The following is a 280,633-nucleotide window of genomic DNA, read 5'->3' on the forward strand; positions in this document are numbered from 1 at the left end:
ACCAATTCCCATTTGATGGATAGTAGAAACTGGAACTTTGCTATTAACCATCCCACCGAAGAACTAAGAAATCTTGAACGTATTCCGTTTTATTTCTTTGCACCGCATCCGATTCCACCAAAGCCTTCTTCTTCTTTATACAGCTCGCCAAACTAGTCTCCTCAGGAAAACAGGCAAAGTCAGTTCGCGTCTCTGTTCCATTTGCTTCCAACTGCAAAAATATATATGGGTGCGAGTCGAGAGAATTTAGTTTATTCGTTGCTGTGAGGCTGCACCTCACACACTCATCTCTCTCTCTCTTTCCGAGTCTCATCGTCTCATCCCCATTGACAAATCCAGTCTCAACTTCCCCATTTTGAAATTTACAACCATCCATCTTAACCTATTCGCCACAATAATAATTCCTTGCGGCATTGTTTTATTTAAGCCATTGTTCCTCTCGTTTAGATGAGAAATGGTGGAAACACGACACGTTGCTCTGTGAAAAGAACAAGAAGTTGTGAATTAAACATTCGTTAAAGTTTAACAAGACTGTCGATCTTTTCTTGGTCGTCGGGGGAAATCTCGTCGACTTTCGCTGGAGAAAGAAGCATAAGAGACAAAAGTCTCACCCGTGTCAAGTCACCCCATGAAGACGAACTACTTAGAGAGTCAACGTCTGCATAGTATATGATTATACGGGGGTTGGTTATTCATGATTTAATATTATCTCCGTCTGACTCGGCCACCATATTAAAAGTCAAGAAGAAGAAGAAGGAAGAGAAGACTGCTGGAGAGTTGAGACAGCGAAAACTGAAACTTTGAAGACTTTGAGACAGACGCTCTGTCTCCTCTGCCCGACGTACCGGACCAGTTCCAATTAGTTTCACAATTAATAACTTAAAGATCGTCTGTTCTAGAAGGAGAGGCAAAGTTTTTGGCTGGATCCATCCGGTTCATATTATTCCGTAAGCGAGAAGAAAAACCCTAAATCTGTGTCATACTTGGCGTCGTGGTATCCATTGAGAAACCATTCAACCGAACCAAGCAGTGAACAAGAACTTTCATGTTGGGACAGGAAAATATTACAAGACTTTAAACACCAGAACTGGTCTTTCCGCATGAATTCACTTCAACATAATAACAATTAACGATTCCACAACAACAACAGCGAACCAATCAAGAAGAATTGACTCGAAGGAGGAAGGAAGCTGCATACAAGAAGGCATAAGCTATACGACGACGATTCAAAATCCCGAAACAAAGACTAATTTGGGTCACTTGCAGCTGTGTACGGACATCTCTACTCACAATTATTGTTTGCAGAAACGGATGTTGTTGGTGAGTTGGTTGGTTTGGTTGGTGTTGTCGTAAATATTAACATTGCTTTTGGGAATGTTTTGTTAGAGGTGGTGCGGTTGCGTAGTTTAATTTTCATTCCATTGTTCGGCACTTGCTTTTGGAAAGAAATGAAATTAAGAGCTTGATCTGAAGTGACGAGAGCAGAGTCAGTAATTATTGAATGAGAATTTCATGCCGATCTGTTTATCTATTGGGCTTTTGCGAGGAGTTCACTTCAAATCAAACTACGGGAACGGTTTACATACGTCTCAAAGTTTACAGCAGGACACGCTCCATAAATGGAGTTTCAAACAAATGTCGATAAGGACGACTGTGGAAAATGATGATGGTTGATGATGTATTTCTACTTCTTTCTCATCTCTTTCATGCAGTGGTTGTTGTCGTCAATTGTCTTTTACATACATTCTTCCCTTGAACGAACAAAACAGGCCACGTTACCGGTGAGGATTTGCCTTTTCAGCAAAACTTGGTTTGGTCCATGATGGTGGTAATTAAATCCAAATCCAACTTCACCACCTGACCAGACATACATATGTACATACGTACAAGGCGATTTAGATTGACTGCGGTGTCGACATGTTCATACGGCAGAGAGTGGGCGGGTGTTTGGCTGAGTTGATTAAATAATTTAGGTTTATATTATACAAGAAAAATTGTCTCGTCTCTGAGAACATAAACTTTTTATTCTTCCAAATTCTGAATAATACATACATTCAATCTCCATTTTGAGACGGCAACACATTCGCAGCACATAAATACTTTTATTCATATAATAATGGTGATTGGCTACATGTATACGTAAATCTGAGGGCAAAATCTGACGGCAATATGAGTAGTATGGCTTAATTATTATTATTCAGCACTACATAACGTACGTGCTTTTCTCTACTCTATTGAAATGCCATTAAGTAGCACCACCAGTTTTGGGCATAAAATATCGCCTGCGAGAGAAGAGATACTCTGATTAGTAATCATGAATCTGCACAACAACTAATTATGCATTGTTATTAAGGACTACCCAGAAGAAGAGATGCGCTGCCACAAGATGCATTGCATTGTTTATAATTGAATCTGTATTAATTCGTAAAAATATGGGCTTAACTGCCACCTTGAATACAATTAGTGTTATTGTGATATGGCAACTAAAGTTATTATTGAGTCGTAAATGAATTGAGTTAACACGTAGTTTCGTTGACGCAATTTTCAATAAGCAAAGTAATATTTTGTGTTGTTATTTATTATTCTATGTGTTTGTAGAGGAGGTTAGGTTCACATGCAGGTTAAATATTTTGCATTTAATGGTGAATCACCATTCGTGATCTCTGCATCATATTTGTTTAAAGGTCGAAGCTTAAATTAATGACTTGAACATTATGCAGTAGCTGATGGGCTGGTCGTAGAGCGAGGTATTCAATAACCTGGACTTTTTTGGTGCAGAGACAAATTGCAAATGGTGGCTGTTTGACAGGTGTCAACAATTTTATAATTTGCATTTCTCGTCATTTCGTAATGATTCATATCATTGGACGTTTAGCAACTCCTGCAGTTTCCAAGTTGATACTGCAGGGTTGCACGGGCTATGAAGAAATATCATCAGGAGACACATACCAAGAATTCTAAGCACAAGGTGTCAATTGTCAAGGCAAAATGATCGACAAACAGATAAAGTCACTTACATTCGTGCCGAGTAAGAGCCGGTCCGCCATATTAAGCGACTTGAAGAACTCAGGTTTGAAATAAATAGGTCTGGCAATTTCTTAAGACTCTTGTTGAGGAAGAGGAAATGCTTGAAATTGTTAAGTTTTAAGCAATAATTTACACATGATTTTAATATTTTTCAAACCTTCCTGCGACTTGCGGATTGATTATTATGTAAGAAATATAGCAGTGACATTTTGGGCGGTGATGAGGTGATAGTGAGTTGCACACCCAAAACTAAAGGCGTTAAGAATGTGGTGCGACAATGTGGAATGGACTTTCAGTTTAAAACTGGTTGTTGTTGAATTCCATCATTACGTATCTGTCCGTATGCCATTTATCCATGTCTCCTCTTCTTCTGGGCGATATTAACCTTCTCGATCTGCAAAATTTGTGATGGGTCGGAGTGACGTTTTCCTCTCATGCGTAGAAATTCGTCACCTAACAGTTCTTGTCCCAGATATTTGATTAATATCCATCCCCACAGCACTATGTCAATCAAATAAAATCAATAATGTTTTGCTAGCCATGAACTTTCAGTTGGCTTAATAAATAGCTTAACCTGGTAAAAAACAAAATTTTATCATAAAATTAATGAGCTACTTAATATCCCCATTTTTATTTCGTAACATGTCTGGCATCGTAGAATACAGTTATACGAACGTATGTACATGGTTTTTTCCATGATTAATTATGATGAGAACGATGTAATTGTCCCATAATTCCTGTTTATCATATATTTAATATTTTTTACCATAATTCGACCAGACTTCAAGTGCGTCATGACCAAGTCGTGGAGTTAATTAGCGCAAATTAATCCATTCCTTATAATACCTAAGATCTAGTTCTTACCAGATGCTGGGGAGATTTATCTCCCATACTCAGAACCCCGTGAAGGGTGGCATTAGGCTTTCCAATCAGAGGAGAATGCATACGTACCTCTGAGCCATTTACAGCTTATCTAAATTCAATAACACATTTTTACGATGGCCTTCAAAAAACAACCCACGCAGGTTCACCGCGTGCAAATACCTTGAGTAAAAAAACTCTCATAAATTTCCCTAAGCATATTCAGTCAGTTACCTTACCCGCAGTAAATCTCAGATCACGTAATATGTACAACTGTGTCCCATAGCAGACAAATATATTGGGAGCTGAGCAGTAAACAGGTAAAACACACAAAGAGTCATATAAACTTTTGCGCAATAGTCTAACTACTAACTTCCCACTTTCTGCAGGTGACAGTTTTATGCGTACAAATCTCGGTAGGTCATAGATACTGATGAACGTGAGAATAACATCATCTGACAATTTGCTTGCATATACATAATAAGATTTTCTCCATCTCCATGACTTTCACCCAGCTTATGGTGAAAGCGAGTAAGATGAGACCAGGTCGAACCCCTCGCACGAATTTATGTATCAAGAAACGAATCAGTATGTTTTCTTAGTGGAGGAGAGAATAACGTGGTGATTGGGTTCATTAGATGACACCCTTCCTTACGTAAAGGAATATTAACGAGTCATGTGAATGTACACCTTGGGAGAAAGAGGGGGACGGACTAATAGGAGAATAGCGCAGCATGGGAAGAATAAATAATACTAATAAGTAGTATCTAAATATGACAAAAGCAGAAGAAGCGTTTTTCTTCCAACGTCACTCCGTAGGGGTCCACTCTATACAACTACCTATCAAATCCTAATAACAGGCACGGATTTTGTATCAATGGTGCCCCAACAAGATTTGTTTCTATCGTCTTCATCTCATTTCTGTGAACGTCTTCCTGCCCGCTGCTCATCCACCTATTGGTCTGCTCCTCATTTTTTTATCTGAAATAATAATGGTCGTGATGAAGGAACATTGCATTGTCTAAACAGTTAGTCTTCTACATTTGTATATGTACCTCTGGAAATGTTTAAGCGAGGCGATATTGATCCATCCATGTTAGCATTAGGGACAAAATTTCCATTTCGACAGTCTCGCAGCCTTTCTCACACACTTTACGACTAGACTACAAGCAACTACTATTTATGCGTATCATAAAGCACGACTGACGGATTCTGACTTGAAGGTGGATATCAGAGCAGAAAAAGTATGGACCAATATCAATCCGCATACTTTTGTAAACACATAAAAGACGAGGTTTGAATGGGTTTTGGAGTCAGAAAGGAACTCAGCATTGCTCCCTGCCTTCCTCCCGACTGGGATATAATAGTCTAATGTACGACCTACTACTACCCGGCTTTTGGTACGTGAAGTGCGGGTGGGTTTTAGTTTATGCCGTTCTTTTGACTATCTCCTCGTACGCAACTTGGCTCTTTGTTGGATCGACCTTTCTCGCCGAGAGTATATTGCTTTCGTTGACTTACTTTCTCTCTCTCCTGCATTCCACGCATCATGCGTGTGTGCACAGTGCAAAATCCAGGTCTTTCTAGGTTTCATTCAGTCTGCTCCAGTTATTTGGATGGTTCTCCAGCTCCCGTAGTTTTCCCTCAGCCCAGATGGCACAACCTTGTTGTTGAATACATGCGAGCATTCACCGTGAAAATTGCATTAAACTCTAGCCTTAACAACAAAGAGATTTCTAAAGCAAATCTGCCAAATTTTAAGGTACATAAACATGGATGAAAGTTGGAAAATTCGCATAGCTCAATGGTTTTCGCAGTGTATAGACGGTGCGTAATAGACTGTAAAGTGCTGCACTAAAGCCCATATAGAGTCATATTGGATGGTAATAAAAGGGAAAAAAAGACGCATCATGAAGGCTCTCTGGTTGGCGAAAATGTTCGTGGGTGGGTTATTCTGCTGCCGTTGATGAAAGTTGGGAGAGAAAAGTCAACGCAGGTGGTGGGAGAGGAGGACACGCATAATGTAAATCCGCTTCTTCCGCTCGGTGCGAATCCTCCACCCGCACCTTTATTACCGCCACGTGCCCTCCTAATTATTCATTAATGAACCCGCTCCGTTCTAGGACAAACTTGCCTCGGTGGTTTGACTTGTTAGCAGTTACACATAGTTTGGCAGGCAGGAGAGACTGTGTGTCGTCTACGGCTCATTCAGTCCGCCAACCTGGATTTACCTCCACTCAGCTATCAAGAAGAATGTCTGTATGGATGGAGATGGACTGACTGCGGTGATTGCGAATGAGAGGAGAAGCGTTTTCTTATAGGCGATGGCAGCTTGAATCCGAGAAGTAACTAACTCGAGGTGACAACTCTATTGCGAATAAGACGATATGAATGGAGAGTAGGTCATATCCAATTTCGGGCTCAATACTCTTGGCGTAATGGGCAAATATGTCGAGTGGAGGAAACGATAAGTTTATTTGACTTTCGTGCACATTTAGATACGGGATGCTTCATATTATTCAAATTTTGTGGGACATCTGAGTAATTTAATTTATTAAGAGATAGACAAACTTTAGTTAATGTAAAGTACAGTGAACTTGATTTTCTCTTAGATTACATAAGTTGTTTGAATATTTTTTTAAAAGAACATGGATAAATATTATGCCACATTTTTAATTTTTTGCCAGAGTACATTTTTTAAAGTTATTTTTGCAACACGTTTTGTAATACACTCGTCACATTAGCTTTTAGTGTTTCTGCAGCCTATTACGTGTATTATGGCCTCCTTCGCTTTTGTAAAAAAGCTCAATAGATGAGTGAACTTGAGTAGATCGTCTCACATTTGCCGTACAAGGCTTAATGTCATCATCACACGTTAATCGTTCCAGTAGCAATTTCACTCGGCACTTACCTACTTCACTTCCACCTTCTTGGTCCCAAGTTGTTGCACTCGTATTAACGTCGAAGCTCTGGGAAATAAGTAACTCGACAACCGCTTGATTGTCATCTGGTTGTGGAATACCTGAGTAATCTCAAGTTTGATTTAAAGGCATTCCTTCAGCGCACTTAATACATAATATTAGCATTTAACTCTGCCAACACTACAATGAATGTTGCCATTCATCATTCCTTGAGTACCTATTTTTATCCCCCACTCTACAGATTATTTAACGCGTAACGCTATGCCGTAAGTCAGTTTAGTTTCAGTTGGGTGTGGCAAGTCTACGCCTCTAAACTCAACGCAACCATTATTGGCGACTTTTTTTTTGCTGGGCATGAGTGTTATTAATGCATTATTTCTCTGCATGTGTTGCACAACCACGGAGAATTCCGGAAAAGTTAGGCTCTCATTTATTTGTCGTACAATAAGAGTAATTTCTTCATTGACGGGTCGGGTCGTGACTCGTACTGTGCGGCTACTGAATCTAGAAAATTTGTCTAGCTTTTTCCCTAGCTGACTTAATTGGAGCTATTTTTATACGCATTTGACCACGTCTTCTTCTTCTTCTGCTGCTGCTGCAATTCTTTTTCTCCGCTATCATCATGCAGTAACTGAGCTAGCGGTTAGAAAAAAGGCAGCAAATGTAAGTATCCTACCCCTTCTGGTTACATACCAGCAGCAGAGTAATGGTGTTACATGGTTTAATATAAAAATGTTGCGGCACACAAATTGAGAAACTCTGCTAAACTTTTTTTGTTCACCTACACCAACCAAACCACACAGCCCGATAGGTCATGATCCTGGGAGAGTTGCGTATCATAAGAAGAAATCTTGCAATTAATTAAACACCATCATGCAAGCTGCACACAAACCATGACATTAGGAGATTTCTTTTCGTGTTTTTTTCCTCTCTCTCTTTAAAGCATTTCCATTTGCCAGGAGAGCGACTCAGGCCTAAACCGAACCTTTTTGGATTATTTCATCAACTCAGCAGAACAGGGAACATGACCATCTTAATGTTTACTTTATCGCCGGACTCCTGCTCGTTACAGAAGTCATGATGATGTTCCCTCCATGGTCTAAACTACCTCAAGAAGTAGCTAATCTAATCACTTTAGGTCTCCTAATTTGGCAATATTTGGACAACTTTTCACACCAGTTGATCTCTTATGGGCATTATTATTAAGAAAATGTCATATCCTAGTTTTTATCCGTATGGCGAGAGAATATTTATTACACGGCCGGCTAGACCAGGTCACACATGCATTTTTTTATGTGAAGGCTAATTTGTTATATTAAGTTCTTGACATTTGATTGGTACAATTTGGAAATAAAGCCATAAAATTTAAAAAATGGTCTTATCGTTCGTAACAAGATGATTAAATTGATTATTTCATTAGCGCAACTACTTAAATAACCAGTATCAGATTGTACCATTTTTATTAAGATTTTAAACATTTGTACTAGAATGTGGACCCATTTAAATAAGTACTCTAATTTAATTGGATGTTTATCCAACGGCAACGGGAGTGATTATTACTTCTTGACATTATATACCAAGTATAGCTTAAGAGCACCGAAAAGGGTGGCTTTTTGCTGGGTTCGATGACTGCCAATCAAAATTCACCTACTTATTCCTTATAAGACTGAGGCTGGTATCAATGATAAAAAGAATTGAATTTTGCAATTAAGCTCCAATTTACCCAACTTTGCATTCTGTTCTCCTACATGTAATTTTGAGTGCTAGCAAACAAACAAGCTTCCACATGAGCAATTCTCTCATCTAGAATGTGATCATGCGACTTGACTGGTTCATTCATTTCTTCAGAAGAACAAGATTTGCACTTAATTCCAGCTCCATTATTGTCTTTGTGTAATTGAGTCACGTCTCACACACTCTGAGAGAGAGACCCAAAAATTGGTGGAACTGCTGAACTTGCTACCATCTAAAGTAACCAAATACTGGCAATCCTAATAAGTAAGTCTTGGGAGAAAGGCTCGAACCCAGCGCAATGAAATTCGCCGAGAGAGCGAGAAGGGAGAGAGAGACAAGGGACGAGAGAAAACCATTTCCACCAGTTTAAGCTGTGATTCCTTACTTGATTCAGTCAGACGGCATGACTAAATAAGACAATAGAATTTATAGGATTCGAGCATAAACGAGCTGAGAAATTCCATTAAAATTATTATTTGAAACCCAAGTTGGAAGAAGAAATTAGATTTTATTTCTCTCTGCGGTTCGTTTGTGCGGTTTTTTCTCCCCCACACGAACCTACTTACGTACACGATCAAGAAGTGATGATAACTCACCTACACAACCCACCAACAATTGTGTAATTGTTTGATTTATGTACTCCCATAGTTGTATTATTTTAAAATGTGTACTACCTAAAATGATGCCAATCTCGACTGTTGCAAATATGCAAGGTGCATATATTTTGCAAATTCTATTACGTGTTTCAACTACAGATTTGAGAAATTTGCAATTTTTTCTGAAAATGGCGTAAACCACCACCTACACGGACAAAAGAATCTTCAGGATTGAAATTTAACCCGACATCTGAGCCCAACTTTTTATTAATTTTAATACCTTGTGTTGCTCGTATAAGGAAAAGCTTTAAGATTTACCATGAAATAAATTTCTCATGGACAAGAAGAAATCTCGCTTTTGACACCAGCCTAAACCAACACCAAGGCTGACCAAAGCATATTACGGCTCACCACACGGGGTCTTATTGTTGCCTCAATGGGATAATAAATGGAATTATAAGCTTGACTTTACTTTTTCTCTAAATGGGCAAATGTTGGCATACGTTAATACAATTCACAATTGTTCAGTGTCAAAGTGTCGTCTCAGGGATGTGAGTACATTAGTGGTGTGTGTTGTTCTTTAATGTAACCATTTGTTAATTGTTCTTCACAAAGGGCAGCAAATTTGAGAAGCTTATTGTCCAAAATGTGACCTATTGGTAACAATTATTTATTTGTTGACTACGTTCGCTTTTGCTTGATGACTCATTTAGTAAATTTCGAGTTCTACAACTGCTTAATCGTTTATACGGGGAGGAGAAAAACTTACGACTAGATATTCATCCAATAGTTATGATTTTTTTGATCAAACTTTTTTTAAGTGCATTGATAAATTTGATTAAGTATGTAGAGTTCGCATCAGAATAAAAATTCCCATTATTTTCATCAATCCTTAAGCTACTGATTACTGATTGAGAATCAAAACTTTGAGTAAGCATTTACAATATTTGATGGATTACATAACCACAAAGTTCACCATTTAAATATTTACATAATGTATGTGCCTTTCTGCTCATGTATTATCTCATCTGCTCGTCGTGCAGGTTACAGTTTTTTGGCTAGGTCGCGTCAATCTGGCAATTGTTGCTGAACTAAACCCACAAACTAAGAGCAGAATCACGTATTGTAATGACAAACAAAAGTGATGGATGTGCTCCGCTGCGGACGAAGATGTTACCGAGTCAAGTGTTTTCCTAGGATGTAAATGCGCAAATACGTAAACACTTCCATTCGTCATTGCATTGTTACCCAGCCTCCAAATTGTGGTAGACGGAAGGAAAACAAATCCATAGTCTGTCTATGGAGAGAACTATTTAATGTGTCATTCACGTCAGTGTGAATGTTGCGAAATGTTGCGTAAATTATTATTCGGGGTTATTATGCATGTGTGTGTGTATGTATGAAATTGACAATTTACGAGATGATAGATACAATCCAATTTAGTTGCACAGCGGAAATGTAACGAGTTGTTTCAACAAAGCTAAGACAGGGATCAAAAATCCATTCAACAAGGCTGCAGGGAAATGTCAAATAAATGTTTGACAATGTGGGCAGATCCAATTTTTCGTATTTCCTCTCTGCTCACATTCCGTGAAGTTGATTCTTCAAAAGAAACGTCGAATCTCATCATCAAGTTGGTTCCATAATCCTCGATTTCTTGATGAAAATCGTTACAAAAGTACAGCAAGTGTATTATTCTGCATTCCTGCAACGTGGGAATCAAATTAAAATGCACGGGAATCTTGGAAATTTCCATTTCTTCGTATTCATGAGATATAATTGGATCTTGATGATTCCCATATAATGAGTACAAGCAGCTTCCCTTGTTCGCTGTCCCTGAGAAATGAATAAAATAAAGTTGGTACAAGTTCTAATCTTCTGGTGGAAGTAATAATTCAATTTGGCCGAGGCCATTATGACGAATTTTATGACAAACTTCGACACGACTTGGAATGTGGGCTATGAAGAAACTACATACAAGCATAAGGAGGAGGAGGATTGATTGATAGTTGGCCGTTTCCGTCAAGAACTAGGTGAAGCTGTAATAATTTTATTTACAAACAAACTTTTGAATTGACTCCAACAATTTCTAATTGCCAATTTTCAAGAACCATTTGCCAGCTCAAAAAGACATGTTTGTAACTGGAGCTTAAAAAAATTGTCTACGTTTTTGCACTCATGCAAACTTGAGAGTGAAATAAAATGAACAAAACCGAGGGCGGAAGCGAGTTGGAGATGTTTTTCGAGTAATTGTACACTTTACAGCATACCTGGCATCTTTTGAGAACGATAATCTCATCTCATCACTCTCAGACCCATTGAAGTTCAAAAGTTGAAGAATATGTGCAAAAAGTTGGGTGGTTCCGCAGGTTGCGAATGGTCAAACTTCCCATGCAATATTAGATTTATTTGTACAGTAAGTTTGGAGTACTTAAATGCTTACGCAGGCAGGCCGATGGGAGAAAACATGGTGTGTTCGAGAAGTAAAACAAGGGATTCCGATCGGGATATGGAAACTGATCACGTAGGAAGAAAGCACTCTTTTCGGCTACCTTATGTCTGGTCGTCTGCTATACGTACGTAGTGTTCCAATCTCCCCGTCTCGTCTGGGATCACGGTGATGTAAAAGTTGCAAAATATCTGTTGCCAACTCTCGAGAGGAGAGTGCTCTCAAGCTGTTGCTGTTTAACCACTAATGTGGTACTTTAATTTTGAGACTTTACTACTTTTCTTATGCTCCTCTCGTCTCGCAATATACTCAAGAATACACTCTTCGAATTTAATTTTACTGCTTTTTACTGCCATTTTGGAGATAATGAGACAAACTTTGATTAGAGTTTATCTCTCTCAAGCTGTAAGCTTATATAAACCTCGAAAAATGCAAAGTTCCCAAGAACGTGCTTAACTGTGACTGATATTTTCCTTCTGATTTACAATTAGTGTCACAAGATAAGCCACAATGGATCAAGAAGAATCAGCTAAAAACCACTACCACTCAGCCGGCTTTCCCTCCTCCTCCTCGTCGGCGTCTCATGCCACACCCGGATTCCATTCACGGATTCTTCGGGAGGCTCTGCATTGGGGAAACGAGAGTCTTAAGATGAGTCTCCAGTCGTCGGATTTCCTCATTCCTGGCGGCGAGGGAGTGGGCAAAGGGAGTGGAAACCCGCTTTTGGATTATGGGGAGCAGACCGAAGAGGAATTTGCGAGCCCTTCCACCTGGAACAATGTCTCCTCAGCTATGGGGCTTCTCAACCAAACCGACTTCATGATGGGTGGAGACAACGACAGCTTTGCAGAACCATACTTTCCCCACTACATTCGAACCACCTCCACCCTGCTTTGCGGAATCATCCTCTTCATCGGGATCGTGGGCAACCTCCTCGTTCCCGTCGTCGTCTGGAAGAACAAAGAACTTCGAAGTTCCACAAACATCTTTCTAGTCAATCTCAGCGTGGCGGATCTTCTCATCCTCCTCGTTTGCATGCCACCCGTTCTGGTGGAACTCCACTCAAAACCTGAAGTTTGGGTTCTGGGGGCTGCCATGTGTAAGTTTATGTTTCTTGCTCTCTTACATATTTCATAAACATGAGGGTGCTTGGTGCAAATGCACTCAATGCAATAAATTCATAATGTGTGGTGTGCTATTTTGGTAGAATTTCATATTTTTAGCTGGCCTGCACTACAACACATTATTATCCTCTCATAATTGGTGCATTGATAAACTGTCCTGCCACGTGTGCATGCATTATCCAGAACATCAAAATCCTAATTCACTTACTCCCACGACCACCTAAATTGACATGGGCAAACAATGTTTCTGGGACCAAATCGAGCACCAACAACAACTACGAGAATAAAATAGAGAGACACACGTCGACTGCATTAAAATAAATTTAAAGTGCTCTAAAATCCTGAACTTGTGGAAAGTATGTTGACGTTTGGAGAGTATCATGTAAGCTTAGCTCTTCTGGCGTGGATTTAGTTTTGAACTATGAACTAGTTCACTACAAGACGACTGGTTTGTGAATCGAGCCTCCTAGATCGAGGGCATAATATACACGAGTTTTCGAGAAAAATAAGAATTTCAACAAAAGCACCCAGCAAAATATACGTTGAATAGTGGATCATCATGATGTGCTTTCTTATGCAATCAAGTCATATCACTCGAATGACTCGAATCCATCCACCTGCAGCCATCTTTTTCAAAATATTTATCAAGATTTACTTTTTCATGGTCTTCCTGTATACGAACTGGTCGTGGTACGTAGTAGATGCCGTAGTAGATTGGCGATAGTAGTAGCTGATGTGTACGTACGATTACACTCGTATCATGATCACGAGGTAATGTAACAACAACAACGACGCACAAGTGCGTGCGTGGCATAACTTAATCCGAGGAAATGTGTGTGCACAAGGTGTTAGTAACTCGAAGTGAAGTTGTCCTGATCTATTTTCGGATTTGCTAAATCAGTCGGATTGCATTGGATCTTCTTTAATCCGTGATTTTATCTCGCTTGCCTTCCACGCCATTCACGCATTTGCGTACTCATTGTGTCGTAGTGGTTGAAGCTTCAATCCAGCCTTCTTGCCAACTATCACTGAAAATATACTTTATTGGCTAATAGAACGAGACAGATGAGTCAGCCCATTAGTGGTACGTTCCAGTGTTTTAACTCGTAAAATCTGCATTTAGCAACGCGATGCAATCGTACACACACAAGGTTGCATCACGGATACTACTACTTGATTGATTTTACTCTATTTTCAACAAGATCTTTAATTATCGGGAGCAAATGGAATGGCTGCTTATTTGAAATCAGGGTTGATTCATATCATATATTTAGTGCGTAATGATAGGCTACAAATGTTATTATTACTGCTGCAACGTCGCACAAAATGTCAATCGCCCAATGAATTTGTACCTCGTGCACCACAATCCTCTTGCCTTGATCACTCAACCGACACTCAAACCGGAGTGCTGACGGTGCCATAATAATTCCACGGATGGAGAAGAAGAAGAGCAAGATTGCGAAATTTGTGTCATTCCATCATCAAAATGCGCATAATAATGTTATGTTTTCACTAACTGCGTGTTCCCAGTAGTAATAACGCGTGCAGATTGTCGCCTCCTTTCAGCCCCCCTTTCTTCCTCGGTCGTCATTACTTTTCTAGTTCACCAACTCGTGGAGGTGACGTGAAGTAATGTAATGCAATTTATCAAGCGGTCGGTGTGTGTAGGAGATTTTATGTGGAACGCCAGATTTAAACCCTATCCAATTCTACTAAATGATCATCAGGTTAATTTGGATGAACTTGCTTATTGGGCCCTTAAATTATGAGGAATCGGTATATGTAATTTCCAGATTTTACTACCACTTGTATTTATAAATTTAGCGACTCATAAAAACCATAACTGATGAGATAATTAGCTTATTATTATTTGATTTGGTACTTTATTGCCGTGTTCTCCTCTTGTCGCTCTCGCATTACGTACGACGAGGACCATAGAAGAGCTTGTGTCACATTTTATTTTTACTGCATTTTGGCTGTTTAAACTTTACTAGATGACAACAGCGTCGTTAGTGGCGAGATTTTACTCGTTGTTTTATTAGGTTGGACATAATTTATGGGGCAATAATATTCCATTCTGGCAAAGAATGATGCTGCTACTTTTCTTATTTGGAGAGCGTCCACCACGCGTTTGTAATGATTTTATTTTCTTCTTATGCAAAGTAAACATTTTATTACGAACTGGGTTGCTTGGCTAGAGAAATTGAGGGTTTGGATTTGCTGCCAATTTTTATTTACGACTGTATTTAACTCATTTCTTTGCTTTAAATAAATCTCCTCCGAGAATACAAAATATGATAAAATTGCTCTCTTTCCCTTTTTAAGTGTGGACTGAATTGAATACAAATATCACAATAACTTGTTATTCGCATTCTGCACTTTTGCAATTTGGGAGCCGCGTTCCATTCTGAATCTAAAATGCAGAATTAATTTATATTTCACCCGAGTCCCGAGACTGCATTGCTTAAAGTGCTGAGTGGCGAAAAACATTATTTATAGGCTCATTTAATCCATCGACAAGATCTAAATTCCTTGCAGTCTTTATCCCCACTCCACTCCACGCAACACCACCGGTTCATAACTTAACGCTCACTTTGGTGGCGTTGAGACGGATACAATAATGGCTTTGGTAATCTAAATCGGAATCTAAGTTGTCAATATATCAATTCAGGTAAGTAAGAATGTGCCCAAGAAACATGTGGTGTAGCGTGAAAGGAGAATTATGTTCTCGATGACACATGATGCCATGGCGAAAACATGGATGTAATCCATTCGTATAGATCTTGAGTAAACGTGACTGACCGTCTGTCATGACTTTGTCGTTGTATAATCGAAATCGGTATTCAATAAGTCAATCAATTTGTTTTCAATCCCACGTTGAGACGTTCTCCAACATGTTCTCGTTCCTTTTGAAATTGTATTATTTACGAGAGAGGAAAAGAGATGAATGAAAGGGAAGACCAACGCGGTGGGTGGAATGTTGATGTTTGTTTGTGGAAAACATTTCTTCAAGTGATTGAGGGAGATTGTTTGTTCGTTTTCTTCAATTGAAATTTAATTCAATCAGTCAACAAGTCATTTTCCATTTCTCATTCGTATGTATGCCCACCTGCTTTGTCGCATAGATTAAACCGTTTTTATCATAATGTTACAGAATTGAGGGTGAATCATCTCTTGTTAATATAAAAAAATTGGTTCTTTTTAATAATGTATTTATTTGTTAAACTTCTCAGAGTAATTGATACGCTACGTTTGTTCTGCTCTCGAAGAAAATATTAGAATTTCAAAGACCTCAAAGGTCCACGTCTCATGAAGGGTTCTTCAATTCAGGATGAGACATATTACATACTTATATTCCTAATTTTTCATTTTTTTTCTAAAATATCACTTTGCCCCAACTGCATACATGCATCAGTCATGGTGAAAGTATTGCATACAAATTCCAACTAATTTTATGCAAGACAATGAAATGCAACAAGAAGAATACCAACTATTAAACACCAACTTGTCCAAGTATTTATGCAATAGATCAATATTTCGGCAAAGTTTCAACAGCAACAGCACTCTAGAAATTTCGGGATACGGGTTACTTGTCGAATCCTATGTCGTCGAAATCAACTTGTCGAATGAAAAACTCGTCAGAAAGGCAAGTCGTCGAATTTAGGTGGCATGAAACTCGTCGAATTTCATGTAACATGTTTACTGATTTTACCTATATAATGAGTTCACACGTATGCACAATACATGTGCATCGTGGGACGAATATACGCTGCGGACATTCCAAAATACTTAAAACACTATGCAGCAGTAATTGAGAGGATTGTTTTGTTCTTTTTACCCTTACATTTTACATTAAAAATGTCAAATTACTGTTACGAACTAATGTAACGCAGCAAAGAGAAACTTAAGATAAGCTGTTCTGATGGATTATACACAAGCTGAGATAAAAGCTGTACACGACACGTTTCCAGATGCCGTACTTCAGGGGTGTCATTTTCACTATACTCAAGCGTTGTTTAGACGTTTGACACCCAATTTAAAGAACCAGTACGACCGATACGTTACAATGGCATTATTAATAAAAAAATATTCGGTCTCGCATTTGTTCAGCCCGATGATTTAAGAGTGACATTCCGAAAATTGAAAGTATCGTTCAATTTAAGGGTCAAACTAAACTCGAACTGGGTGAACTTTTTTAGTCATGTTCAAAAAACATACTTTATTTTTAAAAAATACTCTCGACAAGTATTATTTTCGGCCACTTGCCCAAACGACGAGTTACCCTTCAGACGACTCGTCCTCGACGAGTTACTCTTTCGACAACCATGTTTTCGACGAGCTACCCTAGACCCAGAAATTTCATTGTGAAACACTTTAACATTGCGCATTCAAGTGCTTAAGAAAGTTAACTGATTTCATGCATTCGACTTTCTTTCTCGACATTTTCAAATCTCTTCGTCGTTGAAAGTTGCTAAGAATAGGACACGCACAGGAAGCGTGTGCTGTGATATCTGGAAGGACGTGTAGAACTGGTTGACAAGAACAAATTTAATTGGAATTTTTTGGTCCCTACATACGAAGCAATTCTCCAATTGTAGTATTAAATTGTTGTTGGAGTTCAATGATCAATGAGCGAAGGGGAAGAAAGAAGTTGGGAGATTTACTGGGAAGAAGTGTTTTCTTATTCAAGTAGGGCAAGAGTTACACATACAAACGGAGCATTTGAATAAACAATTTTGGGAAGCCATAAAAAACCCGGACCCAGCTAAAGGAAAACTTTTCCTCCCACCCACCCATGCCCAAGACGAGGCCTGGCGGTACATGCAGTGCCGACGTCCATTTATTAGCTGTTGCGACAAGTTAGCTAGGAATCCAAGAACCATTTCTCAAACAGACTTTTCATTCATTGCGGCCAAATACTTCTGGAGAATTGGGGAAGTAGTAACGCACTAAACGTGGAGATCGTGCAGAAAGGGCGACGTCGTTACGGAAATGGAACAAATGGAAGCAGATCTAATTTGAGAATAAAAATTTACAATGGGCAAAATTTTTGTTGCACTTTCACCACTGTTCATGTGACCTTTTATAAAGATTTGAGAGCTTGATATATCGTGGGCATCGTCGTAATTTTGCTTCCTACCGAAATATGTATTTATAATGACTTCTATGTATATGCTTATGACTTAACTTGTTGCTTTCGTTAAAAATTAGCTTATGCATAATGGGTTAGATATAAATTGAGTTTTACTCTATAAGAGTTTGGAATTGATTAAAAATAGTTTTGCTTCCCACCATGTTATAAATACCAAATTAGGCACAATGAACTTGTCTTTATTTTTTAACGACTTTACTGATCTAGAGTGTCGTATTAAATTAAAAATTTTTGTGCATAAATAGCTTCTGGCAACTAAAAAAATATGTTAATTAACATATTTATTAACATATTCAGTTGGTTTTGCACAATAAAATTCTGGCTAAACTGCATTGTAATACATTGTACAAATCTGAACTGAGGAGTATCTTATCGCATAAATGCTCGGGAAGGCTTAAAGTAGAAAATGCTGATGGGGAAAAAATCTTCACAAAGTTTTTGGATAGTTGTTGGATTTGGGTAAAGTCAAAATCCTGTTTGACAACAATGTGTCCACCAGGCTCAGAGATTTTCAGAGACTTTTTGCATTTTCAAATTATGAATATCAAACAAATCATGATTTTAAAAGAATTCTGATAGTTATCAATGAGACGTGCAGACAATGAGAGGATATTTTTTTGCCTTTAAAAAGTTGACTTTTTGGGGATGGATTGTTCAAAAAGGTAGTGGCCTCAAGTCATTAATCTTCGCCACAGCAGCCCTATGCACTCGCTTGAAACCTGCGGATTATGGAGTTGACTCATTATGGAAGTTGATTGATTTGTGCACAAACAACACTGTGATTTACGACGTTGTGCGTATTTATTTTGAAGCATATTCACAATTTCTCGGATGAAAAATTGTCGCCCATTTTGTTTGCCATATTGCTTCAACCTTAACAACAACCAGCTCCTCATCATGACACAAAACCAAGTCGAATGTGTGAAGTCGACAGCAGAAGCAGACTTCGTATGACATGAACTCAAATGCGCAGCAAAAGAAGTAAATGGAAATCCTTTCAAAGGCGGGTTAGAAGTCGAGTAATCCTCCGTTTTGACTGTGATTGATGACGTGACAACAGCGCTCATCCCTCGACTCTTGTTTACTTGTACGGTGAAATTGGCAGTTTTGAGCTGGCGAATTAAGCGTCGGTCGGCACCATGAGCGTGACTCTGCCTTTGGGAAAGCTCAAAATCACCAGTATTTAATTGTGCCATTAGTTGGTAGGTAACTTTTAAGATTGTGACTACCTCAACATTCCTGAAGCAACCAACAAGTTGCAATGTGCATAAAGCGACTTTATGGATATACATAATCTCTCATTAAGCTAGGCAAAACTACAGAAATTTGCAATATTTTTGCAACTATTACCAATGGGCTTTACGTGTAAGTGGCAATAAATGACAATAGTATGACTGCAATACAAAGCGGTGCAGATTATATTCTCGTGACATCGTACATTTTACAAATGGTTGAGCAACCAGTTTGTCCTCTTGCTGTGTTCAAATCCTCAAACAAATGGAGGCGGTGGGAGAAACTGACACTTTTATTCCTTATTCTAATCTGGGTTGCAAATTCTGCTCTCTCCAGGAAGAAGTTTTTCAGCCAGCTTTACAGGTTTATGCAAGTGCTACTGGAGAAATCTGTCGAGTTATTAGGAAGGAGTGAAAGAGTTCTCCATAAAGTGTCGGTCGGTCCTACCTCAAGACTCTAAAGTTTCTAATATTAAAAGGTTTTAATTTTAGAAGCATCTGTCGGCTTTCCTGACTTGATAAATTTCTATATCAAGCACGGCACAGCGTACTTAAGACATTTCCAGGAGGCAGTGGTCCGCATCCAAATGGGGATTGAAATTTCCATAATCCGGGAATTGCAGACATTTGGTTCACCCACGAAAATTCTTTCTACTAAGAATAAATATGTATTATGCTCAAGACTCAGAGTCTGAGAGCTTCGGACGAAAGTAATCCAAGTAACGATGCGAAGGATTGTAAACTAAGCAGGCGGATGCATTCAAAACTTTCAAAGGCATAAAGTGAGTGAGACCACCTTTATACAGGAATTAAATGATTGAAATGAACGCATGGATGATGACCAAGTTTCTTCTAAGCACACTTTTTATTGCTGCTGACAATCAGCAGGATTCATCACGCTGAGTGAATTTCCTCATTTTCTCTCGAGGAATTGGGAATACCCGTAATAATTATAGACAACGGCCTACAGATTCGTATATAAACCAGTAAGAATATCCTTGAAGTTTCGAACTCGTGGCCTCGTTGGAATTATATTTTTATGAGATACACAGATTCTATCCAGTTACTGACACTAATGCTGATTTGGCTAATTTAACTCGTGACACTTGTCATTTCCGGACTGTCTCATCACTAACGTAATTACGTTTTCATCTCCCACTGTTTTCACCTCTCACTCACACCAGAGATACACATGTGTGTGTGTATCTCTGTTGAGCTGTTGAAAATTTTGCGCTTATCCAGCTTTTTTCTTGACAAGTGACAAAAATTTCACGTAAGGTTGACAACAATAAAGTTATAAGGAGAATGTGTCTCACGACCAATAATAAGGACGTCAACAACAAACACGCTCAATAACAATGGTGCCTCCGTTGTTAATGGGTTCATAACATGCACGTTTTAAAACGAGATGCTCATATCGCCTCCAGTGTTCCTGGGGCTGCAATGGAATAAATATGTACGCATTCGAATTCACTGTCAATGGCAGGGCCAACGACACTCTGAAGGTCATTCTCAAGACGAAGCTTGGGTTTTAATAAAGTGGGACAGGAAAAGTGCCTCCATTAGGGAGCTCATAAGAACTGCTTTGTAGTCACACTATATTTTAATCACTTCAACTCCCTCTCAATTATACCTTAATTGAATTATCCAAATGCATTAGGTGTCCTCTCTCTGGGCAAAAGTGTTGTAGTGGTTAGGGTTGCTGACAGGTTATCATCATTGATAGTACATGTTGTCCCCTCGTGAGTGTACACATCTTGCCTGGAGGTATTGCCGTACCTACATCCAGACTTCGTAGCAACGTGTCCACTTGGTTGTTATTATCGATCTCAGCTACCGCAAATTTATGCATTTTCATCGTTATTTACCTGTAGAGGTGGTGAAGGGAAGCAGTGGTGGAGAGGGTCATGGTCCGATGAACATTTAACTAGATTTTCACCTATTCGCCAAATGCAAGTTGACATCTTCTTAGCGTAGACTCTCCTCCACTCTCTCGAGTGCTAATAATTTCATCTGGCTTTTAGGTGGAGTTTAGTTCTGTGAAAATTGAATTGAGGTGTGTGGTGAAAAAACAAGCCTCGTGTCAACCATGTGTGTGGGGCTTGGATCGCAACACATTTGCATTTTAAGAGTACGAGTAGCACGCCGTGTGCACCGTGATTCCGCGTGTTATCCTGTGACCACGACGGTTGATCTATAGCCACACCTTCTTACACAATACCACTTACTTTTCGTACCAAAATTTGGCTTTGCAAGATTGGTATAGAAAATAGGTAGGTACGAACGAGAGGAGTTGTATGTGTGTAGCAGGAGCTGGTGCTTTTCAGGCCGTGAATTCTTGGTTTGGCACGTCTTCATAAATGTTCATTTAAGTTCCTCTATGAAAGGAGGCTGTTGACTGCAGATAACCGTGAAAGCAGGTTAAATCCTCAAACTTTGGGTGGAACAGCTTAGTTTGGGAGAAAGTCAAAAGTGGGTGAGTTTTGACTTGACGTCGTCGTCGTATGTATGGGTCAGGCTATTTAGTTTCGTTGTTGGTAAGCATTTTGTCGAGAGTCATTTAGTAGATTACTTTCCACTCTTACGACAATCCCGGCTGCACTCTGCGCTTTACATCTTCCACGTTATACTTTCTCGTCTTGAACCATTGAACACTGATTGAGTACGCTGGTCGGACATCGGCTCCGTTGTTGTTTGTTTGTTGAGAAGTCTCTTTTCTGCCCTTGCTCCCCGTTCGCGTCTCTCTGTCACTCACTCACTCTCCATATATATTTATGGGGAGCATCACTTTGTCGGGTCTTACACCCACATAGGAGCTATCCGGATTTTCGCTAATCCGGGACCGGAACCGGGCCGGAAAATTCTAAAATTAGGACCGGATGGAAAAATAATTGGTAATCCGAAACAGGACGGAACCGGGACCGATCCGCCGGGTTAAGATCGGACCGAAATATAATATTATGCCAAGTATTTAATTCTGCATACATTATAAAATATGCCAATTTTATTTCCACGCATATAAGCAATTTGTAATTTTCGGTCAGACCGAAATCTGAAGAAATCGGTTCGGGTTCACGGACCGGACCCGATCGAAATTTTGGTATCAGTTCGAATTACATATCAAATCAATCCAGACCAAACTGGCGGTCCGATCCGGATCGTAAAGATCACTACCAACACAAGGACCATGCTAAAATTCCTGGCAGGACTTTCCTTTTACGTATATATGTACAATAGGTACTGGTTATTTGGTCCTCCATTTCTTTGTTGGAATAACTTGCGACATAAAAACGGAAGAAGAAAACAAAGATGCAAGTTTCGACTTTGCTGAATAGATGGATTGGATTTGAAGCATGAGATGATTGCAATATCATGTCTCTCCTTTTTTCCCTTTGGAGTCCTTTCTTCCATTCCACTGTGCAATAATATGCAATACTACACACATCTGCATTCCTTCCTTGACCAATTTTCTGAGTAGATAGACTTCACGACAGACAGGCCCATTTCGCATGTATGTACTTTCATTGGGTTACTTTGATCAACTCAATACGACGACTTCAACTGGCTTCCTCTTGAATAATGTACCACCCAAGGCAAAATCTTCGCTTTAGCAAAACATGACTACTGCATAGAGTGGGATGCTTTTTCATTTTTCTGTTTGCACAATAAGGAAGCAGAGTTCATCCGTCTTTTGTCAGCTTAACTATGTTTCGCAAGCTCAATAATGATGCCATTTTGCGATTTCATGGCGTTTTCTGCGAATCTCCTCGATCTAGTCGAGCATACAGTTGTTATCGCAAAAGTGGACATAGCAATAATAATGATAATATTGCGTCCTTGGATGAACATATATTATTAAAATTCTGAAATCAGTGCCATTCCTTTGAAAGACAAAACATTATTAAAAAGCAGAATAACATAATGTGGACGATTCGAATTGCAAAATTCTGTACAAAAGTTGCTCGCTTCGGTGATTTGGAAAGAAATGTCCTTGACCATGAATTCATATTATACGTATGTATGCACATAGAGTTAACTCGTACTTTCATCCTAGATAAGGCCGTTGACGCTCTCTCGCTTGACCTTGATGGTAATTATACTGAGCAAACGGATAATGAGACCAACACCAGTACTTTCTATTGTGCATGTAACTACATTACTACATACATAACGAGATGACGAAGAATCAGTCGAGAATCAATGCGCCTTCAAGACATATAAATTACAATGCTTAACAAGATAACTCCATGCCAATTGTATAAAGTCTTTATCAAAGCCAGACGTTAACCAGATTATGTTTCCCCTCCGAATTAAAAGTTTTCCTTTCCCATTCCCCACAATTTTCGGGCTCGTCAAGCCAACCAACTAGCCAGCCTGGCTGGCTGGCAAGCATGCATAACGTTTTGGTTCGGGGGGGATTGAGGTTGCTAACTTTGCAAACATAATTAATTTGGAGTTGTGGTGGGTCCAGATTCATTGCAGTGGCGTGAAATAGGATTCCAAAAGTTAGAGAGCGTCGGAGTCAGATTTAAATCTCAAAAGTAACAGCATGCCGGCCGGGCTAATTGGGTAATCCGAAATAATGTAACACGACTCAATTTCAATTGAACTAACGGAGTCCTTTTCCATTCCCTCCATATTTGTATGTGCTTCGTAAGAAAATTTGAATAAACGTCCAATTACAAGAGTGCATCACATACTCTTTTATGGCGATTGTTGTTGTTGAGAAAGTAATCATTACGGCACTTTACGATATAAGATTTCTGAGTTACTACAAGAAATTGGGAAGAAACAAAAAAGTTTTGCCAAAGTGAAAGTAAAATACTTTCACTCTGAGGGGCGATGGTTTAGCGGTCTACCAAGTACCAACCATCTGTTGTGTGTGTCAGTCTTTGCAACAATAAGATGTTATGAAACGTATTTTCAACTTGGCGTGCGGTTAGATTCATCCCAATTTCTTAACAGTCTGCGTCTTGGTCTCATTTCGTGACAACAATTTTCGATCAGCATCCATGTGCGTTCCTCGTAAAACCACTCTTTTCGTGTAAAAAATGAACTCTTGACCCTACTCAACCAGTTACTACATGATTGAAAGTCAAAGTTTTGCAGTAAATCTGCAACTATTGCATTGTTATATGGAGTAGAGAACGTGTATGTATGGTTCCAGCAAGATTGGTTGCATCAGGTATCGATTTTCTCGAATATTTCTGACATTTCAAATAAATATGCCGTTACAAGACGGATGTCTGTTAAACAATGCGTTGCATAATTTACTCCCAAAGCACGAGGAATGACAGAACACCATATTTTGAACTCAACCCCCCAAGGACCTGTCTAATCTTGCGTCACTTTAAAAAAAATGAAGTCTCAACCACCAACCCGAATTGTTGGCAGCTTCACCATGGCTGCGTCTTCTCGATAATGTTGAGTTGTTCGGGGCGCAAACAACTTGACACCAAACAAACAGCTTTCTCAAGCTTTTACGCGTTGTGCTACTTAGCAATGTAATTGCTTACACGATTATGCATTACGTGATGATTTGCCCCAGTTCCAGATGCTAATAATTATTTGCACTTGATGCATATCTCCGCCATGTGAAAAAGTTCTTTTTAATCTACCCAGGAATTTACCCGTTTTAATCCAACAACATAAATACCTACCAAATACTACATATTTAAGCACATACTCGTTGGCCTACTGGTTCTTCATTTCAAATAAGCAAACGTAAAAATATAAAAGGTGAATGTCCAAACAAATCTGGACCAGTTACAGGAGGGTACTGTGTCGGCAAGGCAAACTACTTTTCGCAGTAATACGTCCATCCAAGCCCTGCGTTTGTTTAGGGAAATAAAAGTAAACAAATAGCAAGTTCCAAATTTAACTCTAGGCAGAAAAAACTAGAAGTAGAAGAAAGAAATGACTGGTGGACTGACTCAATTCACTCCACATTAACTTCAAGATGCACAACCATTGAAAAAGGAAATGCACCAATGTAGGTTTCGAATTCTCAAAGAACTTGATGCATGAGTGGATGGATACTAACCATTCGGCTGATTGCTATGATGGCAAATGGCAATATGTACATACAACCCACCAGAATTTTGTACTCGTACCGATTTGTACCATTTTTCGCACTCTGTTTTCCATCACTTTGCACATGAGTGCAATGGACCAAGTTTAGAGAGACATATTTAAAAATAAGTATAAATAAAATTATAACGGTTTAATAGTATCGGCTCCATGCGATGCAAGACGTTTATTATGGCAGATGCACTTTTTTTCGGAAAGGGTGCACAAAATGTTTTGAAATTGAGCGTGATGAAAACATATTATGTACAGTTTGTCAGTAAAATAAATATGTAACCCGAATCCCACGCTGCATGAAGAAAAGTTGTCAGAAATTAAATTAATATGCGCTATGTCCGAGGTCAGGTGGCATATTTTCAGACTCTAAAGTCGCCATACATATTTATTATTCAGACTTTATGAACACAGTGAGAATTCCAATTCCACATCATTGGTCTTGGTTAAGAGGGGTCAATTAATGTGGAGAGGTTGAAATGAATGGCGATTCTACAAATAATACAACATCTCGCTGCATATCGACCATCCTCGCTCTTCAATCTAAATTTTCAATAGAAACTTTAGGTTAAATTTATCCAAAAGAACTGACTCATTCATGGCATTTCGTTTCGTTCCACACCTCCCACATTTGCGGAGGAGGCAACTTTTTGAACCATGCAGCTTCTTCCAGTTAAAGTTTGAACGATTTGCAACCGAACTTACTCAAGTAATGGTTAAATTAAGGGTGAAAGTTATAAAATAGTTTAGGCACGTTGGATGCGGAGAACGTGCTGCGGAAAGATGGACGAAGGAGGAAGTTTTTGAGGATTTATCATGCAGTGCATGCAATTCGTATGAAATGAGTTGTTTCATTATTTTCATTTCACACATTTTACAAATAAGTTGAATACGAATCAACTGCAGTTAAACAAACCTTCGCTTCCGAGGAGAACAAGTTATTTAAAATTTGTTTTGTTGAAAACAGTTTTGCACCGCTCACTCACTCGACCGAGAAAAGTTCAATGTTCAATTAGAACAATTTTCAGAGTGAGTGATGCGAAGGAGGAGGAAAGCTTAATAAAGTGTCCACGAAGATTGAGCACAACTACTGGGCGCAACAAACATATTCTGTTTTGGACGCTCTTGTGAAGCAGTTGCCGATCATGTTGACGACGACGAAAGGTTTCTTGAATACGAAGAACCACAAAAGCAATGGTATTTTTGGAGCTTGGCTTTTTGTGGTTGTGAAATGTAGCCTGCATGACGACAAGTAGCGAAATACTTTGTCATCGTGACACCGACGACGACTTGAGCAGTGTTCGTTATTTGGATTCTAATCTGCAGCGCTGTTTTGAATGTTGATTAATAACGGAATGCACTGCAATGAGATGTTTTAAGAGTTTAATGTTAAAAGCTCCCTTTATTCCCAATCATGCAAATGTTCTCTCTTATCTGCGTTGACGAATGGTCGCTCGAGTTGGGAGTACAACCAACTGAAAATAAACATAGCAATAGTAGTTGTGGAGCATATCTGTACTTATGTTAAATAAGTACAACAAGGGTTAAAAGTGGGGCTGGTGCGAGAATAATCACAGATAAGAAAGACTTCCTGAAAATATTTGTTGTTTTTTTATGTTCAAGTATTTTTTAACTCATCTTATTTCAATGTAGGACAATAAATTTTTGTAAGGTTTTGTGTAATATGAAATGCTGTGTGTCGTACTGCTAAATAGTTACATACGTTATGTAACTACTTAAAGAGACAACAGATTTTAACGAGTCGAGTCGGCTAGACAATGCAAATGAACGTTTATTTAGTTGAGAGTGAAAAATTCCTTGTTGTTGTATGTACCTTATGTCTCTCTTCACTCTTTCCGGTTGAGTAGTACAAACTGACATTGTAAAATTAACCCTCACAACTCACGGCACCATCATCAGCATGCTAGTTATTTCAGGAAATTCGAATTTTAATTTAAAACCGAACTCTGCATGGTCTCGTCATCGTGGACGTTTAATGTTATTTTTCATTTTATTAGATCCCTGTCACATTCTCTCGCTCGCTTCCTCTAGGCAATTATGCTGAAGGTTTGAATGAAGAAGGATCGACTGGCTGGGAACTACACACGCGAAGAAAGCAGTTTCGTTCGAATGGATCAATGGCGAATAAGTCATGGATGCCGACCAGATGGTTATGCACGCTTATTGCGGAAATTCCCCTTTCTTTCCCAAGAAATATTTGGATTTAGCACTTCCAACATTTTAAGACCTTCTATCTCAGACACAGGGCTTCTCTCTCTCGTTATTGTTATCCCATGTCGGAGGCATTGTGCTCACGCAATTACGCATTGTACAACACGCATTGATGGCCGTTTTATTCTGATGATCGTGAACCTTTGAGGAGAGAGATCCGGCTGCGGCTCAACGGGATTGGTTTTCCTATTATTTGTGAAATCCAGATTTATTGCGTACGCTATAATACTCGGTCTGAAAGTGGTCCAAATCAACAGGGGCTAGATATCCGGAAAGGAGAATGTCATACAAATTTCGTAAACGAACGCATATCTCTCGGAGAAATTGGAATGATGAGTTCGTGATGAGGCTTTTCTCCTTCAAATTCAGGTATTTGGTTCAGATTAGGAGGTCATAAGCTCATTCTTCCTTTGTTGGAAGGGACAATTCCACGTGGCTTACGCAGTTTTGGTGCAGTAGGCTCCTTGTCTACTTCGTCGCATTATTACAATTCAATATAATTCGCGTATTATAATCTTTGTCTACGGTTTGTACATATGTTTTAATTAGGTCATGCTTTCCTAGTGGATTTTGTACGATTCAACGCCATTGTTAGCAGTTCATCATCAGACCAAATCACAATTGAAATTTGTACTACGATATTCAGTCAGACGTTTGTGATTATGATGATTCAGACTTTGACGGGCGTATCTGGACGGCGAAAGGAAAGACAAAGTAAAGCGTTCCATCAAAGCATATCAATATCAGTGGTAGACAGGCCAACATAGATTCCTGCCGGTCAAAAGAGTGCTTTATTTTTACAGCTGGCTACTATTAACATAAAAGGACGAGCCGATGAAGTCGGCACACTATTCAAAATTCTCGACATCAGGAGGGGTTTGAATAGGTCTATTATTACGCAAAAATGTTTCGTTTGCACTTCTTGCTAAGGAGGAGAGCTTGTCACGGAAAGAATGCCAGATGTTGATGCCATTTGGAAATGTAGTTCTAGGTGAGTCTAGCACAATGAGGAAGGGTTTTATTCCATGAACCCGTTTGAGCCCGCCACACCCCTTTTAATGTGCGCCCCACGCTAAGCTGTTTGCATTCAGGCCTTTGCAAAAATGCAATTTTCTTGATACAAGTACTATAACATATCCAATTTGTCATTCTGTCAGTGTCAAACTCTCCTCATATGTGTACCGCATGCATAGGAATGCATTTGTACACTTTGTACTCCAGCTATAAAAATTGATTAAAAATAACAATTGAATTTGACACAAGTCGATATCATCATATATCAGAGAGATCATTATACTTTATGATATCACACCTTTTTGTATTACCACGATTTGTGACCACCCAGATGTTGGTCACTCACACTGTAAACTGTACATGTCATTTAGAAATTAACTCCTCAGCCACAAGAGAGTTGAGCCAGTCATAATTCAATGGATTCATTCATTCAAGAGGATTCATTCTACATACAAATAATGAAATTAGTTTCCTACAAATTATCGACCTCACAAGTCATTTTTTTGATAATATTGTTACGTTTATCATTATTCCAAAGGCTACTTAGGTACTTCAAACTTTACAACAATAGCATAGTCCAATAGCACAATAGCATAGCTTTCACACAGGTTTAGAAAAACTTTTCCCGTATCTGGAAAGAAATTGATTTCAATAATGATATTCTGACTAAACGCTCCTTATCCATTCATTCCAATGCACACCGGCATTTGATTCCACTCGGATAATTTATTTACTCAAGCTGGCTGGAAGGATTCTTTATCTTGTCAGAATTATTTACACTTGGATTGCATGTGTGTAATGAGAGGAAGAATAGAAAATGCGGATCTCTTCTCTTCGCGTAACGCTTGACACGGCAACAATAGCACACGGACATATGTACGTACGTACGTAGGAACAATGTGCATCTCATCTGACAAAGTCGGCAAAGTGGGATTCCATTCTTATTTATGTATGTTTGGATAAGACAGACATTTTCTTTCTTGTCCTCCTCTAATGCGACTGACTGTAGTAAATAGTGGTGGATGCCACATTACCGGTAAGACACAAGACTAACTTTCACGTCGCATCACAAATAAGGAGCCTCTTACGATGGATACTTCGAGTTAGTTGGCTCAACAAAAGAAGTGATTATCCTTTAGTAAAATTCTGCAAAAGAGCACACGTCTGCTTGTTACATGCATGCATCCTTGTGTGCAAATGTACATAGATATCTGTGGGGAGCTGTGAATGAACTTTACTCTCTAACATTCCAAAGTCCAGGGAATCCTGATTTTGGAAACAAGTTCAGTAAAGTTCGCCAGTTAGTGAAGCTTGAAACTATTCTTTCGGGATGTGTATAAATTAATTTGTAGTTTAATAATCCTTTCGCGAGGAGTCGATCTCATCTCAGATTTCTCCCTTGATGTTCCTTCAGTGGCGAGTTGAACGAGATCAGTGAATAAATATATGGACTTTTCCCATAATATCCAATGGAATGAGTGCACCTTGATGTCCTCAAGCTTTTAACTCGAAAACAAAGCAAAGGTAGTGTCATGAAAGGTGCTTTTGGTAGTTTTTGTCTGAGAATCATGAAGGAAAATGTAGTACAACATAGTATTCGGGCAGGCAGAGGAGTATGCAGTTTGTACAAGTGTGAAACCTGGCTGTGGTATCGAATAACCCATTCCCTTTGTTGCATATTAGTGCAAACGAGTCTCGTTGTCTGTGTGAATGTTTCATCACCATGCACTATTATGTAGTACAAAAGAACCTACACTTTGTTCGTCTCGGGCCCTCCACATTTATTTTATGTACTTAATCTCATCAGTACCTTCAAGGGAAATGATTAATCGATTCAACTCCCTCAAGTTCAAAGTCATTGTAGAAGTGTGACTTGAAGAGGATGGAGGAAATGTGCATATGCATGTTTCGTGTATGTTTGCCTATCTATCTCTGAGCGAATAAATCTCAAGTTTCACTCAGTCAACTCGTGCTCAAGATCTTTGTTCCTGTAATGGAGTTAAATTACCGTGAAAAGGAAAAGCTCGTCAGCCGGGTAGGAAGGAATGCATGTTGAGGAAACATGAGTACTATGCATGGGAACATACATTTCTATGAGACATATTGCCTCGTCTATGCCGATGGTATTTCATATTTCCGCAAGTATCACTTTAGTTAACCCTCTAACGCTTGGTCTTCCGCATCAACCGCACAATAATGTAACCTCCAAATTATTAGGATAAAACAATGTAATGTGCAATGTAACCAGACCACCGAAGCTGGTTTCACGGTCTTGGAGAAAACCGCCGGAAGGATGATGATGAAGTTTGTAAGTGCTGAAGACATGAAATCATGAAGTTGGCTCGTGATACGGCTCTCTTGTAAAATTACTGTACACCATGTCGATTTATGCCGTATACTAAACTTACTATACATATTAGTCATAAACCAGTTCAAGTGATCAAATTTCCCTTCAAGTGCTTGTTTCCGGAACAAGGGCATGATTACATTGTTGAGTCAATGTTTGTTCTTTTTTACTACTTAATTACCACTCGTACAATATGCTATTCAGCCTGCTTTCTCCATAACACCTCCCTTCGAATCACGTTGCTGTGGGGTGATTTCGAGTCAAAGTTCCTTGAGTTTAATTGATGCAAGATGATGATCATCAAATAAACAAACCACTTGTACTTGAAAGGTTAATAGGGTGACTCAATGTCAGTTTAGAAACCAAAGTCAAGTAGGAGAGAATTTTGCAGAAAAATAATAACATATTAAAAGATCAACTACCGTGTACCGTATGATTTAACATTAGGTATGATAAGCTCAATTATTGGAAATGAACAAGTGTTTACTAAATGACTTATTTTCAAGGTACACAAGTGGCTACAAAAATGTATGGAAAACATGCCAAATGCACTCGCAAAAAATTTACCAAATTACGTAGTACAAATCACCTTACAAGAACACGTCTTAATGGCGAAGACCGAAAATGTGAAAGCACTCTCCGACTGGTTTACCACTTATTAAATCTGTGTTCCAATGTAGTTACAACGAATTCCCCGTCTTGTTGTTCAATTAACAAAATAAAGAGTTGACACTGTGTGCGTGACAGTTGCAACGAATCCCGGACAGGACAAATTGAAAATCCAATTTGTGTAATTAATAAGTTTCCGACAATATCAAGTTTCCAAAGAAAGGGGAAACAAATTCATGGCAGATTATTGATACGCATAGCGACCTGCATGTAGACACACTGCTTTGATGCAATTTGTACCTTGGGACAAAAAAGGGTGAGGCGCGTCGAGTTATATAATGCTCGGTCACTTACCACACCGCCGTAATAGCGGCGGCATTCAATTGTTCCAATTATTTATGGTTGAGTAACTGGAGAGAGGTGGCTGCAGTGAAAGGACTTTTGGTGACAACTTTCACTTTCACCGTGACTGAACTTTCTTTGCTCAGAGGACATTGGCAGCCATGCACTGCTCGCTCGAGTCATCTTGTTACTTCTACTATGCTGCGTTACGAGCCCTACCTTTATATTTAATCAGCACTTTGAGTGGAAAATTTCATGAAAATTAAATTAAATTTCCATCTTTCACTTCGCATAACGGTTTATTTACTGACTGCATTAACTTATCAGGCTCACCTGGTTGCTGGCTGGCATGCCTCAGAGGTGAATTACTACAAAATTTCATTACTACTCTAGAAGTCTCATATCTTTGTATATTATCTTTTTCGTCCAAAAGTACGAATCAAAACAACAAGTTGGGCTGGAATGCTATCAAATATGGCGTATGTACCAATTACTTACTTGATAATCATGCATAGTCCTTTGTCCTTGTAAGTAGTGTAAACAAGGACATGTCTGAATTAAGTGAAAACTTTCACCCAAATTTTATATCTGTTATGACAAGTCGGGACAATATTACTTCTATCGGGAAACGAGGAGGTGTTTAACTGCGGGATTTAGAATGGACAGTTGAAGAAATTCCTAACTACGTAATATTTTCACCAACTAAGATGACAACTAAATCTGACTGAACATACGAAATTATATTGTTATTTCGCAGAAATACCTTGTGTATTAGTGTTTGACAGTGGTACGAATTAACGTCAATTGTTTCACAAACATGACAAAGCAACACCTTTATCAATCATGAAGGATTTAACAGAGTCAACTCCCACCCGCACTTTAAAGCAGGAAAGTTCTCTTTGACGTATGATGAGGTCACAATGATAATGACCTAAATACTATCCTATGATTTATGGAAAACGAATAGGGATTATTACTTTCGTAAACTAATTGCATATATGTTTTGCATCTCTCAATTTCATATATAAACAATAAAAGAAAATTTAATACAAGGCACGAGCAGCACTTGAATATATGTCTTTTAAAGTGCTTAACATCGACAGACGGGTTTTAACCAGACAATTTTTCTAAACACATGTCGAAAACAAGAACAAAACAATAAATTACACTGATTTCTACGTCATATGTTTTAGTAAACATTTTAAGCTTTTAGAGGATCGGGCAGAATCCCAGTACTCAAAATATAAAAAATAATACTCTTGTTGACAAACCTGTATATTTAATCTGTAAAACGGAACAACTACCTACAACAGCTCGTTAACCAGTATCAAGAGGGTTTGTTGCCTCGCAATCGTCAAAATAGTATAAACGTTAGTTTTAGTCACTTTTAAAGAAATTCATATGACGTCTTGTTTATCTTGAGGATGGCGATGTTTGTCCACATCATTCATCATGAATAGACTACTTTGTCACCCAGTTTGACATTCCTAAAAAGATAAGCCCTCAAATTTTGCCAGTTAGAAGCACCTCACATTGTTGATTGTAGCAGAGGCAAATCTATTCATGTGTTTCATATCTATGCATGTATATATGTATTCTAGCTGAAAATTATGCAAATATTGTGCACACGTATGTATCTGCATTTTTATGAAATACGTATTTCTTACGCAAGGTGTATTTGATTCTATTTGCAGGCAAACTGGTTCCATTTGCAGAATTGTCAGTTGCCCACGCGTCAGTCCTGACAATTCTGGCGATAAGTTTGGAACGCTATATCGCGATCTGTCGACCCCTGCGTGCCAACTACACTTGCACGAAACACAGGGCGGTCGCCCTCTGCATCGCTATTTGGATCATTGGCTTCGTGGCGACAAGGTAACCCGATCGCTTGATATTTCTTTCCGCACTAATATCCTCACATTAATAATATCTTCATATTTTTGCACCATCACCGTCAACGAGCTCAGAATAACATTATTTTATTTCCTTCCTTGTTTTTTCCAGCCCAATGTTGGCAATAGCGCAACACAAAACTCTGCGCTACATTGACAGGTCGATCCACAACGCCTGTCTCACCCAAGCCCACAACTTCTGGGCGCAGCTTTACTTTCTCTCCTCCATCGTCATCTTCTTCTTCCTCCCACTCCTCACTCTCATCGGGCTGTACTGGGTCATCTCCAAGAATCTCATGTCCGACCCTTCCGGTGCCGGACGCTGCTGTCCCGACCATCCAACAATGAGGGCACGGCGACAGGTAGGCCACCACGAATAAATTTTACACAGTATTCACTCCATTCCTCTATGAAAAGATTTTCCTTTTGCTCATATATTCCCCATCCACATGAAGAGACTCACTCATGCAAATCACTTGTTTATTGCATCGTTGATTCAGTCAAATTGTAATTTAGGTGGATAAATTCGATCCATTGAAATCATGATTGGTGTACATTTTTTATTTATTTTGTGCTCATTGTAGAAGTTGCCAATTAGATTTGAAACTTTTTCATTCGAGTCTTTCCAATTTCCAAGTAGAAGGACACGTTCCAATTTTTGTTATTATTTATGATTCATGGGAGAAATGTATTTTCCGCATCGACCTCAGAAGAAAAAAAAATATAAAAACTCAGTTTTGCGATACATGTACGTACGACTGGTCACAATTCGTATGGTTCGATACATTGGTAATAAATTCAGCTCAGCTCAGTCTTCTTTAAAAATGTTGGATCTCCCGTCAAAATCTCGCTGCCTTCATATACCTCCCCCTCCGACAGACCATTCATCACAAGCCATCCAATAACTCACTTTCATACATATGCGATATACGCATTTCATCCTCACTCACCCACCCGAACATCATCTTGTGGTAGGTTCGTGTTCAAAATTTCTTTGAACTGATACAATCTACTACGTTGTGATTGACGAATCCAATTTCAAAGCGTCTGATATTTCATGACCCTGACCGTGACTGACAGCCGGTCATCGAACTTGTAGCAAACAGCGATTCCACCAAGAGTATTGTTTCCACAAAAGGTTTCGATACGACTGCTACGCTCATTAGAACTTCATGTCCCTAAAAATTAATTGGACTTACAATCGCGATTTGTATCACGTCTCGCCTAAAAAATACTAGAAATCCTAACCAATACCAACTTTCTAGTAAAATATGCATCTTTTATTGAGTCGATAATTATTTATTTTGCAGGTGGTGATCATGTTGGCAACAGTTGTATTCTTTTTCTTCATCTGTCTGCTCCCATTCCGAGTTTTTACAATGTACATCATCTTGGCTCCGGACTCGTGGGTGGAAAGCATGGGGCAAGAGCTTTACTACAACGTTCTCTACTTTTGTCGAGTTATGCTCTACTTGAATTCCAGCATCAATCCAGTTCTCTACGTAAGTCGCATGATATGCAGATATTTCGATTTGACACATTTTACTATAGTTCGAATGAAATGAAGTCCCATAATTTATAACGAGTTATTTTACGAGTCGTAAAGAAAAAGCGACTTTTCAGCTATTTCCCGTATTATTAAGGCGCAGGATGTAAATGCAAATGGAATGCACTTAAAAAGGGAATAGACAATGATGATGATATCGCAGCGATCACTCTTTCCGTCGGTTTCTAGTTAGTCGTGGGACCTAGTCAACCTTTACCGACATTGATTCTCTCGTCTGTGTTTGCAGAACGTGATGAGCTCCAAATTTCGGGAAGCGTTCTTCAAAGTATTGGGATGTCCCGTGGGCAGTCAGAGACGAAATCAGTGGTTGTGTCGTCATCTGAGTCGGCAGTCGACTTTCACCACGTCGTCAACCCTACCCACGTCCAGTATTAAGACGCAACATTATCATCATCACCACGGGAAAAGCTGTTGTGGAAATGGAGATTCTGTCCGGATTCGTGAGCTGACCGGGGTCGGAGTCGTCATTCCAGACCAACCAAAAAATGGGCACTTTCATGGAAAGCACGTGAGGGCACTGCGAGCTACATCTGGGCCCTATTATCCATCCAATCAACCACCACCAAAGCGACAATTGAGTACAGATGCAGCCGTTGTTCACACTCAGGTTGTAAATGTCAAGGAGAAAAAAAGTATGATCAGGGCCAACAGCGTTGTTTAAAATCTGGACCATATCCCACAAACGTCCAGATATGAAACTATTTTACAGCATGTGTTTCATGTGGAGGAAAGGTTTTGCATTTGGGGGATTGCTTCGAGATTAATTTGATACGAATACAAGTTGTGTCAGTTTAATCGATTAAAAAAATTAAAAAATCCGGACTTTGAGAAATCGACAAATTGCTACTCTTTTAACGTGGTCAAGAGTGAAAATATGTTGTTTGGTAAATGTGCGCGTGGAAGTATGCACAACTTTTGTTCTACAACCCGAAATCCCTATTATTTTTAGGCATACCTGAAATCTGCATATATTTATCGCAATTTGAGACCTGCTCCACATTTCATACGCTATTGAGTACGCTATGTGAGTTTGTTATTTACATGTAGTTTGTTATTGACCCCTTAATGTGATATGCATAAAATTCTAAGTAATCACTGGAATAAGGATCAGAGTGGTCACTTTTCAGGTTGTAGAGCAAAATTTCATAAAATGTCATTGCATATTTTCACGAATATATTTACCAAACAACATACTTTTATTTTTGACAACGTTAAAAAATAAGTAACAATTTATCGATTCCTCGAAGTCCGGACTTTTTATCATTTTTTAAATTAATTAAACTGACCTACTCCCTATTAGCATCAAATTAATCCCCAAGTAACCCCCCAAGTACAAAAACCTTGATGTGGACGTAATACCAAAAATTATCATAATTTAAACAATTGGCTGTACCATACAAGTCCAGATCGCATTATCTCAAATATTTTTGATCTTCGGAAATGGAGCAAATCCGTTTCCTGGCTTAGGCATGAATATTATTTTTCCTCCTCTGAAATATAAATATATGTTCAAACTTTACATATGCCGACTACATTCACGCATTTCCACGATTCCAAATGTGTTACTCGTTTTCATAAACCTTGCACTGTTGGTACATTGTGTAAATTAAGAAACAATGATCTCGTCGTTTTTAATATTTATTTAGCTATTTCATTTTATAATGCTGTAGAATTTACTGGATGGATCCCAGACAAAGAGACACGACATGTTAGTTAATACGTGAAGTTAAGCTTAAGCTGCTTCCAGAGTCAAATGTCACAAATCTGACCTAGTTCTCGTTTGTTTTGTGGTCTGTTTTTGTGCAGTTGTTCAGAGAGAGCGAGTAAAAATGACAGACACAAAAGTATAGAAGAGAAGGTTGAAGGCTGATAAAAGGAAAAGTTGGATCCACAGAAATTACCTGCATTATTCTCATTATAAGGAGCTTTTATTTGCCGAAAGGAAATCTGCAATCCCGTGGATTGCTAGGAAATATATATGGATGTGTATCATACTAGATTTGATGTGTTATTATCGTCGTAGTAGATTAGCGTGTCTTGGTGTATCTATCAAATAAATATCTAAATGTTAGATGAAGAATTATAACTGAATCGTATAGTTCTAGAAAGTGAAAGTTCTTACTTGTTAGCTTTTGTCGTAACCACATGTTGAGTATTACAAAAGTATGTATTAAGCTGTTGTTGTTGGTGAAAGTCATAAGTCCCAAAAAATAATATCAAACCATGATCGTGTACCTGCTTCACCCATTTGATAGAAACGTAGATTATTATTATAACAAAGGGTTAATCACCTTCCTCCTCCTCGTATTATGAATTGTGGTGGCTATCTGCTGTGAATGCATAAAAGTGAGAGATACTATTGTTCTCTAAATGGAATTATATCACTTGATACATACAAACAAACAGTATATTTAGTGCATATGTACATCTGAATTATCGATTTGGGAGTTCAAAAATGTAGTCCTTTGGATTAAATGATATGACAACGCTCTTAATGAGTTCTCCTATCTGTCAATGTGTATGGAACGGATTTAAGTAATAATGGGAAATTTAGAAGTATAAATTTGAAAAGGTATGCCGGATTATGAATTTGGGAATAAGCTGTATGCATTACACTAGTGGTGCTATTTTGGAATTAAGAAAGACAAAAGGAACCTGAACTGTATGCTTTACCTCAGCGGGGTTTAACTAAAAGGCAGGAATTTAGAAAGAATAATGCATGCAAATGGGAAGATAATATCGCGATTGAATTAAACGATGAGGTTGTCACAAGTTATGGAAAAAATGGGTTTCGTAGCTGGCTATAACTTAATCCGTATTCATATCATATCTCGTCACGTGCAAATTAATGTCCTATATTTAAAAAAGTGTATGGTTTTATCTCCTATATACAATGATGGTAAACATATGTGTGCTCTGTGTCTCTTGTCATAATAAGTACTTAATTAAGCCATTTAAAAGATTGATCTTTACAGACCCAATTCGTAAAAACGTACATATATTCTACATACAAATACTCGTAATATTGATTATCTGCATGGAGAGTGCATACATAATTGGCTTCAAACATCCAGTGCAAATTCTATCCATCAAGGAACAACATATAATTGTCCAAATATTTGATGATGTTACTGTAATAAATCTATGATTGGTGTAAAAATATATACGCGTAACTTTGTGACAATATGAGTAATTGTATTACATAATACCACATATGTAAATACATATGTGTCGTAATAACAGAATTAAGATATTTATGTAATAAAACATGTCATGTTTGTTGTAGATCAAATCAGATAGAAACTTGTTAATTGATTTGATATTTATGATATTGATGTAACGTTTTAAAAAGTTTTTCTATACGCCGCAACTGGATTTTTTCAGACGGACGATGGTCAAGTGGAGAGAATTAGTATATTTCATATCTTAATTATTTCATTGTTCGCACACACAAAGTCAACAAATGCTTTTTGGACCAATAACGAAAGCTGCATACATTTATACAAAAAAGATTGTTCAGTTATTTTCACACCTTAAATTATTACATTGTTTTTTTCGTTAATATACAGTTCATAATTTAAATGAAGTTGACTGTCTGTGCAGTCGATAGTGAATTTATTGTTGTTCTCGTAAAAGTATTTTGGTGTTGTAATGAAGTTCTTAAATAGTACAATTATTCCTAGACTGTAGATCTTATTGTTGTTAAATGTGTTGCTGTTGTTACAAATCAAAATTGTCGTCTCAATAAATGTATACGTACTTAAAGGGGGTGGTGGTGGGTGGGCGTCCGGTGCATTTATTTTTACACATTGCATACCAATTTTATCTTAATAATTGGATTCATTAAAAATATTTCACGTTTTCCTGGACAATAGATCCTTTGTCATTTGTATTATTTTTGGCAATCTAAGTGCGTTATGAAACCCAATAAATCAATTCCACGGTCGTCCCAATCATGAGCAAATAAACCATGAAACTCTATATGTCACTCTCGAATAATCGTGAAGATCTATGAATATAATGCATGTCATTACTACGCATAAAAATAGATGCTTCGAGTCTGTCAAATAGTTGGCTTGCATGAAATATATTTAGCATTATATAAAAATGGCGTCATGAAACAATTTGCAACGGACCACTGTCTCCGTGCCTTGTCACCCTGAATATATGTACATACTTACATTCTGACATCCTTATAGGTGATGGATTAATGGATGGAATAACTAAAGCACTTTGGTGGCCAAAACCTATGCACACAAACGGAATAACCGAGACATTAAATAAACATCGTTCTCATCAAGGACTATTATAAAAATGCTAACTTTAGTAAATTAATTTCTATTCCATCAATCATCAATTTTGATAATATTGTGTTTGCTCATTTAGTTAATGAGTTGTAGCTCATTCATGTTCATGCTTTATTTTCGCTGCATTCATGTAATTGAAGAAGCAGCGCTGTCGGACTCTGAAACACTTATTTTTACCATTCAGTCGACAGGTGCGGGTGCAGGTATGGACAGATCTCACGAACCTTATCAAATGTTTACAACACGAGGAGCTTGCTTATCTTATGACATGGTCTGAAATTATCTGTAATTGGTTACAATTCATGGTGACATCAAATTGTTGGCTTGTGTGATTTGTGTGAGTGTGCGTGATTTCTTCCGTTCTGAGTTTTATCTGAATCATCTGCAAATTGCAATTAGTCGAGTCGGCAGTATAGTGCGGATTCTGTTCCTGTGTCAACTTATCATTATTGGCGCAATAAATGATGATGCATTTTAACCGGAACTCGGAACTTGGTGTATCTCGTGTAATTTATTTCACAAACCTGGTGTAAATTTTATAGTGCAACATCGTGATCTGATTTTCAACTGTGAACCACTCAAGTTGAACAAGTATTTATTCAATAGTCAGAATGATCGCCATGAAAACATTAAAAAGTTGCAAAGTTTTAAGACATTGAAAGGACTGTTTGAAATTGGGATTTCAGAATTTCTGTGAGTGAGATTACGTAGCCCGAAAGTGACAGCGGCCCCACGACGAGCACGCAAAATGAAGTTTTGGAGGAGACTGTCAATTGTTATTATTGGGTTCGTCGAATCTCTCCTATTCAGCGGATGTCTTTTTGGATGGCCAAGTTTAATGTATGTCTTGCAGCAGGAAGGTGTCTACAGGTTGAGTTTACTTTACACCCCACAAATTCCTTCACTTTACATGGGAAATTCACTAAAAATAAATATTTTTGAAGCCATTTATGCATTGACGTCAACGACGGCATCGGTTCAGTAACACATTCTCCTCCTGATTTGATAACATCTTGGATAATACCAACTACTAGTCTACCGGAAAATCTCTTCCAATCCGCATATGACGATGATGACCAGAACATAAATGATACAAATGGTAGTGAGCCCATTACGTCTGACGCCAAGTCATTCGAGCAGAATGAAAATCAGACAATTTTTGAAGGAAAGGGACGACACGATGAAATTCAATCAAAAGATGTACTGATTCTTCTCTTACAAAAAAACTTACCACACGGCACAATAGATTTTTAAAATCTATAAAATCATATAATTCCATTTAGGAGAGGACTGTAAAGAACTGTAAAGAACAAGATGTTCAAATGACATTTATTTATACGGTGGCTGCCGTTTCTTACGGATTGACTTCCATACTCATCGGATTTTCACTTGACATTCTTGGTCTTTGGTTCACTCGAATTGGAGGATGGTAATTAAGACTAGAGTACAAAATATTCATGCAACTTACTTTTCGGTTATGAAAAGGGATGGATTTTTGCAAAGTTGTGATTGATGTTTTAGTATCATGACGAGTGGAGGATTCTTCTTCTTGGCATTTACTACAGAAGGTATGATGCCACTAATTCTTTCTCCGCATTTTAAAGTCTGTAATGAATACAAAAGTATTTAAGCAAAAGCACAAGTAGCCATTTCACAGGACAAGAACATTAAATGTTTAATGTAGGATATGAAGAGATTTATTCAAGCATTAATAAAGCTGGGTATTTCTTAATTGGTATAATCTTACTGTCATTTCAGCCAGCTCCTGGTTATTATGGCCGGCTTTAATCCTCATCGCGTTAGGCACTAGTCAATTACGTTTAAGCTCTTTCCAATTCGCAAACTTGTGGCCGGAATACAGGACAACGATACTAATTCTGTACAGCTCGGCTTACTCCGTCTCAACCACACTCTTTCTACTCATTCAAGTATGGTAAACTCTTTGTGTAACTCGCATTTTACAAAAATACGGCCTTCTTTAGTCAATTTAAACTAAAAGCCATTATTTACATACATATGCAGATAGCGTACGTAGGGAGTATTCCTTACAAAACTATTGGGCTGGCCCTTGCTGCAATTTCTCTCCTCACATTTCCACCAACCTTAATCATGCCAAGGATGAAGATTGAACCTCAAAAGCAGAAGGAGAAAGTGGCGAAGGGAAAAGTATCGAAGGAAAATGATGATGATGAAATTAAATTAAATCGAGCAAGCACCGAAGATAACGTTCCCCGCATTCTGCGAAACAAGGATGACGACAGCAAATTGATGAATCCTTTCGGTAAATAAAAAAATCTGGATAAATGCATAATGAAATGATTAGTATGCACATTTTGCACACTTGAGATTAGAGATTGCATTTGAGTGCATTGCACTGAATGAACACTAAGCGTCCATGTGAACAACAATTGATGCTACTTTTCTGATAATTGTGCTACAACATATTTCTGCATATTTAGATGAACCAGATTCTGGTGGAGAGAAGATGCGAAATAAAAAAAAACCCATCTCCGAAGACGTTCCTTTAAGTACGTCGATCTTCACGTTGTCTGCCGGATTACACGTTTTTTGGCAATGGATTACATTTTTCCTCGTGCTTTTCTACTCATCAACGTTCATGCTTTGGATTCAGATGACTACGAAAAATGCCAAAATGAGTAAAATCCTCTAAGCTATGTTTACGTGTATCGATTCTTAACTAAACTGCATATTACATTGTGCAGTTGAACATTATAACAAAATAAGTGGCGTTTGTGCATTGATCGCTCCAATTTTCATCCCCCTTGCCGGACTTGTTACTGACTGGCAAATCAGAAGAGCTGCCAAGAGTAAGTACTACAAAATTGATGGGAGACTCCATGCTTTTAAATTTCCAACTAGTCGAACTTATCGGAATTAATTAATCAGATGAAGACCGAGAGGAACGATTAGCTTTGACTATGCAAGCTCCAGCTTTGACCAAAGGAATTGCATCACTGTTCGTGATGGCGACCATGATTTGCAAAGTGTACTTTTCTCCGGCAGCCATCTACACGTCCATGATACTCATTGCTGTGTCGCGACCCTTCATTGTGGGCAGTTGTACTAGCTATCTTCAAATCAGGTACATATTTTTTGGACCTGCAGGGAGAACGTTTTTGTATTATGAATCATGGTATATTTTCTGAAAATTCGTCAAATTTCTTTAGGTTTCACCCAAGTCACTTTAATCGACTGAATGGAATCTTTACCACAATTGTGTCCATCATGTCACTAGTCCAATTCCCAATCATTCTTTGGATGAAGCAATCTTCCGATTCTTTTGTGCACGTATGTAAATATTCAATCGTCATAAGCGATGTCTGAAGTGTGTATAGTACAAACTATTATGGAATATTTATTACTTGGCAGGCTCAACTCTTTCTGATGGGATTGCTAATACTGGCTTTCTCCAGTCCTGGTCATATGATGATAAAATCTGTGGCAAGAAGGTATGCGAGGGCACAACTCAAATTTCGGACGGACGTTTAAGAAATCTGTTTCTTTGTATTGTAAAGAAGGATTACATTAGTAATGAGATAATACATATATAGTAACTCATATGTATTGTATACATAGATATATATATAAGAATAACATATAATTTAATTTACATCTATTTTGAATGACTGGGTGGGTTACATTAGAAAATATAAAAAGGAGCATTTAACGCAGCAACGCTTGCAATGGTCAAAACTAGTAATGATTATGGACAATTTTGAGTTAAAAACATTTTAAGCTATATAGAAGGCTACACATTTAAATTATGATTTGAACGAGACTATTAACGAAACGTATAAATTCTTTTAGAGAGTTATAAAAAGTTGTACGTGGGGGTTGTATAATTAGTCAATTACCTTAAGCAAAGAGTGACTGCTTCAAGACATATATATGTATGTATGTATATAAATAACTAATATATAATGTAATAAAAACTCTATATTATGTATAAATTAGACTTTGCACAAAAATGAGTCAATTATCTTTAGTTACATAGTAGTAAGTCAAGTTGTACAAATAGTTGTGTTTGTTGCGGCAAACATGTTAAAAAGTAAATTCTGTGTTTAATGACCAGGAGGTCTCTCACGTCGTTATATAGCATAATATTAACAATAATTATCGTAGTCATATTACTAGGCAATTGTTCCATACAAAATCACTTATCCACTCCACATTCTGGCAATTTCTTATAATAGGCTAATTTTTCTTTAAAAAGAGGTGGTGGTTCTAGAAACTTGCACCCCTCTTTTACAGGTGATAATGTAGTTGTGCAAGTTTCATCTTCGGAAGTTGTGGACTTTGATTTTTCTGTATATTCTGCATTACGACGGGCTTCTTCTTCGAGCTCGCGTAATATATCTTCAGAATCTTCAAGATACACAGGTCGAGGGGGCGAAACTTCACCAATTTTCTAGAAAAATATGTATATGCCACGTTAACAAATATTACCCACTTGGTGTGAAATTTAGAGGAACCACTGCATAATTTAAATAAAAGCATAATACGGTCCTCATACCTCAAACATCGGCGATTCATCTTCTGATTCGTCATCCTCTTCCACAAAAGCTTCATCCTCGTATGAACACGTTTCCATTTCTTCATCGTCTTTTGCTTCTTGGTTCCAACCATTGACTTGAACAAGGTCTTTGTTTTCACTTGAAATATTGTTGGACTGACTATCACTGTCAATGCTGCTAGCCTTCTGGGCATTAAAAACATTGCTGGGATCGGACAATTCTGTCGAGGAGGACACAGGAGACTCTGGAGGTGGTGGGGGAGGGAAAGGAGGGCTCTCATTTCTAACGGGTGGTGGTGGTTGTGGTGGGAGGGCCGGCGGCAGCGGCCTCCATGATGGTTGTGGTGGTGGTGGTGGGGGAGGATCATATGGAGGGGGTGGTGGTGGGACGGGGAAACATAAGTCAGATCCAGCTTCTTGGAAAGGTATACTTTGAGTAGTTTCTTGGCTAGTTTCTGCGGATTCTTGACCATTTTCCACCTTAATTTTTGTGTCACTATCTGCTACTTCTTCCTCCTTTTGATGCTTCCTATCACAGCCCATATAGTCGAAGGTTTCGTCTTCGATTACGGGAATAAATTCAGCTCCCATTTTGCCTCGTAAACATTGGGCAACAATATTTTCAATCCCGGGTTTAAAAAATGGTGCCCTAAAGATGAAACATTTTACTCAAGGTTTAATCACTCTATATTAATTCTATAAATTATAAATGCACACTGACTCTTCTATCCTTTTCCGCATTTGGATCCTAGCATTCATTTTAGGAAACGTTGGCGTCCACGTCAACCCGCGCAGGAATGCGTCCACCGTCGTTGTCACTCTTGAATGCAGATTCATAAATGAAGACTATAAATATAGCAAGAGTAAATTATTATTAATATTCTATTTCTCATATCACAAATAACAATAACTCAATATTATTAATTGACTTTTCGAATACATACATACCTTTGAATCAGACTCGGACAAGCATTCTCTTCTAAACTTGTCAAAAATTCCTTTAGTCTTTAGCTGGCTTATCACTCCATCGGCAACTACGTTAATGTCAGGTTTTTCTTTTTTCGGCTTCTTAGGTTTCTTAGGTGGTCTACCCGGTCCAGCGACCCCATTTAAATACTCTTCTTGCCCATAAACACCCTGCGGATGATAGGGGTAGTTATGTGGTGGTGGTGGCGCTCCCCCAGGTATATAGACGCCGGGAGGTCCGACAGGGGGTGGTGGAGGGTGTTGACGTTGTTCAAGAGATCCAGCGATGGGGTGATGTGGGTGATGGGGAGGAAGTGAATGATTGTTGTGATTTCCCCGGTTTTCATGATGAAGTTGTTCAGGCGTATGGTTGTAGAAGGGAGGCTCTCGTGGGGGTGGCGTATAGTAGGACTCTGAACTTTGGTATCCTTCCAGTTTAACAGTAGGAGGGGTGCGCCGACCGGAGTAGGATGATTTAGGAGCATTATTAGAAGACGAGTAGGAACTCCGATACTTGTCATTAGACCTTGGAGGAGAATGACTGTCTGCTGGGACAATCCTTCTCGGCGGGGAATGGTTTCGTGAACCTCGATTATAGTATCTGCTTCGCTGCAAAATGTACAAAACAAATTGTGATTACAAATTGCAGCTGATTGTCCCTTTATTTACATAATTGTAAACAAAGAGCAACTTTTATAAATCTTGCAAAATGAGAAAGGAAAATATAAATGAATATGAATTATTTTTATGAAAAAAACCTACATTATTATCATTACTGCTACTACTATTATTATTGTAATAACTCCTCGATCTATAACTTCTGTCCCTGTCTCTGTCCCTGTCCCGATGATCTCTCGTTCTGCCATAATCCCCCCGACTATAGCTACGACTGCTCCCACTACTCCCATAATTCGAGGACATATTAACAGCAGCAATTATTCCTAGGTCTCCTCCCCCTACTCCCCGTTCCCCCCCTTTTAGGAAAATCTCTCGACGACTAATTTAATTAAATTGAAATTCTGAGTTTTCGTCTTCAGCTCAGCTCAGATTTCCCTCAACTGGTGTGAGTGGTGGTGGCTACTCTGTAATAACCCCATTGCATGTGAGGGGCCGTGCAAAACTTCGTCCCCACTTCATCTCCATGGCCTCAACTCGCAAATTGGAGGAGGAATCAGACATTGCGGCCGAGTGATGAAAATAGTTAGGTACTGGGCACCGCGTGGGGCAGTGTGACTTGCCAAAGTGTGCTTGCTAGCCCGCTGCCATGAATCAGCCGTGGTGGTGAGAATCAGTTTTAGTGCACTTTTGCTGCTGGACTTGGTTGGTTGGGTGGTAGGGTTGGGTGCTGCTCGATAAACGATACACGATAAATATTTACATCTTCTATTTGATCAGTTACTAAAAAGAGGAGAAGTGTGGTGGGTGCGACGGCGACCACAACGACGACAACAACCCCTCCTCCCCTCGTACTTCCAGCCAGCATCGCCACGATGACGCTCGCCCTCGACGACACCGACGAGTACGAGTCGTTGCCGTCGGGCAGTGTTATCACTCACATGATTGCCGGGGCCATCGCTGGAACGGCGGAGCACTGTGTCATGTACCCTTTAGATTCGGTTAAGGTAATTGATGAAATTATGGATCATCTTCATCTCGTACATTTCATTCTTTCTTGGCTGTATCGGGGGCATATTGGTGATGGTGGTGGTGATAATTGTCCAGTCCCGTCTCTGCAGGGTACGCCGGCCACGCAGCATATTTCACATATCGTCACAACCAGGAACCGGAAGCCAGTTTGAACCCTATTGTTGCATTTCTTGAGTGACACGAAGAACTGGGTCATGTTTGAGTATACGGTTCGATCAGGGCATGGCTTTTCGTGCTAAAATCAGTTATTGGTAAACAAATCCAGGAGGAATTCATAGGAAAATTGAACGAGGTTACATAATGTCAATCACACTGCCTTGCAAATTGAACAGGGTCATGTAATCGGTCAATTTGTGATGGGTGAGGTGAGTTGGCAATGTTTAGGGATGTATAAATTTCAACGAAATAGTGTGATATTTTTTTCTCCTAGCTAACCAACATTCAGTATTATCATATTATTATTATGTCACTGTCAGGTTCAGACTATTAGACAGTGGACACACAACTGTTGGAATATGTTAAAAGCAGATTGTCATTATTCTGATGATTTCCATTAATAGTATTGTCTTCTTGAGTGAGGTATACTTTTATTATTTCGAAATATTCACCGGATGGCAGCGAGTTTGTGATGAATGATCTGAGCACCTTCATATAGACATAGGCCCGGTTAGAAGAGGTATCGTACTTTAGTTTAAATCAAGTCGACGAGTATACATTTGAATGGTGAGCTGGTGCACATGGGTTTGTGAAGAACGTCATAATCATCTGCAATTCAATAGATTAATTCAGAGTCCACACATCATTCAGTGTTACTATTACTACAACAGCAGGCATGGGATTGATATCAGAATAAGAAGAGTCAGTCAGTGGGGCATACATTTTATTAAGCCATCACCAGCATCACCATCATCATCATACAATTTTTAGTTAAAGATTGGAGGATGGGTTAACTGGCTAGTTCTTCTCCTTTATCTGTCTGGATAAACTAAATTTTGGGCTTATTATTATATTGCCTTTTTCCATGATCAGCAGGATAAGTAGGTGTACTTTGGCAATAGTTTAATGGTCTCAGAGACCCACATTTACACATCAATTGATAAAAAGAATTCAGTCTTGAGAAGGACTAATTAATTCATAATGTAATATATTGTAAATAATAAGTAGGTAGCTAGGAAAAATGGGTAGTATGATGGCATATATCTTTTCTTCTCAAGCCATGATGGGGATGAATGAGTGCAAAACTGATGTGCAAGAATTGATGGCGTCGAAGGCCGCTTTTTTGTCACCCAAGTTCATGCTGACGGTGACGAGTGGTTGCAATACGTACATACATTTAATTTTCGCTCATGACATTGGATATTGTAACTTGCTTTATAAACTATGTATATGCGTTAGCCACGTAATACTAGTACTACTAGCTTAATAGTAGTTTTTATATGGGAAATGCACAGGTAGATTTGCAAAATCATGATGGACACTTCAAAATTAGTGTCGCGTGAGATTATATATAGAATATGCTAAAAGTGATTTTACTTATGAGAAAGGTGAACATGGGCAACTGATTTCCAGGCATTGTTGAAAGTTTTTAATCATAATATTTATTATTCTTGGAAGCTTTGGAATTCTGAGCCATTAAATCGGTTGCGTGGGATAGCATGATCATAAGGGTAGGCGTCCCCGCAAGTACCACGTGTTAAGTCATAAGTTAGGATGTGACTATTATGTTCCTATGTTTGAAATGGCAAATTCCTCTGCATATTTTCCTTCCTAACGTCTTTATGGAATTTCGGACTCAATCATTAATGTTGTTTCGTCACAATATGAAACGTTTTAAGGAATAATAGTTTTTGCTTAATAATGGTTTACTATTTAGGCTTCGTTTTTTAACAAATTGGTTGATTGGTTGATGATGATGCGAGATAGAGAGATAGTCGATGAGTCATCATTGTCCTGTGATAAACTTATCAGTTGTATTTAACTCATTTATTTGAAGACGTACATTTTTAGGTACCACACAATTTTTGAATGCTATAAATTTTACGAGCGTTTGTTGGTCGATTCTCACGTAAATACCATTGGCGTCTCAAAACTTGAAATTCGACACTTTTTATGTCCTCATTGTCCTGCTTATCATGAAAAAATAAAATACGGCCATAAAAATTAAACTATAATTAACCAAAACAACCTGAACCATTCATCTAAGATAGATATTATCGATTGTTTGAAAATATCACATCTAATGTTGACCAGGCTGCATAAAAATCACAACCGTGAGAACGCGAAACCGTGAGAATGATTACTGAAATATAAATAGTGCTTAACGGGAAATATTTATTTTAATTGCAAATTGATATGTATAACATTCAACAAGACATAAGATAATTACCACGATGAAGAATGCCATTGATGATTCATGGTCTGCGTGCTCTTAATTATAGATTTAAGGTTGGTGTCAAAGGTGTCACATTATAATGGTCAAATATATAAAACACGTAATACACATTGACACCTCTGTCCGACGTAATAATAAAAGTCGTTAAATCAGTCAATAAAATCCGGTAGCCAAAATAGTCTGGAAGAAATGTAAAATGAATGCATGAGCCAAGTCCATTAAGAAATTATGTATTGCAATCTGACCTGTCGTTCTCATTACTGGAACCAATTATGTAAAAGGTTAACGGCTTTGGAAATCGGACCTTAAGTCGGATGATGACGCTGATGGAAGTAAAATGTCTAACTTTATATTTCTGGAAATTTCAGACTAGGATGCAGAGTCTGGTGCCGACGCCGGGGGGCGAGTATCGAGGAGTAATGAACACGTTGACCCAGATGGTTCGCACAGAAGGCGTCTTCCGACCGGTGCGCGGCATGAGCGCCGTGATGATTGGAGCGGGACCTGCTCATGCTTTATACTTTTCTTGTTATGAACGAATTAAGGAAATTCTGGCAACCCACACGGCTGCTGCCGGTTTTAATAACTTAATCTACGGTGAGCTGCCTAATATAAATTGTACAATAAATGTAACCCTGTTACTAATTCCGTGTATTAATATCACAACAGTTTTCCCTATTTCAGGGGCCGCTGGCTGCCTCGCAACGCTGTTTCACGACGGAATCATGACACCAGCAGATGGTAAAATCAAATTTATAATAAATATTATAACGTTTTAAAGGAATAATTCGTCATTTTTAACAATTTATTGTTGCATCTTTTTTTATAGTCGTGAAACAGCGTATGCAAATGTATAATAGTCCATACAAATCGTGCTGGGACTGCGTTAAAAAGACTTATCACACGGAAGGCGCACATGCATTCTACAGATCATACACAACACAACTAGGAATGAATATCCCCTTTCAAAGTATCCACTTTATGGTCTATGAATTTATGCAGAGGATAACAAATAAGGTAAGTTTTGACACACTACGAATTTAAAGTTTGTTTTGTACATACCTAACGATTTTTAACATTGCTCAAAATTGTGATTAAATGTAATTAGGAGAGAAGGTACAATCCCAAGGCTCATATGGTGTCTGGAGCTATGGCCGGTATGTAATTATAACGTGCATGTATATGTAATTACTTGATAGATGATTGACTAACATGAGCACATGGACAAAGGTTGTTTGATATAAAAACTATGACTATTTTCAGGTGCTATTGCTTCTGCTATTACCACTCCATTAGATGTTTGTAAGACGCTTTTGAACACTCAAGAGAGATCTGCTCTGAATACACTGGGAAGGTCGCAAATCAGCGGACTTGCTGTGGCCTTCAAAACCGTTTATAGGTTGGGTGGTCCCAAAGGATATTTTCAGGTATGTCATGCCAGAATATTACTCATTATTGTAACGATGGTTGTTTATTAGAGAAAAATAATATGCCTACAAGTGCAGAGTTACTTTGTTGAATTTACACAAACAACTCCTACGAAGACAGTAATGATATAATATGATATGTTTCTAAATTGTGCAGGGGCTCTCTGCTCGTGTTTTATACCAGATGCCATCAACTGCTATTTGCTGGTCAGTTTACGAATTTTTCAAATTCGCAATGGGTGCTCATGAGGTGGAAACTCCCCCTGCTGCTCCTTCATCCAGTGGACATGTTATCGATTGACAATAAAATACGACCCACGCAATTGTTTTCCTAACTAATTAATTAAATCAATAGAATCTATAAATATATATAAAAAATATAGCTAAATATATCTACGTCATGACTTCGAAAATAAACGTGCAGTGTGGATACCCCCTTCATTACCGATTTTTATGTATCTTACCTGTACGATATCCTGAAAAGTTCTCATCAGGCAACCGTACTGGCTTATTTCAATCCTATTATCGAGATAATATATTTGATGAATTTCCAATCTATGTTTTAGATCAATGTCTTTTTGTACAATTCATCATATTTTAAGCAGTATGTCCTTGTATAGCTCGTCTAGTTTTCAAATGCGGAATTCAATTATTTCTCTCTATCTATCTACACGTATTCATAGGGTACTTATGATTAATTCTGTTTTTAAGGGATCCGCCTTCTATGTCACTCGTAAAAGTACCCAGTGAATAAACTATTATCATATAGAGTCATTCCTTACTCGACATTGACAATCTAGAAAAAAGGAAAGCAAATTCTGCATTATTATTTAGCCATGATTAATTAAATTTAGGCAAGCTTCGAAGGTAGAAATTAAAATCGTAAATTTTGGGTTGAATATATTTAGTAAATATTTGTGTTGTCAAAATTGTGCAGCAAGCCCTCTGCCATTTGACATGTTGAGTTCAATTCAATGTCAGAGTCCCCACTGCGATTAAGGAATTGGTCGTGAATTGTATCAGCCCCCAACCAACCAAGGTCTTGATTCATGCCACCACCTTTCCACACAAATGTACTCGTATTAGTCCTCTCGTCGTCGTCCTTCCCATCTTGTTACGTAATGATATATATATCACGAACTACACTACTTGAGCAACCCATCAGAATATATTTTTAAATCCAAGCCAGCAAGCCAAGAAAGAAGGATTCGTTACATGTATGTACACCATAAAGAGTTGTTTAAAAATGTGTGTACCTGAAATGTATGCATGATTTAATAATAATCTTTAATAAAATTCATGTGTGAACTTATTATAAAAGAAAACTTGTAGAGAAATTTTCTGTAAAAAAAACAGTAACATTTTAATAAGCATGTTTTTTTATTGGTACGGTCGATTACTTGTAATAACGTGCATATTGATTTCTTCTGTCGTACGTATGTATGTATGATGTACCTACCTGAAAAGGGTGCTCAGATTTTCTTTGACTTTCTCCGGCATAATATTTTACCGTAATATAAATGTCGTACACTTTCACATACAATGCATATTTCTGCCTCGGCTCATTGCTTTTCAAGAAACTTTCTTCCTTTTTTCAGATCGGAACTACGGCGCACCAAAGTGAAAGCTGGGTATACACATATGCACATACATACATGTGTGAATCTATAGTTCAGTTTGTGAGACTGAATTGATCAAGTGTGTAAATAACAACAATGAGAGTAAAAAGGAGTATGTAAAAAGCGGCGAGTAATACGTATTTGGGTCGTTCCTCGTTCGAAATATGGGTTAAATTCATGCAAAATATTGCAACACAATTGTAAATATTTAGTAGCAGGCGGAAAGACAGGCACAGCGGTGAATTTCTCGCGTTCTTTTGTGGTATCCTTGTAAAAAGAGAAAGCTCTTTTCTCTCGTCTTTTGCAGATTGTGCATACTCTTTTTCCTCAATTCTTTTACTTGTATATGTTGATGATGATGGTGGTACAGCTTCCCTCCCACTGTACTCGTACATCCTTCTCTCTTACTTTGCAGGATTGCTTTCTCTCGACAAATGATATTTGCCTTTGACTGTCACAAAAGTTTAACTGTTTTTTCTGAAAATGTTCCTCTGGAATCAAAAGAATACTAAGGAAATGAAAGGATGAAACGTTGTACGAGTCTGAAACTCGTGTTGTGAGTCGGGGGAGGATTGTTATTTTTGTTTTTTTTTCAAACTAATATATTTGAATACAAAATTTGTAAAATAGGTCACAAACAGCCTGTTTACGTATAGTTGGATGATCAAGAGGAAGGAAGATCATTGTTTTTTTGTGACACAATTTGATAGGAAATAAAGACTTTGAAGGTAGGCAAGTTTATGCCTTTTAACAAATTTGGAGGAGGAAAAATCAATGTTATCTATTAGCAGCAGCTAACACCGGCAGATTATACTCAGGCGACCTTTTTGTTTAGGTAAAAAACGAGAATCTATTAACTTGACATTATTCAGATACCTGGTTTATAATTGAAAATAGTTGCGAGATTGTTATTTTTATCGAACTTTACGTAATTTTGCCCACCTTATGAAACTCTAGCCGTCTTCCAATTATGAGGAAACATTTCAGGAGCAGGAAACAATAGTGACGGCTCAGTTTACTGGAAGGCCACCTTGATGTGTACCGTTTCAAGCCTATGCCTCTGAGAATATACCCATCGCCAGGGCGTTCAAAATTTTGACATTTATTTGCACAAGAGATTACCACTACTGCCCTTAAAACTAAAACTTGTTATACCTTTGTAGTTTAAATTTAGGCATTATTATACAATCGCAATATAGCATTCTGTTACTCGTAACTTTTACATGTATAAATACGTATGTATTAGTTATCAAAAGTTAGTATATGTAACCACCAAAAGTTCTTCCCCTTTTATGTAGGTGGATGGATAACGATACTGACAAATTAAATAATCATGAGTTATATGTAGGGTAAGTATTAGATATGTTGTTACTGGAGTTCAGGGTTTGAACTGTGATAATCGTACTTTGTGATTTACATAGATGTGATTTGTAATTTTCACACCCTGTGATTTTTTAAATTACTGGGGAGAAAGTGAAACAACTTCTTTAAAATGCATTCTAGGACAAACCCAACTTTATATTGGGATTCAGCATGAAATTCTGAACATTTTTCTATGCGACTTGAGCCGATTAGGACAAAGTTCCATTTTACATTTGATTTACATGTTAAAGATGAGAGTTGGTCAATGCACATTGAGTAGCGATAGCACAAAGAAAAATAACAGCACAATGTGATTGTACAGATAACCACTGTGATTTGACTATTTAAACCTTACTAGATTTAATTATTTATACCCGTAAATGTAGAATTATATAAAAAAAACTTTCCTAATCTGCGCTAACTGAGGTCAGGGCCAGGTCAGATAATATGTTACTTGTTGTGCATTACAGAAAAGCATTGCCACCTTGTTAGCCCCATTTTCTGATCTAATCTATACTTCCAATCATTGAATGGTTGACAGTGCAGATAACGAAATATGTAACTGGACAATTGTGAGACTGGAATCCCTGTAATGAAATCAATTTAGGTATAATGACAACGAGTATGTAACCAGTACGCTGTATTTTTGTGCTATGCTGCCAAGGTTTGCTTATCTTGATGAAACCTTGTTGATTTCTTGACAGCACTCTCCAACAAATGCATACATCAGCATTATGTACGTAGGCGACTCACTTTCTCAAACTGTTTCGCCAGAGATACGTAATACCCGATAAGGTAAACGTGCTCATAATAGATGCGTCAGATACATAATACATTCATAATATTATACTTCTTCTTGCACTCTTACGTTCTTGGCTGACACGGAATTGGGTTCAATATCAGCACATTACATCAAAATTATGAAGTTGACTAGACGTCTTGTTTCATAATCTTAGTTCCAGCCTAAGAACGAAGGAACGGAAGTTACAAGAGTCTGCAAGAGAGATGAACTATTATGAATTTCGTCCTCCGGCATAATTTACTCGCTCGCTCCTTGGATGATGATGACTGATTCGCAGCAGCGAGTTTTTACTTTCTTAAGAAATTAAAGTAGCCTGTTGATTTTTAGAAGCGTATAAAACTTAACACTGCATCAGGATCAAATGCATACATACGTTTGTGCATTTAGAACTCACCGTATTTGGATGCCAGTCAGACGGGCAGACATGACCTGGAGAAAGCGGGTCAGAAAAATTAAGTGTATCACCATGGCCAAATTATAGCCCGGGGAGACAGAGATGGCTAGTTATTGAGAAATGAATGAATATATATGAAGAATGAGCACACACGTAGCTTTTAAACGTACGTTTCAAACCATGATCAACTTTCTTTGATCCCATTCGCTCATCCCTCAGGCTCAGGAAAATCACTTAATCCTTTGAGAAGAAAGTCAGCAGGTTTGGTGATGTGGCTGAATCTCGTTTGCTTTCTCCTCGCTCCTTCTTCGCTCTACACCTGATAAGAGATGAATCTTCCTCTAATGTGCCATGAGAAAAATGTCGTTCACAAGATTATCTAATTTGCTCATCGTACCCCCATATTTTTTGTCTCATGTCAACCCATGAAAAAATAAAAACTAATCCACCTTTCTTTTGCATTACGGTGTGTATTTTTGGATTGCCCACTCTACTTCTTTTCAGGTCACTGTTGCAATAATAATGATTTATTTCGTCTCAGACAATGACAATTCTCGAGTGGTTGTTGCATATGCAGTACTAAAATATACAGAATTTTTTAATAGTGTATTTAATTAAGGACTAATTCAGGTTCAGAACAAATATTAAAATATTTTCACAACTTTATGGCAAAAGAAAAAAGTTGTGTATAGTTTGTCTATTGTTGAGTCATTTTTAAGCGAAACGAGCAAAGTAGCGTATTATGCATATTGTACATGCATGTAAATTCCTCCAAATAGATTTAGGCAATATTTTAATTTATAGTTCAGATTTTAAAGCGTTATTCGTATTATTTATTCACATAAATCTTAATTTAGAAAAAAATATTTTTAAATTGTTATCGTGTGTTACATCTTTTTTGACCAAAACCTCAGAAAATTTAGTCCATTGAGCTTTCTACAATTCACGAAAGCTAACTGTCGTTCCATTGCACTACTAAATCACAGTCTGACAATCACAGTCGTTATACACTCAACATAGTCCAAGTAAGACAATAAGTCTATTAATCGTTGAACAGCAACCTCAGCTATTTTTGACCAGCTTTTGTGACCTGATTCTCAAGGGTTTAAAGCTTTATGTAATTATAAAATGGGGTCTAAAATAAATCCAAGTATATTAATTTCAATCATATATCGTGACTATAATTTTACATGCACATAATCATCATGACTATTAATTCCCGTTCCATACATATTCAATTTCCTCAGACTACGTAAAGATACACAAATCGATTTTACTAACCCTGGAGAAGTACGGCAAGAAGAAGTCAAGCTTTATCATTTCACAAAGCAGTTCAAAGCGTGGTTAGTTCTATTGTACTTGCACGATCAAATCCAAGCGAATGTGAATGGGACAGTCACTCCATGCGGCTCGGAAATCGTATGTTATGTCACGACGGTTTTGCTGGGTGATTTCCCTGTGACAAAGTAATCTCTTACATATCCAAGCCAGAACCAAATCGTTTCCTCAGAAATATTACTTCAACTTCAAATGACTTTTATATAACCAGGCGGCCAGACTACCTACGTACATGCATATGTATGCATTTCGTAAGATCTGCTAATTTCAGAATGGAACAAATCATTGCAACCGTAGAATATGACGTTTTGTGACGATTTGTTGATCCGTTTTTATGTCAGAACTCTTTCCGATCAGGTGTAGGAGTGAGTAATAGAATTAATCCTGACGACTGTGGTCAATTTAGTAAAATCTGCTGCCACATTATTATTAGTATTGTTATCAAACCTTGCTAGTTTTCCAAGTGAACTTGAAAATATATGTAACTTTTGTTTGATTTCTGTTATGTCTAGATTTAATCTTCTCCGGTGATTCATAATCTCCGGTGTGTTGTCCAGACGGAATGACATGACTTCATCTGCGATCAAAATGTGTGAAATTGATTATGTTCCTCGTATGATGAATACTCGGAAAGACGGAAATACGTAGGTGTTTTATTATTGATTTTCAAACGATATGTTCCGCACTGTTTGTGACCAAACTTTTGATGAAATAACAAACGTCAAATACATTTAAGAGGCTGTGATTTTTTTCAGCTCTGTGGGTTAACATAAACACTAGCAATAAATCAGCAAACTTTACCTCGACGGAAAAAATGTCATATTTGCAAATTAAATACCCTAGTGTGATTTAATTTTTAATGCTGGAGGGGCAATCCGTGTCGCAGATTTATGATTGTATGCTTAATGTTTACGATGAAAACTGCCAAGCACAAAGCACAATATAAATTGGGTCAATAACTTCAAATGATGGCGAAAAGAGGTCATTGACAAAAAAATCGCCAGGACGCTCAAAATCCGTTTCCTCCACAGGAAACCTTCAGAAACTAGAGAACCAATAATGAGAGATCCACGATTGAAACTGTCCAATTTAGCTGATGAGATGGGTGTTCAAAAACCAGCAATTTGTTCCATGTTAACTGAAGACTTGGGTATGAAAATGGTTTCCGCCCATAGGGTACCAAAATTGTACTCTCCATCCCAAAAACTGGATCGAGTCGACTTTTGTAATGAAGATTTTGACCTTTTAGATGAAAACTGGAACCTGATTTATACTTCAGTAGTTGGATATGATACTTGGGTTTACTACTGTGATAATGAGACCAAACTATAATCTATGCAATGGAAACACAGGGGGTCACCGCCGCCCGTGAACGCAAAAGTGCAAAAATCTACCAAAAAATGGAAGATGACCATTTTCTGTGAAACCTAAGGTACCCTCCCTATAAAATTTATTGCCTGAAATACTACGATAAATGTGGCATCATATGCAGAAAGCCCGAAGGAGCTGCATGCTACGGTTGAAAAGAAACGTGGGGTCAAAGAAAAGAGTTGGGTGCATCTTTGACACGACAACGCGTCACCAAATACCTCGCTGGTTTCGAGGGATGCTGCAGACGAAAATCGCTTCACCGTCATAAACCACCTCCCGTACAGTCCAGATTGGACCCTTACTGATTATTATTCGTTTCGAAAGTTGGACACAAACATCAAGGGGAAAGGTGATAATGAAATCAAATCGTAAATTTTTGAGTATTTTCGAGGTAAATTTTACTGATTTACTGCTAGTGTTAATGTTAACCTACGGAACCGAAAAAAATCACAGCCTCCTAAATGTATTTGAAGTATGTTATTTCGTGAAAAGTGTGGTCAGAAACAGTGCGGAACATACCTTTTGAAAATCAATAATAAAACACCCACGTATATTTGTTTATGTTCGTCTGAGTTTAAAGGTGAGATGTCAAATTGCTACAAAAATGGAGTGAATGATGCAGACTTGGGTCCTGATGCATCACCGTCTGAAAATTGGATCAGGCGTAAATGGTTTTCCTCTGCACACATATGTGCAGTGCCATTTTCTATTTTAATTTAGCTATGTGGGTGATGAAGCCATAATGAAACCTAAAATATCAATCGTATAATACGATTCGTATTGATGGCTTAAATATTAACCCACGATTGTAGCGCTGTCATTTACTCGATTAAAGACAAGAATTCGTCACCAGCGATTCGAAATTATTAACTTATGATTTATAGATAAATTCGTCTACAGGAAATCTATCAAAACCCTGGTGGCTGTGTACCATATTCTTATTTTACGACGACTTCAGTTCATATTGGAAAGTAAAGTCTTCCTCGTGCAGAGTACCTTCAGGAAATTGAACATCACATGCAACTTGTGTAGTCAGCCATAAAATCATTGATCGCTATTTGCCCTATTGCAAAAGTCAATGTCGCTGGATGGTGGGTGTAACAAAACTTGCATATAAAAGTGCCCAGTAAGGTGTGGGAAAACCTGGCTTCACTTATTTTTAATGACAGGTACAGTTTCCCTTTCTGTTTTCTGCCATAATTAATACACGTTTTATTAGTGTACACACACTCGCGAAATGGCCAAAGTTAATTCGAAGTATTCACACCACTCGTATATATAAAACTTTTCCCAGCGTAACCAATTTATGGAGGCGAACGAACACAATATCCGCGACGGTAATGGAGGTTTCCTTTATGCGCACTTTATTACGAGACAATTGTTTACGTTATAATTGAGTGGGCGCTTATATTAACTTCTTGGAACTCATTGAAAGTTTGGGTCGAACGAAAGGAATACTCCATCAAATTTTCAGTGAACATGATCCAACTGTTATTTCAACTAATTTGTACATACGATATCATTGATTTTCTACCCTCCCACAGATTTCGTGGGTGCTTGTGGGAAACTTGACTAAAATTTCGTAAGTTTAATGCCACCTCGCCACGTGGGTTTTAGAACAAATTAAAGTTTTAATGACGTCTATCTTCTTGACTGACTGACCTACTACACATGTATGCATGCTTAGTTGCATAATCCTCATTATGAGGCTAAAATTATGAATGAAAGTTTCATTACATAGCTCCCGTGACACATACTGTGGTGTAAAAATAGACCAAAACAAGCATAGTTTTAGCAACTGAAATTAGTACGAGAAATATTGCATAAAAATACGAGACTAAAATATGACTAGTAATAATTTGAGTGTGATTGGTGCTTATCTGTGTAATGATTTCTTATATTACGGCAATAACGATTTTAGCTCAAAAATACAGAATTCAGCACAATTTTCTTTCTTCTTGGCTCCAACATAGAATATATAGCTAAAGGTCATAAAGACAAGACTACGTTAGTCAACGACAAGGAAAAATACATACCTAGAAAAATCGCAAAATATTATGTTTTGGTACAAGGAAGATGAGGCCGATTTATTTATTTGACCTTTGACCAATGTTATCAAATTAGGAGTTACATAAACTTTCATTTTACAGAAATTACATATTATACTTTTCTTCCTCTTGTAGAAACCAGGCACACATCAAGTAACGTTGTGGGAAATTTCTTACAAACTGAATGAGCCTTGTGGTTTTGTAAAGGAATTGAAGTTCAGAAAATGATTTTCGATAGAAATTGAATGAAAGAACGATGATTGACCATGATTCAGATAAATGCTGAATTGCAATTATGTACATAAGAAATCTTTTGAGGATTGATTTCAGGAAATTCGTTTCGAAAAATTGGTTAATTTGCTTATTTCCAAGTTTTATTCTGACCTTTATGTAACACTCGTACGTAATGAAAGACACGTGCAGTACAGCATTGTATATGTTTTTCTTACTAAAAAAGCCAAAGTATTTTTGTGCGTTCCGACGCTTGATAAAACCGCTGGCCTGTCATCTCATCAAGTCGTAGGAAAAGACGACATGACCGGTTGTTGCCTGTCGTGGGCTGTGGGTGTAGTTACTTAAGTCTCTCCACTCGTAACGTATCGAGACAATGAGAGACAAACCTTTTTTGTCCCACGACTGACCGTGTAGGTTCTCAGATTCAGATCTAATTCTCAGATAAATAAATCAATTAATTCAGACAATTAGTCTTTGTCAGGTTGTGACAGGTTTCCCCAGAATCAGCGACAATCTTTAAGCTCGCTACAAACAAAGATCAATTTCTCCAGTTAACCTCGACTACTTACAGTTTGAAAAAAAAACACAGCGCTGCTGCTGCTGCATCAATCCAATCCCATTCCATCCCATCCCCCATTCTTCGCCCGAAATAAATTACTTCAGATAACTACTTTCCAGAATTAGTGGCAAATTGCGCGAGAAACATAGTGCTCCAAGGAATTTGCAATTAAAAAAGTAAGTAAAAGAAAGCGATAAGACGCTCGCTTTTTCGTTTTGCAATGGAAAACCGAAGCGTTGGTGGGCACTCGATCTAATCCTCTCTCACCACCGTTGCACTTTCTTCTACGTCTCACCCAACCCACAACTGAGTCCACCCTGAACCCACTGAACATTGCAGAACTACTTTCATTTCCCGGATCTGGACTCAGTTCGATCTCGGTGGTTGATCAGTAAGCAGTGGTTGGTTGAGCAGTTCTTGTCCAAATTTTGCAACATTTTCGCATTTTTATTCTGAGAAATAGCAGCATTTTTTGATTTATTCAGTCCTCGATTGCATTTTCTAGTCTGTGTAAAGGTCGAGCATATTTATTTTTACTTTACAAACCAATGATATTCACGCAAGTTACAGGTCCGATTTTTTGGTCTGTTACTTTGCTCTTCTAACTTTTTTTGTTATTTAATTCATTACCATTTTCAAGGTTCATATCTTATAATAGATTCACATTTGAGTTTCTATAAATACTTGGTAAAGCTTACTTGAAAAACTGACTGCAGAGATTGAAACGAGTCTCAAATATCCCAAAGTCTCGTTCCACCCCGGACGCCATTTACTCACCTTCTCCCCGATTTATCGTATCGTCCCATAATCCCCGTCGTTGTGATTTTTAACACGGTCGTGACAAACAGTTTCAGTGTGGCCAAGAGAGAACTTTGCACTGTTTTGAACCCGCATTACAAAGACATTGCCATTACGATTATTACCAGTCGGAGGGACAATACGCTTTATTTTACCCCCTCCTCGACCTTGTGCATTTAACGTTGCCTGGTCATAATTAAACTGCATTTCCCAGTTCCCCACACCACTGCAAGAGTCGTTTCAAAGTTGAGATAAAACGAAACAGATAAAACAAGGAATAAAAAGAGTTGGTAAAAGAAAAAAAATTTCAAACTTGCTCACGATTAAAAGAGTCGCTATAAACTTGATTGCAAAAGCTGTACAAGGCGAGATTGCATTTTGCGCCGGACATTGTACTTGCTCTAATTGCCGATAAGTGTGGCCATTTTCGCAAACTAGTGAATGAAGGACAAGGAGAAAATATTCCAAGCACAACAATTGCTTCATTCATCGCAATAGCTCTTTATCTTAGAAAATACAACAGAAGCAATTAGTCAACGACACCACCAACAACGACGACGACGAAGAGCGATCCAAGAATTGAAACCAGGCGTCTCATCTTCTCCTTCCCGTAAAGGTAAGATTCGCGATGGTGCGATTTATTTAGTTGTTGTGAGTACATAAAGCTTACATTCATTATTTATTGCTGGGCTCATAAAGCATAAAGGACGGGTTGGGATAGCATTATTATTATTATGTGGTACCCAACCATCACCTGTGTTATGGGACTCGTAAGGGGAATTAAGGCGACCTATGCAAGAAATCATGACCATTTGTGTTGGATGAGGAATGATTGATGTGAGTATAGAGATTTCTCTGGGAGAGAGAGAACTTGAGGCAGATTGAGACAGCAGTGTAACAATCTACGACTTTATCGTGTTCCTTTTATGCATGCCGTTCTGAAACTCGGGTGATTTCACGCCTTCACTGTATCCTAATTTATGCAATCAGGCGTCAGTATATGGCTCCTTCTTAATTTTACGTAAACAGAGGTAGGCATTCAATGTACATATGCAGTGAAATACAATATATAGCAAGAAATACTACACACTGTACACTTTCCGTTTCTAGTCACAACAAACACAAATATCAACACCCGTTTCGGAATACAAATTCCCATACCTCCGCTGGTGTGATTGCAGATTTCAGTGTAAAACAACTGCCAACACATCAACCGGAATCAAAACGTAGTCGACTGCCATATAAAGAATTCATGCACATCAATCACCCCTTGTCACTGGTGGAAACAGGGAGAAGCAGCCAAGGAAATCTCCAAACTATGAAAACACGAATTTTCCCGTAACAAAAACATCTACAAAGCGTATACAATGACTTAGGAGGGGAGCTTGCGAGGTTGATAATAACAGATATTGGTGCCCTTTGGATATGTGGTAGGGACCCATGAGTGTACTAAAACCCTGAAGTAGTTTGACTCCATGGCCACATTTGCGCCCGCCACACCCACTCAAAAATGTCCAAAAAACGCTTTCACCCCAGTTTTCACTCACTCAAATCCACGCCAAAAATCCAATTTTACTCGGATTTTGAAATTTCTTTCACCATTATACTCCCAGATAGTTGCTTTCTTCAATCCAATATCAAACTCAATTTTTTCGAAATTTTTAGTATTTTTAAAATTTAAAATTCTGAATGAGCATTGTTGTAGTCATCAACAAAACAAATTATGTTTGCGAAATAATCATCAATAAAATTGAGTTTGATATTGGATTGAAGAAAGCAACTATCTGGGAGTATAATGGTGAAAGAAATTTCAAAATCCGAGTAAAATTGGATTTTTGACGTGGATTTGAGTGAGTGAAAACTGGAGTGAAAGCGTTTTTTGGGCATTTTTGAGTGGGTGTGGCGGGCGCAAATGTGGCCATGGAGTCAAACCACTTCAGGGTTTTAGTACACTCATGGGTCCCTACCACATATCCAAAGGGCACCAAGATCTGTTATTATCAACCTCGCAAGCTCCCCTCCTTAGACAAACAATAAACGTACTCCATTATCATTTTCGTTTTTAAAAGAACGTCAAAGTTCAGGAGGCCTTTTTCATCCTACTTTTTTTCTAAATATCGAGAAATTTGAAGGAAAAAGTTTCTTGACTTGGTACATATGCACGTGGATCGTGTGATATAATTGGCAGAACAAAGTGAAGTGAGGAAGAACACGATTGACTATGTATTCCATCAATTGGACTCCTGTTTTTCACTTCAACGGTTGCATAAATCGGACAGAGTGACTCGATACGTTTGATGGATTCATAAATGTCAATTCACAACTTGATGCATATCAGTTCGCCAGATTGAATTTTTCTTATGATGAGTGACTGACTCGCTCGCTCGTTTTGATTTGTGCCGTGATAACGAGCACAGGAGGGAACTCAGTTGTAAGGAGAACAAACGTTATTCACTGGAAAGTTGAGCATTTCCAAATTTGCTAAAATAGGAAAAAAAACATTAACCGTTGCCCATTTGCATGACAGTAAATTGTGTCACACACAATGCAAAGGGTTGTTGAGTTAAGGAGTGGGTTGTTCAAGAAGTGAACGGCATATCTACATAGATATGTACGTTGATGAAAATGTTAAGCATATATGTACGTACACACTAAAGGGGTATCTTATTATTAGTCTGTGAAAAATGTATGGTTGAAGATTATTAATGAGATTCCAGTGACTTCTGGACACTAAATAAATTGTGTGGCTTCAATTTCTTGTTTTGACACTGACCAAATTTGGATAGTAAAATCGGAAAGTGGTCATTGTGTGATGAGAGGTTTTCTGCCGTTTCCTACCACGAACGAAGCTGTCTATTGTCTGGAAATAAATCGTGATTGTGAGAATTTTTGCTCTGAAGTCTCCCAGTCTTCTACAGAAGCACATACCTAATAGGGAAATCGACTACTTTGCAAAACAGTGCAAAACTACCTATGGGCAATTTCAAGTCATATAAAATGCAGACAGTGCAACGCCATTATTTTGAGAACGCCAGCAATGACATGATATTCCTGCTTTTACGGTTCTACATTATTATGTACATTACTACACTGCAATGATGTGCATCATCATCTCGTGTCACATCTTTGGAAATTAATCACACATTTTTACATAACGCCGACCAACCAGCTATATCTGGAAATGGGAGGATGTGCCTGAAATGTTGAAACAATGCATGGTTGGTTAAAAAAATTAGGTAAAGGAGGTGAATGGAGGTAAAAAATGTTGGGTTAGTTTCGTATTTCATACATTCGCATAATAATATTGGACGAATGCACGCTGTATCGTGTGCAGGTGGCAAATGATAAATTTAAATGTCATGTTTCTCTGCACATTTCATAAAAGTCTGTCTCAGACTTCTGTTAGTGGGTGCGTGTTCTGGTTCCAAAATTCGGTTTATAGCTAGCATTGCCTGGCTTCAGTATTAATAACCTTTGAAAAAATCCACCCGACTTGTTCGTCCCTGCCTTGTATTACGCACCTATTGAATATTGACGGATACCTATGGATGGATATGCCAGTGTTTAAAGCTTAATAAATTACGGGAGGAATCCTCAAGAAACTTTCAGCATCGAAATACTTAATTTATGCTATTTTCTTATCAGATTACATAAACTATGGACAAAAACTTGTAAAGAAATTGCACAAACTATGAGAAAGGTTATTAAATAGAAAGAGAGCGTATGGACATATCATTAAAATCATACTTTACTGGGCAATTGTGTTTAAAATTTTTACAATAATGGTAACGTTTATCGATGGTCGATGAAACTTTAACCCAAGTATTTCCGACTCGCATTTGCAACATTTCGTTCAGTAGTGTTGCAACAATTTAAATAAATTTTCCCAAATTACTGGATAAATAGTAATTTGAAAATAAATTGTTGGAAACTTAGCATTTTATAATAATGCCTACTGCAACATACATATATTACAAATTGGACATATTACCCTCACAGAAGGTTTTTATATTTCCAGACTTTTAAACTATTTAGGTTGTTAAATTACTCAATAAAAAATTATCTCAAACATGTACAATAAATTGTTGCTAAAATTTCGACCCTCATTCTTCCTCATCATTTACTTTATCGCTAACCGGATTCAGGTACTTTTTTACAAGGTCATCACCACACAACTCTGACGAGAGAGAGCAAATTTATCCAATTTTGAATATCCAGAATATGTCGAGTTTTCAGTGGTGGGTGTCAAAATATTATAAGTTTTATTTTATTGAATCCGTTTCTGTCCCATTCTGCAATCTTTCACTTCCATTCCATCCAAGTAGCCGTCTAAGGTCACGTTATTCTGTAAGATCTGCCATTTCTAGCCCACACTTCTCCCTTTGACCGAATACTTTACCCATTTCAATTGTACCATATTTTCATGCTAAACAGGATAAAATATTGGTTTACAAATTTAAACTTGCACTCTCAACACCTCATTCGAATTCCGAACACGAGTGATGACATTTCAAAATTCAAACAATTTGAAACAAGAGCACGCCAGGGTAACTTACAAGTGGGGAAACATATGTCATACTTATGTGGGAGCAGGGAATGAATTATAAAGACAGCTTGAATTATTTGCTCATATATGCGACGCTACATATGGATGGATGGAATGGATGGCTGAATGAGAACAAGATATTCTACAAAGCATTGCAGAGAAAACTGGAGAAAGTCGGCCCATAAGAGTGAATGGTATCCTCCCAAAAAAAATATTGGTGCTGGTGACGACAATTGGTGGTGAAGGTCGACAAGGCTAAAACTTTCTCCTTTCTTGTATTGGTTTTGTGCGTTCAAACTTTGAATATGAATCAGAGTCGGGAATCACAAGGATTTTTCTTTACATTAACAATTGATAACCCGTCGTGCGCCTCCTCCCACACTTTCTTTTGTTTCCCATCCGTCTAACCCGTTTTTAAGTCTGTGTGAGACTCATCTCGTCAAATAAACTTGAAGAGTTCGTCACGTTTGCGGTGCAGTCTCGTCGTCATCGCCGCTCTTGCACCAGAACATTTCTAATTTATGTACTTCCCAAAAACCCTTGTTGCAGTAGATACAAGTCTTAATTTATCCAAATAAAAAAACTTTTTATCGTCGTCCTCCATGCAAGTTGTTCGTGGGTAGGTGACTACTTGGTCGAGAAGTTGAACACAATATTGAAATCTTACAGAATGATAATCCCTTCTCCCTGACTCTGCTGACACATCGGATGGCTTGATGTAAAATGTAGTCGCATTTGCTCCTCATGGTGAAAGTGGAACATTTAAGGAGAAGAATTTCTTGGGTTTTTTATAGTTCATGTGGCGTGGTTGCTGTTATCTACATGCCAATGTGGTTGGCGGTCTCGTGGTGCGGCGCCTCAGGTTTTTAGTGTTTTTTTCACGTCCTTTCTCCTCCGCTTCTTCTCATCTGATCCACATTTCATTATAATGCAAAAACTTGGCACCATTTGTACAGGATCCATTCTCCTGGTCTTAATTGAACGAATCCAATTTAAAACGAAACGTCGTGGTTCTATCAAATCAAGGCGGCGGTGCAATATACACTTCTTCTCCTCCGCCTCCTCCTCCCTTCATCGTCTCCCACGAAGAAAGGAAACTGGGAAAATGCAGCAGAACTACTCGGTCTTCCATCCGGTGGAAAGTTGTCCGTGAAGTGTGTAGTTTTCTCATCGTCGTCGTCCCAGCTTGCAACACGACAAGAGACAAAGAGACAATTTGAAGATATTGATATTGCGGATGGAAATGATACGATAGATGCAGCTCTATTATTTACAGATGGATGCTTTATAAAATGAGCATGTGTGTTTCAAATGTCTGCTCATGGTATTCTGCTTAGTCTACGGCGGTAGGAGTGCTTACGTGCCGTTTCTGTCCGGAGGAAGGGCAACAATTTGCTAGGATTGCGTTTATTGTATGCTCACAAATGATGATGGTAATCTTGGTTTACTATTGATTACCTTGCTGATTACCAGAGAATACATTTACAATCAAAGGAAAAGATGATTTTTTTCAAATTTCTCTCATTTCTCAAGTAACAGATCAAGTAATGTATATTTTCTCTCTGTGTATACACTATATCCATTCGAAACCTTTGGTTATTTGAGTAGTACTGAAAGGGATATCTGGCTGCTGTCCTCCTCCTCCTGGAACCATGTGGCACCACTACTTACGAATTTGTTTCGCCAAGTTCAACTTCATTTTATTCTCCCTTCAATCCTCATTTCTTCATTATGCTCAGCATTTACATTTAAATCCTTCAGATCCGTCTAGGGAGCGAAGTGAATTTATCTATCGGCGTCGTACTTCCAAAGATTTCCTCCTCTTCCTTCCGTCTTTCATGCCATCTTCCTCTGTCATCCTCCCTGCGCTTATTGTGCACGGGAGGCAATACGTACACCAGCAGTACGAGGAGGCCTCCTAAACAATAGGAGACGACACAAGAAGGACGAACCAGACTTATCTTAATTTGTTTCCCTCAAGGGAGATCATCATTCCTTCCGTTCAGTTTAGTACTTCTAATACAACTCCCATTTAATATCACTCCTTTACTGCCAAGCATACAAGCCTGATATTACATAAAGGGCGTGCATCTGCTCCGTTGCATTTATTTATACTTTTTGGCAACTCGACGAGATGCTCATTTGCCCACGTATGTAAGTATACACACAGTTTCGTAATTATGTCACATAGTTGTGGAGAAAGTTGCCTCATACAAGTGATCACATTTCAAGTACAACACAAAAGTTTGACAACTATTAACTTTTGCTGCTGGGATTTTGCTATTTTTAATATCGTCTGGGCATCCTTCCTTTTTTAGGTTTCTTTCTCTACGAAACCGCAAAATATAATGACATCTAATGCATCACGTCCGCACATGTTTAACCTTTAAGCTCTCAGGTTTAATGTCTCGGTAAATTTCCTAACATACTTTTGTAGCATCATTCACTCTCACCCTCCTCAACGTCTAAATTAAAACCGAGAGTGGAGGATCGTACATGTGAACGATATGTGTCCATGCCAGTCTTTTGTGCTTGTGCTCATGTTGAGATTTATTTTTGCTTTCTCCTAATTTCCCCTCATCATTTGCAGACAGAATTAGTACGGACTGACCTTATTGACCACGAGCTGAAAATTTATTCATTGTGTAAGTGCAGGATGGGGAGAAAGCGGCACTGGTCGCATTTCCAGCGTGTGTGTGCAAGCAGGGCGGCGGAGAGAGGAGAGAAAACTAATGGGTTCTAATGGTATCACATTCATGGGGCTCGTTGCTTCCACTTTAATTTCCATACAGTCGACCACTTTCTCCTCGCCGTCGCACTGCCCAAGCAGCGAGCAAAGGATGTCTTACATACATGCCACAAATGAGCAAATCTTTGTATTCGCCACCACCCAGCAACGCCTGATAGTGATCATCATTACCAGAAATCTTAAAATAATACGGAACAGAACAAGTTCAACTAAGTAAGTAAGTAAGTTGGGGAAGCGAAAATTTAGTTTGAATATCTGGCCTGCATTCTAGCAAGGTTTTTAACAAGAAACCTCTTGTTACATATTCATTGAAAGAACAATTTCCTGCTTTTGAGACGAAATTTGTAGTCTAATTTCGTTGATGAAATTTTATTTAAGGATGAAAATTGTAATAAATTAGAGTGAGGCTTCTACACATACGTTTCATAAGCCGGAACTTTGTTTAAAGTGGATAAAATGTACAAAGTACAAGGTTTCACTAGAAGAAAGTTTTCTTTGTCGTTGTATTTCGACTTGTGGCACATCTTACAAAACCATCCCGACCGTTCCCACGCGTATAGTTGGAAAAAAGAGATGAAATCTATATATAAAATTTATCTCATGACTAATAAATTATTTTAGCATGAGCAAAACTTGCTCTTTAATAAACTTTTATTTCCACTTGCAGAGAGAGAAAGTGAGAGTAAAAAGAATGCTGGGTGCATTTGGAGAGAAGTAAAATAGTAAATTCTATCGACAATGAGGATCCTATATTGAATCAGAGATACAAAGTTTCGTCTTCAATTTTGTCATAAATCTTTAAAATAAAAGTCAATAGATACTTCTCTTATATGGCGCGAAGTACAAGTATTGGTTTTGATTTATTAATGACTTTACCATAAAAAACAAGTATTGATCTTATCTTAGTTTTCACATGTTCCGCTCCAAAAGCGTATTCACCATAAATATAGATTTCCACTATGTCCGTCCTCCTCATTCATATATTTCTGCAGGATAGTCTCATTTCGGGCTAGTTTGTTCACAGGTTGTTTCCTTGTGCAGTAATAACAGTACGCCCCATTTCCGACCGAGATGAGATGCGATTATAGGGAACGCCTGAATTATGCCGTTGAAACTTATGTTTTGCCACCCACCATGAATGAACCCAACCGCAGACCGAAGTACGTATGGTCCATTCAATGATGTGGTGTGGCTGGTGTAAATAATAACCAAAATATAAGGTGGGTGTAGAATCTCTATTATTATTCCATTGATCTGGTCCAATTGTTCCGCTCTGCACTGTCTGTAATCGTTAATCATACTTAAAAATTTACTACTCGACTGGGGCCGAATGTCACCCATGCGGCTTCCCAGAGATTTTTAATTACTACGACAAACAAGGTTGGCGGAGAGGAAGAGGGGGTTTAATTTAATATTGAAATTATAGCTGTCTCACAGAATTATGAAATTACGTAAGCACCAGTTTGCCTTTTATTTGGTAATTAGTCGAAGCATTGCCCATGTTTTCCTCGATAAATATAGTAATTACGACGTTGTTTGGGTATATGATTCGTAAATAAATAGTGTTTTTGTTGATCGAGTTCAACGTTTTCTTGAATAACAGATGTCCCAAAATCTGGAAAACAGTTTTACAGAGCGAAAAAGCGTTTTTTGTTTAATGCGCAGAAAGTGCAAAGGGAAGTGCAAAGGGACATGTCGAATTCCCTCTCGCTATGAGAACATAACAAACCAATCATACCAAATTGGGCTGAAATGCTCTACTATTATTCCGAAAATGGCAACTTTTTCCCCTCTGGTAATCTCGTGTGGAAGGCTGTATAGCATAATTCGCACGTGGGCGATCAACCACTTTTACTCGCCTTCAAAAATAAATATCTCGTTGAACTGGACAAGGAATTGAACTTGACATTAATAAGACAAGCCAAAAATATCTGCCAACCAGTTCAGTATATCCACGCAGCTTACCCCATCACTAGTTCATGCCTACTCTCTCCTCCGTATTATCGGATCATGATAATCTTTGAGGTGCTGTTGCTGCGTGAAACTTTTTACGTATGTATTTATTTATGTGTTTCTTCCACCATCTGGGACAGAGAGAGAAAGTTGTCTGAAACGTAACGGAAAATCGTACAGCAAGATTTGATTTCGGAGTCTTCTTCTTTTCGACCATCCATCTTCTCCGTGTAAGTTGATTTCCTTGTTCCAATATAATGTGTCACATTGGACAAGTCATTGACACCAATGTAGCGTCTGAAATGTTTAATTCAATATTCAAGTTAATTACACTTTTTAATTTGTTGCGAATTAAGTTTCCGGGTGAGACATCCTTACTTGAAGTGGTATCGTTAGTGTAATTATTCTACCTACAAGTTGGGCTGTCTGGCAAAATTGTGTCGTTGAACTAACGAAAGAGAGAAGAGTCTGGAAAATACTGCATTAAAAAAGAAAACTTCAATCACGTTAAAAAAAATCGGCTTTCGCTTAACAACTGCGGCTGGTAAAATTTTCTTTCTCCATCCTCTCGAGACGTATTCACTGTATGGTGACTGACATGCCGTGGAAGGATGGAGAAAGTAAAAAGGAACTGTCCACAAGGTTGACAAGTCACACGCACACATATCAAATTTTTACCACGGCAATATCTGCTCAGAATTCTGGTCTTCTTTTCTCCTCGTTGGATAGAATAAGATAGAATAATCACTCTTTTTGCCTTTTGTTACTCATCCACCACCACCACAAACACGTAATAATCAGTTGATTAACTTTCTCTGCCCTGGCACTTTCATTTTCATTGTGCTGAAAGAGAAATCATCCTCCCGTCGCATGAAAATTTCTGCTGCAAGACACTAACAAACAGCTCTGAGGAGTATGCTGGTCAAGGCCAAGGCCTGCTGTCATGGAGCAATAGAACAATCTGCAATCAGGAATAGATGACTTTCTCGTTGAGTAAACGGAATTTTAGTGCTAAGCTGGCTAAAGCATGGCGGGCAAGTGTATATGTACGTATCCTCGACGTAATGATAAGTGCTTATCATCCAGAAACAATTACACAAAATATTAATAAATGCAATGCACATCTTTTCGAAAATACTTACGTGCGCCAAAAAATGTTCCGTCATTTTGATGAATACCACGAAAGATTAAAGGACGTGCCTGCCTAAAGGAAGGGAAAGTTTTCCTCTATTTGTTAAGCGACAAAGCATTGCGTAACATGCATGTATGCACCAGCGTTGAAAAGCTCACACATTAATCAAGCACATCTCATCTTCTTCCAGTTGGTTGACAAATGACAATTACCATCCAAGTTGCAAACGAGTATGTCGTTGGCTGCAAGTTGCAAAATAAGTCCTGGCGGCTATGCAGTTGCACGAAAGAGGTGCTATCCTCATCATTATGTGTGAGAATTAATCTTTGTTATTTTTCCAATGGGATCGGCACCCTCCGCTCAAACTCTGAATCACACTGTAAGTCTAATCTGTTTATTTTGTGGTTTGAAATCTTTTACATAATTCGGAAGTGCTTTGTATATTTTTATTTCTGTTGGAATGACGATGCAATTGCATAAGTTGAATTTTTGACCTTGAACATGTGATATGATTTGGCTGGAATTTGACATCGACCTGCGTCACTCATGCACAAACTTTGGAGAATTGGCGTTCGCCCCATTCATGATATTTTGTCAGACTATACTTGTCTGACAGGCGTTACAGCATTGATGCATTATTTCTGTACTTTTTATCATGAATTTAAAATGATGTCGTCCAAAACATGACTGACAAACCAGTCACTTTATTTTGTTTTCTTGTTGTTTCTTGCGATACGAAACAATTCCACCCAAGGGCTCCTACGTCCACTTATTTTCAAACATGAGGAGTATCAGAGAGAGAGAAAAAGAACCTGTGTTTCCTGTCTCACTTATTCAAATTACATAACACAATCCACCCAACCTCCCTCCTTCTCAGTAGGAGTTTTGAGACTACTGCCTGAGTGAGAACATGAGCGACAGGAAACAAATCCCTTTACGAAAAGGGATTGCCAAAAAGACACGCACAGAAACAAAGAGAGGAAAGTAAGCCGTTGAGGAAATTTAAAGAATACACAATACTGGACTTTTTAGCAACTGGAACAAAGGGACGACGTAGTAGGCATCTTACTTTTTGTAATTTTTGGTGGAGGGCAATCCCACAGAAAAACAGGTTCTTTGAAGCCCCAATGGTTGACGGGGGTTATAACCTACATAACTCTAGTTTTCTCCTTATATTCCGAGAAAAGTTTAACTTTGGTCTGAGAAATTTAGAAAGTTTTTTTCATCTTGTGGAATTTGTCGACTCAAGTGACAACGCTGAGGCAGTTCTCGAAAGTTATTTGCAAAGACAGTAAGTAAATATGTTGTCACTTAGAAATAAAGGTATGCGTATGAAATTGTACGACGCACGGACTTAATAAATTTGGGAAATTTAAAAGCTTTTGCATGTGGAGATGTCTATAATTTGGGTCCATCCTCCCGTTGCACACATGATACTTGACTGCTTTAAATTTTAATCAGTTAAACGGCCAGTTTCTTATGAAATGGTGCATCACAAAGAATTGCATAGGACCTGCTTATTTGCTCTGTTAGGGAATTTCGTAGTCCAAGGCAAAGTGATACACATCCATAATATAAATACACGCCAACGTAAGCATGAGTTATGTATGTATGTCTGGTTGACTTTGTACATACGCCTTCCCTCAGTGAACTGTGACCTCAGGTTATGTACGGACAACTAGATAGCTGACTATACATATGGTAAATTATGACGGGTGTTTGCTATATATTATGAAACTGGAAGATAACTTATTGTTAGGAGAAACTATGCTTATTAGCTTAGCGAGACTTTATTTATATAATAATTTCGGAGAATGTTTACTGTTTGCAACGATGTGGGGATTTTTATGTAAGCGATGGAACTGCTGGTATTGCACAAATTCATTTTTTAATAAAAAATGAAGACATTTCATTTGAAATAAGTATGTTATCTAAGGATGTGGGATTCTAAAAATTGCATACGGCATTGCTGTTTTGATGGTCCGGTCATTAAATTTGTCAATATCAACATACGTCTTCCCTCTCTCTCTCGCCCACGACATGCATAGTCCATCAAGATCAAAGCGAAGAAGACACATTTTGGGCAGAAGCTAAAACTAATCGAAAAGCTGTTTTTAGCCGGAGAGAAATAAACTGGAGCGAATAGGCACGTCTAATCTGAAATTATTACTTGCAACGATGTGTATAACCATTGCTTAATAAGTCCTAAACCTCAAAGTGTTCGTTCAGAGTCGCAAACTCATCGATATTACTTATACAGTGAGTCAAATGATGCAAGTGCCACCATCCGCCCAGCGACACATTCACTTTTTGGTCTTAGCTTATCCATGAGATTAATGGCATTTTTATACTGCTGCTCAAGTGGAGAAAACTACTCGCAACCAAGCGAAGGGTGGTTCTGGACTTGATTTGGAATTTGTTGTTGGAGGAGGACGAAAGTTGGATGAAATTCCAAGTCAACCCATTAAAATAATGGACGTGGAAGCAGCAGTCTCTAGACCAGTGTCAAGAAGACGACTCGCGGACGCGGATGCACTACATATGCATCGAACCAGCAGTGAGCAAGACCAAGTGGATCATCAAAACCTCGTAATTTGTTCTGTTGCCAATATATCCCTTTTTCATCCATTAATACTCACGACAGTCTCATCACATTCAATAATTGTTCTCCTCAGGCCATCCACAGATCCCATTTTGAGAGAAAGCTTTCCCTAATTTTTACTCGGGATCTTATAAAAACTTGAATTCTCATTTCTTATTGAGAAACGTGTCTTTCATTCTCGCAAAGCACGAATTTTATACCTCATCAATTATCTCGAAATGTTAATTTATAAGTTTCCAACTCTTATTTTAATATGCTTTCATGATTGAGCTTGTTCAAAGTTTCTTGATTATTGAGTTCTTCTTGAGCACGAGTTGTAACAAGTTTCAATCACGCATCCCCGTGTGACGCCCGAAAACTTTCACATTTCACGGGGAAAGCGAGTGCTCTCGGAGATATGTATTTGGTACGTCCCAAAGACAAACGGGTGCCAATTTTAGTGGCAGCTTACCTACAAGAAGTGAAATAATAGATTTGCGCCATTTAGGGGATATATGTATGCTCAAGTATAAAGCAAACCGACCATTATTCCCTTCCTATTTCCTCGCATATGTGTTTACTTACAATGTTGCTAATGGTTCATCGTCTCTTATCGTCACTCATTTCCGACTCGCATCGCATCTCTGGTTCTGGAATGGACAATGGGTCGTGACTTGCTTAAACGAAGCACATTTTCCACTACTGCTCATTCTATATCCGTAGCGTCACCATTTGACAGTGTACGAACGAGCATGCAAATTAACACAGCGAAGGAGGACGACGTTCATTTGTTCAATTGGGTGAATAAGTCAAATTGAAAGACTTTGAAAAAGGTGCCGCTTCATTTTATGCATGGGCAAATATGTCATTTTATACCTTTCATGAACAGTTGAACATATTACGTTGACTGGCTAGCGTGTATAACTCCTGGAACAACACAATCAATTCAATCCGTCCGTGCATGCATAGTTTTTATGACGAGACAGCTAATGTTTTCGACGCATAATTACGTATGTATGATGTTGAATATAACATTTATGTCAATCTAATCCTAAGTGAAAGTTTGGTGCATGTATGAAAACAGGAACTCAAGTGCAGCAAATACCCCGAAGTGGTCTATATGCAGCGGATTTAAAGGCCATTATTAAGTCCGTCATAAGTCCGCCTTTTGTGTAACAGCACTGCACTTTGCTGACACGAAACTTCACATGCAACTCGAATTTTATGAATGATAATCATTAACATATGGATCCCAGGGAGACAATGGTGCATTGTTTTCACATACTTGGAAAAGTTTTGAAACGTACCCGGCATCAATTTCAGTGTGCATATGGAGACGTATACGTCACGGTTGATGGTAACATTTGGTTGCTCTATCAAACGCAATCTAATTCCGTGTCGTTATTTGGCCTCAATTTGTCTTTTACTGCTGACATTTCGATTTGGAAGCTGTGCAAAGTCTTGAATTGATCATACCGAGAAATTCTCATTATTCACGACATCATCACACGTGTATCTGCCAGCATGTATATTGAACGAGATTGGCACATTTACATTTTCAATGAAATTCATGGAATAACTGGAACCATGGTGAAAGTGCTTAATCTTGTATAGGATGCCCTTCGATTTTAATAATCAAGTTGTTTCATGAAACCAGTATCTAAATCAGGAAGTGAAAGTAAATTAGTTCACAAAACAATGAAGTGAATTGCTTTTGTGGTACTAAATTCGCATATAAAATGAAAATGGACACCCAAATCACACTTGTATCCACAGCACTTTTGCATATTCATCAGGAACAACAAATGTTACACCGACTGGATCAAAGTGCTTCATGTTTCTAGTTAATGGACCTGAATGTTAGCAAACATGTTTTATCTACTGTGCGTTAAAAGAACACGTCAAACTGCACGCAATTACAGAGTATCCTTACTTTCACTTCGCAATATTTAGACGTACGAAGGAAAACAAAACAACAGGTCGTACAATCTACTTTTACTTCTCCTAATTTTGAAATTGTAACAAGATTGGATTCACTAGTGTCGCCCAATTGTGTTGCATTAGCTTTTGTCATGATACATATTACGACCAGAAATAGACTCAAATCGGATTTTGCGAGCTCGTCCGTCATTGTTGGATTGATTTGATGTATTTATTTCCTTTTCATGTTTCAACTTTCTCTGTGTATGAGATTGCTGTCTGTCCCTTGTCACAACTCGTCACATCGCAGGGATCATTATCTCCGATCGTAATGCACTGATGTATACACTCCTCGTGTCAGAGCTTCTCCAAGGAAGAGGCTTATTAATGAACAATACGGTACAAAACTTGATACTGTAGTTCCAAGTTTTATCTATTTCACAACGAGGATGGTGGAATCACCGGATTCCCTGAATTGTAATATACATAGTTCGTTATTCCTAATCGTAAGACTCACCTGGGATAGATTTTCTCCAGTTCCAAAATAATTGCAATCCGTCCCAACGTATGGATACATTAATCAAAACGGTTGAACGAGATCTGAACTTGCCAAGCTTTCCTAGTCAATACACATTCGCGTCTTGCTGATATTTTGAAACATGAAATTTTCCATGTTGTTTTTAAGTTATACTTGAGCAGTTCCAAGTGTATCTAATTTCCAAATCAGATTGACAGTTCACTGGAAAATTAACTTTGCCGGCAGAAATTGTCCTCAGCATGGGAAAATATGAGTATAATTGGCTATTAATAAGCGCAATATGTATATACAAACTACTGCACGGTATATGTAAGCTAAACCTAATTTTCGAAAAATTCTAGCCCATGCGACATTTCATATTGACTGGGCCAGGTTGCATAACTGTGCTTAAAGGTTATGCAAGCATGTTTTAAATCCAATAAGAGCCTGAAATTAAAATTTCAATTTGTCTCAAAATTTGATAGGATTAAAATATGAGGACTTACCAATATCGATGTACTTACTTAAGTATTGAGCTTGTGCTGGAAATGACGACGAGTTTTTCGCAGCCATATGTACCACCATATATGCATTCAAAGTCAAGTGCAAATGACAGCAAACTTTTGATGTTGTTATCACCAGAACGCATTTCCCAGCTACATACGTACATACTTATGTACGTATTATGCATATAAACATAACCTAAAATGCTACCAATTCCCAGAAGTATAAACTTATCGAAACTTCATTTTTTTAATCATAGAGAAAGTCGAGCAACTACACTACATGCGTACCCAGATAGAAGTCAACGTTATCACAACGTTATTTTCTTGTCTTTAACGTTAGATTTGTGTTAGTGTTGGCTGAATGTTACGAACTCGAAATTTCAAACATTAGACCAACATTTTTTTCAAATGTTATTACAACAGTGTTGAAATTATGTTAAAATAACGCTCTGTAAGTTTTTATTTAGTTCAGAACGTTATGAATATGTTATTGCACCGTTTACGTTTTACATTCTATAAACCAACCGACAACGTTAATCCACTGTTAGAATAACGTTATTTTAGTGTCATCCTTCTCAAAACCTCGCCCTGCATGCAGCCATTCTTGTGCTCACATCCACTCCAAAATTGCATCATTCACTCAGTATCATCAGTTCTGCCCACCACGTTACTTTCCATTCCACTTTCTTTTAATTTTATCGATAAGAATGAATAATTATAATGTCGTCGAGTTCCCTGAAGAAGAAACTGTCGAAGTTGTTCCCAGTTCTTGGATAGATTTTGCCAGCAATACCTGTAAATTTCCGATAGTTTCTGGGCTCGGTGAGCTGGCAAAATTGATTAAAAATTTCGCTCATCCATCAGATATTTGGCCAAGTTTTCCATGTCGCATAATTGGATCGAGTTATGGTAAGTATATCACCTGTCTAGTTTGTGAAATATTATTAAAATGAACGTAAACGAGTTATTAATTTCTACAGAAAATCTTTTAATTGCCCGTGAGAAAGCCAACAGAGCCACCGTGACCTCATCAATTGACTCGGACGTGTCACCAGGTCGTTCATCTGACGGGCGATCACGCAGAAAAAGAAAACAAGACGACACTGTTTTACAAAAAGTTGTTATCACGGAAAAGGATTCTTGGGGCGTGCAAACTCCCGTCAAAAAGGCATCAAAAGTGTATAAAAGTTTCTCTGCACTTATTCCATCTTCGTCGTTGAGTCCAATTGCAGAACATTCATTTCATGATGTATACCCTTTGAATGAAGGTAATAGTTTGTGTTTAGCTTAATTTTAAATTTGCAATAACACTACAATGTTTCTAATCCCATTTTCTTTTTGAATTTAAAAGGTCAGTCTATCAACTCGGAGCAAGAATCTGAAGAAGAGACTCCCATGATTGTTGCTCCTCCAAGTTTTCAGTTGGCCGAAGGAAGTGGGACTCGTATAAGAAATCAAGAAAACAAATTAGTCCCAACTTCTGACAATAACAAATTGGATACTAATGTGTCTACTTTTGAACCAAATGAAGACCAATTCGTAGTTTTAGTTCACAATGCAGACCCGCGTGATTCACCATCAGCTGTCGTAGATGTAAACCTGGCTGAGTTTGCAACAAAAGCAGATTTGAATGGTAAACAAGTTTGATAAATGTTAATTTTATGATTATAATTTTAATGCAATTTAATGAATAACAAGTGAGTTCTTTTCGTTGTTTCAGTTTTCAAAGGGATTATGCTGCGACAATTATTAAAAATACAGAGAAACCAGACAGATATTCTAGACCAGTTGACCAGATTGGGGGCAAATTCGCAACCTACAAATGCAATTGATTACTCGACCCTTCCTACATTCCCATTGAATTCAATTGTCGAAATAAGAGGATTTGAATTGTTTCTTCAACTTGATACCGACTATCTTTAGCGGTGAACATCTTTTTTACAAATATTTTCATAAACTTACAACCACATCAATCTCACTAATTAAAAATTAATTAAAGGTCTCCTATCTCGCGTTAATTGGTGGATTTACGAAAGAAGAGGTGGTTCGGGGAATACTACGTCGCATTTTCAGCCAACCATTTGCTTGTCAAATCAGTTATTCTGGAAAGGGAAACAATAAGCTTGCTTTTAAAGACTTCCCTCAAATTCACAAATTAGTATTCGGTAAATTGGTTGTTTTACAAATACATAAATTAAATATTTAAATTTGTGCAGTTTAAATGTTTAGTTTAAACGTTTAAACATTTTATTGTAATATTTCAGATTCTGTACGGAGACACAACAAGTTCAGTAGAATTACAGATGCGGAAATAAAGAAAATAGCGCAAGACTTTTTCCGCTTTGCACCAAGTCAGAATAAGCCGAAGGAGCAAAGGGCATCAAGCAATTAGTGTTTAAGATCTCAACAATGTCCTCCGACAGAACGAAAAGGCGGAAGCTGAAGAAAGAGTTGGAAAATCTTTTAAACGAATCAAATGTTGTTAATGGTAATGATAGTTTAAGTAATACTTTAGAAATAAGTAATGATAATTCATATTGTTTCGATGATATTGATGGGTTGGTAGATACCGACGGTTATTTAAGCAATGATCCGTTATCTTCTAGTGATGACGATGAGTTTGTCCCTGAGTTTAACTTAAAATTCTCGTTAGCTGAATGGGCTATTAAAAATAATATTACGTCTGTAGCTGTAGATCAACTGTTAGAAATATTAAGGAAGTCAAATCCAAGTTCAGGGCTCCCTAGTACCTCAAAAACTCTCCTTAAAACCCCTGTAGCTTATCAAATTCAAAGTTTTGTAAATGGCCAATATTATCATTTTGGTATTAAGAGGAAACTTAACGATTTGACCCATAAGTCGTTAGATTCTCAATGCACAAATAATAATACGATAAGTATTAGCTTAGGTATTGATGGTCTTCCAATTTCTCGTAGTTCAAAAAAATCATTTTAGCCAATTTTGGGTAGAATTGAACAAGCCTGTGATAAAACCCCATTTTTAGTTGGTCTGTGGTTCGGAGAAGGGAAACCAGCAAATTGCGATGAGTATTTAACACCGACTGTTAATGAACTTTTAGATTTATTTAAAAAAACGTTAGCATTAATGGAAAGAATTTTTCTGTTGTCGTTAGAAGTATAATCGCCGACGCACCGGCACGAAGTTATGTCAAACGAATAATAGGTCACAATGGTTTTTTTGGTTGTGAGAGATGTACAACTAAGGGAATTTATGACCGAACGGTAACTTTTCCCGAGATTAATGCACCCTTAAGGACAAATGAAAGTTTTAGAAGTAGAGAACAACCAGAGCACCACCAAGGTTTCTCTAAATTGTTAGATTTAGGAATTGGAATGATAACACAATTTCCATTAGATTATCTTCATCTGATTTGTCTTGGTATTACAAAAAAAATCATTCACATTTGGTGTAAAGGTCAAATTCCATATAAAGAAAGTAAGCAGCATGTTGATTACTTGTCTGGAAAATTGTCAAGCTATAATAGTTGTTTCCCTGTGGAGTTTAATAGAAAACCCAGAGGAATTGGTGAGTTAGAGTATTGGAAAGGGACCGAATATCGCACCTTTTTACTGTATAGTGGTCCTGTAGCTTTAAAAAATATTTTAAGTGTAGAAAAGTATAACCACTTTATGTTGTTGTCTGTTGGCGTGCGAATGTTGTTAAACAAAAATAACAGTCAGTGGATTCCATTAGCTAGAAAGTGTCTCGAGGAGTTCGTAGCAGGTGTGACAGAGTTTTATTCTAGCCGTTTTATTACATATAATATGCACTCATTGATTCATCTTGCCGACGATGCAGAAAAATTTGGATCAATTGAATCGGTCAGTGCATTCCCTTTCGAAAACTATATGCAAGATTTAAAACATATGTTAAGGGGACAATCTAATTGTTTAGCTCAGGTAATTAGAAGGGTGTTTGAACGTGAATCTGTAACCATTTTGTTTAATCAGGAGAAAGAGAACGACATTACAAAATGTAAATTTTCCAACAAGAAGGGGGATAATTGTTTTCTATTAAAAAATGGTCAAGTATGTTTAGTAAAAAATCACACGGCTGATATTGCAGAGGTCAGAACTTTTTCATTCAAGCAGCCGTTCTTTCATTATTCAATTGAGAGTCAGACTTTGAACATATTCTTGCTCCGTAATTTAGGCTCTACTATTAGATTTGTCAATATCACTGATATTGTCACAAAATGTGTCTTAATTCCGTCTCATGTAGAAAACCAATTTGTTTCATTACCTTTAATAAACTGGTTATAATTTATAAAATAGGTTAATGTGTTTACGATGTTATTTAGTTAATAATTCTAAATTTTTGTAAGTAATAAATAAAAATATAAATGGTTATATTTATGTTGTTTGTTTAAATTTGTTACCAATATATAACCCAAAAGCAACCACTACCCAGCATTTCAATTATATTCATTTACATTCATATAACATTAGAGCAAGATTAGTTATTGGTAACGTCACTATCGCAAATTACACTTATCCAACACAAAAATAACGTTCAAGCAACGTTAGCGATTTACGTTATTCCAATGCAAAAAAAGCGGCCAAAGTTTACAGTTATCCAACAGGGTTGGATTTGCGTTAAAACTACTGAAAATTTCTAGTTGGGTATCGTAACGACCTGGTTTCATCTTATTTCCTTCAGTGGTGATTGCATTCTTCTGTACGAGTTGTACTATCATCATGATGTGACGTTCAACAGGAACTTTACAAAAAAAAACGGTTTATAAATCAGAAAATGTTTTGTTTACTAGTTGCAAAAAGGAAGCGGCACAATGTTGAAGACGCAATTTTTGACAGATTTGGCGAATGAGCCTGACGTTGACAGTCAGACAGAGTGAAAGCAGCCCCCACTTGGCAAATATTTGTAAACAATCAATCTACGCAGACGGGAAGCTAGTCTCACAGGTCGTTCAAATATTGTACTTGTGGTTCTTCAAGTTCCTAGCAAATAAAGCCTACAAGATGACACATAAGGACAACAGCTTTGACGAAGTGTGTCCCCAGTAGATATTCGTTGACATTGCGCAACAAATAATCAGCATCAGTCAGCAGAGAATCCTTACATGTACATATGCATTCTGATCAAAGACCTTCCATCAGCATTCACTTATTATTTCTTGCACTAATTGCTTGTTGGCCTTGTGCTGGCTGCTCGTCGTAACAATATTCCTTCATCACCTTTTGTTCAAAGGGAGGAAAAACGGGCAAGTTTATGAAATCATGGGCAACAATAAATTTACAAAGCTAAATGGCAATATTGAAAACTCTGTAGCTAAATTAAATATGTAAATAAGCAGCTCAAAGAAAATTATGCAGTTCGATCGAGGAGTACGGCTCAAATATTGGGGAAAGGTTTTTAATTAGGTTTCCCTCTGCTACGCATCATTGCTCCGTCGAGGTGTGTTGGTTACTGGTGGCGATAAGCCTACTACTCAGTTGCAAGAGTAAGAAGTTTGAGAGCTACATAGTAGAAATTAATACAATAAGTTATCAATAGTAGTTTTCCATCTCATAAGCTGCTGGTTTTCTGTGTGTCCCACTGTTGTTATTGGATAAAATAGGGACAGACGATGATAATAAGCGTTTAATGAAGCAAATAATCACTGGGTTTTGCTGCAGCGCTAACCTTATTTTGGAAATGACCTCCTATGAAAATATTTGGGATGAAATCTGTGCCATGGGTGGAAGTGCGCAAAAAGTTGTTGGATGGGCGATAATGGATTGGAAGGCTGAGACTTTGAGACGGGATAAATTGGATTATGAGATTGCCCGTAACAAGCCAACTATAAGTCGTCATTGGATTCTATTGCGTCAAAGGTGCCCTGTGCTTACCTTTCGTACTGCTGTCTAAGTAAGTACGTATTAGGAGGATGCAGACAGATGTGGTATACACCTCACGATACATATCTCACGACACGACCAAACCTCATCATTCCGTCATAATTTGAGGAGAAAAGTTTGAAACGAACAACAAGAGCAAAAGTTAGTCGGCGTTTCCTGTACTATATCCCAAAAATTGAAAGCTAGTCCGAAAGGTGAAAAGATTTTACTTAATCCTAACATCGTACCAAAATAAATTACTTTGAGAAATAGGACAGTCCTGGATTCCAGGATAAATGTGACTGAAATCTGCCACCCATCATTACGGTGTGGCCTTGGGACACAAGATATGTAGGGGCAATAATTATTAAGAAGGTATACCCCACAAAAAACTGTAAGAATATTTACACAGCTAAACTTAAATGCAGGATCGATACCATGAAACATTCGTAATCGTTAGGGAGAAAAATGTACATTGCAGAAATCCTATTTAGTCGATAGGATAGAACTAGTTATTGAACTTTTGGACGCCGGTAAGCAATATTAATTTTGTTTCGAAGAATGTGAAAGTACTTTTGAAACTCTGTCGGCGTCAATCCAAAGTTATTAGGAATTGTTAATACAAGTCTCCATCGAAGGTGTCCTGGGATTGGCTACACGTTAAAAATCGGTCAACCCAATGACATACTTTCTATAGAATCGCCAACTCGTCAGTCTAGTTGCCGTGTGCGAAAGTCCTCTCCAGATTCAAGTTCTCATACTTTTCCTTTCGCAATCTATTCTGCAAATATCAATGTCCGAGCTTGAAAGACTTTCACAACTCGGCAAGCCATGGATTACTACAATCTCTTGTGACTGAGTTTCTGCACTGATTGATCCCGTCATTCGTCTCTTGAAAAAAAAACGCAGCCGTAATTTCCTTTTATTACCAGGCTTAACAGTGCTATAACATTAAGAGAACCGTTGATAGCTACATAATTCGCAAGAAGGAGCGGGTGCAAACTGTGCCCAAAGTACTTACTATTCTGTTCTTGTTGTACGTACGTGCCGTGAGAGTGTAAATAGAATTTTAACTCTCTCTCTGTGTCAATGCTAATTGTTTAAGTTGCTCACCTATGGATTTGCCTGGCCAGCGTGAGACTTAAAATTTGCAGAGAAATCAAAAACGAGTTACTTCAAAAATGTGTCTCCACTCAAATCGGGTCGGGTGGTTGTTCATAAATGAAAAAAACTAATAAGGTCAAAAATCCAAGATAATTGCATGAATCCATTGTCAGAGAGCTTGATAGATCGGCTACAAAATAAAAGAAGAATTGAATTGAATTTCGTATCAATTGATGCACTGCATGATTATTCATTAGGTAAATATGCATAATGTTATTCAATTCGGAACAAAACAAGTCTTTCTCCAGGACGTCGAAGACTTATTGAGTTTTCGGAATGAGTTGTTTCTTCTAAACTTGTTATTCTTTCGTGAAGGGAGATTCCTCTTGGTGCACATCTTGTGTAAAACACGTATCAAAATGATGAATCGAGCTTTCAGCTAGGAAGCGTTATTTCTAAGTCTAATGCGTTTTTTGTCCAAATGTCTTCCTCTCGGTGGATACACAAAGGCTGCCTCGGAGTCGATCCATAATATTCCCTGCTTCCCGTTCCAGAGTGTGAGAGTATTTTTGGTCTCTCTATCTGCAACTCTCTGGCTGAACTGCTAGTGCATCTCGGTTATTTATTTTATTGAGTTGAGATTTATGTCAAAGTTGACAGCTCGAGATGCGCTTACCTCTTTTTATGTGTGTGGATGGTGCCACCACGCAATGATGCCACCACGTTACAAGGTAAATAAAGAAAAGTTTATTCTCAGCAGTGCTCAAGACATTTATTTCTGAGTCGCAAACTGTGACGAAGAGAAATTAGGGGAATTTGATACTTGACGCCAAGGCCAATCTAGATTTTGCTTCGAGAAAATATGCAAACCCACAAATTTATTTATATGCAAATCTCCAAGTTATCAATTCATAGTATATCTTGGACCATTGTTTCTTATCGAGTTTCATGTTATCATCGTCACGCAATGTGAGAACTGTAATTTTATGAACTTCACGACACAAAAAAAATGATACGCTTCAATCATCACCATCAATCTTTCGTTTTTGACAGTCTCAAGTATCCTAGTTAACGTGTTGATTGATTGTCGGACCACTTTTGGGGGGCGCATTGCGTTGACAAATTGTTGTCGGTTGTGCATTAGTGTTACCTCAAGTTGATTTAGAGATTTTTCTAGTTTGCTTCTTCACGAATTGAATCAAATTTCTGGGTTTTGAACGATTTTGAAGGATGATCAGAGAGGAAATGTGTCAAATTTCAATTTAACATCTCATATATGTAGATATGTATGTAGAGCACATATAACGTCTTGAATAAAGGGCAACAAAATTAGCTGGGCTTCGCTCTACTGATGTACCAATAAGCAAGCAAAAGATTGCGTGATATGTAAAATTAAACCTGCCCAAGGTGAACAACCGATACAGGAAAAGCGGTAATTTGTATCACCTTCCCTTCACTCGTGTCATTTGAGCCTAGTTTTGCAAGAAAGAGCTAATTTTGTGCATGTCTCAATTTTCGTGGAATTATTGATACACAACTTGAAGTCTGTCAGCAGTAAAATGCCAGCTTTCACTCGGGTACACAGAGGAGCTTAGAGTTTTCGTTGGAGACATCGTCGCAGGGACCATGCCTTATTAAGTCCAGAAGGTTTATAACAGACGACGGAGGAAAAAGTTTCTTTCTTCTGTTGCCTCCAAACCCAGACAGGCCGAGACTTGCAGGTTCCGAGCAGTCCTGAAATCTGAGATTACTTACGGGTTGTTAATAGCAGGAGCTGGAGGGAAATGAGGGCTTTAATTAAAATTTGCTGCCAAGTTGTGTGTATCCCTTTTTCTTGCGATTGTCCATATTCTTGGTTGGAGCATGGAACACATAAAGAGCTGGCTCAAACGGACTTTCCTCGATTTATGAAACCTATGAAAATTGTAATGCGGATTGTGTTGCACTTAAACCTTCTTCTTCGTCCTTAAATTCTTACAAATAAAGATTATGGACCGAAGCCAATAGAGAAATGTTCAGTTCGGTATATTTGATAGCTGCATACCTAACACCACTTCTGACCTCCCTGCATATCTCGTTAAGTGTATTTTACATGTGAGTGCTTGCCTTGGTTTTGTGAATAAAGAATAATTTAATTACTAATTTGCTACTTTATTTTTAGCATTTTGTTCGGAGAAAGTTATTTTTGTAGTTGTATTACAAATTAGGAACGCAACAGTTTACCAATCAGCCAATTTCCAATCCTCCCACACACCTAGAAATGGAAACTGTTATGGCTTGCTAATTTCCGTACCTTTGCACCGGCTGCATACAATTGAGCTGCAGATTCTCAGATTCTGCAGATCGAGCAAATTATTTTATTTGTGATCCTAATAATGAAAATTGCAAACATTCCAAACTCCGCTGGAGCATGCATGTGGGCTTCGTGAGCTAATTGCAAGTTTGTTCTTTGTTGGGTTTAGGATTAGTTTGGATGCAACATATATCCCACCGACGGATTGACAGCCTAGTTCTATAAATACCTAAAGAATAGACCTTGAACTTGTGTGAGAGATTACTTTATGCAACCCAGCTTGCAACATACTTTCTAAGAGACCATTTCATAATTTCTGCATGTGTGCATTACCACGGAACGTTGTTATGTAAGAGGGTAGTTCAGTGCATCTTCAGAAGAGGTATTTTTGGCAGAGGACATCTATTGTGGACAAATTTTCATAAAATTTAAATATGCTTAGAAAGCTGTAATTTTTTAAATATGTCGATCCATGAAGAATTCACAAATCCTCAAAATTTCGACGAAACATCGGCGAAAAAAATGAAAATTTTATGCTTGAAACTTGCGAATGCCTTTAAAATGATCTACCTACCTACATTCTGGAGACATTCATTTTTTAAAGTAGCAGATACAGGATTTTGCATTATAAGTTGCCTCGTCGTTTGAAAAACTTCAATCAATGCAACCAGATTTATGAGCGTTCACGAAATAAATCGTAAAATTTTTAGTATTTTTTAGATTAAGTTTGACAGTTTAGTACTTTTTCAATTCACAGCTTAATGATTTGAATAAAAAAATCGGTCTTCTAAATGTATTTGAATTTTATTGAGAAAGTTTCTAAATCTACATTGCAACACTCTCGTACGAAATAGGGGTGTAAATTTGCGAGTCTCCATCCACTTTAGTGGTGTCGATTTTGAGATCCAACAATTATGTACACAGTAGAACGACTCCTTACAAAATAATATTTGTAGCCAAAAATATCAGATGAAATTACGCAATTACGTTGAGTAATTACTGTTACTCAGAATTGTACGAGCGTTGAAATTCCCAATGAACTAGTTGATTGGCCACAATTAATTTTTCAGGTAGGAAGTGAAATTGTACGAGTTATGTCATTAATTGTGAAATCCCTCGATTTGGAAATGTAAAAATATCCCCAGGTGAAACGTGCCAAATCTGGCATAACTTCCCTACATAAACCCACATTCACGTTTTTATTGCACAAGAAGAAAAGGTCAGTTGAAATCAATACCACGTAAGCCGGTTGTTGTTGTCGTGTTCATTGGTGGCTGAACATTAGACAGAAATGATCGACTTGGGAACAATAGGTGAAAGTGAATTGCTTGACATCAAATATACGTATGTACACAAGCCCACGAAAATAAGTATCACACAAGGATTGACAAATCCAGCAACAACAATAAATCTCACACACTCCTTGTATTAAACACTTCAATAGCTTAATTGAGCCGAGTTGTGCTCATTTCCTGCTTTCAAATGTTGCCATTGATTGTATTTCCAGTTATTATTAATTGTTTTCCCTTTCTCTCCATATAATAACTGAGCATAATAATCCAATTACAATATTGTGTTCATACACTTTGTCCCACATACAACAAGAAAATGATATTTGCATAATAATAATAGTAACAATAATCATAGCTAATGCCCTATTGAACAAATCCCCGAAAGTTTGTCAACAAATTTCTTCAGAGAGATTCCAGACACAAACTTTGTTATATGTACGACAAACATTTATGTACGTAGGCAGGTGAGCAGGAATTTAGTTGTGTGAAGGTACCCTATAAAGCAAACTCTTAGCTCGCGTGGTTATTTGAGACCGTACTAAATAGTACGTATCTCATTAAATAATATTCGCTGGAACTCTTTCTTCCTTCTTGAATCTAAAATAGACTTTCCAACTCGCCATCAAATGCTTCCAACGATACGATCTTAGCGACCTAATAAACATGGTATTTATGAAAAGGTGTAACAATCCCATTCATTTCGATGCCTAAAGCTTCACAACCTTTTGTTTGAAGTGCCGAGTTAAGACTTTTGATGTTTTGCTTCCTTCTGTGGATGGAAACCAAGATTTAACATTTTGATATGAATCTGATGACCTGGTCCTTTTCCTCTTGTCGAATGTTTTGCTTTGATTGCCCCACGACGACGAATGTACATATTTACTCAATGGAGAAGAAAACCTCACAACCCTGTCAGCACTATCGGAATCAATAAAATGCTCGAGTTTGCCAAGGACGATTCTTAAGTCTAATATTGACATTTTCACTGGAAAGAAAGTTTAATTATCGGTATGTTCTCGTTGCATAGCGAGTATTGCTTTATTTCCACAAGATACAAATTTCAAAGTCAACTCTGCCAGCACACTGTGAAAATATGTAAGAAACCATTGCATCACAACCACCATACTTACATAATAAGTATGTGTGTAGCAGAATCCCATTTGCCGTCCCGAGTCAGGAAAGTTTTCCTTCTTTTTGTTAAGTAAGTGTTGATTGACACTTTTTCAAACGCAATAGCAGAATGCATTACTCTTAAGCTGGAGAAGCTTTGCGTTAAGCTCCAGCTTTTAAAGTGAAGTGACTTTCACTATATATTTACCCACATTATTTACCCACACTATATTTCCCTTAGGGCTACATGAGTGTTAAACAGTGTCTGTTAAAAATAAGTTTTGCATCTCAAAGGTAAACACAAAGAAATGTAAAGTAGTCGGTTGAAACCACGTCTCAACTCAGAAACTGGGGAAAAAATATTGGAAACTATTTCAAGTTGGAGAGAAATATTGAGATCAAAAGTTACAAAATAATTTCGTACTTACGTGGATTCTATATTAAATAACTAATCAAAATTCAAAAATGGGCATCTTTCGTATTATTGACATTTTCTTGAATTCTTTCAGCTTCGACATGAAACCGTCATGTCGAGAGAGTCATTTCCAGAGATAGAAATATATACGTGCATTTCATCCTCAAAGTTTGTATGGGTTTTTCTCTGCAAATAATTTGAGAGGACAATTTGTCTTTTTACATTCAAAACTTGAAGTTACCTTCACTACGGGAAGAAAGAAAGCTCATTTGGTTTCTGCTTCTGTGTTTCTCCTGAGGTCTTTTGTAGGATTACTTTTCTTCGTCTTCAGAAAGATTTACGTTTGCTTCTTGTATAATCCTCTTCTCAATTTGCTCTGATATTTAATGTTTTGCCGTGACAGGTTACATTTGCATTCATTTGCATGTTCGAAGATGTTGCCTGGTTGTCCTTGTCGGAAGATGAGGTGGGTTCAATTGTACGGATAGGAGAATAAGGAAATCTGTATACATATGTAAATACACACTTACGTAATTCCATTCCCCGTAGTTGTACAATCAAATCTTTTTTTTAAAATACGACGAACGTGTCTTTTTCAGCGTAAATTTTGCACATTTTAATTAAGAAGTAAAGAAAAACTCTAGATTTTTTTTACTAAATTTGATTAATCTTCCGAAATTTTGCTACCCATTTACGAATTGCGTACAAAGTGAAAGTTAAAGCAAGTTTAATCCATCTGCGTAGCTTTATACGTGCAGCGTAAAGTTCAGGAGGGTTGATAATGTCATGAATTTATAGCTATTATTAGTTTCTGAAGAAATTTTTACAAAATGATGCGGTAACATTCTCTCCTCACGTCTCCATTAGTCTGGTTTAGTTCTTTGGTAGAGTGAAATCTCGTGTCTCATCTGCAACAACTTTGATGGGTCGTTGCTGATTTCGAATTTCCAACTAGTGACGTGACATATCTTTTCCATCTATGCAAATGCTTAGAAACCTCCTCCTCACAAAGCCGGAGGATCTTTGCTCCAGTCACAAGTCGCTCGTATATTTAATGGTTGAAACAACCTCACTTACAATTCTCGGAGGAATTCTCTCATGGGAGCGTTGCATCAATATTTCATATTTCCAACACTCTCGACCTCCTCCTCGTCGACTTTTTTATGGGCTATACGCACCTGTACCTACTTATAATCAGTCTCGCCTAGTATCCCATTTGCAGCCATCCGTTTTATGGTATTTTTGTCAATAACTATAACAAATTAAATAAATGTACTACGTCGCCTCGAACACAAAGATTCCGAGAGACTTATGTAAGCCGGGTTTATACTTTACCCGTTATCAACTTACGTCAAAGTTATACTGTGACGCAAGCTAGCAGGGAGTGAAGTATAAACGCAGCTTTAGAAACCAGGGTCGAAGATAAGGACTTGTGAGATTTGGACTGAAAAATTGCATTGTTTGGGAATTCACGGAGACAAATGTTACATTTTTACGCAACGACGTTTGCACAATATTAACAAGGATTCGTCACAATATCATAAAAATGACTTTGTAGAGTAAGGAAAACCTGATGGAAGTATATTTACTTGGTATATAACCACCTGCAACTTTGCCTGACCCATGGAAAACAAGTGAGTAATTCGAATTTGAGTCGTAGGAGAAAGTAAGTTTTTTTGTCAGATCGGTTCGTCTCAATCTTGAGCAAAGTTTGCACTTTGTTTTCTGAAGGACAAAGATGTAGAGGATAGTTAATGTCGTCTCTCTCGTCGTTCTGTAAACCCTCATCTCCTCCGCCTGCAGATAAGCACCGCATTCCGTAGTCCAATAGTAAGCAGGCCAAATCAAACATATCTCGCCAAAGCTTAGAGTAATAGTCGCATCAATTAAATTCAGATTGGAACAGTCGTAACGTAATAGCTTTAACATTTGAAGTTGTACATGACCCAATTTTGCATTTCGGAGAATAAATGATTTTCTCCACTTTCTAACCGTTCCGAATTAAGCTCTGTGTCTGTCACAATAGTATCAAAGAAAGAGAGAAAAGGAGAGAGAGAAAGCGAGTTGAGAAATTAGTTTGAAAGAAACAATTATTACTCATACAAAAGTAAAGTCATATCACACCGGACTTTGATCCCTGGTTGTTCCTTCCTAGTGAATGGTTTCATTAAACGACATGCATAAGTCAGTGAACACGAGAGTTCTTCACATTTGACAATGCGTCATTTGAAATGCTCATCTGAGTTTGAGTGGGCTGAGCTGAGCTCACCGAAAATTAAAGTTTTAGTTGTGCGGTGTTTAAGGAGAAAGTGGTTGAGTTGTTAGCCTAACCGCTGAAGCCACAAAACTCTGCGTAGGTTTTTCGTTGAGGTAATCATAAGTAGGCATGGGCATTCCTCAAGGGATACCATTTTCAATGAGACGATTGCACGCGATGAGGAGTTTTGGGATAAAGTGACAGGTTGTGGGTAGAATTTTGGACGTCCATTATTTTGTGAATTTGAACAAATGGCCGGCCGTTATTTTACGTCACACCATCGCCCTCCGAGGTCACTGAGGAGGGATGATGGTTGACAAGTAGTATGTAAGTTCACCGGCAGGGAAAGGCGTATTTTGAAGCAAAAAGCATAGAACAAAGTAAAAAACTCCTTCTTCCATGCACACGCGCGCCACCACCAACCCTCAGTGTTGGTTCATACGCGGCAGAGGAAGGCAGCTCACGTTTTCGCTCTCTCCATCCAAAATGGCTTCCAGTAAAGAAGAAAATTCGGAAATTATAGGAAATTCACAAAAACGGTAAGATATTTGTGTTTATTTTTCCTCCGCCGCGTCGCGCAAACGCTAGGTTTTTCGATTAGTGAAAATTTTATTAATGCGCTGCATTAATTTATATTGTTTTTAATTAAATAGAAAAATTGGAGAGGAAGATTCTCCAGAGAAAAAGAAACCAAAAAATGAAAAAATTGGCCTAAGATCACTGTCGCAGACAGTGCATCAAAATTCCGAAAATATTTCTAAGCTCGTTGAGTTTTTTGAAAACATGATTGGCCAGTCGCAGGCGCAGCCTCGACAAAATAATACCTGCCACGTAGTGGATGTTGGTAATGAGGATGATCCAATAACAGATCTTTTTACCTCAATTGTTGATAAATCGCCAAATGGTGAGTACAAAAAGAAATGAATTTCATTATTTAAAAATTGGGAATATTCTAAACATTGAAAAAATTATGATTTAAATCATAATAGATGAATCTGCTGATCAAAATATTGAGATTGAAAATCCAATTGTTGAAGAAATATTGAATTCAAATCAGTCGGAGGATGAATATGGCCCTCCTTTAGGATTGAAAGTAGCAGCAGCATTCAAACGATTAATTGCTCAGCCAGCTTCAAAAGAACACATTGATCAAAACAAGATCAAATTAAAGATCCCAGAAAACATTAAAGAAATGAGGGCACCCAAAGTCAATTGTGAAATTTGGACTCAACTTCCTAAAAAAGCTCAAGTTATTGATGCATCACAACAATTTGTTCAACAATTTGTTTCAAGAGGTTTAGTAGCCCAGTCACATCTTGCTGAAGTTTTAGCAAAAAATTCAGATAAGATTCCCAATGATTTATTGAAAAGTTTACTTTCTTGTTCAATGGAAGCCGCAACAGAATTTGATATGGCTTTTAGAGAAATTAGCCTCAGGCGACGACAACAAATTAAACCCTTTTTGTCAATCGAAAGTGCTGGAATTTGTGGATCTTCAGTTCCGGTCACCGAAAACTTATTCGGAAATAATTTAGAAAAAGATTTGATTGCTGTCCGAACATCGGCCAAAATTGTGAAGAATTTGACCCCCATCTATCGTGGAGGTGCTCGTGGAACTTATGCAAGAGGTTCATGTAATCGAGGGTCGTTATCTAATGCTGGTACTAGCCATAATTTAAACTTCCGGGCGCCTCTCCTCTCGAGGGGAGGCAGACGACCATTCAACCGAGGAAGATACAACAATTACCGCCCGCAGAATTAAATGTGAGTAAATTATCAGGTAGATTAAGATTATATTATGATAAATGGGCGAATTTGACTGACGACCCTGTTATTCTTGAAATTGTTCGGGGTTACAAACTACCTTTTAAGAATTTACCAGAGCCACAAATTAATTGTAAGGTTCAAGAATTTAATCCGGAAGAAAAGCTATTTATTATCGATGAATTGGACCGCCTAATGAAAATGGGGGCAATATCTCTATCTGAAGAGGAAAGTGATCAATTTGTATCTCCAATCTTTACTGTCCCTAAACCTGATGGAAAAAGACGATTCATCTTGAATCTTAAGAAACTGAATAGCTATTTACACTGTCCACATTTTAAAATGGAAGATTACCGAAGCGTATTGAATATTATGAGATTAAACATGTTTATGGCCACAATAGATTTACAGGATGCGTATTTCCACGTTCCTGTTCATGACAGTTGTAAAAAATATTTAAAATTCCGTTTCAATGGTATACTTTATCACTTTAATTGTATTCCATTTGGTTGTTGTACTTGCCCATTATTATTCACAAAGCTCTTGAAACCAGTTTTCGAGAAACTTAGAACATTAGGCTATCAATCCGTGAGATATTTGGACGATTTTTTGTTATTTGGTCAAACATTTGAATTATGCAGCGAGAATGTTCAGGCCACCCAAAATTTACTCAAAAGTTTGGGGTTTACCGTAAATTATCAAAAATCGGAATTACTTCCAAGTAAAGTAATTAAATATTTAGGATTTATTTTTAATTCCTTAGAAATGACCATTCAATTAACTCCGAACAAGCGTTCTTTAATTTTTGAATTTGCACAAAAATGTTTGTTATCTAAATCTCTAATTATAAGAGAGGCAGCTAAATTGCAAGGATATTTAATTTCAGCGTGTCCTGCAGTACAATATGGATTATTGTATACTCGGAAATTAGCTTCCGATATTCAATTCTCTTTAGAATCAAATAATGATAATTATCAAAATCGTATGACTTTGTCTCAAGAAGCAGTTTCGGATATTCACTGGTGGCAATCAGTAATACATAAAGCTGAGGTTTCCATAAAAGAGGACAGTTTTAAAAAAGTGATTCACACTGATGCGTCACCTTTTGGGTGGGGCTGTTTTTGTGACAATGACGTTTCTCACGGCACTTGGTCAAAATCTGAAGAGTTATTACATATTAATGCATTGGAACTGTTAGCAATTGAGCGAGCACTGACTATATTTGCAAACGATGAAGGAAATTGTAATATTTTGTTAAAAGTTGACAGTCAAGTTGCAATCTCGTATATAAACTGTTATGGTGGTTGCCGCTCGGAATTGTTGCATGCAATTGCTAAAAGAATCTGGCTATTTTGCGAGAAGAAAGATATTTTTATTAAAGCTACATATTTAGAAAGTAAGAAAAATGTAGAAGCTGATTTTGCTTCTCGTATTGAAGTAGTTAATTCGGATTGGATGCTAAAAAGTGTCATTTTATCGCAATTTGTAATTCATTTGGCGAGCCAGCTTTAGATTTATTTGCGTCAAAGAACACAAATCAGTGTTCGAGATTTTATTCGTATTCTCCTGATCGGAACTCGGAAGGGGTTGATGCATTTACGTTTAAATGGTCAGAATCCTTGTTATATGCGTTTCCCCCATTTTGTCTAATTTCACGTGTCCTGAAAAAGATTTGCAATGATAAATGTAGATGCATTGTGGTGGTGCCACTTTGGAAAAGTCAGGTTTGGTATCCAGAATTTGAGAGGCTGCGTCAGTCAAATTCGCTTATATTTGGACCTGAAAAAGATTTGCTAACTTCACCTTTTTCGAATAGGCACCACCCTCTTCACTCCAGCCTCAAATTAGTAGCAGCAATATTGCAAGACGTTCATTCATAAACAGTGGCCTTAGTTCAGATGTTTGCGAACTTTTACTTTCATCCTGTGCGTCATCCAGTTGGAAACAATACGAATCGTACTTGAAACGATGGGAAAATTTTTGTAATAATTATGGTTCAGACATATTTCATTCTAATTTACAATCGATTCTGAAATTTTTGACCGCTTTGTATAAGGATGGCGTAGGCTATAGCGGTATTAACACAGCAAGATCAGCTCTGTCTTTAATTATAGCCCCCATTGACGGTGTTGACGTTGGTAAACACCCTCTTGTAATTCGATTACTAAAAGCTGTTAGCAAATTACGGCCACCGAAACCTAGATATGATAATGTGTGGGATGTAAATTTAGTTTTGGATATGTTCACTTCATGGCCGTTAAATTCAGAGCTGCCTATATTTAGGTTAGCCATAAAATTGGTAGCGTTACTCGCTTTGGTCACGGGACAAAGGGTACAAACCCTGTCGTTAATTAATATAAATAATATCATAAGGTCAAGTAATGTTCAGATTCTTATTCCTGAAATTATTAAAACTTCTGGGGTTGCGAAGAAGCAACCGTGCTTGTTATTGGTCCCTTATAAAGTTAATGATAAGTTATGTGTTGTTAAATGCTTAGATGAATACTTAAATCGTACTGCTAGTTATCGTAATTCTGATGAATTATTAATTAGTGTAGTTTTACCATATAAGCCTGTTACAAGCCAGACTATTAGTAGATGGCTAAAAGAATGTTTGTCATTAGCTGGTATTGATGTTTCTATTTTTAAGGCTCACAGTTTCCGTCACGCTAGCACAAGTAAGGCGGTAGCAAAGGGGGTCAGCTTAGATGTCGTTTTTTCTAGAGCTGGTTGGTCTGATAAATCTAAAACATTTGCAAAGTTCTACAATAAGCCATTAGATTTACGAGGTGAATTTTCGAATGCTATATTATCATAATTAAGAGTTACAAATAAATTCGTATATGTTTTTGTACTTATCTATGTATATATATTTTTCACTCGTCAAAGTTTCTTTGAACGGCTACTTGTCAACCATCATCCCTCCTCAGTGACCTCGGAGGGCGATGGTGTGACGTAAAATTGACGATTAATCGAGACTTACCTGTAAGGTGAGAAATTGATCGTAATTTTACGATCACCAGAGCCCGAACGAGGTCACTCCCGACCCTCCCTCCCGGTACTTTGACTCGTGGCGTTGGGGGTATTTCTTTGAACTCACTGAGGGTTGGTGGTGGCGCGCGTGTGCATGGAAGAAGGAGTTTTTTACTTTGTTCTATGCTTTTTGCTTCAAAATACGCCTTTCCCTGCCGGTGAACTTACATACTACTTGTCAACCATCATCCCTCCTCAGTGACCTCGTTCGGGCTCTGGTGATCGTAAAATTACGATCAATTTCTCACCTTACAAGTAAGTCTCGATTAATCGTCAATTTTATTTGATCTATTGTGAAATTCTGATTTCCGATTTTTCACCATACATAGTTTAAATTTTAAAGTGAATAATGGATCAATTTGATTTTGCTTTAATTATTCGTATTTTGTAATCCCACGCTTTCTTTTTATAATTTTTCTAACTCGTTTCTGCGAATTTATATCTGAAATATTCTAAATTTTATGCTAATTCAGTACACATCGCAGAAGGAAATTTAGGTACAATCGCCACCGCTGAAAATTTCTAGATAACGTAACTCGACGTGAGTACCCCTTCCTGTAACAAATTGCGGAATTCGGTCGAAATGACAAAATACTTTTAATCATTTTAATGAAAATACAAAAGTTTGAAAACTTGGTGTGTGTAATTGATAACTGATGTTCTTCTACAGAGTTCATTTGTCTCTTGTGGTCAAATTACCTCGAATAGCACTGAACCACACGACGTAGTAGTTCAAAGTATGGTTTACTTACAGTTGTGGCTGGCAAATGAAATATTTAATTTTCACAAAAACTTTAGTACGCTTATCTATAAGCCTAATCAAGAGAAGGAGAAATTATATAAAATAAGGCAGAACATTTTTTTTTAGTCTATTCCGCTTTTGTATCCAGGGAAAGAGAGTAGTAAATTTATGTACTTCCCTAGTTCATTCGTGACAATTGGTCGCATCGTCATTAAATTTCCTAAAACCTGAAGATTTTATGTGTAATCACCAGTTGATGGTCCACTTTAACTCAAATTACCACATTCAAAGTACAATCGTGGATAAAACTACTGTGCACAATTGAGACAATTAAAATTCTCATATGGGATGAAAACAGCTTCAAATTTGTTTACCTTCTGTACATAAATTTTTAATTCCATTGAGCAATTGAGTAAAGTCATAACTTTGGTATTGAAACAATGGCACGCAGCTCCTAAGGAAATTATTACCTTTGCCATTCTTCATAATCAACTTGATTATGATTAAAAAGTTACGTTGAAGACTTTTATTTGTACGGATATGAAAACATTATGTGCATTCTTTTACGGACTGGATCAAAAAGTATGGGAGGCCTGAAGGGTGTCCATGTGCAATGATCCTTCTACGCGTCATGTTTTTATGATTTTTTTTATATAAAATGCATCTTTGAAGAGAAGAGTGACATTTCCCAAAAAAATCTCTTTGTGGTTCACTCACAAATGAAGGAAAACCTAGTGACTGTTGACTTTGCAAGTCTTGGAAAGAAGGACGAAGAGGTTTTGAAGTCTAATAATATATGTATGGAGTTGGCAAAGGGTTTTTGCGGGTTACCATCTAGTACGTTCAAAGGCTGGTTGTTTTCCTTCTTCATCTTCTTCGCCCAACACCCATGGGAAAGTCGAGCATTGTGAATGAAAAGTGGTGTAAAAGGATAAAATGCCACCTAAAACAAATAATGTCTTCCTTTGTGTTTATATTTCAGTCGATTCACTAATAAAGTTCTGAAAGTATTATTTGATTCCTGCGTTTGCATGAAAAATAGGAAGTTGAGTCGTGAAAAATCAATAGGGTTTTACTCGTCAGGAGTAATTTATGTAATAGTTGTTTATTATCAATAACTGGTCACAGTGGTCACACACAATTTTTGGAGGTAACTAATCTTAAATATTGCTGAAAGCCATAATTACAATGTGTACATTTAAAGATTTTGTGATTGATAGAAAACAAGGGATTATATGAAGTCGCAAATAATAAATTTCAGGATGGAACATAGGTAACAAATAACAGTCACTGTTTTTCCTTAGATGCTGAAATTTCAATAGAAGTGCACAATGAGCGACTGAAAAAAAGTGCCCCACTTTCTTCCTTGTTATCACACATTTCGTTGGGGTGGTCGGATAAGTATTAATGACCAAATGAACTTTCCTTGGAACAAAGTTGTCTGACCTTTCACTTGTAATTGTTGAATCATCCATCTCAATCGTAAGTTTACAAAGTTTGTAATGTGAGGTAATTTCAAGTGTATAATAAACTGCTATTTGGTTAGCAAAGAATTAATAAACTTTTCGTATGGATTATGCAAACCCAGGGCTTTTGCCACCAGCAAGGCCACAATCACAGAAAACTTTAGTATCGGAATGCCAATTTTGTGAAACTTGCCCTTGCATTATCTCTCTGTTGATGTACATAGTTGGCCTTATGATTTGCACTTGCGGTTGTATTCCCAAACTATGAGGTAGTAAATACATAGGTATCGTTGGTCTAATGTATGTATATGTGTACCTTGTTTACGACTGGATAAACTTGAAAAGTGTGACAAAAAGAGTCGTCTTGTATCATCCTACCGGTTATGATGCACATAGTCAGACAAGCAGCAGACACACGATGATTGTCCCAATTTCCTATAAATATTCCACGCTAGAAAACTCGTAGTTTTACGGGCAATTGGTGACATTACTGGATCAGAATCACTGTTCCAGTCTAATCCAGGAATGCCATATTACATAATGTAATAAAGCATGTGATAACTACGTAGTCTGTCGTCGAGGAGTCTCTTATGGGACAATTGGCTTCGTTATATTTGAATTGGATTTAGTTGAATTATTCGGCAAAGAAGTGGAGAAGAGTCCATCGAACGAAGGTACTTAAGTTTACTTGAGTTCAATACTCGATTTTGAAACCATTGACCACGGATAATGCGGTCTGTGCCATATTAAATGGGAGCAGATGTGTGAATTCAGCACTCGAAATCACTCAATCGTGTGTTAATGAGCACTATAGATGGTTATAATAAAATATATAATGCTCCACTATTTATTGGCAAGTGCATCGATGGGTAAAGCTACACACACGTTATAAATATCGGTATATTGTATGCCTAACAATTGTAAATGCAAATTTGCAAACATGTGTCGAACAGAGGGAAAGATAATAAAAAAGGGTTGGCAATATATGTGATGGATGGTGAAATGTGAAAATAAACTCAGACTGAGGAGAGAGTGCGTGTCTAATATTTTTGTTCTGAGTGTGGGATATTGTTTGCAAGGATAATAAGATCCACATTTTGTGACCATATTGCCGAACAAAATTATTGACATCCATCACGCAAAATTCAGCTCTGTGCCTAATTTCGAGACGAAATGTTCATAAATTTGGGTGGTATTGTAGTATTGCGATGGTGGGGTGAATAAAATCAGGTCCTGTTGCGTCATCTCAACACTTCAAGATTTCGGCTTATGTAACAGAACACAGCACACACGTTGCACAATTCAAAGTGGTTTTGGAGGGTTTTTGGTCAAGGACTAATTATTCACTAAACTGCATCAATTGTACGTTCACATGGATCTTCGTGTTATTTCGTAATGTTGATGATTTCCAATTTTGCATGATAAGGAAAACTGTACACAATTTGGACTCGTTTCGAAATAAATTCGGTATTTTCGAAACGATTTTCTGCAACTAAAGGTATTAAATATATACTTTAACACATGCATGCATACATATATAGACCTAGATACATATGTACACATGCATGTATGCATGCATGTACTTCCTTATATCTAATGTCCACCTATGATTAAGTTTGAACCCTTACTTCACATATTAACTGAATTTGGGGAAATGTGCCGATAAGTAATATTATGCAATCATTTGGTCAACATTCTAAAATCTACTCAATATTTGGATATTTGGAGAAGGCGAATAATGAAGAAGAAAATACGAGAGGGGTCAATTCAATAATAAGAAACTAAAAATATACATGTAAATCAGGTAACTTGATCCTATTGTGAATACTAATACTAAAAATAAGTTCAATACTCTTGCACGTACATATAAGGCATGCAACACAGCAATCTGTTGGATGGATTGGTAATCAGATTGATACATAAATGTCGGATGGAATAGCTACCAAAGCAAAATCAATATCCTTCAGAATCGCCAATTAATGCCAAAACACGAATGTTTAAATTATCTTCGCACATATAATAAGCCGTCTTCACTTTAAAAAATCCAAGTTCATACTCGTGCTTGATTTATAAGAGTCAAATGCTCAAACTAGTCGCACGAGGAGCAATGCAGCAACATGATGTGACGTGTTGTTTGTTAAAATTCTCAAATAGTTTACTTCCAACAATACCACCCAACCGTTCCAGTGAATGTAAATATTACACTCGCACGACGGAATACTGCTTAAGGTTTTTTTAGTCTAGGAAGGAGGGCTTGCTGCAAACAGCTCGCAGAAATGGCGAATTTATATCGCGTCGTATCTCAGTCAGTCAGTTCCACGGACTTTATAAATCAAACCACGCATGAAAATGATTTCAGTTTTTACAAAATCCTTGTGTTTATGTGAACGTGCTTCGATCCTTACAAGCTTCCAGCATTATTATTTACATCCCCCAGGCAGGGCTCTCCATGTTCCAGGTAATGGAAACCGTGGTAAAAAAATGAGGTGTAGAGTGCTCTTAAATAAAACGTCATGAACAACGACCTCAGTAATAACACTGTTGGACTGGATGGTTAAAAAAGCATAATTGGGTTGCCATCTTTAGCAGCAGCATTTGGTGCACAAGTTTTCAGTTGCCATTTACTTCTGGCAGGAACTAGTGTTAAGTTAAATAAGCGGCAGAGAAGCAGAAGAATGGGCCACGAAAGAAATATCTCATTACTCAAGACCGCCTGAAATTTATCCCCAAATGAAGAGTTGATTACAAGGAAAGAATTCTTGGCGTGTTTCTCTTTGCCACTGTGAAATAAATGTATTTATCTCCATTTATAAACTAAACATAAGAATATTGACGTTAAAGTTGGACAGATTATAAACTAGTATCCACTTGCTTTTTTGCTACGTCTGGCGGCTGGGATGGCTGGAAGTGAATAATTAGTTTGCCAGTTTTCGCATAGTACTGGTATTTAGCAATATACATTCCATCCCGAGTGAACGAGTTGGAATGCAAACCGTTGCATTGGACAGTTTTTAAAATATTGAATAAATTTAAAAGTCGGATTATTTCAGAAAGTTTGACAGTATCATTTGATACCAGTGTTGCATTCCGGAAGGCAAGTTGGTGGTGCATAGACACTCGTCGGACTAGATATGAGAATCTCGACTCGAAATGCGCAGAGTTGAGACTTGGTTGATGCTGTATTTGTGCCATATTTGCTGGTAAGATTAGAGGGAGAAAGTATTCATACATTTTCTTCATTGAAAGTAAGAAATCAAAGCAAACACTAGAGTAACGCAATCTATTTCGAGACCTTCACATATGTATTTCTACTTTTTTGTCCCACTTACTTTCGATCCCACCACAGCTAGAAATACCGATATTTGCGCCGTGATCTTCTCTTCTTTGGATAAATTCAGCTTCTCGATTTTATATTTTATGTCATTTTCTACATCGTATCGAAACATCTGAGTGGCGTTTTGGTGTACAATCTTTCTTGCATCTTTGTTGATGACGCGAACGGATGTTGACTTAATCTGGAGGATATTTGCAACATATAACCAGAAAAGAGTTAAAATGTGCATCATCTCCTGGACTGTGGATGTAGTAGAAGAAGTAGTAAACAGTCGGAGAAGGAGTGTGGACTCGAGTAAATATTAAATGGTGAAAGGCGGATTTCATATTTTATAGTGGGTCTCAACCTTTCACATAAAATATCAGCATGTGGGAACATTGTCGGGTTGAGTTGCCAAGATTGTTTAGTTGGTTTACTTACCAAAGGCCACAACACAACCTGCCTGGACCAAGAATATTAATCCCAAGATAAAACAAAATGATAATGATGCATAGTAATGAATTATGTGATGTGTACCAAACCGCAGTGGTGATCGTGGGGGTCTCCTTCTATAGGATAACGATATCTGTGTAATCAAACTGCATTATTTAAATTATTTATTATGGAAATATACAATTTATAGGGGAAATTCTACTTGGCGGATGCCACTTCTGAGGCAGCATTAATCCAATTCTATTCATTTCTTAACTTTCTCTTTTAGAGTAGGAAATAATTCTGGCCTCAGTCGGTTATAAACTTTTGAATGGATGTAGGAATATAGGAATATATGAGTTTATGCATAGTAAACGTGGCTCTCTGAATTGAAATGTAAAATTTGAGACCATGCAGGTAGCATTATGATCCAATAACTTGAATTCTACTTTGTTCAAAGCAAGGAGATTCTATTCTTGCTGATCATGACACTCCATTTTGATTGGACTTTGCTCTATTTTTCCCACTTAACATGGAAATTAAACTTTACAATGTGGTTTATTTTGCAGACGAAGAATCTGGGTCGCTTCCCGTTGTTTGGAGATAATCGAAGAAACCCGTCACATCCGTAAAGAAAATCCAATCGTCCAATTTCTCGCTCTCCTTGGTACAAAAGAAAACCACTTTCTTCGTCAAGAACAAATACAAGCTGTCACTCACCGAAAAATCCTCTCCTGTTCGGCTCTGTCGTGCTTTCTTTTGACTAGTCTTTTCCCACCAGGCCCTCATAATGTGTGAATATCATTACAAGATTAGTGCTGTTGCTCCCTACGTATAACCAGTCCTGCATACCGACATCGCATACATAGACAGACGGATAGATTGAGAACAAATATGCACCACTTTAAAAACCTGGGTAGATTTGTAAATTACTCTCAGCCCGAGAAAACCCGGAGAGAATAGGAAGTGCGAGGAAGTGAAAGTAAAGGGATCACGAATAATAATAATCGGAGAACCTGTGGCTGTCTTGACTTTTGGTTTAATTCGGGAAAGCCCCAGGAGTTGATTTCCTTACCACAGCGGAGAAAATGAGAAAGTGAGAGGAGTCTCTCCCCACCCAGCAACAGCATCAGGCAAACAAAGACTACTTACATGCAACCTTAAACTTTGGAGAGATTTCCCAGATTTTTGTTCATATCTGGCGGAAACAGGAATCTAACCCAATCCGCTCAAAATAACTCGAGGGTTGTTCTTCCCCTGATCAATTTACATACCCTTGACTCTGATGTGCGTACGTGTGGTGCTGAAAATAAATGTGGACAGAGAGAAAAGAGACATCTATTCAAGTCTTCATAGCGTTGTGGTGCTGGAGAGTGCATAAGAAGTGAGTAAAAAAAGGATAAGCAGCAGTACTTCTTGAGATAAAAGAATTTGCACTGCTTGATCTACTCGAACTTGCTTCCCAATCTCCGTCAATCCACTTCTGGATCTCAAAAACTTCACCTTTTTACTTCTCAATGATCGGCATCTTTTTTTCTTCTTGCTGCCGTGTCTGGTTCAGGTGAAACTGAAATGAAGTTTGAACTTTGGATGCGAGACAGTTTCTACGCGTCAAGCTTTTTCTGTGCAGTGCAAATGTACTGCTGGTGAAAACAAAGGAAGGGCAGTTATCGGACCACCAGACACAACCACCCGACACCATTTTTGACGTCAACTAATATTTCACCCAGAAATAGGAAGTGGAGAAAAACCTTTCAAACGGAGAGTGCTATCAAAGGAACATTGTGCTTTTTTCACTCTGAGAAAGTGACATAAGTTAATAACTTGACACCTTTGTCATTCCGTGGTATAAAGTGCGAGGAAACCTCAGCTTCTGGTAATGAAATCCAGTTTCCATAAATATGCCACAAAATTAAATGTCGCTCAGGATAAAATGCTGACGTACGAGGACGACGAGGAGTGAGTGAAAGTACGTGTGAATAAACTACGCTTTGTACATTTGATTGAAATTGAAACCTTGCAATTTCGTATTACGAATTGTCAGAGATTTTGTCAATTCAACGTAATCTAGACTTGAAGCCTCAACCACACAGGATTCTAAAGTAGTCGTATCACAGCATCGCCCCAAGTGAGACGTTCACTCTCACTTTCCCCACCCAGTAACCCAACCTTCGCAAAAGTGAGAGACATGGTCAGCCTGAACAACCATTTGTTCGACATGGCAAATATAACCAGCAGATTTTACGAGGAGGGGTACGCTGCTGCTGGTGATTCTGATCATCATCACCCCAATGCTCCAAATTTTCTCAACAATCTCAACTTATCGTGGGAAACAGAAAACAAGTATTACAACGTCAACTTGGACGAGTTCTCAACTGAGATGGGGTCACCGAGTGATCCCTTCCCGACTCCTGGAGATACCACGGCGTCTTTGGGATGGGGAGACCTGGCACTCGTTTCTCTCTTTTGTTCCATCATTGCTGGAACTGTGGTAAGTTTGTGTCCCGTTTTTTTACAATATGCTTTCACCTAGAACACTGAACAAGTAAATATTATTTTTTGAGTTTTACCACCAGACTGCACCTCTTAAAATATAATTTTCCCATGTATCACAGCCCTTATAAAAGTTAAATTACGTCTGCTAGTGCTGTTACATGCACGTAAAAATAGAACCAATCGGATTACAATTCTTTGCATTCTTTGCCCAACTCCTTCCCCATATTTTTTAGGAAACCACATATGTACGAGTGGCACAATAAGTAGGTAATTGAGTAAAGACCCTAAAATTAGCCTGCATAATGCTCGACCTGATATTTCAATGGTGGCAAATTGAGAAGATTATTACTCCGTTTTGTCATTTGTGTGATGCGCGTAGCAGCAGAAGGAATCCTTCAAAAGAACAAATCATTCTGTTCTGAACTCAAAGGATTCTTTTGACTGGCTTTCATTTGCCAGTTTTCTCTTTTCTTGCTCTTTTCTTACCTCTCTGTTGAGTTTAAAGCTCTAAAAAAAATCTGGACAAGCTCTCCTTTTTCAATTTGACATGTTGGTATCTTATTTTCATTAAGGTGGATTCATCTCATACCTTTGTAGCCAAACCTTGCTGTACATTTATAAGAAAGTGATACTCTTGAAGAAAAGAGTAATTTGAAGGGACGTGAAAATGCGTCGGTGTTCCAGTCGAAAGCTTATATAACATGTTTTCAACTTTAATCCACAGCTTTCTGAACGGTCCTCACTTTCTCCTGACTTTATTTTATATACGTTCTGGCTGCTTCTTGATCATTAATTGGATCAGAGTTGGCGGATCTCTCGAGCTTAAAACGTAATCTAATTTATATGAACTGAAATTGCAGGCAGGCAATACTCTCGTGATTGCAGCAGTTATCACCACTCGGCGACTCCGTACCGTGACCAACTGCTTCGTCATGTCCCTGGCAGTGGCAGACTGGTTGGTCGGGGTATTCGTAATGCCACCCAAAGTGGCGCTCTACCTTGTCCGTAAGTAATTTTTATACTAATTGTTACAGCGTCCCAATTCTTCTCTCGACCTGGAAATGACAATAATGGTTATCGTTCACATTACTCGAGTCCGTGTCAATCAGTCAAATTGCTGTTCTATGTACCATTTTAGTGCCAAGTGTGGGAATAGGACTTGTTTTTCTGTCACTTATGCTGCCTAATTGTCTTGAAGTATGTACGTAGTATACACACATTGCTACTTATATTCTGAATGGCTACCCCGTCACGAGAGACATAAGATGATTGTATCATGACAACAATTAAGTATCAGATCAACTTAGGTGCCCATTACGTATGGATTGAGATCAGAGTTCCAGATTGTCAAAAAGTAACCAACCCATCGTCAGTGGTAGACTGTTTACTCACGAATTGTACAAGGTTCTCCCACCCACGACGACGACGACGACGACGAGTTATGAGTTATGAATTATTTACTTGCCAAACTAAGCTTAACTACTTATAGGTTGCGGTAAGTCGTCGTCGTTGTCGTACTAAAGTGGTAAGTTTGATTTTCCTGCGCAGCTTGTTTGTGCAGGGTTACATTATCCGTATGTCGGAACATAGGAACATGGTAAATATATCTTCATTTATTTGCACTAATGAAGATTAGCTTGACATTTAGTATCACCACCACCACCACGGGCACGACCTCCGCGGTAATGATTTTAAGGCTTTGGTAACCTATTCTTCAGTCACCCTCGCGTAATGAATGGAGGAGTTTGAACATCGTACTTACTTAGGACTTACTTCCTTAGTTGGTTGGTTAGTGAGAAAGGCTCTCGCACTTGACACACCTTGAAAGAAGAAGAAGAAATAAACCTGAGAACGGAAAAGGAAAGGAGCAAGTTTTATCGCATGTCTTTCTTCCATCATCATCGGCGATGATTCCTCCGGTGAAATAATTTTGGCAAACAAAGCCATTCTTTTCTCCATCTGACCCACAATATAACCTTGAGCTACACGATTTTTTCATGGTGATTGATCTTGTGATTTGCTCTGAATCTGAATGTTTTCTGTCGACATGGCCCGACCCATCATCATCATGATCGCCTATGATCTCTTGGTGCATCAGATCGTAAAAAACCAGGAGTGCCTCTTAACATTCTGCATTTCAAGGACTACTTTTTGTAGATCAAATGAAAGTAAGCGGAGAGAAGAAGAAGAAGAAGAGCCGGACTTTCTCCTGCTTGCTTGACTTTCAGTTGAACTATTTCTACAAACACAGATCAGCCCGTGTTTCCATCCTGCCTGCCCGAGTTTCGGTCCGAGGAGCGAGAAAAGCGAGACGGCTTTTGGGGAAGTGATGAACAATCATCATCATCAACAACCATCATCATCACTTCTTCTGAGAAGGACGATGAAGAGGAGTTGCTCCTGCTGCTGGTCTGCCTGCATGCAAATGTAGCCAACACTTTCTCCGCCGTTTATGCCTGCCTCTGACTTTTAAGATTTGACATAGGAAAGGATGGTTCACTCACAAACAGACAAAGCGCGTGTTTATTGAACCGTGGTCCGGGAGTGGAGTAGTTTGAGGAAGGCACGTTTCAAAAGATTTCAAAGCAACAAACAATTCGTGCAAGCCCACGGAAGAAGAACTCTCTCTCTTCTCTCCCAAAGGGCCTGCCCAGCCTTCTCCGTCACGCATGAAAGCTAATAAATTAAATATTATCATCCCAGAACTGCCCAGGCTTTGTATGTATTTGTGTATTCGGTAGGTAGGTATCCATGAGAAGTCAGGAAAAATTACCCTCTCGCTTTCCTCGTCTTCTTGAATGAACAACAATTTCAATAAATCCATCTGCTCAATGGGAAGCGTACACTCATTAGCATGGTTTTTTTTCATGAAGCAAACACATTTTCAAAATTTTTGCAGCTTTATGATAATGTGATGACAATTGTGAATTCGCACGAATAGCGCCTGCGCCAGGTGAATATACAATTGTCTTAAAAACTGATTGTTTCCACCCATTTCCTTGGTCAACATTGCTTCAAATTTGTACTCGCAGCGGGCCTGCTTAATGTCATGCAACATTAATACGAGGAAGGAGCAGCGATCTGTTCTTTATTCCTATTCTGTTATAAAGTTGTGACAGAAGGATTGAAAGTTGAAAAGCTTAATGTCAGCCTTGATTGCTCTTAAAGTTCTCGTTAACATTGTCAAGCAAAGTCTTTCATGAATGTGCCTCCCTTTGTCTGATGAGTCCCTGCTGGAAGCCTCATTTAATTTCCTTGTTCACTACTCTCTCTCCCTGTGTGCTGCATACGTACGTATAGAGAAAGACACGACGGCTTTTTGAGTCGTAGGATGGAAGAGAAGGTGAGTAGCCCGAGTCGATTTTATTAGTCGTAGAGAACGCTTGCCAATGTTCTGGGGCCAGCCAAGAAACGACGACGCCAAAAGCAAGTCCACTTTCATGTCCTACATGGTACTGCTCGGCTCTTCGTTAGCATTGTGGCAGGAAAAAGGCATGTCTTCCTAGTGGATTTATTCTTTGTCCCAGGTTTCAATTAAGGAGGAAACGGGCATCTTTATACTCTCACCTTCCTTCCGATTCACCGTCCAACTAATTATATATTGAGACTTCTCTACAAAACCGTCTTGCTACCTCCTTAATATATTTCTCACCCACGACGAAGTTCAGTTTATCAGCCTCAAGGCTGGTTTTTCTTGGCACTCATAATCAACTTCTTTATTGCTGTTCTCTCACTCTCTCTCGCTCGCCATTGTGTGTCTTCTTGCTCTCAGCGAGTCTTGAAATCAGACTAATTTAAATAACTGAGGTGTAAAATTGGCCAAGGAAATCCTTGTTTGCTTTGTTAAACCATGACACCTCAGTGTGGCACGACGCTGGAGAGAAGTTGAAAGGGGTGACCTGGTCCACAGTCAACGTTCATTTCCGTTAATTCCGCTTTTGCCACTTTCAGATCTGTCTTTGCAAACAAAAGGAACCCTCCTTGAGTGCTGCTGGTTGTTTTTGAAGCTTCATTCCGGTGGCAGGCAGATAGACATGGCCTATAAACTCCAAACTATATATTGGATTTTGAAGTTGAGACTTTCAAAAGATGCGAGCTTTCTGATACCTCCTTCGCAACTTGAGTGTTGCACTGTTCGTTTACGATGTTCAATTCATACTTGTCTATAAGAAGTTTATGTATTTAATTAAGGAGCATAAAGACGGAAATCAAGCATACAATTTTTTTTAATGTGGATTAGATTAGCACTTAGATTCGTGTTGTTCATACACTTGGTCGATTCTATCGTCGAGAAACATGGTTTCTTCTTGAGCGAAGCTATTCATAAAGAAGTTTCAAGTATTTCAGGGATGCTTACGTAACTTTCTCTATATTCGAACAAAGTTGTTGAACAACAAACCTTGAATTATCTAAGCTCTTGCAATGTATCTACATACGTGGTTATGGCGTAATTTTCAATTAAATTACATACTTACATGCACATATGCATGCTTACATCAGTGTAAACAGATTATGACGCCAAAACTGTTCCTACTCAACTTTTTCTGGAACTGGAGATTTTAGTATCGCTATAGATTTCAGTAGTATCCGTTGATGATAACGATGGGATGTTTGAACAATGAACTTTCATCTCGAGAAGCCAGGTCATGACGGAAATGGTGTGACTTCTGAATACAAATTAGTACAAGTTGAAGAAAACTCATCCAGAGGCCAATAAGTGAAAGGAGAAAGCCGTGCCAAATGAATGACTTGCCTTGAAACCTTGTATGCACCAAGGTTTCAACCTGTTTACAGAGCTTTGTATTGCAACCAAGTCAAGAAAGACGTGAATAAAATGTACCTCCACCTTCGACTCCTTCCCACACTCATTAATGTCGTAATTGTCCACGTGTTGGCAAACACTGAGCAAAAATTTGTAATTTTATGCATAATAAAATTCATCGATTGTCCAATTATAATCAAATTAAGGCAAACTTTTGATCTCATAATCACTAATAAACTGCAAACAAATGAAGATGATTGCCCAATCTGCAAGTTAAAATAGTACTTTGACATAACACGTAAATTTGATTTTTAACATCATCTCTTCTTTAATATTAAATTTTTAAATTATATTAAATCTCAAATATTAAAATTCATCGTAGCAGAAAACACTCAAGTGAAACATCAAACAAAATGAAATATCTTTGAACCTTTAAGAAATACATACCCTCTTCTCTAATATAGATTCATTGGCAATTAGCATTTTCATATTGTTTTTCTTTGTGCCGAACACGAATCAACATGAAAGAAAATTTTTGTTCAAAATATTTTCCTTTTATTATCGATGAACACTCCGGAGCTTTAAAGTCGGGCAGACTTGTTGTCAGAGAGAGGAGTGAAATATTGGAGTTTTATCTTGTCCTGTCCCACCAGTAAATCCGAGTGATGTTTTTGGCAGCAAATGGGTTAAGCTGATTATCTCGTTGTCAGTCTATTTTACTCACATAAACCTGCTCAATATTAAATGACTTTCTCCTATCTCTCGTAAGATCCTCTCAGGTTTTAATTCTGATCTGGAAAAAATGGGCGCCATCTTAAGTATGGCGTCTTAAGTCGTCTCTTTATTTCGGCACAATTACCAGCAATCTGTTGTCCTTAAGTATAGTTGACTCACTCTTGAATGTTTCGTCTACAGGTCTTTCCACACTTTGAGGAAAGTATTTAGCTGCAAGTCGAAACTGCAGCAAACCCATTATTAAGAGGTTAAAAGTGCAGCCTGACAGATTCAAGAGATAAAAATATTAGGGAGAAAGTGTGTTCGGGGAGAAGAGCCGAGAAATTTTATAGCTCGAAAGGAGTGCTAATCTTGCTAAAGACATGTTTTATGTTCGGTGGAAACGAACTTTATATGAAATATGGAGCCAATGGTTTTCTATTATTTGAGAGACGACCAGCAGAAGAGTCAACTCGAGGTAAAGAAAATAAAATAAAATCCTCGTCAACTCGAGTCCAGTCTTCGCCTCGGCCTGGTTTAAATCTTGAGTGAGATTTTTAATATCGGAGGAAATGGAAAACCTGAAGCAATCACGTGTCATAAAAGATTTCTCCATAAAAGAAAAGTCCAAGGTTACCTTCTCCGTTGTCGCGGTTGAAGAATTGCTCTCTCCAAATATTTTTCCTAGGAAAATGAAGGGAGAAAAAAATACCTGAGACTGGCATTGAAAATTGATTCTAATTTGCATATAAAAAATACATGTGCAAGTAATTACTAAATAACCTTGTGAGAAATATTCAATGTCAAACTAAATCAACCTCCATTCGACGTCTTTTCACGTATCTTTGTGCATATTAACTTTACTCTTATTTAGAATTTTCACCGTCTGTCTGACTTGAATACGCAAAACTCGTCGCAATATTAGTGCAGGTTATCTTACAGGTTTCTGTAATCATTCTCGTGCATGGAAATTAAATTATTTTTTAACAGTTGTTCGATACATATTTCAATAAGTCAGAACCTTGAGATGTTTTCTTGCCCGAGTTGTTATCACTTTGTACGTAATTCGTTTCCAATGCCAACTCCTAAAATTTGTAAGTACGTAACATGCAGGAACTTTCTTTTTATTTGGAAGCAAAAAATCTAGAATAATCAAAATGCATTCAGAGCACAAGATTGATAAGTTACTTGTGTAGGTCTTTAATATCAATTTATAATATTGCTTCAATTTGTAACTTAGCCAATACTAGCAAATTTGCATTAATATGAGAACCTTTGTGAGAAAGGTTGCAAAAAGAAAAGTCGTATAAATGCTGCATTTTTGCCTGGTTGAATTTTTTCTAATTTATTAAATGAACTGCACAATATTTGCAATGGCGACATGTTCAAGTAAAATATCTGTCTCGTAGTCATCTCAAACTTTAGTTATGAAACAACCAAGTACATCAAAATTTATGGGAATATAGATAAATGTGCACGGAGAGGTTTTTATTTTCAGAAATATTTGCAACTCAATACCAAGATTTCTCCTCTACGAACAGCAAACTCTGGTGACTTTTTGACCTGGTAACACTCCTACCAAAACTGTCTCCATAAATTCTTGGAAAGTGCTGACGATACATATTTGCAATCTGATAGAACCGTTACATCATTGTACTGCAATCACTGAATTATTGTGGCATAATAAAGCAAAACAAGATCACAGGGATTTTAAATTTAAATTACTTTCTATCCTAATTCCGCTTACGCACACTTTACATGGTTTGATTCTCCTTGTACAGCAGATTTAATTAGTTTTAACTTCGAAATTAAATCGGCTAGGTATCCTTCATTCATCATTATATTGCGTGTTCTTTGACAAATTCTTGCAGAATGCCGTTAATGCAATTTTTGTCTAGCTTTAATATACTGAAAATTTTGGGTAGTTATAGAATTTGTTGTTTTTTATTTTCAATTTTCAAGAGCTGCATTATTACAAGTTATTAGTATTTTACGTCTTACCTGAATCATAAGCATTTATATATTCACCTAGTCTCACGAGACGTATTTGTTTTTTCCCATAATTTTCATCCGCTCACGAAAATCCTACCCAATTCGCAAGGCTAAACTAATTTATTAGCAAAACGAGACACTTTCACAGTAATTAAAGTCGAATATACTACAGAACTTGAAGGAAATTGCCTGTCATTTAGAAAATTCCTATTTCTTTTGCGCGAGGCAAAAGAGTTTTGAGCCCCCCTACTTCCACGACTAAATTTGCACCACCTGGTCGCAGGTGTCGACTCGACACGTGGAGGAAGCGTTACAATCTCATGAATACAATATTTGTTTTTCAAAATGCAAGTCAATTTTGCAAAGTAATTGACATAAGCACGGCCCGTCTGTGATAGTTTACCAAAAACTTTCCAAAGTTAAATACAAAATAATACTCTACGCATTAAAATTCTTTCTTGACTATACAAAACTTTCATTAGAAAAATCACGTGGATTTTCTTTTCGGCTACACTTTAGTATGCCACCCGTGAGATATTGGGTCATATGATATGTCATTTTGTTCAGCTCGACGAGCTGAACAATATTATCAAAACCGTTTAGTGCGGAAATGCCCCGTTCAAAAGTTAGAGCGGGTCAAAGTTGAAAAATCTTATTGCATTTTTGGACGTTTTAGAGAATTTTAAGACTTTGTCTCACTTTCCCCGAGGCGGGACATTTTTTGGGGTACCTTGAGATTTTGGGGTAAGATGATATTCCTAGTATATATTGTAGAATGATGAAATTCAATTATTTTCCCGCAAAGCTGGAGGGTTTTCACAGGTTTTTGAGACTTTTGGAGTATTTTGAGATTTTGGGGTAAGGTGAAAATATGTCCCATATTGGGGTATTGTTCGTGTCTAAGCGAGCGAAGCGAGCGAGGTTAGGTTAGATAGAATACGCGGAAAGTGCTACCTAGGAAAGTTACCTAGAAGTGCTACCTAGAAGAGCTACCTAGAAGTGCTACCTAGAAATGCTACCTAGAAGTGCTACCTAGAAGTGCTACCTAGAAGTGCTACCTAGAAATACTACCTAGAAATACTACCTAGAAGCACTACCTAGAAATGCTACCCAGCAGTGCTAGTAGCCAGGAAGCTATCTATGAAACTAGCTAGGAATCTTTAGGAAGACTTTTGGAGTATTTTGAGATTTTGGGGTAAGGTGAGATTATGTCCCATATTGGGGTATTGTTCGTGTCTAAGCGAGCGAAGCGAGCGAGGTTAGGTTAGATAGAATACGCGGACGGTGCTACCTAGGAAAGTTACCTAGAAGTGCTACCTAGAAGAGCTACCTAGAAGTGCTACCTAGAAATGCTACCTAGAAGTGCTACCTAGAAGTGCTACCTAGAAATACTACCTAGAAATACTACCTAGAAGTGCTACCTAGAAGTGCTACCTAGAAATGCTACCTAGAAATGCTACCTAGAAATGCTACCTAGAAGTGCTACCTAGAAATGCTACCTAGGTTCTCACCATACCCCCAAAATCTCAAACTACCCCAAAAGTCTCATAAACCCGCGAAAACCCTCCCGCTGTACTGGAAAATGATTGAAAGTCAATATTGCACAATAGAAACTAATAATGTCATCTTACCCCAAAATCTCAAACTACCCCAAAAAATTTCCCGCTTTGGGGGAAAGTGAGACAAAGTCCTAGAATTCTCTGAAACGTCCAAAAATGCAATAAAAATTTTCAACTTTGACCCGCTATAACTTTTGAACGGAGCGTTTCCGCACTAAATCGCTTGGATATTATTGTTCAGCTCGTCGAGCTGAACAAAATGATATATCGTATGACCCAATATCTCACGGGTGGCATACTAAAGTTTTTCCTTCTTTTCTACGAATACAAGGACTTGTTGTTAATCTTGAAACATTTTTCTTTCCTTGTTGACGGGGGTGCATCACAACAACCTTGATGTTTGTACACAACACGTATTGCTAAATAATCTTAACCGCATAAAATCCAAAAGATTTCAGCCACAGTTACGTATTTATTTGCATGGGCAAACTTTTTGCCTTAGCTCAATTGCTCCTTAACATCGTTATTTGTTAAATCAATTTGTTCAGGATTTCATTTAGCAAAGTATTTTTCCCATTGAAACTTGACCAGCAAAGTTTTATTTCGATAGAAACCCCTTCAATTTAACTTAGTTTGTTTATGTAAGTCTTATTTTCTCAAGACGTTTAAACTATTGGCCGATTTTGATTTCAAGTTTTTTTAACACGGCTTTGTGTGCAAGTTAGGTTTGATTTAGGATTGGATTGAAAGATCGCTTTCTATTATTGAATTGTTGGATGAGACAAAGCGAGAGAAAGTATTGCGAACGGATCACTTAACAACTTCTGAAGGATTTCTACTTCCCAAATTTATCCATGCTTGGAAGGTTACAGATCTGTATCACGTTTCCTGTAACCAAACACTCATAAATCTGAGACTTTGAAAAAACGTCAAAGAGCTGAATTGGCCTCTAACTCCATGGATAACCTTCGCAGAGACACATTTGTCTAAAGGATCATTAAAAGTGTGCGAATTCTGGTTACTCGGGTTAAAAATGGAACCAGGTTGAATTGTCCCGACCTGAATCATCCAGACGATTCAGGTGTCAAGAGTGAAAGTTTTTTCTCACATAGTAACAAAGAGATCGATTGATGGAAGGATTTGAAGATTCGTTCCTGTGATTTGAGAAATTGAAAAAATTGGGCTAGAAGTATAAAATGTTTTTCACTCCCTTCGCCATTACTTGATCTCCTCAGTAGAGGTTAAATTTGCTGTAATTTATCCAAGTTGTCTCGTTTCGGTACAAAACATTCATTTATTTTGAAGACAAATGAATTTTTTCAAAGTATGGGTAAAGTATACATGTCAAAATATTTGTAGCGACATTTTACTCCAGAAGAGCTACAAAGAGTGGAAATAAAGACATCAAGCAAATGAAGAATGTGCGACTGAGGGTTGTGGTCAAAACATGGGTAACATTTCAACTTCGTTGAGTATTTGCTTTTACATGCTCTCGTCTGTTATTTTCTTTGGTCGGTTTGTGAGGGGAAAAGCGAGAGAGAAATTCACCAGTTTTGTGGCATGTGTGGTGCACCCGATTGAAGTGGTCTTGAGTTTGTTTTCGTAAAAGGAGTCGCAATAAGTGCGTGAAGCCGTATTTATGCCAATCAATCTGTTTTTCTCTGAGAAAATAAATCCGATTACATTGCAAATTTAAATCAAATAAACAACTTACTAAACTTCCTGAACGCTACTAACAGTTCAGGTCATGATCCATTTGCTGGGTAAGCTTTGTTTTCAGACTTATTGACACTGACTGCTGGACTCATCTTGGAAGTATTAAAGTGCATAAGAAGTCGTAGTATCTGGGTGTATCCTAGACGCTGACGTAATTTGTTTGTTGTTATTTTTTCCTAGAAGATTATGGACATTCCTTCGGATGGATTTGTCTGATCCAAAACGAATACGTACGACTCTCTGTGATTATACGTTCTGATGTTCAAAGTACTTCTGATGGTATAGATCATCAAATGGTTTTTGTGCTCTTCTATTGTCTAGAAATTTACTAGCACTTTAACCACCATCTAAAAGCAAATGCACACATTACGTTACGTAACGTACACTTCTTGACCTTCGATGTCGTCCTGTAATTTATTTGAAACTCAAGATACGTAGCATTGATCTCAACCAAGTAGGCTACATACGTGTGGTTAAGACGTTTTGTCGCTCTTGGGGGTGAACAAAGACAAATGGGTGCAATTGCAAGATTGAGACATCATTAAATGCTATAAGTAACAAATAAGTGTTCTAATACCCACTAAAATACCTCCGATTGTTGCTTTGGAACGTTAAAAAATTCCGGAAATTTAATTGACCAGCAAATACTATATTTCATAGGAGGATATTCTCATAAAAACAGGGTGACAAACTCCTCAGCATCAGTAATACCATCACTTCACTTATACATACATATATTCTGCCCGTGGTCATTTTTTGTTTAGCCGCATAAATAGGTTCTCTTCGAGTGGAGACAGTTGGCTTTCGAACAGAGATTGATTTCCAGAAAGTTTGAGAGGGTGAGGAAATTTCCCATCCGAAAAAGCACAGCAATAGTGCTAATCTTCATGATGAAGGGTTTGATTGATTGAGGTATGGTGTTGGCTGGCGTGAAAAATAACCGAGTCTCGAGTCCTGGTGAAAGCAGTAGTTGAATTGCGAGTGGAATGGGGCATGGAATGGAGAAAGTGTAGCATGCGACACGGAGTAGGACCCTGTTTAACGACCATTTATCCGAAATAAAAAAAACTGTGCAATTGCTGAGTTGCATGAAACTCAACTCTTTAAGTTGTGGTTGTTCGATAATTTAAAGCTCTGAAGAAGAAAATAATTCATTTGAGCCAACCGGTATTTAAAAACAGGGCTGAATTTGCAGTTCATTTAACTCCATCAATCCGGATACGTACGCATTTCTCCCCCTTCATTACTGCCGTAATTATGTGTGTATATAAGTACGATCAGATTAAACATGAAGGAAACACTGTAAACTTTTTGATTGTTTTTAACTGAGGAGTCATGCTGTGGTATTTGGCTCCATGTGAAAACACGAGACTGGTTGAAAGTGACAAATGACGTCAAAGGTAAACAACACGGCTCGACACTTTTTAATGGTCACGTTAACAACTACTTAAGCTACGAGATTTATTTGATCCAACGAAACGAGATTTTCATTCTTCTTTCCATCTAACCATCCAATCTACACACGTATATGCGACTATTAGCATCAAAATGCTCTCTATACGCTAAATGATGCTGACTGTTTTTAAAAGGAACCTTTCCTTATTATCTCTTTCCGGTTGAATCACATCATGGACGACAACGACGACGATGAACTCGACGGCGTCACCTCGCATAACAACGATCACGGGGATCCATCTGATTGAGCAGACAATAAGTGGAAACTTGGTGGATTTTTCTGCGAGCTCTGGATCGCTCTGGACATTCTACTCTGCACCGCATCCATCTTGTCACTCTGCGCCATCAGCATTGACAGATATCTCGCCATCACACGGCCCCTCGCCTACTCGAGGAGACGCCGTTCCAAACGGTTGGCCCTGTCCATGATTTCGTGCGTCTGGGTCGCCGCCGCCATCATCACTTCTCCCCCAATCCTCGGCTGGTAAGTACAAACAGCTGTCACATTCTTCTCAGTTTTCTTCTCATTTTTCCAAATCACGCCTCGACAACATGTTGCTATTATGTAGTAAGGTAACCTGCTCTCGGATTTTACCTACTCCGGGATTTGGGCAACATCCTCACGTCCCAATCGACTTTCATGACTAATATTTCTGTAGAAAGTGGAGACCTTATCATAATTGGATAACATCTCCAAATATTATTACTGACGTTGCAATTTGTTTCTATTTCCTGAACTCTCTTTGCCACATTAGCATTAGCAAGAAGAGCAAACTTTGTCAATTACTCAGTCGTGAAAATTAGTTGATAGAATTACTCCGAACTAGTGAGAGTAGTCCTTCTGTAGCACGGTTGTGCTGTTTCTGTTACTCGTTATTCCTCTTATTTATTAAACCTCTGCTGCCCAACTTTACTGTAACAAATGCATGTATGGGTTGTTGTTGAAGGGACAAGGGAGTTAGTTGTGCAGATGTCGGATGAAGTGTAGCAGTAAGGAGAAAGCGGTGCTAGGACCACGGCAATTTCCTGTTTACAGTCCATTACCTTCAGTGTACACAGATTTATGAGGTCAAATATAGGTCTTTGTTAATTAAAATAACAGTAGGTTACAAATCCCCATGTGTCGTTCTGCATTGGACGTTTCACTTTGTGGTAGTACTCGTACCAAGCGCAGTGCACTTTTATTTTCTTGAGTACCATAAAGTCCAGGCGTGAGAAAGGTATGTAGTAATTATTAGCACAGTACAACACATGCTAATATTAGTAGTACAATAGTACTGATAGAGTTGCGTACATCTTGAAAGTAATCATGACAATCAGTCGTCATCTTGTAAGAAAAAGATTCACATGCATTACGAATCATCATAAGATATGAATAAATATGTATGCATACATATACGCATGCAGACCTTTAGTCTTGTGGCTTTTGTCGATGCCAAACAAAATATAAAGTTTTTTTTTTTGTGGTGTGGATGTAAACCATATTTGATTTCCAATCGTTGAAGATCGATTAGGTCAAATCCTACTAAACATTCATTTAACTAGCTGTGCAATTGTGGCTTTACTTTTCTAAAAAAAATATTTTCAAAATGTCCATGTGTAAATAACTCTGTCTTTTAACAGAGCTTATGAACCCGACTCCGTCCATGCATCATGCATTGCTTGTGTATAGAATTTTTTTAAGGTGACAGTCGTAAAAGTGAAACATGTCAGCTTGACGTCCCGTTGGGTGAAGAAGAGGATGAAACGCATTACATACAAGAGAACTTGCATATGCTTCATGTACAAAAGTATTTTTTGCTTTCTCTCGAAAACGTGGTTGAAATATGAATTGTATTCGTCAGCACCACACCCATCGCAACAGAATGAATTTTTTGCCACACATGAAATATGCATAAACATGCTGAGTGAGCTCGAGAGCGTCACCGATGTTGCAGGGAAGCGTTTGTTTTTAAATCGTTATATTATGTTCTAGTCATCATGTTGGACCACCTTATTGTTCTTATTTTAGATGCTCGGTATGCCGGCGTTACATAAATATTCTAATATTTGTCCCAGAAATTTGCGCTGTCACTGAGATATGCAAACTTGTCGTTGCAGGTATGTAGTAACGAAAGCTATAGAGTCAAAAATATCACGCGAAACCCAGCCTGTCACCTGTATATGAGGTGATGCAAACTTAATTTGCACTGATTGGCATATTCGTGTAAAGCGGCTTGGAGATTTGAGAACGTGATTAGATTCTAAACATGTCCAGAATCTGGAAACCTGAACACATCAAATGTCAAAATTTACATATATATATATTCACCACTAGACGGGTGATAAATGGCAAAGCAGTCGTCATTCTGATGCATTGATTGTGTTCGTAATCTAACTTTCTACCAATTTAATTTCTGGGTTGAATTAGAGGAATTTAATAAAGAAAATATTATTTGAAAATCACACGACTTGAGAAATTCGTAGAATGTGTGCAAATCTGCGGATAATTAAAGGGTTCCGGGACGACCTTTTCATTTGCAGAATTTTATCTCAGGGTGGATTCTAGCTAAATGCGCCGTATCAATCAATACGTAACCGATGTCTACACTTTAGCTCATCTCGATAGTATTAATACATTGGTAGATCGAATGATATTCGGTAAAGGTACGTCCGCAAAATACGTTTTATCAGGAATCCTGTGAAACCAATTTTACTTTCATGTAATCATACCTCGTTCCGTAGGAGCTAATCTGCAGGAGCTAAGAGGGGATTTTATTTTTAGAACTCTCCAACTTTATTACCAGGAAATATGAATCTGTATGATCCGATCGAATTCACGAACGATAATTAAATGTCAACGCATACATATTTATTTCGAAAGTCGAGACCTAGAATTTCTTACGTCTTGTGCAACTACAAATAAACTTGTCAGAGTCAAGGACATTTTCACATATACTACTGCATCCAATTACTGGATGATTCATGTGGTTTTCGACATAGCCTGCCTGACAGTAAAATAATAAGAATACTTGATTGCCAGTTATTCCCTCCATGCACCGACCAAAAACAGCAGCCTTTACAGTTTACAGTTTACGTTTGATTTTATTTAGACTTAATCAGCCGCATACATCCTTCAAAGAAGCCACTAGTTGTGCTCACCAATTGTGGTTAAACAAAGTAGCGTGGTGTGGGGTCTGGTTTTCTCATCCCTTTGAATTTGCAACCTAATTAGTGTGAAATCCACTGGTGTAAGATTCTTATGAGTGTGATGTAAATATGTTGCTTAATTATTGCGTATTCCACGTGTAAGCTAAGTACTCCATGTAAGTACTTGCTAGGTTAAGCAAGTTGGTCCTATTGACGTATCCTGGCAGCCAACCTCAAATACGGGGTCATATTTCGATTCGTGGAATATTTCCTCATCACTTTAACATTTAATGACCTTCAAAGAGTTATTCTTATTTTACTCCCAAACAATAATCGCCAGTATTTCCTGACTTTATTTCAAACAGTGTCGCAGTTATTCTTTGTGACAAATTATTTGAGGTGGTTAAAATAGCTTTTGAATCCGCGAAATTGCAATTGACAAAGTGAGAGAATTGAAGTGGATACTTGAACCAAATTCAAACAAGTGATCCAAACAACTCAGGTAGTGTATACGACCATTAGAAGGTAACTACGTCTGACTGTCTCCTAATGAGCTGTGGGCACTTTCTCTCGCAGACTGTTTCAAACCAATTTCCATGTCATCAAGGTCAAAACAACATTTCCAAGTTACTCCTGGCACCACAGCTTAATCTAGTTTTGTGTCTATATGTATGTATTTATCTATTTAACAAACCATGCTTTATACACACATACGACGGGGAAGTCTCTAATGAATAACTCTGACTTTCTCCAGTTCTTTCCCCTGCTTTCCTGATCGTTTCGATGGGACTGTTGGGCATGTGTATGTTGCATATGAGGAGCGAAGGAGCCAAACCATGGAGACGACGACACAGCTTATTTGCAAACTATAAAGTGTTCATCAAAAAGCCCAAAAACAGGTCGAGCATGAGAGTGAGTCGGGAAGTGAGAGTGAGAACGAACTTCTTGCTGCATTCTCGACCAAGGATGATGCGAAAAACTAATTAGCACTAAAAATGAGTCCCAAACATGTCACCAACTAACTGCATAGCATTATTAGCCCAAAGTCCTCACAGTACACACACACGTGAAAAGTCAATGTCATTTGGTTCAATTCGATATTTAATTAGATTCAAAATTAATTTCCCAGCTGCAACTACGTGCACACCATCCCAACACCAAGAGACCTAGAATGACTGGAAAACCTCTACTTTCTCCCAACAAATTTGTTCACATGCAGCCGTCCTTCTCCAATGTGTCATTTGGTTGTCATCATGGCTTGATTATTTACCCCGGTCACATCGCTGGTTTATTGTCAGAAGCACATTATGATGGAGGCATAGGAAAAAATAGATGGAATTATCAATGGTGGCTGCAAAAGTGGTGAAAGTAGCAAATAACACCTCATAATGAGACTTGGAATAAAACTTTGTAATTTTGGCACACATATTTTACCTGCTGGTCGTAAATTTACTTACTTTCTAGCCGAATAGATGATGTGAACCACTTAATAATATGTGTAGCGTTTATGGTGTAAATATTTAATTGTTATCATTCGTGTCGTGTGGGTTTTATGCTACAGGTCGTTAATGGGGTACAGTTCTATACTTGATCTCTGGCCTACTATTAAATTGTGTAGCGTGTCAAAGTACAATTTTCTAAAGGTCTAGAATCCAATTCAGTTGTGTACACATGTACCTACTTGTCGATTCCTCTACGAATAATGATATGAAATAAAGCCCGATATTCTATGTAGTAGCGCCATAAGGATAGATTGCGGCTGGTGATTCGTGCTGCTATCATAATTACATATACAATACTAAGAAGTGGCGCATAATTATAGACTTATTAGAACGTATGAATATTCAAATTCATTAGAATTATTCTATGCACCTGAGCAACCGAACATGAAGTTGTTGCTCAAATATGTAGTTATTCATTCATTCATTCATTTATGTTTTCCAGGTATGATGAGACACGAAACGTGGAAAATAACTGCCAATACAATGATAACACTGGGTACGTCTTGTATTCGGCACTGGGGTCCTTTTTCCTCCCTTTGCTAGTCATGCTCTACGTAAGTAATTTTATGGCAAGTCTGATGTGAATCTAATGTGTGTATAAACAAAGAGATGATGGGTGAAAAAGAGGGATAAACGAAGAACGGAAATTGTGTTAAACGACCGAAATGGCAGCCGTGGCAGCAGGAATTTATGTGATGACAAATTTCAATTAATAATTTTTCACATGGATAAAGCTGATCTCCCTTTTCTCTCACCCACATATACTACCCAGTATTTTGCATAAAAAATGAAATAAAATAATTTTAGGTAAAAAACTGAAATAATCTTTAAACAATCTTAGGCCTCATTCGAGGTCATCTTCCGTCGTTTGACTTCTGGTTTCTCTTCTTCGCTCTGGTCCGACTCATCTCCATCAACAGTTCCTTCATCAATCCATGATGGGGTTTCCACAACGTATGGTCGTAGTATTGGGAAGATCCTCAATTTCTCCTTGATTTCTTGCTTTCTTTCTGTAGAAAGTTGCAAGCATGTGACGGGTGAACGCTGTAAAGTATTAAATTGCATGATTATGAACATAAAAGAGTAATAAGTTATCTAAAACTTACTACAGAAGCACGCTTAGCCAAGTCGACGATACACCGACGAGCATAATTTTTGCACCATTCTATTTCATCTTTATTATTTCCAGTAATTCCTGACCCGACACTTTCACCATGGGCGATGGTATACCCGTTTTCTGGGGTCAACTCTCTATAAAAATATAATTGAACATGATTACTACTTAATGATGACATGAATGAGAATATCACAGACGAAGTATAATGATTATAAATATATATTCTTACCTTCTCGAGCATTTGTGTCGCCGTTGCTTTGACAGAAAAGATAAATTTGCATGGGCTGTTCTATTCAATGGATGCACCATACAGTTTTCCAAACTTGTACACAGTAGTAATAAATACTTCATTTTCATAATCATTGTGTTTTGATAATTTGTCCATCTGTTTAATGGTAGCATGTGCCATTCCTACATGTGCTCTTAGACCGACTTCTGTGCTCCATCGAGTATTACATTCCCTGTATTTAAATAGACATTAAAATTAAAAAAAAGTAAATCTATTAATAAATGATATGCAACCTACAAACAAGGAAACGCGTTGTTTGGATCATGAGATGCTTTTGCGTGTCTGGGGTAATTCCCCCTTGCAACTTCAGTTCCACATTTCGAACATTTCTTATAACCTGGTTTACTCCCATCAGTCCACTCAATTTCTTTACCATCATCTTCTTCTGATACATCAGGTTGTTGTGGTGGACGATAAATTTCATCCATTTCTGCATCAATTTGACGAAATTTAGCTGTGAAATCGTAGAATGGGCCATACTTGAGTGATGTATCTGTGTGGAGCCGCATTTTGCAATGACCCTTGTCTCTCATGTGTTGCTTTATAAAGAAAATAAGCATCTTCCTGGATTATCATGAAATAATTAAAACTACATGTATTATCTGGCTTCTTATTTACCTGAGCACACGCCGCATCACGAAAAAAGCTTTCTTCTTTTCGTCACACCAAAGACACAGCAACTTTTCCTTCACTTTACTTGCTAAATAGTCCAACAAACCTTCTACATTATTGCAATACTCCTTATCAGCAACAGAGAAATTATGGGCCAGGGTCATGTGAAGAACAATAGCGTCCACTCCAGCAGCTTCAGTAGGGCAGAAAATACAAGTCTTTGATGGTTGTTCTTCTATCTTCGTTCTCTCAGCAATTTGGATTCCAAGTGACAACCATTCTTCTTTTTCACTAGAATCTAGGAGATCCCAAATTCTCAAACAGTCTTCTGTTGTAGACCCCATAATTAATTGAAAAGTAATGACTATTTTATAATAAATTGTATGAAATTTGCAAATTGTGCGGGATCGGATGGAGAGAGTAATTAATTGAATAAAGAAAATGAAATAATGATGATAGTGTATTGTGGGTAGATGAAGAGAAAAGGGAGCAAATCTAGAGATGAGGTCATTCTCCAATACTTTTTACGCTTTTTCATTAATCCAGGTCTATGCTCGCATCGCTTGTGTCATCGCCCGGCGACAGCACTCGATCCAACGGTTGTCGAATTCTTCAGATAAGGTAAGTTGTCATTAAAACAAAAATTGTGCTTTATCTCCAATTTAGTAAGAATCATGGCAAGTGCTTACGTACATGTTTGGAGTGGATGTAAGTAAACATAACTTTGTGAATGAATTGAGTAGTTTCAAGCACCACGTCTCTTGAGCAGAGTTTATTTTCGTATTTACCAATATTTATACAGGATTCTTTGAACCACATTCGTATCAACAATGTTTTGACTTTAGACCTAGTTTTGTACTTATTGCGTGTTAGTTGGATAGAATTTTTGAGATTGTTACATGATGAAATTGACTTTTTACTAGAGTGATCTCTAGAACTTTTAGGTATTAAGACTTGAGTGAGACGCCTACGCCTGGCAATTCGAACATATATATAACCGTACATAAATATGAAATTTATCTCTTTTTTGTCTTCCGATGACAATTCCCAGTTTTTTTAGGCATTCGTAAATATTTATTTACACTCAGAGACTTTGTTCAAGGACACTGAATGAGATACATTTTCCAGTTCTGTTAATGGAATTAAACCAAGTTGACAAAGTGGGAGTAAAAAGTATGACATATTTCAAAGATCCGGATTTTATTTTATTCTACTGACTGTACAATGCATGTGTACAGTCAGTGGAAGTTATACCATTTGTTGACCTAGTATGAGAAAAATCTTCAAGAAACCGAATCGACATCTTAGAAAGTCAAGCTCGGTTTTACTCCAATTTACTCCCAACATCAACAGTGACAGTCACAAATGCACATGTTTACTAAATTCATTCGTATTGAGACTAGGAATAAAATACTTTTATGCATAGAAGGATGCATTTTCTCAATCTCAAACATTGCTGAGTGTGCATCTAACGACTAAAAAATAAATATATTTATGAAGGATCTCCTAAACGTTAGAAAAAATTTGTTTTTTTTTGTCTGCAACAAAAATTTTGTTTTCACTGGATGATATTTTTTAACAACAAATGGGTCAAGGGCAGCATAATTCAGCTTATGTAACTTTATTATACAGCAGAGAATTTACGACGCACAAATCGTTTCCCAGTCTCGAAAGAGAAAGTTTTGCAGGCTACGATGTCATAAACAATAAATGACAAACACACAGCTCTTAAAAATAATAATGCACTATTTCTTGCTGGTTTTGAAAATGCATTTTCTATAAACGTTGATTAAAAAAAAATCAACTTTTACATTTACATCAAAGTGACTTTATAATACAGTTGAACAAGTATGTAGTAGCCCACTTTTTTCTGGATTAGCAGAAATCTCATTGTTGCGGAGGAAGCGAGGTGGAGGAGCCCTTGCGAGGAAAGGAGTCCTTTTCGAGGAGAGACATTGGCACGAATAATGAAATGATCACAAAATATCACGACCAAGAACAGCCACGCAGCCCAGGAGTGGATAAAGAGATGGGCGAACCACTTCGCCCCCAGCCCAGCGTTGAACCCACGGTTAGTGGGGACACGGCTTCGTCAAAGTGGTGGGGGCTGTTCCACCTCCGTTCCTGCACCAGCAGCGGGGACGACGACAGCCAGTCTGGCAACGGAACAAAAAGGTAATCATTTATTTAACCAGTGTGACCTTGTGTAAAATGATGAACTTGAGTGAAAGTGAGGAAAAAATGTGGAAGGATTTTCGATTTAAAAATGTTATTCAGTTATTTTCTCCCATTTTGCAAATAGCATCACACACGCCTTGGTTAACATAAACAAGACGAACCTCCCCGTTGGGCAAGTTGACTTTGTGTAGTGTTTTGTGGTCATATTTTAGTAACGAAATTGCTTGAGAGGAAAGATATTAAATCAAAAACACTACAGATCAACTCTGTATGCAAGTGAGCATAACAAGGCATGAATAACGGGTTTGACATTGAAATAACAGTTCAGCAAGGAACATTTTCTCATCCTACATTTATTCACTTGGTTCTTTCCTAGGTCGAGCAGTGGAGGGCAAAAGAGTGGTGTGGGCTCTTCTGACTCCGACTCGGCGTCTGGATTGGCCCTCTCATTGCCGGATCCAGCTACTCTCAGCGGGGGCGGTGGCGTCATAGCGGAAAGTGTTATCGACGAAGGTAACACTCTGGGTCCTACCCGGTCTGGATGTTCCTCACCAAGATGCTGCGGGCAAAGTGGGTGCACGAATCAGACGCCAAATTTACATCAGCCCATGTCCAGGACAAGGACAGGATCTCGGTTGTGCCATCACAGCATTGCTACAACCAGCCCTCAGAGAAGCATACATAGAGTGCATCAGACCACCTCCTCAGCTACTCGGCTCTACTTGGGTAAGTAAATATGATACAGGCGGATCGTCCTTACATGACACGATTTTTGGAATTGAGACTTGTACAACATATCGAATTTCTGAAAGGAATTGTTTAAATAGTGTAATGTATGATAGACAACCTATCTCAAAACAATAAAGAAATCGATGGATAGAAATGGCCGTCGGGGAATTTGTGTGACATGAGTCGCTCAATATTTGATGACCAAATTTCATTCAGAAATTTTGGAGGTTGCGCAATTTTACATTATCTGTGTGTTGTGTGCAGATTTTCACTTGTTAGCGTGCTATAACTGGCACTAACCTTCAAATTTATTTGATCCATTTTTAGCAATCATTTTTTGATAGAGCGATAGCTTGAAGCAAGCTAACGAAATTGCAGACAAACCTTTCAAAGGGACTGAAATATTGGTTTATCATGCTTATTTCGTATAACTAATCTGTCGATATTAACGTTAAATACGAGAAATGATTTTATAACATGTATTTCATGTAGCAGGCAGTATTGAATTAAGGTTCTACAGGATGACGTATCAATGCGTCATAAATTTTTTTATCACGCTACCCCTATTCATAACTTTAAATGCAAATTTCCAAATGACATAAATCTCATGAGTTTTGAGGCAATTGCACGTTTTGATGCTCCAATGGAAAGTTAATTTTTGATACCGCATTACATGCATTTTGATATTACAAAAAATAACTTTATATTGGAGATTACATTACATTTTATCAAAAGTTGCATTTATCTCAAAACTCGTGAAACTGATGCCATTTGAAAAACTTGTGTTTGAGGACACTTAATAGGGACAGAGCGAGATCTAAGAATCCATGTCGCATCAGCGCGTCATCTCATGACACCTTAATTCATACTTCTCGCCAGTGTTCCCTTGGAATACGTGTTATACCAATTTCTCGTATTTAACGCTAATATCGACAGATTAGTTATACGCGAGCATATATGTTCAACAACTTAACTTAGTGCAACCAGAAACATAAATTGAATTTCAAGTTATGAACAGAGAGAGATGCTGACTTGTGGCTCGGAGCTATTAGCACAATGAGCTAATATGTGCCTTTGAACCTTGATTAAAGCGTCCGCTTTAAGCAACCGGTTTCAAGGCAAATTCAATTTTCTAATTAGCACTTTGTAACATACTTTTTGGTGCATGCATGTAACCGGCTAAGACTTTCTCTTGGGTGATGGCTATAAGTACCCAAAAGTTGAGACACGTATATTTCTGCCAATAAAACCATGGAGAAAGTTGATACGTATATGCACTGTTGGATTTTGTGCAAATAAATACCCCCAAACGGGTTGTATAACCATTAACCATTGCATCGCATACTTATGTAGTGTTACACAACTGCAGAATTGTCCACCTTTTGATGAACGTTGATATCCCGTTGTCTATCTGGCTCATTGCACTTGATCCTTTGTTGCAGATCATGAGTTGGTCCCACTTGACGAAAGTAAGAGTTTGACAATCAGCAAAAGTGCGCCCCGGGTCTGGACGGTGGAGGAGACCACATCAAACGCATCTCTCGTAGTTGGAAGCAGTGGAAGTCGTCACAAAAGTCCCAATGGACGGACAGCATCGCTTAAACAAGACCGCAATGGACGCAATGCTGGACGGTTCAACAGCAATTGTGGTGGAACAATCACACAGACGACACTCTCAGTTCCGATGAACAACTCTCCTGCAGGAAACCCAGCATCTTTGATGAGTTGTTCTCCCACCGCGATGGGGACGGGAGGCGTTGTTGGCAGAGAACCTTCCCCGTCTCACAACAGTACTGGATCCTCTAACCGGATATACCATCCGCAACAACAACCTGTGAGTGGTGGGAGCCATTTTCACCACAACCACACGCCAAACCACATGAGTAGCATGATGCATCGAGGACGAAGCATAAAACTGACGCTGAACGTACATGGAAATGATCACAATCAGAACGGGAGCAGTATCGCGAGAGATTTTGCCAGTGGGAGGGTTGCTTCATTCAAACGGGAAACTAAGACGGCCCAAACGCTGGCTGCTGTTGTGGGTGGCTTTATTATCTGCTGGGTAAGTTGGATTCGTTAGTTGGTTGAATGATGACCACACTTCTCCTCTCTTTCAATACAACATGCCAAATGGCTACCTTTGGTAATGACTTTGTCATTAAATGGGCACTTTCGCTTATGTTATTAAGTTAATTTTACCCAAGCTGTCCTTGACTACGCAAAAGTTTCTTTCAAACTTGTCTGCAGCCCAGTTAGTTAATTACATTAGGAAAACCATCTCCTGACTGATATTTCTTTTCCTCTCAGCTACCTTTCTTCGTCGCTTACGTGATTGGGCCCTTCATTCCGTCAGAGATGATTCCCGAAGCTCTTATGGATGCTCTTATCTGGCTCGGTGAGTAGACTCTCATTCCGTCATTATGCCACGATTCACATCATATTGTAGAAACTAGAATCCCTCATCAAAGTATTATGCCCCCTTTATCTTCACTACACAGATGCATCCCATAAATGCAGTCAGTGTTGCTGTGAAACTCTGCAGCTTTATGATTCCACTCAATTCTTGCTACATGCCGTTACATGTCTTTCATAGTATTACATAATTTGACATAAATTCATATACACAAGTTGGAGTAAAACAACATCGTAAAGAAAGTAGAGAAAGTTTACGATAAAGCCGGCAGCGGCGTATGCGTGGAAAACGAGGTCTTGGATAAAAATATAAATACTAATTGAAGCATCTTAATCCTTTTGCAGGGTGGTCCAACTCAACGATTAATCCCTGCATATATTCCTTTTAGTAAGTCTTATTCAAGTGCTTTTCACAACACGAGTACATTCATTTATTAAGAGGAAATGCAATCACAAATCTATTTTTACAGTTCACAAGACTTTCGATCCGCATTTTGGCGTCTGACCATAAAGAAATGCGGAAGCTTGATTGGATACCACAAAAATACTGGTCGACGAAGCCCACGAAGATATGATGACCACAACAACACACACAGCCGAGTATCTGCTTGATTGACGCTAAATAATCGGTTTGCATAGAACCGATAATTGATACTTATTACACTGAACAATTTTGAACTCATAAATTGTATCGAGGTAAATAAATGGCTGCTGATGTACTCGACTTGACTGTTTCTTGTTTTCGTGTCACTCCACAAATTGTAGCGTGTAGCAATTCATACTGTTTAAGTCAGATATTAAATTTGATGTAAATTTGACTTGATGTATTTATGTAATGAAATAGGTGTGTCATATTTTAATTGTTATAAATAATCTCACTCTTATGTGTTAAGCATAACGATGTTTAATGATAGATATGTATGTATGTTTTCTCATCGACTGCTAAATCAGCTAAATGTCGGTTTGTATTGTCGATTGATTTTTTGTGTGTAGATATTACAAAATAATGTCAAACCCCAAAGTGTAGCCGTCCTTTTAGAAATTGAAAATTTTGAATTGAATATGTACTTATTCACTTCAGGTTGTTTAGAATTAATTAAGTAGGGAATTTTCATTTGCAGTATTTCGTATTTTGCATTTTCTCTCCTGTAGTCTATGAATAGTAGGACCTTGTACAAAAACTTATGTAATATCTTCATTGGATGTGCATGATCCTGATACAGTTGTAGTTGTTTTAGTGGGTGAGAACTTATCTGCGTAGCTGTACTTGTTGGAATTGTGTATTAATTAGTGTTATGCATACATATGTAATCAAGGGGAAAAAGTACAAAATTTCGCTTATTAGCAGAACATTAGTAATTAGAAGTCGAGTATTATTACCTGCTTAACATTCAAACCGAGGATAAAAATGTCATTAAATGTGATACTATTGCATGATCTCAAAGGGTGAAAGATTGTCTGAATGTATATATATAATACATATATAAATATAAATATATATTGATGTCATACATATTTAATATAAAAATGTTAAAAAATAAACAAAAATGCTAAATTATAATTGTTGGTGATTTGATGTCGTAATTTGCCAAGTTCTACGAACTGTAAATTTTGTGTTAAATTTTAAACGAAAAAAAAGATGGCTTTTGATTGGAAAGCAGATTTGATATCGATATACTTGTCAATGTACTCAAAGTATTTAACAATGATGAATTAATGAAATCGGTAATTAATGCTAGATCTATTTGATGATTTGATGTATTATATATATAAATATGTATATATGGAAATACATAATACTGTCGATATGTTGTATAAACATGGCGTCGTCAGACGAATGAAGGTATATTAAATTGTGATGACCTATCTCAAACATGCCAATTTAATTCCTAAATTGTCCTCCTCCAGTAGTCTGTGATTTTGATTTTTTAGTCATGTAAATTATACTGTAGTTGTTGAATTACTTAATTACTGTGAATAGTACATGCCATCAGTGTTGTTATTTTGCCTGTGAAACTTGTCACTCATTCAAAAAATTATTTTCGAAATAGGATAAAAACTTACATTGTTGATGTCATTGTATTAAATGTGAAATAAACTGTATGCAAACTGTTTTTATATCTTCTGCATTCTCTTAAATTTTAATTTTGCAGTCAGTTCACTAGAGACATTCATTCATTTATAAATTAAGTAAAACAAATCTGAAGACTATGCTACATATATCATTCGAGGTTTATCAGTGGAAATAATCCACAGCTGAATGCAGATGAATTTGCAAAAGTGGTATGCAAACCATACACATATGTATTTACTGAGGATGAGTTTCGAGAGAACTGACTCTGAATTGCAGATCAATGCACAAATCACAAAACTGATGATAACTCAAAATAGACTTGGATGCTTTACTTTTTTTTAACAAATATCATGATCAGTTTGAGGTTTAGTTTCAAATTTATTTTTTCGTAGTTATCTTGTATGACTCAAAAATACATTGGTATAAAATTTCATCTAAATCATGACAGAACAATCTGCAACTACTCAAACTTGCCAAATTTTTCCTTCAGCAGTTTGCTAGTCCGCTTATATTTTTTATGTATGCCTCTTTCATCGTCGTCGGTTTCGATATCGATTCCTGTGGCGAGATCAGACTTTCGTAGGAGCCGTGTGATATTAAAGACCCCCATTTGAATTACGGAGTCCAACTCCCTTTGAATGTCACGGACCATTGAGGAGTCTGGGAAGAGGTCTTGAAATCGGTAACTAGATGAAAGCAGTGACATACATTAATACTCTCGTCAGTTTAATTTTTAAAGGGAAATCACATACCTCAACCATAAGTATAGGTCAAGCACGTCGAAAACAGATTCTAAATGTACTAGATCTAGTATTGTCTTAGGTGGGTTGAACGGCCATCCTACATGTCGGCACAGCCAGTCAAATGTGATGGGCTCATTTTTGCTGTACTGTCTTGCAAACTGAAATGGAAAGAATGTTCAATCAATTTAATTGCACAAATTAAATTTGAAATAAAGATCTATCGTAGTTTTACCTTTAGAAACATGGTACACACAAATGGCATTTTCTTATTAATGGGAGCACAACAGAAGACATATCGGGCTCTGAGGGGGAGTGGTACATGTTGGATCATGTCGGCCAGGAATTTGAAATCGTCCACGTTACACATAAAATATAACGAATCGTCCACCGTGCAGAGACTCACAAATATATCCTGAAAAATACAAAGCTTAGTATAAACTGGTGACGTTACTAACTGATTATCTGTTATGTCTTTCTATGTATCACTCACCATTAAATTGGACAGAGTTGCATTCGGAAGGTGATAAGCGTACATTTCAATTTGTTCTGCAGTCGGGTGAAGTCCTGCCTGCCTCAATATTTCAGGAGTTCCAGCAAGCAGTCTTTCTAAGACGGGCAAATCCTCGGACTTGAACGTGGTCACATGACCTTTCGAAAACTGCGTCCCATATCTGCCTGCCCTCCCAGCAATCTGTAGAGCTTGTGAGGTTGATATCGTGTCCATTTCACGCTCCCCCTTCTCGTTCATTGTGGGTTTTATCATCGAGTAAAAAATAACTCGGCGAATACTTAAATTAAGTCCCATTCCTATCGCATCAGTTGCAACCATAATTTTGCAAGGATTGTCTGGGTCATTGAATTTCTTGGCTTGTGCTAACTTCGTGCCGGGTGGAAGACCACCGTAAATTACGGCCACTTCATGACCTAGGCTTTCAATTTGGCGTGATACGGAATAAATATCATTCTTGCTAAAACACACGATGCAATCACCAGGTTGAACTCGATTTAAGGTTTCCAAAGCTCGTCTTTCAATGTCTAAATCTGTCAGTCTTTTATACTTGTAAACTTCAACTTCCTCTCCTGTCGTCACCATTATGCTCCTAACAAGGTCTATTGCAGCCACTTCACCGCACAAATGAACCTCATCGGCCATCACGCCAAGTAGAGCTCGTGTCCATGCCCATCCGCGCTGAGGGTCGCGAAGCATCTGTATTTCATCAATGACTGCAACTTCATATGGAACATTTACCGAAGTCATTTCAACCGTGCAGGCGACATGACTAGCTGCTATTTCGTCAGGACTGCCACATTTTCTTTCTTCTCCTGTAACTAAATCACACACTGTTCCTTGTTCGTTTGCTTTATGAAATACTTCCACTGCTAAGAGTTTCAAAGGTCCGCAGTAAACCCCACTTTTCGAGTCCAGAAACCTTTTGAGGGCGTGATACGTTTTCCCACTGTTGGTTGGACCCGCATGATAGATGACCTTCCTTGTTAAACTTCTAGCTTCCGGATACCAATTTGCTGGAGATCTTAAATCACTAATTTTTCTTAAATCGTCCATGCATTCCAGATGGGGAAATATCTGTTTCGAATGTCTCATGAAATAACTAAAGAGATTGTCCACATGACCAGCACCCGCAATCACGTCACTGAAAATGATGTGAAGGTCGACAGGAAGAGACTCGTTCTCCAAACAATATTTGCGAAAACTTATGAACGCTTGGTGAAATAAATAGTCTGAAAAGTATAAACCAAATATTTTGTTAACTTGCTAGTATACATCCTCAATTCAAAGTCCATATTAAAAAAAACCTACTTACTATCAAGACCATGTTCTAAACTTAAAAGTTTAATTTCACTCCTCCGAAAGAATTTATTCAGAACGCGAAGGACATCCTGTTTCTTCAAGTCTCCCGTCAACTCCACGCCGACATCGTTTCCAACGTCTGTTTCAATTTTGACCGGTACGGGAACAAATAGCTGCGATACGGGTGTCGGACTAGAATTTCCACCATTTCCATTCCCTTTACTGTTATTCGTCAAGCTCTTCTTCCCTCGAATGATGGGACCGTGGTGGGACGATGTGGGTCTAAATCTTGAGCTGAATCTTTGGTGATTAATTTCCACGCCTGCCCCTCCACCCCCACTGACCCAGTCATGCAAACACCGAAGGCTACTTGTCCCACGTCCCTCGTTAAGCAGTAAGCACCTTGAAACGAACCGGTAACTGAGAGGAGTTGAGAGAGAAATTCTTCCGGACATCATATTTCTTTAATGAAAAATCAAAATCATGAGTTAACTTTTATTATATGTACACAACATTTCCCAATTTGAAGTTCAAATTTTGAACTTTCTCTTCTCACCAATTACACACGGGACAAGTCCAGATATCGATTCCTCTTCCTCAGAATAGCAAAAAGTATATTATTTCTTAACAGGGAATTTAAAGTTATTATTTCAGATTAATTTCACATGGTAAACAAATTTTGTTATTTCAATTTCAGGTTGAAACTTGGTCATTTCGTCATAAAACGTGGTTTTCAGATCGTGGGAGAGAGTGCGGAGAAAGTTGACTTGGTTGGCGCGATCAGCCGTTAAAAAAAGCCGCGATTCATACTCGCTCGCGCTTAATTCATCAGGAAAGTTTTTTGCGAGCTTGGATAATTTGGAAAAATTAGTGAATTACAAAATAAATAATTGATAAAAATTATAGTGCCTTATGTGTGAAATGCAAGTGAGTAAAATTAGAATATTTTTTTTAATTTGAAAATAATTATAATTTATAAACATTTAATTCGTGCTGTTTGTTTATTCCAGGTTGTAATTTCACATCATCATTATTTGTAAAGATGTCTGGTCATGCTGATCACCATTCGGATGATAAGTATGAAAAAGGAAGAAAACGTGACATTTCGCCATCCGCTTCACAATCGTCTGGATTAGAGTGGGACTCTTCGGCGGACGTGTTGACCTTCGCTCGTCACGTGGGGGTTGGGCCTGCTTCTGGTCTTGATACAGGGGTTCAAACGACAGATTTGGCACATGAGGTTGACCCGAACTTGGCTGGACCTTCGACTGGACCGAGGAGGATTGTAAGGTCTCGTTCATATGAATACCCGACTGAGGTAAGTTGTGGATAATTTTGCATTTTAATTTATAACTGGAATTTGTGTACGATATATATGTAGTCTGAAATTTGCAATTCCATAGACTCGTCATGATGAGCATCTTAGTCAACAACATAAATTAAGTCTTGGAGAATTGGCCCAACGACCGTTAGCATTGGTACACAACTGGGTGAGGAATCGCTATTTGGATCCGGATTCTAGTGATGCAAATTTATTGGAAACTATGGTCAGTGGATTTACATCTCGTCGACAGTTTATTGAGGCAGTGCAACCTGAAAGGCCGGTGTCGACGACTTCCACAATTGTGTCTACGATTATTCCACCACCAAATTCGAGACCAGACTCTCAAAAAGTAAGGTGGTTGGGTAAATTTTGAGGAGAATATTAATATTTATTAATTTTCGATATTTTAATAATTTGCCGTTTCGTCATAGTCAAGTTCTGGACATTCAAGTTTGCCAAATGATTTGAAACGATTGGACGCTGAAATTGGCATAAGCAGTGAGGAACATGTGAATAGGACACATTCCAATGAAGCGGTGCATACATAAATAACTGGATAATTTATATGGGAAAACTATTACTAATTGTTTTATTCGTAATTTTGATTTATTTTCTAGGTTGGTACAAAGTCTCGAGAAGTAATTCCACCCCGGTCACAATCCATGTCAAAGCTTGAACTTGGATTATATGATTCGACTACGGCTCCTACCGTTAGTTCACGCGGATCTGGTCTCTCGCGATACACCTTATCCGATTTTTCCACAGAGATGGATCGTATTCGACAAAGCCAAAAAGATTCAAGCGGAATGGGAATGAAGGGAAGTGGAATATCTGATTGGTTGGAAGTTGGAATGACGAAGTCGGAGAAGGAATTCAAGAAAAAGAAAGGCGAGTCAAACTATATCTGATTATAAAGTGTTAAAATAGTAAAATTGATGATTAATTTGATATTCTATTCACAGATAAAAACGACAGCGATCGTTCTTCATCCATGATATTTGTTGAAGTTAAACATGATTTCGACACTAAAAACAAGAGTGGACGTTACGAGGACCTTTCTGTTCGAAATATTGGGGTTCAGACTAGTACTATTGGAAAGGATTCCTCTGATGAAATCCGTGGTTCTACGCTTTCGGGATGCTCAAGTATTTATCATTCCACTCCCGCTGGCTATCGTCAGGCGAATTTTGCGAAAAACTCTAAGGATGAAAAAGTGGATAAAAAACAAAAGAGCAGTGGATTGAGGAGCCAGCCAGTTGTACCGTTTGCAGCTGCCTCAAGAAAAAGTTCTCACAAACATCATCATGCTCATCATAGCAGAAATCATGATACAGAAATCAGCTCACTTATCGAGTCCAGACATGAAGATGTACAGAAAACGGGTACGAGTTCAAGTGACTTAAGTCCGCCCTGTTTTTTACTCGATAAGCTAGTAAAGACCCAGACATCCCAGCTTAAGAAAAAGGATGTTGCAGATGCGATTGAAATTCATAGAGATTATCATGTGAAAAAAGTTCGCCATGAACTCAGACAACTTGAAAAATTAAACCAGTATGTTTTGTTGACCTGTTGTTATATAATTATTGATATGTTTGATGACCAATTAGTACGAGTTCAATGGTTTGTTTTTTTGCTTCTCCTTTAACAGATTACTGGGTCGATATTTTAGCGAACGCCAGCGTCAGAAAAAGAAACAACGTTATTCTTCATCAGAAACCGAAGCCCAGACCACTCCTTACGAGGACACTCCACATTCTAGCCTTGGAAAAAGTCGTGGTAGTCCTCGAAAAAATGTTCGAGTCGATTCTGACAAGCAGAAAAGTTCTTCCCGTAGTTCACCAAAGAATCCTATGAGCGAGCCCAGTTTAACCGGAATAAGCGACTTGTTGAAAGACATAAAGCAAAGTTCTTCCCAAGGACGAAGAGATTCAGTGGAGAAGAAACTAGATGAGCTAATGGACGCGTTTTCATTTATTGCGGGGATGCTAATAGAAAAAGATGATAAGAAGAACGTTTCTACAAAGGAGGGCAAAAAGGAAACGAAAAAACCTTGCACTCAAACAAAACCGAAGGAAAATAAACAACCGCCTTGCGAGCCTCCGAAACCTCCAGTTGCCTACTTTATTCCATTTACCAATTGCCAGGGTCAATATGTATTTCGAAAGGAGGATATCGACTTCACCGGTGGAGGTGGTCGAAAACCAGAAAAACCTGTCGTCAACACTGAGAGTAGAACCGTGAGTCGGCAACAACGACCACAAAGGGACACTGCTGCTGGAGGAAGCAGAGATGAAGAAGAGGAAGAAAATGGTTCAGGATCTTGGGAAGATGCAAATGAGGACATTGAAAATAGAGATCCAGCCGATGCAGAAATTCCTTATGTAAACCAACGCCCTGCTGCCAAACCTACCTTTACTCTCCAAGTAATTAAAGAATTATATTTATGGCAATTCATTTAGTCACGGTATATTTTGAAGCCTTTACATGTTCAAGTAAATATTTAATCAGTCCATATTTGTTAAACTATAGGATGCTTTTGAGCGTCGATGTCCGAACTTTCTATCGCGCCTTCGAGAAAGAGAAGCAGTACTGGCACGGATAAAGTCTGAAAGGGAACTTCGCGCAGAAAAAAAGCGAGAGTGGATTCGCTTGTATGGAAAAACTAACAGGGACTTGGAGGATCTTGATTCGATGCTTCCACCAAAAGGTACATAAATCAATCAAATAAAAGAAATATGCCCTTTGAGCTTAGTGAGAATAATTATTATATGACATGATGCAATTAGGTCCAAGGCTTATGACCACGAAAGAGATGCGAGAGATTACAAAGCGACATTACAAAAATCTGCCAGAAGTTCAAGACAAAGTTATCCAAAAGAGAGCGCTGGAAGAAAAGAAAACCAACCGAATTATGTCTCAAGTTTTTGCGCAGGTAGCCTATTGTTTTGTGTGACCATATTAATTAACTGCTACATTTAAATATAACATAACACTCTCTATTATAGCAACTGCAAAAAGGCGTGTTGAATGGAGAAGTAAATTTTATCCACTCACGGAGTTTGCTTCGTCGATGAACAATTCTTGCTATTTAAATGAATTACGTGCAACTTTATGATATTCGAAAAATCAAAGGTTTTATTCCTCCTGTTCTTAACTATTGTTTATATGAATTTAATTATTGCATTGTTTAGACAACTTATTGTTCTTAGGGTTGGGTCCATCTGGATTGTAAGCATGAAGAAGGAGCCGCCCTGAATAAAATTATTAACAAAATTATGTTCGCTATTTAAAAAAATTCTACACACCCGACAAATGAACTAGAAAATTATTTAATTAATGTCTTACACATCCGAACCTCTCCATCCCACCCTCGTCGACTAGCCTTCTTACGCATATTCGGTGTGGCTGGTGATGCTGGTGATCGAGCCTCTCTATTAATACAAAAATGTCTAAATTTCTACAAATTGTTTAATAAACCGTATTTCTAACTGTAAACAAAAAACTTACTTTGGAACCGTATTCAGATAGTTGGCATATTCCACCGTATTCTTGCCATAGTTGATCTGCTTTTGTCGCCTGGCCAGCGTGATTGGGTCAGTCTCCTGAACTTTCGGAGGAACATGAACCTCCTTTTCGTTGAGCACCTTATTCACTCGAGACGTATCCTTGGTCTTCCAAAATGGACCCATGTTTACTAATTAATAATTTAACGAAAATGGACAATTAAAACACAGGCACATAAAAAAAATCCTTCGATTTACTAAGTTTCACTACAGCTACTCCACTCTATCCGTCAGAAGAAGTTGTGCTTGCAATTTCTCAAAAGCTAAAGTAAATATGACTTTTTGATTCAAAGAATCAGTGGAAAATTTGCAAAATTTCATGGAGAATATTGAGTGCATAGTGATTTGCATTCTACAGGTCAGCGTGTAAGGGCCGTCCATGCAATACGTTCCCAAAAACTCCCAACATATTATGACACAAATACGTTTGTATTACCTAAGACACTTGATCAAATTTCAGTGGCACCGACTCTGCACGTAGTATATGGACGGCCCCGTCAGCAGATGAAATTTTCATCTGCTCGCATGTGCTCAATATTAACTTGACCACCACACATATTTTGCACATTTGCTTAGCGTAGGAAAAGGAATAAGCAAAAAGCAAAGGTCTTTTTGGATGCCGTGCTATTCTTCCCTGCTCCTCCTGCTGGTCTACAATGTGTAAAATATCACTACACAATAACTAGAAAATTCATCCTCGCTATTAAAATAGACTTCATTTACATGCTGTTGATTAGTTGATCAACTGCACTCGGTACTTTGCATTCAATAGTGATGTAAAATAATAATTGCATGTTTCACGCTGACACAACTGAGAAACTAACTGGTCCAATTTAATCCATCCCATTCATCGTCCAAGTTCAAAGGTTCGTTGTCCTCCGCCGGTGTGCATAATAATTCGACGTTTGGAATTAATTTGCATCCATCATCATCCGACCAAAACAGTTTTTAAACATATTGAATTGATTCAATCGACTCACCAAACTCGATCGTCGTGGGTTTGCTTGCTGGCGTGGAGAAATAATAATTTGGCCGTCTGCCAGCTAATCCAAAATCGGAGAGCCGAATTAAAGGAAATAGAAAACGGATAGTAACAACTTGTAACAAAGAACGGAAGAAGAATTTTATTTTCTAAAGTGTCGTTAATTTCTTGGTCAATGGCAGTATCAATTATCGGCCAGGATGGCGATTTTTAATAATCACAAGATTGTCAATTTCGTCTCAGCAGCAATAAGTTTGTCCTCGTCTTTCAGCACTTTTGTCAATAATTTTAGTACACTCAGAACTTACGTTTTAATGACTACATGGTGTTTTAGTTCTTAACAAAAAATCAATTTCGACGAATTTTATTCTTAAGGAAAGATCTGAAATTAATTGCTCACTAGTTCACTTCGTGATATAAGAATAACCGGTGCAGAAGAATATTAAATGCTCAAGTTTTATTAATTGTTAATTTGTTGTACATAAACAAGTAAATATATGTGTATGCTTTCCGGATTGTTTACAACAAACACTTCCAAAAACTTCTTCCACGACGAGTTGGCCAATGCAGTCCAAAGTTAACTAAGGTGAGCATTATAATTTTAATATTATAACTATTGATTTAGATTCGAAAATATGGTATGATTCTGAATATTGTTTCGTGGTTTACGTGGTGCACGAAGCCGGTTTGTCTTTGTTGTTGGTTCTTCTGTTCTACGTAATTGTTATCTGATATGTACTTTACTACTACTAGTAGTAAATAAATGTGAATGATGTAATAGGATCTAAGCACATGCGATCCGGTTTCATCCCATAGCCGGTAGCAAGTCCGTTAATTAGCCACATGTGACATGAGGTGATGCATTTAATGAAACTAGGCAAGTCTAAATCCATAAACATGGGTACAAAAATGAACACAATTTTCAAAATATAAAAGTTTTTCCTTATAGAGTGACGTAATTGTTAATTTTACAAGTTTGATTGGGTGAAAATGCGAGAAGATCTTGCGGCCATTCATTTAAATTCGTTTAAACCAATTATTTATGGAATGCTCAATAAACACACACAAAGGGAAAAGCTGCTTCAAACTCATCTCAAGCATCTCAGATTTTTTCATGTATGGATGGAAAATATGCTGATGAATGTCGATCTAATTGATGTACAGTACTTCATTATATATGTATGCATATGGTGATGTAATAGATTAGATTACATCTTTATTTTATCTTCGCAGTTTAAATTACAGTCAGGACATTTATAATTGTGTCTGCTAAAACTAATTTTCTTCTTTACGCGCAGAATATTTCTGGGAACCGTTTATGTTTATGTCGGATAATGTCAACATATAAATGACAAATGGTTGAAAGTTCTGTATATCGCTATAATTTGTTCCAGTTTAATCCCATGACTCATGCAATTCTTATTAAAAATACTACTAGAATGAAGTCGCACAAAATCGCATAAATATTCTAGTGTGTTAATTCATGATCTTAATTAAGCTTACTAAATTTTTAGTAAGTAAACCTTCCCCTAGAAAGCTCGGTAATAAAGGCATAATTCGTCTTCCCGAATTTGACATACAATCAATCGAACAATCAATTGTCTAGAGTTATACATGTAGTTTATACTGGACAAAATGGGAAAAGATTAGATTATTTATCGTACACAAAGGTTAACTGGCATAATATTTATGCATACTAAGGTATACAACCTCAACCCTACTAACTCCACAACCTAGATTATGCACATTATCGATTCAAAGTTTCACTTTTCCGCATTGATAATTAACATAGCAGTAATATTGCATAGGGTTTTGTTTTATTAGCAATTGGGTTAAGGTAATAAAACCGATAATAAGATAGAATGCGGACCTTTTTTTGGACTTACATAAATAAATAACAGCTATGCAAACTTATACTTCTTGCGCTACAATGAGATTTTGCATTTCTATTTATTAAATGGAGTATACGGAAGGGGTGCGTCTTCGTATTTTAAGCATACACGTAGATCTTGGTTGTTATGTATGTATATATTTGTACTCATTGCTAATTTTTTGTGTTTCAGATAGTGAGACTTTCTTCTGTGCATAGGATTCCATCGTATTTTATTTGTAGACAGCTTTATCCATCAATTCGTTGGGTCCTTGTTCCGTCAAAAGGTATATTGAATATTGATTGAAATATTCTCAGTTCATTATGTTTGTTAAATGTGACATGTTTTCTTGATCACAGATTATAAGAATCACCAACAACTTAATCTCAGATCTGCTTCACACACATCCATCATCTTTAAAAGAAATTAAAACAGCAACTTTGTAACATATAATGGGAAGGGGTTTGCACAACTTGTTGTTGTGCTTTTGGTTAATACCCATACTTGTCGTGGGACGCGTTGTTGTTAAGAATGAGGAAGGACCTCGCCTTGATGACTACCTAGATGTGAGTACAATTCAAGATTCTCCAGAACAACCAATTTTTGACAGCAATAAAGGACCTATGCGTAAAGTTTTTATACCCGAGACTGGATCTTCTAACCTACTAAATGATCAGCAGATTGAATTAACAACGTCTCTACAACCGCTGCGATCAATCTGCGATCCAGAAAAATTTGTTGATTTGAGTAGTATTTTCCAATCTACCAACTCGAGAATTCTCACCGATGAAGAAGATGTCTCATTCTACTTTTGTACACGACGTTGTAATAAGGACGTGTGTCTCTGGTGGCACCAGGGCCCATTGGTCACACTCAATTTCAATAAGCTAAAACAACAGTACGATTATCATCCGAAAACACGGTAAATCAAGTTAATTTAACAAAAATGTGTGTTTTTGTAATTTAAGTTTCCATTGTTTAGGAGTCCAAGTTTAGCATCGGTAGACGAAGGATTCTCCCATGCTGCACATGAATCAAGTAATACTCAGGATGCTCAAGGAATTGTTGACGTGAAGTCTAGAAACAAAAGAGCCTCTGACGACACAAATGACAAGAAAAATGTGGTCCATGATGATGCTAAAATAATTGGAATGTCGTTTGAATATTCATCTGATAAAAAGCTAATCGAGTACGACATTAATGGATCTCCAAAAGTTCTTGAAAGTCTCTTAGTAAAGATGCGAATTTACGGAAAATTTGACAATACTACATTATTCAAGCTTTCAAAATTTCAAAAATGTGACGATCCCAACAATCAAGAACAAGTAGTTTCAGTAAGTTAGATATTATTCCGACCTTAGAATTCTCATTTTAAATAGTTATATCATGATCACTGCCAGTAATTTTAAATTGTATCTTATCTGTCTAGATTGTCGCCGACGAATCTGGCACAACGGGTACCCTTGAAGTTACAATGCCTCGAGTAGGAGAATTGCACGAAGTGTTTTTGTGTCTCAAAACTCCTGGAATGTTACATTTTGCTCGCCAAGGGGAATATGGCGATGAAGGACAATTTGTGAAACCTACGCTTGTGATCAAATTACAAAAACCTCTGCTTCCACTGTGGCTTCATCTCTTCCTCTTACTTGCTCTTCTCTCTCTTTCCGGATTATTTTCTGGTTTGAATCTTGGACTCATGAGTTTAAATAAAACGGATTTGAAAATCATCATCAACACGGGAACATCATCTGAACGGCACTACGCTTCCGCGATAGCCCCCGTTCGAAACCATGGAAATTTTCTCCTTTGTTGCCTACTATTCAGTAATGTTTTGGTAAATTCCTCACTGACAATACTAGTTGACGTCCTCATATCGGGTATTATGGCTGTTATCTGTGCCACCCTGGCGATCGTAGTCTTCGGAGAGATTATACCTGTAATTATAATAATATAATTCATAATATAATTAATTAATATTAATATTAATTAATAATATAATTATTATTAGCAAGCCATCTGCTCGAGATATGGCCTTGCTGTTGGTGCCAAGACCATCTACATTACCAAGTTCTTTATGCTCATCACTGCACCTCTGGCTTTACCTTTGAGTAAAGTTTTAGATTGGATACTAGGCGAGGAAATTGGAAGTGTATACACTAGAGAACGCCTTAAGGAATTGCTTCGGGTAACCAATTACTGTAGATTTACAGTATTAAATAGAGTGTTCACAAATGCTTTAATATAGTGGCCTCATAATCATAATGTCGTCCATATTCTAGGTTACCCAAGATTACCACGGTTTAGCAACAGATGAAGTGGGAATAATTTCCGGGGCACTGGATATGAAATCAAAGACTGTAAGGTTTAATAATTTCACATTATTTACATATAAAGTAACATAAGCAGTCATTGGTAATTAATATAAATGTTGTAAATATTTTCAATAGGTCAAAGACGTAATGGTTCGCCTTGATAATACTTTCATGTTGCCTATTACATCAGTTTTAGATTTCGATACAATGTCAGAAGTCGAATACCATGGTAGGTTCAAGTAAATCACAATAAATCATACATTGCATTCTATGCTTTAATGCGACTTAAAATAACAGGTTACTCTCGAATTCCTGTGTTTGAAAATGAACGAAAAAATATTGTTGGGCTACTGAACATCAAGCAACTTACCCTACTAGATGTGAACGATAATATTCCTCTGAAAACTGTAGTTGAATATTATCATAACAAATTGTTCTTTGTCTTTGAGAATGTTCGTCTGGATTTCATGCTGAAGACATTTAGGGAAGGTATGTATATACGTCCTCCCATTATTTTCATTCTCTCTGTGAGAGGATCCCAAACCTTAAAGCCAAATTCTAATTCTACGTTGCGTACATATTTCATAGGAGCAAATGGACATATGGCGTTTGTCCAACGAATAAATGACCAGGGTGAAGGGGATCCATACTATGAAACTATTGGAATTTTAACACTGGAAGATGTATTAGAAGAGCTTTTGCAAGCTGAAATTATGGACGAAAGCGATAGTAAGCATAGAAATTGTCCAGTTTGAATTTTAATTTTACAGTATTTTACCTGCATTTTACTTTTAGTTGGAAAACATGAAGCCAGACTTACAAATGGTGTGCGACCCAAGAATTCAGCCGCTTTTGCTTTGATGAGAAGAAAACCGAAGACTCGAGTGGAACTTCCTGCACCCCTGGCGCTAGCTACTGTGCAATTTTTAACCACGAGTAAAATAACATTAATATTATTTTTTCTTGGTCATATCTAGTTTATCGAGTTAGTCTACTAATAATGATTCTATTGAAATTGTAGGCGTTGAACCTTTCAGCAAGACCATTTTGTCGCTTTCGATCTTGAAACGCCTAGTATCAAACTGTGCCCATTACATTAAACTTCCAAGACACCGAGGAAACATTCCGGACATTATTCTCTACGAGGAGGTATGCATAATGAGATCCCAGCTCTTTGTAAATTTAAAAGAGTACAATTAATGTCTAACTATTTGGATTAATTATTGTAGGGAAAACCATCCGAGTATTTCATAATAATTCTGGAAGGAAGGGTAGAAGTCACTGTTGGAAAAGAGAAACTTACTTATGAAAGCGGTGCATTTACGACATTTGGAAAAGATTTCCTAATATCTGCTTTGGCCGCCGATAGTACGTTTGCATATAACAACTACCATGATTCTAATTTTAACCAGTATATTAATATCTTAACAAATATCTTTACAATTGCAGAGGTTGGGAGTGCACCATCTACTACTGCTGTTGATAAATCTGATCTGAAATCTAAAAAACGCACATTTATCCCGGATTACACTGTTCGAGTTACTACAAATTTGCACTATCTGATGTTGAAATACAGTGCTTATAAAGCTGCCATATTAGCAACCGGGATAGAGCGGTCAAATGCAGACCCTACCCAGGCTCATAGTAACTATTGGCAAGAGGAGATTGACAAGGTCAGTACAGTATAAACCTTAGATTATGATGTAACGTATAAATCAAGGCAGTTGAACATATCACTATGCAATGTATGTACTGTACATACAAACTAATAGTTCTTAATTGATTATAGATTCTTGAAAAAATTTCCTCATATGATGACGACGCTGGATCTGAAACCAGTCGACGACCCAGAATTTCGGTATAAAATCCTAAATTAATTTGATCAATTTTCCATACATTATAATGCAATCATGCATTTCTATGCAATTTCAGCGAGATGAAAGCTTCCGAGCTCCTAACATTACTTTTGGTGAAAACGAGGGCCTCACGCGTAAAATATCATTTCCCGTTATTGGAGAATCTGGGTTTGAAAAAGACGAAAAAACTGGTCTGGTTCCTGACGCAATTTACATGAGAACACCAATTATTCCTGAAGAAAAGTTAACAGACGAGGAGAACAATATTAAAGAGCCGAACGAGGAGACGAAACTTTTAATAAAGTGACGATGTGATTGACGGAACGGTGCCCTGAAAAATGAATCTGTTGTGTGCTGAATTTTAAGTTGATTTTAACGAAATTTTTTTAATGGACTGACACTCTTAAAGGGATTTCTTGTGTATACAAGTTTGTTTAATATGTTATTAAATTTATTTTTGAATGAAATCTCCTGGTCTTTTGTGATAATAAATAAAACATTGTACAACTGTCACATCCGGTAACTACATCTAAATCAATATTTTGATTCATTGTTGTTCACATTTACTTTAAATCTGTAAGTAACAAGTTCATAAAAGACCAATGGTTTCTAACTAAAATACATAGTGTACAACTTTTGTATAGGAAGAAACGCTTCTCTCTCTCCTCACTGTAAAGTAAGCACACTGTGCCCCGACTCGACGGAAATCGCAGGTGGAAACTGGAACAATTGACAAACTGGCAAATACTCTCAATTTGTCAAAAAACATCCACCTTGATAAAGAATTAATTGCAGTCTTGTTTATCGTTATCAAACTCGACGCTAAAAAGTGACGAAACTCAAAATTAACACTTAAAAATTGCACTCGTTAAGGTGTAAAGGATGAGAAGTTTGTAAATAAAAGACGCTGGTTGCCATCAGCTGTACAGGAACATTGACATTGTTAATTGCTTCAGTTCTCCGCAAGTTAGTTTTACAAAATCTTAAAGTTTGTTAAAACTTGTGAAGAAATCTACGTCATCATGCTCGCCGTCCGCACCCTCAGCATTTGCTGTGGGGCAACGACGCGACGTGTTTTATATCAGCCAACCAACTTTGTAAGGAGGAAACTGGGCAATTTTAGAGCCTTGTCGACATCATCTGTTCATCGAAGTTCGTCGGATCCTCCAAATCCTCCGATCGTACCGGGGGCTGAACCTATCGCAGTGGCCCCAGAGGTGGTAAAACAGCGCCCCAAAAGAGCCCTGACCTCCACCGAGAGGAACTTTATCACCCCGGTGAGAGCGATGCAAGACTTTTTACTGAAGACAAACGATTTGGCTGGACTTCGTAAAACGATGAGGCGATCGCCACATGCTGACGAACCTCCAATAAGTGTATATTGGAGAAGAGATGTAGAACAAAGGTAACTGAGTTAATGTAAATATTATCGGATAAGCTCCCGACATTAATGTGATGAGTCGTTTTTAGTATGGGCTGAATTTTAATTGACAGGGCAGTGGAAATTTGGGGGAGTTGGGACGAATTGAAGAAGGAGAAAAGAAGACGTGGACAGCAAAATGAAGAATATTTAGACGGTAATAGTTTAGTGATTATAAAACAATAATTGTATGACAATGCGGTAAATTATTATCTTCACAAGTCTTAATTTACTAATGTATTGTGTTACAGCACTGACAAATATTAAACGCATTTTGAAAAAGTATCGCAAAGAGTACAAAGAAGAAGAATTTGTAAATGCCAAAGATGGGCCAATGCAGACGCTGGTGAGTTATGAAACCTTTAAATTTACTGAACTTAAATGAAGAGGTTAAAGTTGTACCTAAAACTGTACCCTAACATTATTTCAGATGCATGGCTCTGGTCGCATTGTAGTCACTGCAATTACTATGTGAGTTTATTTTAAAAAAACACAAGAAATGTACATGTACATAAACTTCATGTTACGTGTATATGTTATCATATTGTTTTTACAATGTTTCCTTGTTTTCTAGAAATGGAACTAATTTTGTAATTAAAATGCTGGCCTGGTCAATGACGGGGTCACATAGCATGTTTGCTGAGGCCATTCACTCGTTGGCCGACACTATTAATCAAGTCATCCTCGCATACGGTATTCACAAGTCAACCCAGAGGGCAAATTTAGATCATCCATATGGATATGCAAATATGAGACATGTCGCTTCCCTGATATCGGGAGTTGGAATTTTCTGTGTGGGAGCTGGTCTCTCTTTTTACCACGGAATTACCGGTCTCATTAGCCAAGAGCCGATTGAATCTCTGTATTGGGTAGGAATTGAGAGTTATACTTGAGTACTGATTATACTAACATAAGGATTACAACAATTACATATATTATCATTTTCAGGCATTTTATATTCTGGCTGGATCTTTAGTTTCGGAAGGTGCAACGTTATACTTGGCTGCCAATTCAGTTCGAAAACGAGCAAAGGACTTGAATATGACGTTTAAAGAATTCAGTAAGTTCTTATCAGCACAGCTCATTGAAAGACAACCTATTTAGATTTAGAATGTATTTTAAATGTTTTTGAAAATTTAGTTCTACGTGGTCGAGATCCATCGTTAAACGTTGTGATACTTGAAGACACTGCCGCCGTTGCTGGTGTGGCTGTTGCAGCCTCATGCATGGCTCTAACAATGTGGACCAACTCTCCCATTCCAGATTCCGCTGGGTCTCTAGTTATTGGAGGCCTCCTAGGTAAAGTGGTCAACTCTTTTTGGTTTAAGACCTAAAGTGCAAACATGATGTAGCCCGAGCCAGTAATTTTTCTCGTCTCTCACCCAATTTCGATAAACCGTAAGGGTAACCCTGTTTGAGACCAATATTTTACATAAGAGCCATATATTGTTATTGCACATCAATTCTTCCCAGCATGCAGAAAATTAATATTATATTGAATATTGAATATTCCATAAGTTTTGGCTCGGGCTAAAAAAATATTTTTTTTTCTGAAATATATCTTAACCATCTTTTTTGTATACTATTTTAAAGGTGGGGTTGCGTCCTTCATTATATACTCAAATAGCGCAGCTTTAGTTGGTAGATCCATTCCGAGAGACAACTTGGATCAGATCAATGGTGAATTAGAACAAGATGTCATGATTCGTGCGATTCATGACGTGAAAGGAATCGATATGGGAAACATGCTTGTTCGATACAAGGCAGAAGTGGACTTTGATGGGCGTGAACTTACCAAGTCCTACATAGATAAACAAGATTTTAAGCAACTGTTTGAGGTAACGGAAACCTAGTTATTTCCAATTTTTATTTAATTACAAATACATAAATAACTAATACTAATAAATGTTTTTAGGAGTTCAAGGTGGTTAAGACTGAAGAAGACCTTGAAAATTTTCTCCTGAAACATGGAGAAGGCATTGTAGACACTTTGGGGGCTGAGATTGACCGTATTGAAACTAAACTTAAGCAAACACATCCTGAAATCAGACATTGCGACTTAGAAATTCTATAATATTTAATTGTTGTTTAACCACTTAATTGACGTACCTAATTAAAAGAGGGCATTCTCGTCCTCTTCTCCTGTGGGTATTTGCATACACCTACAGCGGTAAAAAAATATTGTTAGTATTATATGTACTATATATGTAGGTTAAGCTTCTATGTTAAATTATTCACAACTGACCGACACATGCTTGGAACCCAAACTCGCAAACGGCCACAAGACTTTGGAATGCATTTGCACTCGCAAGTTAAGTCATCCCAGTACCGGAGTGGTTCCATATTTGAAAACTGCATTTCAAGGCATTTGTGTTTCTCTTCCTGGACTTTGCAACTACACGCGCAGTTGTTGGCGTCATAAGTCTATCATTTTGTATTTTAGTTAAAGTCGGACGTATTAACAGTGATACAAAAAAATAAATATAATATTTGGACAATGTATGAACCTGGTGTTTTGAACAATGATGACTTTCGACTGCACACTTGCACCGGCATTCTTCATGCTGTAGCAATTCATATTCCACGCATGTTTGCTTATTTGTGACATTGCTTTTGTCAAACTTGTAGACCTGCATTTTAAAAATTTTCTCAACTACTCATCAAAATACGATTTTAAAATTTTCAAAGTATTTGCATATTTACTACAAATAATATTTATTCGTACCGGAATTCGAATTGTCGACGTTTTGCTTGGCAAACAAGACCTCGGATGATTACAATGTCCTGCACAACGTTTTACTTGCGCAACAGAAGGCACGATGGCAAAATTTGGGGCAGGAGGTCTGAGCTTCACCGTTTTCAAAACAGGTTTTGAACAATCTAACGCTTTTATAGATCTATGTATTTCGTTGACATTGGAACACATTCCTGCTGGACACATTGAACTCTTAGAGTAACTTCTGGAATATCTTTGCTACCTTCAATGACAAAAATGCCTTATCGTTGCTATAAATTGTTTGTGATTACCTTCTCTGGCTAACCTCCCCTCCGCATCATCAGAACTTGGAGGATTTGGAACAAACGCCGCCGTATCCTATGCAAGAATGTGAACGTCGTTACATGAAATATCTTATATAAGAACAATTTTAGGCATTTGGGAACTCACCTGCTTTGGTATTGTTTCGTGATAATCTTCATTGTAATAATAATCTTCTTCAGAAGAGGGAGGATACCTGTTCCTGTAAAATGTGTGAATTGAGTCAGCCCACGATACGGAAATAATGAGACAAAATGTGATAATTTGTTGACGGAGATGCATTTTTATCTTATCTTTTCTACTACGAAAACTATCTCAAAAATGAATAAATATATATGTCAGTCCAAAAATATAACAATTTATCTGCATTCTAGTTACGCCAAGTACATTTGATACTTATAGTAATTTTATTAAAGAAAATGAGATATTGAGTCATTGCATTTGACAGTTCAGGAAAACCGACCGGATGTGGAGTTTATGGTTTCGTCCTATCCAGAAAAAACAATTAAGTACGATCACGCACAATTAAGTGAAATCTAACCCAATTTTTGGATTTTCTTAAATAACTGGTCATATATTTTTGGATGAGAATATGCTTCTTGCGGAAATTACATACGTAGTGACACTAGTGACATGCTTTCTTCTCAGGAATGAAAAGCTGTGCAGAGCTGTCTGGTTCATGTAAAATTCGAGACAAACATGTGAATGGATTCTTGGAAATCAAACTATTATCAAGGTCCATTGACTTAAATTGTGTTAAAATTACAGTCCTAATTACTTAGACAAAATTATTTATTTGATATGGATTTCATTTAATACACAAATTGATTAATTAAATAATTTATACAAATTTTATTCAATTTATTATTTCAACGTTGTTAGCGTTGGGAAAATGTAGATTCTTGTAGTCTTTAGGACGCTGATTTCGAATCTGAGGTCAGTTTTTAGGTTGCCACATCATGGGAAGGGTCACATGGTTAAGAAATTTTGCTAAAATTTCTCACTAAATTAGGTACATTCAATTAAATTTGAAACGTACTGGATCACTTTGACAAAATACATAATGACATATAATCCGAGGACACACGCGTGTAAATTATTATAAGTGTACACTTATAATAATTTGCCTGAGATTCCGCAGCTGGCTTGAGGACACATAAAATTATAAAGCTACAAATAAATATAAGGTTGTATTTTGTAGTATGAATAAATTAGCCACGCGTTGGCATAAATTCACATAATTCTGTAGTATTTGTCAATCGGAGAGTGAAACGTGCTTTTCGTTACAATTTGAGGCTTATTCTTACAAAACGACATATCCTGGAGGGGCATGAATGACCATCAGCCAAATGATGTCAATTTATTATTTTGTGTCATTGCGATCATCACTTTTTACGTAGTTAGTTCACCATCACAGATCTGTGAATAAAAATAATCAAATCACTAACTAATGCTTAAGTAGTTAGTTATCTAGCCTTTCATTATGTTACATTAAATTATTAGCGAGATGAAATGAAAAACATCAACAGGTTTTCCTCTGATACTTTGGAGCATGTTGATGCGAAATGCGATATACCATTTGTGCAATTTCAGAGGAGAAAGCAAGGTAAAAGCGTAATGCCTAGAAAACGAGTCAGCGTTTGACAGTCGCCAAACCCCAAATGTTACTCAAATGCTCCAGATTTGCCATACATTATTCAGTCCACATTTCAGTGCTCAACAGACAAGTTCACCCGTGCAAACTTCACCTACCAATTGTTGCATGCACTATATTTTCACTTTGAGAAAGTATAATTACGGAAACTTTCTTGGTTACTGAACTCTTTCACTAGATACTTTTTCCAAGTTTGTAACAATGTGTTCCTTCCTAATGTTACTTTCATAAGCTGTTTTCATGGACTTTAGTTTGTGGTCTTTGAATCTTGATAAAACTTAAGGATTGTTTCTAGTCAAATAAGTATGTGAAAATAATTTTGCTGATAATAAAGGAGTTGAAAAACTCTAGATATAAATATGTATTTCCAAACCTTGACTGCATAATGGAAAAATGGGGGGAAATGCAATAAGTTGATCTAAAATTTTGCTGAGTGACACTTTTATAGGAAAGTGGTGACACGGTTTCATAATGTGAAGGATGATAAATTTAGTAATAATGATAACAATCAAAATTAGTTGAACAATAAGATGATGAACATTCCCATGAAGGATTTTGGTTTAAACAACATAGTTCAAAATCATGGAGTCCTTTCGGAAACTTTGCCCCTTATCGAGTCTCCTCCTCCTCCGCATGACTACGAGTATTTGTGCCACCCCACCAGCATTGTGCACCAACCACAACATCTGCATACAAATATTCCTCAAAGTGGGGTCAGCGGGGACTGCATCTCTTCGCAACAATCCCATAATAATGGTGTTGTACATTATGGCAATCAAGGACCATCTACAACGTATTCGCTTATGTCGTTCTCGTAAGTACATGCACATTTCCACTCTCGTTTGAGAATTGAAAAAGTGTGTAACGTTATAAGTAAAATATTGCATAAGCAAATTCAAATGACAAATGTGTCAAGTAAATGTTCTGTTAGAAGTTGTTGTTTGTTCTGCTAGATACTCTACTGTCTCAATAAATTCGTTTCGCCATTCATACAGATATCGAGTATTGTGCAATTTCGATTGTTTCCTGAAATAGGCATAACTAATTTTGTATTGCTCGTGCATCATCCATTTAAGTACACTTAATTTGACTCCAGTACGGAAATACAAAATAAAGAGCAAGAGAGCACAAGTTTCACAATGTTCTTTCTAAATATCAGACAAAAATAAAAGTGTGTCAGCAGGAAACATTGTAGAAGACATTCTCGAAGACAAGCAATGTTTAGGACAAATTTTCTTTTTTGCGAAGACTGAGTTGCCAATTTGAGAAAGACTTGGGAATAATAAAATAATATGGGTGCCCTGTGAGACGACATTCGTATTATTAGATCTTCCGCATATAATGCGTAAATGTATATACGCATCAAACAAATCCAATTTGATTTGATTTGATTTTGATCATGGGTTATTTGTGAAAGCAAAAAATACTGCAAGGTACACATATTTTGCACGTCTCTTCATGCCAAGTTAGTTAATGTAATTATGGAAATTCAATCACCTCAAGTAAAAATCAAAGCGTGAAAGTATTTAGTTGCTCATTTCATTTGCACACATTTATAAGTAGCTTTTGTTCAGGGATTGATATCAGATCGTACTTTATACCCTTGATTTAACTCATTATAATGACTATTATTTGTGGCTGACATAATTTTCTCAAGGTTTAAATCATGTCGGTGGAAGGCTAATTATCTGTCTCTACTTACGTAATTAGCTGACAATAAAGTACGTGTTTTTGTGCATTTCAGTGTAAATATTTGTACTTCTCGTTTCCAGAACCTTAGAACAGTACGTAGATGCACGTAGTACAAAAACGGGGTCATTCGTATCGAATAAGTTTGGCAAAGTTTTGTTCAAATTGAACTCGGTGCAGAACAAACGAGGCTAATTGCTTGCTTTTGTTGTGTGCAGGGAAAGGGAGAGTGTCACAACAAGTTTATATAACTTGGTGACCACAACACCGGTCTTGACGACTGCAACTATAATTAACCCTCCGACCTATGGTCCACACATTCTGAGCACCCACGAAACCGTCTCATCCATTCCCAACCAAGGTGGAGTCGGTCATCGTGACACCGACGGAGTCTCATCAACGTCTCCAAGTGATCACAGGTACGACGAGTTGGGCAATCTCCGAGCCAGGAATGAATCTTTTCCGGCATTACACAACAATTATCCGCCTGGTCATGAACGGAAGATGAATTATCAACACCATTTCAATTCATCGCAATCATCACATCATCGCAAAAGGAAACGTCAAAGTCGGTAAGTTAATCTGATTTGGATTATGTATGATATTTATTATCAAGTATCACGCATTTATGTACACGGAAATTATTACAAGGGTAAAAATAGTTTGTATGTAAGTATATCTTACGTATCTATAAATTGCATGAGTTGAAGACCATTGAAAACACATAAGCAATGATTATGACAAGATGCTTTCTCATAGTTGGAATAAATCAAAAGCCACAATTTTGCAACCCTCTTGAGTGCATGGCGTATTATGGAATTGTAAGATAACCACTTGGACCATTTCAGTCATGTATCCTCTTCTTAGCTAAAATATTTACATTACGCAGGATTCGTGTAGTTTGGGGAGAGAAGATTTGAGCTGCACTTTCGGAAATTAAAAATGTCTTTGATGTTTCAAGTTGAAGTCAGAAATATTTCATAAGTATAGCAATTCAAAGGAACATGATACATTCTAATTGATTTCTGGGAACGTGGACAGCTTAAACTAATCAACAAGTACAAATAGTTATTTTAGGATTAGTGAAATGTACATGCTCATCGTTACTGAAACAAAGCAAGCCAACGGGCAATGTTGGACGCAATATGTAATACCCGTTGGCACTTTAGAAGACACAATAAAGCCAACGTCGCGTCGGTGGAATGTATGTGAACGTGGTTGCTACTTTTACATGTAGACTGTAAAAATGCTAAGAATACACTCCTTATTCGGTCTATTACCACAAGTTGCATTATGAATTGACGGTAAGAAGCAGCTCCGACTCGAGACACAAATTAAATAAATAAACAAAAGTTACAAAACTGCCTCCAAACAAATTCACGCCAGAATGAATTTAATTCAATTATTATACAACATGAAACATGAGGATTTTTGATTCCACAGCTCTCCTTTCATTCAACTGTGGGTTTATGTACATCAAGGCTGTTGTTATACATAAGACTCAGATTGAAATCAGGGTTGTGTGAGCCACACTCGTTCTTATTCTGAAAAGGCACATTCAAAAAGAACATGGGTGTGAAATATAAATGGTAATATTTTTTATTGCAAATATTGCACCAAAAAAAATATTACCACATTTCACACCCATGTACTTTTTGAATGTGCCTTTTCAGAAGAAGATTTGGTGTACCTCGAAACAGCCTGGATAGAAATCATGGCACAATTCGAATTGTATTTATATGCCTTGAACTTACTTAAATACGACGCCCTCGTCTGTCTGCATTCTAGGAAAATGTATGTATGTACATAGACCTGCCGTTGTTTTAATTTTTTTGAAGAAGGGAATTCCAGCTCTCTCAACTTAATCCTTAGAGTTTTTCATGAAGAGAAAGCTGAGTTGAAACCTCCACCAGCGCAGAAATTTTCACTTATTTGCACTTGTACTTACTTTCACAATAAATCTTGGAGCAGGTCTCACGATTTTGAAACAAAGTAGAGAGGCTGTACATATCATTTTGAAGTCCTTGGAAAGAAATGTCATCACGATCACGCTTCAGCGTTATGTAATAATAATAACGTTAGGGTTAGGCTTGTCCTTCAACACGTTTATCTGTGTGTTTTTATTCAAGAAGATCAGTTTGACAGTAATTGACACGGTTTTAGTTGTTTCACATGCGATGCAAAAATGCTTCATTTACTTTACTTGACTTGTATGCATGTGCCGTTTAAAGTATACATTTTTTAATATTTAGCAATATCCTGGTTTATACATATGTTAAGGCTTAGATATATATGTACATATGTAATAGTGCAACAGGTAGGTAGAATTTCAAAATACGACAATTTAGGGAACTACACAACAATTTGAAGTATTCATATCTGCTGCTACCTATTTATAACTTTTATGATTTAAAATTCAAATTAATAATGCTACTGTTGACTATGAGTGTTACTTTGTGACAATATTTTCTAGTAAGAGCGAATTCTTTTTACAAAACAGTATTACAAATTCGTCATCTTGACTTGAAATTTTATTCGTTTCCACAAATGAAAGTCAGACACACTTGTCTTCAAGTCAAGTGTAACTCTTCTGTGACAATTTAATAACACAACACGAGTCCCAAATGAAATTCAATATCTCGGGAAATAAATAACCTTAAAACTCAAGACTTTTGTATGTAGGAGGAGAGGGTTTAATATTTGAGACAATCAAGTTGTATTAATTTGTCTTGTGTCTCATGTTTCAATTACTGTGATAAAAACTTTGCAAGAAAGCAAATTGGCGAAAGTAGTACTGTTTACTTGTCATACTGCAAATTATAGTGTTCTGTCTGTCATTTCACCTGTTGTCTGTACACCTAATTGGACAAGGGTTCGATTTCCGGAAACAAATCGACAAGCATCCCAGATAACAGGTCGCTATGAATTCGCTTAGAGAATTCGCATGTCGCGTTAAAACAGAGAACTCGAATTCTCTCAGATTTCGTTATTATTCTCGTATCGAATTCGCATCGAATTCGGTAATTATTCGTACCTAAATTCGATATTACGCTCATTTCAGAATTCGTAACGAATTAGACTCGAATTCTCAGAGAATTCTTCTATCGAATTCGAAACGACTTCACTATGAATTCTTAAACGAATTCGCTGTTATTGTAGTTAGGAATTCTCCCCGATTTCGATAGGAATTCTTCTTACAGGAATAGGAGACTATATACTGTTCGCCTTAAATCTCGAATTCGTAAATAATCCTTAGAGAATTCACTGTGATTTCTCTCTTTCACGCTGTTATTATATTTTTAAGTAATTTTAGCTGCCACATTCAAATCTTTCCTCATGGGAAGGAGACGACTTTTTCAGTTGAGTGCTCGCCAAAAAAGAAGACTTGTAAAAAGACGAAGTGAAATTTTTGAGGAAAATTTAAATAGTGACCTAGTCCAGGCCGAAGGGGAAAACATTTATTTAGAACAAGTGTTCGAAGAAGATCTGGAAGAAATTGAAGTCGGAAGTAACACGAGTGAAGGAAGTTCAACTGAAACAATTAGCTCAGAAAGCGAAGGTGAAATTGATACTTTCGATATTACATATAGTATCCAAAATTGGTCCCTTGAATTTAAAATTCCTCATAATGCAATCTCATTATGCAACACTCTAAAACATTTTAAAAATATGTTAATCTCAGATGCGGTAGCAGCTCACCCTAGGACTCCAAATTTTCCAGACGAGGGCACAGTTGACGAAGAAATACACAAATCTCTTAAGAACGTCGCAGATAGAGTTGGGAAGCGTATGAGGTACAAATATATACAATCGATAATAACTGTTGGAAAAGATTTTAGAAATAACATTAGTATATTTTCAATAGGAAGTGACTTAACATCGCGGCCAATTTCACTACCAGGGTCATCTGATTATTCAACTTATGTTTATTTTAATGTAAACAGTTATGTATATTACATGATATTTAGAATAAATAAAATAAACTATAAGCTGGATTAACTCGAAATATAGGAGAAATCGTATCGATTTATTACTTAATTCGCAGTGAATTCGTATAGAAGTCGCATTAAATTCGTGGAGAAGTCGCATTGAATTCGTTTAGAAATCGTTATGAACTCCTACATATTCATCGAATTCAAGACGAAATCGCGAAGACTTACCGGCGAAATCGATATACGATTCTCCATCGATTCTCTGTCGAATCGGCGGACATTTCCCTTCGATATCTCCTCGAATTTATCTCGAAAGTTGGAAATTCGAGGCGAATTCGATATCGATATCAAAGCGAATGTAATATCGAAACATAAGAGAATTCAGAGCGAATTGTTATCTGGGATATTGTACGTTTTTTTCATGGAAGTAATTTTGTTTTACGATAATGATGTTCCCTTCGTTAGTCATGATAAAAAACTGTATACACATTAACTTGTAGATAAAACTTTGAAAATCTAATATAAAATTGGAAGCAATTACTCTGATTTTATAGAACGATGGAGACGAGTGATCTAGATGAGGACTCTGAAACATGTAGCTCACGTAGGACTCTGACGCCCACGGAAGAAGGCTCAAAAAAGCGAGTTAATCCAAGTTTCTTATCTTAGAATAATTTTGCTAGCGATACTTTATCACATGCCAAATATCACATTTGGAGACCTTGATACATTATTCATTAGCCATCAAGCTAAAATTAGTCATTATGGAAATATTAATTGGATTTGATTTGCACAGACAAAATCACAGCGAGATTGAAAAACGGCGAAGAGACAAGATGAACACCTACATCACCGAGTTGTCCAAAATGATCCCGATGTGCAGTGCCATGAGTCGAAAGTTGGATAAGCTGACCGTGTTGCGGATGGCTGTTCAGCATATGAAAACCCTCCGAGGCTCTCGTATCCATTCCTACTCGGAAGGTTACTACAAGCCCTCTTTTCTCACGGATGAGGAGCTAAAACATCTAATAGTCCAGGTACACGCATAACTTGAGATCTTGTTTTAAAAGCATCGATTGACTTTGTGTTAGTTCTCAAATGTGTCCATTTTGACAGCGCCCTGTTGGACAGCTCTAATTTCGCGTAGATTTTCCTAATTGGAGTTTTATTCTGCTCAATACCTAAATGTTGTCGTTTTTAATTAAAAACTAGTAAAACTTAATCGATACAAGTTGGGAATGAAACACCTTTGACCAAATGCGAAGATATGTATATATCTTTTAGCCAGAGTTCTTCGACATACATTGAAATAAGTAGAATCATGATTGCACTTAAACTGGGAAACTTTCAACAATCACAATTCGCAATTTTCTTTTATAACAGAAACAACTGATGTATGAACATGAATCGAGCGGCATGCTTATCGAATTTACTATGAGAATTCATGGCATGAGATCCATATCAACTTTCAAGTTTTGGGATTGATGAGCTCTATTAAAATAAATAGGGAGTCGGGAGTCACAAGATGCATAGGGTTACATAATTGGAAACCTGATAACTACATGTCTGCGTTTATTGATACCTGTGTCCAACGACATGTATGCATATGTAAGTAGTATGATAACGTTGTGGTAAAAACACAAAACGACCAATCCCTTCCAAGAAAATCTTTTCTAGACATTTTGTCCAAGGTTTCGCAAAGTATGTGTTTCATATTTTGCAAGTCTCTCTAATCGGAAATCAACATTGTCGTAGTGGTGAAAGTTAAAGTACATTTCCTGCATAATCGTAGTAACTATACTATAATAATTGTGTGTATACTACACTTGACGGTTGGCACATGAGGACCAAGGCGTCACCAACTCGAGCTTATGTGTATATGTATGCATATTCATTGTGTATCCACTTTCACCATTAAATTTTGTTGTCTCCTGGTTTGTTTTGGATCACCGTCTATTAATGAGCAAAACCGTGCAGCACAATGTTTACCATTATTGGGTCATCAAATTGCATTTTGCCTGACAGGAGACTTCGATAACTCACATGATATTCTTCATCGGTATCTGTAAGCCACAAGTCTCAATTTTCATGAATTCGTACGACTCGACCAATTTGTACATATACAACATCAATCATAATTTAGGTACATTTTACAATTAGTCTGCCTATCCTTACTCGTGAGCGGTATCAAAACGCTACACATTCAAGGGAGTAAGGGTTATACGATATCACGAGTCATTAGTCGGTCAGGGTTGAAAGCAACCAAAAGGAACTCGCGAAACAATTTCAATTAAACTATATTATTATGCAAGTTTAATTAATTGTTACTACGTCGTTATTTGTTGCAGTCTGCAGAAGGGTTTCTTTTTGTCGTGGGCTGTGATCGGGGGCGCCTGCTGTATGTGTCAACGTCCGTCTCCCAGGTGCTGAACTACACTCAAGCCGATCTCCTTGGCCACTCATGGTTCGATATTTTGCATCCGAAAGACGTCGCCAAGGTCAAAGAGCAGTTGTCCTCTTCTGACCTAGTCCCCAGAGAAAGACTCATTGATGCCAAAAGTAAGAATTTTATAAATGGGTGAACCACTAGCATAAATTCTTAACGATTCCTGTAACAATTGGGCATGAGACGTTTCGAATCTGGAATGTTCCCACATAGAGATCTGCCTTCAGTGTTATATTGGAAGGAGAAATAGCAACAACTCATGTTATTAGTTGTTCCAGTTTACACAGCAAGTAGACTCGGAACTTTCTCTACTTTCCTTCAATGCACATGTACATCCATATAATAACCTGTTGTTTATGTACAACTGCAAATGTGGAACGACTATCGCATTTCCCACGTACAACGTAGTAATCCTCTTCAGTTTTCTCCATGTTTCCATCCAGAAAATAATCATTAGTTACATAATTTACTCATTTGTTTTACTCCCTACATAATTTCTGAAATGTATTTTCAATCATTATGGATCCAAATCAATCTTTGAAACACACATATACAATACATATATTTTAATTATTTGCCAAATACATAGACATCCCGAAGTCCAGAGCTCCAGCAGTTTTATAAAATTAAGCATTTTTATGACTTCAAAATATATATTTCGTATGCATTTATTAAATTTCGTAAGCATGTCACATGAATATTAAACAATTTTCGTCTTGTTAAGTTCAAGCTCTCAATCCCATGCAACTGCAGAGTTTCCTGCTTACTCCATTTTAAAAACGCGTAACAACTTCAAATTAGAAGCCTGTCGGAGCTAGAAGGAGGTTGTATGTAAGAGATTATGGTTCAAACCAATGGACAGATTGATTCAAGCGTCTGTGTCCGACAGATACTTAATTGGCCAAGCGTGTAATTAAGTACTCGTTTAAATAATAAATGGAAAAATAGTTTCATAATACACAAGGTGACGTGATTGGCAGAAATACGTCCCCTTTCTTGACTAGTTCGAAATAAATAATGGTAATCACTTGTACTTTTTATGTTACCAGCCATGTTGCCAGTCAAGGGAAATATCCCTCAACAAGCCAACAGCCTTTGTCCTGGTGCTCGGAGATCTTTCTTTTGCCGAATGAAATGCAAAAATGCTCCAATTGTTAAGGAGGAGGAGGAAATGGACTTGGGGTGTCAACGGAGAAAAAAATCTTCCACTAGTGGTCAGTAAAGCAGAAGCACAATTTGTGTTGAAATATTGTACTAAATTTATATACAAATGCTAACTTTTTTACCATAGAACGGAGATTTTGTGTCATTCATTGCACTGGTTATCTAAAGTCATGGACTAAGACTGGATTAGACGACGCAGAAGAGAATGAAGCTGATGACCCTTGCAATTTATCTTGCTTGGTGGCTGTTGGTCGTGTACTCAAGTCCATAAATGTGCCACCATTACAGTCAAAGCATGCACCTTTTACGTTCACCTCGAGACATGCAATTGATGGAAAGTTCGTTTTTGTGGATCAAAGGTATGACAATTCTTACGGATTTGAAATAGTTATTTGGAAAATACTGAATACGGTCTCTTTTGCTGCAAGTAGGACAACGCTTGTGGTTGGATTTCTGCCCCAAGAACTGCTCGGGACTTCAATGTATGAGTACTTTCATCACAACGATATTGCGTCGCTTGCTGCTGTTCATAAAGCAGTACTGGTGTCGACTGAGACGGTGATAACTCCATTCTACCGATTTCGTACAAAAAGTGGCAATTGTGTCAAGCTGCAATCTTCATGGAAAGCCTTCCGTAATCCTTGGACGAGAGAAATAGAATACATGATTGCCAAGAATAAACTAATTTCGTAAGTTGATGTGTTTAGATTTATTTTCAATACTCGTTCCGATTCGTTTTTCAACATTTATTTTGATATATCAAAATATCAAAATAAAGATGTCAAAATAGATTTGATATATCAATTTTCAGAGAAGAATCCAAAGCTTCGTCATTTCACTCGGTTGGGGCGAGGGTAGAATCATACATCCAATCCAAAGAACATCCCTTAGGTATTATTTGCTATGTTCTAGAACTGGCATCACTTCTTTTAGAAAATGTATTGAAGTAAATTATTACAATGTAATTATTGTAATGCGCAGTTAATGTTTCAGGAAATGCTAGAGATGAATATAGAATTGGGAGTGATGAGATTCGGAGGATGGTAAACACTGATGCTCCTTTCAGAAAAATTGGAGAACAAATTGCCGATGAAGTAAAGACAGAGTTATCATAATAAATATGTAATACTGTGACATATGCAATACAAAATTATTGTATTTAAATGTCACTGTAGGTATTAGATTATCAACGCCAGAAGGACTTGTCGTCCAGTAATAGTCCAATCTCCGTCGATCCTGTATCATCAATCGTGTCAGAAGAAGTTCCACCGTCAGCGTCTCTTTCAAGTGATTTCCGCCGTGTTCATCATTCCATCCAATATGATCCCCAAACGCTAGGAAGCAACGTTTCAACACTTCGGCGGAATTATTCGCAGTGTGCACCTGCTTCTGTAACTAGTTCTGGTCTCGCAGCAGGAGGATCGTTTCAATTATTGGGGATATCGGGCTCTCAAGACTTATCTCTTGACAATGATCCACTCACGGATCACGTTTCAACAACAGTGCCCATCGCCTCAAACACGACAAGTGCAAATAATACAGTCCTTAAAATGAATGGAAATATTAACTCTATTCATAATAACCTCATCTGTATGACGAACGGAGCTGGTTAGTTAAATAATGCATTTGATCAGTTTTAATTTAACCTAACCTTGTCCAATCTCCATTTAGAGCAGGAAATGGTATACAGCGTTGGAGAAACTGTGATGTCTTGTACTCCAGCAGTGCGGGATGGGAACGAAGAGGCTGATATGGCTGTTATCATGAGTTTGTTGGATTCAGGACCGGTGGATTTCTCTGGGCTACCTTGGCCTTTACCTTAAATGGAGCTCTCCTGACGACATAAAATTAACTCTATCAATGATTACGATCTAAACAATTTTTATAATGTATCAAAACAAATAAACAATTGACAAGTGCAATTGACTAAGACATTTCTTAATAAAATCCACAATCCTCATTCGCATATGTATTTGGATATCATAATATCAAATATTGTGTTCTAATTTTAGCATGAACCCACCTTGTAGACGCGTGGAGTTGAATTGATAAGGGAATTTTGACAAGGTCAAGTCAAGGTGGCGTCTTTTAGATTAGACGAAGTAGCGTCGCTCTGCGCGTCTCTCTCCCTCAAAGTGCACCTCGTTTCTTGCGAGCCTTCATTCTGCATTTGGTTGTTTCCACGGAAGGTCAAGTCACTCCAGCAAAATTTCTCAAAATTGTACTCTTTCAAAAATTCTTTTACGAATTTCGGCTGGGCAAGTTTAGAAATGTAAGTTTATTTGCTCAATTTAGTTCGCTAAATGGTAATTTATATTAAAAAAGTTCTTCAATCCTTGCCTCTTTTTGCAGAATAATCGGGTCACGATGCAGAGTCATTGTTTTTGCCACTCTTGGGCTACAAGCCTACTTCTTTCGCGTAAGATAAACGCTATTCTGTTGAATTACTTATTTAAATAATTTCTAATTTTACTTCCTTGTAACGTGCATAATCGGTTTTAAGTAAATGAATAAATTCGCCTTTTCAGGTCGTGGCAAACCGCTGAGGAACCGATTCCTGCCCCCGTATCTCAAAAATTCTGAAACAATTGAACATCTCCCTGGACGCCGGCATAACCGATACACCCAAACGTCCCCCTTCATATCCCGTCATCCCAGCTTTGGACAAAGAAACATCAACCGGAAGATGGACTGGTATATAAAATATCAGAAGAAGGCGTGCGTTCAGGACGAAGAAGGTAGTAGTCGTAGGAGTAGTCATTTATTTGTCGCAAATTAATTAACACAATAACTTAGGAAACTTCTGGTTCCGGGGAACTCTGGAGGCGGCCTTGATGGAGAAGGAGATGGAGAAAGACGTGGAGGAAGAGGTGGACACGGGGAGTGATTCCTCCACTGCTGATTCGGGCCTTGGCGATACCCTACGAACCACCGACGAAGGATCGCCACCCAGTATTTGGAAATCTGGCAAGGATCAAGATGGAGCTGTGATTCCAGATCTGGACATGCATTTTAATAGCGACGAAATAGTTGACTTCGATAACGAGATTCTCAATAATCTGTCCACGATCAAAATTGCTGATAGAAAATTTTGTCGAAAACGTCAGCACATTCGCAGTAATAAGTTGAAGAATTGGACTTCGGATCAATTTTTCAAATTTTATTTTATGTAGTAAATATTGATTATGGAACGAGTTGAATCTTTTAGTGCTACTTGAATCTGATGTGCCGACCTAAATTCCTTGATATTTTTACTCTTCTAGTTAAAAAATCATTTTAATTATTGTATTGTGATTATATAGTATTTGCATTGTACTATTATTTTGTGTTTGTTTTTTAATTTTTTTTTATAATTTTTATTATGATTTTGCCATGTTTTGGGTGAAGTTTGTACCGGGTGAGAATTTTTATTATGACGAATAAATTGCGTACTAGTTTGTATGCACATATTTATAATTAACTTTGTCTACATACGACATACATGCAAACATATATTTAATTATTTGACTTTACGTATTAATCATGAAAATTTATAGAATGGTGATAGAATTATTTGAATTAGAACTTTTCCACAAAGTATATATATTTATTTTCAGAAAAAAAGAAGTATTAAATGTAAGAAAATATAAACTTTTATCATAATCAGTCTATTATGAACTAGAAATTATATAATACTTGCGTTCACCAATGAACGAATTCAGGCGCATGTATAAAAGTAACGTTATCTACTCAATTATGAATGGTATTTAGACTTATGGCCTTTTATGCTTGTCCAGAGGGTGCAATCCACACGGGGCTTTGAGGAATTGTTCATTTGATCGAATCCATTTGTTGGAAACTACAAAAGATAATTCCATCACATTATTCCGTACATATTCAGAAAAAATACACACGATATTCTACTGTATTATGTAAACGTACGTACCCCATTTGTCGCCATATAAAACGGCGCAAGCCCCATGACGTGTATTTTCATCGCCCACGAGAGACTTATCGAGGTTCCACCAGAAGGCGGCTGAACCTTTTCTTGGCCTCAGGGTCACGCCCGCTCTCGGAAAAACGGTTCCACCGCCGGCTCCGACGTTCGTCAACTTTATATGTAAAATTTACTCTTTATTTTAAGATTCAAAATAATTTTAAACAAAAAGTTTGAATATTCCTCATACGTAAATCATGAGAGTAGCAATTCGATCTCCAACAAATCGCTCCCACTGCGTGTAAATGCTTTTATCAGGATTGTTCATCAAATGATCCGTGTGTGGTACGTATAATCCCCCAAGCCCATAATTGGCAATCTATTAAAAATGTTGTCATACATTCATTGGTAAAGAGCTACGCTTATTTTGTATTCATTCTTCTGCTGACGAGAATTATGTACCTGATAATCTTCAGCTTCTTTGGGTTGAAACGCTTTGAGTCCGCTGACTAGTTCGACCCGCCGTGTGATTTTTATCATGAGCTTGTCCTCCCAGTCCTTTATCCACGCACTGAATGATTTTGTACAAGTATTTTGACTATTAAGCAGCTCAAAAAGTGTGCATAACTTAATGCTGACAGTGCAAGCTAAATACATAAAATAGGCAGACAAAGGATAACGAATCTATAATCTAATGAGTTACCTTTTACTCGTGCGAACTGAACTTTTCGTAAATGTTCCGTTCTTATTTTGGTGCAAAGACATTCGTAGCTGTTAATCAGAGTAGGAAAGATAAGTTTCTAATAGTGCATATACATACGTGACAAAAAAGCATAAACAGTACGAGTTTGGAGTTGTCAAAACTGCAGAGTTTTCTAAAGCGTGGTGTGTTTCAAGCTATTTAAGAGTCTCATCGTAAATAAATAAAATATTTGAATAAATGGGATAGAAAAGTAATAAAGAATTCTAAAATGGAACTACAAAAGTTCTACACAAAATACTAAACTAATTATGAAAATAAAAAAAACTAAGAAGCAAAAGTACGGAAAAGTGTGTACGTGCCCAAAAACTTTCATAATCAAAGTTTGACTGACTAACTTTTTACTGATTCTCTTTTGACTAACAACGTCCAGATTTCCTTCTTTGTGATGTCTATGTCGAGATCTGTAAAGCTGTAAAGTTGTTCATGTCAACAGTCAATTTACTTGATTTAATTCACCCCGAAGTGGATAAACGTTAATGTTGACACACTTCATATATTTGTTAATGGTCGTACCTTCGGTTTTCCTAACTCTACCAACGCATCCGCTTGTTTCTCGGTAATAAAATCGTGCACAATGACAATATACGGATCATGAGATTCTTCTTCTATCTGAAAATTATACATTGTTAAAAATCAATCAATAGTGTTACTATCATTTACTTTGTACCACTAATTTACATCATGAGAGGACAGAAATTTGCATTTTTACATAAATTCATAAGCATAGATAATTTACGAGAATTTGTGCCTAATGGAAATTACTTAGAAGACAATAATATCGAGGTCTTCAATGTAATTTAGACTCTTCAAAAGGCAAAAGGCAATATCTTAAATTTAAATCATACCAAATCATCTTGAACAATAAAATTTCGACATATCTGACTCGTTCATGTTTGCTGAAATGTGATGAGTAACCACGACGCATGAGGTGAACACTTTTTTTACATGATCACGGCGACTCTGTGTCTGGCGACATTACTCGATTAGGAAATGCAATTTGCTTAATAAAACTGGCATTGCTTGACCACATTATATGAGATCTGTACTAACTTGAACATTACAACAGCAGCAAATTCCACATTTTTTACAATAGCTCAACTCACGATCAAGTAGAAAAACTGTTAATATGTAAGATGCTAATTTGCCCACTAAAAATTAAAATTATGGCATCTGCTGCTAATTACACGCAGGAATTGTTCAAAAAATTCCAACAAAGGGCCAAATGTGCATACACATTAGTAGATTTATTAAGAGGATAAAAACGACCCTGAGCTCAATAAGAAGAGTTGTAATTCTTTGGAGGCTCAAATGGAAAGGCAATAAAAACATAGACAACTATTACAATTTACAAGACTTACTTTCAGTGGAGACACGATCAAATATGGAGAACCATCATTTTTCATTCTACATTTCAGTTGGGCCTCCATCATTGCCGGCTATGCAAAACAAAAACCAATAAGTAATTAATCTTTTACAAGCATGTTTACTTATTTAGGTTACAAGTTACACAGGGATAATACAATTTATTTATTTATTACTCGAAGTTTTTCCCCTCTGCAAAGTCGGACATAATGTTCCGTCTCTTCTTCCTCTGTTTGTCGCTGGAAAAGCTTTGTTTGGAACGTGTTCGGCACGGTGAGATTGTATTTTGCACTTCTCGACAGTATCGGGTTGATCGGGACGGGATTCGTCTTCCATCCCGTTCCCTGAGGCCCTTGTCGCTCAAGAATGTCGTCATGCTATCAAGATAACCGTGTTTCCGATAAGTAAAACAAGCAGTAACAAACCACACAAAAAACCGTAACTGACCGTGTCAATCGCGGATTGCAAGGACGGTGCAATTTCGGACAGCAACATTGTTCCATTTGATTCTTTTGCAGCTACAGATTCAGCACCTTGAAGCCATTCTATAGCTCGATGGTACAATCCATTTGACTGACATAATTTAATAAATATCTTATTTATTTGAATTTAATGACTTTTTTTAGTAAAGACCTTACATAAGCATGTTTTCCCAAAAATAGCAAATCACGAGCAGTTAGTCCTTCTACCCCTTCGAATTCTGTGAATAAAAATACGCACGACAAGATTAATAATCCGATGACTCATACATAATAATGATGAGAAAAATGCATCTCATTTACTACTTAATCTAAATCTAATCACGAGATGCAACACGTAATCCGCAAGAATTACGTGGAGAGCGATGGATCAAAAATAAATCAGATTCATCAAATTGTGGACGTGCGGTTGCGTCAACGTGGCTGAAATCGCATTTACAGAAAAACTGAAAGCGAACATAATTTTAAATTTTATAATGTGAAAACAATGATGCAACGGCAGACGTCAGTCAGTCAGACTGGGATTTGTCTGTCACATAATGAATTTACCACACGACAATTGTCAACAGAATTAACAGGTCAAAACCCAGTCAAGCACGTTGGCGCTTCTCGTAACAGCAAAAGACCTGCTATTATCTACTATCCTTTCCACACTCGTTTGAATATTTAGGACGGGAAATAGTACAATTTGTTTTGGTAAATCCAGTTTTCATGCAGAAATCATCATTGAGATGTTTGATATGAAATAGCATACGACGCATATATTTCATCATAAACTATGTAGAAGGTTTGTGGTAATATTAAGTAAGCAAAAAACTATTGTTTAGAGAAATAGGTGAGAATTTTCGTTTTTCATTCAGAGAAATGATTTATACTCAGTTTGGATTTGGTTATTTATTCAACTGGATAATTATAATTCTAAAAATTATTTACTTAAAATTCAACCCCGTTACGACTTACTTATGGAATCCGAGTTGACGACAGACTTTTGCAGCGGATTGACCACACCTTGAGTGAGGGAGGCCATATTAAGTCTGTATGTGTCCTGAAGTCGAACCAACGCCTGAGCAGCTCCATTAAGATCGTCCCCCTGTGGAAAATTGCTTCCCTCGCGAAATGACCCAATCCAAGAGTATACACCTACAAAAACAGGCACAATCGTATTAGCATCATGCATAATTTTGAGACAGAAAGCCTCTCAACAAATGACTCTTAGCCCAATTATCCCATTTTCATAACTTCCTGTCATGAATAAGTTGCAATTTTAAGGTTTACCTTAATTCGCTAAAATTAAAGTGAACCAAGAATAGTAATAAGTAAGAACCATGCACTACGAATTTTACGTCCGTATACAGTTAAATAGCACAGTTTTCGCCCTTTTTAGCGGTGCCAGCCAACATACAATCTTTTAAACATAATAAAAAGAAGCAGTTTCTCATAATTTGAAACCTTTACATATTCAAGGTTTTGTTGTATGCAACATAAATAAAAAACGTATGCATGTATGCGCTAAGAGAACCAAATAGGTTTAATTTCTAAAAATGGGGCTTCAAATACTGTAGAAATCAGTTACCTCCACTTTGCACCCATTACATATGTACATACAGTACTTCAATTTTCAGCCTTTGTATCCACCTTAAATTTTAAAGCGACTTTGCTAAAAGCTAAAACAACAACTTGAAACCAACACACACACACAAACAAAACACATTGTATAAACATTACGTATTCGGAATAGAAATGTTATGTTTGTGCTCATCCAAAGTTTCCATTTGTGAATGATAACTGCTATAATTAACAAACAACAACATGCCTTTTCCTCAGGTTTGAATGGGATTGAAACTGTCCTGCCGTGACTGGGTGACTTCAATATCACATTTAGCATGAGATAACATAATCCTAAATATATACCCATTGCACCTGCTTATGAGACACATTGCAGCATAGGAATTCTCATCTTTTATCTTCCGTCTTAATTGTAACTCATCATCAGTGTTTCTAAAATCTCAAAACTTTCTACTTCATTTCAGTTTATTTAACTCGAGTTGCATTCAATTAAATGGATTACATTCCCAGAGTTGCAGTCGAGTGTATGTCAAACAATTGCAATGTATGAGGAAAACTGATACGGAAATGGAAAAGCTAAAGTGGTTCAGTCAATTGCATCCATACAGAATTGATGCAATATTGAGATGCAATATTTTGGTGAAGGTGAATTATTAAAGTCTTTATCGCTGAGTGATGGACAGCGGATTTTTATCGCAAGTTCGAAGCTGTTTTTGAAGCGGATGTGCATTATGCGCCTGGTTATAAAAATGAGTGATGTGCATCACAAGTTTAGATCATTTCATCGTTCATTAGTTTCAGTCTGTGGTTTAAATGAGCTTGTGATTAATACTTTTAGTTTAATAGAGAGATAAGAAGAACCTCTCACTAATTCCATCTGCGAATATTTTATGTCCGTTTGATCACTCACAAGTTTCTAAACATTGATCTAGCAAGAGAACTATTTTCATAATTTGTCAAAAGTATAGCACAAGACAAGTTAGTGAATGTCATTTTTCCATATACAATTTCGTATTTGGATTGACATTTTCTAAAATATTTCTATTTCTGAAACCCAAATCAAGCTGTGAAGACGTCGTGTGATTATCAATTTGAGTTTGCACAAATAGAATGGATAGTCATCACGGGAAATTTTGATGGTTAAGTTTGTTAAGTTTGTTATTCTATTAAAGCTCCCAACCGCAAATTAGTCTGTATATCAGTCAAAATTACAGTAAAGAAAAATTAAATGTACATCGTTAAATTTTGTTCATTGTTACAATTCTACAAAAAAAAACTACGTTAAATGACTGACGTATTCATGACTATAAAATACCTCCGTCGTGCATAAACTCAACTATTCATTACTGTAGATTTTATCTGTCAACGTTGTTACGTTTATGAATCCTTTACCAGCACAATTCTAAATTAGGTAAAATTGGTGACACTTTATGAAAAGTGTGATTTTAACAAAATGACAAATTTTCTAAAATTTGTTGACTTTGACAGTCAACTCCCGTTGCAGAACCGAATGCATGTTTTCTTAGAGTTTGCAAAAGATGTGGCGACAGGTGGGTAGTATTTAATAACAAGGTGCAAATCACACTTACAATTTTGTTCGTGCGCACCCACTAATCTAACGCACCCAACCTTTGTATTTGTGCAAAGTGAATCATTATAATTCAATTAAGGTCAATATTTGACAGCGAATCACCGTCTGGCAGTCAAATAATTAATTTAGCAGGTAAACCGGTGAGACTTTATTATTCTCGCTGGGATACTGATGTGCTGCTATTTATACGATTTTTTAATGACAGTGAAATTTGCATGTGCAACACTTGGCCTGGATTCTCCCGAGGAGAAAAAAAACTTTCATGAATAGATTATCAATGAAGATTTTAGGCCTGCAAATACAAACGTATGACTGGTCTCAACCTCGCCTTATGAGATTGAGATAAGCTCGTTGATCGCACACACGGAAGCGAGTATAACGACTCGCTAGCCATGCAACATGCAAACTCTCTCCGCAACTCGAGTTGTCGATATAACAAGAATATTATGGCACAAGATGGTCCACCAAGTGCTTGCTTATTTATAGTGCCAAAGTCTTTATGAGGGACAATGGAATACGCACAAGTTCAAAAGATCACCATTTTTCATGCGATGTTTCTCGGTGCATCCGTATGTCTCCCACATGTCAATTTGCTTGATTGCTCTAACGCAATGAATAACAAACCTTTCCTTTTTGATACGCGATTAATGTCTGCCATTGCGTATAACAACTTGAGAACTAATCCTAAACACTTTCTGAATGCATGTCCAAATTTGCACATCCAAATTTGCACATGTGTACAGGTGCTAAACAGAGGTTTTTTAAATAAAGGAATCATTTTTAGAAACTTATCTATTTACTTGAAAACGGGTAATAATTGGAAGATACAAATAATATAAGTCTGGTTGTGAGGAAGGCAATTTTGTAAAATTAGAGTCCAACCCCAACCCAGCGATGAGACGGCATGCAGGTTACAAGAAAATTACATTGGAATCTCAAAATCTTGGAGTTGCATAAGAAGAATTGAACACAAGGAGCAGAGAGTGACATCGAACATTCGCACTTAAGGACGACTTGTACCCAAGTGTGTACAAATAGTATAACTTCGCACAAAGCATCAACAGCTCGTCTTTTATAACTGATAATAAGTGTGTCTATTTCCGTCATTGGAAATCTTCTTGGGTGCATCTCCCCTGCAAATTTTATTTTTGCCGTTTGTGGTTTCAAAATTATGTTCACGCTGGTCCTGTTGATGCAATTGTATGATTCTTTTTATCACCTCTTTCTGAAAATTAGACATGCATGCAAATATATCTCAACAAATAGCAACTGCATTATATTATTAACGAAAGGGAGACACCGAAAATAGAAAGCGGCCAAATTTTGCTCAGCATACATATTTACTATTGTGCTTTGATGCAGTTGCTGCATTTTCTAATGGAACTAATATCAATTCAGTTTACTCAGTCAATCCATTAGGACTTTACTTTTAAAAAAATTACATTAAATGTCGTCCATATTATTAAATAATTTGTTATGATGATGTAAAGATAAATGCTGCAGCGGAAATCCTGTAAAATTAGGTAATATGTTGTGACTCGTCTTGTGCGAGTACATAGTTTATTTTCAGATTGGGTAAAATTGGCTGGGAAAACTTTTCGCAAAGTGAGGAAATGCAGAAGTACAACAAAATTGCACCGAACATATGCAAGAAAAATGTGTGCAGCAAACAACCACTACCAAAAAATTAGGATTGTTTTATGCTGATGAACAACTTTCAGAGGGTGAATTACTTGCTGCGATTAAACACTTTAGCACAAACTATAAACCATCAATAAAGTTCTCATTACTCATTATTCTCGCACTCGTCGAGATGATATGAGATGCCTCAATAAATCAGAGCGAAGGATTCAGATCTATAGATGGAACTCGTAAACGCGTTTTTGTAACATCATTTTTTGTTAGGCTTGATAAGTGAAGCAGAACAGTGAGGAATTTAATATATGGACCAAACTGTGCGTACATACATACATTCCTCCACAAAGACCAAATCAAACAAATCTGCTCCCAAAAAATGCATTTTTATTAAAATTAACGAAACAGCACGATCAAATAAATAAATAGTACTGTAACGCATGGTAAACTTGTTTTGTTTAATTGGCGAGTTGTGCACATATAAAAAGTGTGGGTTACTAATCCTATAAAAGTATTAATGGCAAGGTAGCAGATGAATAATTGCATAGTGAGCTTGGTAAAAATAAATAAACAATCTCCTCTACTTTTGTAATACTTACAAGCTGTAAACAAGCTGTAGATGAGTTGGCCTTAAATGAATTACAAATGAACTATATATCTTTTGAAAAAGTGAATTTTGAAGAATTTTAGGTAAATTTCAAATGAATAAAAAATTGGTAAATTTTGAATCAAACTATAAACAAGCCGTAAACAATTTGGGCCAAAAACTACCAATTGGCATTTTTTATTTAAACATACGTTGTCTCTGGGTTTTTGACGCCTAGAAAAATGATGTCGGTATCAGAGTTTAACCAATTACAACCTGACTTGGTAAACACAATTTCGTGATACTCCATCTCGTACTATGAGAGCGATAAAGATGTGCAAATGAAAGGATGCCCTAAGTTCATCTCGATATGAACCATTAATTTTCCTACTTACGAGTTGGTTACAAGCCCTCAATAAAAAAAACTTTAAATCCGCCACGACCCTGCTCAACTCAAACAAAAACCCAAAAGTGCAAGTGTGAAATTTGTATAGAATTTTAGCAGCTTTAATTTAGAGACATTTAAGAACAAAAGTCTGATTATTATACGTGTTTAGTCTCATATCCATGACTGATGCATGTTCTGCGAATTAATTGGAATATATGCAGCAAAGCTCAAATCTTTAAATTGTGCTAAATTTGATTGGTAAGATAATTAGTTTTTTTCTACCTACATTTCTCTTTAGTGTAGCTGAACTTTATTAAAATTGTAATCACCGGCCGGAGAAATAGCATCAATCAGACCTATTTCAACTAGCATGCATAAAGTACCCGTCTTCATGACAAAACAATATATTTCATGTCGTCATGTCTCTTTGACACATGATCATTTTATGCTGGATTTAATGACTGGTAATTTGCATATTTCTATTCCAATCATATTTTTAATGAAGGTCGATTGTTTCTATCAACTTGTGCATTATCCATCACTCAGAATTCTTATTAAATAAAACTCGAGAAGAACACAGTAGCCTCTGGGTGGATTGGATTTGTTTGTTCTGCAAAACTTAAGGTAACGGATCCGTACTCCTCACAATAGATGTGATGAAGGAAATAGCACCACAAATTGTCGTGGATCTAGATTTGTGCTCTACCGAAATTCTTTTAATTCAAATACATAGAATTTTTTTAATTGCTGCCTAAATTTTATAATTATCTCAACATCATTCCACGAGTTGGATATTAAAATATTAGACAAAGCCGTAAGCAAATCTGGTTCAACATTTGAGATGAAAGGAATAACTTCCTATGCTGTTGGTTAATTGTGCTAGGACACAATTTTCTCGTGACATTGATATGATAAGAATATTAATTAACGAAGGAAGACTTACCTGTGCTGTAATTAGACACGGCATGAAGAGCCAACTGCACATCTTCCCAATCTGCGGTAAGTCGTCTTGTTAGCACGTAGGCGTCCACGGGATGAGCAACAATGTCCTTTGCGGACTTTCGGTTTCCTAAAAGTCGGCGTTGGTTGTCCACGTAGCTGTAAAAATATGACAACAAATTATTTACTGCATAGCAAATTTGTTAGAATTGCTGTTTTATAAATCGCATATTGCTACTATGAATGAATGTCATGAAAAGTTTCTCCAACGGCATTTTGCATCTTTTATCCCCCTATTTTTATTCCTTTGACATTCCCAAAAGGGAAAATTAGTCTGCATTGTTGTGTGTGCAAGACCGGACGCACCCACATCAGCAAATTAGCAATTTCATAGTGTCAACTGCTGCCACTGCTGCGGTGATAATATCCACACGGTTGATGACTAGTGAATGTGATTGAATGATACGATGACACATTAAATTGGCACAAGTTCTCTCTTTCCTCCGCATTGTGAGACGTCATCATCACATCATCACAGACAGGGTGGAAGATGACAATTGACAATTGATTTGTAGCTCACAATGAACAACATAAAGTGGGGTCTGTTCTGTGCGACAGGAGAAAAGTTGACTGAATAAATTGTTGTTTGATATTTTAAACTTTGAATCTATGTATTGATTACGTGCTGAAATCGAAAATTTTAAAACAAAGTATGAAATGAATGCTGCCTAATTTTTGCCAATTCTTATTGTACCGAGATATCAATAAGAAGATGCACAATTAGCTGTGAGTGAAAAGCTATTGATCGTCCAACTTTACGTTTAACTATTATTAACTTGTAAATAAATAAATGTTACAATTAACTAACTAACCCCTTAATCATGGTGGCTTTCTCGATGGTGTACTCCGTGAACGTGGTGAGGAGATCAAGAACTTGAAATTCGTTGTGAACAAGTTCTTCCAACTTGGATGTTGATGAAAACACGTCTTCTCGAGCATTTCGGAGCTCATTGGATTCCCGTACTCCGGAAACAATAGTCACGAAATGTGATTGAAACAGAGCTATCAGCACAATCGACACTAATCTAATGGCACTTGCATTATTTTTGGCAATATTTACATTATTGCGGACTGAGATCTTTTCTGACTTGTGTTTGCACACGTTTTGGTGGTCACTGCAGATATTGGCGGACATGTTATCCCGAAATTTTTACTGGCAACACTAGAACTATCGGATTATTACGAACTGTGCTATTTGTAAATAGCAACAGTGTTCGATAACAAACCTCAAAAAAAGTTGTGCACTTTTTCCATGTCAAAGTTTGTTGTGTTAGAACAAAATTCATGCAATTAATAACAAAGTAAAGCTATCTCGCTTTGCATGCGAAACGCTTGCCTGTCTTCCCCCAACTGATGAACGACATTGCTCATCTTCTTACTTTAAAGTAATGATGATGATAGCTCTTCAGGTGCCGAGGCGAAGGTGTCGTATTCCTCATCTTAACAACACTGCAAATTGATGCGCAAAAGTAGCGAAGAAGGATTTTAAACGTAGTCCAACAATGTAAACTACTATCTACTAAGGTCTGTGTATATTCGTAACTTTATTGCCAAGAATGAAGGATGCTGTCTGCATGTGCATATTTTTTTTGTTTCTACTTGCGTATAATTATTACATGATAATAGTTAACACATGTGGTAATGCAGTATTCAGCCGGTATAAACTTTATTTATTCCATTTACATTTAAAATACATTAAAGTATATTACGCATTGACATAGATTTTCATGCAGCGACATATTATTCAGGTATACAAATTATCACATGTAATTTTGATGAATGAACACAATAAATTGAGAATCGTGAGGTAAATTCAGGTACATAAGTATTTCAGGTTTTGAACTATATTCCGCGGAATTGCCGATACCCTTCGACGAGTGTTGCCATGACGAAGAATGTCACCGAACCATTCACCATTCCAATCGGTCCAGCTGTGAAATTGGGGACAACAATATTCCAGAAAAATACTATGATTGATGCAAATTATACAGACATGCATGATTTATTATTTATTTTTGTTTACCTCTCAGCCCAAAAATTGCTCCACACACTGACCCAGCAACACCACACTGCAGCACTGTGGCAGTTTTTCGTTTCTGCAAGAAAATTAAGTCAAATGATGAACCATGCTATTTTGACTACAATTTAATAGTTAAAAATTACCCCTTGCAGCTGGCACACGACAACCGGGTAGAGAATTGACCCGACAAACATCCGCTTGAAAACTCGCCAACCAAGGGCCGAGCTTTGAATCATGACCCGAGAGAAGATGTGAGCCTTTTGGGGGGCCGAGGATGGCAAAGGGCTGTGCGGAATTGGCATCCGATTGGGGTCGAAATACCCAGAGAAAAATCCAATCATTGCTCCACCTACATCAACAAAGTAACTAAATTCAATTACAAATTAACTGTGAATGTTGATTTTTTTCAAGTTTGTTTACCAACTGATCCAACCATCATGAATCGCTCTGGGTCGCAAGCAAAACCAGGGGGTCCCATGATTTGAGACGGTGTTAGTGGGGGGAAACCAGGAGGTGTGGACTCGCTGGACATATCACAAAAAGCAGGTCCAAGAACAAATCTGGAAATTATGGCGATTCTGCTACCGACTGAATTCTGTGACTGACCTGTGTTTTCGGGAAACAGGAGTGAACAGAGTGGGCACTTTCCAACGAATCGTGCGTTGCCATGAGAGTTATTTACAAAATCAAAACTATGATTTCTGAAATAAAATGCAGTTTTATCAGCAAGCAGTTCCCTGTGATGTGACAACTGACTCATATTATTTACATTATAGACATTTCGTTTGATTCATGACGATGATGACTTATTAGATTTAGCGAGTTAACTGCCGATTTAGGGAACCGGTTTATCTGACCCTAGCATGTATAGCATCACATCGATTTTATGATCTCAGGCGCGATGATGAGAATGACCTGTATGTATACACAACAATGTAAATTAATTCAATTTAAAATCTGCCAATTGCATTTAACCAACAGTTTAAAAGAAACAAACGGGGAAAAATATCTAATGTTGTAAAGTTGCTTCGCATCACCATCATTGCCACACTTTGACTAGACTTTTAATTACCCATGTAAATACCCATGCTAAATTATTAACTGATTTTTTATCCTACCTGTTGAGCGACAAAAAATATGAGACGAAGAGGCAAGTTGAGACTAGTAGAAAAATTCTAATGGCTTGAGAGAGTCATCTGCTGGACTCGTCTTCATCTCCTTCACTCGCGATAGAAGAAGCGTGGCTGGCTGACTGACTGAATTTTTGGTTTCCGAAAAAAAGTAACGTAAAAACAATAAAAAATAATTCATAATTTCCAAAAAATGATTGTAAAGTTTGGTTAACCTTGTTTTTATTTGTTTTAGGGAATTGATCATAGATTCGAATCAAGATGGCGACTCCACCGATAACTAACAATTCTCAGGTGTCTGTGGTAAGGGTATTAAATTGATGTTGATGTTGGAGTAACTAATTAATTATTTATGCATAATATTGTTCTTTAATAGCATCGGCATTATCAACACGTCATTGATAGTGTGATCCGCAATATGCCTGGGACTTTTTTGGACGCAGGGATAGATCAAAGCGTCCTTGTCAATTTGGGTGTTCAGTGGCGAAAAAATTTGGCCGAAATGGGAACTGTGACGGATTTCAAGGACAACAGGGTCATAGAGGATAGCGAAATCCCATCGACATCAGCGGGGCCTTCGTCTTCAATGAACGGTAAGTTAAAAGTTAGTTAACTAAACAATTAGTTTAATCCAAACTATTGTAAACATCTTTCTTTTTTTTTTGGTTTAACGCAGATATAGCGAAAGGGGATGTTGTCTACATCCTTCCACCCGCGCAGACTGTCGGTGTTCCTGTACTTATCCAACCTGTCAGTGAGGATGGGCCGAGTGTAACTGTCACGGTCCCGGTGGCAGCTCTACATGGAGGAATATTACAGGTAAACAAGGGAATAAGTCGAATAAGAACAAGTCGATAAAATCAGTTGAGTAATATTTTGTTTTTTTTGTCAGCAAATCATTTCCGTGCCCGGAATGTTTGAAGTTTCGGGCGAGCAAGATTTCACTACGGTCGTACAAGCCAGAGTGAATGAAGAATTGCGCAAGCGTGGGCTCCACATTATCGAAGGGCGAGTACCCAAGAAGAGCAGGGGGATTGGACGTCGCGGTCGTGGAGGGAGTGGTGTTGCTAGAGGGAGAGGACGCGGCCGTGGTCGTGGTCGATCTAGCAAAATTGCTACCAGTGCCACTAGCGATGAAGATGAAAGCGATGTGGATGACGAAGAGGAAATTGAGCATAAGCCTGCTGGTCGTGGAGGAAGGGGCGGTGCTAGAGGGAGGAGCCGCGGTCGTGGTCAAGGTCGACCCAGCAAAATTGAAACTCGAGACGCAAGCGACAATGAAGACACGAGCGATAAAGAAGAAAACGACATTGATGATAAGCAAGAAATTGAGCCTCCAATTGGTCGTGGTCGTGGTGAATCAAGCAAAATTGCTACTCATGACACAAGCGATAAAGAAGAAGATGACATGGACGATGAGCAAGAAATTGTGCGTCAGGCTGGTCGTGGAGGAAAAGGTTCTGCTAGAGGGAGGGGACGCGGTCGCGGTCGTGGGCGAGGTCAAGGTCGACCTAGCAAGATCGAAACTCTAGAGACAAGCGATAAAGAGGAAGACGACATGGATGATGAGCAAGAAACTGAGCTTAAGCCTGGTCGTGGAGGAAGGGGCGCTGCTAGAGGGAGGGGACGAGGTCGTGGTAAATCTAGCAAAATTGCTACTCGTGACACCAGCGATGAAGAAGAAAACGACAAGGATGATGAGCAAGAAACTGAGCTTAAGCCTGGTCGTGGAGGGAGGGGACGCGGACGACGCGGTCGCGGCCGTGGTCGATCTAGCAAAGTTGCTATTCGCGCCACAAGCGACAAAGACGAAAGCGACGTGGATGATAAAGAGGAAATTGAGGTTAAGCCTGGTCGTGGAGGGAGAGGACGCGCTCGATCTAGCAGAATTGCCACTCGTGACACCAGCGATAAAGAAGAAAACGACATGGATAATGAGCAAGAAACTGAGCTTCAGTCTGGTCATGGAGGGAAGGGCGCTGCTAGAGGAGGGGGACGCGGTCGTGGTCGATCTGGCAAATTTGCTGCTCGCGCCACAAGCGACAAAGACGAAAGCGATGTGGATGAGCCACAGGAGATCAAGTTTGAGCCTCGTCGTGGAGGGAGAGGTGCTAGAAGAGGGAGGGGGCGTGGCCGGAAACGTACTCTTGAGGAGGAGCAAATCCCTCAGCTGGATGGTGGGCTCGATTCAGAGTCGGATGAAGAAGACATGGATTGTATCGATGTGAGTGAATTATCAATACTGTTTTCAATATATCTATATATACATATTTAAATTTACAATTATTTCCGGTTTGTAGGAAGAGGAAGAAGAACTTAACAAGGCTGCAATGGAATACCGTGCCTATTTCGCCGAACAACGGGAAAAGATGTATACTCAGGATAACTTGATCATTTGCCAGTATGAAAAGGTTGGTCGCGCTATTTCTTAAAAAATACTTTGCCAAATCCATACTAAATGCTTCCATATATTATTTTGTCAGATCATCCGGAAAGGATACTCGTGGAAATTCGTCGTCAAAGATGGCATCATGAAGATCAACGGAAAAGACTACGTCTTCGGTTTTGGAAAGGGCGAAACGGGCGAAGCTCCGGAAGTTAAACCGTATGGATGGGTTCCTCCAGGGTTCGAAATTGTTCCCAAAGTGGAACTCTCGTCGGCAACCTTCCCAATTGTGTTCGACATTCCACCCCCCGGCGTTTCAAGTGTGACTTACCTTATCTGATCCCTTTAGTAGTCCTTTTTCTTTTATAATTTGTTACTGATCCATCTTGTTTACCGTTTTTGCCACTTTGTTTAACAATTGACAGTAATTAATTATAAACAATGTATTGTTGACCTTACAAAATTGGTGGGTGGGATTTTATATCATTATTTGTCATAATTTCATGAAATTTTGATCCATTTTACTCATCTAATTACTTAACTTTCTCATTTACTTTCCTCTCATAATAACAACTCAACAGATTGCATATATGTACATGTCAGAATAGATATTATAGGTTTGCATGTTTGTGTGGCAAGTAAATAATATACGGTAGCAGCAACATCTAGTCAACATGCCTGGGTAAACATGGGTGCATTATAATTTGTGTTGAAGCGATTTTTAACATGTCTTCTCGTACGTGAGTTAAAAAAACGAACTGATTATTCGTCTCAAGAAGACTCATAAAGCTGTAAACATAAAAGAAGATTGTGTGTCAGTTTATAAAAACGACAGCCGGCAGCCAATGCCTCACAAAGTAGAATGAATAGTAAAACCAATAAAATGATTGATATTGGTTTGGTACATTGTTCAACAACAAGACCACGATTATCTATCTATCACCGACTGACTCGTGTTACTCACACTGTCAAAATTATCCCAATAATCGGAACTAATTCAAATTCAATATAATATCTCCCCAGACTTGCAGACGGATTAGGTAGTCGTCTCATATTTTGACATTTGCTCACTCGACCGACAAAGGGCTTATGGAAGCAATATATTATTGTACAGAAGAGGAAAATCACAATTGACCAAGGCATTTTTGTTTATACAAATGTAAACAAACGTTGGTGGGAATGATACTCATAATTAATTGCAAGCGATACATTAACATATTGCGAAATTTTTGCTCTTCTCGGACAGGAATGTTTGGCCAGTCAAGAGCCAGCCATTACACACTCTTAAACACATTAGATAGTCGTTCCATAGTCACTTTATTGTAAACAAAGCCAGTCGGTGGCACAAAGAGTGGTGATGATATCCAAATGCATGTAATTGTCGCCTGTGCTGTGTGAATAGCGCTAATCTCCTACAAAGTGTCATCCTTGTTAATAATAAGTAAAGTTGGAAATCATAAGCGAAAAAGTGACACATGCACACACATAAATATTGCCACGCAGTTATCTACCAGTCACTACTTATAGAAGGTTTATATTAGATACTGGATCTATGTGCCACCATTAAAACAAAATGACCCATTATCGCTTTGTTGCTGAGATGATGGATAATTTGACAATTTGTCTTATCAAGAGTGGAAAGAGTAGAAGAGGGGAAAACATGATGACGGTTGTTTGACTGACTACCTCATTTCGTCCGATCGCTTCCTATAAAGGACACCAAAGTAAGAACCAGAAGCAGCAGATGCTTCAACTTGTAGCCTACAAGTTAAAATTGTCGTCGTCGTCCATTCATTGACAAGCGTATCGTATCATTATCACTTAGCAGCATTAATAGAGCAATTTCACCCCGTGTTTACACAAACCATTTAATGTTGAGCAAGAGGGTTGAAAATTTGTTGTAAAGAATTCAACGAACGTCGTCCAAGCTTTGGTATTACGACAATATTGGGCTAAATAAGATTGACGAGGTGATTCCTGTAATTCTCCTGACATTTAAAGTAGTACATGTATGACACTAATCTATAAAAACAACATATTTCTAGTGGCATAAGTGTGTAGGTTTTGAAAAGGTGTTGGGCTGCAGACCTATGATTTGTCATTTGCGACTGTTCACATTTTATTAACGAGTTCACAGAAACATTAACGTGTTTAATCAGAGTTTGTGTATTATTTTGTTCCATATTGCGTATGTATTTATTAGTATTGAGAGAATACGTGAATAACCTGAGACGGTTTCTCACAGCCAGAACTTTTGGACTAGTTCCAAAGTGATAAGACTGAGACATGTCATAAAAATGTGATTATTTGGATTTAATGATTGATTTGCAGTTGAGGTTATTTACACCTGGTTAAAGAAACCAACTGATGTACATTCCTACTACTAATCACTACTATTGAAAAAAAATCGGAATGTATCAAATGTATGTTAATAACAAACGTAGCCATATATATTCGAGGGTGATGGAAATCTCAAGGCTTTTCCCACCGTTACAATTGTTTATTAATAATTTGATGCCTTACTAGTGTAAACTATGCAAGTTTGAAGCAATTCGAATACCACAGTTGCGTACATTTATGAGCAATAAAATTCCCTTCGAAATCACAGTTGGTTTAATTAGTAAAAAAAAAAATAACAGTATTGTGTCCTAATAACTCAATTTTTTTCAAATATACAAACTTATCCCTAAAGCAAAATGTCATTTGGGCAGCCTTTTCAAGTGAGTCTTACCACATTAATTTGCATATCTCCAGTAATGGAATAGACTAGAATGCTAACTTTTATTTAAATAGTTATCAATTACACTTATTCAAGCATTACTCTGAAGAAAAAACAATTGACAATAGACCATCAACATGATCCCAAGTAATTCAATTCGTTTCGATACAAGTATTATTAATTTAGTAAGCACTATTAAGTAACAACATGGAGCAATGTCCTCCCATGCATGTAATTGTTCAATAAGGTCTCCTATTACAACATTTGAAGCCGAAGTGGACCATGTCTCCGATTTTTCATCGGTTTTCTTTGAATCACAACCTACACCACAGACACACACAGACACACATACCACACATACAAGAATCGGGCATTGTCTAAATTGGGAAATGCGTAGAAGTTGTCTGGCTCCTTAGAAGATATGGCTTCCAATCGGCTTACACATCTCCCTTTGTTCCTGACATATCCGATGATGCGATGTGTTGAGAGCATAATGGAACGAACCCTTAATACGAACGTATGGAGACATTTTGCAATTATCTACCAAGAGAAGATTGTTGATAGCATGGCGGACTAGGTGGACACACTCACCACCACATCACGCAGTGTGTCGAGATAATACAAATTTTGTATTACCAGGCCAAGCAATGACCAACCAAGAGGACGACCGGACCAACCATACAATGATCAAACACCATGAAGAGAACAACTAACTGGAGGAGAGGACAATGAATAATGGACTGGAAACGGAGGCAGCAATGTCGATGTCTCACTCAGTCACTCGCTCCTGATACTCGCTTTGAGCACCATTGGACTTATCTTCATCAAGTAGTCGCCAAGCATTGCATTGTGCCATCAACACTTTGAGACCAACTATTTATATTTTGTAATGCATCCTCGCTCGTTCACAAATAAACCACAAAAGCTTAACTGAGCTTAAGCCGATACGGTGGAACATAATAATTCAATTCGGTAAAGTTTAAAGTCGAGTACGTAGCACCAGAAGCAGGACAGTAGCAAATAAGCAAACATTAACATTGGTGAAAATGAAAAGTCCAGTAGTCGTCTCGTATCATGAACTAGCCGTCAAACAAATAACATAATTCAATAATCCTAATCATATTAAGTTACAAAGCTCCCTCGTCACTTCGCCCAACAAGAAACTTATTTAAACATTATTGTCTTCTTCAGAAGAAGAACAGCTACTTATCTGCGAAAGAAAACACTACAACAAGTCATCTTTGCACCAAAGGGTTGGTTGATAAGTATGCATGCACTGCGAGATATGGTGCATAAGCAAGTCGTCTTATTGGCAATTACTCATTAATAACCCGACCCGAAATATAATCGACGGAAGGTGATACAAAATCATAAATGCATTAAAACAAACCAAGTTGAGACAGAAACAATTCAGACAATCGAGTATAGAGTGTTGGTGTTTGAGTGATTCTTGATTTTCTTAACCTTATTTTATATTTGTACACACACACCAATTGTGACTGCAAAGTGGAGCCGTCTCACTATTAACTGTAACAGTTCGGCAGTGTGAATCACTTGCAATGGAAGGGAAAAACGAGATTGAGAAATCCTCGTTCAGAATTGTAGACTTGTTACAACGAAGAGAAGACCATGATAATGATAAGCCTATGGAGTTAACGCGAAAAACGACACAATCTTCTTCCTCTTCCTCCACCTCGTCAAGATCCTCAAGTCAGGAACATTCACCCAAAAATAGTAGCCTGCGACACGGTCACAATCGCGGTGGAAGCAGCGGGCACAATCATATTTCAAACAGATTTGGTTCAAGATCGCAAAATAATTTTCAATTTTTATCATCATCGTCTCGCCCTCCTTGCAATGTTCCGTCTTCTCCAGAAAGTCCTGAAATTTGCAATGGACGAGAAGGGAACAATGAGACGCCACCAGAAGTTCGCCCTGTGATGCACTTACCCCACCCAGCAATGTACCCTTATCATCACGCACATTTCCCCAACTTGGGGTCAACCTTCCCCAGATTGTTTGGAACGGAGGCACACATGCTGTCAAATATGCCATTGTCTGTCGAGACCATGGGTCAACAACATCGCCATCATCCCTCTTCATTCATGACCACGTCGCCCCCAACGTCTCTAAATGGAACCAATCCATTTTTCCACAATCATCAACTCCGATCCTCTCAACAACTTCCTCCCGATTTTTCTTTGTGGAATGGAAACGGACCCCATGGCTCAGGTGTCCCCAACAGCATGATATCCTCATACACGGATCCAAGACTGTATGAATACGCAGACAATTATCCAGCTTCCTCACTTCTTACGAGACTTGCATGTAAGTCACTCTGTAAATTTGCCTACCTAACTTTTCATATTGATTTGATGGGCTACATAGCTTAATCAATTTGTTATTTATTGATTTATACTCTGCTTCCAAATTTACATAAAACCGGTGCAATCAATCTTATTTATACATGTGTAAAATTTAGGTTGACATCATTAAACATGGTAGTTGACAAATAGTTCAAACAGCCAGGCCGACCGACAATGCCAGATTAGCAGTAGTAATGTGTTTGATGATAAGTACTTGTCGTCTCGAGGCTTGTTTGTTGAAATAATGCCGAAAAGGCAAAAAGAATGCAAATGTTATTCATTGTTTCTATTAATACATTTAAAATATGTGGTTGACTGACGTTAGTAAATCTGCATACGCCACGCCTCAACAACCATTTATAAAAATATGATCCATTTTTTTCACAAGTTGATGAGATTAGTTGAACAGTAGGCTATTAAATTATTATTTGGGTTAGATCGAGAAAATTATAATCCACGTTGTCCAACATAATTCAATTGGATCATATTTAACGATGGGGAGAATACTTTTACAACATTCTGACGCATTGAGTGATCCAAAATAAGCAAATTTACAACACGGAATAAACGATCCACATAAAATAAATACATACAATTGCAAATGCTGAAGACAATCAGTATATCGCGAGGGTTGATTAACTCACTCACACATTTAGTTTAAAATATTGAAATCATATCAAAGTATTATTTAATAAGGGCTTAATGTGCCCATTAACAGGGAGAGTGAGTATTAATGGGATCAATTACAATTGATGCATGGTTATCATTACATTACCGTGTCATCTGTCATGTCATAAACGCTGCTGGTGGCTGGGTTATATGCTCTCTGACGCAAAAACTTAATCCCTCTCATAATCACGCACCATGGAACTTGTTGTATGTCGTATGCGTTGCAACATTATTGCTCCCGTATAAAATTAGAAATAATCAGGAACAATCAAATTGATAATGTAATGAGGTAATCTGCAAGACATCTCTGCACCACTGAATTTTTGTGGAATTCTCCTCGATTTAAAATAATATCAATCATAAAGTCATTGGCAAGTTTATAAAACAACAATCATGCATCGCATCACCTGCATTCATAGCATTTAATGGTAACACAATGCTGATGTTGTATGAAACGAGTGCATGCACACCAGTACATGCATACATACATATGCATAATAATGGCATGGCTAAACTATACAATTGACAATAAGTGACGGCTTTTGAATTGAAGAGTGTAATTGCAAAATAATCCACAATGTTTAATTGACAGATATCCAATTAACATGAAGTTAAACACATCGATTGACGCATGTAAATGTCGCCACTTATCTGAGATCATAAGTTGATATAAATGTTTGAAGTTAATTTCATCAAATCAATCAGCATTTAAGTAATTACAATAACTAAACATGCAGTCCAGTTGTAAATATTGGCCAAGTCCAATAATAATAATACAGTAATAACACTCTACTATATATTCACCAAGCAGAGTCCTAATTCTACATACATTCTGTTGTAAAGTATTTCACATCATATATAAATATATCGAATTTACTTCATTCGAACAACAGCTGCAATACTTTAATTTTGCAAATGAAGCCGCATAGCCATGAACATATTTATGTAGCATTGGGATTGTCCGCTTCCTGCGATAAATCGTTTATCGAGACAATTTAACCAGTCCTACACAATTACACAACAAACGACAAGTATGCAGAAAATAGTTTATCACTAATCTTTAATCCCAGTCGACTTGGACTCACAAATACTGATATAAAAGTGGAACTTCCATGTACTTCTGGGTTTTTCTGTCATCATAATTAACGCAACCGTATCGGATAACCTGCACCAATTGTCGTGAAGTATCGCGTTTTTACCAACCAGACGACGACTAATAATAATTGTAGCAACAACTCTGTCGAGATTAATTGTTCCCAGTGTCCAATCATATTCAAGGGAGAGTTGGAAAGTTGGCTCCGGCCGGGGTCACAATACGTGCGTACAAATAATGATGCTGTGATCATACTAATCCATCCTTGGACAAACACTTTGCGGACAGATCAATCCTGTCAACCTATTGCTGTGTGTTCATTGGGTTAAATTATCAGAATATGATAGCAAATTGGCTTTCATCTCGAATTTCTTTGTCATCATTTGTCACAAAATTTACATATGCGACGGATTAAGCTGTCATTTTGCTCATGATTGATCAGAAAAAGACTTTTTGTCTTTATGCCGACTCTTGTCGATCTATTTATTTTTCCAGGATCATGATCGTCATACTCTACATATATTTGACTCGCAAGAGATTAGCCTGCATTTTTGTTATGGGTATGAATTCTCATAAGAGGATTTTTTTCATATGTATCAATACTGAATATAATTAACAATGTAGTCAGTTATGGTGGATTAGATATTAATAGCATTCAACGAGTGTGCTTATCGAATGGTATTTGTTATAAGTATTTCTGATGTAAATACATTTTAAATATGCAAAATGGTTATTGATATCCTACTTACTTGTGTGTTCCCAGGTGGGATAGACTACATGGGAGGGCGTGGCCTTCATCCTCTACTGATTGGAGAAAGTAAACGGAAAGGAGGACAGATTCGATTCTCAAATTCTCAGACATCTCAACTAGAAAAAGCATTTGTGGAGCATAAGTATCAGAATGCTCACGAGAGGAGAAAACTGGCACATTCACTCGCACTTACAGATCGACAAGTAAAAACTTGGTTTCAAAATCGGCGAGCAAAATGGCGAAAAAATGGACACAAGGATGATGATACAATAGATAAAAAGGTAAAATGTGAATAATTAATAATCTTATTTTTAAAAAATTGTGAATTTAAATGAGCTTAAATGATCAGGTCCATCATCCGGGTGGTTACAGCGACACGTTGAGACTGGCATTGTTGGATCGTTCCTCTTCATCGGCAAGCGAAGATAAATCTCTTACAAGCCACGATTAAAGAATAAGAAAGCTTTTCCTCGTTATACATTGAAACAAATTTGACATTGGCATCTAAAAATTCTTACCAAACTGTGATCTCTGTTACTTTATATGTATACACACACTTCGTAAATGCGTAATTTTCACAGCTAAAAAATAAACAAAGTCACAACCTTGTAATCGTAGTTCAGTGTGAGTAAATTTGAAAAATAAATATGCAATATTGATGCGAATTATTTAGTTGGTGTAAAGAAAATGACGGCAATTTAAGGATTTCTCTCTATGAAGGAAAGGCATTTATTATTGAATTCAACATATACAACAATACTTTTGTTTTAATTACATAATAACTGAAGATTTGATACCATTACTGGTTTATTGACTTTTACTCTTCTCCCGTTTTTAGTTCAAAGGTAACATTTCTTACTATTCTAAATGTAGAATTTTTACAATCCAAGTCACTCAACATTAGCACTATCCGCTAAAATTAACCAAGTCATTGTTACTAGTTATGAAGGCATTTAGTTATATTAATAACAGTCGAATGAGCTCGTTTAAGCTTAAAAAATCCTCAATATCCAAGTTTTATATAATCAACATTGTAGTTGTAGCGGCACCGTTCGCCAGAGTAGTCGTCTTACTTATTACATATGTACTTATTATCTAAAAGTATTCCCTCAGTCGACACATAATCCAAAATTTTGCAGATACGTACATAGAAAGAGTCAACAATTGTCTGAAATCAAACTTGTAAGCAGCAATTATTCTAAAAAAATTCTGTCATGAATACACAAAGCTTTTTATTAATTAATAGTAAATGTGGAACGGTTGCATAGACGTCTTTCTCTCTCTCTTCCTACGCACACGACGTGTTATTAGCAAATATTTTCTCCTACATACGACGATCATATACAACGTACAATGTGTGAAACAGTGGAAATATTTAGTGGGATGTCGTTGGATTTTTTATTAGGCGTTATCTAGTAGCTACGCATAGAAATTTTTTTGGAGATGACTGTTTTTGGCATAATTCATATTTTTTCTTCAAATGTTTAAGCACAAACTTCCACATAATCTTCCAGTCAAGTCTTTCATCAGTGGTTTAGTTGTAAAATTTATAAATTGATAATTATACTGCCTTAGCTTTTTACTGGTGAATTATACGCAAATGTGCAAAAACATGGGGTTAGAATTTCAGTAAGATTAGGCATGCATGCAGCATTAGTATTTAGTAGTATTTCAATAATTTTCACATAATTTTGCTAACCACTTTTCTTCTAAATAAAACTAAATATAATCAATAATCATAGCTGTTGGAAAGAGTTGCCACATAATTCTAAATTGTATGTGTATTTATTTAATAAGGTAAGGCTGTCGCGTTGTGAGACAACACGGGTCAAAGCTGCGATTCACTTGATAGTTTCACTGCTGATAAAGCTTTCTTAAATAAAGGAACTTGTGCAACACAACATTAAATGGATTTTAACTGCAAACCAACAATAATCGTCATAAATTAATTATGCTGCTTGTAACATGTTAAACTAAAGTTTATCTGACAAATTAAAAATACAGTTAAAAATTAACAAACAAAATCAAAATCGCACCACAGTTCACAATATGGTAACTCATTTAAAAAGAAGTTAAACGAGGGCTACTTGTAAAACCGGAGTCTCAAACAGGTTAAAATTTTTAACTTTAAATCACTTAAAATTACAAACCTCATTCAACAATTGTTACTCTAAAAAGACAAATAAAAATAGGAGGACTATGTGTAACCGACCATCCAATATCGGAATGGCTCTCAACCGAGTTTCCTATCAGATAAAGCCTATATATTACTCATATGTTTCAATAGTAAAGCTTCAATTTCAAACGCAAACAAGAACTTAACACAATCCAGTTTACATACGTACAAGGAGTAGATAAAAGGTTCAATCATAATAAAACAAAAAAAATTGGTACTCGTTGCCAATTACATACTTGTTACGTTCATGATAAATATGCACTTATCAATTTAGACCAGCCCTCACACAATTGTATAGCTAATTCTATTTTTTCAAGTAAAATTCCATTTGCAGAAAAAACATTTCCATTCTTAAAACATTCTAATACGTCTTTTCATATCGTTCCGTTTCCATTGAGATTGCCGGTAGAATTCCATCCTGCTCATATGGAAGATGGCTTCAAATTCCGCATCGGACAAGTGACGCTATGTAAGAAATTAAGGAGGTATTAGAAAACTGGTCGCTTTATTTTGTAAGGATTTTCCGAAAATACCTCTAAATTGTTTCTGTCCACGTCTGCCGGCAGTCGATAGTTTGTAGTCATAAGAAGATGGTAAGGATACACTTTAAGTGGTTCGGTAGGGACCTGTGGGGTCATATTAGGAAGTGACCGGCGCAAATGTGGACTAGCAGATGGGTATCGGAATCCACCAGTGTACGTGGTCGAGCTTCGTACATCAGCTCCCTAAAAATACGTCATTCACAATTAATTTTAATTGGACACCCAATTGATCAATAAACTTGATCACTAATTATTGGATTTTTCTTAATATTTACCAAAGCACGCCTGTCCGCCTCAGTAATGGAGCCTGTGGAGACTGGAAAACGAGGCATAATTATGTCAGAAATCATTCAACATAATGTATTTTGTAAACTGAAAAGAATTTTCAAGGATGGCAGAGGAATGAGGAACAATTTCTTACTATCGGATCGTGCACTGCTGAATTCTGTGCTATGTGTTTTTTCGCCCATCGCTCCAAAAGGGATCGCTGATTGTCCAAAAGGATACTCAGCCTAGGTCAACGTAAACAACATGTTACACTAATTGCTTACATTATTCTACAGCTTATGTAAACATCACTTGACAACAATCACATTCAATTTAAATATCATTATACTCATTCATAGTTTCTATTTTATTTTTGTTAAAACGAGAAATACGGAGTTTAAATCTTTCCGGATAACGAATTGCTTTTTACGAAAAGATACATTTTTCGAGACAAAAATGCGTCGTTTTAGTCGAGAAAACCAGAGAAACATTTAATTCTTACAGCAAGTCCAGCAGCTTGACTCGATCCTCCAACGCTACTAAACGTGTGTGACCTGGGTGCCAGTGTATAACCAGGTTTCGGGGCTTGCCTCAAAGAGCTTACAACTGTTTTTTTGGAAAATATATAGATATTGGACTTTACATTTTATGAAAATTAAATTTCAAATTTGTATTTTTTGGGATTAAAAATGATAAAACAAGTTCTGTACTAAACTGAAAAGCCATGCCGTAAAATGAGATCAGTTTTCAAATAAAAAACAGCAAGTTGTATAATCAAGTCAAATATTTTCAAAAAATTACAAACATTGTCACACAAAATCTAAATCAACTCAAAACCACTGAGACGCAAAATAAAACAACATGAATGTGATCGTTATTCAATCAGTTAATTGTTTAAAAAACATAAAAAACAAGCAACAACTTATTACCATTCCTGCCGGACCACCATTTCTACCGACTGCAGGAAGTGTCGCAGATTTCAAACCATATCCTGGCTTTGGGACTGTGCGTAGAGATGATACCACTAATTAGAGACATTCAACATTCAAACACGACATGCAAACTCAAACTCGTTTCCAATAGCCCAATTTTTAGGTTTTTTATTATTAAATATTAAAATATTATCTGTGAGAGAAATCATAAATGCATGCAACCAAATAACCATTGCTGCAGTCATAATACGTTTAAGCTTCACTCCAGAAAAACCAGAATTGATAGCCATGCATTGCCAAAACTAAGAATCGTCATGCATGGCGGCAAAGAAAAGAAAATTGTCACACTCCAATTAAGAAAAACTGGAGCGGCTACTGCAGGAGTGGGGATGGGGGGGACGACTGGAATTAGAATTGGAGTTATTTCCCAAGCATTATTAACCCTCACCATTATACGCCGGAATGGTTCCCACTGACCGTCCCACAGAGGAACGATAGCTTGACCCTCGGTCAATTTCATCCTCTTCCCACGGTCGGGGATGGTCCATATTCCTTGATGGCGCTGCTTGCAAACATGCATGAATTTAAGGAGGAACGTTACCCAAAAGCCCAACAAGCGTAGTTATATCGAGTAGGATTTTTAAAAGTTTGTCACCAAGTTGGTATTATGTTAAGTAATATCATCATCATATCTGTACATCCTTGTTATCAGATACATACTGACACAAGAGCAAAACTTACATGCATTATGGGGTGACTCGTATCTTAAACGAAATGCTGGCTCTTTATTTGCTGATGGAGTACGTGAAGCATTTCGTGGATCTAAATGGTTCATCTTCCATGCTCGAATTTTTTCGCGTTCTTTTACATTTTGCAGAAAAACTTTTCCAATCCCAGTTGCAATTTTACTGAGTTCTACTTCCTCTTTCTGTATTTATAAGAAATATTTCTCGTAAGAATAAACCCAAATCTAAAGTAGCAATATAAAGTCAAATTAATGTGTATGCCTTTAGCTTTGGATCGTCTTCCGCCTTGAAAACTGTGTCAGTTTCATCTTCATCTTCAGATGCTGAGACACCTTTCCATGAATCGGACCATCGTTTTCTTCTCTCTGTAAGCATAGAAGTCAATTATTCTATACCGTAATACACAAGCGTAATAGATAAATATACTAAAATAGGCATTACCAGGATCAGTGTAAGGGTAAGGAGGCGCAGGAAAATCGTCCCTTTCGATTTTAGCTTGTTCTTCAGGCCTTGGTGGCTTTGCTGCCGGATAATGCGCTAGTTCGATGGGCTCTTCATTGTTCATGTGTGGTGACCGTGGTCTGGGTGTCTCACTAACGAGATGTTCTACCATCGCTTTCATGCCACTCCTTGAATGTGTCTTAGGAATTTGAATTTTTGTCCTCGAGCTGGTGCCTAAAGAAACAAACAATTGACAACAACAATTACGACTCCTCCTTCAAAACAATGCCAGTTTTAGTTGATAGTCAGGGTGCATACTGGGAGGCCGATGGAAGTGAGGAGAGACCGGTGGGCGGTCATACGGGTCGATCGGCTTTTTCAAGTATCCTTGAGTGGGTTCGGCCGTCAAGTAGCTGTAAGTGTAAATCCTAGTGATGTCTTCAGGGTACGGTGACTTGTATTCTCGCAGGATAAGCCCAGGGCTGCTTGTCCGATAGCCCGAGTACTATTATCACCATCAACAAAAACTATTATTCTCTTTTACTTTACCAATAATGCTTTCAATCTAGTATCATAATTATTATGAAAGAATGACAAATAATTAATAGTAATCCAAGTGACTTACAGAAACTTGAGGTTAAATAAAAATCCAACAAAAAAAATCATACAAACCTTGCGATTCAAGCTGTTAAACGGGCTGTACAATGAGCCAGTCAGACTAGGGGTTCGCGAACGCAAAGAAAACTACAACCAAAAATATAAAGCGACAAAAAATTTAAAAAATGGGTCAGTAAATAATAAGTACTTATAACATAACATAAATTTCAAACACAAATTGACCATTAGAACTGGTTTAGTTTGTAAATAAATGCATGGTTATATGACATAATGTGTAACATATCAGAAAATGTGATAATAATATGCTACACTAAAACGCAATACTGAATTACGAGGCTATAAAAACACAGGCAACATTCTTATCGATTTTGTAAAATGTAAAATTTAAAACACACTTGTGTTTCTGACACAGAGCAGCTATGGTCAAGTTTTGAGTCTGGCCGATCTTCAATCGGGTGGCCATTTTCAATTGAAATGTTTGCAATTCCATTCAAAATTGTTCCATTCTCGTTAGGTCCCTGGGAAAAATAGAAAATCGTTAATAATTCAATTAGTTTTATGCATGCTATTCTACAGTTATTTTACCGGTCCACAACGTGGATGCCAAATAGCAGTTCCTTGCAAGTACATCTCTTCCCCATCACCAAAGGGGTCTCCGCATTTTGTGCACTGTAAAAAAAACCAAATTATCAGTGAGTTGAAAGAATAGCTTTAAATTAACAATAATTAACCGTTAAATTTAAGAACTTACCCTGGCGCACGTAGGATGAAAATGATGATTCTCACCGGCCTGCGATAAAAAAATTAAATATAGCGTTCACACCTCTTACAAGAATTAAGTACGCCATAAACACGTTCAATTAAGTTGGAATAAAATTCTTAAATACCTGTAAAACCTTTCCAGAAATGTATCGATTACAGTAGGCACATCGTACCCCAAAACTTTTCTGATAATCCTTCTCACAATACGGAACCCCATCCCTGCAAAGAGTTCAAGTTCACGGTTAAACCCAGACCAATAATTGGATTTTTAAAACTTAACGGATTACTAAATACTAACAATCTGAGACTTACTTTCCCATGTATTCACCATGCAACACGATATCACACGCTTTGCATTTGAAACCTATAAAAGCCATCCAATAATTCATTAATTTTTCTAACCATAAACCTGAATGCAACTGTTAAAGAAACCAAACTTACACCAAATGTGCCACTGCTTGTCCAATGCCACTAGAGCCTGTGCATCTCGTAATTCCTTTCCGCACCCAGCACACGCTACGAAATAAATTGTTTTTTAGGCAACATACGACGATAGTTTCGTATTTATAAACTTACGAGCATTATCATGAAACACTGGGGAAGTAGCATCCGAAGTGGAACCGCCACTACCTCCAATAGGAATATTAACACATCGCTGACATAAAATTTCTCTCCCAGCTACAGTGACCTTCGCCCCCGTAGGAAATGGTTTCCTGCACCGGGCACAGGTAAAGCACGCCTGATGGTAAGTGTTCCCAAGAGCCGTGACTACTTCGCCTTCCACGTAACGACCACAAGCCCTGCATTTGAAAAAATTTGTTTAATAGAAATAGAAGGGACAGTTGGATTCACAAAAGTGTATTACTCACCCGCACTGAGTTCCCCAACGCTGCTGGTAGTCTGAGGTACAGTAGTATTCACCTTCGTGGAAGAAGAACCCTCCTTGAGCCAATGAACTGGCACAAACTGCAGAAACCAAGACATCATAATCGTTTTAAAGCACTCATTTTTATTGCACAATTAAAATTTAATTAAAACTCGCAACCCACCCTTGCACTTGAAACATGCGATATGGAAATACTTGTCCTGCACTCGTAAAACTTCTCCGGAACATTTCTTCTTGCAAGCTTGACAAGTTGTTTTACCTGAAAAACGATCAATATTTTTTATTTGCAAATCAATTGTCGCATGAAATTAGACGACGTTGAAGGATCAAATTCAGAGGTTCGCATGGTATAATTCTGTACATGTTAATTTATGCGCTCCAGATTTACACCACAGAAGGTTCAACGTTAACATTAGGCGTCACCAAACGTGTCCTAAAATTATTGGTAGCAGTAGTAATTGACCTATTTCAAGTGGTACGCACAAAAAATATAGAATATTACACACCGTAAAAAAGAGGACGCCATTTATTTCCCTACTTTAATTTAATCCTAACAAGTTTCGTATGTAGTTTTGGGGCCTAAAAAAGTTCTCATGTGCCATTTTTCACATCCCAGGTGGTTCTTTGGTGACAGTTTATTATTCTGATGTATCCGTACCCTTTTAAAGTTTTAAACAAACGATTAATCGTGGGATCTCGAATTACTGAATTATTCATTATTCAATGACTGCACGGTCAAAATCAAGAGCTACTAAATACTTTTTGGAATAATATTCCCACGAGTGGTTGCAGTATCCTGTATTAAATTGGTCTTATTTCCTTGCCCAAAAACAATTTACCGAACGAGAATCTGTTGTTCCTCTTGAATGGCAGCGTTTCTTCTCCAGCAACGATGCGTCCATCGCGGATAACGACTTTGATATCGTGCTCCTTGGGGTTCAGTTCGTACGCGGTTTGGAGCTGACTTGGACTCGGGGTCGGACCATTGGAATTTCCATTGAGGAAATTGCGATGTCCATTTGTCGTCGTCCCATTTAGAGAAGTAGGAGCATTGCCGTTTTGGCTGACGCCGTTGCCATTGTGCAGTTGTGGGGCCATTGTGACTCTTGATATGGTATGTTTAGGATGCATACTAGCTCAAAGTCACTTTTAGCACGGAACACATCCGACGACACAGTTCTCGACGGTCCGTTTTGACCATTATTAACTTATTACCAAAATCTTTGGTGGAATACGTTTTTTTATACAGTCATTGTGGTAGTCGCACGTAATTTCAGTTCAAATTGGCAGGGCCAAATCAGTTTGTCGTTTCGCTGTGAAATGTATCACACAAGGCGTTAAAGCTTTTGTCATTGAGATTAGCTTTCCAATACCTTGAAATTGTTTCGCATGTAAATGAATATGAATTGTGTAACGTTAATTTCTATACAATTGTATTTTTAATTGATTAAAGAAGTGTAACATATCCAGCTTTGGTAAGCGAAAATGCATGCTTGTCTCTTAAATCATTCTAATTTATGACATACAAATGCATGTCTATTCATCCAATCGATGTACTTCTCGTTTATTAAACCCTACCAGAAGCTGGATAAATATGTATACTTAAAGCAAAATTCTAAACCACGTAAATGGAGTAGAACCGGGCTTAATAAACTCCCGGGTAGCTTTTGAGTACATACATCAAGCCTAAATTCACACGTTTCATTTCCAGAGAGAACTAGACCAGGAGAAGAAGAAGGAAGGGTTGATAAATAAAGAAGACAAATCACAGTTTGAAAAACTTGTGTGGTGTGTCAAAGTTAAGTGCATTTCTTTGGGCAACATAATACTTTGCCAGAATAGAATCTGTCTGATGCTCCTCAAGCCTCTCTATTTTCTGGGCTTCTCGTCAGTACATTTTCTAGTCAGCCACACCCGAAGAAGAAGTTCCAGAAGGAGACAGTAAATATTACTCTGCTTCGTTGACTCCTCGGCAGTGTTACTGGTGATGGGAAGTACTTTTGGACTAGATTTGTACGTTCTCATCTGTTCCTTGTCAAAACCGTTCATGTTTAAGCAGAACGACGTAACTTTAATTCCCATCATTCCTCTCTCGACAACAACTCTTCGTTTGGTGACCCTCCTCTTTCGAAGAAACAATATGCAAGGAAATGCGTCAGAAGGAACAAGTCTAAAAACGAACCCGAGAAGGCGTCCAAATCCTATTGCTTCCGAGTCATTCTCATTTCACGTACATGGCAGAAGACACTGCTTGCATTGTGCTAACCTACACATGTTCAGTTTTGCCTGTCCCCGTGTAAATCACCACCGTCTAAAACAGTAATTTATCTGCACTGCACACCTAAATATTCTCTTTATCCACCGACGACAACAAAACTCATAACGCATAAAATATTTCCCACCCAGTGCGATGACGTTTACTACTTGATGCAGGATATCTAAATAAGACCTACAACATTAGTTCCTCTTACTGTGTAAACACGGAATAACTGGGTCAGTTTAATTAGTACTTTTATTAGATCTGTAAATTTACTGAGGACATGGCCACGCGTGAGATATGCATGTGACCACCCACCGCAACCTCCGTATTGCAAGCTAATGCATAATGTGAATACCATCTGGAATCCTTTCTCTCTGAATTAGAGCATAAACAGTCAAGCCTGAGCATGTAGGATTTTCAGATTACGTTAAAAAAAGTGGAATTCTATTCCCATTATGGACACAAACTCTGAAACGCACATCTCTGCGATTTACATTGCAGGGTAATAAAGACGATAGGAATTTTCTTTTAGGCTGACATGTCCTCTAAATAATTGCAACTGTGACGTCTTTACCCCTTCACAATGTTGGTGATGGAGAGAATCCAAGGAAGGTAAATATTGAGCACGTTGAACCAAAACATTGGCAACGCTACACACCGTCAAAGTTTCAAAGTTTCAAGTTGGGTGTGATGGAAGGACGACAAGACGAGAGCCATAACCATTTAGCCATCAACATGAACAACAAATGAAACCAATCCTTCAGCCAGCTCGTTCATGTGGGAGCTTGAAAAACTTGGTCACCAAAAATCAAGCACTGCTCCAACAGGAAGGAAGGAAGTATTTTGGACAGATGCACATGTTGGACAGTTTTCACTCTGTTTAATGATAGTTTGACACTTAAGGTCGTGGCTGGCAGATTTGCTGACGAAGGAGAAAAGAAACTGGAGCTCGTGCTTCTTTTTTTTCTAATCATGTTGTATTTTGCTCCCGTAGTATTTACCATCAGAAGTTATGCATATGAGCAAATGGTTATCATCATCGTGCAAGGATGCGTCGAGATAATATGTATACAGCAACCCACAAAGTTTTGCAATTCTTGTGCCGAGAATTCTGCCCATGACTGTGATATACCATAATGAAGGACACAAGTTTACTGTCAATAATAAAATGACATGAATCGTATACTTTTTTTTACGAATTTTAATACCAAGTTTGAGTTATGGATTGTAAAATTGGTGAACATGTTAACTTGATGGCAACTATTAGGAAGTAGTAATAATCGTTAATCTGTAATTTGTAAGCTCTTACTAAACACCACATACACACATAAAATGGAAAACTTCTTTCATTTGATTATTTATTATGAACAACCACGTTTATTAAATATAGTTGATGTGCATGGAACATACTCGTATTTTTGGGGAAATAGATAAATGGAGCGGAAATAATTTGCATTGAAATACTCTATTTCAATTAGCGGAAATTGCACCTCTAAATATATAATTCTTCGTCAACGGTGACCTTAGCTTTCGACTTGGGCTAATTATTCCAATAAGCGTACGCAAAATGTTTTGGAGCTGAATAAAACTCTCTGAGGTGCGTACAAATTTGGAACGTGTGTGTATGAGTCTACATATTTATATACAATTGAATCCATACAATTGAACGGCCAAAATAATTAAAGTGTTTGGGTTTCATTCAAGCCTCGACGTGTCAAGGTTATAGCTCCAGTATTTAATTATCGAAAATAAAGTACAACAATATGTCATCGTCATCACACCTGTAGAAGTGTTTTAAATATTCCAACTTCTACGAATAGCAACTAATCATACGTCACGAGGATGTCTGTTCCTGTTCTCCAATTCTAATGCAGTACGTACTAAACAAAGCATCAAGTAGTCACTGTACCCTAACGATCAATTACAATGATTTATGTATGGAATGATTAAATATAGCAGCTGGATTTGTCTTTTGTCATTTTTTATACAAAAGATCTGTTCTGGGATTAACCGTCTCGAGATTTATATAAACTAAAATCCACGTTTTTGTTTAATTTATATTTTTAAGAAAAAGCGTATCAAAATTGATTTTATGATGGTATAATAATATACTAAAATCATAACTGTCGCAACTAATGCAAGGTTTATGCTTCATCTTTTACCTTATCCATGGTGGGAATAAGTCTGTGTACAAAGTAGAGCAACAACACGGCATAAGAAAATTCAAGATAATTTGTATTCATTTGAAGGAATTGAATTTCAAATCTAATTGTTGCAGTAAAAAATTTTGATTCTCGAAAATTAAAAACCTGTATGAACACAAAACGTAGAATAATTCTCGCTACAGAAGGTCCATTAAATTTGTGAAAAACTTGAATTGCATATCTATGTAAACCTGAAGCTACTGAAATAACAACCACCGGGATCTGGTAATCAAATTAGTTTCACCAGAACAAATGAATCATGCAATATCCATAACCACAAAAAAACTATTCAAGTCTAATGTAGTGCAAATCAACCATAGTATTTAATAATTTACAACATCTAGTGTTACGTTTCGTTCGTGAGCAAACAACAATGCTGCCAAAAAATTCCTTGATTTGCCATGTTATTAAGTTCAAGGGATGATTCATACACCAGTTAAAAACCTCATAAGCTACTTCGCGATCACAATAATCAGTATTAATGTTCCTCAAGAACAAGGCTCGTACAAAATAATTACAATGCGCGACAACAACTAAACGAACCGAGGAGAACAATGCTTCCCTTCAGTTCGAGTTTTATTACCGAAATATGTACGAACACCAACATCAGCGAATAATGCAAATCACTACAAACTGGCAGTCTCAAGATGATCACGTTACGGTAATTCCAATTTCTTTGCAAGTCTGCTTCTTCACCGATACTGGTCATAAGAACCAAGGAGCCTCTAGATGAAAGGGTGCTAGTGGCAAGAAGTGGAGAATTTTAAATGGTTAACAGGAGCAGTTGTTGGCACAAAATTGAAAATAATGCTTCCCATTAAGCTAGCCATCGTTATTCAATTTGCCATATTAAAAATACGATGCGTTACAATACTCCCATGTTCACAAAACAACACTCCTCATGATGATTTTAACAAGAGAATTAACTGTAAATTATGATTTTGCCGAGAAGAAGGAGCAGCAGAAGAGGAGCACATTACACCAAAAACTCATTCCTTTCGGTTCACATCATATTCATCGCGTCCAAAAAGGCGTTCTTCTCTATTCTCATTGTGCTGTGGAGCGGAAACGGTCTTGCTGAAATTTAATACCTCTCTTTTGCCAATATGCTTTTCCATCCTATCATCGGCTCTAACTACTTATCATCCAAGAACATGTGATGACATACCTTGCTTCACAAATTAGCAAGTATTTACAACTAATAAGAAGCCGTGGGGAACTGAAATTCTGCTGGCTTATAGATAAATACTAACGAGTAAATAAAGGAATCCTAGTTAAAAACTATCATCATCACTGTATGTAGAGTGCTGAGTAGTAATGGTGCAAGTCGCCAAAGTACATCGACACAAGCATTAATAACAAATAATAATAAGCGTTCGTACATATGTGAGAAGAAGTAATGGAACGCATTAATTCCATTTTCGGACAAATCATCATTTGTAATTAATTTTTAATACCTACTGAATGGAAGTCTCTCTCTTTCTCTCTACAAAGAAGAGGATGTGATGCAGTCTGATTTTCTCATGCAGCATGAAACTTACGCATATATGTATAGGCTCAAATCAAATGTGAGAAATAGTGAGAATACTCTTAAAGACACATGCCAAATATGTATACGATGAGATTTCAAAGAGTTGAGTGTAGCCAGTTGCAATCCAATACATGAGACGTAGGAATGTGTATATGCAAATGGCGTAAAAACCGCAAGAATTCTCAAATTAACTTGCAAATATATAGAAGATGCAAGAATTGGATCACATTTTCAAACGATGATGACACCAACCGAAGCGGAAATGATATGTGAACATTTCATTCCATTGCTAGATCAGTTGCATTTGACGTTAATTTAAAGTTAATTCAAAGTTTGAATTTCAAATTTTCACTGGTACGTATGTAGTGTATCAGTGTAAGCCGTATTTTAATGTATATACATGTAAGCCGTGTTTCACAAAGGTGATTAAATCAAAATTTAGGAGCGAACCAAGATTTCATCCAAAAGAAACCTCCGTCTTATTTTTCATCATCATTCTTATTTTTTAATGAAGTGTTTCACAAATTCCGTCCGTCAGGTTATTTATGATGACAACATTCTACACACTGTTAGCAGCGACGCAAAAAAATGACTCTACTAAATGACTTGGTGATGACAAGTTGGAGAGCCGGAGATTACATTAACTCAACGCACAACACAACTTCGTCTCTCTATTTATCTCTATTTTATTCGATCTTCGGGAACATATATCTACGTGAAGTATAGTTCTACATATTTCATAGTTCAGGAAATCCAAAAATATTCTAAAACTCTTTAGATCTTTATGTACATGTACATACCAACAAGTTATCACCGGCAAGACAGATATAAAAATCACTGCCAAACTTCTTACAACTAAAAGCACTTGTGACTGTAATTTGCTTCCGGTGAGTTGAAGATATCCAATTGAGGTGCCAAATTGAAATTTAAAAGCTCAACAACCAGCCTAAAATTTTCGACGCCAACAACAACCACCACCTCGTTCTCTGCCCGTGTCAACACCACCACTAAACCCAACAACAATGCATCCATCGCAGTTAACTGCATGTATACGACGAATGAAACCACCAATTTTCATCCCACTGCTAAATTGAACGCTGCAATTGTAAACGCTTCCACCTAACCACGCAATTTGGCCATATAGTAACCATGATCATGGCGCATTTAAATTCTGCACAATGAATCTCTGACCGAGAAGAGGATGAGTCCGAGAGCCATTTTTACAACTAGCTGAAAACACCTCACTCGTACCATCAATGGAATGTACAGCAGATTAATTATAATAATGACGATGGAACAGTGCTGCAGTTTACCAAGACGCTGTTTTCTACCATCATCCAGCGAGACCAACCAAAAATGCTTTGTTTATCCACCATCCTAACTATTTATTTGCAGCCCGGGTGTCTATATGCATGGCTCTTTCACATACATACATATAGACGTACATACTGCCTAAAGACACAAGTACGACGTAAAACGCACGAGATTCTGCAATGTGATGGAACAGAAGAAGACTGAATTATGGTTATGCGTGCACAGATGAAGTATTATTTAAAATTATATCACGACGCCGGATGACGATTGAATGACATATGCCACCAACTGATGATGAGCCCCTGTGTATCACGAACTACATCAAGAGAGCCCACAATAAAACAGTGAGAATGCCTGCCTACAACCAACCAAACACTTTGCTTATGCTCACCATGCAAAATCCCAGCAATCAAGACACAACCTTTCACGGTTGCATTACAAAAATTAAAAATTGCACAAATTCATTTCAATTCAACATTCCGTATCTCCGCTGCTTTGAAGGAGCCAGATTTAGCCGTTGTTGGCGTTGGAAATAAGAATAAGAATGAAGTGATTAGCTCCACATCAGCCAAGTACAGTTCTCAGTATGAACCTATTCTCTCATTTCAACACTTTCATCCTGGTAAGGTCAAAACAAGATTAATTGTCATTAAATGGAAACGCAGGATTTGAAGTGACTGACTGCATTCGAGAGGGAATTTACACCCAGAGAATGGAATATCATCAGTCTCACTCACTTTACTTATTCAGCCTTTGGGACTTTGCAGTATTTAGTAGTAAGTCGACTCATTAACCACATTGGCCATTCTTGATGAAGAGAGACACGCTGAAATGAAATGCATTCATTTACTTACTCGCTTCGTATCAAGTCAACTTGAGGGAATTTTTGCAACTCATTCAAATGACAGACAATATATTCCAAAGACTCGAAACTTGCATCGTAATCTACAGTTTGGTAGAGCACGTTACATTTTTCTTGTACATAACTCATGATTGGTGGTTTCAATCTCTCTCTCAGCTCAGCTCTCCCGGCGGCCTTCGATACAGGTTTAATTTAAAACGATGCAATTTCAATTTCAGTCGACAGCAACCATATAACCACGATTTAAATGATATTTGAATCGTAAAAAACGTAGTAACTTTTTTCCCACATTGATTTTATAACTTGAACTTTTGAAGCAAGCAAATCTGAAATTACTAGTCGGATTTTTTGGACGGAGAGAAAAGAACACTTATGCTTTTGCCTGCTGGGATGCATCACTCTTCATGTGTCCACTTACATTATCCATTTTCATCCATTACGTAATGACGGTGGTGGTGTGGGTGGCACTCATCACGGGCAAGTAAATGAGATGCTATTTTACTTATTCTGTCTCTATATGCAGAATCCGAGTGACATTTCCACACAATGCACAATGCGAACGAACGAATGAAGTCAACCATGTGCAAAGGCTGCCTAACTAATAGTTGGCTTTACTTTAGTTAGCTTAATTATACATACAAGGTCATTATGCATACGGCCACCACTGCGACTGCTGCCTGCGGTTCACTCCGACAGTAGGAGGAGGACATCTCCATGAAAATGAATCCAATGCACTTTAACTAAATGTTAAGCTCAGCTGAAATCCGCATCATGAAAGCGTGGCAAAACGTGGTTTATATTGTGAATTGCTGGCAGCTTGCTTACGTAGTCTCATCATCATCGTCATCCGAATCACCCAATCCAGAAATTACCTTGGGCGGCTCTATCATATCAACAGAGATCCGTGATTAATGAATTTTTTTGTGGGATTAAGGATTAATGTTATTCCGGGATTAGATTAGTCCAGGATTAATTAAATAATTCAATTTGCTGGGATTAAGGATTAAGGATTAATTCACAATGCTTTTGAATTCGGGATTAAGGATTAAGGATTAATTAATCCTGATTAATTCATGATTAAGGATTAATATAATTTTTATTTTCCTGCACAGAATTATCGACACAGCGATATTAATGTGTCAAATCTCAAATACTTACAAAACGTGCAATATATAGTAGTGTTGCGTTAAGTACGTAATAAAAATCAATGTTGGAATAATATCCCCGCCACTTACGGCAAGTTTTGGTGCACAAGCTATGCCCCTGGCCTTTACAGAGCCACAAGACTTGTCAAGTTCTTCGACATCAAAAAATGTGCCGGTCAAAACGAATGGCAAACCTTTCAGTTCAGTTAGATTCCTGTTCGCCATGATTAACGATTGAATCAGTACTTTTATGGAAGCAACAATATAAAGTTAAAAAATATAATGCATGCTAGATAATTTCAGGAGAGGAAAGTAGAAAGAATGGAAAAATATCACATGGTTGAGAATAACTGTTACCTTGCTCATTCGCAGTATTAATCTCTCGTGAGAATTAATCCTAATCACGATTAAGGATTAATAATTTGGGCATGCTTCGTCGGGATTAAGCATTAAGGATTAATGGAGCAAAAATATTTCGTCGGGATTAAGGATTAAGGATTGATTTCACACATTTTTTTGTTGGGATTAAGCATTAAGGATTATTAATCCTTAATCCCAATCCTTAATCCGTTAATCACGATTAATTAATCACGGATCTCTGCATATCAATTGGACCATTCCCTGCCTGCTAGAGTCGCCACCCGTAAAAAGAAGACTGTTCATAGCAGATAGAGCACAATTTGAGACTTGAACCTCAGTCGAGATGCATGTTGGAAAGTGGGAATTGAAATGTAAACAAGATAATGAGCTTAATTTACATTTGTGCAACCTTTAACTTTACTCTGATCCTAAATGCTGTAAATGCTCACACCCAAATACATGTAGATGGACATGTTGTGTTCAGCAGTAATTAGCTCCAGCTACATAAATAGTTAACTCTCTTCCAGTTTGAAATGAGGTTATCCAAGTCAGCACATTTCTCTCTGGCACACGATCGCATTAGTATTGCCTTCCAAATCAGAGAGCGTCGTCAGTTTCTCTCAACTAAATACTCCACTTAGCATACATCATCATACATAATTAGGACATTTATTTGTCCTCACTCATCAAAAAGAAAGAAGACGGACGTGGTTGGTTGGATGGAGAATTAGTTTATTTTCGTCCATCTCAATGAACACACTTCTTAAATTTGCCATGCAAAGGGGAAGACAAACATAATATTTTCTTGACTTGGTCGTCAATTGGTTTACATTGGTTCATTTTGGCCTTCATGCTACGTTCAAGTTCTGATTTCATTTGCCTGCCTAACCCTCTTAACACTTTGCTCACTCACTTTGCTCCGGGTTAATTTTGCAAATAAATCAACACTAATCGATAAGTAAGCACGTGGATAAATGCAGAGATGCAGTCATTCCTTGTTTATTTGCAGAAATGGATTTAATTTGGACTCTGACTTGGATGTTTACTTAAATAAAGACGCAAGAGAGTTAAGGTTTAACCAGACGTAGGTACCAAAGGGAGGGCAGCCTGGTGGATACGAATTTGGCCTTGAATAACCCCGGAACGGTTTGTCGTAGCGGGTCAAAATTTTGAACAGAAGAGCATGTTATCCTCAGATAGTTGTGTGCAAAAATTCAACTCTCTACTTTCAAAAATGCCTCCCCCACAGCCCCCAGAAGTTTAGACACTCATTTCAACTTTTTCCAAACTCCGTCTACAAAATTCGGTCCCCACAGAAAGATTTTCTTTTCATCTATCCGAACTCAAACAAGTCGATTTGACTTATATCAGGGGATTGTATAGGTATTTCACTATTCGAAATGATTTTTATCCCCAATCTAGGTGCAAGGTCATTTGCATAATCTTGGGTCAACTTTGCCGTCTGGGAGGACGCTCCGTCATGATGAAAAATCACCTTAATTATTATTTTACCGTGCAAATTAGGAAAATTGTATTCTAAAAGTGGTTTCAGTACAAGGTCCACATAATACTTCGAAAATTCCTTCACTTTTTGGGGGACTTTGATAAGTGGGAGGACACCACGACAGGACATTGCACCCACGACCATCAACTGTTTAAAAAAGTTCTCCTCACTGAAAATCACCAAATTTGTTGAATTTTTTTTCGGCATTTGTCGTGTAGTAAGCTTTTCAAACCCAATTAGTAACTTGTAGGGAAAATAGTTCTTCGTCAATTGTCACCAATAGCTCACTTCTATTCCTCAACAGAATATTCAAATAAAATTTTTTGCAAACACGGGCGAGATTTTTTCTGGAACTATTCGAAATGACTGTCTCAGCTTCTGGGGGATGTGGGGCAGGCATTTTTCAAAGTAGAAGGCTGAAATTTTGCACACAACTATCTGAGGATAACATGCTCGTCTGTTCAAAATTTTGACCCGCTACGACAAACCGTTCCGGGGTTATTCAAGGTCAAATTCGTATCCAACAGGCCGCCCTCCCTTTGGTATATGGAAAAGTGTAGCTGATGGATTTCTTTGTTACAGGGGATTTTCTTGTTGTAAGTGAAAAAACTGCCACTCAAAAAGTTCTGTCCAAATAACAATGAATGATTAGTGTACATGACCACCCAGTGGTAGATGGACAACTGTTGAACAATCAACACTTGTTGTATTGTGAACAAAGTCAAAGTGATTAATATTGTTTCTTAACCAAATGTTGGACTAGTGCGTGAATGACCATGACAAATTAACGCCAAAAAGTGTTGCCACCTAGAAAAACATGTCAGAGCCACTTAATTACATACTTGCAGATAATAACTCTTGTTTACAACGCAATCATTAATCGGAAAAGGCCGAGGTCAATTCTTACAAACTGCTAATGACATCTCACACTACATGCACTCCACGTCAAACGGGAACACAGATCACTTTGCAACACTTTCACTCTGATATGCAATTTGTTCACATTGACAAAACAAACCTCACTCTCAATCTCTCTTTCACTTAATTTCGACTTAATCATCAATTGTCAATCAAATGCCAGAAACCACAGTGACTTGGACTTGTTCTGAGAGACAGCATATAATAACCTGACACAGTGTCAATGTTCCAACACAACACAACTTTCCACAAAATAGAATGTCTAAATTTTAACTAGATTATTCTTTGATGGAACAAAATGATGAATCAGAAAAAAGACTAACAACGAGTCAACTTAAACGAAGAGATGCACTGACAGGCGAAAACTGAGACTATTTCGGCTACACCACCACTATTTTATGCATGCACTTGAATATCGCACCACCACACCAACACAATTAAGTAAAATACCAGAGCAGATAGGTTAAAGTAATAATGGCAAACATTGAAATATGTCTCCCACCAACACGCAAAAAGTAAACCCGAGCTAAAGAAGACCAAGAGATTGTAAACTGCTTGAGGTACAGGCAGATAGCCGGTAGCACTATCTGCATGCATGCATCAAAGGAATTGTACGTACGTAGTTGTCTACTTGTGCAATTCTGTATTCATTATCATTTCAATGCATTTCTTCTTGCGGGTAGATTCCGCACTATTCCGCAGCACGTTGTTGTTGTGTTGTGAAGATAATTGGAGAGTACGTAAAAATACGAACGTACGGACAGTTCGCCTCCTTTTGGAGGAAACAGTTCGTGATTCTCCCCTGGTCAAAATGATAATGAAAAGCCCTTTAAATTCATCCTAATGAATAGAACCATCAACTCGACTCGGAGACGACTGGGATATGAAATGAATGGCTTCTTTAGCAGCGCATCAAGATGACTCGATTCATGACATAATCAAATCCAAGCACTTTAACTTTATCTCACAATTCGTGAATCATCTTTGTTTGCTGCTAAGACAAGCCATTTTTTGTCCCGGTGGTGATTTGAGAGAAGCAGTGCTGGTAATTGTACGGCAATGAGCTCGTATTCAACGAAATTATAAACCTTGAAGCAAAAACAATAAGTTTAATTTCGCTCAAAGAAAGAAACTACAATACCATTTGGTTCGGGCAGGAGGAAAAAGCGTACATATTTATGTCATGTGAGATAACAAGACTGGGTTACCTGTGCTCATTATGAACTGTCAGATTATAAATTAAATAAGCTCCACAAACGAGTGGATGCATGCACTAATTGTATTTCCGTCATACTTTGCCAGTTATTATAAGATTTGATTTAGCAACTTTGTGTGTTAACAGGATACATTCATGATTATTGTTTCTATGATTAAGAACTACTGACAGAAGAATAATTGGCAGAATTAAATTGGTGCTCCTTTCACGTATAGCTTGAGCAATATGCAATTACTTCAAAGAAGATGACACTAAGGGATGAATTTCTCTCTACGTTTGCCGCAAAATTCGGAAATATTAAGCTAAATTCAAGCTAGTATTTCGTCATATCCCAACAGAAACGAAATATTTAATTAAACTTATAGACATCTAAACTCGTCGATAAGTAGTTAGCATGTTCATCGAATATATCTTTTAAAATTCCAGGTCACAATTACCCCCAATGTACTAACTAAAATGTTAAGCCTCCTATAATAGGAAATGAGCCCAAAATGATGGATATTGCTCTTGAAGAGTGAAATGTCAAGTTGCACGAAGCCAAACAAAAATTCCGTGTGCTTAACTCGGAAAAAGATAATATAAAAGTTTCCTAGTCGATCAACACGAAGCAAAAACGGCCTCTGTCAATAATAGCAACGACGTCGACTACCGTTCGTGACAGGCAGAGAGCTGAGCGATTTATATAAAGTTCATGACCTATGATAGGTATAGGACAATAAGTAGATCGCTGTGTTTACATTTGCACGATTTTTATTTATTTCTGCCATTTTTGAACGGCCAAACTTAAATTTTCGTAATGAAATGAGCTAACACAAAGAGTGAATTCATAAAGAAGAACAAATATACGGTACAAAATTGGGAAATAAAGGTTCACGCTGGCAGCCAGTTCCCGTGTTAGCTTCGTACCGGTGCATAAGTTCGCACTTAATAGTAGACGAGTCATTGTATTTAATGATTTTCTATACTTTACTATTAACCATACTTTTCAGACTGACATTCACCTTCTGGCGTGTCACGTTTTCTCCCATGCTAATTTTTGCACCGTTTCATAATGAAAAAGGTAAACGTAGCTAATCGAAGAATAAATACAGAGAAATGGACGGAAACAAACTAAACATTTCGTGAAACAATTGAAACAATTATCTATGCAGACTAAAATACTCGCGATCTGTGCAAATATTTAGAACAATTGATGGAAACCTTCGCATAAGTCGCCTACATCTGTCCCGACTCTTACACAATTAGTTCTCGCATTATAAAAATGATCGCAATTGTTTGGCATATAGTGAAAATAAAAATTACTATGTTTACATATGCCAGGGGAATTCCATTATCTGGATTTTTTAGCCTGACATGCACACAACAAGTAATTATGAAAACGCAAACCTCTTGAATGCACAAAAAATTAGGATAATTACACATGATGCGAAATGAAACCGACACACAAAGACTAAAGAAGAGATAGATCCTACTCGTGAAAATGCAATCAGATTCACCATAGCTCGTGAAAGTAATGAAATTGACCCGGTGAACGCAGCACGAAACCCCACTAATCACATATAAAAAATATATAATAAAACTACCATCCTCAATACTTTCTGTATCACATTCCAAGACTTTTGGGCAAAAAGTTGCAAATTACATGGGTGATCTGAAATGGTGAAACTTGGCCGCCCCCCCCCACTCCCAAGACGCGACTCAAACACCAATAAAAAAGAGTGGTTGTTTTTCTGCTAAAATTTCGTCTTGTTTTTCCATATTTCATATTGTTAAAATCTTGCAAATGACTTTAGATAATCCTGAGAAGCTCAGAATAATCGTTATCGCTCGTTCGTTCGTTTGGCTACGATAAAGAATTTGAAATCGATCCTGATTCGACTAAAATGTTATCTATTGATCACTTTGAGCAATACTTGAACAATGAAATTGAGAAATCGTGAAATAGATCACCTCGCCACGAACAACAATCACACCACACCACAAATGGGCAAACACCTAGCCACGGATTTCAAATTTCACTGATGATGATGAGACTGCATCAATTCTCTGCAGATTGCATGACCGCCACGAAAAACTATAAATTACTAAATGTAAAAGGAGGAGTAGTCGAAAGTGGCTGACCAGCAAGTGCAATCAGAAGTTTGTAGCAAATTTGACTTAAATGCGTGAAAAAACCGTCTTCATTTCTTCTTTTTTACATGTGTACGTATTTACGTATTTTGAATACTTCCGGATGAATATTCTGTGAATGAATGCCGTATTCATGGCTGAGAAACATCTAAATTGTGTGACTATAACTAAGCTTACATTTAGTATCAGTGCTTCTGTTAGAATGCAAGTGAAAGTCAGAGACATCGTCGCTATTGTTATTCACCTGGAGGTTATTAGCCTAAACAAGGTTTTTTTTACGCATTCAAGTCAAATTTACTATAACAAACTTCTGATTACACTTGCTGGTCAACCACTTCAAACATCAAACTACTCCTCCCTTTGCTCTTAGGATTAGTAATGCATTGCAATGTGAGCCTGGATTCATTGTGATTGTGATACCCAAAATGATTGAGGAATCATTGAATCCTGAGCCTGGGTCGAGGTAATCAACCCACTCAGCTCCACAAAAAGTCTATCAAGAAAGGCTTCTGAAATTTATTCTTTAGTACAGTCAAATAATATTCATAGTTACTCACCCTTCGACGTATGTATTTACAAATCACCCTCGGTGACACTTTATTCTATCGTAATGATAAAAATACTGCTCAAACTAATGTGACCCATGGATAGTTTTTTAACTAATTTTTTTAACTAATAACTATTGCTAATTCAAGTAAAAACTAATTAATTGCCGGATTGACAATGGATGACGTAATAGTAGCCACAGGAGACGAATACGAAGTAAGCTTTTCTTTCCAGGCATTTATACTGCTTCTAAAATATCTAATCCAGTCTTCCTTTTTGTTAATACTGCACAATTCGTTATTCTGTCAACAGCAAATTTTCACTGCGTCGTCTACTTACTTGACTAGAAACAATACTAGATTTATGTATAATATCCCACAAACTTTCACTCGAGGCCTCGCCTGGGATGTATCTCTGCCCAATCCAGAAACCCAACTAGCATATTGCAATTATTATGGAAAATGCTAGGAAGCCAACCCAGTACAATAGAGGCAGAAGAGGGGAAATGTTTTTAATGAAATGCAGTTTTATTATTCCATCCAACCATCAACTCTGCGGGGAGCATAAAGAGAAAGCATTGAATATTCAAGAGTCTTTGGTCAGCCAATGTTTACTCATAACTAACCGCACGGGTTGACATGTCGTGAGAAGGTGCGTGGTCAAAACCCGGTTGCCTGGTTCGTGGGGGGAGGACAGAAAAGAAGCAAACCAACTGCATTAACGACAAATAAGTTACTCTTCGCCCTTCCGATAGGATAATTTTACTATGTAAATAAATTGGAAATCAATTCGTGCCCCATCGTTATCGTCAACGGAAATCTCTCGTCGTCGTTCCTTAAACTGGAGAGTGCACACACTAGAAAAACTGCTATAAACGGGAGCCATGCGAGATAAAGTGAACACGAGACTGCATTACACGAAGTGAGGAAGTATTATGGATAAAAGTGTTTATACATTGTTTCCATTCACTTTTGCTAAACATTGATGCATTGAAAAAACTATTTATTCAAAATACACGCTGTACTTATTTAGCCGTGAAATAAACAAGTGCAATGCAAATCAAGAGTTTTCTTTAAAGAAGAGAACACAATTGTGGAATGTGGCAACAATTTTCAATATGGATGCATGCATCCTCAATCTAATTCACATTTTGGCAAAATGAAGAAATTGTATGAATGCAAAATTAATCCACCTTGGCAAAGTTAATCCAATTTTCAGTGAGAGAGATTCTGAACGTAAGCAAGTAAGGCAGCTCATTAGTTTGCGGTCTTTGTTGAGAGTCACAGATTTTCTTCGTCTATGCACTTCTCTATATTCAGCACAAAGATCAAGCTTCCTTGCTTTTGTCAAGTTGCAAGTCTTCCTTAGTTTTGTGGTGGTGCCAGGATAGCGTTGGATGGAAGTGCAGCGAGACAAGTCGTGGATCTTCATTTGGCTTGCCTTTCCTTATCTGGCGCAATAAATTATGCGAATTATAAATGCTACGACGAGAGAGAGAAGCAACACAAAGGAAAATGGGTTGGGTTTTCCTCATTACACAGTTTGAGAGTTAAGATCAGCGAAAGAATATTTATAGCAATATTTTATGTTCCTCTGTCACGCAATATTAACTCGGTCCGTATAATAGACGTCAATTCACATTGTTTTCCCCTCAAGATCTTAAATAATGTCAAATGTCAAGACGAGATAAACAAAAGCCGCATTAAAATAACATTTCGTTGTGTTGCTGCAGGAAGTGAGGAACATTGAATCTTGTTATCTCGTGTCAAAATACACTGAGAGTGACAGCCATTAACAAGCAATTATTTAGTTGGACGGGGGATCTATAGGCAGCGGACATGTGACACCTTTACGTTTCCCACGTCAGAATAAATATATTCACATGGAAGACGTGTTTAACACGTCAAACTGGAGCTTAAATTTTATAGTGGAATTAAACTTAATACTTGGTAAAGTCCTTTCTACGTAATGCTATGAAAATGAAAGAGATTTACTTTGCCCAAAAGTTCAACCGGACGTTCAACATTTCCGTAAAATCTTCAACACGGTCGTCGGTCACCTAACATCCACAACACATTTGCTCGATGAGTTCCATGTGATGTAAATAATCTCCAGATGTTGGAAATTCATGTCTATTTTCCTTACTTTTTGGCAAACAAAGAGAGAATCCGAGAGACAGCTAATTCAACCAACCAAAATCAAGAATGGAGAAAGTTCACCTCTGGATCTATCCATTAAGCGTCATGAAACGCTGAACATCACGAGCTTGGACCGGTTTAATGCAGGTGTTTACTTGCGGATAGATAGAAATTAATGAATCTAGTAAACCTGGATTATCTTCTACAGCTCCTAGAAAATATTCCGGGTTCCTGGTCGCCGGAGCCAAAAGCCCCGAGTAGGAAAATTATAATGTCAATCTCTCTCTACACACGCCATCGGCAACCCGTAATTAAAATTAGTTTGCGTGCATCCTCATCCACGATTGCTTGCATGGAGCAATAGTATATAAATTGGATTTTTACTTTCTAGGCTGAAATTGGAAGCAAGATTAAATTTTGGGGTCTTCGGGGAGTGGTTTTATGCAAACTTTTCAGAGATTGCGTTTCCATTCGGAGGAGACCGGTATCGTCTTGAGGCAACAGGAAATTAAATCCACACGTGAACATATCTAGAGCGCGAGAAGTATGTAATTTTAGCAACTAGGGATATCTACCTATCACTTTTTGGTAGGAAAATGGACTGCCAGATCAGTTTCAGTGAAAAGTAAACATGAAACAGGATATTTTGCAGATTAAATACAGTTAAAATCAATCGAATTTTGGTTCTGTTAAAGGTATTGGGGATATCGGATCCTTAGTTTGATATTCACATATCAGATGACATGTTTGGACTGACGCGGCATAATTAGTTCTGTCCTAATTTTCAATGGGGAAAAGCAAACAACTGTCTTCTTGAATAACTAGGAATCACGATTGGGCGAATTTAGCTGAACACGATTATTCTTATATCTCATCTCTTTTTCCTCGACATATGTTGGCGAAAAGTTAATTAACACGCTAATTAGTTTTATATTGTGCATTTGCAAACAAAACAAGGACATGGTGAGATGAACACCCTTTGACCATCTGATAAAGTCCGTGCTGCAAAATATTGATTATACTCAGGAACACAATTTCTTATTCATATCGCATATCACAAGATGCATCAATTTCAACGCAACGGAAATACTGAGATGACAGTGAAACCCGATTTTTTACACTCTCTCCACGTTCTGCCTACTTCCCCCACGAAACCTCAGAGGATTTTCATCATCATCTGTCCCACCCAATACCAACTTCCCCTGGCTAAAGTCCAACTTGGGCGTAATATAAGATCAGCCACGAGAAAGAAGTTGCCCAATGGCAATAAATACACGTTGTCACTGTCAGAAAGTGCCCAATATAAGGTACGAAAGATGACTATTTTTTAATAACACTCAGGGCAATAAAGTTGTTTTGAAAAACTGCTAGCGTCCCTGACTTGGTGTTACCCCAACCCCAACACGAACCACACCTGGACGGCTTTTGCTCTAGTGAGATTGGTCAGTGTGTCGTACAACTGTTACGACGAGTTCATATATATGTCCTTGACTACACGTCTGAAAATAAACATGTGAAAGAGTCTGGAGCAAGCTCTGTACTGATTAATGGCGTCAGTTTGTTAGCAATATTCTGTTTTTTACATCTTCTCAAAAATGCTTTTAGAGAAGAACTAGCAGAAAAAGAAATGTACTGCCTTTTGAGATCGGGCTAATATAAATATGCGGCATTTCTCATATAGCGTACATACGTACGTACGACGCCACAAGCAAATGCATCAGTTAAATTGCAGCGGATGAGTCCCTCTTTGCCAGTAATGGTAAACTTGAACGTGTGTCGAGGAAATAGTTGCCATCATTAAAAGTGTGTGTGCTATTGTAAGAATGAGATAGGGTGCAGCAGGGTTTTATTCTTAAGATAGGATTCGGTCCAGAAGTAAAGAAACATTTGAAAAAGTATATTTATTTGTATGAAAGAAAAATTGTCACTGAGTTTGAACGCGGTAGTTTTGTAGTCCATGCGATTGACTACCCAAATCCGAAAACCGGAAGTCGATATCTCGATTAGTTCAAAAATGAGAACAAAAAATTCAGAGCAACTCGCAAAAAAAATTTGCCACTACTACGAAAAAGTGTGAGAGCGCGTCCGGATAATGGTTAATAGCCACTTCGAAAGAGAAAAAATTCATAATGGAGCAATTTGCAGAGTTTTAGATATGTATGAGGGGAGGAGGAATGTTGAATTCAAAAAATAAAAAAATCGTCCAGCTCCTGTAGCGACCCCCAAAGTAATACGTGAAGTTCAGCAGGGATGCCAAAATAACCTTGGGATATCAGATAGTAATTTGGGCTACAAATTGAAAATATCAAAATTAAGTTTACATGACATTAAACCTACGAAGTTGGGGGTCAAATCCTATATGGCGACACCTGCACCAAAGTACAACCAAGGTCAGCAAAAAAGAGCAAAGCCCAACTCTCGGCAGATTGCTGAAAAACGAGTCAAGCAAAACATACCCGTGTTTCTGGTCATGGATGATGAGACCAAGTGCTCGATTGATCCAGATGAAGTCCCTGCGAGGAAGTACTATTCATGTACTAATAAGAAAACGTTTAAAGACTCCTTCAAATACACGCCGAAGTCAAAATTCCCCACAAAGCACATAATCGGGCAAGCATTGGACTCATTAGGGGACGTCTCAAAGCCGTTCGTGACCACAGCCACCATGACCTCGGAGAGATATTTGAACGATTGTGTAAAGAAGATCTTGATACCCTTAATCAATAATCGTAATGTACTTTTCTGACCGGACACAGGAACATTTCATTATTCAAAAGTTGTTCTGGACTACCTGTGGTCGAAAAAAATCGATTTTGTTGCAAAAAGGGAATATGCTCCCTACGTCCCTCGGGCAAGACCAATTGAACGATTTTTGGCATTATGCAAGAGAGAATATAGTGGTCGAACAAAACCACCCACAAACTTGGTAAGATTCCGTCACATTTGGGCACACACTTCAAAAGTGGTAGCGAGAAAGAGTGGCAAAGCACTTCTGGGGATTGCGAGGCAAATAATTCGCCAGATAGGAAGGATGGGGGTCTATGGACCATATGAAGCAAAAAATTGAACGATAAGGACCTTGTTCGTAACCCTTAAAAGTGTCATTGGAATTAATTAAGTTTTCCGGATTTTACAGGCATTTTTCAAATGTTTCTTTACTTTTGTCCTGACCCTAAGTTCGAGTGCAACATTCAGTTTGTGTGTCTCATAAAACAACACCCAATAAAAACCCATGGTTTCCTCCTCCTCCTCCTCCTCTATTCGAAATCAGAAAATAGTTGAATATGTGCCAGTAAACTTGGCAATATTTTTCCCCATCCATTATTCACTAAGCCGTTTAAACGGCCAAGATGAACGTGCACACAACAAAGCCGCAACAGATTGGAGGAGGTTCCGCAGTCGTGTTTCCTAAAACCTGACCATCAATAAAGAAAACCCCATTTTCAGTTTTATGTATGTGATGGTGTACATATTTTGAAGCGTCGTAAATAAATTTTTATCCCCTGCTAAAAAGTATTCAAGCTTAAAATGCATATTAATTAGTACGCTTGCTAAGAGATAATTTATTGAAAAAAACTGCTTCACACAAATAAAATTTGTAACTATAAAATTTAAAATGGAATGTGTTTATTGGTTTTATAGTAAATTCGGTAAAGTTGGAGAAACACCCACAATTTTGGAGTGAAATATGGCAGAGTTGTTCGTAAAAGAAACTATTTTCATTATTTAATCGGTACAAATGAGGTACATATTTATACTCATATGCATCAATGCATTTTCTTGATTTCGCCCTCGTAATAAATAATAACAAGAAGCAATAAGGAAGAATATATAACAATAACAAACAGCTCAATTCTTAAAAACACTAATTGCACTGCATTACAGACGGAGTTACGTATATATGTAATAATCACTCTAGCATGAACGACCATACGGCAGAATGCAGAGGTGGGATACATACATAATAATCGCAGGTCTGCATCAAAGCCGAGGGAAATCTGCAATTCTATTCGCACACATTCCAAAGTGATGATCTCATCACTTGCAGTCACTACAATTTGCACTACAACTTATTTAGTGCCCTCTTCAACAATCACGTAAATGCATTTTTCCCGTATACTTAAATATGTACTTTACTCGAGTAAAGTTTCGCAATTTCAAGTTCTCTACCACAAATTATTATGGCTCATAAACTGTGTCACAATAGTCGTTACGCTAAACCTTGGGTGTGGCAGAATAATTTTCACGGGGGGATTTACATACATAAAAATATTTCAGCCTTAGCTTTCAAACTCTGTAAATTCATTGTCATAAAGTGAGTAGTACACGCAAATACTTTTGAGTCTACAAATAAATTAAGCATGTTGATATTGACCACTATGTATGCATGCATGGTTATGTAGAAGGTTTGTAGTAGTTTTTTGGCTATTTAACTCGCATTCACGGAGATGGTCATAACGTACCAGAACGAAAAAGTGAAATGGGAACAGAACAAGCTTTTCCGATCCAGCGGACTCTGCTTTTTGTTGTCAAAGAAAAAGACCACAACAGAGCGAATGGATTTCTCGATGAGCAGTTGCAAAAAATAAGTATGATTCATCCCTAATCTTTCACATTCTGGAAGCTTACTTAATAACTAGAACACCAAAAAACCTGCAAATGCATAAGACTCATACATATCACTTCATATGATGTCTTACATAAATCCAATTTCAACAAATGCCGCAGTCCGATGTACATAAACCTGACGGCCAGATGATACCAAAATTAATTCTCAGCAACATCAATACTTAATTTTTTTTAATGATAACACTTTGACTTACATAATTGCTCTTTGGAGCTGGTTAAAACTTAGGTATGGATTTGATACCAAAATAAAAGAATAGACTATTAACCGTGGCTAATAATATTTTTGCATTTCGGCAAGTAAAATTGGCACAGTCTTACATATTACTCATTATGTAAATGTAGTGTATGTTTGTGCATAAAATGGTGTAATGCAATGCCATCGCCATCTCATTCGAAAATTAAACATCATTTGCTCAAATTCATAGCACAAAATTACATCAATGGGTACGCAAAGTATGTTGCAATTTGTCTGCGTTGGTGCTTGTATCTTTTTATGCCATCATTATCATTGTCGCTGTTTATCCAGCATCGTCGAAATTGCAAACACTCGCCATTGATGTGCAGTTTCCTCCGGCTGGCTGAACGAATGTTTATACATAGACGTGAATTTGGGTTAGCAGTTAAACTGCTGTTGCCAATCATCAACAAATGATATCATATGTTAATATCCACAATACGATGACGATAAGAAGATTCATAAAGTAAAGTAGTACATCCATCTGAATGAATATGCATCTGCCACTTGAGCTGAGGATTGCATAATAAAAAATTCATGGAATCGTAATAAGCACAGTACTTTGGGTGATGATAACCGTTGACGGTGCAATTCTCCAGGTCTATGTCATTTTATTCCACATGTTACCGGATAGTAGTATTATTGTAGAGTTTAAAACTTGATCCACTAAAACAAGACTCGGAATGCTGACTGGCCAGTTAATGGCCCAGTTTTTAATTGTCGTAGTAAATTCGATTAATGGGTAAAATTACACTAATCCTGTGAAGTTAGTTTTTTCCGGACTTCTCTTTGTAGTTTTTGATTAATTGAACTCTGCGATAAAATACCTTACTCATGATAATAAACACAGACATTTAATTAATGGATGATGGCTTTAATTTGCTGTGTAGTGAATAGTTTCGTAGAGAATTGGGTCATATTGGAACAGTAAGTATGGTACTGGAACTGGATATGGCTAACATATCCACTGGGCATCAAAATCGGGCCCACTTCCCGGAATCATCGCCTGAATATTTAATTTGACAATTAATGAATACCAACTCACAATAATCCGGCCAGAATGTTTCATCGATTGTAAATAAAATACACAATAGTATAATTTTAGAAGTTTAGTCAAAGTGCATTAACACAATAATAATAAAAATTGAATTAAAATGTGATCCCACACAATATGTACATGTGTCAACATAGTTTTAATCCAAGAGGAAATGCACCTCTCTGTTTTTTATTGGCTTTGTACAGTGTTGACCGACTCTGTGCTTCAACAAAGTAAAATTATCCAACTTCCGTTGAAAAATTGAATTACTGAAAGGAAGGAGGAGACATGCTTTTGATTTTTTTAGATTATGTTGTTGTGCAGAGATGGATGATGAATTTGTTGAAAATCAAATCAACATTCCGCATTGGGCTTCTTCCTACTTTATTATATAACAAACCCAACTAAACATGAAGTACTTTAACCAATAATAAAAAGTCAACAAATCCATTTATTTACAAGTCACAAAAAAATATGCAGATGATGTGAGTTTAACTATATTTCCCTGCGATAAATTAACCACCACCACCACCTCACATGAATATGTTAATTAGTTGATTTACTGCAATCTCATCCATTAATATGAATTCATACACACATTTTAACAATGGAATCGAAGAGCACTCTTACTGTCCCATAAATGATGAGACACAACAACACAAAGTGGTACACAGAAGACAAAGAAAGATGGATAACTAAATGAGGAAGTGTAATGTTTGGGTTGTTATTTTATTTTGAGATATTTGGTTTACAATAAAGAAAGTGAACGCAATAAAGTGACGAATAAAATACGTAGAAATGAGAACAACTTTTAATAAATTCTTGAAGATAAATGTAATTGAAGAGTAAAAGAAACCAGAATAATTTAAGGGTGTCCACAATTACATGGAAATGGTAATTTTTGGTTATCTCAATCACCATATCGGTGCAATGATGTAATGCATTGCACGAATTTAACTACAGCCTTTACACTTTTTGCACTTTTAGCTTCATCTCCACTCCATACATGTCCATGTATTTTATTAATAGGAAAGTGTACAAATTATAATTTAAGATTTGCTCACCAACTCGCAAAACCTGATAATTATCGCACTAATACGACGTATATAACGTACATAAGTACGACGTATGTATTATCTCTCTCCCACTGATAACTCAGGGTTTTAAGAGGTACCCATAATTTGCACTAGCAACATTTAATCAAATATGAACATTCACGGCCATTAATTACGTAAATGTGTGAGACGCCAGAATTTTCCGAAACCTTCAGAAAGCAGGCAAACAGTAGATAATAAGCTGAATTTTTGACATATTTTCAAAATCGATACCATGTCGAAATATGTCCTTGTAAGGTTGCAAAAATTATAGTAAAATATGGGTTTGAAGCTGCTTAGATAAGGAAATATGCAAAGAATTGTCGAATGAACGGAAGGAAAATATTGATTTATATTAAGCAAATATTTGTAATTAAAATCACTTTAAATAATTATCTTAATTTGTTGAAAATCTACATGGAAAATTATTTGTATGCATCTTAAGGAGTGATGATTAATTTGGGTACCACAAAGTATAGTAGATTGCATAACACAATATAATAATCTTTTCTAGCTCATTCATAATTTCTTATCGACTTACTCAAACTGCATCCTGTTCAATTGTCAGTTGTATTTAGTAGTAAATCGTAATTGTAATAGTAGTAGCAGACTTTGTTTATCGTTTTCGTTATCACATTTCTTACTATTATTACTACTGCACTACTTTTGTGACAATGTTTTGACCACAGATTAAATTACAGCAATACAGAAAGATGCTTATTATACCGACGTGAACCTCTGAATTTGATCCTTATGCTTATCAAAAAAATAAGATGTACTTACCCATTTTATTCAGAAATCCAAATGTCCGTCCTTTACTAGTAAATCAACAATTTATGATGACCTGGTCGCTTGGATTTTCCCCTGATAATTATATCGATCAAAGTACTATGCAAATAGTTTGCAATAATCGTTCTTGACTATTGAATAAGAACTTTTATGCACAAATTTTTAGTAACTTTAGTCTACAACTAGTTCAAAGGTGATAGAGTAAAACATGAGTCTAGGTAAATTTCGAATGTTGAAAGATAAACCTTGGTTCGCAAAAATTTGCTGGCTGTGACAATGGCTGTGAATAAGTGGTGAAAAATTTACTCGCATCTAAGATATCACACTGGTTGACAAATTTACTGGCTGTGCTCACTGGAAATCTCACATTCAGTCAGTTTAAATATTTTTTAAAACTGTAACCATTTACTGGAAATTTACGAAGATTTGTTATTGGTTCTCACGGTGAACTTTCCAATAAAATAAGCAGTCCTTTAATGGATATATTATGTAACAGCGTCAACGTCGTCCCCTGCACCACCGCGATGACTTTCTAATTCGGTCTCACCAGCAACCCGATAAAAAATCTGAGAAAGCAACCAATTTTCAAAGACCTGGAGGAAACAAGAACCACAATTGCTTTCCCGACAAACCGGCGAAATTATGTCCTCTTTACTGGGCGTGTTCGGTTTAGCAGCAAACTCTTTCTCTTTAGCATACGTATTGTGCATTAAGTGTTCTGGGTATCAGTCCCCGAAATTAAACGATTTTGTTCTCCTAGAATGAAATTTAATTGAATGTCCTGAAGACCCGATCAAAGAAGAACATGAAGAATATCTCGACGGAACCAAGAAGGAATTGAAGGAATCGAATAACGTAACAAACTGGAATTTCAGCAGCCGCCGATCTTTCGCCTTGTTGATGAAGCACTGAGAAATTAACTAAAGTGTAAGTGAAACAAGGCTCGGCTGCTGCTTCTGCTTTTGCTGCTGGACTTCTGAATAGACCAAACCTTGTTTAAAAAAGTGGGGAACGGGTTAAAAGTTTAGCAATATATTATGAGTTTGCTTTTGCTTCTTCCCCAGCTAGCCTATGGCTTTTTGGGGATGGTGAGTTTGGTTAGCTCAGTCAGCGTATAAAGAACTTGATGATGAATCAGGAGCCGCACCAACCAAACCAACCCAGCAAGAGGAGGAAGAGAGAATAACCAGTGCAATATGCGGTAATAGCCAGATGAGGCAGTCAGAGATTCGCTCAACAGCGGCGGACAACGCTTGCATACGCTTCTCAATCCCTTTTCGACACAAAAATTGGTCATGTCGTCGTCGTCGTCGATTTCAGGAACATTACTTGATACGAGCTGGGTGTGCCGTGGCATTCCCCTCTGTTTTGGCGGAAATGGGGCGATTGTTAGACTTATGCTTGAATTTGAGACTAAATGAGACCTTTCAAGATAGTCCGAGATGACGCTATTGTTCAATAAGGTCCACATCTTGTAAATTTTTATCTTCTTCATTCCATGAAAATATTTGAGCCAGCATTTTCAGAACATTTCCAGAAGATCTCATACATCAAGTGAGAAAATATGTGTAAAGATTTGGCTCCCTAAATTTCCCTTGGTTTTCATGGGGAGTCCATGAATCTGGCAGTGCACGGAAATAGGAAATCAAGCAACATGTTCGGTATGCAGTTCACTGGGTGGTGAAAGTGCTTTCTCCGGGAGAGAGAGAGACGGGATGGATGGATGGACATCGTTTTCTGGGTGTGCTACATCCTACCACACGTTAGAGATGTGTGTGGTGATATAATTGGGTGCAATCGCAATGCAACCCTTTCAGTACAGATTTGAGAAGTGAGCCAACAAGCATACCATGCCACACAGCAGAATATGTAGGAACAAGGTTCACCACCTACACAATAATGCATACACATTTGCAATGTTGGATAAAAATGCAGTTATTGCTTGTTATTTGTGTACGTGGTATTATCCAACTTGTTGTCATCTCACTGCTCAAGGAAGAGGAGATAGGACAGGTTTATATTTTGATGAGGAAAGTTGCATAAAGATCAGGATTTGGCTTTACACAGAGTAACTTCGTAAACATGTAATTTCCATCATTCCTCGTTGTTGTTGTATAATGAAAATTGGGAGAAATTAAATCTGCATATCGTGGCAAAATAATATGGCAAGATCGAGCGTGACTGCGAAAGAGTTGAATGATTATTAATGTGACGTTTTGGTGGATGGAGGCGATGTACACGTAACATCATCAGACATGTATACGAATCATGATCATGATTATTATGATTATTATTGAGACATTAGGAGTTTGTGTGCTGCATTATTTTCAAATTAGAACAAATAAATTCACTGGGTATGTAATGTCATTCGGAAGGATTTATTATTATCTAGGTCAAATTCTAGATGCATTTGTGCACCGAAATTCATAGTTTGGTTCACCATTTTAACCCTTATATCATAAAATAATGTTCGTGTAACTAAAAAAGATTCGGAAAGTTGGATTTATTATTATATTACGATAACCGGGAACACAAAAGCCGTAAAATTAGCGATTTGGCCTTGAAATTTATAATTACATAAAAGTTTTGTATAACTAGATATTGGTTCATAGTTAATACAGTATTCATGTGATGATGATGATTACAGTTAATGCGAATTTTTCACACTAACCACTTATATACGATGTATAATAGTCTTCTAGTACATACATTTTGTATAATAATTGATAAATATATAGGGTAATTTCTTGCTCTCGACTATTCAAAGCAGCTCTGCGCGCACTGTGCAGTAATATTTGAAATATCGTAAATGATAAGTATCGGTTGATGAAAATTAGTTATACATCTATATAGGACATTTTGTATCATGTTGTGTTTCGTTCTATCAAGACTAAAAATCTAAAGTTGATTCTTTGTACGCTATTTCGAAAGTATATAGGTAGGTAGCTGTAGTATTATTTCATCACTTATGAACGCTACTTCAAATTTGATTTATCCTTTTGGTTATTCGGATGAGTGTTTTTACGACGAGTTGTGATTTTTAACGGTTTCGAAGTCAGAAATTTGGTGACCACTCTGGCAGAATTTGGATGCGTGCCTTGGTGCGTTGGTTCACTCTAATCAATCGTTATCAGACTCTCCTTCGCTAAAAAGTCAGAATTTCATAAGAAAATGATTAATTAAATAGTTAATGATAAAATAAGCGAAATGGTACAAACTATTTTTAAGTGAAACACGTACCCACTAGAATAACAATTCGTTGTGGATTGCCTCATGTATGGAGCTGTAGTCATTTGGCTGTTGAATTAGAATATTTTGTACATTGATTAATTGATCGATGAAATGTAATGTAAATACTGAAATGCTTTGATTTTTGTGCAGTACATACCCAAGCCGACGGTAATGGTTAAACCATTCTTCGACCATCTGAGCAACCAACAAAGGCCGCTTTTGAATTCGTTGTCGACATACCTACAATAAATTAAACCATTCGATAAACTGTATAGAAAATGGCTTGCATTCGGTGAGGTAAAACTAACCATAACTCCGTTTTCGGTAAAAGCAACATCCAGCCATTGACTAAGAATGAATTCCTCTTTTCCGATCTGAAATAATAGTGGGAAATTGTTAAACTAATTTTTCATTGTCATTATAAAAAGTCAATTCACCTCGGATTGTGTAAGGAATTGGATAGGAAGAACAGCTCCATCAACCGTTGTGAGCGGAAGATAAATGGATCGCTCATTGACTTCAGGACCGAGCTGAGCTGCTGAATCCACTCTAGCCAAGGGGTCACAGTCAGGTTCCATTGGTACCAGGGCTGAAAAATGACCTCTGGTGTAGCCCAACGTAATGGGCCACCTCCAGCAGAAACTTGTCTCCCACAGGAGCGGCAGGTACACTCCTGTCATAATTAAATCAGTTAAACCGAATTCCGTTAATAATAATATGATGAAGAACAATGAAAAGGTTTGTATTAAAGCAAGGAGCATTATTAACCTTCATAACGAGCAAATCCAATAGCTTCCCCTCGGAAACTTTTGACATATTTGACCCCGTAAACAATGATAGGGCGCCTCAAGATGTGTGCTAGTGCAAAAATATGAAGTTGTTCCAGACTAGATCCTGGTTGACTTGCTAGTGACAATAGCTTTGCCCAATCCGTCGAACACTGCGCTTCATTCAGACTGTAGTTAAGATGCCTGGCATGATGGAGCTCGCTTTCTTTCCAACGCTGGTAAAATCTGTGTAATAAACAATAAAATGTTTAAAAAGAAAGAAGCGCATGATAATAGTACAATGCAGAAATTATTAGTTTGCTGTCTGTAGCATTAACGTACTGTGTGGTACAATCATGTAGTGAGTCCGACAACGCTCTTCGCAAGCCATTGTCACGGTCAAATATTCCCCAAGTCGCTTGAAGGATTGAATCGAGCAGACAATCACCAGCGGAACGATTCCATAAAGCATATAGTCGAGAATTAAGTTGTTCGGAAACTTCGATGGACCAATTAATGATTTGTCCATTTTCCAACTCTTTTTGTACATCGCGATCCAAAATTTCATCAAATAGTGTTTCTTGCGTTTCTGGCGTCATTTCATCGATTTCTAGAGGAATTATATATAAAATTAATATTTAACAACATTCCACTTCCCAGACAATAGTCCATTGTTTACTTCAAGTTATTTATCAGTAAGTTTTATTACCAGAAGGCAGAGTAAATGTGACTAATTCAGATGTGTAATGACAGCGTAATGTTCCTTTTCTTGGACGAATGGATGCCATTGCGAAACGTCGAATTTCGAGGGCAACGTTGGGTGCTGCAAAAAGAACAAGTGAGGCTGGTAAATTTTTAAATAAAAATACAGGCAATGAGCTGGTCAATATTGTAAAGAAATTTTATGATTTTTAGATTTAAAATCAATGAGTGTTAGGTCATTCACCACCAGATATATTATCAATTCTAATGAATAAATGGAAATTATCAAATGCTGGTATACATAATGGAATAGAAATTCATAGTTCGCATTTTACAATTTTAAAGATGAATTGATAAAGTGGTAAATACCGGCATATGACGGGACCCTCTTTGCCACGGGCTGAGTCCCATCCACTTGTGACAATAGCGTAGCCAATACATCCTCCTGATGAAACCTGTAAATATGAATTTAGAGAATATACATACAAATTTATATATAAACAAGATCTGTAACAGTAATTTTAATAATTATGCAAATGATAGCTACCACTAAATGTCTTACCTAATCGCCAAGTGAATGAGAGTAAACCCAATATCAAATGCAGAGGGTCGATCCAGCAGCGCAACTTCAGACTCTGATAACTGCCTTGTTGGATCCCCTCCAGACGACAGATATTCTTCAACAAGTTGAACATTTCCGTCCACAACCCCACAACACGCATCCAACCATCGACGATCCATTTCACTCCCACGAAACAGTCTCATGCGCATCGTGTCCGAGTAGTTCGTGTTCAGAGCATTGCCCTCGTACCGTGAAGTCTCAAAATTTCTACTACAATTATTACTAACACCTAGTGATAAATTAGCCAACGCCGGCGTCATCACAGAGTCCACACAAAGATTGGTTTGTGAGAACAAGCTACCATTGTTGACTTCATTTGTTCCAAGCGACATGGCTTGATCTCCCGACTGGGTACATTCACACATTATACATTTTACAGATCTTGGCCAATTATCATACGTGCACACGGGACAAGTCCATTTTTCTTGATTAGCATTACTAGGATTATTTGGACTATTTGATCTAGTGTATTTCTCAGCACCTTGAGGAAAAGTGGTATTAATTTTGGCAGGAGAGTCGGCCGGAGAACAATTCGGCAGATTTGGTCTCTTGATAGACTCCGTGTAATTTCCAGTCTCCGCCAACTCTGAGATCTTTAAAGATTCCTGAATTTTTGGGACGAATGCATCCTCCTCCTCCGAAGCATCATTCAAGCACTGCGAGTTGAATTTTGTGTTGCAATTTTTGCAGGAAGAAGCGTTCATCCAGTTTTGAGTGTAGCACGAAGGGCAGGTCCAATTCCATCGATTTGCCCATTGTTTGGAACCTAGTTTGTCATGAGAGGAAGGAGTTCGGCGCTTGGGACTCGAAATTTCTTGCAGTTTGTTTGATGTGTACTTTTGCTGAGTCGTTCCACCGCCAATTACTCTGGACGCACAGGGACTCAAATGACAAGCACCTTGAATTTCCGATGATGAAGGAATTAATCCTGATGATGTTTCAAACTGGGATGAAACGATAGGTAGTCGTAGACTTTTGTTAGAAAGAGGAATTATAGAATCTTCGCTCGGGAAGGAAGACAAGGGTGGCGGGGCCCCCTCTTCTATGACTTCTAGTGGTTTTGGTGACCTAATACAGAATTTTATGGAAATTGTATATTAATAATTAATCTTAGACTTGTGTTTCGTGGTGCATTTTCATGTAATATACATCCAACCATAAATAATTTAAAACAATTAACTCCCTCACCTGCACATTGTACATTTTATAGCTGATTGCCAATTCAAGAAGGTGCAGTAGAGACATTCCCATTTCCTCCCATCACAGCTCATTTTGCATTCAGATTATAGACTAACGTTCGCACGAAAAACCTTGACGGCGAATAACTCAAAACGGATGATATTCACGCAATCTTTCAAAACACAGACGAAAGGCATCCACACAAGTAACCCTGTAAAATTAAGTAATTAATAAATCAAATTAACATCGAACCTCAGTTTTTTAATTTTCGCAAATTATAGTTTTCTTACCTAATATTTATAATCACAGTGAACGATAAACTTAATTACTGCAGACTTAAAATAGATACATAATAAAACAATTTACAAATATCGACAAGTACTAATAAAAATAAGAACGAGAATTTAAAAAAACAAAAACAACAAGAATTGCTAAAATTGTAGAAGAAATACTTGTCCAACTTTACACAGATTACAAATCACTCGAAGTACAATGAAATACTTCCTTTACAAATTGTTCAAAACTTGAAATTTGATTATTTTGAAAATGATCAGCTGAATAATTTGTTGTTGTCTATTCCGGAAAAAAAGTAGAGACATAAAAAATGAAGCTATAAAATCACCCTGTTTGGTTGCTACTGTTGCTAGGCTAAAAACGAAATATATAGGAGGACATGGTTTCTATGGTGGAGGTGGTGTCCAAAAAACGCCAAGTGCACTTTACGATTGAAAATCAGAGAGAATGTATTTGATAAGCTGGAAGTGAGATAATTTGCCGTTTGGATGACGCCAGCGTTTGTTAGAAAACTTTGGACAAATAGAAGAATAATTTCTTTGCTCAAATCCAGACGAAATTGGCACTGCAATTTATAGAAAAAATTAAAAATTAGACATTATTCCCCATTATTTTCTGGGAACCTTAAATTTCTTACGTTATTAAAACAAGGAGATGGACACCTGACACCTAAGGTTTGGCTGGTAGTGTCAAAATTGACACTACTAAAGTTATCACACCACTTGTATAACCATCTTCCTCGTTTCCATGAAAAGATATCACGGCCTATTTTATGTGAATTAATAATAATTAATAGCGTATTTGTCGTAATTTTTAGCATAAAAAGTTAATATCTTACCTCACCACGAGCCGGTGAGTGACTTCCCTTCTTGCTGAGTATTAGAAAAGCACTGCGCTGGAGGATAATGAACCCTCCTGGAAAGTAGCACAACCACTAAATCACCTTCTTCGGCTTTCTTGCTCTTCCTGAAAAATTAAATATGATCATAAGACTTGATAAGTTTCAGTTATCAGCACGCCAAAATTCACAAGAATTGGAATCAATTCAAAAGTAATTGCATATTTTTTTAATTCCAAGACAAAATTTACGGTGCCCTATTTTCTAACTACTTAACCCTGACGTATGCACATTGTTTCAGTGGTGGGAGCATGTTGGGCAACCTTGATTACACGACGTCTTATTTTTATAGAGGACAAAAACTGCTAGGATCGATAACTTTGCCAATGTAATGATTTCTGTTATCCGTCTGCGTGCTCGATGTTACGTATGTCGGTAACAACGTACCATATACTTTGAATAATATACATATAAAAAAACCAACTCATTCGAATAACTACTAAACAAGATCTCACTTAAGACATAAAATTATACGAGCTGAATATTATTATTAAAAGCCACATATTACTTTCACCATTTACGCGAATAAGTACTTATGACGGTAATGAAATTAAACACGTCGTCGTCGTCTCGTCTATCTACCTAAATGATGAATTAACAATTAAACAATGAAATGATAATATTATGAGATACTTTTAAAATATATTAAAACATGATTCAAACTATTACTGCCAAATGAAGTGCAAAATCACTAGAACATTCTACATCTCCCATACAGCTCATTGTTTTAAACTCTTTGTTGATTGATACAAAATAAATATGGCAAGTTTTTTAAACAAAATATTGCCAACATGAATTATTAAACACCGTTTTATTACTTTATCACAGAACTCTAGATTGATTTTTTACTCGGTTTAGCAAATTAGACTCTGAACTCAATACTATATTTTCTCAATCCTTTAAAGAATTTATGTTTCCTCTAAACTAGTCTAAACGTCGTTTTACTAAACAAAACTTTTTTACACCAATTAAAACTGTAACACCAACCACAACTACAAACACTCTAGAATTTTCACTACCAACATATTCCGTTAGAACGTTATTATGTCGCAAATATTCGATATCATTTTTAAGGAAACGATCTAATTTCTTACTTTTTCTGGTATATTATTTCCGATCCAGAAATTTTGCACAACGTTTAATCCTTTTTTTTATATTCAAACGAAGAGTAAGAACCAACCAACATTCACATTTTTACCATCATATTTTTTCTTGCTCCACTGAATTATGTATGTATGCTGCTTAATATAAATAATATAATGGCTGTTAGTTGTTGTTCAACAATATGATTCCTCTTTTTAGTTGGTAGAGATTTTCACAATTATTTTATCTTGTTAAGCAGTGGTGGGATCCCTCTTTCTTTTATTTCGTGCCCCTCACTTAACAATAACTTGCCGTATTTAATAGCACACGATGAATACCTTTTGCTTAACCAACTTGCTTAAAATACTATATAGCCTTCGTCTTACTTCTTCCCTTACCCATCCACGTTAACTTAATGGCACAATAATAAAAGAAATTTTTTTGCCTAACTAACTGTGGTGTGGGTTTTGAAGTGAGGCCGTATATAGCCGTATCTATGTACATAGTGTGCAAATGCAATATCACAAACTATATGCACGTATTGTGTGTGTATACTCGTCTCTTAATAACAAACTGCACCAGTAGTAGGATAGCTTTAGTTCAAAAAAGTTAAATTCAACCCTTTTGCCAAAACCTTGTTATAGTCGTTGTAACCTTTTCTTTCATGATGCGAATCAATCTCATCCTGCAGAATTAATGCTGCCACCACGACATTAACATATATGTAGATACATATATCTACGATCCCGCTTAGAGCGGAGGCTATTTTTCTAATTAAGTAATTCTTCACTACGTACAGTAGTGGTATCTTCCTAGTTTTTTTGTGTGTAGTAGATTTCACTTTTTTTTATTTGGGTAAAAAGGCCCGTGCTCACCTTCATATTGTACTTAATCAGATTTGTGTAAAGGAGTTGAGAGGTGGGGTTGAATTAAAATTATTGGGTGAGAGGTTGTAAAAGAAATTAAAACTGCACTTTTCTCCTCTCCTCTCTCTCTTCCCGAGACGATATGAAATGAGCTAAATTATGAATGAGAGAGAGAAAGAGAGAGACAAAATACAAAGGGTTTGAGAACGCAGAAGTAGTAGAATGAAGGCTATTTGGAATTTGGAGTTACCTTGGTGGGCAGATTGGCCCTGGTTTCGTACTTCGTAGTCGTTGCTTGTTCTTTTCTATATACGCGAATATCTCGTATTATTAGCAGTAGTGGTGGAGAACATTGTAGAGCTTTTGTAGCACACACAGAGAATCCGAAGTGCGGGCATAAGCGTTGGAAAATAGCGAATTCACTGCTCGTCGTGAAGTGAATATGTTTTTGCTACGACGAGCACCACCACATCACACGACACAACGTCACAACTCCATAGATTTCAACTTTTCCATCGTGATGTTAGCTAGCTGGTTGGTTTAATTTGAAGGTAAAATCACTTCAGTGATGAAAGGAGTAAACAAACAAAGATTTTGCTCGGACATGATGGAGATGATAAATGGTGATTTGTTTTTGTTCTCTTTGTCACTATGATTATGATGTTGTGACAATTTGTAGCAAAGGGAAGAGAGGAGGTTGCGTTTGAGAAAGTAAATGTCACATCTTATTATATGTACGGAGGATCTGTGGCAGTTTGTAGCAAAATAAGCTCAACTTGGGTATATGTACATGCAGCATGAGTAAAACCACTTTATATGCAAGTTAGAAATCGTGTTCGCTTTAAACTTGGTTAAAATATCGTGATGGATGGTGATAATAAGTTGTGACATTTAAATGCAAGCGAGAAGATAGCGTGGTCTTGGTCCAATAAAATGAGACTTTTTACTTGAGGTTATGAGATGGGTTTCAATGTTTACAGGGCCACCGTACAATCGCAATTTGCCTCAATTTTTCGTGCTCCACAATATATTATGCTGCTGCTCTTGGTGGTGGTATATTTAGTTGATTAAAATTTTTTTAAAATTATAATTGTATGGGTTTCGAATTTATTGGAAGTTGGTAAATTCTTGAAGAAAGTCTACTGAACAAACAAACCAAATGTTATTTGTTTTTACTTATTTTCGGACTTATAACTTACTCCATATGGATGGAGTAAGTTACTTGTATTATACATAAAGTGAACGAGTTATGTACTGTGCGGGTGGAGCTTAAACCTACGGCATCCTGAAGTACCTTGTGCTGAGACTAGGGTTTCTCATGAGTTTAGCTCCATTCGCACAGCACATAACTAACTCACTTCAAGTCCTTTAGATCCATGCTTCAAGTATAGGTTTCTTGCTTTCACGTCAGGCCGCAATGGTTTTTCCAAGCATTTCGTCTCATCATCGTACAGCTAATTGCATACATTCCGTTTTGAGACGACAAGTAGCAAGTTTGTATATTCTTTTGTATGTTTTACACTGCATTACATTGGTTTGGTAGACGATATTTTATTATAATATCTGAAATAACATGACATTTCTTTCAATTTCTTGTCCAAATTGATGCGAATTGATCCAAATTGCGACAAAATTGATACCGAATTAGTTTCACTATCATTCCATACATGTGTCGTGATGAAATTAAATTCTGGATATATTGACGTTTCCTCATCCTTCAGACAGACGAGTCCGGGCACGGAAGGAAAAAAATGTGAATGTCGTGAATAATCCTCTTTTCTTCTTCATTCATACGCTCAGAATGCTACTGAGGAATGCTCCATGACATTTGGATGCCATTACAATGTCCATCAACGAGTCACTTCTGCAGATTGAATGTTTTGTCGATGAGATAAAAGTATTCCAGGAATATCGTTCTTTGAGATACGGTTTTCCCAAATTAAATGGCCTTTAATTTATCAAACGAAGCAAAAATACATGAAAATCGTTAAGGAATTTCTGGGCTTCGACTGACGACTCAATTCAGGAAATCTCACTCCCTCCTTTAGCCATAAAATTTCTAATCAGCTCTCTGTGACTTTTGCTCTGAAATAGAATTGTTTGTGTATGTAATTATGTATGCATGTGGGTTGGGTAGATGTGTGCCCAAGACCTCTTAAATCCGTCATGCATTCTTATAGCAATTTAGCAAATAAACACCTCACGTTATTTATTAATGAGCATGAAACAAAGTCTAATCATGAGTCCTTCGCACCTGTTATTTAATTATGCTGCTGTAAACTCGGGACAAAAGTCAATATCTCAAACGACTGGTGCAGGAAGGCACTTTTCCCCGTATTTCTGCTTCGCGAAAAAGCGCACGATTTCCCAGCACTCGTCGTCGGCGTCGTCGTCGATGTCGTCGTTAGCATTCGACTCTTACCAGAGCTTTGTACATACGAAGGCACGATACAAACGAGTATATAGTCGTCGAACCAGCCTTGCCAGCGTATCGAATCGACATCCACATGCTATATGGCCTGAGATTTACTCGTCCTGGATTGAATTCACCACACCACCATTAAGAATAATAATAATAATAATAATAGCGGGTTGTATGCGTATCCCAGCCAAATGCAGTTACATTATTGCGGAACATATCGTATGATATTGAATTGCATAACACCACTTCTACTACTGTTCACATACATAGAATTTGATCATCATCATCGTCATTATACCCACCTCTTTTCGTTCGGTACACATTACACATGTTGTAATGGAGCTTTATTCGTATTAAATCTTGGATTGGATTTAGCAGAGTCCATTGTACCGCGTGTGTAGCGATGATCTCGCAGCATAACCCTTTATCCCAGCTAATATTGTGATTCTTTGCGAATACAGAGAGGCTTCATGCACAATATAATCCATCCAAGACTCGCACTCCTCGTCGGGTCGGTCAGAGCTGGTGAGTACGACAGACTGCTCTTCTCCTCTGCTGCCTGCCTGGTAGGTGAGTGTGCCAATGGAATGTTGGTGTGTAGAATCCGATAAAAAATAACTTTCTTCTTGCTTAAAGTGGGAGAAGAAGAAGAAATCAGGTTCTGCCTGCTGGAGGAAGCTCAAGGCCTTCATCTCAACATATTACTTCACATTTTAGAGAACAACCATCGTCATTCCGTTGCTCCATCCATCCATCCACAAATCCAGCACAGGCTGGTTCAACTGTTGACTTGACCTTTCGATAAGATTGGTTTCTTACCCTGTCGAGCAGTGAATAATTACTATCTCTCATTTAAATTCAGTATTCAGTTGATTAAATTTGAAAGATATCGACGACTCTTCTGAAGAGCAACAAAGGCGAACAACGTGGGAATAGAGATACACACCATCCTCGTCGTCTTAAGTTGGGGTCCCTCTTCACATAAATCTGGTGTGATATTGCTGCTGCTGTGGGTGGAATTGGATTGATGGTACGATAGAGGACTGAATCCATATCGTGCACAGACACAAGGAATAATAATCTGCTCCCGTATTATAATAAGTATCGAACTGGATCTGGAGTTGTTGGATGGATAGTTCGTTCAATGTGATTTCCAGCACGACATGAGCTTCAGTCGATAAGTTGTCCCGTCCACTCCCAGGCTGGTTCCGCGCTTCGTTATCCACAACCAATTTTGGTGACTGACCTTTGAGTCCCATTCGAAGAGGTGAGTGGCAATTTTTATCTATTTTTTAAATTGTTTATTTTCCCCAATAAATTTTTCATTGCATAATAATATTTAAATAAGTTAAATATTTGCACACTGTGGTTTTCATCAATCTCTGAATACCCCTCGTACAATTAGATATGTACCTCTCCTACGGGCAAGCAGGATAGATTTTTTTTGTTGAGATCACACGAGATTTCAGCCTCATGTTGATAATAGCCCATACTTTTAGCGAACGGCCTTGTCACGGGTATTAGACCGACATGAGATGTTTTGCAATAGTGGAAAAGAATCGTAGTTTTTGTTGGCGTGTTGCATGTTTTTGGATGAACTCCCGTGTAGGCGAGGTAGATATTTGGGATAACGTGGAACTTGAGTGTCATTGCCAATTGTCTCAAGTTGGGTCATCTGCCTGATATTATAGAGAGCACAAAACCTTGGTCTTATTTTTGATCTCTAGATGAACCCAAAAGTCTGCATTTATGTAATTTAGATTGACTCTGCTGCTAGAACGTTACAAACTTTTGTCGTAAAACGGTAGAGAATTTTATTGTCATTTTCGAATTTAATCTGCAGGTTTAGTTTCGCGTTAGATACATCGTTTTATAATTTATTTTGGAAACCGTCTTGTCAACATTCCTACTTTTGTAAAACAATTTCCTCAATTCGCAGAAGCCATAAAAATTATTATTGATCAAAATACAGTACTTTCCAATTGTTTAATAAAATCACAATGCGTTACTCTTTTTTACATGTGTATGTATTAAGTAGAGTAAAATTGAATTGAGTTTAACTAGTTGAAGTACTATGCATATTGAACAAATATGTTTTTATTTGCCTGGAAGAATTTTACGACTTTATGACATGACTTATTACCAAACTGATAGCACACGACCTACAAAATTCAGACATGCTGTACAAAAATCTCTGATGTTGTAATTAAAGAAAAATACGAGTGATTTGGATGATGAGGTCATTTAGTTAGTGGATATCAATAACCGATTCAGTCTAGAGTTGCAATGTCTCATTTTAGTGCTTTATTTTCCATTCGTATGCACACACAAACATGTGACTTTTGATGTCATCAGAGGACGCTTGGTACGTGTTGTGAAGGATAATAATGTCGCAATAAGTCGAAAGAGTATCGGGTATTGAGTTCCCTTCATCGACGGCGAATGAGCAGTTCCAGGGTATCAGCTCAAGGTTGAAACACGCAGACGTGTGTACATATAATATGCACTTATTTCGGATAAAGGGCTAGCGAGAGGGTTGAAAATAAAAACAAAACTCAGGATTGTGCATAAATATGCTCACCAATCTCCCGACGAAACATCTCATGTTTCAGGCGCCGTTGATTCCATAACATCCTATACTCGCAGGTCGGGAATGACTTTCAGATTGTGACGACAATTGTTACGTTAGCGGTGATATGTACATACGTGATACATACAAATTCAGATTCAAAACAACTCGTCGGTATTTGCCGTCTGGGATTGTAATGGTTACGTATGGAGCTCAGATGGTTCTTTCCAGTATTAAAGCGATAAAGGAATAGTGTCACATAAAATTACCATTATTAGTGATAAAAGATCCCATGACAAATGAATCGATCCATATGGATACAAAGTCAGTAGTCAAGTTGATAGTCGTCTTCCAACAACAGCCCGATTGACTTACAAAAGAGACGTGTGTTTGTATTCATCTGCATAACTATGAACCCAAACCCAAGCCAATGTCAGCTTCACAACATCTTTCATGTTCTGTATCATCTTGTGGCATTTAATAATATATGGAATTAATTTTGTGCTGTAGGTACATATTTTCCATAACTCTTATCATGGTTTAAATTTATATTTAATGAATAAAATCTGTCAGAAATAGATTAAAGAGATATTCAAATATTGAGAATTGGACCACCACCACCACAAATAAATCTATTCAAGTGCCCAACAGTTCTTTTGTCATTTCTTCCACAATTTAAAATTTAGATTAAGAAGTCATCGCTATATGAAATATTTTCCCAGTTTTCACATCATAGAACCACTATTACCATATACTACAAGATTTTGAGATTAAGAGTTCACACACATGACGAGCAAGAACTATAAAACATTATTATCATAAATACAAAACACAACTGGGTTAGATAATCGCCTCCACGAATCAATCTAGTACAACTACTCTGTATTTCATTAACCTCGTGAACTGTCGTACCAGGTTGTTTCACCCAATTTATGTATGAAAATACATAAATTGTCAGGCGCTACAAATTAATAGGTTTTAGCTCAATAAGCGAAAAAGAGATTATGAGTGAGGTGGTAGTTAATGGGCTTTTAATGGATTCTAGATGGGTGTGGACGGCAACGCTAACATGATTCCGGCCGGAAGGATCAACTTGGATGAGCCACGATGGGACCAGAGCACTTACATGGGAAGAGCCAAGCACTTTTTCGTCACAACCAACCCTCTCAACCTCCTCTGCACATCAGATGAGTTGGAAAAATCCAAGGACATTGTCACCAGATACAAGTAAACCACATATTAATTTTTTATTTATTTTTAGATCATTTATATTTCTGTCTAAATTTGAATTATTTACATTTCCAGGAAGGGGGATAACATTCCTGGCGCAACTGAGGATGACATTTGGAGAGCTAAGAATGTTTACGATTCAGCATTTCATCCCGACACTGGAGAGAAAATGCTCTTAATTGGCCGAATGTCAGCCCAGGTGCCATGCAATATGGCCATCACGGGGAGCATGCTCACATTCTACAAGTGAGTACATATAACCAATTTAAAATTGTAATTTAGTATAATCATTGTAAAATTTCTGATTTTGTTTTTGAAATTTGTTTTCACCAGAACAACGCCAGCCGTAGTATTCTGGCAATGGGTTAACCAGTCTTTTAACGCCATTGTGAATTATTCTAATCGGAGTGGAGACTCTCCTATAACGATCCCGTAAGGTCATTTCCTGAATAATTGTGACAATAAAAGCACAATGTACTAATTAATGCCTGTGTTTGTGTTGCAGACAATTAGGAACATCTTACGTTTTAGCTACTGGAGGAGCATTAGCAACTGCTCTAGGATTAAACAGTTTAGTGAAAGTAAGACAAATATATTTTTGATGCAGTAATTGATATTTTTATTTAATTACATTTAGCACATGCGTAATAAAATTATTAATTTAACCCATAGAAAGCTCCTGCGTTGGTTGGAAGATTTGTGCCATTTGCAGCTGTGGCTGCAGCGAATTGTATCAACATTCCTTTAATGAGGATGAAGTGAGTTTTTTTTAACAATTTTTGTTTCATAAGTAAATAATTGATGTGATGTTGAAGTGACAAAATTGCTGGAGAGTCAGCCAGAAATAATGAAAAAATTTAAATAAAAATCGTGATGAAACAGAGAAGTAAATGAAGGGATACCAGTGGTCGACGAAAACGGTAACCGCATTGGTGATTCGAAAGTGGCAGCAAAAACAGGCATCGGCGCCGTGACCTTTAGCCGGATCATGATGGCCTCGCCCGGCATGAGTAGGATTCATTACATACATTTTATTTAAAACTTTTCGGCTGTGATTTTCCCCAACCATAAAAATGTGAAGTTTAAACAAGCCCTGATCACACCTTTGCAATTTTATGAGCTTATGATTTTATGATTTTTACGATTATTACTCCCTCAATTGCAGACTTTTGCACTCGTTTGGTTAAATTGTTTTTAAAATGTTTTCAAAAATTCCCTGTTTAGTTTTTTCAACCTCCCAATCAACATACATACATACATTGTTTTTATACTTTGGTTGTATTTTTGTTTGATTTATCATGGGACGTATGTATGGAAAGTTGTCGCGTGTACCTGAATTTACCTGAATTTACCAGTCCAAATCAGTTTCGAATTAAATGGATGGATGAGATCAATGCCGAATATTTATTTACAATTGGGGTATATGCTTCAGCAACAAAGCTTATTCTCTACCTAGTAAATTGGTGCCTGTACTTAAAAGTTATAAATAATTGGTCTCACGTCGTCAATTTGGGTCTGGTCATCTCCTGGCCAAGCACTCACTCTTCTTCTACAGCTTTTCTTAAATCTTAAATTTCAGAGAACTTCAGGTCGGAATTCCTGTAACTGATGAGGCAGGAAATCGCTTGGGAGACTCGGCAAACGCTGCCCAATCAGGGATCACACAAGTTGTCCTCTCACGCATCGGCATGGCCGTTCCTAGCATGGGTACCTTCACCAGATTCACCACCACCGTCGTTTGCTTATCCTTCCTCTTTGCTCTTGGCCTATTGGATCCTAAACTAATTTTTATAGTCTCATTTAGCACTGCAAAATATAATTTTCCGACTTATTGCAACTTATTTCTTAGTTTAGCTCCGTAAACCTTAGTGCTTAGTTATTTATGTCGTAACATAGATTTTTTTGGCAGCTTCCGGTGTTATTATATTGTTTGCATAACAGCGTGATGCTGAGTGCATTGTGAATAGAAACCGTACTGATTAAATTACATGTGTACATTTCAGTCTTTCCACCCATCATCATGAACCATCTGGAGAAAAAAGGCTTTCTCCGACGATACCCAATGGCCGGAGCCCCATTGCAAATTATTCTGTGTGGTCTCTGCCTGACATTTGCGACACCAATGTGCTGCGCTTTGTTCCCGCAAAAGTCATCCATTTCTGTGTCAAGTTTGGAACCTGAGATTCAGGTAATGATTTTATTTAAATATGCATAATTTAAATGTTGATTAATAGTGACTTATTGCTTATTCGGATCCTTCTTTGAATTTGCAGGAGAGAGTGAAACAACTGCCAAATCCTCCACAAGTCCTTTACTACAACAAGGGATTGTAATTTTACTCTGATAATAATCCATGACTTCTGGAACTCTGAAACTTTCGCTTAACAACGGTGATTTTGTTACAAACGTAGTAAAAAATGTATGTAGATTGCCATCTTACAAGGACGCCATTAATTAACAAAAAAAGTGGCTGGCATATTATGATTTAGTTATTTCAAAGTACTTATTAAATAGATAAGATTCTTCCACAACATACTACTAGCCTGATATTGTAGCTGTAATTTGAGTCGGATGTACATAGTCCGACCATAAGTTCCCGTGAATGCATTTCCGGTGATAAAGCCCAAAGTATTAGAGCTATCTGATAGAAATTTTTGTGGATGAACAAGGTATTAATCTTGTTTAGAAATCATAACTTCGTTTTCACAATTTCCTCCACGGGCTTGTACACAAGACATAAGTCGTGGCGAAAACTGCTCGATCGCGGCACGCACGGATTTCCAGGGAAAAGCGCCGGATCTTCAGTAAGTGCGACCTCAGCCCTTCCACACTTGGGTGAAATTTAGAGCATACTTGTACCTATAATTTTCACCACCAGTCATAATTTAGGGGATTAAGGTCTGCAGATACTGAGCACCGTTCTACGGATGAAAAAAAGTCATGAAAATTCGTCTGAAGCCAGTTTTGGACAATTTTGCACCTTGCGCAGGAACAGGGTCTTGTTGAAAGGTCCAATGTCGATTTTCGGAGGGTCCAGGGTTCAGGTTATTAACGTTTGGCTTTAGGACACTCTGAAAATAATTCTTGGCTTCAACTTGTACCCTTTGCGGTAAAAAACAGAGATTTCATTTCTCCAGCCAACTTGCTCCCATGCACACCACGGTGATGACTTCGTATTGACTTCCGCATACTTAAACGGATGTCAGACTTCTGTACAACAAATATCTGGCCTTTTTTTCTATTAAATTTTTTGCCAACGGTGAAAAGTCTGAAATACTTTTTGCACGAAAATTGGGGCGTACCACGATCAACCTGTGGCCGTCACGAGTTATGTCTTGTCTAATTGCCCGTGGACGAAATCTTGACAAAGAAGTTATGATTTCTAAACAATATTAATACCTTGTTAATCCATAAAAATTTCGAACAGATAGCTCTAATACTTTGGGATTTATTACCGGAAATGCATTCACGAGAACTTATGACCCCACTATGTACTATGATAGTCCTGGATATAGATTTTTTTCCTCTAGCGGGAGACAGTGTTCCTACATCGATTGATTATTATCACCCTGAACAATAAGATAGCTTTAACTTAGTAAAGTAAACTAAATTAATCGTTAATGTACTGCCGTGCCACGGGAAGCTTCTTTGGTCAACCCAGTTGGCAAAGGAATGCGACCCGTGGTCACGAGTGCTGATCAGAATGGTGCTCTTCGATTAGTGTTCGTGATCGTTAAATGAAAAAAATAACGTCACTTACTATTACAAATAATCACTTTTAATTATAAGATTGTGAAATGGTTGATAACTTGCACGTAGTATCGAGTATAAAGAATAAGCAACTTCGACCTGGAACGAGTGATCTATGAAGAATAGTGAGAAGAATTAGTGTAGAGAAGCGTTGACGCTGACGTCGTATGTAGCACAATTAATAATGATGATAAGAAATTATAAATACATGACGAAAAAGCAATGATTATTTGGTGATATATCGTACATAATTAGTTGAGCTACTCGTAAACTTTCTAATTTAATTAGAGTGAGCAATATCGTTGGGCAGAGTATCGATCTTCAAGGAATTGATTGACTTGTTTATTGATGTGGATGTATCATTGGCTGAATTTATAATTTTATTTGTGGAAAACTAGTCTACTACCCACATCTATGATAAGAAAATCTAATGATATGATGAAAAATATGATAATCAGTCCATATTATAGCAAACAATAGGATAAGACATCGAAAGATCACTGCCGATCATGTTTTGTTAAACTTAAAAACAAATATGTTTGACAAGAGCAGCCTTTATTTGAGAGTAAAGCCATTTATTCGTTTAAATTACTTGAATCGGTTGGTTAGGACAAGTGTTTCATGAGAAATTATCCCAGCCCTTTTCATCCACTCAATTTTTAAATTTATTTATATGTAAATTAATTACTGTTAAATTTATCAGTCATACAATTTTATTTTTAAGAAGATTACATAATTGTGACTAAATTTATGTGAGGCAATCAATCAAAGATGTCTCATACAGGTGTATAGCCTAATTAATTACTACTTATTACATGATTTATATTATTACGTATCATCTAAAACTCGACTATTTCGAACCACCCCAATCATACAAGGACAATAAAGTAACAAGTATTGAATAGGATATAATTTTAATTTTATTTAACTACTTATTTACTACCCAATTCATTTCAAATATGGACAACAGCCGCTTACATTCCATTCCATCGGCGTTTCTTTTGGCCCATACCGTCCCCGACTACATAACCACCAAACAAACAACCAAGTTTTCATCAACCTTGATTTGTACTTGCATAACGTCAACCCAAGCTGCAAAGATTGACTATGTCCACTCAATGTCAAAGTCAACTCAGTTACTTAAATGCTCCCCCGACCTTCGGCTTGCAGTTACTTAACACCAATGTAAAAAGCGAATGGTTAAAAGAATTTAAACAATCCGAGTCCACATCCTGCGTAATAAGAATTCCAAAGCCATTACATAGACCAAAATAATATGATTTCCTGCCATAATTACAAAAATTTAAACTCGTAAACATAAACAATAGAGTCTAAATATGTACATATTGGATGTTTGGTTTGGTTCTTGGAATGTGGCTGCCAAAATTTTCCAGGCAAAGTGATGATAGAAAATTTCAGCCAGCAATAATTTGTGGTATGTTTCATTGTTCGGTAAAATAATTTTGAAACAATGATGTTTTGAGAATTGAAGGTATGCAGAATTGCAGAGTTTTCATAAGAAGAATATTTTGTTTGTTTCTCACTAATGTTGAACAACACAACACTTGCTATCTCGTCGATCAAGATTTCTTAGTTTTCAATTCATAAAGAAAGTGTGTCACTTTGTTATTCCAATTGTCATCAGTACAAATTTATTTTCTCTCTCGCCACTACCTAAACATTTATCCAGGCAAACAAGCCAACTTATTTTTTTGGAAAGATAATTCAAAATCCTGCATAATGCAATATATTCTGCTCATCAACTTTGTGCTAATCGTGCTTCCCCACGCCAAGGCGGTGGACTCACCCCGGATGGTCATAAAGGCCTTTAACATGTCAAGTTGTGTGGTCATTAACGGGACGGTTAATTTGAGGCCCTGTATTTGGGATTCGCCAGAAAAGAAAAAGTAAATATTTTTTGTTTTGAATACTTTGTAGATATATACATACATACAGGAATAGGTTGTTACATGTGTAGAATGATGGCATTTAAAAATTAATTGAAATTTTTTACTTATTTTTTTGTAGCAAATCAAGTATTGCCCCCCAGTACGTGAAACAACAGGTGTTGTTTCACCGTGTTAAATTGCAAGACCTGGTCGAAGACGCAACCGACGAAATAGGCGTGGACAACTATAGAAACACCTACTTCATTTGGTTTATAAACGGGTCGGATACTTGCGTCGTGCAAAAAAATTCGACGGTGGGGACTGGGAGCTGTAGGCTCCCGAGGGCGCGATTTGATATTTTGGAAATAGACCTGCCGACCTCTATGAAGAACGGAACCATCCCGGCCTACACAATCCGAGGGAGGTCCAATCACTGCTGGGGATATGACACAACTAGGAAGATGCCACAACCATTAGTAAGGACCACGTGCAATATCTCAGCAAAGAGCAATGTAAGTAATTTATTTACATTGTGCCGCGATACCGACCTCTGCGACATACAACTCCATCCTCCTGCTCCCCCCACAACTTTGGCCACCACCACTGAAGCAAATTTGCAGACCACTACAATTCTACCTCCACCCATCGTGTAAGAAAATCTTTACTAATGTTACGAATATTTTATGAATAAAATGGTGCAAGGATAATTTGTTTTTAATTTTCATCTTGATTTTTTTTTAAACTTTATTTTTTTGTGATATTTTTCAGACTGAAGGTGAAAAAATCGGGCTCAGCTAACGTTGTGGCGGCTACCGGCATGTTGGCGACCGCTCTTGTGCTCTTGGCGATCCATCTTGTTTTCCCTGGTTAAAATGTCCCAAATATTCGGATTGTATTGCATACATATTTTATGTATTAAATTTTCTTGGGCTATGAATTTTATTAACCAAATCTATTAATCAAAACCGCAACCTAAAATTAGAGAAAATGAACTAATTTAAAAATAATGCAACTTCATTATACTATTCAACTCTTTGCTGATAATTGAATAAATAAAATATACAAGAATTTGTGGCTGATTTCCATTTGAACTTTTTTGAACTTATTGAGATTTTATTTTACGTACATTTCTCTGCACTTCTTATTCTTTCATTTATACATGCATAGCATATTCTTCATAAAAATACGAGGAAGTCGTCTAAAAGGTTAAACATAAACCATTACATAAATAAATGCATTCCCCGATCCATGTAAAATAACCTCAATAAGTCAACGCATGCAATTTTTCTTACTTCAATTTTCCAAGTACTAAAAATATGAACTTTCCGTTAACAAATTCATATGCATATTGCTTACAGACCACAATGCGCGTCACCCAAAAACCCACAGAAATATAAACCACATGTACGCATCTAAAATAATTTCTTAATATTTTAATTAAAATGCGGTGGTGAATATTTTATTGTCTTTTTGTGCTTGTGCAGGCCTTCAGTAAAGTTGTCAGGACAAGTTATTTCATGATGAAAAAAGTAAGCAGTATTTTTAATTGTTTGTCTCTAATTCTACTGCTTGGAGTCACCCAAGGTGTTGTCGGGATATTAAGGAACCTTATCACGGATAGGTGCATACAGATTGAAAAAGGCGAAAGTACAGACGTCGTGTCCGCTGTTCCTTGCACTTTGCGAGAGTCCACGACGAAAACGTACGACTGAACCAGTTGAATTACAATCTCATAATCCTTTAATTGAATGGATTCAATTCCATAATTATGTATTTTATTAAATAGAGGGGATCGTAATGGAGACAATCCTGAATGGTTACAAGTTGTCCCTACTTCCAAAAATGACCCTACAGCAGTTGAGCATACAATTCAGAGACATTTTCCAGATAACCTCGTATGCATACAGACTCGTGAAGAAGTCGTCACGACTGGAGATTGCAAATCGTCAGACGCAATTCTACTTATTAATAAAGTCTTGCGAAAAAATAACCGGGGACCAAGTTACGAGCGAATGTTCCCCGGACCAATTTTCACAATAGAACAGTCCCACACGAATAAATGTCTTTCCGTTGTCCCAGGTACGACCGAGTTGCAATTGACAAACTGTTCTCAAAATAATGGTTTCCAAAGATGGATTACGTGTCGAAATTTGGGGGCGTGTGATGTGGAAATCTCGTGGTCTCCTGCACAAATAATTTTTCCAACAAGTCAAAATCGCCAAGATGACTTTAAGACGGTTTCTCCAAAACTCCAAACGTCTCGTCCGTCTTTATCAATGGTACCAGCAAAGACAATGCAAAAGCTGGTACAAATTCAGCCCTCGTTTGAAACACTAACATCAACAGCGGCATCAACAACACAGATGCACAGCACATGTAGCAGTGGCGTTCAAACTTGTCCCAAAATTTTTGTCAACGAACTTTTGTACTTTGTCCACAATGCTCAGATAATGAATTTGGAGGATAAAAAAATTATAACAATTATCTCAGACTTTTACAGTCGAAAACTACAGGGTGATGCATTGGATCTATTAAAAGAGAATTTTGTCATTGATGTTGACCCCCGGTCAGAATCTGCCCCTAAAGGAATTCAAATAGTGCATTGGATGAAGCAATTGACAAAACATGGAATGAATTCGGATGTGGTATTTGCATCGAGACGTTTATCTGGTCTCCCTCCAATTTTCACAGTTGATAATAACACACCGGAAATACAGGGTCGGCCAAATCGTGAGAATTTAGAAAAACTGAAAGATCGAATAGAAACAAGTTTAAATTTAATCATGGAAAAGTTGAAAGACTTTAAATCTGAGGTTGAATCAGACTTGGGCTCAATGTTGGCAAAAACGTCATCTTCATACTCGTCATCAGAAGGATCCAATACATTTGATCCTGCTTCTGACGACACGGACATGATAGGAAATATCGATCTTAGGACAGGACAAAGCAATAACTCACGTCGTAGATATAAGAAATGATTCTCAATGTCAAATTCTAATTCAGTACCCAGCTAACATAGGAATAATAAAGTTATGATAAAGTAATCATACAAAAAATCTGTGGTTTGATTGTTTAGTTGTTGGAATATGTGATTTGATATTTATTGGTTCCTTCCCCATATCACTACGTAACATTATTCATTCCAAATCCAGTAGCAAAATATTTACTCGTACAACCATGGGTCTTCAACGGACTTCCATTTAATTTGTTCCTCGGGTTTGAACCACAAGTTAATTTCTTTCTTGGCGGAGTCGACAGCGTCGGATCCGTGGATAATGTTACGTCCAACTTGGATAGAAAAGTCCCCTCGGATGGACCCTGGAAGGGATTTGGCTGGGTCGGTCTCTCCCAACATCATTCGTCCCATCTTGACAACGTTAAGTCCTTCCCAGACCTATAAAATAGATTAGATATTAAATTAGATATGTAAACCATTTTAATGACACTATTGACGAGAAGTGATAGTAAAAGAAGGGGTTTCCTTATATCCATGTACATACAAATGTGATTATTATTATTATTTCTGCCTACCATTGGAACAACTGGACCGGAAGCCATATACTTGACAAGTCCATTGAAGAATGGTCGTCCAGCCAAATCTTCATAGTGCTTCTTAAGAAGGGCTTCATCCGCCTAAAAAATAAAAAAAAACATATTAAAAATTACAATTTATTCATCACAACTTCATATACCATCTCTTCCTCTTAATTATTGTAGAAATTCTACTCACTCACAATAACAATGTTTCACACACTACACAATAAATTTACACGGTCCCATTATAAAAACCAATGCAAAATTTGAAACAATTTCTATCACCAGATTGTTCAAGCTGGTGTGAGGCAGCCATTGCCAAGTGAGAGCATGGCTGGCAGTTTACTTACCCACATAAACTTCATGGCCACCAGTTTGAAGCCCTTCTGCTCGAATCGCTTAACAATCTCGCCCACAAGTCCCCGCTGGACTCCGTCGGGCTTGATCATGATGAAGGTTTGTTCCTTGTCTCCGGACATTGTTGTTGGCGATGAGGTGATAGTGTCACAGGGCGAGGTCAGAGAACAAAATTGATCTTGGTCGGAAGTTCTGCTCAGACCGAAGGTTGTGAGAAGAAAGAACGAGAAAAGTGCCAGAGCCGGCCGGCCACCACCTAACCCCATCCTGCACATAGTCTGCTCTTCCATCCTCTAAAACCCTCCATATATCTCTCAAATATACTCCCTGCATTGCAATAATGCTCCTCCATAAACACCACACCAGAGTAGATGAACCCGAGCGATGTGTTCTGTTCTGAGGCTTTTTCGAGGCAAGCATTTAATCGCATCAACTATCTAGTCTGTGTTCCACCAGCCAAGCGAATTGCAAATTCTCCAGGGACAATGCTTAATATACTAAAATTGATGATTCATACTGGACAGGAGATACATTACTGATGTGATGTACTTGTATAACATGAGGATCACTGCAATTTTATCTGGATGGAGTTTGATTGCATCCTTTTAGTCGGACATGGATGGCTGATGGAAACATAAAAGCAGTGCAATAATAGCATAGCAGACTTTCCTAAATCTAGCTTTTATTTTATGGCAGTATAAATATCATGTTTTTATTATGAGATCACCATTCATCATTATTGCGTACTAATTGGTTATGGATTGATTGCACGGGTAATTAACAAGGATCATTATCTAGAGTTATGATTGTACTCGGTGATTTGATTGTGTATGAAAAAATGCTTAGAATATGTACATCTGAGCTTCACGGGACGTAGGTCCAATAATTGTGGACTCGGTGTACTCAATATTGTTGCTGGGTCGATACTCCCTGCGGAGCATGGCTTCATGACCTATGAGCAACCTTGGCCAGGGATTGTAGCGTTGTGGCGGGGTGACGACGCGACTTCGGTCATACAGATCACAAGTTGGTGGATCTGGATCCCAAAATCCGGATTTCACAGCGGTCGAATAACCGCTTGGCAGCTCATACACACTGTCCCAAAATAGCTGATGGGAAGGTCGATCGAATCTGGTTTTGGTCATAATAACATTATTTTAGTAGAAACAAAGTCAATTTATTGATTGATCTCTCTACTCCTTATTATTATTATTATGATGACAATGATAGTATAATATTATTGATGATGCCTTCTGGCTGGACTTACTGTTCTCTGGTTTCGCTGAGATAGGATCCAAAGCCTTGATCCATATTGACAGTGGAAATGTTGCTATGTGGCTGTCGACATGGGTATCGGGATGAAGTGCATTCAAGAGGTCGTTTTCTGCGCAAAAGTTAATGGGAATAATATATACTTTAGTGTTCCTTCTTATGAATAATAAATGATAAAGAGGGAAATAGGAATATATAAGATATCAAAGACGATGAGGAGGAGAGAGTAATTCAGAACACTCGGAGAATAATCTGGATGAGGCCGAGGAATTTTTTCGTGGTGTATAATATCATTGATCATTCAGGGATTAATCATCATCCATCTTTATCCTTCACCCTTCTTTCCTGTTGAATGACTTTTACAATGTGTATGGTTGGGCATCATGTCATATCATTCAACAAAATGGTACCACATAGTCGAAATGTGCTGATTCTCTTTGAGAATATGCACAAAAAACAAGTCTCGACAATGGAATATTATTATTATATTCCATCCTTATTTTTGGTTAATAGAACATTTTTGGAGCCAACCATTGCCCAATCCATAATTCACTCGACCCAGACAATAATACGTACTTGACGAAGTAAAGAAAGGAGAGGTATTATTTTATAACGACAAAAAGATAAATAAATCACTTACGGAATCCAGTCATTTGAGTTCTGCAAGTGATCGTTAGCCATAGGTCGGTACATGTTGTTTCGAGGTGGAACAAAACTGGCGAGACGCATTGATTCAGCACCAAAATGATGGGGCAATGATGGCTGAAGTTGAATTATTATTATTATGATTACTGTTAAAAATACATAAATATAACGACATAAAAGTAACTCACAGGGGGTGGATTGAAATCATTCTGGTAGGTGCTGTGACCGTACACATTTGGAGAAACTTTTCCATTATTGTGGAAGCTCCACCGGTTGCGAAGATCCTCGAATGGGTCTTAACAATTAAATGCATCTGATAAAAAATAATTTAAAAGTATTGTTCTTAAGAACGGATCTCTACTCACCATCACTCAACCCATTACCACCAATGACAGTCGTCTTCTTGTTGGATCCACCACCACCACCACCCCCAAAAAGAAGGTCGCCCATTGAAGTTTTTGGTCTGCAAATTGGACATGTTATTTACGTTCCATTTCACGTTATTATTCAATCATTTAAAATAATAAGCATTAATGATAAACTTTGTCCTGAAATGTTCTTCTAGTTTTGTACCTGTTTGGGTAACGCCCACTGATATCCGATTTGTTTAGTGTGGACCATTGTGCAGTCGACCGTTGGAGATCGGTAAAGTAGGGGTTCAAGGTCATCCCTTGTTCATTCGTCTTGCGTCCACCATAATTGTTCTCTAAACAATTAAAACATTCATCAATTTAGTATTTTTAATTTGACAAAATCCTTCTCAAGATTATTTCTTACCTGGACATCTATAACGATCATCATTGTCCATGGCGCTGATTGATTGAATACTACAAAACGGTACAAAACTGGCGCGGCTTTTTTGGGTAATGTTCTAATTAATTAAATTATCGATAAGTCTTTTTCTGTTTACGAAATTACGATACAAAATTTGTGACGAGGACAGAAAATAATAAAAAAAATGTTATGACTTTTCAGTTGGATTGAGAATGAGACGTGTATATGCACAGCAGGAACGACCCAGCAGGTTGTAGAACATGTTGCCATGAAACTCATCGTCGTGAGTGAAAAGTAGTGAAAAATCTGTCAGCGACATTGATTAAATAAACTTATCAGTTGTTGTTGCAGGGAATTTCATTTTCTGTGGAAAATGCAACTATTGTGGAGATTTTCTAGTTTTGATTTGCAAAAAATGACAATCAGTTAAAGAATTGTTCAATTAGGATAATTACTCGTTTTCTTTTCTCCTGGCATTTATGCCTATTATTATTTTTATTATTATTATTATTTGCGCATTATTGAATAAGAAGGTTTTGGTTCTGGTGTGGAACATGTAATCCATTGTCATCAAAGTTGTTTGTTGTATATTTTTTGACACACTGTGAAACAACTGTTACACGATGGCAGTTAAATTATTACACAGCCACAGCTCTTTTTTAAGCGACCATCATGATGCGTCTTTTTGAAAAGAGTCAAAATTGCATATCAATCAAATTAATGGAAGTAACAATTCCCTCGCAACAATGAAGCTGAGAGACTTTCATATTATGCTTGATATGAAATTAAAGTACAAATGCTTTTTATGTTTGCTAAAGATAGCAAAGTGTTCTTTATGGTGTGATGACAGCGGATGAATTCATGGGAAAATCTTAGCAGCCAATATGCATATTTACATATCACAGCTATGTATAAATAAATGCATACGGATGGATATTGAAGAATGGAAATGAGAAATGAGAAATGGGCAATTGAAAGACATTTTACACGGTGGGTTACTAATAAAAGTCGTGCATTATTTATTTAGAGGGTGTTATTGAGACGACATCCGACCAATCTCAATGTTAATATCAACACGACACGAGTATTCATGCAGAGAACTCTTATTTATCAGATAATAAGAAGCAGGACACAAGTGCACACAGGTGGATTTTTTTGGCTGATGCATCTTCTTTTAGCTCACTCGAGAAAAGTGAATGTGAAATTATTACTAGATTGAAGCGAGTAATTAGCAATCAATTGATCAATCTATTCATGGCTCAATGAGCAACATGAGATTTTGAATGCAACGAAAGTACAAGTAAGAAAAATGCACTTACACGACACGTATTTGTCAATCTTTGACTATGCACATCATAATAATAATAAGCTGAACTAACAATGAGAGATTTACAAGAAAGTTCAGGTTATATGGAAAGTTGTCAAAATTCACCAAGTGCACAATTCAGGCTCATCTCATCGGAGAAAAATAAATTGGTATTTACGGATGATTGATAGGCATGAATGGGAAAAAAGAAACGCTAAGTAAAGAGAAAAGCCAAAAACGAATGCATACACATATATTTAATAAACCACTTTTTAACCATACGAGTGATGTAGACGACAATGTAGGAAATAAGTAAGGATATGCATTGGTCATTGGGCTGCATATTCGACCCAAGTAGATCACGGTGCATATTCTTTTAGGGTTTTGTTGGGTATGTGAGGGTTTTGTGTGGGGTGCTGAACCTTGTGTATTTCTGATAAATATTTTATACAGATTATGCATGTAAATACCCTCATTAAGAGAAAAATCATAGCCATCATTTTTAAGACGGATATAACTCAAGGGCAAGCCTCAATGTAAAATTTGGGATGACGGACACTCGCTAAACCCACGTCTTTTAGCTGCTCAAAATTTCATTCTATTCGATTGAGTGTAAAAGTCGTATATAATCCGAGGGTAAAAGTTGCAGTGTCACTAAATCTCGCCCCTAGCCCGCTTTGGCAACACATATTTAAACATTATATTTCACGACGTGGTCTGCTCCAGCCATCCTTCTCCTCCTTATTAAATTTTTGCACTTCAGCAATGTTTTCAGTAGTTAAGTTTCTTGAGGATAAGTCCGTACAAGCCGTTCCTTCCAGTTGGGTTAGCCAGGACAAGAAGACTTGTTTATGGCCACCAGGATTGCCATCATCTGTCTCGGCCTCTATTAAAAGGCGCACAGAGCCGGAGAAACACTGGACGACAAATTCAATTAAGTTTTACAAAGTTGCAGGTGGGTTATTTTATTTAAATACATTAATACAATTTTGATAAATTACACGTTAGATAAATAATAATAACATACCAGTAACAAGTTTCAATGAATATTTAGATTCCCTCAAAGAAGCTAAAAGATTCGAGTTGGACGCGACCGCCGACAAGGTATTGGACACAACAGATGCCGAGGACATTGTATTGAAGAGAAAAAATTCGAGTACCAAGCCAGTTCTCCCAATTAAGCGTCATAAGTCAACTCATTCGAAAGAATCCACCTCTTCCGATAATGATGATGAGTTATCCTCAGATAACGAGACTAGTTATGGATCAAGGAATTTAGAAATAAGTAACGACTGCAATATTTTCTCTCAAGCAGGTAAGTAAAGATTTCGATTAGATTTTTTAATTAATCGTAATTTTCCTTATTTGACCTCCTAATTTCATACAGTACATGCATAATGACTTATTTTATTGTTTACAGAACTGTACAGTGCCAATTCAGAAGCTCAAAACTTCTCCACGTCTTCCTTTCCAACATCAAAGTATACCCAAGGTTCCGGGGAAAAGTTGGGAGAAAGTGGGGGCACTTTGATTTCCGCTGGTCCAGATAATCACTCTCTTGGATCCTCTCAATTTACTCCATTGGTCGAGGGAGACAATTTCATTCCTACTTCTGGTTTGTCCACCCCAAAATCAAGCCAACTCTCATCTGGCTTAATTCATCGCCGCAGAAACATTCGAGAAACTGGTTGGGTTTTAGTCATAATTATTTAGGAGCAACATGATAATTTTATTTTCATTTCAGAATCCTTTGAAGAGGTTGTTCTTCGAAAATTGAGCGAAATTCAATCAGATATTCGAGTGTTATTTTCCCGTTTAAGCTCACACCAAATTGAAACCAACACAATTGATTTACCGGTCGTTCTGCCCTTAAATGACGAAGAAAGCGTTGATGAATTGGAGGCGTGGATTGAAACAGATTCAAACAGGAGATCTTTAGTAAGATAAAATTAAATGCTTATATTTACATATTTATCTTTGCTTAAACATTTGTTTAAAATTATCGATTTTCATTATGTTGTTTAGGTTAAGTATTTATCAAGCCTTGGAGGAAGAAAACCGGAAAAAATCGTATCTCGAATACTCTCCGAACTTTTTACACCACCACTTGCAAGAAGGTTTAATTACAGTGGGGGAGGCTCGCTTGGGCGACAGGCATTTTCAGTTTTGAAACTGAAGATAGCATTGATTGGTAAATTATGTAACATAAATATACTATTTATTAATTTATTAATTTAGATTCGGAAAGTATGAACACAGCTTTATTTGTTATTGATATAGATGCAACCAAGCTGAATAGAATTGCAAGTGATACAACAGTAGATGCGATCGAGACAACGATTAAAAACTGGTTCAGGAACGCTCGGGATAAAGGGGAAGGTGGCAGAAAAAGAAAAAATGTATCAACGACAAAGAAGGGATATTCGAAAGGAGGTTCAGGAGCTGCTTCAAAACATGACGCCACGCCTTTCACACAATGAAGACTCGCCAAGTTTTGATATAGTTTATGTAAATAATTGTATTAGTAACGGATTAGAATTCGACGGATCCAGCAATTCAACCTCAGATTTAGAATTGATTAGTAGTAACGAATTAGAAAAGGCTAACCTAGCAAAACAGTTAAAAATTTGGAGTCTCCAAAATAACATTACTCACTCTGCATTATCAGAGCTGCTTCAAATTTTAATTCCCTATGTTTCGTGTCCCCTGCCGAAATGCTCTAAAACTCTCCTCGCCACTCCTAGGGTTATTAGCATTGTTGAAATTGGCGGTGGAAAATTATATAATTTTGGTTTGCAAAAAATTGTAGAATCTGAAATTATAAATGGACTAATTGATTGCGATTTCCCATTAGTTCGAAAATTAGTTTCAGAATTTAATACAAATGAGAAAAAAATGTTAACACTTTCAGTTAGCACAGATGGTATTCCAATTGGTGAGAGCAATGGTGTGCAATTTTGGCCTATTTTGATACGATTAGATCAGGGTAAAAGTAGGGAGCCCCGTCTTGTTTCATTATTTAGGGGCGAAAATAAGCCAAGTTCTATTTCCGAGTTTTTTAAATATTTTGTGGAAGAAGTTAAATTTTTGCAAGATGTAGGGTTTACATATAATTCGGTACAATATTTTGTTAAAATAAGTGTCGTAATTGCTGACGCGCCAGCTAGAAGTTTTGTTAAAGCCGTAAAAGGTCATACTGGTTATCATAGTTGTGAGCGCTGTGAGGAAGAAGGAGACTATTTGGAGAATAGGATAGTATTTTTGGGCTCAAATGCCAATTTAAGGACAGACATTTCCTTTATTAACAAAGTAGATTCTGATCATCATATTGGCAACTCCCCGTTAATAGATTTAAATTTAGGCTTAGTCTCGCAAGTAGTATTAGACTACATGCACCTAATATGTCTTGGAGTGATGAGAAAACTGTTTTACATATGGGAGAAGGGTGCGCTTCCTAATCGACTTCCATCTCGTGAATGGAATAAATTATCAGATAACTTGGTGTCTGTTAGTAAATTTGTTCCTTCAGAATTTACAAGAAAGCCAAGAGGTCTGAAACATTTACATCGCTACAAAGCCACTGAGTTTAGGCAATTTTTGTTATACGTTGGGCCAGTAGTTTTGAAACCAATCCTTTCAACAAAACTGTATAAGCATTTCCTGCTGCTTCATTCCGCCACATTTATTCTATTGTCCAACAAATCTCATTTACCGTTATGGAATGAAAAGGCTAGGTCTTTTTTAAAAATATTTGTCGATTTAATGGGAGATTTGTACGGGATTTCCACAATGTCCTATAATGTACATAGTTTGTTGCATGTAGCAGATGATAGTTTAAACTATGGGAATTTGGATAATGTGTCTGCATTTCCATTTGAAAATTACCTTCAGAAATTGAAGCGTATGGTCAGAGGGAAGACACGAGAGTTAGAGCAGGTAGTGAAAAGAGTCACAGAAAAAGAGAGCTTTAATTTTCTGACTTCAAATCGGTCAAAGTTTAAGCCTAAAATTCGTAATGATGCGTATGTAAAAATCTATACTAAAACTAATATTGTAATTACTTGTAACAAAGGTGATAACGTATTTTTGTTATCATCGGGAGAAATTGTAAAGGTGACCGAAATTTTGAGCTCTGATAGTTTAATGTGTCAAGTTTTTGTTTCTAGAAAGGTAGCAAAATATTATCCACTAGATAGCTCGGAGTTGATGATAGTCATAATAGATATATCTAAGTTAAGTTTGCCTAAATTAGTAAGCCTTGACGAAATTATTGTAAAATATGTATTTCTACCAATTCCAAACAACCAAAATTTCTTTTGTATACCTATGGTAAAAATGAGCTTGGAATAAATAAATAAAACTTTGAAATTTTGCGTACAATTTTGCGTATTTATTGGGGGATTTGCTTATCGTATTATAATTTAGGGAAACGCAGGGGTGGAACGAGTGGAATACACGCATAGAATGCATGTAACTGATGAATTTGTAGCAGAATTATATGCGTGGGTTACACGATGAAATTGTGAGGGTGTTATCGCGTATAACCCACTGCGTCGTGATTTTCACTTTACAACGTGTTTTAGAGAATTTTTGTACACGTCTAAAACGCACGTAACCCACATAATTTTTCTGCCTGGGGAGTCAGTGTGACATATGGCTTTTTCTCGTCGTCTTCTTTTCTTTAAATGGAGAGAGAGAGAAACATGAGATTCGGTGACGAATGAAGTAACAGATTAATAATAATAATATTTCTCAAATGGCATAACAAGGTGTCAAGGAAAGTGATAAGTATTCACAGGACAAATTTCACATTTTCTCTGAAGTGGATTTGAATGAGTTGGGGTTGAATAAACCACAAATTTCCGCATGTTCATACATAATGTTTGGTGTATTTATATATCCATTATGCATGTCGATGGGATGTAGTGCCTCTCAAACATTGTGCATTTTTTCGTACATTTCTTCTATTTTATTTCATTCTACTATGCATTTAAATAGAAATTTATCATAAAGTGCATCCGTAGCCAAAGATAATTTCTGCAGTCAAGAAGAAATTCAATTGTAGGGGAAATGTCGATCATCAATCTAACAATTCAGTCTACTCACGACATGATTGCACAGTATCGAATTTCGTAACAATGAGATGAGGTTTACTATACATAAATATATGTTGCAATATTAATCAGGCAACAATAACTCATTTGATGTTCCATAACCTCGTGATGCAGATTTGCACTTAATAAGTTGCATTAAAGTTCATTTTCAATTGTGGGCCAGAAACCAACAATAACTCACCTCACACTACTTAATACCTATATATAAATATATTTGCATATTACAAACACTCACCTCACCTCACATTCAAGAGGCTGCTTTGCTTATAAATAAGTGCTTGAATATCTAAGAGGAACGTAACGAATGTACATACCCACCACCGACGACCGCATACATAAATGCATAATAAATATACCGTCGTTGTTACAAATTTACAATTCAACTCGGTGACGATGCAGATATTTATGGACAAAGGGCTGCATCCGACATTCATATCGAATTTGCATGTTAATTGTTCAATACTCAAAACTTACTTATTGCCTCATACTCACTTAACATTTGTTAACCCCAAAAACTGCAATCCTTCAAGCTGACCTATTTTGAAAATCCCTTAAGTACATTGGATATCCATTACTTGACAAAGGTCAAAAAGATGACTTGTTGTCAATAATGCAAACAAAGGACAATTTCAAACAAATCCAAACTAGTAATCTTCACGTTGAGCATTCAAATCCATCTAAATATTTACCCAAGTATACAAACCAAGGACTTTTTACTAACAAAAAGCTGTACATACAAATAAATGTGCAGAGTCAATACACAAATAAAAGTGAAAATGAAAAATTCAATGATCCGAAATGACGAAATGGGGAAAGTACATACACAAAAATGAGGTAGAAGCAGCAGAGGCAGTAATAAATAGGGCAACTATTTAATTCACACACTGAACCCTTATTGTCAGAATTATGGATTTCAACATGCGATCGTTGCATTATACATTTGGCTTCGGTTGCAGTTTCGGATGCAGAGAGTTTCTGTTTGATGTGATTAAAAGTAGGTGCTCGACATGAAAGCATTTCACTTTATTTGCAAATTGATACAATCGTTGAATGAAGAAGGAAAGGAGGAAGTGAGAAGGAAGAGATTTGGAGGAAGTGATTACGTGGCTGCTATATCAAACAGTCACAAAACTCTGTAGTTTTAATCTAATTAAACTCAAATTAAAAGAGTCTTTGTCTAAGGTCTTAATTGAATTACTCAATCTCGTCGTCATCTCCTGTTTAGCCAACCGTTTGATCGTATAATACTGATTGCTTGACAACCAGGACTTTTATTCATTTTGGCTGCGATGATGCGATCATGATGACGATACCACTCAGGACAAGAACATTTCACATGAGAAAGAAGAACAGTGACCTATTCCACGAGTGTGTGCAGAGCATCCTTGGTACATACTCGTTGTTTTATTGGTAGTTTCAGCAGTATATGACAAGTGACAAATGGGCTGTTTCCTACATGTTAACTCCTCAGTCTGTAATATAAGTACGCCAACTTTACAAATACAAAGTTTTAAGGACCCCGAGATTTATTTTTTATATTTCGACTCATTTACGGACATTACACGACCATATCTCCTTGAATCTCCTTGACTTGAACTTGAGGCAAATTAGTGAAAAAATTAGATGTCACAAAATTAGCATAAATTAGTTTCGCGTCAAAATCGATCATTCTCGTGACCTCATATGTACGTCCATACGTACGAGTCGCAACGCAACGCAATTCTTGAGAAGGTTCTCCAATCTCTTTTCTTACAAAATGTTTAGTAAAATCCGTAGTCGACGCACATAGTGCTAATTAACGTAGTGCGAGCAGAACATATTCTTGAGATTCGCACGCAGTAAAAAAAAAAGTTAATCAGTGTGATACCGCAATTACTAGAATAATATCTGCGTCCTCCGTCAACCATGCTCCCTTAGGCTCCCTGACGAGAAATAACAATAGAACCTCGTGGTGTTTACCTCAGAGATGAGGAAACATCTTCAGTTTTGCCAACCTACTAACTAATTCTTGTAAGTATTTAGTTCTTTAGTTTTGAGGCTGCGGCCACTCAAGCGTTCCATTGTCAAAATCTTTCTCTGTTTGTGGCACCACCACACAAAGCATCTTTTTCTCATTATATAATACATCATGCTAACAATTGACTTTGCAATTGTGCGTGTACTACGCTGCGACGTAATTAAATGGACTAAAATGACTCAGATTTGCACAGAATATAATTCTAGAATTTGTCTTTTGCATAGTATGCAGTGCGAAATCTCATCATTCGTTACTACTCTTATGTCGGTTTCTCTGTGACAAAAATTGACAATGGTAATGAAAACAAAGTCTGCAACTTACACAGTTACTTAGAATTGAATTCTGGAAATAATGAGAACTCTTTGATTATTTGGGATGCAATAATTAGTCACGTTGAATTACTCTAATTATGCACATAATTTTAATTACATGGAGATGAAAAGCTATCGAGTATATACATTTTGATAACAAACTCTACCGAAAAATATACTTTGGTAAGGCAAAGTAATTGCGTAACCTATTTTTCTAGAAAAAACCCTTAGGTTACAAGAGTTGAAGATCAAACGAAATGAATTTGCACTTGAGATCAAGCCATCGTCATGCTATACACTCAATGACCACAGATTTTGCAAACAACGATTGAGAAATTCTGTCAACCAAGCGCCACATTAATTAATACATATATATTTAAAATGATGAAATAAAGGCTCCCCATGGAGGCTACTGGATGGTTAATTAAATTTCTTTCATGGAACTTGCCCACAAGATAGCGACCCACAGAGGAGGAGGATGATTAAGGGCTGATGGTGACTTGACAATTGATTGACTTAATAATGCCTGAATGCAAGCGTAACATTGCAATAGCAACGATAACAATAAGTAATACATAATTTTGTGGTTCTCCTCATTTAGTTTTAGAGTGGAAGATTATTTGTTTGACTCGAATGTGGAATTTTGACGGACGAATTATTGATTTTTCTTCTAGCGGGATTTAACAAGGGTTATCAAATTGAAACTGAAAGGTGTCAATGTCGTTGTTCGGTTGCACACTTAATTGAGGCATTGATGTCAAATTCTACGTCTAACGTCTGGGACACCAAAACCAAGCCAGTAATGAGTTTAGTTAGCAACCACCGCACACACAGAAGCCGTTTGTCGAGATGATGATGATAAATAGGATGGGCCTCAGCGACACCCATTCCTACACCAGTGCCACAAGTAGCGTCTCTAGCTGAGAGTTTTTTTAAAAGTGAGTCAATCGAAAGGATAATCGAAAGGGCTATAAATACTCAGCATGGTCACATCACGTCACAGTAACCGTCTTCAAGTCGACGATACACTACAACGACTCCCTGTTTCACTGTTATTACATCACCACAACAATCATGGTGATAATTCTTAAGGTACATGAATAAAAAAAAACGAGATCGGACGTGATCACATTTAATTCTAAAAATCGGATCTAAAGTATTTTTATTTGAGAACGTTTCTCTCTGTGCTTGCATTAAACTGTGAACAAGTGTTAAAAATAATAATAATTCATAACACCATGTTTGCATTATATTTTTGTCAGGTCACAGTGTTGCTATTCCTGGTTGGTTCGTCCACCGCTTTAAATCGAAATAAAAGAGGATCCTCAGGAGGTGGTGGTGGTGGTGGGTGGGGCGGAGGCGGTGGGGGAGGAGGAGGAGGTCAGTAACTATTGATTCATTTTATCTACGTTCCCAGTATGCAAAATACAAAGATTTTTTTTAAATTCAATGTCATATACAAAAAAATTCCTTAAAAATCTCCCCGAAACACAAGCTACCCTCTGAAAAAAATGCTACGATTGACCGAGTGACGCCGAAAAACTGACATTGGAACTTTATATACATTTACATGAGCGAAGGAGGTGGTAAAGGTGGACTTGGAAAACTGACTTCGCTATTCAGTGGATTCGGGAAGGGAGGAGGAGGAGGAGGCGGAAAGGGGGGAAGTAGCAAGGGTGGAGGAGGTGGGGGCGGTTGGGGCGGTTGGGGCGGCGGCGGCGGTGGTGGCGGAAAAGGCGATGGTGGACAGGTTGGATCATCCGGTTACATCGTAATCACTCCAGTGGCATCAGGTTCTCACAACATGACCTTGCTTGACTCACCAACCCGTACTAACTGAAAACTTCACAAGCCCCATAACCTCTAACGGACCTCTGACGCGTATTTTACAAGTGGACCTCTTTGTTCACAAAACATTCATAATTCAATGTGACATTGTCTTACAAATTTTTGCAGGGGGATCCTCCGGTGGTTATGGTGGCGGTGGTAGTGGTGGAAAAGGAGGACTTTCCGGAGGTATATATCGGCTTGCATGTAACTGTTTGTTGTCATTCATTTTCATACAATCAAAGCTATTTAAATATGTTATACCCTGGTTAATTTTTCGTTGTTATTTGCTGGAGTACTTTGTGTACTGAGATTTTTTAAAATATTTGAATGAAAAGAAATGGGACGTATGCAAATTTAGTTTTCACTCCCTGTGATTAAGCGTGTCATTGGACGTACACTTGTGAAAGGGAAAGCCGGAAGAGAGTGAGAGTGATTGAATGAAGTTGGCAATGATGGTATTTTAGGTGGTGCAATAGGAGGATATTCGTCTGGTGGTTCTTCATCTCAATACGGTAAATACTCGTAGTTTTTTATGCTCAACAAATATTAATAATCTTGTAATCAAAACTTACTGATTGAATATTGACTACAGGGGCCCCATCAGGGAAAGCTTCTCAGGGATATGGTGAATTGCATAGTGCAGTAACCTTTATCACGTCGCACATGTATGTAACCCAATAAATTTTCTTTGAAGGAGCACCCGCATCCGGTGGGTACTCTGGTGGCGGCGGTGGGTCATCCGGTGGATACTCTGGCGGCGGCGGCGGCGGGTCAACCGGTGGGTACTCTGGTGGTGGTGGCGGATCATCTGGAGGGTATTCAGGAGGCGGCGGCGGGTCATCTGGAGGGTATTCTGGTGGTGGTGGCGGGTCAACCGGTGGGTATTCTGGTGGAGGTGGCGGGTCAACCGGTGGGTATTCTGGTGGAGGTGGCGGGTCAACCGGTGGGTATTCTGGTGGTGGTGGCGGGTCAACCGGTGGGTACTCTGGTGGTGGCGGCGGGTCATCCGGAGGTTATTCAGGAGGCGGCGGGGGGTCATCTAAAGGATCCTCCCAGTATGGCGCACCATCGGCCCCACCATCAAATAATTATGGAGCTCCTTCCGGTAATTGCTTGCATTAGAAGAATTATAAGCGAAACTCGAAACCGCTTATTGTGAATGTTAGACTCGTATTCATCATCGTCTGGAAGTTCGTCCTTTGGAGGACCAAGTGGACCAAGTGGGGGGTACTCTGGCGGATCACAGCCAAGTGGGGGTTATTCTGGTGGATCAAGTGGGGGATACTCTGGTGGTGGAGGATCCGGTGGTGGAAGTAAAGGAGGCTATTCGTCGGGAGGAGGATCTGGAAAGAGCGGTGGTGCTCAAGGTATTATTCACTATCTTAATGTACAATTTCCGTCGACTTCCAACTGATTAGATTGACACTACCTTCATCTCCCTGCTTGCACTGACTTTCCCAAAATAAAGGTTCTGATGTGCATAAGATTTTCTTAATAACTCGGGCACCGCTGCCTAATGCGTATGTGAGAAGTGATCTCCTCGTATTTTGACTTTTTGACAGGATAAATTTTAATTATTCACGCCAAAAAACAAGCAGATGGGTTATACGTTTTCCGTAATGTTCACGTTTTGACCTTGGCGAAGTTTAAAACAATTGACGACCAAACACGCTGGTTTTCATAACCCTTTAACTTTTCGAATTTTAACGCAGTCGCGTCAAAGTATGAACTTTTAATTAATCTTAAAATGAAAAAATATTCGATTGGAGTGACATACTAAATATCATATTTTTAAGATTTTCTAATCGCATCTAAATTCTTAAAGGTAATGCTTGTAAAACTAGCGCACTTTTTAATTAAAAAATGGAAATCGTGCATTCAGTTAAAAATAATTTTGATGGTCAAAATGCAAGTAATCAAAGATAGTCTAAAATTTAAATATATGAATTCCAGGGTATTCTGCTCCAGCCCCACAAAGCTCATATGGATCACCTCCGGCCCAAGAGTACGGTAGTCCATCTGGTGAGTCCATCAAAAGCGATAAGCGAATGTCAATGAAAAATGTTACCAGTTAGTTAACATTCAATATTGTAGGCCCAAGTTCAGGGGGATATTCAGCTCCTGCGCCCCAATCTTCTTACGGATCGCCAGCCGCGCCACAATCTTCTTATGGATCTCCTGCACCATCTGCGCCATCATCTTCTTATGGGTCGCCCGCTCCAGCAGCGCCACAATCTTCTTATGGATCGCCAGCGGCGCCACAGTCTTCGTACGGATCACCAGCTGCGCCACAATCATCTTATGGGTCACCAGCTGCGCCACAATCATCTTATGGGTCACCAGCTGCGCCACAATCATCTTATGGGTCACCAGCTGCGCCACAATCATCTTATGGGTCTCCAGCGCCACAATCTTCGTACGGATCGCCAGCCGCGCCACAATCTTCTTATGGATCTCCTGCACCATCTGCGCCATCATCTTCTTATGGGTCGCCCGCTCCAGCGGCGCCACAATCTTCTTATGGATCTCCCGCACCAGCTGTGCCACAATCATCCTATGGGTCTCCAGCAGCGCCACAATCTTCTTACGGATCACCAGCTGCGCCACAATCGTCTTATGGATCGCCCGCTCCAGCTGCGCCACAATCTTCTTACGGATCTCCGGCACCATCTGCGCCACAATCTTCTTACGGTTCACCAGCTGCTCCTAGTCAGTCTTATGGGAATTGCAAATAATCAGAAATTATAATAATTACCTGCGATATAACAAGTAATTTCAACTTTAGGTTCTCCTTCTGGTGAACAACCTGGATACCGAACATTACCTGAATCGGGTGGTGGACAAAGTTATGGTGCCCCTCAGCAATCTTCAGGCTCAGGTAGAATATGGTGTAACTCAACTTGGGTATTTAGTTTATTAATGTTAAAAATTGCAGGCGGCTATAATGCACCTTCAGGGCCTTCACAAAGTTATGGAAGCCCTCAGAAAGGTGGAAATGAAGGCGGTTATTCCGGTGGATCGTCGGGAGGTCAAGGGGGCTATTCAGGAGGATCGTCCGGTGGTCAAGGGGGATACTCAGGAGGCTCGTCAGGAGGTGGTCAAGGTGGATACTCGGGCGGGTCGTCAGGTGGTCAAGGGGGATATTCAGGAGGATCCTCGGGTGGTCAAGGGGGTTATTCAGGTGGGCCATCCGGTGGTGGCCAAGGGGGATATTCAGGAGGATCGTCAGGTGGTAAAGGGTCATCAGGTGGTGGGCAAGGGGGATACTCAGGCGGTTCGTCCGGTGGTTATTCAGGAGGATCGTCAGGAGGTCAAGGGGGCTATTCCGGTGGATCGTCGGGCGGTCAAGGAGGATACTCGGGCGGTTCGGCAGGAGGTCAAGGTGGATATTCAGGAGGGTCATCAGGTGGTAGCCAAGGAGGGTACTCAGGGGGATCGTCAGGAGGTCAAGGGGGCTACTCGGGAGGATCGTCAGGAGGAGGTCAAGGTGGATATTCAGGTGGATCGTCTGGAGGTCAAGGGGGTTATTCAGGAGGAGGTCAAGGGGGTTATTCAGGAGGATCCTCAGGAGGAGGTCAAGGGGGTTATTCAGGTGGATCGTCAGGAGGTCAAGGGGGATATTCAGGAGGATCCTCGGGTGGTCAAGGAGGATATTCAGGAGGGTCGTCGGGAGGTCAAGGGGGATATTCAGGAGGGTCGTCGGGAGGTCAAGGGGGATATTCAGGAGGGTCATCAGGTGGTGGCCAAGGGGGGTACTCAGGGGGATCTAGTAGCCAAGGGGGTTATGGTCGTTAATTTAGACAGTTATAACTTAATATCTTAAAATGCCAGAATGCATATTTTTGCAAAACTATATTTTTTGAATAAGTGATTGTTGTTGTTGATAATGTGTTGTAAATTGTATGAAAGTGTACCCAAAGATAAATAAATACGTGTGTATGGATGGGTGCCTGTTTTTACAGAAATACTGATGATTATTTTTTCCTATTTTTATGTAACTACAACCTCGAACATGAGAACCTCATATAGATTGCCATCAATATAATAAATACTACTCCCAAGTCTCTGCAGGGTTGGAATAATGTAAAGAAAATTAGGAAGAGATAAATCCCTAAAACCACCACGAGTTGGCCCAAAACGACTCGAACGGATGTAGCACATATAGCGCATTTCTCTCCAAGGAGAAAGTTTGGACACAAAGCACACCTTCTTCAATATCTGCCTGACGGAGGATGAGGAGGGCAAAGGAGTTGAATTTGATATTTGGGCCCAAGTGGGCAATAAATAAAGTGGCTGAAACATCCTTTATTAAAACTGTATGAGATTCGTGTACAAAGTATGTTGGTCATCATAAACCAACTGATGGAAATTGATTGGAGTTGCTCCTGCTTTCCCCACCACCACCAAAAGTAAGAGATTCGTCTTCACCTGGTCAGTCGGTAAAGGGTTAAAGTATTACGTACACATCGAGTTACATTTCCAAATGTCCACTGATAAAATAAGTCTCGTTGAATCATCAAACTTACTTTCGCTCCTGCCTGCTGCTGCGTGGTCGAAAATTCACAAGGAATATTATTTTATCCCGAATTGAAATGCGGAAGGTCATCCCATCTGCACTAAAACTTAAACTCAACTTATTGCCTCAACTCACGCGTTGGAAAAATGTGGTTCAGTTTATTACCTCATTTAAACAATCTGTACTTGGTTGACTTTGGAGTAACATGAAATAAAACGGTTCCCTTACACACACATATTATGACGTTGGTCTACAGTGTAGACTCTACAGTGTACATACACCAGAGTATTTGACAAAGCGAAAAAACGTGTAATTTCAAAAACTTCTTACTGCCAAACTCAAGCCTTGTACGGCAGAATATAAGTCGTGTGTAAAAGTATATCCATTTGGTAAGATCAATAATATGAAGAGTTAAATGAATCCCAAAATGGAGGGGTTTCAATGAGAGTGAAAGGAAGGATTGATGGACTGGTGGTCACTTTTTTATTACTTTCCAAAGTATTTCCCCGATAATAAATCTCTTGGTCCTGTAGAAGGTCGGGTTATTTTTCTCCGAGAATCTGACCTTGGTTGGGGATGGGAGTGAAATTTACCTAAAATGATGATGATGATAAACGGATATGTCTATCTCATACTCATTTGGAGTAATCCTTATATACCTCAGATACTAAATAATGAGGGGTAGAGAATCCAAGGATTTCTATTTTTGACCCACACTGACTCAGTATTACTCAGGAGACCATTAATAAAGAATAAAACATTGCCACTAGTTCAAAATGGGCACATACTACGCTTTAGCCTATAATTACGAGTCAATAGTATAAGGGCTAGTCGCCTTACTCGGAATACCCCATTTTCATAAGTACATAAATAAATACTACCATTTCACATGCATTTTTATCACTTGCACATCCCGTTTACATCCCTCACCTCTACTTAAGGACAGCAAAGAACGAGTAAATTAATAGATAAGACTACTTTTGCAGTGGGACACGAGTATCGCAAAACGATATTCGACGAGGAGGAGAAAGTCACTTGTTCATGTGCTATAAATCAGACTTGGACCACGATGCGATGTGTGTGTGGAGAAGGAATCATCAACTCACATCTCGCCCCTGCATCTGTCCTCCTGTCCTGGTCTTCCAACTGCTGGCGAACGTGGCGGAACGCTGGCTGAAGGAACAGGTTATTCTCAGCCTGGTTTGAGTGGGAGAAAAGTGTTGGAGAAATCGAGTACAGGGCTCAGTCGGGCTTCTCGTCTCCTCCTGACTGGTGGCACTTTGGGAAAGGTGGAAGAATTGTGATGTAGACCAAAAAAAGCTACCAACCTTACGACTGTCAGACAGAATCAAGAGAATCTCCATCATCAGTCTTTGAGACCTAGCTCATTGTGCGACAAAATGCTGTTTTGTGATCAAACCGGAAAAACGTTAGTAATTTAAATTGTACCAGTATCATTGTACAGTTTGTTGTTTGCGTTGGTTTTGTGGGTTGTTGGTTGATTCAGTTGTGGTGACAATTTGAAGTGAAAGCAGAAAAGAAAGCGGAGAATGACATTATTGTTTTAGTTTTTCGCCCTTATGAGAATTGTACTATTGTAGATACAATTGAATATTCTTGACTTGATGAAATTTATAAAAATGTGAAATTTATGTGTACAAAGTCATGCAACTGTATATAATAGTTATACCAGTACGAGTTGTACAGTAGTCTACCTTCGCCCCTTGTTGGACTTGTTAAGGAAATTAATACCTAGTTATTGGGTCCAGTCTCACCGGAAGCATAAATTTTGGAGGAAAATTCGTGGAAATTTTACAATTCCAGAAATCGGATTAAAAAAGTGCCCATCTCAAGATTGTAAGTCGTTTGGTTTTACAAGTTTGTTATGCATGTCTCTTGTGTCCATGTAGCTGCAGAGAAAAGTGAGACTTTCACTCTTCTTCTGCCTTGATCCACGTCCTGGTTTCATGAATCATTGCGACTATGCCTTCGTCATCATCATTATCTAAATTATCAAAGGGAAAGGAATGGACAAAAGTTTCGAAAATAAATATAAAATATATATGATCTTGCCTTGACTCGACCCTGGAATTGTCCATTAAGGCCAGAAATAAATTGGACAGCACCTGTCTGCTTATGCTTACCCGAATCCAGTTATGCAAAATATTGACCTTCCCCTCCCTCAATCTTACTACACAGGTTCAGATACCCAGACGACTATGCACATAGCAGGAGGAGTATGTTTAGTCAGTCTCTCATAATTTGCAGTAGGCGGATTGGATGATCTAATACTCATCTAGTCCGCAGTGGATAATCATATCTGGCTAAATGCCTCAGATTGCATAGGGCGGAATGAATTATAAAAAGAGTAATCCAATTCACTCACGAGTGGTTGACCACGGTTCTGCTATTACAGGTTGAGATCTGGAAATTATTCATGAACATACTTTTCAAATGAAATTTTTCATTTCTTTTGCAACTCTTTGTACAAAATGAGTGGGTTTGTCGACATAATGCCCACATATTCCCAGAGGACCTTTGGGGACGACTATGAGGAGGAGGAGGATGTAAGGCGAGGAGGAAGAAGAGGACTCATCATCGGGTGGTGTTGGTTCATAACGACCCTGGTTTTTCCTCTTCCTTCGGATTTGGATGCTACTTCTACTAACTAATGTTAAGAGGGCTTTTGAGCCACTCCAGACAGTCCTGACACGGAAAGCTCATTAGAAGAGAACATATTTAAGCCCGTCGTGCTCATTTGCATTGCTCCTTGAGCCAGGGACAAATGACAAATTCGTGTCGGCCGAGGATCAAATCAACCTGTTTCTACTCTACGACCATCATCATATCCAAACCATTCGAGCACCTCCTCGCCCAAATTGATTCTCTTGTTGTAATCACTTTCTTTCTTTCTCCCTCTTTGTCCGGATTTTTGTAGACATGGAATTGTGAAATGAAAAGTGTGATGGCGAATAAATGATTGGATCAACTTTCTTTCTTTGTCGAAGACGGAATGATCCCCACTCAATATCCAAATATGTAGGGTAACATCGTCCTCCCTCATCTGAACTTGTACGACTTGTGCAGCCCACCAGATCCGTATAGATATATTAATGCATAGCATATAATCCAGACAGACTTTGGCATGAAATTTGTACAAAATAGTAAAGATAAAGTTGAAGGGGCCACACAGCGAGGAAAAATTCTCATCCATATCCGTCTTATCTATGGACCAAGGAGTCGTCCCTTTTCAATTTTATCGAGGAACCATACAAGCAGTTTGTATATTTTGTGCCAGGGTCCAAGCTACACAAGCACACACATTGTATCTACTACATAGCGATTGCCCCCAGTTTCGAACAACTTTCTATCGCAAGTTATCCATGCCAGTTATACAAAACTAGAATTCCTTCTCCTTCTTCTTCTGGAGAAATTCCGTGTGGTTTCTGTCCAGTTCCGAGAGAGAGAGAGAGAGAAACTGCTTCTACTGCTGCTGCTGCTGGATCAGATGGAGTCAGATCCCAATCCAGTGCAAATTATGGAATTGATTGTGAAACAGGACGTGGGACGTGGAAGGAGTTGGAGGATCAGATATCGGGTAGCCTGGGATTGGATGGTGATGATGGTGATTATTATGAGGAGGAAGCCTGGAGGAGTCTGTTTTTGATATCAAATGGATCTTATCATGCCAGGGAATTTATTACCCTATTAAAATTGCCCCTGCTCCAAAACTTCCTTCAAGAAAATTACACTATTCTGTTCTGTCCCCCTTCTCCTGCCTCTTCGCTCCTCTTCTTATTCTCGTCCTCCTCGTCCTCCCCAACACGTTCACAACAGCAACATTTATATACGGGCTGAAAAGAGGGGGCTCCGAGGCTGTGTGTGCAGTTGTATCTCTGCGATGCTGGGTTCACGTCTGAAATCTTAAAATTTCTCATTGCATGAAATTGCTAATAACTTTGATCACTTCATTATGGTGAGGCTATCTGCACTCGGCTAAGCTATTAAATCCTATTTACTACATATGCTTGTGTATGCCCTGGGAGAGAGAGACAGAGGAAAGTGGAAAGGTATGTGGTGCCCGCCTTTCACGCTTTATCTCAGAGAATATCCAAATCGTAAAACTTTGTGGTGCTAGGAAAAAAAAGCATAAAATTGGTTATGAGATCTGTTCAGAAAACGACGTTATGGAGTTTGAATTTATTTTATTTGCAGCATCAATACTTCAAACTTCACCGTTTTATGTGGCCTTCACTGCTTTTCCTTTGGACTCGAACCTTTTACTGCCTCACAATCTGCAGCAGTGCGAGTTTAAACTCGAAGGAAAATAAAATGTTACTATTTCGTGGGTCGTCATAATAGTTATATAGACTCACTTTAGCTTTGGTAAAGTGATGGTGGTGTTGGTGGCAAGTGGCAACCAATAATTATTTTAGTCTCCACCTCCTCCTCCTCCTGCTATCTCATGTTATGTATTTTCAGTGAAAATTTTTCACCCCCTGAAAAAAAACAATATGTTTAATAACCACGACTTAGTTAATTAAACAGGATTTCTGAGTACATCTAGCACGGGTAGTACATTAGTCTGTAATATTATAAAGTATTCTTAATCCCATATAATCTTATTTTTACAAGAACTTCTCGAGCGTAATACTCAAATTAGTTTGTGATTTCAACCGGATTTGGTTAAACTTGGAGGATTGTTTTAAATGATACTTTTTGGAAGGTGGGGGAAAAGCAATAGACTTTATATTGCGTCTCTCTCTCTCTCTTGCTGATAATAATGTTGGTGCACAGAGAAGGAGTATTTGAGAGCGACTTTCCCCTCTCTCTTTCTCTCTCCAAAACAGCCTTTGCATGTCTGTCTGTACACCGTGGGTTGTGTGGGTTCGTAAAATCTGAGCAGGTTTAATGGGAGGAAAGTGCATTTGATCTGAAAGTCGATTATTTTATTGGAAGTGTAACACGTTAATTTGTATGCATGGAGCTAATCACTATAAAAATCCAGAATCTCATGTAATCAGCCATTTCAATTTCACTTGTTTAGCTGGAAACTTTCCCCCAGCTTTCTCCTTTAATGACTCACATTTAAGGCGGCACTTCATTCCCTCCTTTATGGTCGGTATGACCTTTGGCCGCCCCTCGCTCCATGTCTGCCTCCCTGTCTGCTCGTCTTCTCGCCACACAACAAGCAATATGTACATGTCTATGCACGAGTAATGTTGTTGTTCTCATCCATTTCCAGAGATTCCAATGAGAATTTCTCGAATCAAATGATATTTGTTCCTTGTACATATAAATGTAGACTGGCACTTGCATTATCAAATCTTCAGACCATCACTCGCAGCCAGGAATCGTTGCTCTCTCATATCGGCATGAAACCACCCTCCCGTCGTGTTTGTACGTAGGTACGCATGAAGGAGGTAAAGTCTCATCTCATTTCCGGGAAATAGCTCCTGGTCGTTTATAGATGTTCTCCTTTTAAATGGCCGTGTTTTCTCCTTTAGTCGTCTCTCATGCTCCAGTGTATTTATGTACGTGTGTGTTGGGCTGGGTGTGTATGTGTGTCTCCCAGGAATGGCTACAGATTTACCTAATTACTCACCTTCGAGTCTGCTCTTTAACTTTCTTTATGTTGATCCATCCACGTAGTTGTGCTCGCAATGTTTCAAACTCACCCTGACTGTTAAGTGGAGGTGGTACTAAAACCAGTGATTTAATCTTCCCTGCTGGGTACTAACTCTGAGAGAGGAGCGTCTTTTCTCCTCTTGTAGGGCGAAGGATCGTCGTCGTTTGTGCGCGGCATCTCCCTGCCAGGGCGGCCTGGGCCTACAATAACTAACTCCTACTGGGAGAATATGTATATGTATCCGTACTATTAGTACCTAGAGGAATATATATATAGGCCAATATTGCGGGTGTTTAATGTTCATGCAAATCGAGGTTGGTTAAGTTGATGAGTAGTATACGAACATCCGCATTTTGTTGATACTATTGGGAGCCTTTTTGGTGCAAAACTAATTAACAAAGTTGTTGGGGGAGGTGAATTAATAATTTGTCATATTTGATAGCCAGGTGACAAAGTTGAGCATTAGCTGCTCGGTGGAAATGAATAGTTTTAGTTCCTCTCTTCTTCCTCCTCCTTTCTCGTCTTCTTCTTCTTCTTTGAAGACGACACCACTGCTGTTAATACTGACGACTGAGTGCTGAGGTTGTTGAGTGTCGTCGTCGTCGTCCTTCTTACTATTCCTCCTTCGAGTTCCGGGTAATGATAAGAGTAATGGAGTGCAGAGGGAAAGGGAGTTGATTACTTTTGTTATATTAGAAAAAGAGCATCTCCCGAAAACGACTTTCGTCCCATGAATATTTCCCTTAGAAGAATAAAATCCCTGATTGCATTTTCTTAACAGGGAACAACATATGTTTTCACGCTTTTTGCCCTAGGTATACATACGTACGGCATGCCTACACATCCGTATTACGTATGTTTCCGTCATGTGTGGGATAAAATAAGTTCAACTTCATCTCCTACGACGGCATACCATTTCGCTCAGAAATCTTGTTACCCGTTTTGTTATAAAAAAGAAAATTGCACTCAATTCGAGGCAAATCACTTGACGTTACAGGAAAGTCAAGTAGAGTAGAGTATAAAGTAGACTAAACGTGCAGAAAAATTTGGACCATAATCCCACTGTTGTTGCAGCATCACTCCAGAACAGAACTTAACTTTTAGATAAATTTTCCAAAACATTCTCGCTACACATTCCAGGCTCGTGTACGTCTCGCCATATCTAATCTGCAGGGTAATTATTGCACAAGAAGTGTATTGTTGCTACGTATTCAGATTCAGACATAAGCGTTACATAGTTTTTATAGTGCGTATATCTGTTCAAGTTACAAGTTTTTTCCATGCCGAAACTTGGAAATCAGATTTTGTGAAATTCGTAAAAATAAACAAACAATCTCAAGAATCTGTGTTCGATTAGCAGGAAATCAATATTATTTTCATCGATAACTCAAAAAACCACAAGAGGAGTTGTTTTTACCTTATAGATCTCTGTTGACAAGAATAATGGTGCTGACATTAGACATGGATGACGGGTACAAGTAATAACTCTGGAAAAAATGCAGACTAAGCTGCGAGGAGAAAAATGTTTTCAAAGTCAAAAGACAGGTCTTTTTTTGTCGGGAGTATCTTTTCTAAACAACTGTAGACCCATCAGAGAGAAAATAGAGAATCTATCTTTCCATGCTCCGCAACACTTGCTTTTTACTCCGTGTTCCGAGTGATGTATGAAGAGGGCAAAGTGTGCAGACTTGGATTGTGCTTACTTACTTACTCCTTCGTCTTCCTCTCCTACATAATGGGTGCTATTTGCTTCAGGAGAAGGAGATATTAGCAAAAGGTTCCATTCCTACGAGAACTACTTATACCACTGCCGATGATTTATGATATTTAAAGTACTCTTGGCACAAATTTCCCATTTGCACAAATCGTCTAATTTCTGCCGTCGTCAGAATCCTACAAACTCCGGAACTATTGCTGAAAAATCAGGAACTTAATTAAAAATAACGAAACAGCAGCACTTATCCGAATAAGATATTGTCTCCGTGAGTCCCCGGGAGCCATTACATAAGTACCTTTGCTTTGATACCATAGTTCCTCCTTCCTCTCTTCTTCCTGCCGTTTGCATTTACTTATTTACTTGCATACCCGAAATCTGCACGGGATATACCTTTTAAATGATATTATACTTAAGAGGAGGAGGAGGCGGAGGAGGGAGAAGAAATGGGAATCGTAAACATTTTTCCTTCAGATGAAACTCAATATTTGTCGGTCCATTAACCAAGGCCCCTATGTCCGGTCGTTTTATGACGCTTTGCAATCTCTCCCACCACGACCCATCTCTTCACCACGAGACGAGACGTTGTTTCCCTAACTCTCGCTCTCTCTCTACATAACACACAAAAACACGAAGAATACCAAAAAGAAGAAGAAGAATGAAACTATTTGGGCCCCCAGTAAATTGTAGCAGTAGCAGTTTGAAAATGATACTCTCAGAGTATTTGGAATGACTGACTTTATTGGAGCTCACCAAAGTTGAGAAGAGAGTCTGATTTGTCACTTGTGAGTTTTTTTTTGTTTTCAAATACGTTACTTAAAATGGCTCTTTATTTATTTTACACCACAAAAGACAACAAGGGCTATGCAACATGTGTGCGGAATGCACATAATGCAAAACCTCATTCGCCTACTGCCTATCATGCTTAACCACGCAGATACATTGGGCTTAAAAACTTTTGCTTTTATCTCAACTCGAAACGACGAACCATTTCAATGCGTATTTATGTATTGCACCATTTACAAAGAATGCATTCCGACTTGATGGTTTAAAAGACTAGTGTTGTCCATTTCATTGGATCGTGTAGAATTTGTGTATATTCTATCGCTTGGTATACAAATAGTCGCATTACGTACAAAGTGTTGCATCCTAAATGATTAAGATGATCACCCCCATTTCCAAATGTATGTATAAAAGTGGTAGCATTTTCAAATAGGAGGCAACCCTATATGCTGTTGCATATACAATAGTGGTCCTCCCAACATATTGCAATAATAGCTTTGATTGTGTATGTATCCTTTAAAATGAAAAGGAGTCGATTTGTGAGCAAGACTAAAACTTTCTCCTCATCTCCTTCCCTGTAGAATTTGAGTGAAAAGAGAGGAACATCGTCGTCTTCGTCTTCGTTATTATTTTGTGTGTGACTGATGTTGATTTTGAGACAAAAGATATAGCTCTCTCTCTCTGTAGTTGCTTTTGTCACGACTTCATGATCTGCTGTTTGTGTACGGGCGTATGTCCGTCTTCTGGTGATGTTGTACGTAGTAGAGCATGGAGGCAACACCTATTGTGGGTAATTAGGATTAGGAGCCCCATGGAGTTCTCTTGTGTGTGCCGAACACCCATTGATCTTCTAATAGCTCATTACGATTCTTGTCACACGACCCACTACCCAAACTTCCACTTACACCAGTTCTCTCTCTCTCTCTCTGCTCACCCAAAGTACACAAACTTGATTTTACTTTCACTTTCACGTCCAACCACACCAAGAAAAGTTTACATGGATTCACATTCACCACCACTGACTTGGTCACTGCTTCGTTTTGAAACTCCCGTGGTTGGTTTGGTACACTATATGTGCATGCATATATAGACTACTACTTGTCCATTCAGTGGTAGCTTGGTTTATACATAGCTCCCACACAATTTTGTGTGGTTGTGACTCAACAACCATGCTGTAACCTCTCCGTCACAGTGAAACACGGTTCTGTTCTGGATAATGTACTCCATGACATGACTGTGTATTTTAGTTTCAAGGGGTGGTTGGAAGGTCAGGCACGATGCAGAGTAAAAGTTGAAGCCTTTTACTTTAGAGTTAACACAGTGGAATACTTTGTATTTTGGGTTTCGAGTGTTTTGTTTTTGGAGAAGATGATACAATTGCGTTGTTCCCGATTAGTATCTTAATTTCCAATATGAATGATGAATGACTGACAAAGAGACTCCTGCTGCCTGGCCTGTCTCCCTTCCAACTCGACTCTTTGAAGTACCGGCTCTGCTGCTCTGATTGCATCTCTTCTTGAGGCATTCTTCTCCTCCTCTTGTAACCATATCGCTATATACGTTCGTTCGTACGTATGACGCATTAATTAAGCCGCTCGTTTCCATAATCATCTCATCATCAGGGCGGCTCACAACGGAGTCAACCAACTTGCAGAGCAGTCAAACGGATCGATTAGGTCGTTTTCCGATATGGGCCGTCCGCACTCCTCCCCCTCGGTTTCCCCCTGAATGCATATAGAGTGGATGGCACAGCATTTCTCCTGCTGTTCTGATTAGCTCAATGAAAAATGGATTATTTTAACGAGATTTGCTTTTCTTAATGGATAGTTTAAAGGATTGGAACTTTGTTTGATGGATGTCTGGCATATTTGTATACCAGTGACATTCACCGGATGAATGCTTCTACACACGTATGGTCACTACATACATATGTTATATAAATATGTATCAAATTTCAAGAAAATTGGAGAAGCTGCTCGACCGTAGGACGACTGTGGGCCGACTGAAAGAGAGACTTGAGGGAGAGGATTACATCGAATGCTGATGGGCCTGGGGTTGATTGAAAGTTTCACAAGGGTCTAATGTTCTCATACCCGAATTGAATTTAAATTTGGCCTGTACGTTTTTCCAGCCTTTCGAAAGAAGAAATAGTTCATGCATTGCTGATGGAGTTAAGATTTTGCACTCCGGATCATTTCGATTTCTATTTTTATTCCATTCTACACCATGCAGATTCATAAAAGTGATAATGAGGAATGTTCAAAGAAAACGCACCCCACGAATTAGACACGGTACGATTCAACCCGGCCGTGACGACCAAACTCGGTTTTTCTTCTTCTTCTACAGTATCCAAGTAGCCTCCGATAAGTAAGTAAAGTTAGTACATGAGTAAGTAAACCTTTGAATAATAACAAAAAGCGTGTGCATTTCCTTTCCTCCATGATGTCTGTACTCTTGGCTGGAGAGTCAGAGAAAAACCAACTTATAAGGCGTAATAAAAAGGGGAGGATTAAAATTCTAAATTTAGCCCCCAAAACTTCCTGTTGCTTCATTAACAAGACAAATTTAACAAAACTAAGGCATCCTCGTCGAAATTTGTAAACAGCCTCCGAGATGCTAATGAGCTGTTCAAGAAATCCAAATCTCTAAATCTTTACAGGTTTGATGGGAAGAAGGAAAGCGAGTACGAGATATGTACATAAGTAAGCAACGGATGAATCTTTTTCTGGGATTGTGTTGCTACATACAATATTGCGTCCTTCTTCTTCTTGTTCTTCTTGTAAGAGATCTCAACGTCGAAAATATATTCTTCTCTTCCATCATCATCGCAACATTGGGAATTCTATCGTCGCTGCCTTTTTCTCATCTCACTGCTCGCCTGCTCAATATCTCAACTGTCGTGACTACTAAAAAACCTGGGAATGGTGTGGTCTTGATTGAATCAGTATGAAAAAACAAACAATGATTGCAATATGTATCTGAATATCTGTGCTCCTATTGCTATATAGAAAGCCCCAGTTACCGCTATTGTTGCGACAGAAAATATTATCACAATACTCATAAAGTATTTGTAACGAGATGATGGAAAAGTGGAAGAAGGGTTGTGAGAAATTGGGGTTGTCAAATATTTTTTACACCAGAGTAAATGCTACCGAAATCTGGTTGGAACATGAGCAAAATTTCAAACATGTGAATTCTGCATGTTCATCTTATTCATGGTTGAAAATTGTGGAGTTGTTTGACCGCCGAGTGTAAAACAATTTTGTCCTAATGATGTGCAGCAGAGCAGTGTATGTATCTAGAACCTAAATATCCATTCAGATTCAGGACAGGGCATATCCTTTCAAGTTCCATCCGGACAGGCGGACTGTCTCAAAGTCTTCTGAATGGCAGCCGGGTGGTGGTTTCCGAATTTCCCTACTTTGCATAAAATCATCTCGGCTCTATATTTAGATTAGGTTTACATGATGTTGACATCGCATGCGACACAAATTTGTCACCAGACTTTCCACCATGATGGAATATACAGCAGCAGGAGTTCAGTTCTCATACAGCTAAACTTCTCTCTCGACCCTTTCTGCTCAGGAGAGCGGCCTCTTTATGTTGTAGGTGTATACGCTGTGACAGTGTTACAACGACCATTACAGACTACTTATACTTTTACTTTGATCCATGCTTACGCAAGCAAATCCGCCAATGTTTGACTTTCGATCCTTTCAACCTATGTACGTACCACGACCAAGCGACCAAGGATGGACAGTCCTTCTACGTGAGCTGACCTGCAAAATATTTGAAGGGAAGCAGAGCACGTTTCCACATTCAGTACTTGTCCCATGCTTGACGTATTTAGACACATTTTTCATTGTCGTTGGACTAATGTTGTCCGAGGAAATTGACGGCGACATTCAAATTGATGTACGACGGCGGCGTCCAGCAGCCAATAGTTTTTTATTTGTATTTTTTGCTCCCACTTTCTTCGGGATGATGCAAGCATGATCAATATGATGTATTATTATCATCATCAATACTGCACATAATAATGTACAAATTTTGCGTATAGGCCAATATGGCGAGTCCGCTGGAGGTTCGGTTTTTTGGGTGACTACTATAATGCAATTAATAAATAAATAAAGCACACGTTGCTGCTGGAAGGGAGGAATGCGAGAGGATGTTATTATTGGTGGGTGTGGGTTTGAGAGGGCGTTGGCTGGAAAATATTATTGGAATTGGCGAGTGAGTTGCATGTCGTTCGTCGTTGCCTGCTTGGTGGGGAAAATATATGTATGACAAGTGGGGTTAGAGAAAGAAAGTGAAGTGACCATGGGTGGAGATAAGGTTAGTTTGAATTTGAAGGGGTGACTTTTGTGTTAGTTCAGTTCTTCTCGCTCCTCTTCTTCTCCTTCGCGTGCATGTATGTGTGGCAGAATTGAATTTGCATTTAAAGAGGAGAGAAAAACGAGGGGATTTTATGAAAAGATATTGAAGATGAGAGTGTCCTCATAAATAAATCCTGTCCAGTCCATATTTTACTCTATTTCTCATAGAGCGGCTTTACACCAGGAAAATGAAGATGTTGTGATTTATCTTCCATGCCTTGACTCTTTCTTCCTCCCACCAAACCAAACCAGGCGAAGCAAACCAACGTAGCGGAGGAGAGCAATGATATCATTTATATCGCACTGCTCCTGTCCTGCCCAAAATCAACTCTATAATTTCCAAACTTTGCGTTGCACGCTTTATATATTTCATTTCCTTGCAAGTATTGAGAGCTGTTGGATGGGTGAATCTCTCTAAACGTGGTAAAGTGTCAGTCGTCTCGTCGTCAGTGGTTTCATCTCCACTGCACCCAAAGCAAGTAATTCATAAGGAACGGATTTAATTAGAGACGTTTCGCCAACGAGCTCCCTCCCAGCTGACGACATCACTGCTTCATGGTAATATGTCCTTCAAAATACCTGAACCCAGCATTTTCCGGCTGGGGTGTGATTGTTGGTTGTCAAACCACCATATTTCGTACGCCGTGGTTGATGGTATGCATAGCCTAAGCCCTACAAATTCTGCTGCCCCGTGGTTCGTCTTCCTCATTCTCCGCAGGTCTCGCGGTAGCAACTACTATCTCATGATTCTAGTTAATGCTCCATATAATTTTACCACACATTAGGATCAGCCTTTGCCATTGCCGTTGGATCATCACTCTTGTTCGATACCGACGAGGAGAAGACCATACTGCAAATTTATATATATATTCGTATTCTACTTATCTATTGCTCTAACAGACAGAACTCGAAACCTTCTAACCACAGCGGCGGCGGCAATGTCATGAAATTCCCATGAAACACCCTCTGCAACCGAATATACTCACATGCACCCAAACGGTTTGAGTGGAACTCTATGAAATTTATTTTATTTTATACCTTGCACTAAGTTAATCTCGAGGGAGGAAGAGAGAAAGTAAATTTAATTCCGATTCCACATTCCCCCAAAACAATATAATATATGTATGTGTCGTCCTCCGTGTAACAGGATTCCGTCAAATTTAATGATGCAAAATTAGGGAACCTAACTTTATTGGTCGCAGGGTTTGAAATCTCGTCGCCCCAATTAACCAGCAAAGAGCCATTTCTTTCCGTTATTTTAAGTCACACACTCACACGTGGCACGCTGCGAGGAGAGCATTTGGCACAAATGAGTTAAATGAAAAGTAGTTTCCATTCTGCTTGTTCATACCATTACGGGGACGGACCACGTTCGAAAATTGCACAAGGTTTTTGGACACGACTTGGGAGAAAGAGAGACGAAGGAGTTGTGACAGAGAGGAAAAGAAGAGAAAGCGTGTGTGTGTGTGTGAGTGAGGGACGGGAAAGGAGCGTAATTTGTGGAGTGGACAGGTTGAGAAATGAGTGGACACCTCTCTGTCCATATGCATTGGAATTCGCATTGTGGGAAGTGAAATCATCAATCTAGATTTGTCACATGCCTTTTGGAAGTTCACCATCAGCATCAAATAAATCCACTTCCTTCACACTCTGCCCTTTCTCGCCCATTGTCCGGCCCCACCAGCGTCAATCTACTCGCTCTCTCAAAAAGGACTCCCCGCCACCACTCTCTCCATTGTCCGCCGCACTGATTCATTACCGTCGCGCCGGCCGTGCGAGCCTGGTTGTTGTTGTTGGTCGACTTCTCTCTCTCTCTCCGTTGGTATTACGTATAGTTCATAATCATCATCAATGTTTTCACTGCATCTGTGTCCCCAGAAGAATGTGTGTCCCTCTACGAAGGGGGTCTAGCTCTGTGTTAATTTCGTTGGATAAGTTTAAACATAAGGGTGTCGCACATAAGAGAGAGAATGAGAATGTGTGTGCCAAATTGATATGGAGAAAGCACCCCTGCACAGCACCACGTAGTATTGGTTACCTCATCTGCTTTTGTGTGAGGGGTGCAAAACATGGTCAAACTATTTCACAACAACAACTTGCACCACCACCGCGTATTGTTGTACAAGTTGTATGTATGCTCAGAGAAGCAAAGAAAGCAGGCTGACTATACATATTCATATCAATCTTGGGAACGGATGGTTATTAATAAATCTCACCGAGGTTCGTGACGCTGACACAGATTGTTAATTGCAGAGGAGAGAAGAGGAGGACATACTTTAGGGTCAATTTTATACAATCCAACGAAAATTTAGTTTATTCCAACCAAAATTAATAATTTGGCCAATAATGCAATGGGCAACGGGTTTAATTTTTGTGTCCAACGAAAATGTAAAAGCATCCGACCAAAGTTTACATATCATATCATATCTACTTTGCCTATCATATTATTGACAGTATACATAAATGGATAGATATGGGTACACTCAAAACAAAAATTTGTCAAATCAACACCGCCGGTGTCAGTATATGACTTAACCGCCTTGGTTACAATTGTGATTCCGAGTTGTAATGAAATTTTTTCCGTCCGGTCACAATATTATCTACCGGTATCAAAATCATCATAACTCGGATTCAACATTGTAACAAAGGCGGTTAAGTCATATATTGACACCGACGGTGTTGATTTGACAAATTTCTTTTTTGAGTGTATGTATTTTCATCATTCACAATGACCATTACTAACTCTCATTTCTTCCCAATTCTTATTCAACTTTTGTCAGGCCATTCCTTGTTATTTCGTAAAACAATTAACGAAAATGTCAGATTTTCAGCAACTAAATAATTATCAATCCGACTCAGAAGACTCGGTTGAATAAACCCCACAAAGAACCAAAAACGTAATCACGAATTTATTTCCTTTAATTAGGAAATAAAGCACTTACAGAGAGAGAGTTCCATTAAGGCAATATTTTGGATGTATTATGAAACTTCTGCTAAATTGGTCTCGAGATAAAAACCCTGATAATCCAGACAGTAAATTGTTTCAAGTTACACCATCAGTTTCAAATTTGCTGATCAAAATCATATACCTGGGCATGGGAGAAAGCAGGACTTCGATTTAGGAACCTGAGTGAAACTTCCATGCAATGTATTTCACAAGCCGGAAATAAATCTATTAGAAAGGATGAAATTGATAGAATCCTTGGGTTAATCAAAAGAATGTATTGGAAAAAGTTTGAGTCGTACGCTTCAAGTAAGCCGGCGTTCTGGATTATCAATTTTAAATTGCATGACTGGATTTCTTCCACTTGTTCTTGCTCTATATTCAAAAAAGTTTATATATGCAAGCATATTGCTGGAATTTGAATAATTAGAAAGATAATTGTTGTACCGGACAATCTTAAAACTGATGTCATTGGAAGCTAAGCTAAGTGCGGTTGAAAAAAGTTAGTTGGAAATCCTTTGATTGTTGACCAAATATTTGTACCTTCTTATTTATCGTAAAATTTGAAGTACTTAAAGACAAGGATTTCGTTTATTTCTTATTTGGAAATTTAATTATTTTGTTGTGCATTTTAATGACAGTTGTTGCAAAATAAATCAATTCGTTGCCCATTTCATAATTGGCGAAATTATTAATTTTGGTTGGATAAAGCTATATTTTCGTTGGACGGTTAAATTGGCACCCCATACTTTATTTAAATTTCTCGTGCAAACTTACTTAGAAAGGATTACGTAGTCGTGGCCGAGCATATGCATTAACTTATTTTATTTGAGGCCATTAGCTACCAAGCACCTATGTGCATATGCATCACTGCTAAACGTAATAGTGATGTAACGTCCCTGGACTGAAATTTCCAGTCAGTCAACTCTCACTCATACATATGCATCATGTATGCCAAACAAACATTATTGGACATCCAAACGCAAAACTTTACAGATGGAAAGAGTAGGAAAATAAGTTTTATAGTAAAGAAAAGATTAAGCTTTTCTGCGAGTGACATGATGATTGACTCGAGAACCGACAAAGTTGGTTGGTTGTGGACGTAATGAGCTCATTATCTTTGGTCGCAGATCCTGTTACACCGACGACGACGACGGCGACGTTCTCTCCTCTTTGTTGGATCAGTCGTCGTCCTCGTCGTCAGTGTAACTAGCGTGTGTGTGTATGGGGAAACTTTTCTCTCTCATTCACTCCCTCCTCTCGATCTCTCTCGAATATCCCAGAATCGCAATAGAAGTTGAATCGGCTCTTACTTTGTGACCACCGCATTCACAAAAGTGATTCACTTCTCTCATCTGCAGCAGAGGATTTTTAGATTAAAAGAAGACGAAGCAGGAGTAGGAGCCTCCTTAAGGACGACGACACATTTGCTTCTTCATTCATGTGGACTGATTGGTTTCGGAAGCAGTACTTTATTGAGACAAGAAAAGCAAGCAGCTCTGTACACAGGGTGGATCGCTGTCGACGTGGATATTGCAGATAGTAGAGAGGGAAGAACAACTTTATAATAATATTGCAACTTTCCTTCTCCTATTTCCTATTCAACACTCAGGAAGGAGCTCAACACACCACTTGACCCCTTTCGCTTACATTCTTGAGAAGAGAAGAAGGAGGGAGGAACCATCAAGCTCTTTCTTCTATTTGAATTGATTTTCTGGTAGGCCTCTTGATATCGTATTAAAAAAACGACATTTTCACTCGGTTCAATTTTGACTTTTCAATTTTGCGTTAATATTAATCCCATCT

General features: G+C 37.7%; 29 protein-coding genes and 2 long non-coding RNA genes across 50 annotated transcripts; 21 read left to right on the plus strand and 10 right to left on the minus strand.

The window, feature by feature from the left end:
- The first annotated feature begins 268 nt into the window (after positions 1-268).
- LOC110850972 (growth hormone secretagogue receptor type 1) lies at positions 269-38,949 on the plus strand. The gene is made up of 6 exons (XM_022098586.2): positions 269-1,320; positions 12,080-12,687; positions 33,416-33,596; positions 33,726-33,975; positions 34,924-35,115; positions 35,407-38,949. Exons 2-6 carry the CDS (start codon positions 12,099-12,101, stop codon positions 35,839-35,841), a joined length of 1,647 nt encoding a protein of 548 aa, XP_021954278.2. The 5' UTR covers positions 269-1,320; positions 12,080-12,098; the 3' UTR covers positions 35,842-38,949.
- Positions 38,950-39,690: 741 nt separating this feature from the next.
- LOC110851383 (solute carrier family 43 member 3) lies at positions 39,691-43,454 on the plus strand. Its single transcript, XM_022099134.2, has 11 exons — positions 39,691-40,357; positions 40,432-40,687; positions 40,771-40,916; positions 41,009-41,055; positions 41,246-41,415; positions 41,510-41,768; positions 41,947-42,144; positions 42,211-42,315; positions 42,395-42,590; positions 42,676-42,796; positions 42,878-43,454. The coding sequence occupies exons 1-11, from the start codon at positions 40,236-40,238 to the stop codon at positions 42,995-42,997; spliced, it is 1,740 nt and encodes a 579-aa protein (XP_021954826.2). The 5' UTR covers positions 39,691-40,235; the 3' UTR covers positions 42,998-43,454.
- LOC110851382 (cyclin-dependent kinase 12) lies at positions 42,980-46,055 on the minus strand. The gene is made up of 5 exons (XM_022099133.2): positions 45,750-46,055; positions 44,970-45,596; positions 44,743-44,867; positions 44,022-44,670; positions 42,980-43,916 (listed from the first exon to the last, which is right to left on the minus strand). Exons 1-5 carry the CDS (start codon positions 45,906-45,908, stop codon positions 43,662-43,664), a joined length of 1,815 nt encoding a protein of 604 aa, XP_021954825.1. The 5' UTR covers positions 45,909-46,055; the 3' UTR covers positions 42,980-43,661.
- Positions 46,056-46,268: 213 nt separating this feature from the next.
- Positions 46,269-51,778, plus strand: LOC110851330 (mitoferrin-2). Of its 2 annotated transcripts, none has more exons than XM_022099070.2 (7): positions 46,269-46,609; positions 49,395-49,623; positions 49,711-49,767; positions 49,856-50,043; positions 50,135-50,183; positions 50,290-50,453; positions 50,611-51,778. In XM_022099070.2, the coding sequence occupies exons 1-7, from the start codon at positions 46,478-46,480 to the stop codon at positions 50,752-50,754; spliced, it is 963 nt and encodes a 320-aa protein (XP_021954762.1). In that variant the 5' UTR covers positions 46,269-46,477; the 3' UTR covers positions 50,755-51,778. The 2 variants fall into 2 exon arrangements, with proteins under 2 accessions (XP_021954762.1, XP_021954761.1); XM_022099069.2 differs by having other exon boundaries at positions 46,271-46,609; positions 49,696-49,767.
- An 8,712-nt stretch (positions 51,779-60,490) lies between these two features.
- On the plus strand, positions 60,491-130,746 carry LOC110850977 (alpha-2B adrenergic receptor). Of its 3 annotated transcripts, none has more exons than XM_035853179.1 (12): positions 60,491-61,594; positions 102,531-104,452; positions 105,318-105,462; positions 116,908-117,139; positions 121,729-121,840; positions 123,851-123,925; positions 125,187-125,479; positions 125,859-126,208; positions 127,654-128,276; positions 128,522-128,609; positions 128,972-129,014; positions 129,097-130,746. In XM_035853179.1, exons 2-12 carry the CDS (start codon positions 104,150-104,152, stop codon positions 129,236-129,238), a joined length of 2,406 nt encoding a protein of 801 aa, XP_035709072.1. In that variant the 5' UTR covers positions 60,491-61,594; positions 102,531-104,149; the 3' UTR covers positions 129,239-130,746. The 3 variants fall into 3 exon arrangements, with proteins under 3 accessions (XP_035709072.1, XP_035709070.1, XP_035709071.1); XM_035853177.1 differs by having other exon boundaries at positions 60,493-61,594; positions 125,184-125,479; XM_035853178.1 differs by lacking the exon at positions 60,491-61,594 and adding an exon at positions 100,749-101,416 and having other exon boundaries at positions 125,184-125,479.
- On the plus strand, positions 91,624-95,774 carry LOC118436074. Of its 3 annotated transcripts, XM_035853182.1 has the most exons (4): positions 91,624-91,750; positions 91,865-92,115; positions 92,201-92,975; positions 94,792-95,774. In XM_035853182.1, the coding sequence occupies exons 1-3, from the start codon at positions 91,698-91,700 to the stop codon at positions 92,971-92,973; spliced, it is 1,077 nt and encodes a 358-aa protein (XP_035709075.1). In that variant the 5' UTR covers positions 91,624-91,697; the 3' UTR covers positions 92,974-92,975; positions 94,792-95,774. The 3 variants fall into 3 exon arrangements, with proteins under 3 accessions (XP_035709075.1, XP_035709074.1, XP_035709073.1); XM_035853181.1 differs by having other exon boundaries at positions 92,201-95,774; XM_035853180.1 differs by having other exon boundaries at positions 91,628-91,750; positions 92,201-95,774.
- A 308-nt stretch (positions 130,747-131,054) lies between the features above and the next one.
- Positions 131,055-133,979, minus strand: LOC110851386 (ATP-dependent RNA helicase SUV3 homolog, mitochondrial). Of its 2 annotated transcripts, XM_022099140.2 has the most exons (6): positions 133,810-133,979; positions 133,267-133,715; positions 131,934-133,183; positions 131,676-131,855; positions 131,453-131,601; positions 131,059-131,386 (listed from the first exon to the last, which is right to left on the minus strand). In XM_022099140.2, exons 2-6 carry the CDS (start codon positions 133,709-133,711, stop codon positions 131,161-131,163), a joined length of 2,250 nt encoding a protein of 749 aa, XP_021954832.1. In that variant the 5' UTR covers positions 133,712-133,715; positions 133,810-133,979; the 3' UTR covers positions 131,059-131,160. The 2 variants fall into 2 exon arrangements, with proteins under 2 accessions (XP_021954833.1, XP_021954832.1); XM_022099141.2 differs by lacking the exon at positions 133,810-133,979 and having other exon boundaries at positions 131,055-131,386; positions 133,263-133,423.
- Positions 133,980-134,026: 47 nt separating this feature from the next.
- On the plus strand, positions 134,027-137,944 carry LOC110851485. The gene is made up of 11 exons (XM_022098593.2): positions 134,027-134,180; positions 134,264-134,571; positions 134,657-134,926; positions 135,009-135,113; positions 135,195-135,465; positions 135,540-136,128; positions 136,226-137,000; positions 137,107-137,284; positions 137,364-137,509; positions 137,583-137,709; positions 137,787-137,944. The coding sequence occupies exons 2-10, from the start codon at positions 134,296-134,298 to the stop codon at positions 137,649-137,651; spliced, it is 2,679 nt and encodes an 892-aa protein (XP_021954285.2). The 5' UTR covers positions 134,027-134,180; positions 134,264-134,295; the 3' UTR covers positions 137,652-137,709; positions 137,787-137,944.
- Positions 137,690-139,252, minus strand: LOC110851489 (histone RNA hairpin-binding protein). Of its 2 annotated transcripts, none has more exons than XM_022099280.2 (4): positions 139,121-139,252; positions 138,085-138,271; positions 137,923-138,008; positions 137,690-137,828 (listed from the first exon to the last, which is right to left on the minus strand). In XM_022099280.2, the coding sequence occupies exons 2-4, from the start codon at positions 138,264-138,266 to the stop codon at positions 137,749-137,751; spliced, it is 348 nt and encodes a 115-aa protein (XP_021954972.1). In that variant the 5' UTR covers positions 138,267-138,271; positions 139,121-139,252; the 3' UTR covers positions 137,690-137,748. The 2 variants fall into 2 exon arrangements, with proteins under 2 accessions (XP_021954972.1, XP_021954974.1); XM_022099282.2 differs by lacking the exon at positions 139,121-139,252 and adding an exon at positions 138,577-138,722.
- Positions 139,253-139,569: 317 nt separating this feature from the next.
- Positions 139,570-145,674, plus strand: LOC110851484 (metal transporter CNNM4). 2 transcript variants are annotated; one of them, XM_022099274.2, is made up of 17 exons: positions 139,570-139,708; positions 141,186-141,279; positions 141,353-141,559; positions 141,674-141,915; positions 141,976-142,327; positions 142,423-142,929; positions 143,002-143,178; positions 143,273-143,350; positions 143,441-143,534; positions 143,603-143,794; positions 143,894-144,034; positions 144,101-144,241; positions 144,327-144,454; positions 144,535-144,673; positions 144,755-144,978; positions 145,095-145,163; positions 145,238-145,674. In XM_022099274.2, exons 3-17 carry the CDS (start codon positions 141,446-141,448, stop codon positions 145,466-145,468), a joined length of 2,829 nt encoding a protein of 942 aa, XP_021954966.1. In that variant the 5' UTR covers positions 139,570-139,708; positions 141,186-141,279; positions 141,353-141,445; the 3' UTR covers positions 145,469-145,674. The 2 variants fall into 2 exon arrangements, with proteins under 2 accessions (XP_021954966.1, XP_021954965.1); XM_022099273.2 differs by having other exon boundaries at positions 141,353-141,915.
- Positions 145,675-145,817: 143 nt separating this feature from the next.
- Positions 145,818-149,083, plus strand: LOC110851486 (zinc transporter 9). The gene is made up of 9 exons (XM_022099276.2): positions 145,818-146,566; positions 146,656-146,738; positions 146,833-146,927; positions 147,012-147,052; positions 147,156-147,450; positions 147,530-147,641; positions 147,722-147,880; positions 148,175-148,419; positions 148,497-149,083. The coding sequence occupies exons 1-9, from the start codon at positions 146,184-146,186 to the stop codon at positions 148,653-148,655; spliced, it is 1,572 nt and encodes a 523-aa protein (XP_021954968.1). The 5' UTR covers positions 145,818-146,183; the 3' UTR covers positions 148,656-149,083.
- Positions 148,412-149,999, minus strand: LOC110851488. 3 transcript variants are annotated; one of them, XM_022099279.2, is made up of 7 exons: positions 149,748-149,999; positions 149,609-149,675; positions 149,307-149,509; positions 149,089-149,211; positions 148,827-149,005; positions 148,691-148,743; positions 148,412-148,620 (listed from the first exon to the last, which is right to left on the minus strand). In XM_022099279.2, exons 1-6 carry the CDS (start codon positions 149,898-149,900, stop codon positions 148,695-148,697), a joined length of 774 nt encoding a protein of 257 aa, XP_021954971.1. In that variant the 5' UTR covers positions 149,901-149,999; the 3' UTR covers positions 148,412-148,620; positions 148,691-148,694. The 3 variants fall into 3 exon arrangements, with proteins under 3 accessions (XP_021954971.1, XP_021954970.1, XP_021954969.1); XM_022099278.2 differs by having other exon boundaries at positions 148,412-148,599; positions 149,307-149,512; XM_022099277.2 differs by having other exon boundaries at positions 149,307-149,512.
- A 1,574-nt stretch (positions 150,000-151,573) lies between these two features.
- LOC118436064 lies at positions 151,574-154,324 on the plus strand. The gene is made up of 4 exons (XM_035853147.1): positions 151,574-152,086; positions 153,180-153,533; positions 153,721-153,782; positions 153,851-154,324. Exons 1-3 carry the CDS (start codon positions 151,803-151,805, stop codon positions 153,758-153,760), a joined length of 678 nt encoding a protein of 225 aa, XP_035709040.1. The 5' UTR covers positions 151,574-151,802; the 3' UTR covers positions 153,761-153,782; positions 153,851-154,324.
- A 1,372-nt stretch (positions 154,325-155,696) lies between these two features.
- Positions 155,697-156,967, plus strand: LOC118436094. Of its 2 annotated transcripts, none has more exons than XM_035853260.1 (3): positions 155,697-156,520; positions 156,644-156,748; positions 156,827-156,967. In XM_035853260.1, the coding sequence occupies exons 1-3, from the start codon at positions 156,298-156,300 to the stop codon at positions 156,958-156,960; spliced, it is 462 nt and encodes a 153-aa protein (XP_035709153.1). In that variant the 5' UTR covers positions 155,697-156,297; the 3' UTR covers positions 156,961-156,967. The 2 variants fall into 2 exon arrangements, with proteins under 2 accessions (XP_035709153.1, XP_035709154.1); XM_035853261.1 differs by having other exon boundaries at positions 155,712-156,520; positions 156,644-156,755.
- A 104-nt stretch (positions 156,968-157,071) lies between these two features.
- On the plus strand, positions 157,072-162,420 carry LOC110850981 (protein cycle-like). Its single transcript, XM_035852752.1, has 10 exons — positions 157,072-157,301; positions 157,690-157,930; positions 159,242-159,452; positions 160,389-160,553; positions 160,631-160,862; positions 160,935-161,192; positions 161,315-161,394; positions 161,497-161,597; positions 161,679-162,111; positions 162,175-162,420. The coding sequence occupies exons 1-10, from the start codon at positions 157,072-157,074 to the stop codon at positions 162,324-162,326; spliced, it is 2,103 nt and encodes a 700-aa protein (XP_035708645.1). The 3' UTR covers positions 162,327-162,420.
- Positions 162,421-162,615: 195 nt separating this feature from the next.
- Positions 162,616-163,966, plus strand: LOC118436067. The gene is made up of 4 exons (XM_035853152.1): positions 162,616-162,775; positions 162,856-162,922; positions 163,032-163,241; positions 163,300-163,966. The coding sequence occupies exons 2-4, from the start codon at positions 162,871-162,873 to the stop codon at positions 163,674-163,676; spliced, it is 639 nt and encodes a 212-aa protein (XP_035709045.1). The 5' UTR covers positions 162,616-162,775; positions 162,856-162,870; the 3' UTR covers positions 163,677-163,966.
- Positions 163,967-164,061: 95 nt separating this feature from the next.
- Positions 164,062-175,151, minus strand: LOC110851313 (prolyl 4-hydroxylase subunit alpha-1). Of its 2 annotated transcripts, none has more exons than XM_022099048.2 (13): positions 174,601-175,151; positions 173,733-173,887; positions 167,984-168,163; positions 167,183-167,244; positions 166,992-167,117; positions 166,721-166,921; positions 166,541-166,618; positions 165,696-165,791; positions 165,123-165,190; positions 164,882-164,990; positions 164,670-164,798; positions 164,429-164,594; positions 164,062-164,341 (listed from the first exon to the last, which is right to left on the minus strand). In XM_022099048.2, exons 1-13 carry the CDS (start codon positions 174,921-174,923, stop codon positions 164,256-164,258), a joined length of 1,779 nt encoding a protein of 592 aa, XP_021954740.2. In that variant the 5' UTR covers positions 174,924-175,151; the 3' UTR covers positions 164,062-164,255. The 2 variants fall into 2 exon arrangements, with proteins under 2 accessions (XP_021954740.2, XP_021954738.2); XM_022099046.2 differs by lacking the exon at positions 165,123-165,190 and adding an exon at positions 165,518-165,591.
- A 296-nt stretch (positions 175,152-175,447) lies between these two features.
- Positions 175,448-176,698, minus strand: LOC118436066. The gene is made up of 4 exons (XM_035853151.1): positions 176,229-176,698; positions 175,952-176,157; positions 175,812-175,884; positions 175,448-175,719 (listed from the first exon to the last, which is right to left on the minus strand). Exons 1-4 carry the CDS (start codon positions 176,566-176,568, stop codon positions 175,631-175,633), a joined length of 708 nt encoding a protein of 235 aa, XP_035709044.1. The 5' UTR covers positions 176,569-176,698; the 3' UTR covers positions 175,448-175,630.
- Positions 176,699-177,019: 321 nt separating this feature from the next.
- Positions 177,020-179,782, plus strand: LOC118436101 (protein qua-1-like). Its single transcript, XM_035853277.1, has 7 exons — positions 177,020-177,089; positions 177,174-177,241; positions 177,315-177,531; positions 177,615-177,757; positions 177,831-179,162; positions 179,239-179,349; positions 179,422-179,782. The coding sequence occupies exons 2-7, from the start codon at positions 177,200-177,202 to the stop codon at positions 179,662-179,664; spliced, it is 2,088 nt and encodes a 695-aa protein (XP_035709170.1). The 5' UTR covers positions 177,020-177,089; positions 177,174-177,199; the 3' UTR covers positions 179,665-179,782.
- A 3,048-nt stretch (positions 179,783-182,830) lies between these two features.
- On the plus strand, positions 182,831-187,587 carry LOC110851284 (homeobox protein Hox-A5). Its single transcript, XM_022099001.2, has 3 exons — positions 182,831-184,371; positions 186,935-187,203; positions 187,272-187,587. Exons 1-3 carry the CDS (start codon positions 183,603-183,605, stop codon positions 187,371-187,373), a joined length of 1,140 nt encoding a protein of 379 aa, XP_021954693.1. The 5' UTR covers positions 182,831-183,602; the 3' UTR covers positions 187,374-187,587.
- Positions 187,588-187,619: 32 nt separating this feature from the next.
- LOC110850635 (actin-binding LIM protein 3) lies at positions 187,620-201,306 on the minus strand. 2 transcript variants are annotated; one of them, XM_035853316.1, is made up of 22 exons: positions 201,088-201,306; positions 195,132-195,605; positions 194,456-194,551; positions 194,276-194,372; positions 193,983-194,206; positions 193,848-193,922; positions 193,719-193,770; positions 193,532-193,625; positions 193,396-193,434; positions 193,230-193,313; positions 193,040-193,162; positions 192,699-192,770; positions 192,345-192,531; positions 192,027-192,260; positions 191,847-191,950; positions 191,581-191,767; positions 191,288-191,401; positions 190,837-190,931; positions 190,062-190,152; positions 189,916-189,956; positions 189,632-189,823; positions 187,620-189,563 (listed from the first exon to the last, which is right to left on the minus strand). In XM_035853316.1, exons 2-22 carry the CDS (start codon positions 195,421-195,423, stop codon positions 189,450-189,452), a joined length of 2,607 nt encoding a protein of 868 aa, XP_035709209.1. In that variant the 5' UTR covers positions 195,424-195,605; positions 201,088-201,306; the 3' UTR covers positions 187,620-189,449. The 2 variants fall into 2 exon arrangements, with proteins under 2 accessions (XP_035709209.1, XP_035709208.1); XM_035853315.1 differs by lacking the exons at positions 190,837-190,931; positions 201,088-201,306 and adding an exon at positions 190,410-190,513 and having other exon boundaries at positions 195,132-196,462.
- Positions 201,307-222,558: 21,252 nt separating this feature from the next.
- On the minus strand, positions 222,559-230,296 carry LOC110851190 (ubiquitin thioesterase trabid). 3 transcript variants are annotated; one of them, XM_035852854.1, is made up of 15 exons: positions 230,096-230,296; positions 227,837-227,964; positions 227,636-227,763; positions 226,995-227,563; positions 226,714-226,915; positions 225,466-226,593; positions 225,273-225,358; positions 224,911-225,024; positions 224,544-224,811; positions 224,203-224,447; positions 223,872-224,107; positions 223,743-223,808; positions 223,592-223,674; positions 223,444-223,500; positions 222,559-223,348 (listed from the first exon to the last, which is right to left on the minus strand). In XM_035852854.1, exons 5-15 carry the CDS (start codon positions 226,794-226,796, stop codon positions 223,324-223,326), a joined length of 2,391 nt encoding a protein of 796 aa, XP_035708747.1. In that variant the 5' UTR covers positions 226,797-226,915; positions 226,995-227,563; positions 227,636-227,763; positions 227,837-227,964; positions 230,096-230,296; the 3' UTR covers positions 222,559-223,323. The 3 variants fall into 3 exon arrangements, with proteins under 3 accessions (XP_035708747.1, XP_035708746.1, XP_021954553.1); XM_035852853.1 differs by lacking the exon at positions 230,096-230,296 and adding an exon at positions 229,855-230,044; XM_022098861.2 differs by lacking the exon at positions 230,096-230,296 and adding an exon at positions 228,991-229,364.
- Positions 230,297-232,649: 2,353 nt separating this feature from the next.
- LOC110850854 (sideroflexin-3) lies at positions 232,650-240,723 on the plus strand. 5 transcript variants are annotated; one of them, XR_002548014.2, is made up of 11 exons: positions 232,658-232,837; positions 232,904-233,534; positions 235,882-236,063; positions 236,142-236,312; positions 236,400-236,498; positions 236,572-236,647; positions 236,739-236,824; positions 236,949-237,076; positions 238,070-238,254; positions 238,340-238,623; positions 239,570-240,723. XR_002548014.2 is itself a non-coding variant. In XM_022098442.2 (11 exons), the coding sequence occupies exons 4-11, from the start codon at positions 235,882-235,884 to the stop codon at positions 238,397-238,399; spliced, it is 987 nt and encodes a 328-aa protein (XP_021954134.1). In that variant the 5' UTR covers positions 232,658-232,837; positions 232,904-233,297; positions 233,370-233,534; the 3' UTR covers positions 238,400-238,599. The 5 variants fall into 5 exon arrangements, 4 of the variants coding, with proteins under 4 accessions (XP_035708490.1, XP_021954134.1, XP_021954135.1 ...); XM_022098442.2 differs by lacking the exon at positions 239,570-240,723 and having other exon boundaries at positions 232,904-233,297; positions 233,370-233,534; positions 238,340-238,599; XM_035852597.1 differs by lacking the exons at positions 236,949-237,076; positions 239,570-240,723 and adding an exon at positions 237,646-237,773 and having other exon boundaries at positions 232,650-232,837; positions 238,340-238,599.
- Positions 240,724-240,839: 116 nt separating this feature from the next.
- Positions 240,840-242,796, plus strand: LOC110851407. The gene is made up of 3 exons (XM_022099176.2): positions 240,840-241,723; positions 241,845-242,354; positions 242,474-242,796. The coding sequence occupies exons 1-3, from the start codon at positions 241,557-241,559 to the stop codon at positions 242,574-242,576; spliced, it is 780 nt and encodes a 259-aa protein (XP_021954868.1). The 5' UTR covers positions 240,840-241,556; the 3' UTR covers positions 242,577-242,796.
- A 392-nt stretch (positions 242,797-243,188) lies between these two features.
- LOC110850768 lies at positions 243,189-245,075 on the plus strand. The gene is made up of 2 exons (XM_022098316.2): positions 243,189-243,407; positions 243,492-245,075. Exons 1-2 carry the CDS (start codon positions 243,223-243,225, stop codon positions 244,681-244,683), a joined length of 1,377 nt encoding a protein of 458 aa, XP_021954008.1. The 5' UTR covers positions 243,189-243,222; the 3' UTR covers positions 244,684-245,075.
- LOC110850769 (nucleoside diphosphate kinase) lies at positions 244,869-245,718 on the minus strand. Its single transcript, XM_022098317.2, has 3 exons — positions 245,590-245,718; positions 245,237-245,338; positions 244,869-245,099 (listed from the first exon to the last, which is right to left on the minus strand). Exons 1-3 carry the CDS (start codon positions 245,716-245,718, stop codon positions 244,869-244,871), a joined length of 462 nt encoding a protein of 153 aa, XP_021954009.1.
- Positions 245,243-248,500, minus strand: LOC118435990. Its single transcript, XM_035852598.1, has 8 exons — positions 248,291-248,500; positions 248,087-248,219; positions 247,879-247,976; positions 247,702-247,808; positions 247,509-247,630; positions 246,864-246,980; positions 245,590-246,727; positions 245,243-245,338 (listed from the first exon to the last, which is right to left on the minus strand). Exons 1-7 carry the CDS (start codon positions 248,319-248,321, stop codon positions 246,439-246,441), a joined length of 897 nt encoding a protein of 298 aa, XP_035708491.1. The 5' UTR covers positions 248,322-248,500; the 3' UTR covers positions 245,243-245,338; positions 245,590-246,438.
- LOC118435991 lies at positions 248,176-248,892 on the plus strand. The gene is made up of 3 exons (XR_004835104.1): positions 248,176-248,376; positions 248,489-248,570; positions 248,639-248,892. It is a non-coding gene; the product is annotated as an uncharacterized LOC118435991 (long non-coding RNA).
- A 1,466-nt stretch (positions 248,893-250,358) lies between these two features.
- On the plus strand, positions 250,359-253,972 carry LOC118436014. Its single transcript, XM_035852753.1, has 6 exons — positions 250,359-250,418; positions 250,602-250,908; positions 251,014-251,280; positions 251,338-251,531; positions 251,619-251,784; positions 251,874-253,972. The coding sequence occupies exons 1-6, from the start codon at positions 250,359-250,361 to the stop codon at positions 252,071-252,073; spliced, it is 1,194 nt and encodes a 397-aa protein (XP_035708646.1). The 3' UTR covers positions 252,074-253,972.
- A 4,023-nt stretch (positions 253,973-257,995) lies between these two features.
- On the plus strand, positions 257,996-258,342 carry LOC118436038. Its single transcript, XR_004835150.1, has 2 exons — positions 257,996-258,127; positions 258,298-258,342. It is a non-coding gene; the product is annotated as an uncharacterized LOC118436038 (long non-coding RNA).
- A 263-nt stretch (positions 258,343-258,605) lies between these two features.
- On the plus strand, positions 258,606-262,830 carry LOC110850983 (loricrin). The gene is made up of 10 exons (XM_022098599.1): positions 258,606-258,828; positions 258,992-259,051; positions 259,330-259,377; positions 259,458-259,490; positions 259,560-259,970; positions 260,032-260,232; positions 260,819-260,887; positions 260,960-261,574; positions 261,651-261,743; positions 261,801-262,830. Exons 1-10 carry the CDS (start codon positions 258,606-258,608, stop codon positions 262,658-262,660), a joined length of 2,613 nt encoding a protein of 870 aa, XP_021954291.1. The 3' UTR covers positions 262,661-262,830.
- The last annotated feature ends 17,803 nt before the right edge of the window (positions 262,831-280,633 follow it).

This window comes from Folsomia candida, unplaced genomic scaffold (assembly GCF_002217175.1).
Source record: "Folsomia candida strain VU population unplaced genomic scaffold, ASM221717v1 Fcan01_Sc006, whole genome shotgun sequence".
Classification (NCBI taxonomy): domain Eukaryota; kingdom Metazoa; phylum Arthropoda; class Collembola; order Entomobryomorpha; family Isotomidae; genus Folsomia; species Folsomia candida.

What these genes read in the sequence shown, in the direction of transcription:
- LOC110850972 (XM_022098586.2), top strand. Translation starts at nt 12,099, where the DNA reads ATGGATCAAGAAGAATCAGCTAAAAACCACTACCACTCAGCCGGCTTT. An exon ending in ATTGGCTTCGTGGCGACAAG is followed by an intron (nt 33,597 to 33,725) that starts GTAACCCGATCG and finishes TGTTTTTTCCAG; the next exon opens with CCCAATGTTGGCAATAGCGC. An exon ending in GCATCAATCCAGTTCTCTAC is followed by an intron (nt 35,116 to 35,406) that starts GTAAGTCGCATG and finishes CTGTGTTTGCAG; the next exon opens with AACGTGATGAGCTCCAAATT.
- LOC110851383 (XM_022099134.2), top strand. Translation starts at nt 40,236, where the DNA reads ATGAAGTTTTGGAGGAGACTGTCAATTGTTATTATTGGGTTCGTCGAA. An exon ending in ATGAAATTCAATCAAAAGAT is followed by an intron (nt 40,688 to 40,770) that starts GTACTGATTCTT and finishes AATTCCATTTAG; the next exon opens with GAGAGGACTGTAAAGAACTG. An exon ending in CACTCTTTCTACTCATTCAA is followed by an intron (nt 41,416 to 41,509) that starts GTATGGTAAACT and finishes ATACATATGCAG; the next exon opens with ATAGCGTACGTAGGGAGTAT.
- LOC110851382 (XM_022099133.2), bottom strand. Translation starts at nt 45,908, where the DNA reads ATGTCCTCGAATTATGGGAGTAGTGGGAGCAGTCGTAGCTATAGTCGG. An exon ending in GTAGCAGTAATGATAATAAT is followed by an intron (nt 45,597 to 45,749) that starts GTAGGTTTTTTT and finishes TACATTTTGCAG; the next exon opens with CGAAGCAGATACTATAATCG. An exon ending in ATGCGGAAAAGGATAGAAGA is followed by an intron (nt 44,671 to 44,742) that starts GTCAGTGTGCAT and finishes TTTCATCTTTAG; the next exon opens with GGCACCATTTTTTAAACCCG.
- LOC110851330 (XM_022099069.2), top strand. Translation starts at nt 46,478, where the DNA reads ATGACGCTCGCCCTCGACGACACCGACGAGTACGAGTCGTTGCCGTCG. An exon ending in ACCCTTTAGATTCGGTTAAG is followed by an intron (nt 46,610 to 49,394) that starts GTAATTGATGAA and finishes TGGAAATTTCAG; the next exon opens with ACTAGGATGCAGAGTCTGGT. An exon ending in AATCATGACACCAGCAGATG is followed by an intron (nt 49,768 to 49,855) that starts GTAAAATCAAAT and finishes CTTTTTTTATAG; the next exon opens with TCGTGAAACAGCGTATGCAA.
- LOC118436074 (XM_035853180.1), top strand. Translation starts at nt 93,171, where the DNA reads ATGAAAATGGGGGCAATATCTCTATCTGAAGAGGAAAGTGATCAATTT.
- LOC110850977 (XM_035853177.1), top strand. Translation starts at nt 104,150, where the DNA reads ATGGTCAGCCTGAACAACCATTTGTTCGACATGGCAAATATAACCAGC. An exon ending in CCATCATTGCTGGAACTGTG is followed by an intron (nt 104,453 to 105,317) that starts GTAAGTTTGTGT and finishes CTGAAATTGCAG; the next exon opens with GCAGGCAATACTCTCGTGAT. An exon ending in CCCTGCATATATTCCTTTTA is followed by an intron (nt 129,015 to 129,096) that starts GTAAGTCTTATT and finishes CTATTTTTACAG; the next exon opens with TTCACAAGACTTTCGATCCG.
- LOC110851386 (XM_022099140.2), bottom strand. Translation starts at nt 133,711, where the DNA reads ATGATGTCCGGAAGAATTTCTCTCTCAACTCCTCTCAGTTACCGGTTC. An exon ending in TTTAGAACATGGTCTTGATA is followed by an intron (nt 133,184 to 133,266) that starts GTAAGTAGGTTT and finishes TATACTTTTCAG; the next exon opens with ACTATTTATTTCACCAAGCG. An exon ending in CAACTCTGTCCAATTTAATG is followed by an intron (nt 131,856 to 131,933) that starts GTGAGTGATACA and finishes TGTATTTTTCAG; the next exon opens with GATATATTTGTGAGTCTCTG.
- LOC110851485 (XM_022098593.2), top strand. Translation starts at nt 134,296, where the DNA reads ATGTCTGGTCATGCTGATCACCATTCGGATGATAAGTATGAAAAAGGA. An exon ending in CGAGACCAGACTCTCAAAAA is followed by an intron (nt 134,927 to 135,008) that starts GTAAGGTGGTTG and finishes GTTTCGTCATAG; the next exon opens with TCAAGTTCTGGACATTCAAG. An exon ending in TGTCTCAAGTTTTTGCGCAG is followed by an intron (nt 137,510 to 137,582) that starts GTAGCCTATTGT and finishes TCTCTATTATAG; the next exon opens with CAACTGCAAAAAGGCGTGTT.
- LOC110851489 (XM_022099280.2), bottom strand. Translation starts at nt 138,266, where the DNA reads ATGGGTCCATTTTGGAAGACCAAGGATACGTCTCGAGTGAATAAGGTG. An exon ending in TATCTGAATACGGTTCCAAA is followed by an intron (nt 138,009 to 138,084) that starts GTAAGTTTTTTG and finishes TTGTATTAATAG; the next exon opens with AGAGGCTCGATCACCAGCAT. An exon ending in GGATGGAGAGGTTCGGATGT is followed by an intron (nt 137,829 to 137,922) that starts GTAAGACATTAA and finishes AATTTTATTCAG; the next exon opens with GGCGGCTCCTTCTTCATGCT.
- LOC110851484 (XM_022099273.2), top strand. Translation starts at nt 141,446, where the DNA reads ATGGGAAGGGGTTTGCACAACTTGTTGTTGTGCTTTTGGTTAATACCC. An exon ending in ATCAAGAACAAGTAGTTTCA is followed by an intron (nt 142,328 to 142,422) that starts GTAAGTTAGATA and finishes TTATCTGTCTAG; the next exon opens with ATTGTCGCCGACGAATCTGG. An exon ending in TCTTCGGAGAGATTATACCT is followed by an intron (nt 142,930 to 143,001) that starts GTAATTATAATA and finishes AATTATTATTAG; the next exon opens with CAAGCCATCTGCTCGAGATA.
- LOC110851486 (XM_022099276.2), top strand. Translation starts at nt 146,184, where the DNA reads ATGCTCGCCGTCCGCACCCTCAGCATTTGCTGTGGGGCAACGACGCGA. An exon ending in AGAAGAGATGTAGAACAAAG is followed by an intron (nt 146,567 to 146,655) that starts GTAACTGAGTTA and finishes TTTAATTGACAG; the next exon opens with GGCAGTGGAAATTTGGGGGA. An exon ending in ATTTTAAGCAACTGTTTGAG is followed by an intron (nt 148,420 to 148,496) that starts GTAACGGAAACC and finishes AAATGTTTTTAG; the next exon opens with GAGTTCAAGGTGGTTAAGAC.
- LOC110851488 (XM_022099278.2), bottom strand. Translation starts at nt 149,900, where the DNA reads ATGCATCTCCGTCAACAAATTATCACATTTTGTCTCATTATTTCCGTA. An exon ending in ACGAAACAATACCAAAGCAG is followed by an intron (nt 149,676 to 149,747) that starts GTGAGTTCCCAA and finishes ATTCTTGCATAG; the next exon opens with GATACGGCGGCGTTTGTTCC. An exon ending in GGGGAGGTTAGCCAGAGAAG is followed by an intron (nt 149,513 to 149,608) that starts GTAATCACAAAC and finishes CAATGTGTCCAG; the next exon opens with CAGGAATGTGTTCCAATGTC.
- LOC118436064 (XM_035853147.1), top strand. Translation starts at nt 151,803, where the DNA reads ATGATGAACATTCCCATGAAGGATTTTGGTTTAAACAACATAGTTCAA. An exon ending in TATTCGCTTATGTCGTTCTC is followed by an intron (nt 152,087 to 153,179) that starts GTAAGTACATGC and finishes TGTTGTGTGCAG; the next exon opens with GGAAAGGGAGAGTGTCACAA. An exon ending in AAAAGGAAACGTCAAAGTCG is followed by an intron (nt 153,534 to 153,720) that starts GTAAGTTAATCT and finishes GCTTTCTCATAG; the next exon opens with TTGGAATAAATCAAAAGCCA.
- LOC118436094 (XM_035853260.1), top strand. Translation starts at nt 156,298, where the DNA reads ATGGGAAGGAGACGACTTTTTCAGTTGAGTGCTCGCCAAAAAAGAAGA. An exon ending in AATTAGCTCAGAAAGCGAAG is followed by an intron (nt 156,521 to 156,643) that starts GTGAAATTGATA and finishes TGTTAATCTCAG; the next exon opens with ATGCGGTAGCAGCTCACCCT. An exon ending in CGCAGATAGAGTTGGGAAGC is followed by an intron (nt 156,749 to 156,826) that starts GTATGAGGTACA and finishes TATTTTCAATAG; the next exon opens with GAAGTGACTTAACATCGCGG.
- LOC110850981 (XM_035852752.1), top strand. Translation starts at nt 157,072, where the DNA reads ATGAACTCCTACATATTCATCGAATTCAAGACGAAATCGCGAAGACTT. An exon ending in AAGACTCATTGATGCCAAAA is followed by an intron (nt 159,453 to 160,388) that starts GTAAGAATTTTA and finishes TTATGTTACCAG; the next exon opens with CCATGTTGCCAGTCAAGGGA. An exon ending in GCCAAGAATAAACTAATTTC is followed by an intron (nt 161,193 to 161,314) that starts GTAAGTTGATGT and finishes ATCAATTTTCAG; the next exon opens with AGAAGAATCCAAAGCTTCGT.
- LOC118436067 (XM_035853152.1), top strand. Translation starts at nt 162,871, where the DNA reads ATGCAGAGTCATTGTTTTTGCCACTCTTGGGCTACAAGCCTACTTCTT. An exon ending in TACAAGCCTACTTCTTTCGC is followed by an intron (nt 162,923 to 163,031) that starts GTAAGATAAACG and finishes TCGCCTTTTCAG; the next exon opens with GTCGTGGCAAACCGCTGAGG. An exon ending in GTGCGTTCAGGACGAAGAAG is followed by an intron (nt 163,242 to 163,299) that starts GTAGTAGTCGTA and finishes ACAATAACTTAG; the next exon opens with GAAACTTCTGGTTCCGGGGA.
- LOC110851313 (XM_022099046.2), bottom strand. Translation starts at nt 174,923, where the DNA reads ATGTCCGCCAATATCTGCAGTGACCACCAAAACGTGTGCAAACACAAG. An exon ending in CGTCAACTCGGATTCCATAA is followed by an intron (nt 167,245 to 167,983) that starts GTAAGTCGTAAC and finishes TTTTATTCACAG; the next exon opens with AATTCGAAGGGGTAGAAGGA. An exon ending in GCAGAGGGGAAAAACTTCGA is followed by an intron (nt 166,619 to 166,720) that starts GTAATAAATAAA and finishes TGTTTTGCATAG; the next exon opens with CCGGCAATGATGGAGGCCCA.
- LOC118436066 (XM_035853151.1), bottom strand. Translation starts at nt 176,568, where the DNA reads ATGAGTCAGTTGTCACATCACAGGGAACTGCTTGCTGATAAAACTGCA. An exon ending in CATGATGGTTGGATCAGTTG is followed by an intron (nt 176,158 to 176,228) that starts GTAAACAAACTT and finishes TTGTTGATGTAG; the next exon opens with GTGGAGCAATGATTGGATTT. An exon ending in TCGTGTGCCAGCTGCAAGGG is followed by an intron (nt 175,885 to 175,951) that starts GTAATTTTTAAC and finishes ATTTTCTTGCAG; the next exon opens with AAACGAAAAACTGCCACAGT.
- LOC118436101 (XM_035853277.1), top strand. Translation starts at nt 177,200, where the DNA reads ATGGCGACTCCACCGATAACTAACAATTCTCAGGTGTCTGTG. An exon ending in TACATGGAGGAATATTACAG is followed by an intron (nt 177,758 to 177,830) that starts GTAAACAAGGGA and finishes TTTTTTTGTCAG; the next exon opens with CAAATCATTTCCGTGCCCGG. An exon ending in TCATTTGCCAGTATGAAAAG is followed by an intron (nt 179,350 to 179,421) that starts GTTGGTCGCGCT and finishes TTATTTTGTCAG; the next exon opens with ATCATCCGGAAAGGATACTC.
- LOC110851284 (XM_022099001.2), top strand. Translation starts at nt 183,603, where the DNA reads ATGGAAGGGAAAAACGAGATTGAGAAATCCTCGTTCAGAATTGTAGAC. An exon ending in ACTTCTTACGAGACTTGCAT is followed by an intron (nt 184,372 to 186,934) that starts GTAAGTCACTCT and finishes GTGTGTTCCCAG; the next exon opens with GTGGGATAGACTACATGGGA. An exon ending in ATGATACAATAGATAAAAAG is followed by an intron (nt 187,204 to 187,271) that starts GTAAAATGTGAA and finishes TTAAATGATCAG; the next exon opens with GTCCATCATCCGGGTGGTTA.
- LOC110850635 (XM_035853315.1), bottom strand. Translation starts at nt 195,423, where the DNA reads ATGCATCCTAAACATACCATATCAAGAGTCACAATGGCCCCACAACTG. An exon ending in GGCATCCACGTTGTGGACCG is followed by an intron (nt 193,163 to 193,229) that starts GTAAAATAACTG and finishes TATTTTTCCCAG; the next exon opens with GGACCTAACGAGAATGGAAC. An exon ending in CAGCAGTGCACGATCCGATA is followed by an intron (nt 189,957 to 190,061) that starts GTAAGAAATTGT and finishes CTCGTTTTCCAG; the next exon opens with TCTCCACAGGCTCCATTACT.
- LOC110851190 (XM_035852854.1), bottom strand. Translation starts at nt 226,796, where the DNA reads ATGAGCTGTGATGGGAGGAAATGGGAATGTCTCTACTGCACCTTCTTG. An exon ending in AATTCCTTACACAATCCGAG is followed by an intron (nt 223,809 to 223,871) that starts GTGAATTGACTT and finishes CTATTATTTCAG; the next exon opens with ATCGGAAAAGAGGAATTCAT. An exon ending in AACCATTACCGTCGGCTTGG is followed by an intron (nt 223,501 to 223,591) that starts GTATGTACTGCA and finishes CTAATTCAACAG; the next exon opens with CCAAATGACTACAGCTCCAT.
- LOC110850854 (XM_035852597.1), top strand. Translation starts at nt 235,882, where the DNA reads ATGGGTGTGGACGGCAACGCTAACATGATTCCGGCCGGAAGGATCAAC. An exon ending in GACTCTCCTATAACGATCCC is followed by an intron (nt 236,499 to 236,571) that starts GTAAGGTCATTT and finishes TTTGTGTTGCAG; the next exon opens with ACAATTAGGAACATCTTACG. An exon ending in CATGGCCGTTCCTAGCATGG is followed by an intron (nt 237,774 to 238,069) that starts GTACCTTCACCA and finishes TGTACATTTCAG; the next exon opens with TCTTTCCACCCATCATCATG.
- LOC110851407 (XM_022099176.2), top strand. Translation starts at nt 241,557, where the DNA reads ATGCAATATATTCTGCTCATCAACTTTGTGCTAATCGTGCTTCCCCAC. An exon ending in GATTCGCCAGAAAAGAAAAA is followed by an intron (nt 241,724 to 241,844) that starts GTAAATATTTTT and finishes ATTTTTTTGTAG; the next exon opens with CAAATCAAGTATTGCCCCCC. An exon ending in ATTCTACCTCCACCCATCGT is followed by an intron (nt 242,355 to 242,473) that starts GTAAGAAAATCT and finishes GATATTTTTCAG; the next exon opens with ACTGAAGGTGAAAAAATCGG.
- LOC110850768 (XM_022098316.2), top strand. Translation starts at nt 243,223, where the DNA reads ATGATGAAAAAAGTAAGCAGTATTTTTAATTGTTTGTCTCTAATTCTA. An exon ending in CGAGAGTCCACGACGAAAAC is followed by an intron (nt 243,408 to 243,491) that starts GTACGACTGAAC and finishes TTTATTAAATAG; the next exon opens with AGGGGATCGTAATGGAGACA.
- LOC110850769 (XM_022098317.2), bottom strand. Translation starts at nt 245,718, where the DNA reads ATGTCCGGAGACAAGGAACAAACCTTCATCATGATCAAGCCCGACGGA. An exon ending in TGGCCATGAAGTTTATGTGG is followed by an intron (nt 245,339 to 245,589) that starts GTAAGTAAACTG and finishes TTTATTTTTTAG; the next exon opens with GCGGATGAAGCCCTTCTTAA. An exon ending in CCGGTCCAGTTGTTCCAATG is followed by an intron (nt 245,100 to 245,236) that starts GTAGGCAGAAAT and finishes TCTATTTTATAG; the next exon opens with GTCTGGGAAGGACTTAACGT.
- LOC118435990 (XM_035852598.1), bottom strand. Translation starts at nt 248,321, where the DNA reads ATGGACAATGATGATCGTTATAGATGTCCAG. An exon ending in TGATCGTTATAGATGTCCAG is followed by an intron (nt 248,220 to 248,290) that starts GTAAGAAATAAT and finishes TTAATTGTTTAG; the next exon opens with AGAACAATTATGGTGGACGC. An exon ending in TGGTAATGGGTTGAGTGATG is followed by an intron (nt 247,809 to 247,878) that starts GTGAGTAGAGAT and finishes TTAATTGTTAAG; the next exon opens with ACCCATTCGAGGATCTTCGC.
- LOC118436014 (XM_035852753.1), top strand. Translation starts at nt 250,359, where the DNA reads ATGTTTTCAGTAGTTAAGTTTCTTGAGGATAAGTCCGTACAAGCCGTT. An exon ending in AAGCCGTTCCTTCCAGTTGG is followed by an intron (nt 250,419 to 250,601) that starts GTTAGCCAGGAC and finishes ATTACACGTTAG; the next exon opens with ATAAATAATAATAACATACC. An exon ending in CAGAAACATTCGAGAAACTG is followed by an intron (nt 251,281 to 251,337) that starts GTTGGGTTTTAG and finishes TTTTCATTTCAG; the next exon opens with AATCCTTTGAAGAGGTTGTT.
- LOC110850983 (XM_022098599.1), top strand. Translation starts at nt 258,606, where the DNA reads ATGAGCGAAGGAGGTGGTAAAGGTGGACTTGGAAAACTGACTTCGCTA. An exon ending in AAAAGGAGGACTTTCCGGAG is followed by an intron (nt 259,052 to 259,329) that starts GTATATATCGGC and finishes ATGGTATTTTAG; the next exon opens with GTGGTGCAATAGGAGGATAT. An exon ending in TCAGCAATCTTCAGGCTCAG is followed by an intron (nt 261,744 to 261,800) that starts GTAGAATATGGT and finishes TAAAAATTGCAG; the next exon opens with GCGGCTATAATGCACCTTCA.